Source organism: Engystomops pustulosus, chromosome 9 (genome assembly GCF_040894005.1).
Source record: "Engystomops pustulosus chromosome 9, aEngPut4.maternal, whole genome shotgun sequence".
Classification (NCBI taxonomy): Eukaryota; Metazoa; Chordata; class Amphibia; order Anura; family Leptodactylidae; genus Engystomops; species Engystomops pustulosus.
Window position 1 is genome coordinate 102,481,100 of NC_092419.1, and position 250,328 is coordinate 102,731,427.

A 250,328-nucleotide genomic window follows, 5' to 3' on the forward strand; every position below is an offset into this window, starting at 1 on the left:
ATCTAATGTTATTTCTGCGCAACCTGTTCTCAAGGTCATCCGTTTTTGCTTGCAGAGCTAGCACAGCTTGTGATTGTTCGCGTATTGCATTGCGCACGGGCGGAAGCGCTTCCTCTATTTCTTGTACTCTATTCTCCACCGCCGTTGTTCTCTCAGCCATTTTATGCATATCATTGCGCACAAGCAATATTTCTTCTTTCAAACTACCCACTTGACCAGTTAACTGCAGTAGTGCAGAGGTATTATGCTGCATAGCTCTCATAACATCAGTCAATGTGGGTTCAGCCTCCTCTTCTTCTAAATCTTGGCTATGCCCTTGCTGTCTGCTCTCCCTGGCTTCTTCCCCTGCCATCTCCTCCTCACCTTCGGATTGCAGGTCTGACAGTACAGCATACCTGGACCCCGGGGAGCTTCCAGACTGTGTCAGTTGGGACAGGGATGTGTCACTCGACCCTGGGGCCATGCGTGCATAGCCACTCAGCTTGGCTGCAGTGTCCGGTCGCAGAGACTTCTGCGCACGCGATCCTGCCTGCTGGCGGGCGCCATCTTGGCTCATCCTCTCCCCCTGCTTCTCGGCCGTTTTCTGCCGCTTTGACCCCGTCATTGCGGCTCTGGAGGACACCCGCCGGTGCTGCTGTCTCTCCCGCTCCGTGGTGGCTATTTTTCAGCCGAACCCGGTGGCAGCTACGTGCTATTCAGGATTCCGGTGGCGGAGCTCGGCTATCACACAGCCGCTTACATCCGCTGCTAGGCCACGCCCCGTAATTATTAATTTTTAATCAGATTTTGTCCAAATAATATTTTCAACACACAGAAAACCAGCAGCAAGCAGACCAGACAAATACAGAAGATCAACAGAACACGAATCACACAACAGAAAACATGATGGTAATTATTTGACAAAGAGGACAATGCAGACATTAATGCAAGGAATTACCAGGCTTGTAATGGTCACTTATCTTTCGATATTTGTAGATAAATGAAGAGGACCCAAGCCACATATTTACCTCACATTTAACTCCAATACTTGATGAAAACAATGGACCAATAGAGGAGACGACCAACAATAATATCAATCAAGTCGACAGTATTGAAAAAAACACTGAAGTGATGGAGCGCATTGAGGGCAAAATTGATTTATTATTTCATGAGGTGAAAGCAGTTCGTAAAGAAATCCAAGTTTAAAAAAAAAAAAAAAAAAAAACTAGGGTCGAAGTACCCAATTTTGACACAGGTACAAGTGTATCTGTGTGCAGGATGTTATAGACTATGTACTGTATTTGCCATTTTTCTAAAAGATTAATTTTGATTTTTTAAATTTCTTAAAAAAGTCAGATAAACTTTGCCAGCCTCCCGGCCAGTGATTGTCCGCTTCCATTATCTACTATTTTCGACGTTCTCCTGACACATCATCTCCTCATAGTGAGATGACACTTTGAGGACACAGGTCATTGTGCTGGAAGGAAATCTACTCTCCATTTTGCAGGGAGACAAGTAATGTTTGTAATACTTCATATCACCAAACAGATAACACAGACATTGTAATATGTTACGACTTGCATATACAGGACTTTGTCTATAGCGTCCTGCCCACAGATATAATAACCCTTTGTTGACATGTTGCGTAAAACTATTCAATTGGGATGTGATGTAGCATAAAAAATGTGTTTGTTCCCTTGAATGCCTTAAACTTTAAATGTTATTTTGAGATAAATGATGCCCTTTAATAGCCACACAGCAGCTTAAATTTGTTTTTCATGTCCTTTTTATGTAATTTTTTATTTGTAAAAATTATAAGAAGAAATTACGACTCATTTCAACATAATGATCATTTTCTACATGAAAACTTGTAAATTTTTTTTTTTTTTTTTTTTTCTGAGGCTTTTTGTATCATTTAAAGGACATCTTCCACCAGGAACCATGCTTGAAATCCCTGCAAAATGGCATTCTGTTGTGTGACCATTTTTTTGTTTTGTTTTTGTGTTTTCAGATGTAAAATTATGCAAATTAGCCTGAGGGGCTCAAGCCTCCATAGGTGTAAATGTATTCTGTAGCCCATGAGGGTATTTTGCAGATTCTTTAAAGCATAACTTAATGGAAAAACGACTATAACAAGCTATTATGTCAAAATGTATAAATGCATGGGGTGCACATCAGTATGTCATTTTTGAAGTTAAACTAGCCGTGGTCCAAAAAAAAGGAGCATCTAAACTGTACTTCAAAAAATGCTACTCTTTGGGTTATGTTTACAAATTGTAGAATAATAAACATTACATTTGTTTTATTTTACAAATTAAAATAAAAGTTTAGCTTGCCAAATATTACTCGTAGGCTTTATTTTTTTCGTAACGTACTGTTGTTTTGTCAGGTTAATTGACATCTTCTAAAGATGCGTCAATTACACAATTGGATCACCAAGGCGGAAAAATTAAAATAAAAAAAAGACACTAAAAGGGTCAAATGCATAAAATGCTCAGAATAGCGCAGCTTCACTTCAATGGACCGGCGTGTGCCCGTACAGCTGTTAACACCACATATAATTTTCGAATATTGAGAGATTGTGGATCAAACTTTGTGGGTCATTAAAGTATTTTAGCCACTGAGAATGTTGAGATTTCTAAAATCAAATAAAGCCCAAAAAATATGTACATTTAAAAATGTCATCTGATTATTTTGAATCCCCTCTAAAACAATGGGTTGACTAATGTGTGCAAAGTTATACATATTATATATAATGTAAAAATTTTTGTGCATTTGATTTGTTGTTCCAGTTAAAGTAACTGGAAATATGAGTTATTTCCGCCAAACCATCATTAAATTTTTTAGTGATTTTTGTATTAAATACGCACATAATGCTGAAATACAAATAACTTCTTCAAAAAAGAACAGAATGCATACAAAAACATGTAGACCGAATCAAGACATCCGGGAAATGTTGGTGATCATGTTTTTTTGATGTTATGACTATGTATGGGAAAAGTATAACATTTGCAAATTGAAAAATATAGACTTGTAACACATTTGATGAAGAAATTTTATACAGTTAAAAAAATTCAAAACATAACAACATAAATGTGCAAATAACATGAAGTAGTAAGTGTCAGGCAAAACAAAATGTAAAATCTATGTGATATGTACAAATGTTACGAAGTTATAAGTAATTCAAGTGACACAGGGCAGATTAGAAAAGGAAGGTGAAAAGTGGCTTCCATGTTAAGGGGTTGCAAAACACAGCTGGGCTGCTGCACAAAGAACTGATCCTATGTCATTACAAAGGTCACATTTACGATTTCGCGATTCAGAATCCAACAACACAAATTCATCATTATGGTTGTCTGTGTCCGGACAACCGTCTGTAACGAAAAACTCCAGACAGCAAGGTACTGGAGTAAGATTGCGCCATTTTTGCGGTTTTTTAAATAATGCACAATTTGTAATTTTATCGTTGCACGGTGTTGCACACTACGACAGTTACATGTATCGGCTAAACCATTGTTCTATGTTCACGTCGCGAGAAAAAATAAAATGCGACAAATTGTGACCAAAAAAACGCAAAAACTAACACAAAGACCCGGTGCGACTTCCAAAACAACAAATATGATCATCAAAAACTATGATAAATATCCCCCAATGGCTGATGTATTTCCTCAGTATTTGTTAATGCAGATCAGACGTCTCTTCCCTGGTATATACCCAATGGCTGATGTATTTCCTCAGTATTTGTTAATGCAGATCAGGCGTCTCTTCCATGGTATATACACAATGGCTGATGTATTTCCTCAGTATTTGTTAATGCAGATCAGACGTCTCTTCCGTGGTATATACACAATGGCTGATGTATTTCTTCAGTATTTACCCACAATAGGCGGATATGTACTTATACTCTTACACTAGGTCAGTGATGGCGAACCTTTTAGAGCCGGAGTGCCCAAACTTCAACCAAAAGCCACTTATTTATTCCAAAAAGCCAGCACAGCAATTTAAGCAGTAATTTATTTCTCCTTTTTCTTTGACAATTTTCAATCGTTCAGCCTCCTAAGGACACCAACACAGTTGAAAGGAGGAGGGCAAATTCGTCTAATATTGTAGGAATATTCTCCAGGAAGATTCTTTGAGTCCTGTCTGGTGATCTTCATTCTGGGGTGATGACCTGGGTGCCCACAGAGAGGGCTCCGAGTGCCGCCTCTGGCACTAGTGCCATAGGTTCGCCACCACTGCACTAGGTACTTATGTATTATGCCAATGTTGATTATATAAGTCAGTAATGGAGTGTGTCCAGGTTATGACAGGTTAGTGGTATCTGTAGTGTGTGGTTTTAGTCTACACTGATACCCTAGTACTTGTACATAGCAGACCCCAGAAGTCAGTACTGGTATTAGTAGTGCAGTCAGTGGTGTAACTAGAAGCTGATGGGACCCAGAGCAAAGTCTGTGCCAGGCCCCCGACTATAATGTATGGTATATAGTAATAGTCTTCTCATATGGGAAAGTGACACCTTATGGGCCCCCTAAACATCTTGGGCCCAATTACGACCGCACCCTCTGCACCCCCTCAAGTTACACCCCTGAGTGCAGTAGTTTTGGTTTGCACCAATTTGTTCTCAAACCGTTGCTGTGGCCTCTTTTGTCCCCCTTCTCCTTGCAGCTTTGCTTGTTACTCATTCAGAGAAGTCATGCAGACACCATCCCCCTGGTCCATCCGACGAGCTCGATCTTGTTTATGTGAAGCATGTTTTTCTGGCACAAGCACAGTCTATTCTTGCCCCTTGCATATAAAGGTGCTATCTAGAGATGAGCGAACACTAAAATGCTCGGGTACTCGTTATTCGAGACGAACTTTTCCCGATGCTCGAGTGCTCGTCTCGAATAACGAACCCCATTGAAGTCAATGGGAGACTCGAGCATTTTTCAAGGGGACCAAGGCTCTGCACAGGGAAGCTTGGCCAAACACCTGGGAACCTCAGAAAAGGATGGAAACACCACGGAAATGGACAGGAAACAGCAGGGGCAGCATGCATGGATGCCTCTGAGGCTGCCTAATCGCACCATTATGCCAAAATTATGGGCAACAGCATGGCCATGACAGAGTGACAGAATGAAGCTAGATAGCATCTAAAACATCCAATAATTGACCCTGACACTATAGGGGACGGCATGCAGAGGCAGCGGCAGCAGCGGCAGGCTAGAGAGTGGCATGGCGACATACCCTAAATGGACTCAGGCTTCAAACCAATGGGTGGCAGAGAGGAACCAAAGGAGGTGAGCAAGAAGCGCTCAAATAATATCGCTACATGATAAAAGTTTGCCAGTATATTTTGTGGATTACACAGCAGGGTGGCGACAAAGTTAACATGGAAGCCATGAAAACAACCCCAAATTCTGCCTGACACAGCTCGTTTGATAAGGGGACCATGTATGCTTACAGTTCATGCCAGTCGCTGCACTTGCTGCCAGTCTCCTTTCGAATAGTTTAAAATAATAATAACCCTCATCCATAAAGCTCTGTATAATGCTGCACCCCCCTACCTCTCCTCTCTTATCTCAGTCTATCGCCCAACCCGTGCTCTTAGATCCGCCAGTGATCTTAGATTAACCTCTACCCTAGTGCGGACCTCCCACTCGCGTCTCCAAGACTTCTCTAGAGCTGCACCAATTCTATGGAATGCTCTGCCCCGGACTATCAGACTAATACCTAACCTCCAAAGTTTCAAACGTGCTCTTAAAACCCATTTCTTTAGGCAAGCCTATAACACTCATTAACTGCATGAAGTTTTAACTCTTCTACTAACCCGTCCTGTGTCGTCCTCCCATCTGTTATCCAGCAACCAACAGGCACCAGACTTCTCTGCAGTCCCATTCACCCTGGACCTGGTATATAAGATGACGGCTGAGTGTTTCAAGCGACAGCAATTCCATTTATTATATTTTGTTCTATTCCCTAAGAAGAATGGCTTGACCATTAAATATTCTTTTACCTCGTGTTACCCCATCATCTTCATAAACCGTAAGCTCTGGCGAGCAGGGACCTCACTCCTGTTGTTCCATACAAATGTTGTGCTCTGTTACATTACATTTGTATTTGTTTCCTATGATTTGTAAAGCGCTGCAGAATATGATGACGCTATATAAATAAAGATTATTATTATTATGGAGGCAGTGAACTAGTAGTAGATTAAAGGTGCTGCAACTATGTTAGTTGGATCTTGTGATGGAGCTGGCGCTCTGCAGCCAGGCGAGCTTTCGCCAATCCAAGCCCCTGTTTCTAGGCTACTCCCCAAACAGCACTTCTAAGAACCTTTTGTATAAGATCAAGTGTAGTAGCGTTCTTATAAGTTTAGGATATGCCGGGTGAGGGGAATGTAAACAGATGCGCAAGAAGCGCTGAAATAATATCCCTAAATGGTAAAAGTTTGCCAGTATATTTTGTGGATTACACAGCAGGGTGGCGACAAAGTTAACAACTTTGATGTGGAATGCCCTGTAATAGCTCTTGGGCGGTGTGCCTTTTATCGCCTAGGCTCAGCAGTTTCAGCACCGCCTGCTGTCGCTTAGCGACGGCACTGCTGCTGTGCCTAGAGCTACCGACTGATGGCGCCATGCCCACGGATGGTAATTCGGAGGAGGAGGAGGTGGAGGAGGGGTGGGAGGAGGTATAGTAGGCCTTTGAGACCTGGACCGAGGTAGGCCCCGCAATTCTCTGCGTCGCCAGTATATGAGCAGCCCCAGGGTCAGACTCGGTCCCAGCCTGCACCAAGTTAAGTGTAGTAGCGTTCTTATAAGTTTGGGATATGGCGGGTGAGGGGAATGTAAACAGATGCGCAAGAAGCGCATGATGCGCATGGAGCTGGCGCTCCGCTGCCAGGCGAGCTTTCGCCAATCCAAGCCCCTGTCTCTAGGCTACTCCCCAAACAGCACTTCTAAGAACCTTTTGTATAAGATCAAGTGTAGTAGCGTTCTTATAAGTTTAGGATATGCCGGGTGAGGGGAATGTAAACAGATGCGCAAGAAGCGCTGAAATAATATCCCTAAATGGTAAAAGTTTGCAAGTATATTTTGTGGATAACACAGCAGGGTGGCGACAAAGTTAACAACTTTGATGTGGAATCCATGAAAACAACCCAAATTTCTGCCTGACACACCTCGTTTGATAAAGGGACGATGTATGGAGGCAGCTATATGGACGACTTTTGGAGGTAGCAATGGAGACAACGTGTGGAGGCTGCTATGGAGACAATTTAATTTGGATAGTGCCTGTATGTGGCAGTCCCAAACATTTTTCAAACCAGAGGAGCAGGTAGGTGGCCCTCCAGTAAAATGGAATAGATTGAGTGCCTGTATGTGGCAGTCCCAAAAATGTTTCAAACCAGAGGAGCAGGTAGGTGGCCCTCCAGTAAAATGGAATAGATTGAGTGCCTGTATGTGGCAGTCCCAAAAATTCTTCAAACCAGAGGAGCAGGTAGGTGGCCCTCCAGTAAAATGGAATAGATTGAGTGCCTGTATGTGGCAGTCCCAAAAATTCTTCAAACCAGAGGAGCAGGTAGGTGGCCCTGCAGTAAAATGGAATAGATTGAGTGCCTGTATGTGGCAGTCCCAAAAATGTTTCAAACCAGAGGAGCAGGTAGGTGGCCCTCCAGTAAAATGGAATAGATTGAGTGCCTGTATGTGGCAGTCCCAAAAATTGTTCAAACCAGAGGAGCAGGTAGGTGGCCCTGCAGTAAAATGGAATAGATTGAGTGCCTGTATGTGGCAGTCCCAAAAATGTTTCAAACCAGAGGAGCAGGTAGGTGGCCCTCCAGTAAAATGGAATAGATTGAGTGCCTGTATGTGGCAGTCCCAAAAATTTTTTAAAACAGAGGACCGGGTAGGTGGCCCTCCAGAAAAATGGAATAGATTGAGTGCCTGTATGTGGCACTCACAAAAATTGTTTCAAACAGAGGACCGGGTAGGTGGCCCTCCAGAAAAATTAAATGCATGAAGTACTATAGCAAGAGCCAGTGGGCCCTGTCAAAAAATAGCCATTTTCCTCTGCTTTACTGTACAAAGAGGAGGAGAAGGAGGAAAATGAGGAGGAGGAGGAGGAGTGGATCAATTATTCAGGTTGAGCTTCCTTCACCTGGTGGAGATTGGAAATTCTGAGAAATCCAGCCTTTATTCATTTTAATAAGCGTCAGCCTGTCAGCGCTGTCAGTCGACAGGCGTGTACGCTTATCGGTGATGATGCCACCAGCTGCACTGAAAACCCGCTCGGACAAGACGCTAGCGGCAGGGCAGGCAAGAACCTCCAAGGCGTACAGCGCCAGTTCGTGCCACATGTCCAGCTTTGAAACCCAGTAGTTGTAGGGAGCTGTGTGATCATTTAGGACGATGGTATGGTCAGCTACGTACTCCCTCACCATCTTTCTGTAAAGATCAGCCCTACTCTGCCGAGACTGGGGACAGGTGACAGTGTCTTGCTGGGGTGACATAAAGCTGGCAAAAGCCTTGTAAAGCGTACCCTTGCCAGTGCTGGACAAGCTGCCTGCTCGCCTACTCTCCCTCGCTACTTGTCCCGCAGAACTACGCACTCTGCCGCTAGCGCTGTCAGAAGGGAAATACTGTTTCAGCTTGTGCACCAGGGCCTGCTGGTATTCATGCATTCTCACACTCCTTTCCTCTGCAGGGATGAGAGTGGAAAGATTTTGCTTGTACCGTGGGTCCAGGAGAGTGAACACCCAGTAATCGGTGCTGGAATAAATTCTTTGAACGCGAGGGTCACGGGATAGGCAGCCTAGCATGAAATCTGCCATATGCGCCAGAGTACCAACGCGTAAGAATTCACTCCCCTCACTGGCCTGACTGTCCATTTCCTCCTCCTCCAACTCCTCCAACTCCTCTTCTTCTGCCCATACACGCTGAACAGTGAAGGACTCAACAATGGTCCCCTCTTGTGTCTCGCCAACATTCTCCTCCTCTTCCTCCTCATCCTCCTCCACCTCCACCTCCTCCGATATGCGCTGAGAAACAGACCTCAGGGTGCTTTGGCTATCAACAAGGGAATATTCTTCCCCCGTCTCTTGTGACGAGCGCAAAGCTTCCGACTTCATGCTCACCAGAGAGTTTTTCAACAGGCCAAGCAGCGGGATGGTGAGGCTGATGATGGCGGCATCGCCACTGACCATCTGTGTTGACTCCTCAAAGTTACTCAGCACCTGACAGATATCAGACATCCACGTCCACTCCTCATTGTAGACTTGAGGAAGCTGACTGACCTGACTACCAGTTCTGGTGGAAGTTGACATCTGGCAGTCTACAATCGCTCAGATTTAACACATGGGCCAGGCATGGCACATGTGTCAGTCTGCCGAGTTGCAGAGCCGCCACCAGGTTACGGCCGTTGTCACACACAACCATTCCCGGCTTGAGGTTCAGCGGTGCCAGCCACAGATCAGTCTGCGCCGTGATGCCCTGTAATAGCTCTTGGGCGGTGTGCCTTTTGTCGCCTAGGCTCAGCAGTTTGAGCACCGCCTGCTGTCGCTTAGCGACGGCACTGCTGCTGTGCCTAGAGCTACCGACTGATGGCGCCGTGCCCACGGATGGTAGTTCGGAGGAGGAGGTGGAGGAGGGGTGGGAGGAGGAGGAGGCATAGTAGGCCTGAAACACCTGGACCGAGGTAGGCCCCGCAATCCTCGGCGTCGGCAGTATATGAGCAGCCCCAGGGTCAGACTCGGTCAGACTCGGTCCCAGCCTCCACCAAGTTAACCCAATGTGCCGTCAGCGATATATAGTGGCCCTGCCCGGCAGCACTCGTCCACGTGTCCGTGGTCAGGTGGACCTTGTCAGAAACGGCGTTGGTCAGGGCACGGATGATGTTGTCTGACACGTGCTGGTGCAGGGCTGGGACGGCACATCGGGAAAAGTAGTGTTGGCTGGGGACCGAATACCGAGGGGCGGCCGCCGCCATGAGGTTGCGAAAGGCCTCGGTCTCTACTAGCCTATAGGGCAGCATCTCCAGGCTAAGCAATCTGGAGATGTGCACATTAAGGGCTTGGGCGTGCGGGTGGGTTGCACTATATTTGCGTTTCCGCTCCAGCGTCTGGGGTATGGAGAGCTGAACGCTGGTGGATGCTGTGGAGGATCGTGGAGGCGACGATGGGGTTTTTGTGGCAGGGTCCTGGGCAGGGGGCTGACTAGCAGCTGACACAGGGGAAGGAGCAGTGGTGTGCACGGCCGGAGGTGAACGGGCTTGTTGCCACTGAGTGGGGTGCTTAGCATTCATATGCCTGCGCATACTGGTGGTAGTTAAGCTAGTAGTGGTGGAACCCCTGCTGAGCCTGGTTTGGCAAATGTTGCACACCACAGTCCGTCGGTCATCCGGTGTTTCCTTAAAGAACCTCCACACTTCTGAAGATCTAGCCCTCGCCGCAAGAGCCCTCACCACGGGAGCTTCACTAGTTGACAGTGGCGCTGATGCACCAGCTCTGGCCCTGCCTCTCCGTCTGGCCCCACCACTGCCTCTTCCAACCTGTTCAGGTCGAGGACTCTCCTCCGTCTCAGAAGCACTGTGTTCACCCGGCCTCTCAACCCAGCTTGGGTCTGTCACCTCATCATCCTCCGATCCCTCAGTCTGCTCCCCCCTCGGACTTCCTGCCCTGACAACAACTTCCCCACTGTCTGACAACCGTGTCTCCTCATCGTCAGACACCTCTTTACACACTTCCACTACGTCAAGAAGGTCATCATCACCCACAGACTGTGACTGGTGGAAAACCTGGGCATCGGAAAATTGCTCAGCAGCAACCGGACAAGTGGTTTGTGACTGTGGGAAGGGTCCAGAAAACAGTTCCTCAGAGTATGCCGGTTCAAATGGCAAATTTTCCTGGGAGGGGGCAGACTGGGGGGGAGGAGGCTGAGGTGCAGGAGCTGGAGGAGTGGGGATTTCGGTGACATGGGTGGACTGCGTGGAAGACTGACTGGTGGTGGACAAATTGCTCGAAGCATTGTCAGCAATCCACGACATCACCTGTTCGCACTGTTCTGGCCTCAACAGTGCTCTACCACGAGTCCCAGTAACTTCAGACATGAACCTAGGGAGTGTAGCTCTGCGGCGTTCCCCTGCTCCCTCATCAGCAGGTGGTGTCTCACCCCGCCCAGGACCACGGCCTCTGACCCCTGCAGTAGTTGGACGCCCACGTCCCCGCCCTCGTCCTCTACCCCTAGCCCTCGGGTTAAACATTTTTAAAATGAGAGTTATAACTTTTTTTTTTTTTTTACTTCTTTTTGTTTTTTTTTGTGTTTTTTTGTGTTTTTTTTTTTTTTTGTGTTTTTTGTTTTTTTTTGAGTTTTTAAAACCAAACAATCCTATCCTATTGCTATGGCTATTTTCTAGCCAAGTATCAAAGGAAGCACACTACTATGCCAGATGAGATGACACTGAGTTAGTGCCTAATAGAAATCCAACCCCTACTGAATTTTGCCACTTCGGCCTTTGCTATGGATATGTGCGCCACTAAGCGCAGAACACAGCGGTCGCAAGTCTCACTACAAATTGCTCAGAATTGGCAAGTACATGCACTGCAGAAACTACAGCCACCAGCAGATCAACCAGAAATCAAATATATAGAACGCTACTGTAGGCTTCAAGAAGCTGTTTGTATTCTCCTATGGCTATTTTCTAGCCAAGTATCAAAGGAAGCACACTACTATGCCAGATGAGATGACACTGAGTTATTGCCTAATAGAAATCCAACCCCTACTGAATTTTCCCACTTCGGCCTTTGCTATGGATATGTGCGCCACTAAGCGCAGAACACAGCGGTCGCAAGTCTCACTACAAATTGCTCAGAATTGGCAAGTACATGCACTGCAGAAACTACAGCCACCAGCAGATCAACCAGAAATCAAATATATAGAACGCTACTGTAGGCTTCAAGAAGCTGTTTGTATTCTCCTATGGCTATTTTCTAGCCAAGTATCAAAGGAAGCACACTACTATGCCAGATGAGATGACACTGAGTTATTGCCTAATAGAAATCCAACCCCTACTGAATTATCCCACTTCGGCCTTTGCTATGGATATGTGCGCCACTAAGCGCAGAACACAGCGGTCGCAAGTCTCACTACAAATTGCTCAGAATTGGCAAGTACATGCACTGCAGAAACTACAGCCACCAGCAGATCAACCAGAAATCAAATATATAGAACGCTACTGTAGGCTTCAAGAAGCTGTTTGTATTCTCCTATGGCTATTTTCTAGCCAAGTATCAAAGGAAGCACACTACTATGCCAGATGAGATGACACTGAGTTATTGCCTAATAGAAATCCAACCCCTACTGAATTTTCCCACTTCGGCCTTTGCTATGGATATGTGCGCCACTAAGCGCAGAACACAGCGGTCGCAAGTCTCACTACAAATTGCTCAGAATTGGCAAGTACATGCACTGCAGAAACTACAGCCACCAGCAGATCAACCAGAAATCAAATATATAGAACGCTACTGTAGGCTTCAAGAAGCTGTTTGTATTCTCCTATGGCTATTTTCTAGCCAAGTATCAAAGGAAGCACACTACTATGCCAGATGAGATGACACTGAGTTATTGCCTAATAGAAATCCAACCCCTACTGAATTTTCCCACTTCGGCCTTTGCTATGGATATGTGCGCCACTAAGCGCAGAACACAGCGGTCGCAAGTCTCACTACAAATTGCTCAGAATTGGCAAGTACATGCACTGCAGAAACTACAGCCACCAGCAGATCAACCAGAAATCAAATATATAGAACGCTACTGTAGGCTTCAAGAAGCTGTTTGTATTCTCCTATGGCTATTTTCTAGCCAAGTATCAAAGGAAGCACACTACTATGCCAGATGAGATGACACTGAGTTATTGCCTAATAGAAATCCAACCCCTACTGAATTTTCCCACTTCGGCCTTTGCTATGGATATGTGCGCCACTAAGCGCAGAACACAGCGGTCGCAAGTCTCACTACAAATTGCTCAGAATTGGCAAGTACATGCACTGCAGAAACTACAGCCACCAGCAGATCAACCAGAAATCAAATATATAGAACGCTACTGTAGGCTTCAAGAAGCTGTTTGTATTCTCCTATGGCTATTTTCTAGCCAAGTATCAAAGGAAGCACACTACTATGCCAGATGAGATGACACTGAGTTATTGCCTAATAGAAATCCAACCCCTACTGAATTATCCCACTTCGGCCTTTGCTATGGATATGTGCGCCACTAAGCGCAGAACACAGCGGTCGCAAGTCTCACTACAAATTGCTCAGAATTGGCAAGTACATGCACTGCAGAAACTACAGCCACCAGCAGATCAACCAGAAATCAAATATATAGAACGCTACTGTAGGCTTCAAGAAGCTGTTTGTATTCTCCTATGGCTATTTTCTAGCCAAGTATCAAAGGAAGCACACTACTATGCCAGATGAGATGACACTGAGTTATTGCCTAATAGAAATCCAACCCCTACTGAATTTTCCCACTTCGGCCTTTGCTATGGATATGTGCGCCACTAAGCGCAGAACACAGCGGTCGCAAGTCTCACTACAAATTGCTCAGAATTGGCAAGTACATGCACTGCAGAAACTACAGCCACCAGCAGATCAACCAGAAATCAAATATATAGAACGCTACTGTAGGCTTCAAGAAGCTGTTTGTATTCTCCTATGGCTATTTTCTAGCCAAGTATCAAAGGAAGCACACTACTATGCCAGATGAGATGACACTGAGTTATTGCCTAATAGAAATCCAACCCCTACTGAATTTTGCCACTTCGGCCTTTGCTATGGATATGTGCGCCACTAAGCGCAGAACACAGCGGTCGCAAGTCTCACTACAAATTGCTCAGAATTGGCAAGTACATGCACTGCAGAAACTACAGCCACCAGCAGATCAACCAGAAATCAAATATATAGAACGCTACTGTAGGCTTCAAGAAGCTGTTTGTATTCTCCTATGGCTATTTTCTAGCCAAGTATCAAAGGAAGCACACTACTATGCCAGATGAGATGACACTGAGTTATTGCCTAATAGAAATCCAACCCCTACTGAATTTTCCAACTTCGGCCTTTGCTATGGATATGTGCGCCACTAAGCGCAGAACACAGCGGTCGCAAGTCTCACTACAAATTGCTCAGAATTGGCAAGTACATGCACTGCAGAAACTACAGCCACCAGCAGATCAACCAGAAATCAAATATATAGAACGCTACTGTAGGCTTCAAGAAGCTGTTTGTATTCTCCTATGGCTATTTTCTAGCCAAGTATCAAAGGAAGCACACTACTATGCCAGATGAGATGACACTGAGTTATTGCCTAATAGAAATCCAACCCCTACTGAATTTTGCCACTTCGGCCTTTGCTATGGATATGTGCGCCACTAAGCGCAGAACACAGCGGTCGCAAGTCTCACTACAAATTGCTCAGAATTGGCAAGTACATGCACTGCAGAAACTACAGCCACCAGCAGATCAACCAGAAATCAAATATATAGAACGCTACTGTAGGCTTCAAGAAGCTATTTGTATTCTCCTATGGCTATTTTCTAGCCAAGTATCAAAGGAAGCACACTACTATGCCAGATGAGATGACACTGAGTTAGTGCCTAATAGAAATCCAACCCCTACTGAATTTTCCCACTTCGGCCTTTGCTATGGATATGTGCGCCACTAAGCGCAGAACACAGCGGTCGCAAGTCTCACTACAAATTGCTCAGAATTGGCAAGTACATGCACTGCAGAAACTACAGCCACCAGCAGATCAACCAGAAATCAAATATATAGAACGCTACTGTAGGCTTCAAGAAGCTGTTTGTATTCTCCTATGGCTATTTTCTAGCCAAGTATCAAAGGAAGCACACTACTATGCCAGATGAGATGACACTGAGTTATTGCCTAATAGAAATCCAACCCCTACTGAATTTTCCCACTTCGGCCTTTGCTATGGATATGTGCGCCACTAAGCGCAGAACACAGCGGTCGCAAGTCTCACTACAAATTGCTCAGAATTGGCAAGTACATGCACTGCAGAAACTACAGCCACCAGCAGATCAACCAGAAATCAAATATATAGAACGCTACTGTAGGCTTCAAGAAGCTGTTTGTATTCTCCTATGGCTATTTTCTAGCCAAGTATCAAAGGAAGCACACTACTATGCCAGATGAGATGACACTGAGTTAGTGCCTAATAGAAATCCAACCCCTACTGAATTTTCCCACTTCGGTCTTTGCTATGGATATGTATGCCACTAAGAGCTAAACACAACGGTAGCAAGTCCCCCTGCTAATTCCTCACAAAATGGTAATAGATGCAAATTAAAATAAAAAAAGTAGAACGTTATTGTAGCCCTAAGAAGGGCTGTTGGGTTCTTTGAGAATCACTCCTGCCTAACAGTAAGCTAATAGAACAGCCTAACGCTTTCCCTGACCAGCAGCAGCTCTCTCCCTAGCGGCATCCAGACACAGAATGATCCGAGCAGCGCGGGCAGCGGCTAGTCTATCCCAGGGTCACCTGATCTGGCCAGCCAACCACTGCTATCGACGTGTAAGGGTACCACGTCATGCTGGGTGGAGTGCAGAGTCTCCTGGCTTGTGATTGGCTCTGTTTCTGGCCGCCAAAAAGCAAAACGGCGGGAGCTGCCATTTTCTCGAGCGGGCGAAGTATTCGTCCGAGTAACGAGCAGTTTCGAGTACCCTAATGCTCGACCGAGCATCAAGCTCGGACGAGCATGTTCGCTCATCTCTAGTGCTATCGTACCAGCGTTGGAATGGGCTTAGGCTTCAGTGGCTGATTACTCTCTCCTGCGCCTGGTCAGCTCAGCAAGCGGCACCACCAACAACTCTAGACTTCAGGAGGGCAAATTTTCAGCAACTAAGGGAAGACCTTAGAGGCATAAACTGGGACAATGGACTAATTTACTTACCCGGTTCTGTCGTGTTCCAGCGGCGCGTTCTCTGTCGAGGATTCGGGTCTTCCAGCGATTCACTAAGGTAGTGCGCCCGATGTCCACCAGGTGTCGCTGCTGCGCTGAAGTCCGCCGGAGTTCACCATCCTATCCTGAGTGCAGGTAAGCACGTGTCAAGCGACACATTTCTTTTTAAAATACCGCAGTTTTTCCAAATCCGTCGGGCCACGATTTACGTCGCATGCATGCCGGCGGCGATGTGCCACAGTCCGATCGCGTGCGCCAAAAACCCGGAGCAATTCGGTGCAAACTTGTAATTTTCGGGAAACCTGACGAATCGGTAGCGATGAGGCTTTACAGGATTATTGATAGAAAAATAAATCCTGTAAAAAGCAGATAAAGGCTGCAAAAATAGAGACTGAGAGAAATATTGCCAGGGAAAGCTAAAATAATCCCAAATTATTGGGATACCATACCGTATATACTCGAGTATAAGGCAACCCAAGTATAAGCCGAGACCCATAATTTTACCACCAAAAACTGGGAAAAACTATTGACTCGAGTATAGGCCGAGGGTGGGAAATGCATTGGTCACAGCCCCCCTCCAGTATATAGCCAGCAAGCCCCCTGTAGTAAATAGCCAGACAGCTCCCAGTAGTATACAGCCAGAGCCCCCAGTAGTATATAGCCAGACAGCCCCCAGTAGTATACAGCCAGCCCTCAGTAGTATACAGCCAGCCAGCACCCTCTAGTATAAAGCCAGCACCCTCTAGTATACAGCCAGCCTAGCCTGCCCCCGTAGTATATAGACAGGGGACATCCTCTACACCTAGAGGAGAGGAGGTTCTACCATCACCATAGACAGGGGGCATCCTCTACACCTAGAGGAGAAGAGGTTCTACCATCACCATAGACAGGGGACATCCTCTACACCTAGAGGTGAGAAGGTTCTACCATCACCATAGAAAGGGGGAATCCTCTACACCTGGAGGAGAGGTGGTTTTTACATCACCATAGACAGGGGGCATCCTCTTCACCTAGAGGAGAGGAGGTTCTACCATCACCATAGACAGTGTATGTAATATTTGTACTAGTGTCTGCAGTGTCTGTAATGTGTGTACTAGTGTCTGCAGTGTCTGCAATGTGTGTACTAGTGTCTGCAGTGTATGTAATATCTGTACTAGTGTCTGCAGTGTATGTAATATCTGTACTAGTGTCTGAAGTGTATGTAGTGTCTGTAATAGTGTCTGGAGTGTATGTAATGTCTGTACTAGTGTCTGCAGTGTATGTATAATGTCTGTACTAGTGTCTGCAGTGTATGTAACATCTGTACTAGTGTCTGCAGTGTATGTAATATCTGTACTAGTGTCTGAAGTGTATGTAGTGTCTGTAATAGTGTCTGGAGTGTATGTAATGTCTGTACTAGTGTCTACAGTGTATGTAATGTCTGTACTGGTGTCTACAGTGTATGTAATGTCTGTACTGGTGTCTGCAGTGTCTGTATTATCTGTACTAGTGTCTGCAGTGTATGTAATGTCTGTACTAGTGTCTGCAGTGTTTGTATTATCTGTACTAGTGTCTGCAGTGTATGTAATATCTGTACTTGTGTCTGCAGTGTCTGTAATGTCTGTACTAGTCTCTGCAGTGTATCTAATGTCTTTACTAGTGTCTGCAGTGTCTGTAATGTGTGTACTAGTGTCTGCAGTGTCTGTAATGTGTGTACTAGTGTCTGCAGTGTATGTAATATCTGCACTAGTGTCTTCAGTGTCTCTAATGTGTGTACTAGTGTCTGCAGTGTCTGTAAAGTGTGTACTAGTGTCTTCAGTGTCTCTAATGTGTGTACTAGTGTCTGCAGTGTCTGTAAAGTGTGTACTAGTGTCTGCAGTGTATGTAATATCTGTACTAGTGTCTGCAGTGTATGTATTATATGTATTAGTGTCTGGAGTGTATGTAATGTCTGTACTAGTGTCTGCAGTGTATGTATAATGTCTGTACTAGTTTCTGCAGTGTATGTATAATGTCTGTACTAGTTTCTGCAATGTCTGTAATGTCTGTACTAGTGTCTGCAGTGTATGTATAATGTCTGTACTAGTTTCTGCAGTGTCTGTAATGTCTTTACTAGTGTTTGCAGTGTCTGTAATGTGTGTACTAGTGTCTGCAGTGTCTGCAATGTGTGTACTAGTGTCTGCAGTGTCTGTAATGTGTGTACTAGTATCTGCAGTGTATGTATTATATGTACTAGTGTCTGGAGTGTATGTAATGTCTGTACTAGTGTCTACAGTGTATGTATAATGTCTGTACTAGTTTCTGCAGTGTCTGTAATGTCTGTACTAGTGTCTGCAGTGTATGTATAATGTCTGTACTAGTTTCTGCAGTGTCTGTAATGTCTGTACTAGTGTTTGCAGTGTATGTAATGTCTGTACTAGTGTCTGCAGTGTCTGCAATGTGTGTACTAGTGTCGGCAGTGTCTGTAATGTGTGTACTAGTATCTGCAGTGTATGTATTATATGTACTAGTGTCTGGAGTGTATGTAATGTCTGTACTAGTGTCTACAGTGTATGTATAATGTCTGTACTAGTTTCTGCAGTGTCTGTAATGTCTGTACTAGTGTCTGCAGTGTATGTATAATGTCTGTACTAGTTTCTGCAGTGTCTGTAATGTCTGTACTAGTGTTTGCAGTGTATGTAATGTCTGTACTAGTGTCTGCAGTTTCTGGCTGAGCTCTGCTGCTGGGGATGAGCTGTTCTGCATAGGGGCTCAGTGTTAACTCTCAGTTAACGCCATCTTCGGGCTGAAGCCTGTTTTTGCGCCTGAATGAAAAGTCGCAAGTGATGAATATTATTAGGCGCAGCAAAACATCTGGATTGGAAAGATAAATGGGGGAAACCTGGTTATTTTTGCTGAGAGGCTAGTTTGCCATTTGCAAAAACGGAGCAACGGTATAAATAGGTGCAAAAACAACAGAAAAAACAAGTGATACATGCGGCCCATAGTCCCATGGAACATACACCTCAATTAGATGCCGCTATATAAATAAAGATTATTATTAATAGAGTTTGATTTGAGCAGCATTGCACATCTATGACTGTTGTTCTGTTTATATCGGAATATGCGATTATTGGAATCGGAATTGATGATTATTTAAGAATGAATTGTAGACCCAATGATGGCTTTATGGTTGCTTGCAGGACGATGAGCATTCAGTTTGGCATGAAATCACCACAACTCCTGTTACAAAGATAAGTATTTGCTTTAATAGTAGAAGGAAATAGATATTCTTCTTGTATTTGTCAAAGAGCGGCTGAACAGTTTTTTCTAACCATTAGATCTTATCAAAAGATAAATAGGGAGTTAACCCTGACACATAAATACGGAGCTTATGCTGATATCGCAGATCGGTTTCAGATCCAAGTACAGATATCATCGGTGAGATGTTCTCCTTTACATTCATGGTCCTCTTCTTGGCCATTACTTTTGGTAATGCTGAAGACTAGAGATGAGCGAACATGCTCGTCCGAGCTTGATGCTCGTTCGAGCATTAGCGTACTCGAAACTGCTCGTTGCTCGGACGAATACTTCGCCCGCTCGAGAAAATGGCAGCTCCCGCCGTTTTGCTTTTTGGCGGCCAGAAACAGAGCCAATCACAAGCCAGGAGACTCTGCACTCCACCCAGCATGACGTGGTACCCTTACACGTCGATAGCAGTGGTTGGCTGGCCAGATCAGGTGACCCTGGGATAGACTAGCCGCTGCCCGCGCTGCTCGGATCATTCTGTGTCTGGATGTCGCTAGGGAGAGAGCTGCTGCTGGTCAGGGAAAGCGTTAGGCTGTTCTATTAGAATAGTGTTAGGCAGGAGTGATTCTCCAAGAACCCAACAGCCCTTCTTAGGGCTACAATAACGTTCTACTTTTTTTTTTTTTATTTGCATCTAGTACCATTTTGTGAGGAATTAGCAGGGGGACTTGCTACCGTTGTGTTTAGCTCTTAGTGGCACACATATCCACCTCAAACACCAAAGTGGGAAAATTTAGTAGGGGTTGGATTTCAATTAGGCACAGTCTGCCATTTGTCCTTTTTTATTTTACGTTTATTTTGTTTAATAACTCAGCGTCATCTCATCTGGCATAGTAGTGTGCTTTCATACTTGGCTAGAAAATAGCCATAGGAGAATCCAAACGGCTTACTTACGCCTACAGTAGCGTTATATATTTGATTTCTGGTTGATCTGCTGGTGGCTGTACTTGCTGCAGTGCATCTACTAGCCAATTGTGAGCAATTTGTAGTGAGACTTGCGACCGCTGTGTTTTGCGCTTAGTGACGCACATATCCATTGCAAAGACCGAAGTGGGAAAATTTAGTAGGGGTTGGATTTCAATTAGGCACAGTCTGCCATTTGTCCTTTTTTATTTTACGTTTATTTTGTTTAATAACTCAGCGTCATCTCATCTGGCATAGTAGTGTGCTTTCATACTTGGCTAGAAAATAGCCATAGGAGAATCCAAACGGCTTACTTACGCCTACAGTAGCGTTATATATTTGATTTCTGGTTGATCTGCTGGTGGCTGTACTTGCTGCAGTGCATCTACTAGCCAATTGTGAGCAATTTGTAGTGAGACTTGCGACCGCTGTGTTTTGCGCTTAGTGACGCACATATCCATTGCAAAGACCGAAGTGGGAAAATTTAGTAGGGGTTGGATTTCAATTAGGCACAGTCTGCCATTTGTCCTTTTTTATTTTACGTTTATTTTGTTTAATAACTCAGCGTCATCTCATCTGGCATAGTAGTGTGCTTTCATACTTGGCTAGAAAATAGCCATAGGAGAATCCAAACGGCTTACTTACGCCTACAGTAGCGTTATATATTTGATTTCTGGTTGATCTGCTGGTGGCTGTACTTGCTGCAGTGCATCTACTAGCAAATTGTGAGCAATTTGTAGTGAGACTTGCGACCGCTGTGTTTTGCGCTTAGTGACGCACATATCCATTGCAAAGACCGAAGTGGGAAAATTTAGTAGGGGTTGGATTTCAATTAGGCACAGTCTGCCATTTGTCCTTTTTTATTTTACGTTTATTTTGTTTAATAACTCAGTGTCATCTCATCTGGCATAGTAGTGTGCTTTCATACTTGGCTAGAAAATAGCCATAGCAATAGGATAGCATCGTTTGGTTTTAAAAACTCAAAAACACAAAAGAAAAAAAAAACACAAAAAAAGTTAAAAAAAAATTAAAGCTATAACTCTCATTTTAAAAATGTTTAACCCGAGGGCTAGGGTAGAGGACGAGGGCGGGGACGTGGGCGTCCAACTACTGCAGGGGTCAGAGGCCGTGGTCCTGGCCGGGGTGAGACACCACCTGCTTATGAGGGAGCAGGGGAACGCCGCAGAGCTACACTCCCTAGGTTCATGTCTGAAGTTACTGGGACTCGTGGTAGAGCACTGTTGAGGCCAGAACAGTGCGAACAGGTGATGTCGTGGATTGCTGACAATGCTTCGAGCAATTTGTCCACCAGTCAGTCTTCCACGCAGTCCACCCATGTCACCGAAATCGCCACTCCTCCAGCTCCTGCACCTCAGCCTCCTCCCCCCCAGTCTGCCCCCTCCCAGGAAAATTTGGCATTTGAACCGGCATACTCTGAGGAACTGTTTTCTGGACCCTTCCCACAGTCACAAACCACTTGTCCGGTTGCTGCTGAGCAATTTTCCGATGCCCAGGTTTTCCACCAGTCACAGTCTGTGGGTGATGATGACCTTCTTGACGTAGTGGAAGTGTGTAAAGAGGTGTCCGACGATGAGGAGACACGGTTGTCAGACAGTGGGGAAGTTGTTGTCAGGGCAGGAAGTCCGAGGGGGGAGCAGACTGAGGGATCGGAGGATGATGAGGTGACAGACCCAAGCTGGGTTGAGAGGCCGGGTGAACACAGTGCTTCTGAGACGGAGGAGAGTCCTCGACCAGAACAGGTTGGAAGAGGCAGTGGTGGGGCCAGACGTAGAGGCAGGGCCAGAGCTGGTGCATCAGCGCCAAATGTGTCAACTAGTGAAGCTCCCGTGGCGAGGGCTCTTGCGGCGAGGGCTAGATCTTCAGAAGTCTGGAGGTTCTTTAAGGAAACACCGGATGACCGACGGACTGTGGTGTGCAACATTTGCCAAACCAGGCTCAGCAGGGGTTCCACCACTACTAGCTTAACTACCACCAGTATGCGCAGGCATATGAATGCTAAACACCCCACTCAGTGGCAACAAGCCCGTTCACCTCCGGCCGTGCACACCACTGCTCCTTCCCCTGTGTCAGCTGATAGTCAGCCCCCTGCCCAGGACCCTGCCACAAAAACCCCATTGTCGCCTCCACGATCCTCCACAGCATCCACCAGCGTTCAGCTCTCCATACCCCAGACGCTGGAGCGGAAACGCAAATATAGTGCAACCCACCCGCACGCCCAAGCCCTTAATGTGCACATCTCCAGATTGCTTAGCCTGGAGATGCTGCCCTATAGGCTAGTAGAGACCGAGGCATTTCGCAACCTCATGGCGGCGGCCGCCCCTCGGTATTCGGTCCCCAGCCGCCACTGCTTTTCCCGATGTGCCGTCCCAGCCCTGCACCAGCACGTGTCAGACAACATCATCCGTGCCCTGACCAACGCCGTTTCTGACAAGGTCCACCTGACCACGGACACGTGGACGAGTGCTGCCGGGCAGGGCCACTATATATCGCTGACGGCACATTGGGTTAACTTGGTGGAGGCTGGGAGCGAGTCTGACCCTGCGGCTGGTCATATACTGCCGACGCCGAGGATTGCGGGGCCTACCTCGGTCCAGGTGTTTCAGGCCTACTATGCCTCCTCCTCCTCCCACCCCTCCTCCACCTCCTCCTCCGAACTACCATCCGTGGGCACGGCGCCATCAGTCGGTAGCTCTAGGCACAGCAGCAGTGCCGTCGCTAAGCGACAGCAGGCGGTGCTCAAACTGCTGAGCCTAGGCGATAAAAGGCACACCGCCCAAGAGCTATTACAGGGCATCACGGCGCAGACTGATCTGTGGCTGGCACCGCTGAACCTGAAGCCAGGCATGGTTGTGTGTGACAACGGCCGTAACCTGGTGGCGGCTCTGCAACTCGGCAGACTGACACATGTGCCATGCCTGGCCCATGTGTTAAATCTGATAGTTCAGCGTTTCCTCAAGACATACCCCAATCTGTCTGATTTGCTCACGAAGGTGCGCCGCATCTGTGCGCATTTCAGGAAGTCCAGCACAGATGCTGCCACTCTCAGGGCAGCGCAGCGCCGCCTCCAACTGCCCGCTCACCGACTGTTGTGCGACGTGCCCACGAGGTGGAATTCAACACTGACCATGTTATCCAGAGTTTACCAGCAGCGCCGAGCGATTGTAGACTGCCAGATGTCAACTTCCACCAGAACTGGTAGTCAGGTCAGTCAGCTTCCTCAAGTCTACAATGAGGAGTGGACGTGGATGTCTGATATCTGTCAGGTGCTGAGTAACTTTGAGGAGTCAACACAGATGGTCAGTGGCGATGCCGCCATCATCAGCCTCACCATCCCGCTGCTTGGCCTGTTGAAAAACTCTCTGATCAGCATGAAGTCGGAAGCTTTGCGCTCGTCACAAGAGACGGGGGAAGAAGATTCCCTTGTTGATAGCCAAAGCACCCTCAGGTCTGTTTCTCAGTGCATATCGGAGGAGGTGGAGGTGGAGGAGGATGAGGAGGAAGAGGAGGAGAATGTTGGCGAGACACAAGAGGGGACCATTGTTGAGTCCTTCACTGTTCAGCGTGTATGGGCAGAAGAAAAGGAGTTGGAGGAGTTGGAGGAGGAGGAAATGGACAGTCAGGCCAGTGAGGGGAGTGAATTCTTACGCGTTGGTACTCTGGCGCATATGGCAGATTTCATGCTAGGCTGCCTATCCCGTGACCCTCGCGTTCAAAGAATTTATTCCAGCACCGATTACTGGGTGTTCACTCTCCTGGACCCACGGTACAAGCAAAATCTTTCCACTCTCATCCCTGCAGAGGAAAGGAGTGTGAGAATGCATGAATACCAGCAGGCCCTGGTGCACAAGCTGAAACAGTATTTCCCTTCTGACAGCGCTAGCGGCAGAGTGCGTAGTTCTGCGGGACAAGTAGCGAGGGAGAGTAGGCGAGCAGGCAGCTTGTCCAGCACTGGCAAGGGTACGCTTTACAAGGCTTTTGCCAGCTTTATGTCACCCCAGCAAGACACTGTCACCTGTCCCCAGTCTCGGCAGAGTAGGGCTGATCTTTACAGAAAGATGGTGAGGGAGTACGTAGCTGACCATACCATCGTCCTAAATGATCACACAGCTCCCTACAACTACTGGGTTTCAAAGCTGGACATGTGGCACGAACTGGCGCTGTACGCCTTGGAGGTTCTTGCCTGCCCTGCCGCTAGCGTCTTGTCCGAGCGGGTTTTCAGTGCAGCTGGTGGCATCATCACCGATAAGCGTACACGCCTGTCGACTGACAGCGCTGACAGGCTGACGCTTATTAAGATGAATAAAGCCTGGATTTCTCATAATTTCCAATCTCCACCAGGTGAAGGAAGCTCAACCTGAATAATTGATCCACTCCTCCTCCTCCTCATTTTCCTCCTTCTCCTCCTCTTTGTACAGTAAAGCAGAGGAAACTGGCTATTTTTTGACAGGGCCCACTGGCTCTAGCTATAGTACTTTATGCATTTAATTTTTCTGGAGGGCCACCTACCCGGTCCTCTGTTTTAAACAATTTTTGGGAGTGCCACATACAGGCACTCAATCTATTCAATTTTTCTGGAGGGCCGCCTACCCGGTCCTCTGTTTTAAACAATTTTTGGGAGTGCCACATACAGGCACTCAATCTATTCAATTTTTCTGGAGGGCCACCTACCTGCTCCTCTGGTTTGAAAATTTTTTTGGACTGCCACATACAGGCACTCAATCTATTCCATTTTACTGGAGGGCCACCTACCTGCTCCTCTGGTTTGAAAAATTTTTGGGACTGCCACATACAGGCACTATCCAAATTAAATTGTCTCCATAGCAGCCTCCACACGTTGTCTCCATTGCTACCTCCAAAAGTCGTCCATATAGCTGCCTCCATACATCGTCCCTTTATCAAACGAGGTGTGTCAGGCAGAAATTTGGGTTGTTTTCATGGATTCCACATCAAAGTTGTTAACTTTGTCGCCACCCTGCTGTGTTATCCACAAAATATACTGGCAAACTTTTATCATTTACCAATATTATTTCAGCGCTTCTTGCGCATCTGTTTACATTCCCCTCACCTGGCATATCCCAAACTTATAAGAACGCTACTACACTTAACTTGGTGCAGGCTGGGACCGAGTCTGACCCTGGGGCTGGTCATATACTGCCGACGCAGAGAATTGCGGGGCCTACCTCGGTCCAGGTCTCAAAGGCCTACTATACCTCCTCCCAACCCTCCTCCACCTCCTCCACCTCCGAATTACCATCCGTGGGCATGGCGCCATCAGTCGGTAGCTCTAGGCACAGCAGCAGTGCCGTCGCTAAGCGACAGCAGGCGGTGCTCAAACTGCTGAGCCTAGGCGATAAAAGGCACACCGCCCAAGAGCTATTACAGGGCATTCCACATCAAACTTGTTAACTTTGTCGCCACCCTGCTGTGTAATCCACAAAATATACTTGCAAACTTTTATCATTTACCGATATTATTTCAGCGCTTCTTGCGCATCTGTTTACATTCCCCTCACCCGGCATATCCTAAACTTATAAGAACGCTACTACACTTGATCTTATACAAAAGGTTCTTAGAAGTGCTGTTTGGGGAGTAGCCTAGAGACAGGGGCTTGGATTGGCGAAAGCTCACCTGGCAGCGGAGCGCCAGCTCCATGCCAAGATCCAACTAACATAGTTTTAACTGCAGCACCTTTAATCTACTACTAGTTCACTGCCTCCATACATGGTCCCCTTATCAAACGAGCTGTGTCAGGCAGAATTTTGGGTTGTTTTCATAGCTTCCATGTTAACTTTGTCGCCACCCTGCTGTGTAATCCACAAAATATACTGGCAAACTTTTATCATGTACCGATATTATTTGAGCGCTTCTTGCTCACCTCCTTTGGTTCCTCTCTGCCACCCATTGGTTTGAAGCCTGAGTCCATTTAGGGTATGTCGCCATGCCACTCTCTAGCCTGCTGCCGCTGCCTCTGCATGCCGTCCCCTATAGTGTCAGGGTCAATTATTGCATGTTTTAGATGCTATCTAGCTTCATTCTGTCACTCTGTCATGGCCATGCTGTTGCCCATAATTTTGGCATAATGGTGCGATTATGCAGCCTCAGAGGCATCCATGCATGCTGCCCCTGCTGTTTCCTGTCCATTTCCGTGGTGTTTCCATCCTTTTCTGAGGTTCCCAGGTGTTTGGCCAAGCTTCCCTGTGCAGAGCCTTGGTCCCCTTGAAAAATGCTCGAGTCTCCCATTGACTTCAATGGGGTTCGTTATTCGAGACGAGCACTCGAGCATCGGGAAAAGTTCGTCTCGAATAACGAGTACCCGAGCATTTTAGTGCTCGCTCATCTCTACTGAAGACACATGTCCAGGTAAGTGAGTGATTCCAAGTCAAGAGACCAGAAAAAATGTAATCCATGTTTGGCATTGTCCAATTTTTATGGGTTTTTGCAGGGGTTTTCAAAACAATTATGCTTTTCATGAATGCATATATGTCACATATACAAGTAGAAAATGGTATCTTATATGTACCTGGTATTTGTCAAATCTATTAAATTAAGAAGTTTTGCTCATTTACAGGCGGCTCGGAGTGTCTGACCGTTCTTCGAGGATGTCCTGGGGCTCCAGGTGCCAAAGGAGAGAAAGGAGAACGTGGCCCACCAGGGGAGAGAGGTCAGTGTATTTTATACTATGAACATTAAACGTCTTGTCCATTATTTATTACTACTCCTTCGAGATTTAGCTTCTTAGTAGCTGTTTGTGTGTATTTGCACTTTACAAAGTGAATAAGAAATGTATGGCCACGAATATTTAGTCTTACAGTCTATGCAATGTTTCTTATATTTTTTTTCAGGTCCTGAAGGAAGTACGGGAAGCTCTGGGCTGCCAGGAATGAAAGGTTAGATTCAGATAAGGGATTATAGATAAGAGATTCAAATATACTGTATATACTCAAGTATAAGCCAAGTTTTTCAGCACAAAAAATGTGATGAAAAAAACCTAACACAGCTTATACTCGAGTCTATAGTACTCAGCTTGGCTGGATATATATTGGGATCAGGGGGCTGGTTAGCTATATACTAAGGAACATGGGCTGAATGGCTATATACTGGGGGCTTGGACAGGCTGGCTATATACTGGGGGGCATGGGTATGGGCAGGCTGGCTATATACTAGAAGCAGGGCCTGGCTGGCTTTATACTAGAAGGCATGAGCTGGCTATATACTGCGGGCAGGGGGCTGGTTATATACTAGTGGGCTGCTGGCTTTATACTGGAGCTAGAGGCATGGCTGGCTATATACTGGGAATCAGTGGGATGGCTTTATACTGGGGGTTAGTAGGCTGCCTATATACTGGGGTGCAGGGGGCTGGCTAGCTATATACTAGAGGGCATGGGCTGGATGGCTATATACTCAGGGCATGGACAGGCTGGCAATATACTGGGAGCAGAGCCTGGCTGGCTATATGCTAACAGGCATGAGCTGGCTATATACTTGGGGCAGGGGGCTGGCTATATACTAGGGGGCTGCTGGCTATATACTGGGGTTAGGGGTCTGGCTGGCTATATTCTGGAGTGCATGGAGCTGACTGACTATATACCGGGATCAGTTGGCTAGCTATATACTAGGGGGCATTGGCTTGATGGCTATATACTGGGGACATGGGCAGGCTTTCTAGCTATATACTGGGGTGCATGTGCTTACTGGCAATATACTTGGGAGGCTGTGACCGATGCATTTCCCACCTTAGGCTTATACTCAAGTCAATAGGTTTTCCAATTTTTTGTGTTAAAATTAGGTACCTCGGTTTATACTTGAGTGTTTATAGTATGTCTACTTCCTAGAGCTAGAAGGCCCTCTCCATACCAGCGCCTATAATAACCAACATGGCTGGTTACATCACATCACTGTAATACTCTACCTCTCTCCACATTCATGATCACCGTGGTCTGTCTAATGTATAAATCTGAACATCACTAAGCTCCTCCAGGTTATGTACATCGCTCTATGCAGATATCAATGTAATTTCTGTCTTATTGCAGGAGATGCAGGAGCTCCAGGGCCTCATGGACCAAAAGGTAAAGAGTCTTCAATCTTTTCTAAATTCTGTGTTATCAGATCCTGTGGATGATGTAACCAATATCAAACTATGAAAAACGTCTAAAATATTATCCTTCTTCTGTACACAGGAGATAAGGGAGATCCCGGCTCCCCAGAAGTCTTGTACAGTGAGTGTGGATCCTTCTGGCATCTTGTCTTTTACCTATCAGTAAATTATATAAAAGACGTATCAATAGAAATAAAGGGAACAGGTCAGAGACAGGAGACAGGGATAGGGAAAGACAACAGAGCAATGAGGACTTCAAATGCCTGAAGGAAATCCTCCTGGACACCAGGAATGTTTGGGCTTGATCATTGTAGAATGGAAAAGTCACCAGGATCCTGGGGGGGGGGGGTCCTTCCTTTTCTTACCTTGTACTGACCAGTGACTTCCACTATAGAAGGTTCTGTCCTCATCAGGGAATTGATATAAGATGCAGTCAAGCTGAGTGTAAAGATTCTGTATGGACTGTGATCAGCAAAGTAGAGAAGAGCCGGGAATAATGTAAGGATGGAGAGTGATGGTGGAATAGCGAGAGCCCCGTCTATCACTCAACCACATTTCCCATTCCTCTATAGCCAAAAAACTATCCAAAATTCTATTCAAGTCAGAATCTTATCGCTTCCACGTCTCCTTCCTTTTCCCTCTTCTTGTGTCTTACAGCTGCCCGGGACTGTAAATCTCTGCTGGAGAAAGGATTTACCCTGAGTGACTGGTACATTATATATCCTGATGGGAAGCAGCCGCTACGAGTCCTGTGTGATATGCACACTGATGGCGGCGGATGGATTGTAAGTCTTTTATGTTTTCTTCATGGATTGTTATTTGTATTTTTTTCAGAGCGGCATGCCTTATACTCAGAGAGGGGTGCCTTATATTCAGAGAGGGGTGCCTTATATTCAGAGCAGCGTGCCTTATATTCAGAGAGGCGTGCCTTATATTCAGGGAGGCGTGCCTTATATTCAGGGAGGCGTGCCTTATATTCAGAGAGGCATGCCTTATATTCAGAGCGGGGTGCCTTATACTCAGAGAGGCGTGCCTTATATTCAGAGCGGCATGCCTTATATTCAGAGGCGTGCCTTATGCACAGAGCGGCGTGCCTTATATTCAGGGCGGTGTGCCTTATATTCAGAGTGTCATGCCTTATACTCAGAGGCGTGCCTTATACTCAGAGCGGCGTGCCTTATCTTCAGAGAGGCGTGCCTTATATTCAGAGAGGCATCCCTTATATTCATAGAGGCGTGCCTTATATTCAGGGAGGCGTGCCTTATATTCAGAGCGGCGTGCCTTATACTCAGAGCGACGTGCCTTATCTTCAGAGAGCCGTGCCTTATATTCAGAGAGGCGTGCCTTATATTCGGAGAGGCGTGCCTTATATTCGGAGAGGCGTGCCTTATATTCAGAGCGGCGTGCCTTATATTCAGAGCGGCGTGCCTTATATTCAGAGCGGCGTGCCTTATATTCAGAGAGGCGTGCCTTATATTCAGAGAGGCGTGCCTTATATTCAGAGAGGCGTGCCTTATATTCAGAGCGGCGTGCCTTATATTCAGAGAGGCGTGCCTTATATTCAGAGAGGTGTGCCTTATATTCAGAGAGGCGTGCCTTATATTTAGAGAGGCGTGCCTTATATTCAGAGAGGCGTGCCTTATATTCAGAGCGGCGTGCCTTATATTCAGAGCGGCGTGCCTTATATTCAGAGAGGCGTGCCTTTTATTCAGAGAGGTGTGCCTTATATTCAGAGATATAGTATTGTGGGGACACGTGGTGCCTTGGGGGGGGGGAAGTAATAGTTTTGGGGGTATATAGAGATATGATCGTGAAGATAAGATATGGAGGGAAGGGTAGAGAAGGGGGCTGCTGCGGACCCTGTGGCACGCAGGAGTACCTGCGGTTTAATTGGTAGGTAGCGATAAGACAGAAAAGTCCAAAGAAATACACAGGTAGGTATGTACGTGCTGCCCCTACAGCTAAAAATGTAATATAGAGGTATAGAGGTTTTGGAGTTTACCTCTATATTACATTTTTAGCTGTAGGGGCAGCGCATACATACCTATCTGTGTATTTCTTTGGACTTTTCTGTCTTATCGCTACCTACCTTATATTCAGAAAGGCGTGCCTTATAGTCAAAAAGGCGTGGCTTATATTCAGAGAGGCGTGCCTTATAGTCAGAGAGGCGTGCCGCAGCCTCCAAATCACAGAAAATTTTCTCTCAAAATCTTCCTGAAGCAAAAACCATGGCAATATCTGCTGTATGAACTGTCCCTAAGAACGGATAATACCCTAAAGTGTGATCCTTCATTGTTCAAACATTAAAGTCAATCACTCATCTAGACTTTCACTGGCTGCCAACTTATTCATTACTTAGGGGAGCATGGGGGGCCCAATCCAAATGACATCTGACCCCTGTGTTGTAATAGATGTCTATGAAGTATGAGGGTTTTCATAGCCCCAGTGATGTAAAGACAATACAAATCTAGGCTGTGGTATCTGTTTCTTTCAGGTCTTCCAGAGACGTTATGATGGTTCAGTGGATTTCCTCCAGAATTGGGAATCTTACAAGACAGGATTTGGCAGTCGTCTATCTGAGTTCTGGTTGGGGAACGAAAATATTTCTAATATTACTTCATCAGGTAAGAGAAGCTTCCTCAAAGGCAGAGCAGAAAGATTTGTTGTTTGGATGGTATAAGAGAAATCTACATTATAGATACATAAAGGAAGCTTTATGTATCACTACTGACAATAGATGATGTCACAGCTTATCTCCTCCCCTCCCTGTACAATGACCTCTATATAGTGTAGGGGTTCAGCTCAAACGTGGGGGTCGGCAATGACAAAGCTCTCTTGGACAGCAGGATTAAAGTTGAAACTGTGCATTTATTCCAGCAAAAAAAACAGCAGTAACAAACAAAACATCAAATAAAAATCCTTGCCTGTCCGGCTCTAACTAAACACTTGGCGGCCCTAACTAGCCACTGGAGGGCTTCTCCCTGCCAGCATGAAACATACGTTCAGTAACCCTGTGTCACTCACGTGTGGCTCTCACACAGTCCAGCCTCTGTGTCTCCAGGTAGAGAGCGTCTTCTGACTGCTCCACACCCTTCTTTAAGGGATTGCACACCTGGTGCATTATTAGACTCATTAGAAACTGGATCCTTTGGTCTGGAGCAATGATCACACTTCTGTCTCCACTCCAGCAATTAGAGTCCTGTACCAGGTCTTCCAAGAGACCAACACATGGAAAACAGCTTCCTTTTTGTCCTAATTCACACTGCGGTCGCTGTAATACAAATGAACACTCATTTTCTCTCCAATTCAATAGTGACTTTGTCACAATAGATAACAATGACCCATCATTACATCACTACTGACAATAGATGATGTCACAGCTTATCTCGTCCCCCTCTCTGTACAATGATATCTATATAGATAACACGGACCCATCATTACATCATTACTGAAAATAGATGATGTCACAGCTTATCCCCTCCCCCTACCTGTACAATGACCTCTATCTAGATAACACTGACCCATCATTACATCACTACTGACAATAGATGATGTCACAGCTTATCTCCTCCCCCTCCCTTTACAATGACCTCTATATAGATAACACTGACCCATCACTACATCACTACTGTCCATAGATGATGTCACAGATTATCTACTCCCCCTCCCTATACAATTACCTCTATATAGATAACACTGACCCATCATTACATCACTACTGACAATACATGATATCATAGCTTATCTCCTCCTCCTCCCTGTACAATGATCTCTATATAGAGAACACTGACCCATCATTATATCACACAGCTTATCTCCTCCCCCTCCCTGTACAATGACCTATATATAGATAACACTGACCCATCACTACATCACAACTGACAATAGATGATGTCACAGATTATCTCCTTCTCCTCCCTGTACAATGACCTCTATATAGAGAACACTGACCCATCATTACATCACTACTGACAATAGATGAGGTCACAGCTTATCCCCTCCCCCTCCCTGTACAATGACCTCTATATAGATAACACTGACCCATCATTACATCACTGCTAACAATAGATGATGTCATAGATTAACTCCTCCCCCTCCTTTTACAATGACCTCTATATAGATAACACTGACCCATCATTACATCACTACTGACAATAGTTGATGTCACAGATTATCTCCTTCTCCTCCCTGTACAATGACCTCTACATAGATAACACTGACCCATCATTACATCACTACTGACAATAGATGAGGTCACAGCTTATCTCCTCCCCCTTTCTGTACAATGACCTCTATATAGATAACTTTGACCCATCACTACATCACTACTGACAATGGATGATGTCACAGCTTATCTCCTCCTCCTCCCTTTACAATGGCCTCTATATAGATAACACTGACCCATCATTACATCACTACTGACAATAGTTGATGTCACAGCTTATCTCCTTCCCCTTCTCTGTATAATGTCCTCTATATAGATAACACTGACCCATCATTACATCACTACTGACAATAGTTGATGTCACAGCTTATTCCTTTTCCCTCCCTGTACAATGACCTCTATATAGATAACACTGACCTATCATTAAATCACTACTGACAATAGATGATGTCACAGCTTATCTCCTCCCCCTCCCTGTACAATGACCTCTATATAGATAACACTGACCCATCATTACATCACTACTGACAGTAGATGATGTCACAGCTTATTTCCTCCCCCTCCCTGTACAATGACCTCTATATAGAAAACACTGACCCATCATTACATCACTACTGACAATAGATGATGTCACAGCTTATCTCCTCCCCTTACCTGTACAATGACCTCTATATAAAAAACACTGACCCATCATTGCATCACTACTGACAATAGATGATGTCACAGCTTATCTCCTCCCCCTCTCTGTACAATGATAACTATATAGATAACACTGACCCATCATTACATCACTACTGACAATAGATGATGTCACAGCTTATCCCCTCCCCCTCCCTGTACAATGACCTCTATCTAGATAACACTGACCCATCATTACACCACTACTGACAATAGATGATGTCACAGCTTATCTCCTCCTCCTCCCTGTACAATGATATCTATATAGATAACACTGACCCATCATTACATCACTACTGACAATAGATGATGTCACAGCTTATCTCCTCCCCCTCCCTGTACAATGACCTCTATATAGATAACACTGACCCATCACTACATCACTACTGTCCATAGATGATGTCACAGCTTATCTACCCCCCTCCCTATACAATTACCTCTATATAGAGAACACTGACCCATCATTACATCACTACTGACAATACATAATATCATAGCTTATCTCCTCCTCCCTTTACAATGGTCTCTATATAGAGAACACTGACCCATCATTATATCACTACTCACAATAGATGAGGTCACAGCTTATCTCCTCCCCCTCCCTGTACAATGACCTATATATAGATAACACTGACCCATCACTACATTACTACTGACAATAGATGATGTCACAGATTATCTCCTTCTCCTCCCTGTACAATGACCTCTATATAGAGAACACTGACCCATCATTACATCACTACTGACAATAGATGATGTCACAACTTATCTCCTCCTCCTCCCTGTACAATGACCTCTATATAGATAACACTGACCCATCATTGTATCACTACTGACAATAGATGAGGTCACAGCTTATCCCCTCCCCCTCCCTGTACAATGACCTCTATATAGATAACACTGACCCATCATTACATCACTGCTAACAATAGATGATGTCACAGATTATCTCCTCCCCCTCCTTTTACAATGACCTCTATATAGATAACACTGACCCATCATTACATCACTACTGACAATAGTTGATGTCACAGCTTATTCCTTTTCCCTCCCTGTACAATGACCTCTGTATAGATAACACTGACCCATCACTACATCACTACTGACAATAGATGATGTCTCAGCTTATCTCCTCCCCCTCCCTGTACAATGACCTCTATATAGATAACACTGACCCATCATTACATCACTACTGACAATATGCTGCATTGAAGCACTGGCAGCTTCTGTTTCCTCACTATCCCATGTATTGGGCGGTCTACTAAAGGTTTTCATGTCCTCCTTGTTATATAGTGTCTCCTAGATGGGCTCATAGGTATTGACATTCAGTTAAAATTGGACTACTATATGCCCGAAAATAGGATACAAACACAACGGTGGCTCTCCATCTTTTGAATAATTCCCACATATTTTATCCATTTTTTTCATTATTCCGATTTGCTCTCCTGTTACATCTGCAACTAACGCAGCTATGGCTTATGAACACAGGCTACAAAAACTAGCCTCTATTTTTGGACAGAATCCAGACAATACAACCTCCCTTCTAACAAACTATAAAGAACATTTGCATCAATGGGAGAAACTATCAAAACAAGAACTTCGTGTATGGTGGGACCATAACACCCTTAGATCCTACCTTGAATTGGACCTTGTCCCCAGAGGCTTAAGGATCTACAAAACTCCCACCACTGTTTTTTGTGATGAATTTCAGCAAAAATGGAACGATATCCTATCCAAATGTTCGAGTGAACTAATGCAACTTATTGTCTCTTATGAAGAGAAAAAACTAATAGATCTAAAGGAACAAATCTCAGTTGTGGAGGAACAATTAATAACGTTTAAAGATGATCTGGACTATATACAACTACGTTCCAAGATACAGAAAGATCTGGACATGACAGAAGAAGATATAACAACAACAAAGAAAAGGAAATATGCAAGGGACGTGGAAGATTATGCCAAAAATCAAATTTATGATTGGAAAATAAACCGTCCTAAAAATTATAAAAACATCAAATCCATCTTGAAAAAAAGATACGACTCACAAGCTTCAGATGCTTCGGACACCCAAAGAAAAGTAAATTTTACGTCTTCTGAAGGCGAAACTTCTGACACACAAGCGAATAATGTCAAAAATCCACCGGGTAACAAAAGAAGATATACTAAGAGTAAAACTCTCCCCAATAACCCATCAAAAAACGGGGCAAGCGAAACAGACGAAGAGGCAATAGAAAGGAGATATACAACACGCAAAACCAAGAAATAGATAACAAACTTGAATCGTTTGACAATGTTATTATACTGTCTCCTACTATTCTATCAGAAGATCAACTATCTGTTTTGGCAAAAGGTCTGAATTATGTGCCATCTCAGAATTTCGATATTTTTCAAACCTTACTTGATGTGAATCGATTTGTGAGGATGCTCACTGTCAAAAGACATTTTTTTGTCGATGATCCTGTTTCTGAAACGTATGCTTGCTCCATGACTAATGCTCTTTCTACTTCCCAGGTGGACAATGAATTCACTGACCTCCTGTTTCACGAACAGAATGCCATTCTGGACCTACATGAGCTCAGTGAATTTACAGATATTCCAACGGTTGACATTTCTAATGTTAAGTATGCCATGACTAATAATGAGTTTTACCCCATAAAATCTAGGGTACCTGCGCTTGATGTGTTTCAAATACTTGTAGAAAGGGAATTACATACTTTAAATAAAACTACACAGTCTGCCAGAAACACGAATAAATATAATCTCAATGGTGCACAATTTAGAGCTATGCATACACTAAAAGATAATACCCATCTCATAGTTCGCAAGTCGGATAAGGGGGGCTCGGTTGTGGTATTTGATTCTGGATTATACACACAATTGGCAAGAGATATTTTATATGACCCAAATACATATGTCAGATTACGGTCAGACCCTACGTCCTCCACCCTATGTATCTTAAACCAACTTGTTAATGATGGTCTAGCTTTGGGAGTTTTGGATGCTAAAACAGCCAAGTATCTGGTCATTGAGAATTCCAGCATGCCTGTATTTCATGGCCTCCCCAAAACTCATAAAAATGTTTTTCCGCCTCCCCTCCGTCCAATCATCTCAGGCATTGGGTCTCTCAATGAGCGGCTCAGTGCCTGGGTTGATTCGCACCTACAACCTCTTGTAGTGAGAACTCCAGGGTTTCTTAAGGACAGTTCAGATGTATTACGCACGTTTGATGATTTCAAATGGGAAAAGTCATTCTTATTTGGTACCTGCGACGTTGTTAATTTATATTCATGTATCCCCCATACCCTGGCCATCAAGGCCATCCATTACCACCTCAACAGATATAGTCTATTTGATTCCGATTTAAAAATGTTTCTACTTTCCTGCATTGAATATCTACTTAACAACAATTTTTTTATGTTTAATGGAGAGTATTTTTTACAAATTTGTGGCGCCCCAATGGGCTCAAAATTCTCCCCATCACTAGCCATACTTTTTGTGGCGTGGTGGGAAGAGAGAACTATTTTTTCCACTTACAACCCCTTTTTACGAAATATTATTTTTTATGGAAGGTATGTGGATGACATACTGATGGTATGGCAGGGTGATGCAATATCATTTTCGGATTTTGTCGTGTACATCAATGAGAATGACTTTAATTTAAAATTTACATCTGAAACACCCTCTTCAGCTATACACTTTTTGGATATAAATTTAAGAGGCATACCAAACAAAGGAACTGTTGTTACCACTATGTTTTCGAAACCACTAGCAGGCAACTCCATTTTGTCGGCATCCAGCAGTCATCCACCCCACACTGTGCACGCAATTCCGTACGGTGAATTTTTACGAGCACGACGCATTTGCTCCACCGATGCGGAATTTCGTACACAATCATTTAATATCGAAAACAAACTTAAAAAGAGAGGGTACTCTCCAACCTTGTTGAAAAATGCTAGGGAAAAAGCCGGAAAAATAAATAGGAAAAAGTTACTGGAGAGAATGATAAACCCTATTTCTGATTCAGTTGATACATATATACCTACCTTCAGTACTCCGTATAGCGCACAATTTAATAGTATTAAAAACATTATTCGGAAATATGTCCCGGTATTAAATCAAGACAATGGGGGTCATTTACTAAGGGCCCGATTCGCGTTTTCCCGACGTGTTACCCGAATATTTCCGATTTGCGCCGATTGTACCTGAATTCCCCCGGGTTTTTGGCGCCCGCGAATTTGGCGCATCGGCGCCGGCATGCGCGCGACGGAAATCGGGGGGCGTGGCCGAACGAAAACCCGACGTATTCGGAAAAACCGCCGCATTTAAAAAAAAATTTGTGTCGCGAAAATTTCACTCACCTTCATCCTGGGTAGGCCGGTGTATTTCGAGGCATTCCAGCGGACTTCAGCGCAGCAGCGCCACCTGGTGGACGTCGGAGGAACTGCATTGATGAATCCCGGCCGGACCCGAATCCAGCGCAGAGAACGCGCCGCTGGATCGCGAACGAACCGGGTAAGTAAATGTGCCCCAATGTCTTGTGCGAGATCATGAGAAATGGCCACAGAAGTGTTGCCAAGCGTGGCAAAACGCTTGGCAACATTTTGTCGCCTAGTGTCCCCAATACGAATGCCAAACCCCGTAGTTGGCTGTCGATGACAGGTTTTTTTAAATGTGGAGGCAACAGATGTAATGTTTGTGTTTTTGCAGCTAATAAAACAGTAGAATTCACAACTGACACGGGTGTCAGTAGAAAGATAAAAACTCTCATTAACTGCAACACACAGTACGTGGTGTACATCATTCGCTGCACATGTTGTTCTGTCATCTATGTTGGATGCACAATACAGGAGTTAAAAACAAGGATAGCTCAACATTTAACCAGCATAAAGAATGCCTCAGGAGCTGCCAAACATTTCATAGAGGCACACAATAAGAACCTTAGTGGTTTTTCCTTCTGTGGCATTGAACATGTTAATCGACCCTTAAGGGGAGGTAATTGGAGAAAACTCCTCCTCAGGAGGGAGGCTTTTTGGATCCTCGCACTAAATTCCAGGTATCCTCACGGTATGAATTTTAAGAATGACCTGTCATATATTTACTAACAACTTTTATGTGAACAAGTTTATGTATCTTTGATATATCTTCTATATATTTATGTCTACATTTTTTGTAAACTATATACAAGTTAACTGTTATGTTGACGCCCATGTTGCTGGATGTGATGTTGGCAGCCACTAATTGTTCAGGTGTACCTCAGGGTTTAAAGGTTTGTTTTTAATGTTGCAGTGCATACCATGATTAAGGCTCCGCAGTGAGCTGAAACGCGTAGGTTTTTTTTTTGCCTTTGTAACCTGCACCGTCTATGCACTTATTTTGTGCGTTTTAAATGGATATTTAATAAAGCGAATTTTTGAATTTACAACACGTGCTCCGGCTACCACAGTTCTTTCCTTGGATACTCTACTTGCCAGACGCCGTTGCAGCACCTGCTCTGGAGAACCCCGACATCCAGACCTGCCAAGGGAAATGTGAGTGTACTCTTTTTTGGACTGTTCACTACTGACAATAGTTGATGTCACAGCTTATTCCTTTTCCCTCCCTGTACAATGACCTCTGTATAGATAACACTGACCCATCATTACATCACTACTGACAATAGATGATGTCACAACTTATCTCCTCCTCCTCCCTTTACAATGGCCTCTATATAGATAACACTGACCCATCATTACATCACTACTGACAATAGATGTTGCCACAGCTTATCTCCTCCTCCTCCCTGTACAATGACCTCTATATAGATAACACTGACCCATCATTACATCACTACTGACAATTGATGATGTCACAGCTTATCTCCTCCCCCTCCCTGTACAATGACCTCTATATAGATAACACTGACCCATCACTACATCACTACTGTCCATAGATGATGTCACAGCTTATCTACCCCCCCTCCCTATACAATTACCTCTATATAGAGAACACTGACCCATCATTACATCACTACTGACAATACATAATATCATAGCTTATCTCCTCCTCCCTTTACAATGGTCTCTATATAGAGAACACTGACCCATCATTATATCACTACTCACAATAGATGAGGTCACAGCTTATCTCCTCCCCCTCCCTGTACAATGACCTATATATAGATAACACTGACCCATCACTACATCACTACTGACAATAGATGATGTCACAGCTTATCTCCTCCCCCTCCCTGTACAATGACCTCTATATAGATAACACTGACCCATCACTACATCACTACTGTCCATAGATGATGTCACAGCTTATCTACCCCCCCCCCTCCCTATACAATTACCTCTATATAGAGAACACTGACCCATCATTACATCACTACTGACAATACATAATATCATAGCTTATCTCCTCCTCCCTTTACAATGGTCTCTATATAGAGAACACTGACCCATCATTATATCACTACTCACAATAGATGAGGTCACAGCTTATCTCCTCCCCCTCCCTGTACAATGACCTATATATAGATAACACTGACCCATCACTACATCACTACTGACAATAGATGATGTCACAGATTATCTCCTTCTCCTCCCTGTACAATGACCTCTATATAGAGAACACTGACCCATCATTACATCACTACTGACAATAGATGTTGCCACAGCTTATCTCCTCCCCTTTCCTGTACAATGACCTCTATATAGATAACACTGACCCATCATTACATCACTACTGACAATTGATGATGTCACAGCTTATCCCCTCCCCCTCCCTGTACAATGATCTCTGTTTATATAATAAATTGTGGTTCTTCAAGGGTAGTAAAAGAAAATATGTAAAATTCACTACAAGGCTATAATAGGCTCCATCTCTGTGGATTAAGGTGTAACAGTTTGTAGTAATTTAGATTTGCTTTCCTCACAGATAACTGGGAGCTGCGCATTGATCTCCAGGACTTTGATTTCATAAACTCTTTTGCTAAATACAGTTCATTTAAAGTGATGGGAGAGAGTGAGAAATACAAGCTGGTGCTTGGGGGCTTTACTGGTGGGAATGCAGGTAAGAAGCAATGGTGTAATGGTGGATGTGTGGTAGACAGGTTATGGCTGTCTCTATAATATACTTGTGTCCTGCTGCAGGAGATTCTCTGTTGTACCATAATGGGTTGATGTTCTCCACCCCGGACCAAGACAATGATCCTGATCCTACAAATTGTGCAAATGTGTACAAGGGAGCCTGGTGGTATAGGCGATGTCATTTTTCCAACCTGAACGGGCTCTACCTTCCCGGGAAACATGACACTTTTGCTGATGGGATTAATTGGCATTCAGGGAAGGGTTATAACTAGAGATGAGCGAACATGCTCGTCCGAGCTTGATGCTCGGTCGAGCATTAGGGTACTCGAAACTGCTCGTTGCTCGGACGAATACTTCGCCCGCTCGAGAAAATGGCATCTCCCGCCGTTTTGCTTTTTGGCGGCCAGAAACAGAGCCAATCACAAGCCAGGAGACTCTGCACTCCACCCAGCATGACGTGGTACCCTTACACGTCGATAGCAGTGGTTGGCTGGCCAGATCAGGTGACCCTGGGATAGACTAGCCGCTGTCCGCGCTGCTCGGATCATTCTGTGTCTGGATGCCGCTAGGGAGAGAGCTGCTGCTGGTCAGGGAAAGCGTTAGGGTGTTCTATTAGCTTACTGTTAGGCAGGAGTGATTCTCAAAGAACCCAACAGCCCTTCTTAGGGCTACAATAACGTTCTACTTTTTTTATTTTAATTTGCATCTAGTACCATTTTGTGAGGAATTAGCAGGGGGACTTGCTACCGTTGTGTTTAGCTCTTAGTGGCACACATATCCATAGCAAAGACCGAAGTGGGAAAATTTAGTAGGGGTTGGATTTCAATTAGGCACTAACTCAGTGTCATCTCATCTGGCATAGTAGTGTGCTTTGATACTTGGCTAGAAAATAGCCATAGGAGAATACAAAGAGCTTACTTACGCCTACAGTAGCGTTCTATATATTTGATTTCTGGTTGATCTGCTGGTGGCTGTACTTTCTGCAGTGCATGTAGTAGCCAATTCTGAGCAATTTGTAGTGAGACTTGCGACCGCTGTGTTCTGCGCTTAGTGACGCACATATCCATAGCAAAGACCGAAGTGGGAAAATTTAGTAGGGGTTGGATTTCAATTAGGCACTAACTCAGTGTCATCTCATCTGGCATAGTAGTGTGCTTTGATACTTGGCTAGAAAATAGCCATAGGAGAATACAAAGAGCTTACTTACGCCTACAGTAGCGTTCTATATATTTGATTTCTGGTTGATCTGCTGGTGGCTGTACTTTCTGCAGTGCATGTACTAGCCAATTCTGAGCAATTTGTAGTGAGACTTGCGACCGCTGTGTTCTGCGCTTAGTGACGCACATATCCATAGCAAAGACCGAAGTGGGAAAATTTAGTAGGGGTTGGATTTCAATTAGGCACTAACTCAGTGTCATCTCATCTGGCATAGTAGTGTGCTTTGATACTTGGCTAGAAAATAGCCATAGCAATAGGATAGCATTGTTTGGTTTTAAAAACTCAAAAAAAAACAAAAAACACAAAAAAAAACAAAAAACACAAAAAAAAACAAAAAACACAAAAAAAAAACAAAAAAACAAACAAAAAAAAAAAGTTATAACTCTCATTTTAAAAATGTTTAACCCGAGGGCTAGGGGTAGAGGACGAGGGCGGGGACGTGGGCGTCCAACTACTGCAGGGGTCAGAGGCCGTGGTCCTGGGCGGGGTGAGACACCACCTGCTGATGAGGGAGCAGGGGAACGCCGCAGAGCTACACTCCCTAGGTTCATGTCTGAAGTTACTGGGACTCGTGGTAGAGCACTGTTGAGGCCAGAACAGTGCGAACAGGTGATGTCGTGGATTGCTGATAATGCTTCGAGCAATTTGTCCACCACCAGTCAGTCTTCCACGCAGTCCACCCATGTCACCGAAATCGCCACTCCTCCAGCTCCTGCACCTCAGCCTCCTCCCCCCCAGTCTGCCCCCTCCCAGGAAAATTTGGCATTTGAACCGGCATACTCTGAGGAACTGTTTTCTGGACCCTTCCCACAGTCACAAACCACTTGTCCGGTTGCTCCTGAGCAATTTTCCGATGCCCAGGTTTTCCACCAGTCACAGTCTGTGGGTGATGATGACCTTCTTGACGTAGTGGAAGTGTGTAAAGAGGTGTCCGACGATGAGGAGACACGGTTGTCAGACAGTGGGGAAGTTGTTGTCAGGGCAGGAAGTCCGAGGGGGGAGCAGACTGAGGGCTCGGAGGATGATGAGGTGACAGACCCAAGCTGGGTTGAGAGGCCGGGTGAACACAGTGCTTCTGAGACGGAGGAGAGTCCTCGACCAGAACAGGTTGGAAGAGGCAGTGGTGGGGCCAGACGGAGAGGCAGGGCCAGAGCTGGTGCATCAGCGCCAAATGTGTCAACTAGTGAAGCTCCCGTGGCGAGGGCTCTTGCGGCGAGGGCTAGATCTTCAGAAGTCTGGAGGTTCTTTAAGGAAACACCGGATGACCGACGGACTGTGGTGTGCAACATTTGCCAAACCAGGCTCAGCAGGGGTTCCACCACTACTAGCTTAACTACCACCAGTATGCGCAGGCATATGAATGCTAAACACCCCACTCAGTGGCAACAAGCCCGTTCACCTCCGGCCGTGCACACCACTGCTCCTTCCCCTGTGTCAGCTGCTAGTCAGCCCCCTGCCCAGGACCCTGCCACAAAAACCCCATCGTCGCCTCCACGATCCTCCACAGCATCCACCAGCGTTCAGCTCTCCATACCCCAGACGCTGGAGCGGAAACGCAAATATAGTGCAACCCACCCGCACGCCCAAGCCCTTAATGTGCACATCTCCAGATTGCTTAGCCTGGAGATGCTGCCCTATAGGCTAGTAGAGACCGAGGCCTTTCGCAACCTCATGGCGGCGGCCGCCCCTCGGTATTCGGTCCCCAGCCGCCACTACTTTTCCCGATGTGCCGTCCCAGCCCTGCACCAGCACGTGTCAGACAACATCATCCGTGCCCTGACCAACGCCGTTTCTGACAAGGTCCACCTGACCACGGACACGTGGACGAGTGCTGCCGGGCAGGGCCACTATATATCGCTGACGGCACATTGGGTTAACTTGGTGGAGGCTCGGACCGAGTCTGACCCTGGGGCTGCTCATATACTGCCGACGCCGAGGATTGCGGGGCCTACCTCGGTCCAGGTGTTTCAGGCCTACTATGCCTCCTCCTCCTCCCACCCCTCCTCCACCTCCTCCTCCGAACTACCATCCGTGGGCACGGCGCCATCAGTCGGTAGCTCTAGGCACAGCAGCAGTGCCGTCGCTAAGCGACAGCAGGCGGTGCTCAAACTGCTGAGCCTAGGCGACAAAAGGCACACCGCCCAAGAGCTATTACAGGGCATCACGGCGCAGACTGATCTGTGGCTGGCACCGCTGAACCTCAAGCCGGGAATGGTTGTGTGTGACAACGGCCGTAACCTGGTGGCGGCTCTGCAACTCGTCAGACTGGCACATGTGCCATGCCTGGCCCATGTGTTAAATCTGATAGTTCAGCGTTTCCTCAAGACATACCCCAATCTGTCTGATTTGCTCACGAAGGTGCGCCGCATCTGTGCGCATTTCAGGAAGTCCAGCCCAGATGCTGCCACTCTCAGGGCAGCGCAGCGCCGCCTCCAACTGCCCGCTCACCGACTGTTGTGCGACGTGCCCACGAGGTGGAATTCAACACTGACCATGTTATCCAGAGTTTACCAGCAGCGCAGAGCGATTGTAGACTGCCAGATGTCAACTTCCACCAGAACTGGTAGTCAGGTCAGTCAGCTTCCTCAAGTCTACAATGAGGAGTGGACGTGGATGTCTGATATCTGTCAGGTGCTGAGTAACTTTGAGGAGTCAACACAGATGGTCAGTGGCGATGCCGCCATCATCAGCCTCACCATCCCGCTGCTTGGCCTGTTGAAAAACTCTCTGGTCAGCATGAAGTCGGAAGCTTTGCGCTCGTCACAAGAGACAGGGGAAGAATATTCCCTTGTTGATAGCCAAAGCACCCTCAGGTCTGTTTCTCAGCGCATATCGGAGGAGGTGGAGGTGGAGGAGGATGAGGAGGAAGAGGAGGAGAATGTTGGCGAGACACAAGAGGGGACCATTGTTGAGTCCTTCACTGTTCAGCGTGTATGGGCAGAAGAAGAGGAGTTGGAGGAGTTGGAGGAGGAGGAAATGGACAGTCAGGCCAGTGAGGGGAGTGAATTCTTACGCGTTGGTACTCTGGCGCATATGGCAGATTTCATGCTAGGCTGCCTATCCCGTGACCCTCGCGTTCAAAGAATTTATTCCAGCACCGATTACTGGGTGTTCACTCTCCTGGACCCACGGTACAAGCAAAATCTTCCCACTCTCATCCCTGCAGAGGAAAGGAGTGTGAGAATGCATGAATACCAGCAGGCCCTGGTGCACAAGCTGAAACAGTATTTCCCTTCTGACAGCGCTAGCGGCAGAGTGCGTAGTTCTGCGGGACAAGTAGCGAGGGAGAGTAGGCGAGCAGGCAGCTTTTCCAGCACTGGCAAGGGTACGCTTTACAAGGCTTTTGCCAGCTTTATGTCACCCCAGCAAGACACTGTCACCTGTCCCCAGTCTCGGCAGAGTAGGGCTGATCTTTACAGAAAGATGGTGAGGGAGTACGTAGCTGACCATACCATCGTCCTAAATGATCACACAGCTCCCTACAACTACTGGGTTTCAAAGCTGGACATGTGGCACGAACTGGCGCTGTACGCCTTGGAGGTTCTTGCCTGCCCTGCCGCTAGCGTCTTGTCCGAGCGGGTTTTCAGTGCAGCTGGTGGCATCATCACCGATAAGCGTACACGCCTGTCGACTGACAGCGCTGACAGGCTGACGCTTATTAAAATGAATAAAGGCTGGATTTCTCAGAATTTCCAATCTCCACCAGGTGAAGGAAGCTCAACCTGAATAATTGATCCACTCCTCCTCCTCCTCATTTTCCTCCTTCTCCTCCTCTTTGTACAGTAAAGCAGAGGAAAATGGCTATTTTTTGACAGGGCCCACTGGCTCTTGCTATAGTACTTCATGCATTTAATTTTTCTGGAGGGCCACCTACCCGGTCCTCTGTTTGAAACAATTTTTGTGAGTGCCACATACAGGCACTCAATCTATTCCATTTTACTGGAGGGCCACCTACCTGCTCCTCTGGTTTGAAAAATTTTTGGGACTGCCACATACAGGCACTCAATCTATTCCATTTTACTGCAGGGCCACCTACCTGCTCCTCTGGTTTGAAACATTTTTGGGACTGCCACATACAGGCACTCAATCTATTCCATTTTACTGGAGGGCCACCTACCTGCTCCTCTGGTTTGAAAAATTTTTGGGACTGCCACATACAGGCACTCAATCTATTCCATTTTACTGCAGGGCCACCTACCTGCTCCTCTGGTTTGAAACATTTTTGGGACTGCCACATACAGGCACTCAATCTATTCCATTTTTCTGGAGGGCCACCTACCCGGTCCTCTGTTTTAAAAAATTTTTGGGACTGCCACATACAGGCACTCAATCTATTCCATTTTACTGGAGGGCCACCTACCTGCTCCTCTGGTTTGAAACATTTTTGGGACTGCCACATACAGGCACTCAATCTATTCCATTTTACTGGAGGGCCACCTACCTGCTCCTCTGGTTTGAAAAATGTTTGGGACTGCCACATACAGGCACTATCCAAATTAAATTGTCTCCATAGCAGCCTCCACACGTTGTCTCCATTGCTACCTCCAAAAGTCGTCCATATAGCTGCCTCCATACATCGTCCCTTTATCAAACGAGGTGTGTCAGGCAGAAATTTGGGTTGTTTTCATGGATTCCACATCAAAGTTGTTAACTTTGTCGCCACCCTGCTGTGTTATCCACAAAATTTACTGGCAAACTTTTACCATTTAGGGATATTATTTCAGCGCTTCTTGCGCATCTGTTTACATTCCCCTCACCCGGCATATCCTAAACTTATAAGAACGCTACTACACTTGATCTTATACAAAAGGTTCTTAGAAGTGCTGTTTGGGGAGTAGCCTAGAGACAGGGGCTTGGATTGGCGAAAGCTCGCCTGGCAGCGGAGCGCCAGCTCCATGCGCATCATGCGCTTCTTGCGCATCTGTTTACATTCCCATCACCCGCCATATCCCAAACTTATAAGAACGCTACTACACTTAACTTGGTGCAGGCTGGGACCGAGTCTGACCCTGGGGCTGGTCATATACTGCCGACGCAGAGAATTGCGGGGCCTACCTCGGTCCAGGTCTCAAAGGCCTACTATACCTCCTCCCACCCCTCCTCCACCTCCTCCTCCTCCGAATTACCATCCGTGGGCATGGCGCCATCAGTCGGTAGCTCTAGGCACAGCAGCAGTGCCGTCGCTAAGCGACAGCAGGCGGTGCTGAAACTGCTGAGCCTAGGCGATAAAAGGCACACCGCCCAAGAGCTATTACAGGGCATTCCACATCAAAGTTGTTAACTTTGTCGCCACCCTGCTGTGTAATCCACAAAATATACATGCAAACTTTTACCATTTAGGGATATTATTTCAGCGCTTCTTGCGCATCTGTTTACATTCCCCTCACCCGCCATATCCTAAACTTATAAGAACGCTACTACACTTGATCTTATACAAAAGGTTCTTAGAAGTGCTGTTTGGGGAGTAGCCTAGAGACAGGGGCTTGGATTGGCGAAAGCTCGCCTGGCTGCAGAGCGCCAGCTCCATCCCAAGATTCAACTAACATAGTTGCAGCACCTTTAATCTACTACTAGTTCACTGCCTCCATAATAATAATAATAATAATAATCTTTATTTATATAGCGTCATCATATTCTGTAGCGCTTTACAAATCATAGGAAACAAATACAAATGTAATATAAAAAGAGCACAACATTTGTATGGAACAACAGGAGTGAGGTCCCTGCTCGCCAGAGCTTACGGTTTATGAAGATGATGGGGTAACACGAGGTAAAAGAATATTTAATGGTCAAGCCATTCTTCTTAGGGAATAGAAAAAAATATAATAAATGGAATTGCTGTCGCTTGAACCACTCAGCCGTCATCTTATATACCAGGTCCAGGGTGAATGGGACTGCAGAGAAGTCTGGTGCCTGTTGGTTGCTGGATAACAGATGGGAGGACGACACAGGACGGGTTAGTAGAAGAGTTAAAACTTCATGCAGTTAATGAGTGTTATAGGCTTGCCTAAAGAAATGGGTTTTAAGAGCACGTTTGAAACTTTGGAGGTTAGGTATTAGTCTGATAGTCCGGGGCAGAGCATTCCATAGAATTGGTGCAGCTCTAGAGAAGTCTTGGAGACGCGAGTGGGAGGTCCGCACTAGGGTAGAGGTTAATCTAAGATCACTGGCGGATCTAAGAGCACGGGTTGGGCGATAGACTGAGATAAGAGAGGAGAGGTAGGGGGGTGCAGCATTATACAGAGCTTTATGGATGAGGGTTATTATTATTTTAAACTGTATTCGAAAGGAGACTGGCAGCCAGTGCAGCGACTGGCATGAACTGTAAGCATACATGGTCCCCTTATCAAACGAGCTGTGTCAGGCAGAATTTTGGGTTGTTTTCATGGCTTCCACAACAAACTTGTTAACTTTGTCGCCACCCTGCTGTGTAATCCACAAAAAATACTGGCAAACTTTTATCATTTACCGATATTATTTCAGCGCTTCTTGCGCAGCTGTTTACATTCCCCTCAGCCGCCATATCCTAAACTTATAAGAACGCTACTACACTTGATCTTATACAAAAGGTTCTTAGAAGTGCTGTTTGGGGAGTAGCCTATAGACAGGGGCTTGGATTGGCGAAAGCTCGCCTGGCAGCGGAGCGCCAGCTCCATGCCAAGATCCAACTAACATAGTTTTAACTGCAGCACCTTTAATCTACTACTAGTTCACTGCCTCCATACATGGTCCCCTTATCAAACGAGCTGTGTCAGGCAGAATTTTGGGTTGTTTTCATGGCTTCCATGTTAACTTTGTCGCCACCCTGCTGTGTAATCCACAAAATATACTGGCAAACTTTTATCATGTACCGATATTATTTGAGCGCTTCTTGCTTACCTCCTTTGGTTCCTCTCTACCACCCATTGGTTTGAAGCCTGAGTCCATTTAGGGTATGTCGCCATGACACTCTCTAGCCTGCTGCCGCTGCCTCTGCATGCCGTCCCCTATAGTGTCAGGGTCAATTATTGGATGTTTTAGATGCTATCTAGCTTCATTCTGTCACTCTGTCATGGCCATGCTGTTGCCCATAATTTTGGCATAATGTTGCGATTATGCAGCCTCAGAGGCATCCATGCAGGGGCAGCCTGCTGTTTCCTGTCCATTTCCGTGGTGTTTCCATCCTTTTCTGAGGTTCCCAGGTGTTTGGCCAAGCTTCCCTGTGCAGAGCCTTGGTCCCCTTGAAAAATGCTCGAGTCTCCCATTGACTTCAATGGGGTTCGTTATTCGAGACGAGCACTCGAGCATCGGGAAAAGTTCGTCTCGAATAACGAGTACCCGAGCATTTTAGTGTTCGCTCATCTCTAGTTATAACTATTCCTACAGGAGATCAGAGATGAAAGTCAGACGTGTGAAGTAAGGAAAAGGCTCAGTACTAGAGTCATCCTCTTCTGGGAAGTTCTGATACTATGGGGGTCATTTACTAAGGGCCAGAATCGCGGTTTTTACGGCGGGTTACCAGAATTTTTCCGTTTTGCGCCGTTTTCCCCCGAATTGCCCCGGGATTTAGGCGCACGCCATCGAATTGTGGCGCATTGTCGCCGGCATGCACGCAGAGGAAATCGGGGGGCGTGGCCGTACAAAAACCCGACAGATTCAGGAAAACCGCCGCATTTTTTAAAAAAAGGTGTCGCTGGACACGCGCTTACCTTCACCCGGCAATGAATCGTAAACTCCGGCGGGCCTCGGCAGACTTCAGCACACCAGTGCCACCTGGTGGACGTCGGAGGAACTGCCTTAGTGAATCGCCGGAAGACCCGAATCCTCCACAGAGAATGAGCCACTGGATCGCGAATGGACCGGGTAAATAAATCTGCCTTATCGTCGATTCACTAAGGCAGTTCCTCCGACGTCCACCAGGTGTCACTGCTGCGCTGAAGTCCGCCGAGGCCCACCGGAGTTCACGATCCATTGCCGGATGAAGGTAAGTGCGTGTCCAGCGACACTTTTTTTTTTTTAAATGTGGCGGTTTTTCCGAATCCGTTGGGTTTTCGTACGCCCACATCCCCCGATTTCCGTCGCGTGCATGCTGGCGCCGACGCACCACAATCCGATCGCGTGCGCCAAAATCCCAGGGAAAATCGGCGCAAAACGGAAAAATTCGGGCAACCCGCCGTAAAACCGGGATTCGGGCCCTTAGTAAATGACCCCCTATATGTCTCCTTGTTTCTTAGGTATTTGTAAGTAGAAAATGTGGTTGATAACCAATGTGGCACCACCATAGGTCCTGCAGGGGTTGTCACCCATCTTTATAGGAGTTGGCATGTTCTGAATTAGTTTGGGAGATAAAATTACATTAATTTGCAATTTCTAAGTCTGGGGCAGTTTGTATTAGGCCTTATATTTAGTTATTTAATGATTGTAGAGGAAATGTCTGGGAAGCCGATATATTGTAGACCCTCCTCCGTATCCATCTCATTGTATTTACCTCTGGACACTTCTTTACATGGACCTTCTTCTGTTTTGACAAAGATAAAATATAAATAAAGTATATTTTATCAAAGCATTTCTTCTTCTTATGTCTTTTTTTGCTTTAATATCTACAATTACCATAAAAGAGTAAACAAAAAATGTTGTGTAGGGAATGTGCTCACTTGGACAGGTGAGATGATTGCTGCATCCTTCTGGGCTTTGTGGGCTTGGGGGAAGCTGGATTCCCTTTGGTACCTGAGTGGTTGGCTGACCGTGGCCTAGGGTCAGGGTCGCTGGGTACCGGTATAACAGGCCTCATCCACACTGGGAAGGTATCTGGCAGTTAGATTTGCAAATGAAGAGGGAGATGCTGTGGATGGATGATGAGTTCTCCCTTCGACACTCCCAATGTGTAGGCAGGCTGGCAGTTGCAAATTTCGTCCTCCTCAGGCCAGGAGCTATTAGAGAGATTAATCCCCTCTCCAGAAAGGTTCTGGAATGATGTAATTGCAGCTGTAGATACTGCCTGGAAAGGAAACAGTAAAATTGGTGTAAGTAATTATCCAATGATGTGGCTGTATTGTTAGCTGGAGTGTGATTGGAGAGGTGCTACCACCTGACCAGGGGGAGTATAAAAAACCTCTGCTGGGTGGAAGCACATGGTCTAAGTGAGGAGCCAGTGTGTGCAGCACAACTTCAGTGCAGCCGCAGATACTAATCCCAGGAACTGTTGGCCTCAGGCCTTGGGGCCTGAAGCTGCAACTTTTACAATCTAGACACAGCTCCACCTCAACTATCCTATCCTGCATCTACTATCAGGCTCGTGCACCATTCCTGTGGATCACTCTCCATGACCACTCCAGAAACCGAAACCTGCTGTTGCCTGTTCTGGCCCTTTGCCTGGTGCTCAATAAAGAACTGTAAGTTTATTTGTGCAATGTTGCCTCCGTCTGATCCCTGGATACGGCTCTCCCCACCACGGGCTTCCTCATCCATCACCCAGGGATTCCCCCTAAAGACACTTCAGGGGTTACCCCAGGGAGAACCAGTACATCAGCCTCTCCCTCCATATTTTTTGCACACACCACCTGCTGGAGACCTGCCAGGCTGTAGGACAGCCCTCCGGTCCCCATAGAAAGTACCGTGACAACAGCGTGCCCTAAGCCGCAATAACTAGCCACTCTGATATTCTGGGCCCCGGCTGCCTCCAGGCCCCAAGAAAAGGCTAGGCCCCGGTGGGGGATGTTGCATAGGTGTAGGGATCCCTGTGTGGATGGTAAATGGGGTGTCTATGCAGGGATCACATGGAGATAAGGGATGTGAAGCATAAGCATATAGTTCCTTTATTCCAGTAATAAACAACAACAGCAGATAACGATTCAACTGGTTTAAGGTGGCTGGTTGGATGGTGTTCGACAAAGGTTGCTCATAGCCTGGTATAAGTAGCTTCACGCTGGAAATGAGTGGATGCTTCAGCAGCAAGGTTTTAGGTAGGTTCTTGCAGAGCACTGATGGCTGCAGACCAAATGGTTAGAAGTGCTGGGCAGCAGGCCTCAGACACATCTTATCATCAGGAATCAATCTCTGAGGAGACTGGCCTGGAACTTTCCATCCCAATGGGTTTTTATAAAGGCACCTTGTGAGGTGGCAAGCTTGTCATACACCCAGGTGAGGTGGCAAGCTTTGTTTGTTCATTTGTTTCTAGACGCTAGATGGCTCACTCAGGTAATGAGACACATTACATCTAATAGGAGTTTTATTTCGCAACCACATTGCGTTGGCACGGGTGTTGCACTTCCTTGCTTCGGCGGTCATAAAGTAACATACAACCGGTAGTAGGTAAACGGTTAGGAGCGCTACCAGTAGTTGTTGAAAAATGAAGTCACATGGAGAGGTGATAAAACTGCAAGGCTTAATTGACTGTGACAACACGTTCGACGGAGAAACCTGTGGCTTAATCATGCCAAAGATGAATAGCTGCTAAAAATATGCATAAAATATATAGAAATACAAGAATACATGTAAATGGGAATAACAAAATGTATAAGAAATGCAATAAGTGACCAGATATTACACGAAAGTACGTAAAAACTGGGTCCAAACAAAACCTGCAGAAAAAGATTTCAAATACCTTTTAAAGGATTAATGACAGAAGGGAGGAGAGAAATGTAAGTGTTATTATAAATTCATTACCAGTAGATCAGAAGAATAGAAGCTCCAACAATCAGGACACCATTGGATTTAGGTCATAATTGTAGAATTTGGGGTGAGCGCTCATTTTTGTCTTCCATCTTTCTATTTATAGTGTGTCAGAGGCCAATTGAATCTAATACCGTATTTTCCGGACTATAAGGCGCACTTAAAAGCATTGGATTTCCGTGGAAATCCAAAGTGCGCCTTATAGTCCGGTGCGCCCTATGTATGGCGCTGGGCACAGGGCAGCGGACCATACTTACATAGGTCCCCGCTACCGGAGACCGGAGACAGCAGATCTCCAGCGGGAACTGCAGACCACGCGGCACGAACAACTTCTGCCGCGTGGTCTGCAGTTCCCGCTGGAGATCTGCTGTCTCCGGTAGCGGGGACCTATGTAAGTATGGTCCGCTGCCCTCCTCCACCTCCCCCTCACCTTCCCCGCTCACCTTCCCCGCGTTCCCCGTCGCGTCTCGGCGTCGCGTCCCGTCGCGTCTCCGCCACGCCCCCGGACCTCCGCCACGCCCCCGGAACCCGCGCCTTATAGTCCGATGCACCTTATATATGTAATTATTACATATATAAGGCGCATCGGACTAATGCGCCTTATAGTTCGGTGCGCCCTATAGGGCAAAAAATACGGTACATCTTGCCCATAGTAATGATGATCCAATGCTACACATAGTACTTCTCCAACCCCAGATATGTTTCTATGAAGCCATGAGGCAGGATTCATCTCTTTTATCCCTCGGATTTGCAGTTTATGGACACATTTATGCGAGTTACAGTATTTGAGGATTTATAGGGAAAATCTCTTGGGCATTTAGAAATTGTTTACACTAAATGTGACCAAAAGATAAAAAGAGAGAGAAATTGGCTGAAAATAACGTGTCTCTATACCCTGATTCAGTGACCATATTTTAAGAAGACTATTTTGCCAACACACAGCTTTTGACGCGCAGAACTTGCATTGCACTCTGTCCCATTGTTTCCAGTGGGCTTGTCCTTACTTGCAGTTTTTTTTCACGTGCGTCAAAATCACAGCATGCTCTACTTTTGTGTTTCACGCGCATTTTTCACGCCCCATTCAGTATATGGAGACGCATCAAAAACGCATTGCATTCGCGAGCATTGCAAGTGCAATGCGAGTGCAATGCGTTTTAAACGGATGGGTTGCTAGGTGATGTGAAACAAAGTCATGAAGTACCAATTTAAGAAGGATGTGATTTAAAAAAACACGCGTGAAAAACGCACCAAAAACTCAACAACACCCACGTGAAAAAAGGACCAAAAACGCAACAAAAAACTTCATTTTTTCACGCATTGCACCCTGACGTGATCTGCAACGCTAGTGGGGAAGGGGCCTAAGACATTCCCAAAAATCTGTGACTGTCCGAATTAAGCCGAGGTGGTTGGGCAGTATGGGTTCAGGGACCTAAAGCCCAGCAGAAAGACATAATAATTGTTTAGAGGAACCTAAATGAGAAAACTCATTTGAAGAAACAATGCTCGGCGTATAATAAAGGCCACGCCCAGCGGATACATCAAGAGGCTCCGTGCCACCCGGCAAAACTACAAGTCCAACTTCATGTGGTTTTGTGGAAAAAACGCCACATGCCCAACCACTCCACCAGCCGCCGCTTCCCTCCACACCCACTTGGCGTTTGCATAGTCCCAAATGTGTGCAAGAAATTTTGATTATATCAGAACTTCTATGCCAAAAACTGTCATAGAACACTGATAAATCTCCAATGTGTCTCTCTCTCTGTCAGAGAAGTTGTGATTGAAGTTTGCAGATAATTGTCAAAGATTTGAGGTAAATTTCGGTCGGTGTTTTACTGTTTATTGTGTTCCTACAGGAGAAAATAGACTGAATCCTGCTCCATCTGTATGAAACATGGACGAGCACAGGAAACGCGCACCAGATAATGCTAATTGTTCAATCAAGTGAAGCCATGTCATGTCCTGTCAGCAACTTGTGGGAAATGTGAAGAGAAGTGGACGTCTCCATAACTTGTGATGTGAGCAGGAGTCAGAATAGGAACATACAGGTCCCATGAGATGACCCTGGAGGGAACATCTGCTTCAGGGGGATGTTTCTAGGGGGACACTTATAGTGGTGCACACCTGGTTGCAATGATACAGGAGCTCCCAATCGCCATGTCTGATTCATGTTCATTATTTTTGCAGATGAAAGTGTGAAATTAGAATCTCATACCCAACATCACCCGTGTTACCCCACAAAACTGTCAATGGGGGCAAAATATAGAGAATAATACCCTTAGTATAAGATATAAAAGAAGCTGAAAGGGAAGCCATATTAGTGGGTGACTAGGACATGAGCTGGTGATCGGGGGGTCAGGTTCTGGACCCCACAAATGGGAATTTGATGACCCCTGACATCTGCCTTATACCATAGGTTTCACTTTGCCCGTATATTTCAATGCAGCAGTAACCCAGTATATAATATTAACCCTTTCACTTTTTGTTTTCGTCTGTTCAGCCAACAATAAAGTGTTACCTTTAACCCAACGGATTCGGACAACGCGCAAGATTTAACATTTAGAATTGTGTCACAAAACATGCACTTACAGGCAACGGGAAGAAGAAGGTGAACTCCGGCGGACCTCGGCGCGGAAGCGACGGATGCAGGGACTCGGGCGCATGATCTTCATGAATCGCGCCGGACTTCATCCTTGTCGAACCATCTGAATCGGGGATCGCGACAGGACCGGGTAAGTAAATTTGCCCCAATGTGTTCTGTCACATAGAATTAATTTTGTCACAGAAAATTTATTTTTCACACAAAATGCATTTGTTTTATCTAACAAAAGTTATAAAATGCATTGTGTCACACAGAATTAATTTTGTCTGATAAAATTTACAGAAAGCGTAAAGTCACACAGAATTAATTTTGTTTCACAAAATCTAAAAAAATGGGGCACATTTACTTACCCGTCCCGTTGCGTCCGCCGATCCGGAATGTCTGCAGAGGATTCGGATCTGCCGCGATTCACTTACAGCGTGCGCCCGATTTCTTAAATGTGTCGCTTCCCCCCCTCATGTCTGCCAGAGTTCACCATCTTCTTCCCGGTGCATGCGAGTGCTGATCTTGCGACACAGTTTGAATTTTAAACTCCGCGATTTGTCAGAATCAGTCTGGTTGTCCGATGCCCACGTCCCCCAATTTGTGTCGCACGCAAGTCGGCGCCGATGTGCCACAATCCAATCGCAAATTATTTACAAAAAAGGTCCTGTTTCAGTGAGGTCCTTGAGGACCTTTTTTGTAAATAATTTGCTCAAATGCGTCCGACGGACCCTCAGTAATTGTGCACCAATGCATTCTGTCACAGAATTAATTTTGTGCCATAAAATTTTGTCACACAAAATACATTTATTTTATCGGACAAAATTTACAAAATGTGTTGTGTCACGTAGAATTCATTTTCTCACCCAAATATCACAAAATGCATTCTGCCATGCAAAATTCACAAAATGCTTTTTGTCACACATAATTCATTGTCTGACAAAATGCAATGGGGGTCATTTACTAAGGGCCCGAATCGCGTTTTTCCGTCGTGTTTCCCGAATATTACCGTTTTTCCCTGAATTGCCCCGGGTTTTTGGAGCACGTGATCAGATTGGAGCCAGCATGCACGCAACGGAAATCGGGGAGCTTGGCCGTCGGAAAACCCAATGGATACAGAAAAACCGCCGTATTTAAAAAAAAAAAAATGTGTCGCTCGACACGCACTTACCTGCACCCAGCCTAGCTTGGTGAACTAAAGTGAACTCCGACGGACTTCAGCGCAGCAGCGACACCAGGTGGACATCGGGCGCACTACCTTAGTGAATCGCTGGAAGACCCGAATAAGCGTCGGAGAACCTGCTGCTGGATCGCGAATGGACCGGGTAAGTAAATCTGCCCCATTGTGTCATACAAAATTAATTTTGGCTCACAAAATTTACAAAATACATTCTGTCACACAGAATTTGGTCTGACAAAATGGAGTGAGAGCATCCACGCTGACAGCTAGGAGTGAGAGCATCCACGCTGACAACTAGGAGTGAGAGGATCCACGCTGACAACTAGGAGTGAGAGGATCCACGCTGACAACTAGGAGTGAGAGGATCCACGCTGACAACTAGGAGTGAGAGGATCCACGCTGACAACTAGGAGTGAGAGGATCCACGCTGACAACTAGGAGTGAGAGGATCCACGCTGACAACTAGGAGTGAGAGGATCCACGCTGACAACTAGGAGTGAGAGGATCCACGCTGACAACTAGGAGTGAGAGGATCCGCGCTGACAACTAGGAGTGAGAGGATCCACGCTGACAACTAGGAGTGAGAGCATCCGCGCTGACAACTAGGAGTGAGAGGATCCACGCTGACAACTAGGAGTGAGAGGATCCACGCTGACAACTAGGAGTGAGAGGATCCACGCTGACAACTAGGAGTGAGAGGATCCACGCTGACAACTAGGAGTGAGAGGATCCACGCTGACAACTAGGAGTGAGAGGATTCACGCTGACAACTAGGAGTGAGAGGATCCGCGCTGACAACTAGGAGTGAGAGGATCCGCGCTTACAACTAGGAGTGAGAGGATCCACGCTGACAACTAGGAGTGAGAGGATCCGCGCTGACAACTAGGAGTGAGAGGATCCGCGCTGAAAACTAGGAGTGAGAGGATCCACGCTGAAAACTAGGAGTGAGAGGATCCACGCTGACAACTAGGAGTGAGAGGATCCACGCTGACAACTAGGAGCGAGAGCATCCACGCTGACAACTAGGAGGGAGAGGATCCACACTGACAACTAGGAGCAAGAGGATCCACACTGACAACTAGGAGCGAGAGTATCCACGCTGACAACTAGGAGTGAGAGCATCCACGCTGACAACTAGGAGTGAGAGCATCCACGCTGACAACTAGGAGTGAGAGGATCCACGCTGACAACTAGGAGTGAGAGGATCCACGCTGACAACTAGGAGTGAGAGGATCCACGCTGACAACTAGGAGTGAGAGGATTCACGCTGACAACTAGGAGTGAGAGGATCCACGCTGACAACTAGGAGTGAGAGGATCCGCGCTGACAACTAGGAGTGAGAGGATCCACGCTGACAACTAGGAGTGAGAGGATCCACGCTGACAACTAGGAGTGAGAGCATCCGCGCTGACAACTAGGAGTGAGAGAATCCGCGCTGACAACTAGGAGTGAGAGCATCCACGCTGACAACTAGGAGTGAGAGGATCCACGCTGACAACTAGGAGTGAGAGGATCCACGCTGACAACTAGGAGTGAGAGGATCCGCGCTGACAACTAGAAGTGAGAGGATCCGCGCTGAAAACTAGGAGTGAGAGGATCCGCGCTGACAACTAGGAGTGAGAGGATCCACGCTGACAACTAGGAGTGAGAGGATCCGCGCTGACAACTAGGAGTGAGAGGATCCGCGCTGACAACTAGGAGTGAGAGGATCCGCGCTGACAACTAGGAGTGAGAGGATCCGCACTGACAACTAGGAGTGAGAGGATCCACGCTGACAACTAGGAGTGAGAAGATCCACGCTGACAACTAGGAGTGAGAGCATCCACGCTGACAACTAGGAGTGAGAGCATCCATGCTGACAACTAGGAGTGAGAGCATCCACGCTGACAACTAGGAGTGAGAGGATCCACGCTGACAACTAGGAGTGAGAGGATCCACACTGACAACTAGGAGTGAGAGGATCCACGCTGACAACTAGGAGTGAGAGGATCCACGCTGACAACTAGGAGTGAGAGGATCCACGCTGACAACTAGGAGTGAGAGGATCCACGCTGACAACTAGGAGTGAGAGGATCCACGCTGACAACTAGGAGCGAGAGCATCCACACTGACAACTAGGAGGGAGAGGATCCACACTGACAACTAGGAGCAAGAGGATCCACGCTGACAACTAGGAGCGAGAGTATCCACGCTGACAACTAGGAGTGAGAGGATCCACACTGACAACTAGGAGTGAGAGGATCTATACTGACAACTAGGAGTGAGAAGATCCACGCTGACAACTAGGAGTGAGAGCATCCACGCTAACAACTAGGAGTGAGAGCATCCATGCTGACAACTAGGAAATGTGTCTCAAACCAAATTTGTCTCAAACTTTTGCTATTGCCCCACCCGGTTTCACCTCTTTATGTGATGCTGCTTTTCCTGGCACAAGCTCGGTTAAGCACGGCCACCACTCTCTGTGACATCATGGAATAAGTTGTGACCCGAAATTTTCATCCCGCCCTTTCCAAAATTCATTTATTAACCACCATATACAAAAGCCACTGTCTGTTGCTGCTGTGGCAGTTGGAAGCTGAGCCGTGATTGGTTGCTGTTCTGCCACAGGTCATTTATATGAGCTCTGAGCTGTGATTGGCTACTATAGGCAATGAGTATAAGACACTTATGTGTGAGGTTAGCTGGATAGGGATACAGAGATAGGGGAGATTTATCAGAAGTTGCTGAGTTAAACTGTTCCAGTTACCTATGGAAACCAATCAGAGCTCAGCTGTAATAAACTTTTATAAAGCTTTTATAAACAGCTGTGCAAAAATGAAACTTGAGCTCTGATTGGTTTCCATGGGCAAATAAAACAGTTTTACTCTCAGACACTTCTGATAAATCTCTCCATAGACGAAGTGACAGTCGGAGACAGAGACAGTCACTGAAATGAGAGTGCCCAAGACAAACAGTCACTTGAATAAGAGTGTCTAAGACAGACAGTCACTGAAAGAGGCTACCAGAGACAGACAGTGTCAGTGAAAGAGACGGTCAGTGATAGAGACAGTCAGAGACAGTCTGAGACAGTCTATAGATACATATAACATATTTTTTGTTAACCCTTCTATTTTGTTACAGCTAAGAGCAGTTATTTACTATCCTGGGCAACACCGCTACAGCTAGTGGGTAAACAAATATGATAATTTAGGTTGGAGGTCATAATAATTAATATAATTTATGATGGGGCGCTAGATATATATTCTAACAATACATATTATAATTAATTATGGAGGGCTCTTTGTTGGGCATTTGTATATAAACAGTGAAAAGTCATAGAAACGAGGGATTGTCATGAAGTTGTGTACTGAAAGGACAACAATTATCACCTGTTGCCAGATGCCGTTTATACTCGTCTGACCTTCTAGTCAGGGAGACAATGAAATGAATGAATGGTATATAATAGTGAGCTGAAATGTCCTTGCTGGGAACTGCAAAAATATTCTAAATTCTAGCAACGTTTCCAGAAAATGTATGTTACATCCTTATACACTGATACTTGCAGAAAATATTCAAATCTATAAAACGTCATTTATGCAAAACAGCTATTTTCAGAGCATGATGGGAATGACTGCACAGCCACAGCCTGTGATCCTATTCTTTAGTGCAAGTCCCAGACATTTCATTGGGTGAAGCACATTTCAAAATTTTCATACACAACTACATATTTATATAGAGTTTGTGCAATAGTGGCCTTTAATCTTACAGTCGCTGGGACAGTGGTTGTCAGAAAATTATTAAATAGGTAACAGGTAATAGAGAAAGGCTCCTGATGTTATAGTGTTGTACATGGTTCAGACAAACAGGAGCACTTCCCCACCATACATAGAGCATATCTACTAAGCTCTGAGACACTATTGTGTACCACTAACCAACAACAATATAATACTAAGCACAAGGGTATGCTCCAGGTTTCAGTAGGCCCTTGGGCGACAGAGCCTCAGTGGGACCCTTTGCAGTGAACTCATGTGGCAGCATTAAAAATTCAGAAACAAAAACAGTCTCCTTTTCCCTAAAATATTCCCTAGTGTATCATCCCAAACAGCCCCTCATGGTTATTTTATATAAGTCCCCCTCACGCCCAATGGATTTCTTATGTACAGCCTTATGCGGGCCCCCAGCAGCTCTGGGCCCGGGCACTTACCCAGGTGTGCCCAGTGCTGGCGACGGCCCTGCTAAGCGCTATAGCTCTGAGTAAGAAAGTAAATTGTGCCAGAATGACTTGTTTTAACAACAACAACAAACAAAGATTCACTTGATGAATTCAGATAAAACAAAAACGGAATTGAACACAGACAACCAAGTCAAAGACACATTGATAAATTCACACCAATGGCTGATGTATTTCCTCAGTATTTACCCACAATAGGCGGATATGTACTTATACTCTTACACTAGGTACTTATGTATTATGCCAAAGTTGATTATATAAGTCAGTAATGGAGTGTGTCCAGGTTATGACAGGTTAGTGGTATCTGTAGTGTGTGGTTTTAGTCTACACTGATACCCTAGTACTTGTACATAGCAGACCCCAGAAGTCAGTACTGGTATTAGTAGTGCAGTCAGTGGTGTAACTAGAAGCTGATGGGCCCCAGAGCAAAGTCTGTGCCAGGCTCCCGACTATAATGTATGGTTTATAGTAATAGTCTTCTCATATGGGAAAGTGACACCTTATGGGCCCCCTAAACCTCTTGGGCCCGGGTTGTGACCGCACCCTCTGTACCCCCTCAAGTTACACCCCTGAGTGCAGTAGTTTTGGTTTGCACCAATTTGTTCTCAAACCGTTGCTGTGGCCTCTTTTGTCCCCCTTCTCCTTGCAGCTCCGCTTGTTACTCATTCAGAGAAGTCATGCAGACACCATCCCCCTGGTCCATCCGGCGAGCTCAATCTTGTTTATGTGAAGAATGTTTTTCTGGCACAAGCACAGTCTCTTCTTCCCCCTTGCATATAAAGGTGCTATCGTACCAGCGTTGGAATGGGCTAAGGCTTCAGTGCCTGATTACTCTCTCCTGCGCCTGGTCAGCTCAGCAAGCGGCACCACCAACAACTCTAGACTTCAGGAGGGCAAATTTTCAGCAACTAAGGAAAGACCTTAGAGGCATAAACTGGGACAATGTTCTCAAAGACAAAAGCCCCCCCAAAAATGGGACTTTTTCACAAAAATTCTAAAAACGGCCTGTGAGAAACACATACCATATGGGAAAAAGCTTAAGAGGAGCAAGAAAAAGCTAATGTGGTTAACTAGCGTTAAAGATCTTTATTAGAGATGAGCGAACATACTCGTCCGAGCTTGATGCTCGTTCGAGCATTAGCGTATTCGAAACTGCTCGTTGCTCGGACGAATACTTCGCCCGCTCGAGAAAATGGCATCTCCCGCCGTTTTGCTTTTTGGCGGCCAGAAACAGAGCCAATCACAAGCCAGGAGACTCTGCACTCCACCCAGCATGACGTGGTACCCTTACACGTCGATAGCAGTGGTTGGCTGGCCAGATCAGGTGACCCTGGGATAGACTAGCCGCTGCCTGCGCTGCTCGGATCATTCTGTGTCTGGATGCCGCTAGGGAGAGAGCTGCTGCTGGTCAGGGAAAGCGTTAGGGTGTTCTATTAGAATAGTGTTAGGCAGGAGTGATTTTACAAGAACCCAACAGCCCTTCTTAGGGCTACAATAACGTTATACATTTTTTTTTTTTTGCTTGTGGCTGGGCTTGCTGGCACTAGTAGTGCAGCTAGTACCATATTGTGAGGAATTTGCAGGGGGACTTGCTACCATTGTGTTTAGCTCTTAGTGACACACATATCCACCTCAAACACCGAAGTGGGACAATTTATTAGGGGTTTGATTAGAATTAGGCAGAGTCTGCTGATTTATTTATTTTTTACCTTTATTTCATTTTATAGCTCAAACTCATCTTGCAAAGCAGTGTGCTTTCATTGTAGGCTACAAAATAGCCATAGGAGAACCCCAACGGCTTACTTAGGCTTACAATAGCGTTATATTTTCCTTTTTTTTGTTTGCTTGTGGCTGGGCTTGCTGGCATTAGTAGTGCAGCTAGTACCATATTGTGAGGAATTTGCTGGGAGACCTGCTACCGTTGTGTTTAGCTCTTAGTGACACGCATATCCACCTCAAACACCGAAGTGGGACAATTTATTAGGGGTTTGATTAGAATTAGGCAGAGTCTGCTGATTTATTTTTTTTTTACCTTTATTTCATTTTATAGCTCAAAGTCATCAGGCACAGCACAAAATCTAGTTGTGTGCTGTCAGTGTAGGTTAGAAACTAGCCATAGCAATAGGATAGCATTGTTTGTTAAGAAAAAAAAAAAAAAAAAAAAACACAAAAAAAAAAATTAAAAGTTTACACTTTGGAAAATGTTTAACCCGAGGACTAGGGGTAGAGGACGAGGGCGTGGACGTGGGCGTCCAACTACTGCAGGGGTCAGAGGCCGTGGTCCTGGGCGGGTGAGACACCACCTGCTGATGAGGGAGCAGGGGAACGCCGCAGAGCTACACTCCCTAGGTTCATCATGTCTCAAGTTACTGGGACTCGTGGTAGAGCACTGTTGAGGCCAGAACAGTGCGAAGAGGTGATGTCGTGGATTGCGGACAATGCTTCTAGCCATTTGTCCACCAGTCAGTCTTCCACGCAGTCCACCCATGTCACCGAAATCAGCATTCATCCAGCTCCTCCACCTCAGCCTCCTTCCCCCCAGTCTGCCCCCTCCCAGCAAAATTTGGCATTTGAACCGGCATACTCTGAGGAACTGTTTTCTGGACCCTTCCCACAGTCACAAACCACTTGTCCGGTTGCTGCTGAGCAATTTTCCGATGCCCAGGTTTTCCACCAGTCGCAGTCTGTGGGTGATGATGACATTATTGACGTAGTGGAAGAAGTGTGTAAAGAGGTGTCGGACGATGAGGAGACACGGTTGTCAGACAGTGGTGAAGTTGTTGTCAGGGCAGGAAGTCCGAGGGGGGAGCAGACTGAGGGATCGGAGGATGATGAGGTGACAGACCCAAGCTGGGTTGATAGGCCGGGTGAACACAGTGCTTCTGAGACGGAGGCGAGTCCTATAGCAGAACAGGTTGGAAGAGGCAGTGGTGGGGCCAGACGGAGAGGCAGGGCCAGAGCTGGTGCATCAGCGCCAAATGTTGCCCGTAGTCAAGCTCCCGTGGCGAGGGCTAGATTTTCAGAAGTCTGGAGGTTCTTTAAGGAAACACCGGATGACCGACGGACTGTGGTGTGCAACCTTTGCCAAACCAGGATCAGCAGGGGTTCCACCACTACTAGCTTAACTACCACCAGTATGCGCAGGCATATGAATGCTAAACACCCCACTCAATGGCACCAAGCCCGTTCACCTCCGGCCGGGCACACCACTGCTCCTTCCCCTGTGTCATCTGCTAGTCAGCCCCCTGCCCAGGACTACGGCCCAAACACCTCCTGTGCGAAAACCCCATCTTCGCCTCCACGATCCTCCACAGCATTCACCAGCGTTCAGCTCTCCATACCCCAGATGCTGGAGCGCAAAAGAAAGTATAGCGCAACCCACCCACACGCCCAAGCCCTCAATGTCCACATCTCCAAGCTGCTTAGCCTGGAGATGCTGCCCTATAGGCTGGTAGAGACCGAGGCCTTTCGAAACCTCATGGCGGCGGCCGCCCCTCGGTATTCGGTCCCCAGCCGCCACTACTTTTCCCGATGTGCCGTCCCAGCCCTGCACAAGCACGTGTCAGAGAACATCATTCGTGCCCACTATATATATCGCTGACGGCACATGGGGTTAACTTGGTGGAGGCTGGGACCGAGTCTGACCCTGGGGCTGCTCATATACTGCCGACACCGAGGATTGCGGGGCCTACCTCGGTCCAGGTCTCACTAGCCTTCTATTCATTGTGAGATTTTGCCACTCCTTACATTTTTCATTCATTATGATCCACTCCATGCATGTGGAAAACTATTTCCACATGTCTTGACTTTTTGCTGCTACACTTCTGCACTTTATTTTCTTTACCATTTTTTCATTGGATATTGCTGCTATGACTAACATTTATGCATTATGTTAAGATTATTATAGGAACTATTGTGGGATTTGTATATACTTTTTTTTACCTTTTTGAGTTGGCTTGTTCTCATGTCTGTATATTATACCCCAGTTTTTACAGGCGGTCTGGAGGGGAGTGTCACTGTAGCCCTGCTTAGCACTCTCAGGAGCACAGTGTTTCATGCAACACATTTGGTTGCATTTTTAGATGTTTTTATTTTATGTATGTTGTTTCCATTTAATAAAGATTTTTTGATTTGTTTATCTGGGTCACTATTGCATCCGTTTGTCTTTGGTTTTTGATACAGTACAGGGATAAGAGCAGAACCCAAGACACATACTCCTGTGTCTTAGAAAATGCAAACTCACAATGTTCATTAGCGAGCAGCCACATATATAAAACACAGAAAATGATCGGCATAGGGGCGTGAAATGGTGATAAAATACTGCAATGCTATAGGCCAGCTTGAATATCTCCCCATAAATTCACTTTCCCAAAAGATGCAGATGAACTTTACATATTATTTCTCACACAAGGCACTGGTCTCCAGGAGACAGAATGTTTTTACTAAAAGTCTGGAGAAGAAGACTCCGATGGCTCCTCAGTGAGGCCAAAACGTAAGATAAGCATGTGCTGAATCAAAAATATAGGACAAGAATCAAGGACAGAACTGTCTCTCAGCAGATTAAACAAAATGATGTTTGAATCATGAGATGAATAGACACTTAATAATATAGCTTCTGTGTCGACAACATGACCCCCCAGTTAAGACAAGATGGCATCCAGTTGGACAAAATGGCATCTGTAGAGAAATGTAGAGAAACTGTAGAGAGTTGAAATGAGACATTGGTGGACGCTGTGGAGGATCGTGGAGGCAAAATGGACAGGAAACAGCAGGGGCAGCATGCATGGATGCCTCTGAGGCTGCCTAATCTTGGGATGGAGCTGGCGGTCCACTGCCAGGCGAGATTTCGCCTGTCCAAGCCCCTGTCTCTCGGCTCCTCCCCGCCCAAAATGGGCCTGGGGGCCAGAAGCGTTTATAATTTTCAAAGCAGGCCGGGTCGTTTGAATATTTCACCTAGGAATAATGGAATAGCATAGTGGTTCTATTTTTAATTGTTTTTACGGAAATGGTTCCATGATTAAGAGCGACAGTATGGGGCATCCATATTGCGCTGCCATGGTTGCAACTTCAGGTCTCCAGCATGGCGGCGACAGATGGGGCGAGTTCCACTATGTATCTGGTGAAACACCTGAAAATTCTGCCTGACACAGCTCGTTTGATAAGGGGACGATGTATGGAGGCAGTGAACTAGTAGTAGATTAAAGGTGCTGCAGTTAAAACTATGTTAGTTGGATCTTGGGATGGAGCTGGCGCTCCGCAGCCAGGCGAGCTTTCGCCTATCCAAGCCCCTGTCTCTCGGCTACTCCCCAAACAGCACTTCTAAGAACCTTTTGTATAAGATCAAGTGTAGTAGCGTTCTTATAAGTTTGGGATATGGCGGGTGAGGGGAATGTAAACAGATGCGCAAGAAGCGCTGAAATAATATTGGTAAATGATAAAAGTTTGCCAGTATATTTTGTGGATTAAACAGCAGGGTGGCAAAAAAGTTAACAAGTTTGATGTGGAAGCCATGAAAACAACCCAAAATTCTGCCTGACACAGCTCGTTTGATAAGGGGACCATGCATGGAGGCAGTGAACTAGTAGTAGATTAAAGGTGCTGCAGTTAAAACTATGTTAGTTGGATCTTGAGATGGAGCTAGCGCTCCGCTGCCAGGCGAGCTTTCGTCAATCCAAGCCCCTGTCTCTAGGCTACTCCCCAAACAGCACTTCTAAGAACTTTTTGTATAAGATCAAGTGTAGTAGCGTTCTTATAAGTTTGGGATATGGCGGGTGAGGGGAATGTAAACACATGCGCAAGAAGCTCTGAAATAATATCGGCAAATGATAAAAGTTTGCCAGTATATTTTGTGGATTACACAGCAGGGTGGCGACAAAGTTAACAAGTTTGATGTGGAATCCATGAAAACAACCCAAAATTCTGCCTGACACAGTTCGTTTGATAAGGAGACCATGTATGGAGGCAGCTATATTGACGACTTTTGGAGGCAGCTATGGCGATGACGTGTGGAGGTAGCAATGGAGACAACGTGTGGAGCAAGCTAAAAAGACAACATGTGGAGGCTGCTATGGAGACAATTTAATTTGGATAGTGCCTGTATGTGGCAGTCCAAAAAAGTTTTCAAACCAGAGGAGCAGGTAGGTGGTCCTCCAGAAAAATTAAATAAATTGAGTGCCTGTATGTGGCAGTCCAAAAAAGTTTTCAAACCAGAGGACCGGGTAGGTGGCCCTCCAGAAAAATGAAATACATAGAGTACTATAGCTAGAGCCAGTTGGCCCTGGCAAAAAATAGCCAGTTTCCTCTGCTTTAGTGTACAAAGAGGAGGAGAAGGAGGACAATGAGGAGGAGGAGTGCATACATTATTCAGGTTGAGCTTCTTTCACCTGGTGGGAATGAAAATCTGGAGAAATCCAGGCTTTATTCATCTTGATAAGCGTCAGCCTGTCAGCGCTGTCAGTCGACAGGCGTGTACGCTTATCGGTGATGATGCCACCAGCTGCACTGAAAACCTGCTCGGACAACACGCTAGCGGCAGGGCAGGCAAGAACCTCCAAGGCGTACAGCGCCAGTTCGTGCCACATGTCCAGCTTTGAAACCCAGTAGTTGGAGGGAGCTGTGTGATCATTTAGGACGATGGTATGGTCAGCTACGTACTCCCTCACCATCTTTCTGTAAAGATCAGCCCTACTCTGCCGAGACTGGGGACAGGTGACAGTGTCTTGCTGGGGTGACATAAAACTGGCAAAGGCCTTGTAAAGCGTACCCCTGCCAGTGCTGGAAAAGCTGCCTGCTCGCCTACTCTCCCTCGCTACTTGTCCCGAAGTACGCCCTCGGCCGCTAGCGCTGTCAGAAGGGAAATACTGTTTCAGCTTGTGCACCAGGGCCTGCTGGTATTCATGCATTCTCACACTCCTTTCCTCTCCAGGGATGAGAGTGGAAAGATTTTGCTTGTACCGTGGGTCCAGGAGAGTGAATACCCAGTAATCGGTGCTGGAATAAATTCTTTGAACGCGAGGGTCACGGGATAGGCAGCCTAGCATGAAATCTGCCAACGCGCAAGAATTCACTCCCCTCACTGGCCTGACTGCCCATTTCCTCCTCCTCCAACTCCTCCAACTCCTCTTCTTCTGCCCATACACGTTGAACAGTGAAGGACTGAACAATAGTCCCCTCTTCTGTCTCGCCAACATTCTCCTCCTCTTCCTCCTCATCCTCCTCCACCTCCTCCGATATGCGCTGAGAAACAGACCTAAGGGTGCTTTGGCTATCAACAAGGGAATCTTCTTCCCCTGTCTCTTGTGACGAGCGCAAAGCTTCCGACTTCATGCTGACCAGAGAGTTTTTCAACAGGCCAAGCAGCGGGATGGTGAGGCTGATGATGGCGGCATCGCCACTGACCATCTGTGTTGACTCCTCAAAGTTACTCAGCACCTGACAGATATCAGACATCCATGTCCACACCTCATTGTAGACTTGAGGAAGCTGACTGACCTGACTACCAGTTCTGGTGGAAGTTGACATCTGGCAGTCTACAATCGCTCTGCGCTCTGGATAACATGGTTAATGTTGAATTCCACCTCGTGGGCACGTCGCACAACAGTCGGTGAGCGGGCAGTTGGAGGCGGCGCTGCGCTGCCCTGAGAGTGGCAGCATCTGTGCTGCACTTCCTGAAATGCACACAGATGCGGCGCACCTTCGTGAGCAAATCAGACAGATTGGGGTATGTCTTGAGGAAACACTGAACTATGAGATTTAACACATGGGCCAGGAATGGCACATGTGTCAGTCTGACGAGTTGCAGAGCCGCCACCAGGTTACGGCCGTTGTCACACACAACCATGCCTGGCTTCAGGTTTAGCGGTGCCAGCCACAGATCAGTCTGCGCCGTGATGCCCTGCAATAGCTCTTGGGCGGTGTGCCTTTTGTCGCCTAGGCTCAGCAGTTTGAGCACCGCCTGCTGTCGCTTAGCGACGGCACTGCTGCTGTGCCTAGAGCTACCGACTGATGACGCCATGCCCACGGATGGTAATTCGGAGGAGAAGGTGGTGGAGGGGTGGGAGGAGGAGGAAGCATAGTAGGCCTTTGAGACCTGGACCGAGGTAGGCCCCACAATCCTCGTTGTCGGCAGTATATGACCAGCCCCAGGGTCAGACTCGGTCCCAGCCTCCACCAAGTTAACCCAATGTGCCGTCAGCGATATATAGTGGCCCTACCCGGCAGCACTCGTCCACGTGTCCGTAGTCAGGTGGACCTTGTCAGAAACGGCGTTGGTCAGGGCACGGATGATGTTCTCTGACACGTGCTTGTGCAGGGCTGGGACGGCACATCGGGAAAAGTAGTGGCGGCTGGGGACCGAATACCGAGGGGCGGCCGCCGCCATGAGGTTTCGAAAGGCCTCGGTCTCTACCAGCCTATAGGGCAGCATCTCCAGGCTAAGCAATTTGGAGATGTGGATGTTGAGGGCTTGGGCGTGTGGGTGGGTTGCGCTATACTTCCTTTTGCGCTCCAGCGTCTGGGGTATGGAGAGCTGAACGCTGGTGGATGCTGTGGAGGATCGTGGAGGCGAAGATGGGGTTTTCGCACGGGAGGTGTTTGGGCCGTGGTCCTGGGCAGGGGGCTGACTAGCAGATGACACAGGGGAAGGAGCAGTGGTCTGCCCGGCCGGAGGTGAGCGGGCTTGGTGCCATTGAGTGGGGTGTTTAGCATTCATATGCCTGCGCATACTGGTGGTAGTTAAGCTAGTAGTGGTGGAACCCCTGCTGATCCTGGTTTGGCAAAAGTTGCACACCACAGTCCGTCGGTCATCCGGTGTTTCTTTAAAGAACCTCCAGACTTCTGAAAATCTAGCCCTCGCCACGGGAGCTTGACTACGGGCAACATTTGGCGCTGATGCACCAGCTCTGGCCCTGCCTCTCTGTCTGGCCCCACCACTGCCTCTTCCAACCTGTTCTGCTATAGGACTCGCCTCCGTCTCAGAAGCACTGTGTTCACCCGGCCTATCAACCCAGCTTGGGTCTGTCACCTCATCATCCTCCGATCCCTCAGTCTGCTCCCCCCTCAGACTTCCTGCCCTGACAACAACTTCACCACTGTCTGACAACCGTGTCTCCTCATCGTCCGACACCTCTTTACACACTTCTTCCACTACGTCAATAATGTCATCATCACCCACAGACTGCGACCGGTGGAAAACCTGGGCATCGGAAAATTGCTCAGCAGCAACCGGATAAGTGGTTTCTGACTGTGGGAAGGGTCCAGAAAACAGTTCCTCAGAGTATGCCGGTTCAAATGCCAAATTTTGCTGGGAGGGGGCAGACTGGGGGGAAGGAGGCTGAGGTGGAGGAGCTGGAGGAGCGCTGATTTCAGTGACATGGGTGGACTGCGTGGAAGACTGACTGGTGGACAAATGGCTAGAAGCATTGTCCGCAATCCACGACATCACCTCTTCGCACTGTTCTGGCCTCAACAGTGCTCTACCACGAGTCCCAGTAACTTGAGACATGATAAACCTAGGGAGTGTAGCTCTGCGGCGTTCCCCTGCTCCCTCATCAGCAGGTGGTGTCTCACCCGCCCAGGACCACGGCCTCTGACCCCTGCAGTAGTTGGACGCCCACGTCCACGCCCTCGTCCTCTACCCCTAGCCCTCGGGTTAAACATTTTCAAAATTAAAGTGTAAACTTCAAATTTTTTTTTTTTGTGTTTTTTTTTAAACAAAACGATGCTATCCTATTGCTATGGCTAGTTTCTAACCTACACTGACAGCACACAACTGGATTTTGTGCTGTGCCAGATGACTTTGAGTTATCAGATAAATAAACTAAAAAAAAAAAAAAATCAGAAGTCTGCGCCTAATTCAAATCAACCCCCTAATAAATTGTCCCACTTCGGTGTTTGAGGTGGATATGTGTGTCACTAAGAGCTAAACACAACGGTCGCAAGTACCCCTGCAAATTCCTCACAATATGGTGCTAGCTGCACTACTAATGCCAGCAAGCCCAGCCACAAGCAAACAAAAAAAAGGAAAATATAACGCTATTGTAGGCCTAAATAAGCCGTTGGGGTTCTCCTATGGCTATTTTCTAGCCTACACTGAAAGCACACTGCTTTGGCAGATTACTGTGCGTTCTAAAAAGAAATAAACGTAAAAAAAAATAAATCAGCAGACTCGGCGTAATTCAAATCAAACCCCTAATAAATTGTCCCACTTCGGTGTTTGAGGTGGATATGTGTGTCACTAAGAGGTAAACACAAGTCTCCCTGCAAATTCCTCACAATATGGTACTAGCTGCACTACTAATGCCAGCAAGCCCAGCCACAAGCAAACCAAAAAAAAAAGGAAAATATAACGCTATTGTAGGCCTAAATAAGCCGTTGGGGTTCTCCTATGGCTATTTTCTAGCCTACACTGAAAGCACACTGCTTTGGCAGATTACTGTGAGTTCTAAAAAGAAATAAACGTAAAAAAAAATAAATCAGCAGACTCGGCGTAATTCAAATCAAACCCCTAATAAATTGTCCCACTTCGGTGTTTGAGGTGGATATGTGTGTCACTAAGAGCTAAACACAACGGTAGCAAGTCTCCCTGCAAATTCCTCACAATATGGTACTAGCTGCACTACTAATAGCAGCAAGCCCAGCCACAAGCAAACCAAAAAAGAGGAAAATAAAACGTTATTGTAGCCCTAAGAAGGACTGTTGGGTTCTTGTAGAATCACTCCTGCCTAACACTATTCTAATAGAACACCCTAACGCTTTCCCTGACCAGCAGCAGCTCTCTCCCTAGCGGCATCCAGACAGAGAATGACGCGAGCAGCGCGGGCAGGGGCTAGTCTATTCCAGGGTCACCTGATCTGGCCAGCCAACCACTGCTATCGACGTGTAAGGGTACCACGTCATGCTGGGTGGAGTGCAGAGTCTCCTGGCTTGTGATTGGCTCTGTTTCTGGCCGCCAAAAAGCAAAACGGCGGGAGATGCCATTTTCTCGAGCTGGTGAAATACTCGTCTGAGCAATGAGCAGTTTCGAGTACGCTAATGCTCCAACGAGCATCAAGCTCGGACGAGTATGTTTGCTCTTCTCTAGTAGGTACATAAAATGAGATTGCTGGGAAAAGGGGAAAATCTGTGTATTTGGTTAAGTAATTGGCTTAGTGATAGAAAAAAGATGGTCGTCATTAATGGCACATTCTCAGATTGGGTTGACGTTACCAGTGTAGTGCATCAGGGGTCAGTATTGGGGCCACTTCTTTTTAATATTTTTATTAATGACCTTGTAGTGGGTTTACACAGTTTCAATATTTGCAGATGATACTAAGCTGTGTAAAGTAATAAATACTGAGGTCGATAGTTTAGCATACAAAGGGATTTGTGGAAGTTTGAGGAGTGGGCAGAGAAATGGTTGATGAGGTTTAATGTGGATAAATGTAAAGTTATGCACTTGGGCAATGGAAATAAAAAGTATAATTATGTCCAAAACAGTCAATTACTTGGTAAAACTGGAGCTGAAAAGGACTTGGGGGTATTGATGGATGGTGAACTTTATTTTAGTGACCAGAGCCAGGTGGCTGCTGCTAAAGCCAATAAAATTATGGGATGTATCAAGAGGTAGATAGATTCTCATGATAAAAACATAGGGGCATATTTATCATACCCTGGTGCTCGTGCGCCAGCGTATGATAGCCCTGCCGCTACATATTCACAGAGGCATACATCAAGAGGCAGAAGCTGGTAAAATGTCACCGGTGGCAATGAGTGCTCTGGAGCGGGGACAGTAACGCCCCACGCCGGTCCACTCCCGGCTGGCCGAGCCACCTCTCACACCCCTCACGCCCCACTAGCGTGAAGGTGGCGGAGAGGGCTAAATAGTCCTCTACACCTAGAGGAGAGGAGGTTCCTCCATCACCATAGACAGGGGACATCCTCTACACCTAGAGGAGAGGTTGTTCTACCATCACCATAGACAGGGGGCATCCTCTACACCTAGAGGAGAGGAGGATCTACCATCACCAGGGGCGGACTGGCCATAAGACCCACCAGGAGAAATCTGGGACTGGGATCAAGCAGGGGAGCAGCGTCAGGGCATCGGAGAGGTGAGTTTCATGTGTTTTTATTTTTATGTACTGTGGTTGGGGGGGGGGGCTGTACTACTGGGGCTATTGGCTCAGGGGCTGTACTACTGGGGCTATGGGCTCAGGGGCTGTACTACTGGGGCTATGGGCTCAGGGGCTGTACTACTGGGGCTATGGGCTCAGGGGCTGTATACTGGGACAGCCTGGCTGTATACATGTTACATTCTTGTTTATTGGAGAAGGTATTGTAGTATGTTTTTAGTGTACATATATGGCAGTATTAAGTTGTGTGCTCTTTAAATAGAAGTGTTATTCCTTTACAAGTAGGCAGTATGAGTCTCTTTCTCTGTGCTGTACATATTGATTTAGACCATCTATTAACAGTTTGCATGGAGTTTAGTAACTCCACCCACATCCCAAGGCCACGCCTACTTGTTTTGACCCCCGCCCACAGAATGGGGCCACTTTTACAGTTTTTTCCAGGACCACTTTAAATTCCCAGTCTGCCCCTGACCATCACCAAAGACAGGGGCATCCTCTACACCTAGAGGAGAGGTGGTTCTACCATCACCATAGACGGGTGGCATCTTCTACACCTAGAGGAAATGAGGTTCTACCATCACCATAGACAGGGGCATCCTCTACACCTAGAAGAGAGGCGGTTCTACCATCACCATAGGCAGGGGGCATCCTCTACACCTAGAGGAGAGGAGGTTCTACCATCACCATAGACAAGGGATATCCTCTACACCTAGATGAGAGGAGGTTCTACCATCACCATAGACAGGGGACATCCTCTACACCTAGAGGAGAGGTGGTACTACCATCCCCATAGAGAGGGGGTATACTCTGCATCTAGGGGAGAGGAGGTTCTACCATCACCATAGACGGGGGGCATCCTCTACACCTAGAGGAGAGAAGGTTCTACCATCACCATAGACAGGGGGCATCCTCTACACCTAGAGGAGAGGAGGTTTTACCATAACCATAGACAGGGGGCATCCTCTACACCTAGAGGAGAGGAGGTTCTACCATCACCACAGAGAGGGGGCATCCTCTACACCTAGAGGAGAGGAGGTTCTTCCATCACCATAGACAGGGGGCATCCTCTACACCTAGAGGAGAGGAGGTTCTACCATCACCATAGACGGGGGGCAAACTCTACACCTAGAGAAGAGGCGGCTCTACCATCACCATAGACAGGGGACATCCTCTACACCTAGAGGAGAGGAGGTTCTACCATCACCACAGACAGGAGGCATCCTCTACACCTAGAGGAGAGGAGGTTCTACCATCACCATAGACAGGGGGCATCCTCTACACCTAGAGGAGAGGAGGTTCTACCATAACCATAGACAGAGGGCATCCTCTACACCTAGAGGAGAGGAGGTTCTACCATCACCACAGACAGGGGGCATACTCTACACCTAGAGGAGAGGAGGTTCTTCCATCACCATAGACAGGGGGCATCCTCTACACCTAGAGGAGAGGAGGTTCTACCATCACCATAGACGCGGGGCAAACTCTACACCTAGAGGAGAGGCGGCTCTACCATCACCATAGACAGGGGACATCCTCTACACCTAGAGGAGAGGAGGTTCTACCATCACCACAGACAGGAGGCATCCTCTACACCTAGAGGAGAGGAGGTTCTTCCATCACCATAGACAGGGGGCATCCTCTACACCTAGAGGAGAGGAGGTTCTACCATAACCATAGACAGGGGGCATCCTCTACACCTAGAGGAGAGGAGGTTTCTACCATCACCACAGACAGGGGGCATACTCTACACCTAGAGGAGAGGCGACTCTACCATCTCCATTGACAGGGGGCATCCTCTACACCTAGATGAGAGGAGGTTCTACCATCACCATAGACAGGGGGCATCCTCCACACCTAGATGAGAGGAGGTTCAACCATCACCATAGACAGGGGGAATCCTCCACACCTAGATGAGAGGAGGTTCTACCATTACCATAGACAGGGGGCATCCTCTACACCTAGAGGAGAGGTGGTTCTACCATCACCATAGACAGGGGACATCCTCTACACCTAGAGGAGAGGAGGTTCTACCATCACCATAGACAGGGGAATCCTCTACACCTAGAGGAGAGGAGGTTCTACCATCACCACAGACAGGAGGCATCCTCTACACCTAGAGGAGAGGAGGTTCTTCCATCACCATAGACAGGGGGCATCCTCTACACCTAGAGGAGAGGAGGTTCTACCATAACCATAGACAGGGGGCATCCTCTACACCTAGAGGAGAGGAGGTTCTACCATCACCACAGACAGGGGGCATACTCTACACCTAGAGGAGAGGCGGCTCTACCATCTCCATTGACAGGGGGCATCCTCTACACCTAGATGAGAGAAGGTTCTACCATCACCATAGACAGGGGGCATCCTCCACACCTAGATGAGAGGAGGTTCAACCATCACCATAGACAGGGGGAATCCTCCACACCAAGATGAGAGGAGGTTCTACCATCACCATAGACAGGGGGCATCCTCTACACCTAGAGGAGAGGAGGTTCTACCATCACCATAGACAGGGGACATCCACTACACCTAGAGGAGAGGAGGTTCTACCATCACCATAGACAGGGGACATCCTCTACACCTAGAGGAGAGGAGATTCTACTATCACCACAGACAGGGGGCATCCTCTACACCTAGAGGAGAGGAGGTTCTACCATCACCATAGACAGGGGGCATCCTCTACACCTAGAGGAGAGGAGGTTCCAAATTTGCCATAGACAGGGGACATCCTCTACGCCTAGAGGAGAGGAGGTTCTACTATCACCACAGACAGGGGGCATCCTCTACACCTAGAGGAGAGGAGGTTCTACCATCACCATAGACAGGGGACATCCTCTACACCTAGAGGAGAGGAGGTTCTACCATCACCACAGACAGGAGGCATCCTCTACACCTAGAGAGGAGGTTCTACCACAACCATAGACAGGGGGCATCCTCTACACCTAGAGGAGAGGAGGTTCTTCCATCACCATAGACAGGGGGCATCCTCTACACCTAGAGAGGAGGTTCTACCATAACCATAGACAGGGGCATCCTCTACACCTAGAGAAGAGGTGGTTCTACCATCACCATAGACAGGGGGCATCCTCTACACCTAGAGGAGAGTAGGTTCTACCATAACCATAGACAGGGGGCATCCTCTACACCTAGAGGAGAGTAGGTTCTACCATCACCATAGACAGGGGGGATCCTCTACACCTAGAGGAGAGGAGGTTCTACCATCACCATAGACAGGGGGGATCCTCTACACCTAGAGGAGAGGAGGTTCTTCCATCACCATAGACAGGGGGCATCCTGTACACCTAGAGGAGAGGAGGTTCTACCATCACCATAGACAGGGGGCATCCTCTACTCCTAGAGGAGAGGTGGTCCTACCATCACCATAGACTGGGGGTATCCTCTGCACCTAGAGGAGAGGAGGTTCTACCATCACCATAGACAAAGGTTCTTTACTGTAAGAGCAGTGAGACTATGGACCTCTCTGCCGCAGGAGGTTGTTGTGGCGGAATCTTTGTACAGGTTCAAGAGAGGCCTGGATGACTTTATGGAGAGAAAAAATATCACAGGTTATGGGGAAAAAACATCTGTTTAATTCTTAAAGGATGGACTTTTTCAGCGTCTTTTTCCAGCCTCATACACTATGATACTATGATACCTCCAGACTGGATTACCACTGAATGGTATGTTCTAAGTTCCAATTTATTGACCACTTCTACATTTGCAAAAAAAAAAAAATCTTATTGTTGAGGTATCTTAAGTTATTTGACTTTCCCAGATAGTATCAAGTATGACATTGATAAATGATCACTGCAGGAACAAAGCCACCTAATAGGATCTGCAAATATAGAGCTCAATGTTGGTGAGAGATGGAATTACATGTATTACATCATACATTGATATGAGTGTGCGATTTATCATATAGGATCTAATACTATAGGTCTGCATATTATCAGATTATTAACTTGGCCAGAATATGGTAATAAATGCCGGCAATACAAATACTCCCAATAAGCCTTCTTCTTCTTAATCTATTCTTACTCCCTGATATGACGGCTCCACACAATAACAAGATAATCAGTCCCATGTAACATACACCTCAACCAGCACCAGCCCCCAGTATTACATCTATATACAGCTGCCTCAACCCCAATAATACATCTGCATACAACCGCCAATCCGCCAGCAATACATCTATACACAGCAGCCAACCCCCAGTAATACATCTATATACAGCCACCAACCCCCTAGTAATATCTATATACAGCCGCCAACCCCCTAGTAATATCTATATACAGCCGCAAACCTCCCAGGAATACATCTATATACAGCAGCCAACCTCCCAGTAATACATCTATATACAGCCACCAACCCCCTAGTAATATCTATATACAAACGCATAGTCCCATGTAACATATACCTCAGCCCTCACCAGCCAGACAGTCCCATGTAACATATACCTCAGCCAGCATCAGACACACAGTCCCACGTAACATACACCTCAGCCCGCATCAGACTTACAGTCCCATGTAAAATATACCTCAACCCGCACCAGCCACACAGTCCTTTGTAACATATACCTGAGCCCGCATCAGACACACAGTCCCATGTAACATACACCTCAGCCCGCATCAGATTCACAGTCCCATGTAAAATATACCTCAGCCCGCATCAGACTCACAGTCCCATGTAACATATACTTGAGCCCGCATCAGACACACAGTCCCATGTAACATACACCTCAGCCCGCATCAGACACACAGTCCCATGTAACATATACCTCAGCCTGCACCAGCCACACAGTCCCATGTAACATACACCTCAGCCCGCATCAGACACACAGTCCCACGTAACATACACCTCAGCCCGCATCAGACTCACAGTCCCATGTAAAATATACCTCAGCCGGCACCAGCCACACAGTCCTTTGTAACATATACCTGAGCCCGCATCAGACACACAGTCCCATGTAACATACACCTCAGCCTGATTCAGACTCACAGTCCCATGTAAAATATACCTCAGCCCACATCAGACTCACAGTCCCATGTAACATATACCTGAGTCCGCATCAGACACACAGTCCCATGTAACATACACCTCAGCCCGCATCAGACACACAGTCCCATGTAACATATACCTCAGCCTGCACCAGCCACACAGTCCCATGTAACATACACCTCAGCCCACATCAGACACACAGTCCCATGTAACATACACCTCAGCCCGCATCAGACACACAGTCCCATGTAACATATACCTCAGCCTGCACCAGCCACACAGTCCCATGTAACATACACCTCAGCCCACATCAGACACACAGTCCCATGTAACATACACCTCAGCCCGCACCAGCCACACAGTGCCATGTAACATACACCTCAGCCCACATCAGACTCACAGTCCCATGTAACATATACCTCAGCCCGCACCAGCCATACAGTCCCATGTAACATACACCTCAGCCCGCATCAGACTCACAGTCCCATGTAAAATATACCTCAGCCCGCACCAGCCACACAGTCCCATGTAACATACACCTCAGGCCGCATCAGACTCACAGTCCCATGTAACATATACCTCAGCCCGCACCAGCCACACAGTCCCACGTAACATACACCTCAGCCCGCACCATCCATAGAGTCCTATGTAACATATACCTCAGCCCACACCAGACACACAGTCCCATGTAACATATACCTCAGCCTGCACCAGGCACACAGTCCAATGTAACATATACCTCAGCCTGCACCAGATACGCAGTCCCATGTAACATACACCTCAGCCCGCATCAGACACACAGCCCCATGTAACATACAACTCAATTAGATGCTGTTATATAAATAAAGATTATTATTATTAATAGACTTTGATTTGAGCAGCATTCTGTTTATATTGGAATATGCGATTATTGGAATTGGAATTGATGATTATTTAAGAATGAATTGTAGACCCAATGATGGCTTTATGGTTGCTTGCAGGACGATGACCATTCTGGTTGGCATGAAATCACCACAACTCCTGTTACAAAGATAAGTATTTGCTTTAATAGTAGAAGGAAATAGATATTCTTCTTGTATTTGTCAAAGAGCGACTGAACAGTTTTTCTGGAGGGGCAAATATATAGAATTACAACTTTAACCATTAGATCTTATCAAAAGATAAATAGGGAGTTAACCCTGACACATAAATACGGAGCTTATGCTGATATTGCAGATCAGTTTGAGATCCAAGTAGAGATATCAAGTTTGATGGTGAGATGTTCTCCTTAGCATTCATGGTCCTCTTCTTGGTCATTACTTTTGGTAATGCTGAAGACACATGTCCAGGTAAGTCAGTGTCCTGGGGTCAAGAGACCAGAAAAAATGTAATCCATGTTCGGTATTGTCCAATGTTTTGGGGATTTTGCAGGGGTTTTCAAAACAATTAAGCTTTTCATGAATGGTATCTGATATGTATCTGGTGTCTGTCAATGTACCTTAAATCTATTAAATTGAGAACTTCTGCTCATTTACAGGCGGCTCAGAGTGTCTGACCGTTCTTCGAGGATGTCCTGGGGCTCCAGGTGAGAAAGGAGAGCGTGGCCCACCAGGGGAGAGAGGTCAGTGTCTCCTATTCTGAACATTAAACTTCTTGTCCATTATATATATCGTAAAGTAAAGTTATTGTTTAAGTTACAGTATATACTCATTAAATATTCCAGTGTGACAACTATTAAAGTTTCTGCTCTTTGCTGTAGATTCTAACTGTAGTATTTCCTGAGATTTCTCCATTTTTAGTGAGAAAAAAAGGTTTTATTTATTACTACTCCTTCGAGATTTAGCTTCTTAGTAGCTGTTTGTGTGTAAAAGTGAATAAGAAATGTATGGCCACTAATATTTACTGTTATGCAATGTTTCTTATATTTTTTTCAGGTCCTGAAGGAAGTAAAGGAAGCCCTGGGCCACCAGGAATGAAAGGTTAGATTCAGATAAGGGATTATAGATAAGAGATGCAAATATACTGTATATACTCAAGTATAAGCCAAAAAATGTGATGAAAAAACCAACACTGCTTATACTCGAGTCTACTATATAGTATTCAGCTGTCCGACGCCCCCGGCCCCCCCGGCCCCGTATCCCTGCATGCTGCCATTGCACACACCATGATGTCAGCCACTTGTGTGGGCCGATGGGCAGGCACTGCTGGCTGTATACTAGGAGGCAGGGGCTGGCTATATACTGGGGGCAGGGGTTGGCTGGCTATATACTAGGGGCCATGGGCTGGCTATATACGGAGGAGCAGGGGCCATGGACTGTCTGGCTAAATACTGTGGGCCTGGGGTCTGGCTGTATAATAAGAGGAATGGGCAGGCTGGCTATATACTAGGAGGCATGAGTTGGCTGGATATATATTGGGGCGGGGGGCTGGTTATATATAGGGGGTAAGTGGGCTGGCTATATACTGGGGGCAGGGGGCTGGCTATATACTAGGGAGCTGCTGGCTATATACTGGGGAAAGGGGGCTGGCTATACGTGTACTGGAGTGCAGTGAGCTGGAGATATACTAGGGGCAGGGGGCTGGTTAGCTATATGCTAGAGGACATGGGCTGGATGGCTATATCCTTGGAACATGGGTGGGCTCGCTATATACCGGGGGGAATGGGTATGGGCAGGCTGGCTGGCTATATACTAGGATCATGGTCTGGCTGGCTATATACTAGAAGGCGTGAGCTGGCTATATACTGGAGGCAGGGGTCTGGTTATATACTAGGGAGCTGCTGGCTACATACTGGGGTGAAGGGAGCAGGCTGGCTTTATACTTGGGGTCAGTGGGCTGGCTATATACTGGTGACAGGGGGATGGCTAGCTATATACTAGAGGGCATGGGCTGGATGGCTATATACTGGGGACATGGGCAGGCTATCAAGCTATATACTGGGGGGCATGTGCTTGCTGGCAATATACTGGGGAGGCTGTGACTCACCCTTTCCCGCCCTAGGCTTATACTCAAGTCAATAGGTTTTCCCATTTCTTTGTGTTAAAATTAGGTTCCTCATTTTATACTTGAGTATATACGGTATGTCAACTCCCAAGAAGTAGAAGGCCCTCTCCATACCAGCGCCTATAATAACCACCATGGCTGGTTGCATCACATCACAGTAATACTCTACCTCTCTCCATATTGATGATCACCGTGGTCTGTCTTACATATAAATCTGAACCTCACTTAACTCCCCCAGGTTATGTGATGTACATCGCTCTATGCAGATATATAATGTAGTTTCTGTCTTATTGCAGGAGATGCAGGAGCTCCAGGGCCTCCAGGACCAAAAGGTAAAGAGTCTTCAATTTTTTATTACATCCATGTTATCAGATCCTGTGGATGATGTAACCAATATCAAACTATGAAAACTATATATATATAAGGTTATATACTAGGGGGCAGGGGCTGGCTATATACTGGGGAGCAGAGGGCTGTCTGTATACTAGAGGGCATGGGTTGGCTATATATTGGGGGCAGTGGCTTCTGGCTATATACCAGTGGGCAGGGGCTAGCTATATACTGGGTGGCATGGGCTGGTTATATACTGGGGGGAGGGGCTGCTGGCTATATACTGGGGGAGGGGTTGCAAGTTATATACTAGTGGGAAGGGGCTGGCTATATACTGGGGACAGGGGCTGCTGGCCATTTACTGGGGGCAGGGGCTGCTGGCTATATACTAGGAGGCAGTGGCTGGCTATATACTGGGGAGCAGGGGGCTGGCTATATACTAGAGGGCATGGGCTGGCTTGCTATATACTGGGGACAGGGGCTTTGGCTATATACTGGGGGCAGAAGTAGACTGACTATATACTGGGAGCAAGGGCTGGCTATATACTAGGAGGCATGGGTTGGCTATATGCTGAGGAGCAGGGGGCATGGACTGTCTGGCTAAATACTGGGGGGCATGAGCAGGCTGGCAATATACTGGGAGCAAGGCCTTGCTGGCTATATACTAGGAGGAATGAGCTAACTGTATATATTCTGGGCGCAGAGGGCTGGCTAGCTATATACAGTGGGCAGGGGGCTGGCTATATGCTAGGGGGCTGCTGGCTATATACTGGGGCTATGGTGCTGGCTATATACTGGGGTGCAGAGGGCTGGCTATATACTGGGGGACAGGAGGCTGGTTATCTATATACTAAAGGACATGGGCTGGATGGCTATATACTGGGGGATTGGGCAGCCTGGCTATATACTGGGGGTGCATGAGCAAGGGCAGGCTGGCTATATACTGGGGGGGCCTGGGCAGGCTCGCTATATACTGGGAGCAGAGCCTGGTTGGCTATATACTAGAAGTCATGAGCTGGCTATATACTGGAGGCAGGGGGCTCACTATATACTAGGGGGATGCTGGCTAGAGATTGGGGCTAGAGGTCTGGATGGATACATACTGGGGTGCAGGGAGCTGGCTGGCTATATACTGGGGGTCAGTGGGCTGGCTATATAATGGGGTGCAGTGGCCCGGCTATATACGGGGTGCAGGGGGCTGGCTAGCTATATACTAGAGGGTATGGGATGGATGGCTATATACTAGAGGCATGGGCAGGCTGGCGATATACTGGCGAGGCTGTGACCAATGCATTTCCCACCTTGGCCTTATACTCAAGTAAATAGGTTTTCCCATTTTTTGTGTTAAAATTAGGTACCTCAGTTTATACTTGAGTATATATAGTATGTCTACTTCCTAGAGCTAGAAGGCCCTCTCCATACCAGCGCCTATAATAACCAAAATGGCTGGTTGCATCACATCACTGTAATACTCTACCTCTCACCAGATTGATGATCATCGTGGTCTGTCTTACATATAAATCTGAACCTCACTAAACTCCTCCAGGTTATGTGATGTACATCGCTCTATGCAGATATCAATGTACTTTCTGTCTTATTGCAGGAGATGCAGGAACTCCAGGGCCCCAAGGACCAAAAGGTAAAGAGTCTTCAATTTTTTATTACTTCCATGTTATCAGATCCTGTGGATGATGTAACCAATATCAAAATCTTATATATATATATGGTTATCTACTAGTGGGCAGGGGGCTGGTTATATACTGGGGGCAGGGGCTGCTGGCTATTTACTGGGGGGAGGCACTGCTGGCTATATACTAGGGGGCAAGAGGCTGGCTACATACTGGGGGCAGGGGTTGCTGGTTATATACTGGGGGCAGGGGCTGCTGGCTATTTACTGGGGGGAGGCACTGCTGGCTATATACTAGGGGGCAAGAGGCTGGCTACATACTGGGGGCAGGGGTTGCTGGTCATTTACTGGGGGCAGGGGCTGCTGGCTATACAGTAGGAGGCAGGGGCTGGTTATATACTGGGGAGCAGGGGGCTGGCTGTATACTAGAGGGCATGGGCTGGCTGGCCATATACTGGGGGCAGGGGCTTTGGCTATATACTGGGGGGCAGACGCAGACTGACTATATACTGGGAGCAGGGGCTGGCTGGCTATATACTAGGGGACATGGGCTGGCTATATACTGAGGAGCAAGGGCCATGGACTGTCTGGCTAAATACTGGGGCCAGGTGGCTGGCTATATACTGGGGGGGCATGTGCAAGCTGGCTATATACAAGGAGCAGGGCCTTGCTGGCTATATAGTAGGGATGAGCTGGCTAGATATATTCTGGGGGCAGGGGGCTGGCTGGTTATATACTGAATGTAAGTGGGCTGGCTATATACTGGGGACAGGTGGCTGGCTATATGCCAGGGGGCTGCTGGCTATATATTGGGGTGCAGTGGGCTGGCTATATACTGAAGGGGGGGGGGCTAGGCAGGCTCGCTATATACTCAGAGCAGGGCCTGGCTGGCTATATACTAGAATGCATGAGCTGGCTATATACTGGGGTGCAGTGGGCTGGCTATATACTGAAGGGGAGGGGGGCTAGGCAGGCTCACTATATACTCAGAGCAGGGCCTGGCTGGCTATATACTAGAATGCATGAGCTGCCTATATACTGGGGGTCAGTGGGCTGGCTTTATACAGGAGGTCAGTGGGCTGGCTATATACTGGGGGCAAGGGGCTGTCAAGCTATATACTAGAGGGCATGGGCTTGCTGGCTATATACTGGCGAGGCTGTGACCAATAGATTTTCCACCCTCGGCTTGTACTCAAGTCAATAGGTTTTCCAATTTTTTTGTGTTAAAATGAGGTACCTCGGTTTATACTTGAGTGTATATGTATGTAAACTTCCTAGAACTAGAAGGCCCTCTCCATACCAGCGCCTATAATAACCAACATGGCTGGTTACATCACATCACTGTAATACTCTACCTCTCTCCACATTGGTGATTACCATGGTCTGTCTGAACCTCACTAAACTCCTCCAGGTTATGTGATGTACATCGCTCTATGCAGATATCTAATGTAGTTTTTGTCTTGTTGCAGGAGATGTAGGAGCTCCAGGGCCTCCAGGATCAAATGGTAAAGAGTCTTCAATCTTTTATTACTTCCAAGTTATCAGATCCTGTGGATCCTGTAACCAATATCAAACCTAAGGGTCACAAAGCGCACTTTCGTCAGACTGTGCACCTTTTTCGGGGCTTTGACAGGTATTTAAAAGATGTCTGCGCTGGGATTGTGTTAGGGGGGTGCCATCGGACGATCCGACTGATTCGGACTGAGCGCGGTTTTAACTTTCAAATTGTGTCGCAAGACAATGCACTTACATGCACCAGGAAGAAGAAGGTGAACTCCGGTGAACTGAGCGGGGAAGCGGCACATGCAGGTTATTGGGCGCACTATCTTTGTGAATCGCGGCACAGTGTATTATACACGGACAATGCCCTCGTCGGACCGGGTAAGTAAATGTGCCCCATTATCTTATTTCTGTATACAGGGGATAAGGGAGATCCCGGCTCTCCATAAGTCGTGTTCCCAAACCTTTTTGTATTTGCCGACTGGCTGCACCAAAAGTTTTTGCCCAGCAAATACCCCATATCTAACCCCAACCCATATAATGTGTAATTTCCTGCAACCCCAATCTAAAATGCCCCTTTTTCTGTAGCCACACTTTATAGTGGCCCCTCCCTTTTCTGTATCCCCCTTTATAGTTCCCCCTTTTATGCCCCCATAGTAAAGTCCCATGCCTTACCCCGCAATGCCCCCTTAAAAATAAAAAACTCTATACTCACTTATGACACTCCTCTTCTCCCGTGGCTCCAGGTTCTTCTTCCCCCGGGGCTTCCCGGCAGACGGCAAGAGGCAGGTCTATGTGCACACACTATGATGCGGCCGATTACACTATAGTGGGGCACATTTACAAAGGGTCTGTAGCCGCGAATCCTTCAGGTTTTTCCCGAATATTTCCGATCTGTGCCGATTTGACCGGGATTTTGGCGCACGTGATCGGATTTTAACGCAATCGCGTCGACTTTCATGCGACAGAAATCGGGGGCGTGGCCGTCAGACAACCTGACGGATTCGGAAAAACGGCGGAATTTTTTAAAAACTTGTGTTGCGAGATCAGCACTTACATGCACCTGGAAAGAGCAGGTGGAATCCGGCGGACCTCAGCGCAGCAGCGACACCTGCTGCATATCGGGCGCACAGACCTTAGTGAGGACTTCAAAGGAGAGTTGTCTGAAGGAAATCCTCCTGGACACCAGGAATGTTTGGGTTTGATCATTATAGAATGGAAAAGTCACAATAATCCTGGGGGTTCCTTCCTTTTCTTACCTTGTACTGACCAGATACTTCCACTATAGAAGATTCTCTTCTCATTGTAAAATTGATATAAAATACAGCTTAGAGTACGTAAAGGTTCTGGATGGAGATTATCAGATTAGTGAAGAACCAGGAATAATGTAGGGATGGACAGAGATGGTGGAATAGTGAGAGGTCCATGTATGACCACAGTGCCCATAGCTCTATAGCCAAAATAATCAGACACACAATATAATAATCGCTTCCACGTCTCCTTCCTTTTCCCTCTTCTTGTGTCTTACAGCTGCCCGGGACTGTAAATCTCTGCTGGAGAAAGGATTTACCCTGAGTGACTGGTACATTATATATCCTGATGGGAAGCAGCCGCTACGAGTCCTATGTGATATGCACACTGATGGCGGCGGATGGATTGTACGTCTTTTGTGGTGTTTTCATTGATTAGATAGGTTGGCATATTTTTTTAGTTAGGGTCAGTTAGTATTTAACTTTTCACCAGACTTTCCAGTGCAGAGTACAACATGCCTTATATTCAGAGCGGCGTGACTTATATTCAGAGCGGCGTGCCTTATATTCAGAGCGGCGTGCCTTATATTCAGAGAGGCATGCCTTATATTCAGACAGGCATGCCTTATATTCAGAGAGGTGTGCCTTATATTCAGAGGGGCGTGCCTTATATTCAGAGAAGCGTGCCTTATATTCAGAGAGGCATGCCTTATATTCAGAGCGACATGCCTTATATTCAGAGCGGCGTGCCTTATATTCAGAGCGACATGCCTTATATTCAGAGCGGCGCGCCTTATATTCAGAGCGGCGTGCCGCAGCCTCCAAATCACAGAAGATCCATGGCAAAATCTGTGAACTGACCCTGAAAGGTCCTGAAACCACAGATTGAAAGAAGGCAGAAGGGACGCATCCTCCATTCCCCGAGAATTCTAGTACCAGATGTAGGAAGTGATTCCAGAATTGTAGAAGCTATACATACAGCCCCGGGCTCATGCCATCTTATTCCACCCCTGGTGGGAACCTTCATTGTTCAACCATTTCAGTCAATCACTCATCCAGACTTATTAATTAATTCATCATCATCTTCTAGTGATAGAGACAATGCTTTGTAAGCTGACCATAAGAAGGGGCATAGGGGGCCCAATCCAAATGACATCTTACCCCTGTGTTGTAATAGGTGTCTATGGACAAGTATAGATGGACAGCAGATCCCGAGAGCCTCCGGAATGTAAAACAATACAAATACAAATCTAGGCTGTGGTATCTGTTTCTTTCAGGTCTTCCAGAGACGTTATAATGGTTCAGTTAATTTCCTCCGGAATTGGGAATCTTACAAGACAGGATTTGGCAGTCGTCTATCTGAGTTCTGGTTGGGGAACGAAAATATTTCTAATATTACTTCATCAGGTAAGAGAAACTTCCTCAAAGGCAGAGCAGAAAGATTTGTGTGATGTGAGAGAAGTCTAATTTATAATTACTTATAGATGTTAGATAGATGTTAATAATATCACATCTTATCTATCTCTCCCTGTACAATGACCTCTATATAGATAACACTGACCCATCATTACATCACGATTGACAATAGATGATGTCACAGCTTATCCCCTCCCCTCCCTGTACAATGACCTCTATATAGATAACACTGACCAATCATTACATCTGCAACATCCCCCACCGGGGCCTAGCCTTTTCTCGGGGCCTGGAGTCAGCCGGGGCCCACAGTACCTGAGTGGCTGGCGGTTGCGGCCTAGGCACGCTAGTGTCACGGTGCTTAGTATGGGGAACCGGAGGGCTGTCCTACAGCCTGGCAGGTCTCCAGCAGGGTGGTGTTGGCAAGAAATCATGAGGGAGAGGCTGCTATAGCGGATCTCCCTGGGGCAACCCTTTGGTGTCTAGAGTATAAGTCTCTGTGTAGTGGACAGGGTGCCTGTGATGATGGCAGCCGTAGTTGCAGGGACCAACACCTTACAGTTCTTTATTGGAACCGACAGGAACTGCAGCAACGTGCCTTAACAAAATGGTGGATTGCTGAGATGCAGTTGGAGGGAGCCACAGGATGTAGAGCGCCAGCCTGGATGCAGAGGGCAGGCTGGGAGGTAGCTGTGTCCTGGAAGGATGCTTCAGCTTGTCCTGGGTTGCTTCAGGTATCACCCTTAAAGGTAAGATGATACCCCTTTCCTCACTAACTCTTAGCTATTAGCTCCACTCTTCAGGCAGGGGCTAGGCTCTTCCTGCTCTGGTCTGGTATGCTAGCTGTATAGAGTTTAGACTGGAGTTACTCCAGTCTGCTTCTGCAGACTCCTAGGTCTGGCTAGAACTGGTCTCTTCTGAGAGAGAACTTCTCTTCTTCTGCTTCTACAAGTTTCCTGACAGGGTCTTGTAACTCCCCTGGTCAGGTGGTGGCTACTCCTCCAATTACATCTCAGCTTACATCTCAGCTCACAGAGACAAAGTATAACACATGTGATTGGCGTACACATATGACATCAGACAAAACAGTTAACTCCTGCCTTGCCAGGCAGGATCTACTACTGCAGTGTTCCCCTGTGTCCTATAAGGACTATTTAGTGTGATGTAGTGACATGCTGTGGGGCTGACTAGACCCTACACAGGCTGCAAGCTACATGGTGGGACGTATTCGCAACCACTCCTCTGCCTTGCATCGGCGAGGGTGTTGCATACCCCCGGGGCAATTGAAAGAGCCGCCCTCGGCTCGACTACGGATGGTTTGGGGCGCAGAGGTAGATAAGGGCACTTCTGTGAAGTGCAGGCTACATGATATGTAGGGACAAACCGCCCATGGTCCTGGAGACAGGCACCTGGGTTGGTGTCGGACTAAGACAAGGACATGTAAATGCGAAGTATGACAGTTGGTCGCTAACGCCATTAAACCGAACTGTACAGTAGGAAAGGTGTGGTGTCATGTACTGTAATCTTAAATGGAAAAAAGTCTCTGGCGGGCACAGCCCCAACGATACCGCCGACAGCCCAACGCGTGCCCGACTCTCCAGGGGCAGGGGTGATCACGGCAGGACTTTCCAGCGGTGCTCAATCGATATATAAAAGAGGATATCCATACATAAACATAGAGAAAGATGACGGCACTCACCGGTTCCAAAAGCAGGAAAAGCGTCCTTTATTGGTGGGGAAGCATGCAGGGGGGTAAACAGACAGGTTCCGGAACCTGTCTGTTTACCCCCCTGCATGCTTCCCCACCAATAAAGGACGCTTTTCCTGCTTTTGGAACCGGTGAGTGCCGTCATCTTTCTCTATGTTTATGTATGTACTGTAATCTATATACAAGGAATAGAGTTTTGTGAATTGTGACCGATTTGCGGCTGGGTTCTTTAGGTACGTTTTGGTATAGAGCAGAAAAATCGTCCAATTCGGACGTGTATACCCAATTTCCACTAAAATATAACTTTTAATGATATTTATTTAAAAGGTAAGAGCTAACACAATGCAGTAGATGAAGAAAAAGGGGTACAATTCCAATAAGCTAAAGTTAAAATTACAGTCAATTAGGTTGTAAGAGCCTTTTTCTTTTTTCTCTTTATAGTGGATCGGGGGGCAGGTCATATGAGTGTTATTACAGTGTAATGATGATATGCTCTGGATTAGTTTTAACATTTCACTGTGGTCTATTTAGTGAAAAGTACTTCAGAAGGTATTCACTTCTACTTTTCTGTTTGGAAGCCTTCACGGGGTATACGTGGGGGTGCATAAGTCCTCCCTACCTAGGGGCAGGTATCGCCCTTCTGGTGACCTTACACTCCAAGGATTAGTGCGATCCTGCCTATCTAAGCCCTTTTATTGAATTCCGGTATATACTTTGTAAATTCTACACTTCGGTAGGTAATTTATACACTGCACTCAATACATTCACGCTTCGCTGACATCCCTCTTTTGCTCTACAACTCTAATGCTGATCTAAAAACCTAACAATATAGCCCCCCCGACATGTTTCACTGCACAAAGCAGCGTCCTCAGGGGTGCCGGGGCTACAATGCGGCACACCACGTGAATCCCTGTTCTTTATAACTTTTCGTAGTGACGTGATGAAAAAGGGCCCGTTCCTCGTATCCAATCCATGAGCTAAATTCCAAAAGCCAAAGGTAGCAGGGGGCTGTCATAGCCAATAGCCAATGGCAGCCGGGGGCTGTATCCCTTATTGTCCAATCCGCATGAAGCCACAAAGTGACATCACTAAGAACGGCCATTTACTGCGCATGTCAGTTTTTCTTAGTGCTGATTATTTTTATCTTTATTCACGTGGTGTGCCGCATTGTAGCCCCGGCACCCCTGAGGACGCTGCTTTGTGCAGTGAAACATGTCGGGGGGGCTATATTGTTAGGTTTTTAGATCAGCATTAGAGTTGTAGAGCAAAAGAGGGATGTCAGCGAAGCGTGAATGTATTGAGTGCAGTGTATAAATTACCTACCGAAGTGTAGAATTTACAAAGTATATGCCAGAATTCAATAAAAGGGTTTAGAGAGGCAGGATCGCACTAATCCTTGGAGTGTAAGGTCACCAGAAGGGCGATACCTGCCCCTAGGTAGGGAGGACTTATGCACCCCCACGTATACCCCGTGAAGGCTTCCAAACAGAAAAGTAGAAGTGAATACCTTCTGAAGTACTTTTCACTAAATAGACCACAGTGAAATGTTAAAACTAATCCGGAGCATATCATCATTACACTGTAATAACACTCATATGACCTGCCCCCCGATCCACTATAAAGAGAAAAAAGAAAAAGGCTCTTACAACCTAATTGACTGTAATTTTAACTTTAGCTTATTGGAATTGTACCCCTTTTTCTTCATCTACTGCATTGTGTTAGCTCTTACCTTTTAAATAAATATCATTAAAAGTTATATTTTAGTGGCAATTGGGTATACACGTCCGAATTGGACGATTTTTCTGCTCTATCCCAAAATGTACTGTAATCCACTCCTTGCACCAAGGCCTGTATATTTGTTATGTAAACACTTCTTCCCTGGCGACAAATATATAGTGTGTGTATATGCATTACATTGGCATATGTGACACAATAAAACATTGTACAATGTACAAGTACCTGCCGACTGACATTCTTACCCTTGTATGAGTGGCATCCAGGTGCTATCTCTGTAACAGCCCCGGTCCCCTAAGGACCCGCAGTTTACGGACTACCCCCACGTGCAAACCTCGGTTTGAGGGATAAGGTAGCGGTCAGGGTTTTATATAGAGACGGTCCGACACAGCCACACTACAATCTGAAAAGCCTATAAAAGGTTACTGCAAACTACTGGCTTCAATTGACAGTGTGCAAACATTTTGTAAACTCACATTGGCTTAGGAGCCCAATGGGTACACATCTTAAACGTTACAAACGTTACAGAGGTAGGCTACTCAGGGTAGCAGAATAAAATGTCTCTTTACCGGAAAAGGAAAAGGCATAAAAGTGCAAGCATAATGTCCATACCTAAAAGGAAGGCATTAAGTGCAAGACAATAGCAATGAAATAGCAACTTTTCCCTGGTAGCATCTGGCAAAAGTCTCACAGAAGGTCTCTAATGGCAAAGTCCATCTTCTGGGTACAGCCCTTGATGTGGGGAAAAGTGCCATAAAAGAAGCAAACGGTCTCCTCTTTGTGTAGAGGCACAGAGTCCTTTGGTAGGAATCTCTGCTGTGGCAGAGGAAGGGGTGCTATCATAACACATGACAGTGGGCAGTTCAAGGAGAGTCTCTTGACTGAAATAAATAAGGGTGAGAGTCCCAGGAAAGTCTCTGGCTCTTGTGGAATAGCGGGCGCTCAGCCCAAATGGGATAGCAGAAATAAAGAAATAAGCATATTTACAATATTCACAGTACCTGAAGAAGGCTTTCAGCCCATCAGGGGTTAATCTTGCTGCTCAAGAGCCATGCCTGCAGGCATGGGAGGAGGAACTGCAGCATGGACATCATCAGCCTGGGTGAAGAAAGCAGTGTTGAGATCTGTCACCTGAAGACATCTGGTGGTAGAAACTGGAACTGCTGACATGGGACACCAAGAAGCTGGAGCTGGGACAGCAGGAAGGTCATCTGCAGCGGCAGGCATCTCAGCAAAGGAAGGAGACAGGCACTTCTCTGGCTGACCTTCTGTAGCTGGGGGCGCTGTGGAGCGCATGATGATGACCGCAGGAGCTGTAACTTCTTCACTGCTGACAGCTGAAGGATTGTTGTTCCTGGACTGACCTGTAGCTCTTGGGGGCGCTGTTGCGCTGGCGGTGGAAACCTCTGTAGCTGGCAGGGCGTTCTCACCGGACAGCCTGGGCCTCTTAGCAGGTGGTCCTGGATACTCCGCAGGACGGTCAGCAGCATTAGATAAGGGGTCAGGCCCCTTTAAGAGAGTCCCTTTTGTAGCCAGGCCTCCTATGGGGAGATGTTGGCCCTCTACAGGGAGGCCGGACTGTACCCCAGCCGGGGCTAAGGGAGATATAGTGACAGTCACTGTGATATAGGCCCTGGGGGCCACGGTACTCACATCCGCGGTGGTCCTCTGGAGGTCCGGAATCAGGGGAGGCAGCCGCTGTGGAGAATCCGCCATTGGAGACTGCGTAGGGGGGAGACAGCAGTAAGCGGTGCAGCAGAGGAAGGTGCCCAAGGCTCGTGAGCAGGCCATGCGACACTTGGTTCCTCATCTCGGAGGCTGTGCGGCATGTCGGCAGGACAGGAGACAGCACGTGGAGAAATCCAAGATGGCCGATTAACCTCTTTGATGCTGGATGGCGGCTGCGCTGACTCTGAGGTACCTCGTGGGCTCTCACTGGCGTTGCAGCGCAGGAGAGTTTCACGCCAGAGGGCGGAGCTCGAGTCTTTCCCGCCAGGAGCTGTGGCGGGCTGAATTTTCTTCTGCGCCACAGCGCGCTGAGGCAGGATTCGCGCCATACGTGCAGGGGGTGGAGCTTAGCGATGCCTCCGGGTTTTCCCGCCAGTGAAGGTTTGGGCGGGCTGGAATTACTTGCTGCGCCACAGTTTCGTGAGGTAAAATGCTTCAGGAGCGGCAGCGCCGGATGTAGCAGAGCTGACAAAGTTCTTTGCAGGGTTTAACCTCTTGAGTGCTGGAGCGGAGCTCGACAGCACGTGGCAGCAGTATAACACAGTTCAAAGTAGTAATGCACACAATCACTTGGGCCTAAACCCGAATGGCAGCAGGGTTAGGCAGCACAGTCTTTGTAATAAAGTACAGTCTATAGTGCCAGAATAAGGCACAGAAGTATACATCCTGTTCGTGATGCCACTTGCAACATCTTCCACAGGGGCCTAGCCTTTTCTCGGCTGGCTGGCGGTTGCGGCCTAGGCATGCTAGTGTCACGGTGCTTGGTATGGGGAACCGGAGGGCTGTCCTACAGCCTGGCAGGTTTCCAGCAGGGTGGTGTTGGCAAGAAATGATGAGGGAGAGGCTGCTATAGCGGATCTCCCTGGGGCAACCCTTTGGTGTCTAGAGTATAAGTCTCTGTGTAGTGGACAGGGTGCCTGTGATGATGGCAGCCGTAGTTGCAGGGACCAGACGGAGGCAGAGGTTAAACAAAAACAACTTGCAGTTCTTTATTGGAATCGACAGGAACCGCAGCAACGTGCCTTAACAAAATGGTGGATTGCTGAGATGCAGTTGGAGGGAGCCACAGGATGTAGAGCGCCAGCCTGGATGCAGAGGGCAGGGTGGGAGGTAGCTGTGTCCTGGAAGGATGCTTCAGCTTGTCCTGGGTTGCTTCAGGTATCACCCTTAAAGGTAGGATGATACCCCTTTCCTCACTAACTCTTAGCTATTAGCTCCACTCTTCAGGCAGGGGCTAGGCTCTTCCTGCTCTGGTCTGGTATGCTAGCTGTATAGAGTTTAGACTGGAGTTACTCCAGTCTGCTTCTGCAGACTCCTAGGTCTGGCTAGAACTGGTCTCTTCTGAGAGAGAACTTCTCTTCTTCTGCTTCTAGAAGTTTCCTGACAGGGTCTTGTAACTCCCCTGGTCAGGTGGTGGCTACTCCTCCAATTACATCTCAGCTTACATCTCAGCTCACAGAGACAAAGTATAACACATGTGATTGGCTGACACATATGACATCAGGCAAAACAGTTAACTCCTGCCTTGCCAGGCAGGATCTACTACTGCAGTGTTCCACTGTGTCCTATAAGGACTATGTAGTGTGATGTAGTGACATGCTGTGGGGCTGACTAGACCCTACACAGGCTGCAAGCTACATGGTGGGACGTATTCACAACCACTCCTCTGCCTTGCATCGGCGAGGGTGTTGCACATCACTACTGACAATAGATGATGTCACAGCTTATCTCCTCCCCATCCTGTACAATGACCTCTACATAGATAACACTGACCCATCATTACATCACTACTGACAATAGATGATGTCACAGCTTATCTCCTCCCCTCCCTGTACAATGACCTCTATATAGATAACACTGACCCATCATTACATGACTACTGACAATAGATGATGTCACACCTTATCTCCTCCCCCTCCCTGTACAATGACCTCTATATAGATAACACTGACCCCTGACTACATCACTACTGACAATAGATGATGTCACAGCTTATCTCCTCCCCCTCCCTGTACAATGACCTCTATATAGATAACACTGACCCCTCATTACATCACTACTGACAATAGATGATGTCATAGCTTATCTCCTTCCCATCCTGTACAATGACCTCTATATAGATAACACTGACCCATCATTACATCACTACTGACAATAGATGATGTCACAGCTTATCTCCTCCCCTCCCTGTACAATGACCTCTATATAGATAACGCTGACCCCTCATTACATCATTACTGACAATAGATGATGTCACAGCTTATCCCCTCCCCTCCATGTACAATGACCTCTATATAGATAACACTGACCCATCATTACATCACTACTGACAATAGATGATGTCACAGCTTATCTCCTCCCCTCCCTGTACAATGACCTCTATATAGATAACGCTGACCCCTCATTACATCATTACTGACAATAGATGATGTCACAGCTTATCCCCTCCCCTCCATGTACAATGACCTCTATATAGATAACACTGACCCATCATTACATCACTACTGACAATAGATGATGTCACAGCTTATCTCCTCCCCTCCCTGTACAATGACCTCTATATAGATAACGCTGACCCCTCATTACATCATTACTGACAATAGATGATGTCACAGCTTATCCCCTCCCCTCCATGTACAATGACCTCTATATAGATAACACTGACCCATCATTACATCACTACTGACAATAGATGATGTCACAGCTTATCCCCTCCCCTCCATGTACAATGACCTCTATATAGATAACACTGACCCATCATTACATTACTACTGACAATAGATGATGTCACAGCTTATCTCCTCCCCTCCCTGTACAATGACCTCTATAAAGATAACACTGACCCCTCATTACATCACTACTGACAATAGATGATGTCACAGCTTATCCCCTCCCCTCCATGTACAATGACCTCTATATAGATAACACTGACCCATCATTACATCACTACTGACAATAGATGATGTCACAGCTTATCCCCTCCCCTCCATGTACAATGACCTCTACATAGATAACACTGACCCATCATTACATCACTACTGACAATAGATGATGTCACAGCTTATCTCCTCCCCTCCCTGTACAATGACCTCTATAAAGATAACACTGACCCCTCATTACATCACTACTGACAATAGATGATGTCACAGCTTATTTCCTCCTTCCTGTACAATAATCTATATATATAGATAACACTGACCCATCATTACATCACTACTGACAATAGATGATGTCACAGCTTATCTCCTTCCCCTCCCTGTATAATGACCTCTATATAGATAACAGTGACCCCTCATTACATCACTACTGACAATAGATGATGTCACAGTTTATCTCCACCCCATCCTTGTACAATGACCTCTACATAGATAACACTGACCCATCATTACATCACTACTGACAATAGATGATTTGACAGCTTATCTCCCCCACCCTGTATAATGACCTCTATATAGATAACACTGACCCATCATTATATCACGATTGACAATAGATGATGTCACAGCTTATCCCCTCCCCTCCATGTACAATGACCTCTATATAGATAACACTGACCAATCATTACATCACTACTGACAATAGATGATGTCACAGTCTATCTCCTCCCCCTCCCTGTACAATGACCTCTATAAAGATAACAATGACCCCTCATTACATCACTACTGACAATACATGATGACACAGTTTATCTTCACCCCATCCTTGTACAATGACCTCTACATAGATAACACTGACCCATCATTACATCACTACTGACAATAGATGATATGACAGCTTATCTCCCCCACCCTGTACAATGACCTCTATATAGATAACACTGACCCATCATTATATCACGATTGACAATAGATGATGTCACAGCTTATCCCCTCCATGTACAATGACCTCTATATAGATAACACTGACCAATCATTACATCACTACTGACAATAGATGATGTCACAGCTTATCTTCTCCCCCTCCCTGTACAATGACCTTTATATAGATAATACTGACCCCTCATTACATCACTACTGACAATAGATGATGTCACAGCTTATCTCCTCCTTCCTGTACAATAATCTCTATATAGATAACACTGACCCATCATTACATCACTACTGACAATAGATGATGTCACAGCATATCTCCTCCCCCTCCTGTACAATTACCTCTATATAGATAACACTGACCCATCATTACATCACTACTGACAATAGATGATGTCACAGCTTATCTCCTCCCCCTCCATGTACAATGACCTCTTTATAGATAACACTGACCCCTTATTACATCACTACTGACAATAGATGATGTCACAGCTTATCTACACCCCATCCCTGTACAATGACCTCTATATAAATAACACTGATCCCTCATTACATCACTACTGATAATAGATGATGTCACAGCTTATCTCCACCCCATTCCTGTACAATGACCTCTATATAAATAACACTGACCCATCATTACATCACGATTGACAATAAATGATGTCACAGCTTATCCCCTCCCCTCCCTATACAATGACCTCTATATAGATAACACTGACCCATCATTACATCACTACTGACAATAGATGTCACAGCTTATCTCCTCCCCCTCCCTGTACAATGACCTCTATATAGATAACACTGACCCATCATTACATCTCGATTGACAATAGATGATGTCATAGCTTATCTCCTCTCCTTCCTGTACAATGACCTTTATATAGATAACACTGACCCATCATTACATCACTACTGACAATAGATGATGTCACAGCTTATCTCCTCCCCCTCCCTGTACAATGACCTCTCTATATATAACACTGACCCATCATTACATCACGATTGACAATACATGATGTCACAGCTTAACCCCTCCCCTCCCTGTACAATGAGCTCTATATAGATAACACTGACCAATCATTACAGCACTACTGACAATAGATGATGTCACAGCTCATCTTCTCCCCTCCCTGTACAATGACCTCTACATAGATAACACTGACCCATCATTACATCACGATTGACAATAGATGATGTCACAGCTTATCCCCTCCCCTTCCTGTACAATGACCTCTATATAGATAACACTGACCCATCATTACATCACTACTGACAATACATGTCACAGCTTATCTCTGCCTCCACCCTGTACAATGATCTCTATATAGATAACTTTGACCCATCATTACATCACTACTGACAATAGATGATGTCACAGCTTATCTCCTCCCCCACCTGTACAATGACCTCTCTATATATAACACTGACCCAAAATTACATCACTACTGACAATAGATGATGTCACAGCATATCTCCTCCCCCTCCCTGTACAATGACCTCTATATAAATAACACTGACCCATCATTACATCACTACTGACAATAGATGATGTCACAGCTTATCTCCCACTCCTGTACAATGACCTCTATATAGATAACACTGACCCATCATTACATCACGATTGACAATAGATTATGTCACAGCTTATCCCCTCCCCTTCCTATACAATGACCTCTATATAGATAACACTGACCCATCATTACATCACTACTGACAATAGATGATGTCACAGCTTATCTCCTCCCCCTTCCTGTACAATGACCTCTATATAGATAACACTGACCCTTCATTACATCACGATTGACAATAGATGATGTCACATCTTATCTCCTCCCCCTCCCTGTACAATGACCACTATATAGATAACACTGATCCCTCATTACATCAGTACTGACAATAGATGATGTCACATCTTATCTCCACCCAATCCCTGTACAATGACCTCTATAGAGATAACACTGACCAATCATTACATCATTTCTGACAATAGATGATGTCACAGCTTATCTCTGCCTCCTCCCTGTACATTGACCACTTTATAGATAACACTGACCATCATTACATCACAATTGACAATAGATGATGTCACAGCTTATCTTCCCCCTCCCTGTACAATGACCCCTATATAAATAACACTGACCCATCATTACATCACTACTGACAATAGATGATGTTGCAGATTATCCCTTCCTCCCTGTACAATGTCCTCTATATAGATAACATTGACCCACCATTACATCACTACTGACAAAAAATGAAGTCACAGCTTATCTCCTCCCCCTCCCTGTACAATGACCTTTTTATAGATACTACTGACCCATCATTCTATCACTACTGACAATGGATGATGTCACAGCTTATCTCCTCCCCCTCCCTTACAATGACCTCTATATAGATAACACTGACCCGTCATTATATCACTACTGACAATAGATGATGTCCCAGCGTATCTCTGCCTCATCCCTGTACAATGACCACTATATAGATAACACTGACCCATCATTACTTCACTACTGACAAAAGATGATGTCACAGCTTATCTCCCCCCCTCCCAGTACAATGACCTCTATATAGATAACACTGACCCATCATTACATCACTACTGACATTAGATGATGTCACAGATTATCCCCCCTTCCCTGTACAATGACCTCTATATAGATAACACTGACCCATCATTACATCACGATTGACAAAAGATGATGTCACAGCTTATCTCCCCCCTCCCTGTACAATGACCTCTATATAAATAACACTGACCCATCATTACATCACTACTGACAATAGATCATGTCACAGATTATCCCCCCTCCCCTGTACAATGACCTCTATATAGATAACACTGACCCATCATTACATCACGATTGACAAAAGATGATGTCACAGCTTATCTCCCCCCTCCCTGTACAATGACCTCTATATAGATAACACTGACCAATCATTACATCACTACTGACAAAAGATGATGTCACAGCTTATCTCCACTCCCTCCCTGTACAATTACCTCTATATGGATAGCACTTACCCATCTTTACATCACTGTTGATAATAGATAATGTCACAGATTATCTCCAACCCCTTCCTGTACAATGACCTCTATATAGATAACACTGACTAATCATTACATCACTACTAACAATAGATGATGTCACAGCTTATCTCCTCCCCCTCCCTGTACAATGACCTCTATATAGATAACACTGACCCATCATTACATCACTCCTGACAATAGATCATGTCACAGCTTATTTCATCCATCCTCCCTGTACAATGTCCTCTATATACATACCACTGACCCATCATTACATCATTACTGACAATAGATGATGTTGCAGATTATCCCCTCCTCCCTGTGCAATGACCTCTATATAGATAATATTGACCCATCATTACATCACTACTGACAATAGATGATGTAACAGCTTATCTCCTCCCCCTCCCTGTACAATGACCTCTATATAGATATTACTGACCCATCAGTCCATCACTACTGACAATGGATGATGGCACAGCTTATCTCCTCCCCCTCCTGTACAATGTCTTCTATATAGATAACACTGACCCATCATTACATCACTTCTGACAATAGATGATGTCAAAGCTTATCTCCTCCCCTCCCTGCACAATGTCCTCTATATAGATAACACTGACCTATCATTACATCACTACTGACAAAAGATGATGTCACAGCTTATCTCCTCCCCTTCCTGTACAATGACCTCTACATAGATCATACTGACCCATCATTACATCAATACTGACAATAGATGATGTCACAGCTTATCTCCCCCCCTCCCAGTACAATGACCTCTATATAGATAACACTGATCCATCATTACATCACGATTGACAAAAGATGATGTCACTGCTTATCTCCTTCCCATCCCTGTACAATGACCTCTATATAGATAACACTGACCCATCATTACATCACTACTGACAATAGATCATGTCACAGATTATCCCCCCTTCCCTGTACAATGACCTCTATATAGATAACACTGACCCATCATTACATCACTACTGACAATAGATCATGTCACAGCTTATCTCCCCCCTCCCTGTACAATGACCTCTATATAGATAACACTGACCAATCATTACATCACTACTGACAATAGATGATGTCACAGCTTATCTCCACTCCCTCCCTGTACAATTACCTCTATATGGATAGCACTAACCCATCTTTATATCACTGTTGATAATAGATAATGTCACAGATTATCTCCAACCCCTTCCTGTACAATGACCTCTATATAGTTAGCACTGACCAATCATTACATCACTACTGACAATAGATGATGTCACAGCTTATCTCCTCCCCCTGCCTGTACAATGACCTCTATATAGATAACACTGACCCATCATTACATCACTCCTGACAATAGATCATGTCACAGCTTATTTCATCCCTCCTCCCAGTACCATGTCCTCTATATACATAACACTGACCCATCATTACATCATTACTGACAATAGATGATGTTGCAGATTATCCCCTCCTCCCTGTACAATGACCTCTATATAGATAACATTGACCCATCATTACATCACTACTGACAATAGGTGATGTCACAGCTTATCTCCTACCCCTCCCTGTACAATGACCTCTATATAGATATTAATGACCCATCATTCCATCACTACTGACAATGGATGATGTCACTGCTTATATCCTCCCCCTCCTGTACAATGACTTCTATATAGATAACACTGACCCATCATTACATCACTTCTGACAATAGATGATGTCACAGCTTATCTCCTCCCCTCCCTGTACAATGTCCTCTATATATATAGATAACACTGACCTATCATTACAACACTACTGACAATAGATGATGGCACAGCTTATCTCCTCCCCTTCCTGTACAATGACCTCTACATAGATACCACTGACCCATCATTACATCACTACTGACAATAGATGATGTCACAGCTTATCCCCTCTCCTCCCTGTACAATGACCTCTATAAAGATAAAACTGACCCATCATTACATCACTACTGACAATAGATGATGTCACAGCTCATCTTCTCCCCCTCCTGTACAATGACCTCTATATAGATAACACTGACCCATCGTTACATCACTACTGACAATAGATGATGTCACAGCGTATCTCCCCCTCCCTGTAAAATGACCTCTATATAGATAACACTGGCCCATCATTACATCACGATTGACAATAGATGATGTCACAGCTTATCCCCTCCCTTCCCTGTACAATGACCTCTATATAGATAACACTGAAACATCATTACATCATAATTGACAATAGATGATGTCACAGCTTATCCCCTCCCCTCCTTGTACAATGATCTCTATATAGATAACACTGACCCATCATTACATCACTACTGACAATGGATGATGTCACAGCTTATCTCTGCTTCCTTCCTGTACAATGACCACTATATAGATAACACTGACCCATCAATACATCACTACTGACAATAGATGATGTCACAACTTATCTCCTCCCCCTCCCTGTACAATGACCTCTATTTAGATAACACTGACCCATCATTACATCACTACTGACAATAGATGATGTCACAGCTTATTTCATCCCTTCCTCCCTGTACAATGACCTCTATATAGATAACACTGACCCATCATTACATCACTACTGACAATAGATGATGTTGCAGATTATCCCCTCCTCCCTGTACAATGACCTTTATATAGATAATATTGACCCATCATTACATCACTACTGACAATGGATGATGTCACAGCTTATCTCCTCCCCCTCCTGTACAAGGACTTCTATATAGATAACGCTGACCCATCATTACATCACTTCTGACAATAGATGATGTCACAGCTTATCTCCTCCCCTTCCTGTACAATGTCCTCTTTATAGATAATACTGACCCATCATTACATCACTACTGACAATAGATGATGTCACAGCTCATCTTCTCCCCCTCCTGTACAATGACCTCTATATAGATATCACTGACCCATCATTACATCACTACTGACAATAGATGATGTCACAGCTTATCTCCTCCCCCTCCTGTACAATGACCTCTATATAGATAACACTGACACATCATTACATCACTACTGACAATAGATGATGTCACAGGTTATCTCCTCCCCCTCCCTATACAATGACTTCTATATAGATAACACTGACCCATCCTTACATCACTACTGACAATAGATGTCACAGCTTATCTCCTCATTATCCTGTACAATGACCTCTATATAGATAATACTGACTCAACATTACATCACTACTGACAACTGATGATGTCACAGCTTATCTCCTCCTTCCTGTACAATGATCTCTATATAGATAACACTGACCCATCATTACATCACTACTGACAATAGATGATGTCACAGTTTATCTCCTCCCCCTCCCTGTACAATGACCTCTATATAGATAACACTGACCCATCATTACATCACTACTAACAATATATGATGTCACAGCATATCTCCTCCTTCCTGTACAATGATCTCTATACAGATAACACTGACCCATCATTACATCATTACTGACAATAGATGATGTCACAGCTTATCTCCTCCCCTCCCTGTACAATGACCTCTATATAGATAACACTGACCCATCATTACATTACTACTGACAATAGATGATGTCACAGCTTATCTCCTCCCCTCCCTGTACAATGACCTCTATATAGATAACACTGACCCATCATTACATCACTACTGACAATAGATGATGTCACAGCTTATCTCCTCCCCTCCCTGTACAATGACCTCTGTATAGATAACACTGAACCATCATTACATTACTACTGACAATAGATGATGTCAGATTGTTGTAATTTAGGATTTGCCCTCCTCACAGGTACCTGGGAGCTGCACATTGATCTCCAGGACTTTGATTCAATAAACTATTTTGCTAAATACAGTTCATTTAAAGTGATGGGAGAGAGTGAGAAATACAAGTTGGTGCTCGGGGGCTTTACTGGTGGGAATGCAGGTAAGAAGCAATGGTGTAATGGTGGATGTGTGGTAGACAGGTTATGGCTGTCTCTATAATATACTTGTGTCCTGCTGCAGGAGATTCTCTGTCCTACCATAACGGGATGATGTTCTCCACCATTGACCAAGACAATGATCCTGATTCTAGAAGTTGTGCGAATCTGTACAAGGGAGCCTGGTGGTATAACCAATGTCATAGTTCCAACCTGAACGGGCTCTACCTTCCCGGGAAACTTGATGATACTGGAGTCACTTGGGCATCAGTAAAAAATAATTACTATTCCTACAAGATATCAGAGATGAAAGTCAGACGTGTGGAGTAAGAAAATAATGATTATATATGTCCTGCTGTTTCTTAGGTAATTGTTAGTAGAAAACATGGGTGACAACCAATGTGGCACCACCATAGGTCCTGCAGGGGTTGTCACCCACCTTCTATAGGAGCTGCCATGTCCTGTATTAGTGTGGGAGATAAGATTACAATAAGTCTGGGGCAGTTTGTATTAGACCTTATATTTAGTGATGATTGTAGAGGAAATGTTCTGTGATGTATATGTCTGGGGGCCGATATATTGTAGACCCTCCTCCGTATCCATCTGATTATATTTACCTCTGGACATTTCTTTATATGGACCTTCTTCTGTTTTTATAAAGATAAGATAGAAATAAAATTTTATCAAAGCATCTCTTCTATTTTTTTCTTCTTTTTTATGGCTACAATTACCGTAAAAGAGTAAACAAAAAACTAGGACTCCTTATAGCCATGTAGGACCCTGTAGAGATGGATATGTCGTCTCACCTGGGCAGCTGACACGATCCAATTCTCTGGCGGTCATGAAATAGCCAGATGGAAGAATACAACCGGTAGTGGGTGAAATGAATAGGAGCGCTACCGGTAGTGATAAAACTATAAGGTCTTATTGCGTGTGGCAACGTATTTGACATTTATATAAATGTCTTCATCAGGCCAAAGATGGATATCTGCGAAAAATATGCATAAAAATATATACACATATAAATCTAAATATAAGAATGCAGGTAAATGTGAATAACAATTGTATCTAAATCGAGGATGCATGCATTTTCTGCACCAGATTCTCTGTAAACCCAAAACTTGATTGTAAAATACATTTTTTATTAAACAATGCATAAAATATGCAATAAGTGACCAGAAAGCAGATAAAAATGGGTCCAAGCAAAACCTGCAGAAGTAGATTTCATATTAATATCTTTGATAGAATTAGAGACAAATGGGAGAGAAATGGTCCAGCACCTCCATTAAATTGTAATTTTTATTGTAAATTAATTATAAAAAAAAAATCACCAGTAGATCAGAAGAACAAAAGTTCCAAAAATGAGGACAACATTGGAATTAGGTAATTTCTGTGAAGCATTTAGAAGAACTTTTCTTGGGATTTTTGATCTACTGCTTTTAACAATGGATTTACAATAAAAATGGAATTTAAATGGACATGCTGGATCCTTCATCTCCCTATGTCTGCAATCCTAGCTGTCAGATCCTTATATCCCATGCTTAAAACAGGAATTAGGAATCTGCACATAACAGGTTCATTGTTGGTGAGGTGGAATTGCAGGTATTTTGGCACATATAGAAGTCTATGTGCCTTTTATCATATAATAAGCAGATAAAGGTTTGTATAGTCTATAAATTATTAGCGTAGCCAAAGAAATGTGATAAATGCTGCCAATACAAATAGTCACAGGACAGATCCAAACTTCAAATAACTAAATCCTCCCTCTGATGGTTCTTATTATTCCCTGATATGAGCTCCACACAGCAATGGTTCAACTGTTGGACAGGACTCATAATTTACCATCACTCTAGAAAACATGAACTGCGGGCAAACACAGCTACTACTACTAGTGGTGGTAAAGCCACTCACAGTCCTACTGGCTGCAGACATGATGCAGTGTTTCCTGACACGTGACCAGGGCGGCTCCAGGTTTTAGTGGGCCCCTGGGCGACAGAGCCTTAGTGGGCCCCTCCGTGGACCGCCCTCCAGTGGCCACACTGCGCCCCCTCCCCCAGCGGACACACTGACCCTGGGGACACACTGATCCCCCCCCCCCACCTCCCCAGGGACACACTGAACCCCCACCACCACCACTTGCGGACACACTGAACCCGGTCACACTGAACCCCCCCGCCCACCACCACCACTTGCGGACACACTGAACCCGGACACACTGAACCCCCCCCCCCCCACGACCACTTGCGGACACACTGAACCCCCCCACCACCACCACTTGCGGACACACTGAACCCCCCTGCTGACACACTGACTCCCCTCCGGAAAAGAAAAAAGAAAGAATTCACCTTTCCTGGTTCCCCTGGAGCAGCGCCTGCAGCTGTCTTCAGCCTGGGCCTCCCTTACGCGCCGGCTCTGAAGCCGGCACACGTGATCCGATGACGTCATCATGTGCGCCGGCTTCAAAGCCGTCGCATACCCTGCGGAGCGCTGCATCGTGGGAACCGGGACAGGTGAGTTTTAGATTCTGCCTCTATGCTGCGCTCCCGACCAGCGCAGCATAGAGGCAGAAAAATGATCGATCCCGATGGTGATCAATTGTACCAGTGTCTTATAGCGACACTGGTACAATTGACCCGGGGGCCCGAGTGGGCCCCTCCAGTACCCCGGGGCCCCGGCACTTGCCCGGGTTGGCCGGGTGCTGGCGCCGGGCCTGCACGTGACCCATCCTTTACCAAACCATTTTGCGCCATTGAATGGGTTCTAAGGAAAACAAATGGATAAAGATGACATAATTATGCGCTTCTTCGCCTCAGAAAATAAGTTACATTGACCGCGTGTCCAGCAAACGTAATGTACAACAATTTGGTAAGCTTTGGCTGTTTCCTGCAGAGCTGCCAAGAATATCTCTGTATGCAGAGCACTGGCAATATTTCACACTGATGTGTACAATGGCAGTGGATATGTGACGCTACTTCGCTACACATGCTAAACGTCTGCAATTTTTCCTTCATATGTCTGTAACATTGTAGTTAGCTACTTCACCACAGAAAATATGCCATAGATTAACAGTGTCTGTGATATCACTAGGGTGTAGAGGGTGCTGTATGCCATTTCACAGGACTCTCCAGAGAAGTTTAATTTTTTATTATTTTGTATTCCTATATATTGGTGTGACCTGCACTACTTGTCTTCCTAATACTATTTAAAGAAGACTTGTCACCAGAAGATGATCATATAGATAAAGCCTTTAAACGAAAAAAAAGGATAGTCTAAGAATCAGCACTGAATATCATACAATCATTGGCATGCCCACCACGAGGTATATCACCCCCCTTCCACATGTGGTGGGGTATTGCTTAGTTTTATAGACCCGCACTAAGCTCAGCACCGAGACGTGACATTCTTATAACATAGAAACCAAAAACATTTGACAGATACACTTAGGAGAGAACAAAGGGGTGGGGGTGGGGTCCTGTATTATGTCTCTACAGAGGTCGGGAGAGTAGTTGAGGGTTCAGAGGTCTCCAACTAACAAGTTGGTCAAACTACTAAACTACTACTAAAGAATAGGCAGGTAAGCCTGCCTATTATGTCTCTACAGAGGTCGGGAGAGTAGTTGAGGGTTCAGAGGTCTCCAACTAACAAGTTGGTCAAACTACTAAACTACTACTAAAGAATAGGCAGGTAAGCCTAGCAAGTGGTCTAGTTGCCAAAGAGATCTTTAAAGTACTGGGAGTCCCTAAATCTCATCCATGGGGTCCACACACACAAAAACTGCTCATGAGCCTCCTGTGATATTTTTTTCAATTCCTCCATATGGAAGAGGTGTGATATTTCTTGATCCCATTCAGCCATGGAGGGGCAAGTAGTGGAGCGCCAGTGGCACGGTATCACCTGTTTACCTGAAATCCGTTGATACGTGTCAAACACCTTGCTCCAAAACGGCTTCGGAGACAGAAGGGAAGGCTAAATGCAACACTGTCGGCACCCGGTACCACCTCAACACTATTTTGCAACCCTTCTCCTGAGCTGTGAAAAGAAAAGTTTTTTTTCCAGTCTTCCTGAATCAAGGGGGCACCTAACTCACGTTCCCAGCTCCTAATGAATGGGAGGTCTGAGGTTTTAGAGTTAATTGTCAAGTGTAGATTTGGGAGATGGCATGAGATGGGGCCGATTCCATACGAATCAACTCCTCAAAAGCTGTGAGGGAGTCTGCAAAGGCCGTTGTGACGCCCGCCCCCACTATGAAGGACTGTAATTGAGAGTACTCAAACCATGAACTGTAGGTGCGACCCTGGCGTGGATGGAAGTCCCCATGGGGAGGTAAAGGGGATCCCTATAGTATGTCGTATATCTGTGGATTTTCAGGAATCCCCCAACCCAAGAAGGACAGCCTAGCCATTCCCGGCGGGAATCCTGGGTTGCGGAACTGAGTGGACTGAGCTCATGGGACAGAGACCCATTAGATATCAATGATCTCCATAAGCGTATTGTGTCCCTAAGGAGATCTGCCTGGGGTGCGGGAGTTGGGCACAGCCCCAATGGGATCCACGGCAGCAGTTTGAGAAGCGGTTGTCACCAGAATTCGGTGTGATCTGTAGCAGATTCATGTTTAAAGTATAAATTTAATATAGAATGAAATTGTGAGACGCCTCAAAGTTTAAAATGTATACAGCAAAGAATAATAAAATGTATAAAACTAGTACAGACAATGGCATTAATCTGATTTGGAATCGTCTGTATTCACTATACACGTTGCAGGCCTTTGCACTCCTTATGTTCAGGTAGGAAATCACACGGGAATAAGGCGGCAAATATACGTCTCATACAAGTGTCAGAGCGAGGTTTGTAAGCTCCAAATTATCCATCGCAAGTTCTAGTCATTCAGTATTTCTCTTTTGTTGTTTATTTCCAGTATATTAGTGTTTAGCGCATACACAATCATATTCACAGTGTGAGGCGTCGGCTCTGCAAATCTTATTTCAGCACGTAGATTTCCAGACCTAGTGTCAGACCTAGTTCCAGACAGTGTCAGTGACAGAGACAGTCAGTGATAGAGACAGTCAGAGACAGTCTATGGATACATATAACAGATTTTTTGTTAACCCATTCTATTTTGTTACAGCTAAGAGCAGTTATTTACTATCCTGGGCAACACCGCTACAGCTAGTGGGTAAACAAATATGATAATTTAGGTTGGAGGTCATAATATATAATATAATTTATGATGGGACACTAGATATATATTCTAACACCTCAAAGGAGGTTACAATACATATTATAATTAATTATGGAGGGCTCGATGTTGGGTATTTGTTTGTAAACAGTGAAAAGTCATAGAAACGAGGGATTGTCATGAAGTTGTGTACTGAACGGACAACAATTGTCACCTGTTGACCTGTTGCCAGATGCCGTTTATACTCGTCTGACCTTCTAGTCAGGGAGACAATGAAATGAATGAATGGTATATAATAGTGAGCTGAAATGTCCTTGCTGGGAACTGCAAAAATATTCAAAATTCTAGCAACGTTTCCAGAAAATGTATGTTACATCCTTATACACTGATACTTGCAGAAAATATTTGATCCGATAGAACGTCATTTATGCAAAACAGCTATTTTCAGAGCATGATGGGAATGACTGCACGGCCACAGCCTGTGATCCTATTCTTTAGTGCAAGTCCCAGACATTTCATTGGGTGAAGCACCTTTCAAAATTTTCATACACACAACTACATATTTATATAGAGTTTGTGCAATAGTGGCCTTTAATCTTACAGTCGCTGGGACAGTGGTTGTTAGAAAATTATTAAATAGGTAACAGGTAATAGAGGAAGGCTCCTGATGTTATAGTGTTGTACATGGTTCAGACAAACAGGAGCACTTCCCCACCATACATGGAGCATATCTACTAAGCTCTGAGACACTATTGTGTACCACTAACCAACAACAATATAATACTAAGCACAAGGGTATGCTCCAGGTTTCAGTAGGCCCCTTGGCGACACAGTCTCCTGTTCCCTAAAATATTCCTTAGTTTATCATCCCAAACAGCCCCCATATGGTTATTTTATATAAGGCCCCCACAAACCCAATGGATTTCTTATGTGCAGCCTTATGCGGGCCCCCAGCAGCTCTGGGCCCGGGCACTTGCCCAGGTGTGCCCAGTGCTGGCGACGGCCCTGCTAAGCGCTATAGCTCTGAGTAAGAAAGTAAACTGTGCCAGAATGACTTGTTTTATGGTAAGGACATCTCACACAACCAGGATATTAATGGTGTAGTACTGGAGCTTTGCAAACTGAACAATACCGGCTAATCTGGACTGAGGCCTTCTTTAAACTAACACCCCCACAAGACATAAAAGTCGGTATGTAGTGGAGTGAGAAGCGTTTTTACAGTACAATTTGCTGAAAGCTGGGATTACCACTAAATGGTATGATGGAAGTTCTGATTATCTGACTGATTCTACCTGTAAATCAAAAAATCTTTTGTTGTTGAGGTATTTTATGTTATTTGACTTTCCCAAAAAGTATCAAGTATGACGGTGATAAATGATCACTGCAGGAATAAAGCTACACCTACTAACATAAAGGATCTGCAAATAAAGGGCTCAATGTTGGTGAGATTTATCGTATAGGATCTAATACTATAGGTCTGTGGAATATCAGACTATTAATTTAGCAAGAACATTGTAATAAATGGCGGAAATACAAATACTTACAGGACAGGTTTAATCTCCAAATAAGCCTCCTTCTTCTTATTCTTCTTACTCCCTGATATGACGGCTCCACACAAGGACTCCACTTTTGAATCAGATCCAATATTAAACAATTCTCGATAAGACATGGACTGTGGCCAATATGGCTACCACTTGTGTTAAAACCATGGTCCTTCTGTCTGTTGACATGATCTTTTGTTTCCTCTGACACCAGAGCCAACAAGGGGAAACAGATTCAGCAAGTAATAGTCAACCACAGAGAGATAAATTTACAGCCTACATAGGTGATAGGTTACCTGATGGGGCTGGGAGACAGTCTCGAAGGTAAGGCCCGGGAGGTCAATAGGGAGAATATGTGATATGGACCTGTTGATCCTAAGTCCCGAGTAGAGACCGAACTCTGTCTCCACCACTTCGCCCACCATCAGGACACCAAAGTCTTGCTGCCAATGGTCCCACAGCAGTGGCATAAAGAAGAGGGGAGAGAGGGCAGCACCGACGGGTGCCCCTAGCTGGCGAGAACTGTCTGATGCCGAGGCGATGGGAGAACTATACAGGAAGTGGACCCAGCCCACAAACTTCCTTCGAGAAGGTTATACAATTTAAAGCTCAGTAAAATATCTCTTTTCCCTAAAAGGAAAATATAACATTACCCAGAAAGCCACAAAACTTTTCTGGCACATACAATTTTGTACATACCCTTTTTCCCACTTACCTTCTTCCGAGGTTACATCTTGTCATACCAGTCATAAAGTATCTATAAACTTACCTGAAGAAATTTAAAGGGGTATTCCTCCCACAAAGACTAGATTTATACTCAGAATAACAAAATAACACATTCTCTAATTAACTGCTATTAACAAAAATACAACATTACACAGATATAATTCCAACCTTTCTCTACCAGTCCTGCTGTACACAATTTTGGTTGCCCCCAGGATCTGACTGTAAATCTTCTATGGTTGGGCAGGACAGATTCTTCTCATGAATAGCTTCTTATGTCTGCAGGATGCAGTGTGATCTCTGCCCATCCCCCCTCCATTACAAGAGAAGCTCAGACACAGGCACTTCCTGCCTGCAAGCAACAGCGTGCACAGACTTACTGTACAAGCTACAGGCAAGATAAGCGGGGGTCATTTATTGTAAGACCAGCTCCTTGGATCAGTTCTATCTCTATTTTTGGAGCTCCGCTGTCTATCAGATTTATTAAAGTGGCTTGAGCCCTTTAATAAATGTTGTTATGGTCTATTTTCTGTCTGGGATTTTTTGGAAGTCCCAAAAAATTCTCAAAATGCATAAAAGGTCTCAGCACATAGACCAGCAGGGGACTGAAGTGACTATAAGACTTTTTATGAAACTTTTTGCAAAAGTCCTAAGTCATGAATCTGGCTTTGCACAGTGTTGCACTGGCAGTAGTTCTATGTTTAGGCCGGATTAATGAAGAGGTATATATAGTCCCGTGAGACTTCTTAGCAGTGAAAAGTCTCAAAAAGCCTCAAAGCCACTACATTTTTACACCAAAAAAGCCCAGGAAAACCAATGATAAATAACCCCCAAGATCTTTATAGCAGGGGACGGAGGCATATCAGAGCTGACAGTGTGTGTTATAGGCGAATTAGCAGAATGTCATTGTGTGTTATATCCATTTCATGGATCTCATCATCTCTCATCTCTGATCTGTCTCTTCTCTCTATGTGTCAGATACTAGTGAATGTTCAGAAGCTTAATGAAAGTGTAAATAAACCCTGTACTCTGATAATCTAAGCACATTGTCAGCACACAGCATCTAATAGCACAGAGGGATCATAAAGTGTCTGCTCAGAGAGTCCCCGTACACACTCTGGAATATTACAATGACCATCACTGAGTGATAGGAGCTAAAATGGCAATAAAACTGAGTAAAATGAAAATTAAAGGGGTTAAAAACTATCTTTATTGTGTAAAGATCACTAGGGGATTACAATTTGAGAACTTTATTTCATGGGCAAACGCCTTCAGGTCTATAGCTGCAAACATCAGAAATCAATTGCAAAGCAAGATTCTACAAGACTACAGGACTACAAGATATCACAAGTCATTCATTCCTAAAACAATTGATTTATATACCAAGATGGCGAGAACAATCAATAATCATTTTTGTGTTTTACTTTCTGAGTTTTCCACTTTTCACAGAGTTAGGGAAATGTCGGTACTGCCATATATCTCCTCTATTTAGTAGCCAATCCATACAAAGTCACCAGGAATCTTGAATCAAATGCAGTTACGGTGGTGCTCAACCTTCCCAGCAGCAAACCAGTAGAAATCAACGAAATTAAGACAATAGAGGTGGCACTGACCAATGATTCTTTATTATAAGACAGGGAGGAAAGCTGTTTTGCGTACTCCTGCGCTTTAATCTAGCACGGCTGATCACTAGGAAACCAAAAATGTGAAAATGGGTCCCATGTTTTCCATTCACATGGAGCGATGGTAATATTTGTGTACTGTCGCTCCAATGACTCTTTTGGGGTGGCTATGTATGTCACTTTAATAATCGAGCCGCATTGTACATCCATGACTGTTGTTCTGTTTATATCGAAATATGCGCCCCCCCCCCCATGTGTGATTGTTGTTTAATGATTGTTTAAGAATGAATTGTAACACACATTTAAACTTTCACCCCGGCCAAAACACTTTTTCACTGAATGAGTCCCTAGCCCCCTCCAGCCTTTGATAACCCTCAGGAACGACTATCCCCTAAACCAGTGATGGACAACCTTGTGGAGATAGAGTGCCCAAACTTCAACCAAAATCCACTTATTTACTGTGAAGTGCCAACATGGCAGTTTAAGCAGTAACTTATAGCTATCTGTTCTTCCACATCTTTCAATTGTATCAGCCCCCTGAGGCCACCAATACAGTTGAAAGAAGGAGGGCACATCAGATTCTCATTGTAGCTTCTCTCCAGGGTCTCTCTGTAGAGAAAGAATGGTGGGTCCAGCAGGATGACCTACACAGATAATGCAGTTCTGTCAACACCTTTTTACTTTTCCCGCAGTTACAAACAGCCAATGAAGTGTCACTTAAGTTGCCTGGGACTGCTGCAAGATTTGGTCCTATTTGGTGAACTCTGTCCTGGGGTGATGGCCTGGGTGCCCACAGAAATGGCTCTGAGTGCCACCTCTGGCACCCGTGCCATAGGTTCGCCATCACTGCCTTAAACACTGGCCACACCAGAGCTCCAGTCCATATCACTTAAGTAATGGTTGGCACATTAGCTACATACTTAGCCTACCATGCCCCAGTCTGAAAAATGGTCTGCACACATTACTGGTTGGCCTCCATTAGTGACATTGAACATCAAGGGCAGAATCACAATAACTCATGTAACAAAGTCCATTATTTGCTTTAATAGTAGATATGACAAAGTAGACATTCTTGTTGTTCTTGTCAAAGAGCGACTGAACGGTTTTTCTGGAAGGACAACCATATAGAATTACAACCGTAAAAACAATTAGATCTCATCAAGGAGTTAACCCTGACACATAAATAGGGAGCTCCCGATTGTACAGACCAGATTCAGATCCAAGTACAGATATCATCGGTGAGATGTTCTCCTCAACATTCATGGTCCTCTTCTTGGCCATTACTTTTGGTAATGCTGAAGACACATGTCCAGGTAAGTGAGTGACTCGGGGTCAAGAAAAAATATAATCCATGTTTGGCATTGTCCAATGTTTATGGGATTTTCAAACATAATCTATGCTTTTCATGAATGAATATATGTCACATATACGGATAGGAAAATGTATCTAATATGTCTCTGGTATCTTTCAATTTTCCTTAAATCTATCAAATTTAGAAATTTTGATCATTTACAGGCGGCTCAGAGTGTCTGACCGTTCTCCGAGGATGTCCTGGAGCTCCAGGTGCCAAAGGAGAGAAAGGAGAGAAAGGAGAGTGTGGCCCACCAGGGGAGAGAGGTCAGAGTTTCTTATATTATGATCATTGCACTTCTTGTCCATTATATATATCTTAAAGTACAAGAAAATCAAAAGTGATTACTTATATTATTGTATAAGTTATACACTCAGTTATATGTATCTTTATTTCTACTTGTTTAATTGTCTCATTTTTGCAACTTTTGTCGTTTTTGCAACTTTTCACTGCGACTTTTGCTGTCATTTTTCAAGTACACCTTGGTCTGAACCTTGTACCTTATGTATACTTTTCAGATGTCCCATGCGGCTTCTCACTTATGTATTTATATTGCTTATTTTTCCGACTTTTTGAGTCAAATCTGCACCTGTTATCACGGACCCTGTTTTAACATGTAAATTGGATTTATTTCACATGCTTTAAATGTTTACAATTTTGCACATAAACCTGTAGGACAGTGATGGGCAACCTTTTGAGCTTGGTGTGTCAAAATTCGCCAAAAAAAACAGCATAACTCGGGTGGTGTGTCACCTTTAGAAAAAAAACCCTAATTTTGTGATATTTAGAGTTTAAATAACAAATATGTATAATTATTTAACTTACCTGCTTAGTGACTTCTTTGTTAATCTGTCAGTTGATTTCTTTTGTTGGTCTTGCTGTTATTTAACTTGTGTGCGGTGCCATGAACTAAGATAAGTGAGGGGGAGGGGGAATTCCCCTCCCCAATATTGTCATAGGGCCCCCCAGTATAGTTACAGGCCCCCCAGTATAGTCACAGGCCCCCCCCTCCCCAATATTGTCATAGGGCCCCCCAGTATAGTCACAGGGCCTCCCCCTCCCCAATATTGTCATAGGGCCCCCAGTATAGTCACAGGGCCTCCCCCCTCCCCAATATTGTCATAGGGCCCCCAGTATAGTCACAGGGCCTCCCCCCCCTACCCAATAATGTCACAGGGCCCCCCAGTATAGTCACAGGGCCACCCCCTCCCCAATATTGTCATAGGGCCCCCAGTATAGTCACAGGGTCTCCCCCCCTACCCAATAATGTCACAGGGCCCCCCAGTATAGTCACAGGGCCCCCCCCTCCCCAATATTGTCATAGGGCCCCCCCAGTATAGTCACAGGGACTTCCCCCTCCCCAATATTGTCATAGGGCCCCCCAGTATAGTTACAGGCCCGGCCCCCCAAGTATAGTTACAGGCCCGGCCCTCCCAGTATAGTTACAGGCCCGGCCCCCCAAGTATAGTTACAGGCCCGGCCCCCCCAGTATAGTTACAGGCCCGGCCCCCCCAGTATAGTTACAGGCCCGGCCCCCCAAGTATAGTTACAGGCCCGGCCCCCCCCCAGTATAGTTACAGGCCGCTGCCCCCCCCCCAAAACCCCTCCACCCCCCCGAGGAGAGGTATTTTGTGCTTAGGTGCGGACTGACTATTTCTCATGCCGGAGCACAGGGCGTCGGGGCCTGGAGAAGAGGCTGGAGCTGAGTGGGCTGCAGCAGGCACAGCACAAGTTGCCGGGGCTGCTCTGTCTCCACGCTCTGACGTGCGGAGTGCGCGGCCTCCGCAGAGCAGGATGGGAGGACAGAAGCAGCGCCGTATGATCGAGCGTCCGCCCACATGCCCGCTCGCCCACCTGCACGGCCGCCCGCCCGCCCACCTGCGCGGCCGACCGCCCGCCCGCCCACCTGCACGGCCGATCGCCCGCCCACCTGCACTGCCGACCGCCCACGGACAACGGAGACCGGCCACACAGCCACGACCAGCGTGTCAGCGAACATGACTACGCGTGTCAGTGCTGACACGCGTGTCATAGGTTCGCCATCACTGCTGTAGGACATTGAAAGTTTGGGCATTTTTTTAAATTGATTTTTGCATTCATTAAAATGTATTGGTTACTTCCAAGGGTGAGGTCATGCACGCATCACAACAGCTGAGAAGAGCAGATTTGCCTACTTACATTGCTGTCAACATGTCATTTACAAAACATATGTGTTAATGCAATATTAACAATGCATTAACACACACAGGTATTAACGCTATGTTAACATGTATGTTAACATCTTGTTAATAAATGCATTTTGTAAACTCCATGTTGACAGCAATGCACTTAGGCAAATTCCCTATGTCGTGACATGTGTTAACACCGCGTGTGACTGCAGCTTCATATGCCGCAGACTAATGTACTTAAGAACTGTACTTACAGAAAATTTGACAGGTTGACTATACTGAAACGTCGCTATCAAGTATTTATTCTAGTCTCCATTTTTTAACCCCTTAAGGACGCAGCCTGTTTGCAGGTTAAGGCTCGCAACTTTTTTTGGAAATTTGACCAGTGTCTCTTCCTGTGGTAATAACTTTTCAACGCTTTAAGATATCTCTGTGATTTTGAGATTGTTTTCTCGTGAGACATTGTAGTTTATGTTAGTAGTGTCATTTCGGTGATCCGTTCCTTTTTTGGGGGGTAAAAATTCAAAAATTTAGGAAAAATTTGAAAAAAATGACTATTTTCAAAGTTTCAAATGTTATAATTTTTAGACAAAAAGTGATACCACAAATTTTTTTTGATAGAAACCTTTTGCCATTGGTCTTCTTTTTATATCCATAATTTGTTTTACGTTTCCATTATTTTTATGGATGTGAGAAGGTTTGAAGTTTTAGTAGCAACTTCTCAGATTTTCTTGAAATTTGAAAAATGCGAACTTTTTGGTGATCAATTCAGTTTGGAAGTGCCCTATAAAGACTTATGTACTATATACCCCCACAAGTAACACCATTTTATGAACCTAACATCTCAACCTATTCAAATCAGCATTTAAGAAGTCTGTTAACCCTTTAATTATTTTTCCGGAAGCATATGAAAATGGAGTGGAAATTTTGAAATTTCAATTTTTGATTTCAATCTTTCCAATTTAGCCCTAAAACGGATACATTCAGAAGGAATTTGAGGTAAATATATATTCCTAATTTCTTGCCCTGCTTCTTCCGAGTACGGCAATACCAGACATGTGGATGTCAGCTGCTGTTTCCCCGCACAGCGATGTCCAGAACAGAGTTAGCGATACTGGGAATTTGGAAGGCCAATTTGGCAGCAAATATTTTGTGGTGCCACAGTGTAATTGAAGAGCCCCTGAAGTAAAAGTACAATAGAAAACCCCCCAAAAACCCCCCCGGAAACTAGACCCCTCAAAGAATTTATCGGTGGTTGTGGTGAGCATTTTAACCCCCGACACGCTGGTCAAAATTGAATGCAAAGTAAATGGTGCAGAGTAAAAATTGCGTTTTTATCTCAAAAATGTCATTTTAGTGCCTCATATACTGTGCCCAACCCATGCCACTTTAGACAAACACCCCAAAAATCATTCTGCGGGTTGTCCTGAGTACAGCAATACCACACATGTGCCAATAATTTACAGACTGGGCACACAGAAGGGATGAGAACGGAAGGAGTGAAATTTTGATTTTACAGCTCCGTTTTCACATGTTTGGATTTGGAGTGCCATGTCATGTTGGCAGGGCCCGTGAGGTGCCAGTGCAATAGAAACCCCCAATAAATTATGCCATTACGGAAACTAGACCCCTCAAAGAATTTATCTGTGGCTGTGGTGAGCATTTTAACCCCCGACACGCTGGTCAAAATTAAATGCAAAGTAAATGGTGCAGAGTAAAAATTGCGTTTTTATCTCAAAAATGTCATTTTAGTGCCTCATATACTGTGCCCAACCCATGCCACTTTAGACAAACACCCCAAAAATCATTCTGCGGGTTGTCCTGAGTACAGCAATACCACACATGTGCCAATAATTTACAGACTGGGCACACAGAAGGGATGAGAACGGAAGGAGTGAAATTTTGATTTTACAGCTCCGTTTTCACATGTTTGGATTTGGAGTGCCATGTCATGTTGGCAGGGCCCGTGAGGTGCCAGTGCAATAGAAACCCCCAATAAATGATACCATTACGGAAACTAGACCCCTCAAAGAATTTATCGGTGGTTGTGGTGAGCATTTTAACCCCCGACACGCTGGTCAAAATTAAATGCAAAGTAAATGGTGCAGAGTAAAAATTGCGTTTTTATCTCAAAAATGTCATTTTAGTGCCTCATATACTGTGCCCAACCCATGCCACTTTAGACAAACACCCCAAAAATCATTCTGCGGGTTGTCCCGAGTACGGCAATACCACACATGTGCCAGTAATTTACAGACTGGGCACAAAGAAGGGATGAGAACGGAAGGAGTGAAATTTTGATTTTACAGCTCCGTTTTCACATGTTTGGATTTGGAGTGCCATGTCATGTTGGCAGGGCCCGTGAGGTGCCAGTGCAATAGAAACCCCCAATAAATGATACCATTATGGAAACTAGACCCCTCAAAGAATTTATCGGTGGTTGTGGAGAGCATTTTAACCCCCGACACGCTGGTCAAAATTAAATGCAAAGTAAATGGTGCAGAGTAAAAATTGCGTTTTTATCTCAAAAATGTCATTTTAGTGCCTCATATACTGTGCCCAACCCATGCCACTTTAGACAAACACCCCAAAAATCATTCTGCGGGTTGTCCCGAGTACGGCAATACCACACATGTGCCAGTAATTTACAGACTGGGCACAAAGAAGGGATGAGAACGGAAGGAGTGAAATTTTGATTTTACAGCTCCGTTTTCACATGTTTGGAGTGCCATGTCATGTTGGCAGGGCCCGTGAGGTGCCAGTGCAATAGAAACCCCCAATAAATGATACAATTATGGAAACTAGACCCCTCAAAGAATTTATCGGTGGTTGTGGTGAGCATTTTAACCCCCGACACGCTGGTCAAAATTAAATGCAAAGTAAATGGTGCAGAGTAAAAATTGCGTTTTTATCTCAAAAATGTCATTTTAGTGCCTCATATACTGTGCCCAACCCATGCCACTTTAGACAAACACCCCAAAAATCATTCTGCGGGTTGTCCTGAGTATAGCAATACCACACATGTGCCAATAATTTACAGACTGGGCACACAGAAGGGATGAGAACGGAAGGAGTGAAATTTTGATTTTACAGCTCCGTTTTCACATGTTTGGATTTGGAGTGCCATGTCATGTTGGCAGGGCCCGTGAGGTGCCAGTGCAATAGAAACCCCCAATAAATGATACCATTACGGAAACTAGACCCCTCAAAGAATTTATCGGTGGTTGTGGTGAGCATTTTAACCCCCGACACGCTGGTCAAAATTAAATGCAAAGTAAATGGTGCAGAGTAAAAATTGCGTTTTTATCTCAAAAATGTCATTTTAGTGCGTCATATATTGTGCCCAACCCATGCCACTTTAGACAAACACCCCAAAAATCATTCTGTGGGTTGTCCCGAGTACAGCAATATCACACATGTGCCAATAATTTACAGACTGGGCACACGGCAGGGGTCAGGAATAAAGAAGCACAATTTAGGTTTTCAAGCTTCGTTTTCACTAGATTGGTAATGGGGGGTACCCCCGAGGTACCAGTACAATAGAAACCCCCAAGTAGTGAACCTATTTTGGAAATGGCACCCCTCAAAGAATGTATGTAGGCTTGTATGAGCATTTTAACCCCCAACACGCTGGCCAAAATTGAGTGCAAAGTAAATGGTGCAGAGTAAAAAATGTGTTTTTATCTCAAAAATGTCATTTTAGTGCCTCATGTACTGTGCCCAACCCATGCCACTTTAGACAAACACCCCAAAAATCATTCTGCGGGTTGTCCCGAGTATGGCAGTACCACACATGTGCCAATAATTTACAGGCTGGGCACACGGCAGGGGTCAGGAAGAAAGAAGCACAATTTAGGTTTTCAAGCTTCGTTTTCACTAGATTGGTAATGGGGGGTACGCCCGAGGTACCAGTACAATAGAAACCCCCAAATAGTGAACCTATTTTGGAAAGGGCACCCCTCAAAGAATGTATGTAGGCTTGTATGAGCATTTTAACCCCCAACACGCTGGCCAAAATTGAGTGCAAAGTAAATGGTGCAGAGTAAAAATTGTGTTTTTATCTCAAAAATGTCATTTTAGTGCCTCATGTACTGTGCCCAATCCATGCCACTTTAGACAAACACCCCAAAAATCATTCTGCGGGTTGTCCCGAGTACGGCAATACCACACATGTGCCAATAATTTACAGGCTGGGCACACGGCAGGGGTCAGGAAGAAAGAAGCACAATTTAGGTTTTCAAGCTTCGTTTTCACTAGATTGGTAATGGGGGGTACCCCCGAGGTACCAGTACAATAGAAACCCCCAAGTAGTGAACCCATTTTGGAAAGGGCACCCCTCAAAGAATGTATGTAGGCTTGTATGAGCATTTTAACCCCTAAGGTGCTGGCTCAAATGTAATACAAAGTGAGTAGTGCAGAGAAACAATTGTATTGCAATTTATCAAATATGCCATTGAAGTGACAAAAGTATTTTGCCCAACTCATGCCACTGGGGAAAAACACATCAAAGATCATTCTGCGGGTTACCCCGGTTAGGGCAATACCCCATAGGAGGCAATAATCTGTAGGATGGAGACAAGGCAGGGCTCAAAAGGGAATAACATGTTGGAGCACAGACATTGTACATTTTTTTTTTTCTTTTTGGCATCATGAAAGATTTGTAGATGCCAATAGGGGCCAGTACAGTAGAAACCCCTAAGAACTGACCCTATTTTGGAAACTACACCCCTCCATGAATTAATCTAGGGGTATAGTTAGCATTTTAACCCCACAGGTGGACCCCTGAAAAAGTGCATAATGGATAGTGCATAGTAAAAAATATCCATTATGTCATTTCTTGCCCAGCTGCTGCCATGGGAGACAAACACCCTAAAAATCATGATGCATGTTTTCCTGGGTAAAGCATACGGGGCAGTAATCTACAGGCTGGGCACATGGCAGGGCTTAGAAGGGAAGGTGCGGCATGCGGCATGATGTATAAGCTGTGCGTCAAGGTAACAATAAATTCGGAAGCAATCTTTCATACATAACCCTGGTTTTTCTGGGCATGTCTCACAGTGATGAATGGTGTCCTTCCTAATGCCATTTTTGGAGCACACCCTGCACCTTTTTTGTGACCTTCCCTTGCTGGCTGTTTGGGGAACTACTCCTGGAAAGTGCTGCCCTGGTACAATACGTGATGTGGCCTCACTTCCAGATGTGCTAGCACTCCCCCCTTCCTGGTCTCCAAAAAGAAAGTACTTTATTACCACCTCTTGAAATTCCAGGAAAGTTCCCCTCTGGCCGGCATATCGATGCAGCACATAGGCATTATACAATGCCATCTGCATCATGTGCACGGCCAGCTTCTTGTACCACACCCTCGACTTCCGCATGGCATTGTACGGCTGAAGCACCTGGTCAGACAAGTCCACCCCTCCCATGTATTTGTTATAATCTAAAATACAGTCTGGCTTGGGGGTTTCTGTACTGGCACCTCGTACTGGTACAGGGGTGGTGGTGTGCTCATGTATTGTGGTTAATACAAGGACTTCTCTCTTGTCCTTGTACTTAACACACAATACTGAGTCGCTGCATAGTGCCCTGCTTTCGTGCCTTTTAAGTTTTTGCCCAAGCAGCGACTTAGGGAGACCTTTCTGATTTCTGCGTACAGTGCCGCATGCCGCAGTATTTCTGGAAGTGAGGCACTTGAACAGGGTGGTGCTGGTGTAGAAATTGTCCAGGTAGAGGTGGTAGCCCTGGTCCAGCAGTGGGTGCACTAAATCCCACACTATCTTCCCTGTAACACCTAGGAAGGGGGGGCATTCTGGGGGCACTATAGTGGAGTCCTTCCCTTCATATACCCTGAACTTGTATGTGTACCCTGATGAACTTTCGCACAGCTTATACATCTTCACACCATATCTTGCCCTCTTATTGGGCAGGTACTGGCGGAAGTGAAGTCTCCCTTTGAATTGTACTAGGGACTCGTCTATGCTCACATGTTTGGCGGGGGTATATGCCTGGGCAAACTTGGCACTAAAATGATCTAATATGGGCCTGACCTTAAATAACCGATCATAACTGGGGTCACCTCTGGGTGGGCACTGTGTGTTGTCAGTGTAGTGCAAAAACTTATGGATGGCTTCAAAGCGCATCCTGCTCATTGCCATGCGGAACATGGGGGTGTGGTACAGTATATCTGTGCTCCAGTAGTCCCTGATTGAAGGCTTCTTTACTATCCCCATAAGGAGTATTATGCCCCAATACTTGTGCATCTCTGCTGCAGTGACAGGGGTCCACCTGTAGGGTTGTGCATAAAAGGATGTGGGGTTTTGGGCAATATGTTGTGCAGCGTAGAGATTTGTCTGAAATATAATAATATTCAGCAGCTCCTCATCAAAAAAAAACTTAAAAAAGTCCACAGCTCTGATCCCTGTCGTGTCAAAGTTAATTCCAGGATGGCCCAAAAAGTCAGGGACCTGAGGGGTATAATTATCTGGGGCTACCCATGTGGGGTCAGTGGAAGCCCCAGACGCTTCTCCTGCAGAAGTCCCAGAAACTTCTCCTGCAGAAGTCCCAGGCACTTCTCCTGCAGAAGTCCCAGGCACTTCTCCTGCAGAAGTCCCAGGCACTTCTCCTGCAGAAGTCCCAGGCACTTCTCCTGCAGAAGTCCCAGGCACTTCTCCTGCAGAAGTCCCAGGCACTTCTCCTGCAGAAGTCCCTGGAACCCTACGGCGCCTTCTTGGGGGTCCTTCCAGGTCACTGGAAGATGAGCAGGAGGATGATGATAAGTAAAAGGGACCATCATCCCCACTAGCTGACTCGGTGTCAGAGGCAAGCATGTTATATGCCTCCAACACGGTGTATGTCTTCTGAGACATTGCACACAAAAAAAATATAGAACTAGAAAAATTAGATAATGTGCACCAAACTACACGGATAAACCGTCTAGCAGGCACACAAAAAAAAAAATATAATGCACACCAAACTACACGGACAAGCCGCACAGATGGCACACACAAAAAATAATGTGCACTAAACTACACGGACAAGCCGCACAGATAGCACACACAAAAAAAAAGATAATGCGCACCAAACTACACGGACAAGCCGCACAGATGGCACACACAAAAAATAATGCGCACTAAGCTACACGGACAAGCCGCACAGATAGCACACAAAAAAAATAATGCGCACTAAACTACACGGACAAGCCGCACAGATAGCACACAAAAAAAATAATGTGCACTAAACTACACGGACAAGCCGCACAGATGGCACACAAAAAAAAAAGATAATGCACACCAAACCACACGGACAAGCCGCACAGATGGCACACAAAAAATAATGTGCACTAAGCTACACGGACAAGCCGCACAGATAGCACAGAAAAAATAATGCGCACTAAACTACACGGACAAGCCGCACAGATAGCACAAAAAAAATAATGTGCACTAAACTACACGGACAAGCCGCACAGATAGCACACAAAAAAAATAATGTGCACTAAACTACACGGACAAGCCGCACAGATAGCACACAAAAAAAATAATGTGCACTAAACTACACGGACAAGCCGCACAGATGGCACACACAAAAAAAAAGGTAATGCACACCAAACTACACGGACAAGCCGCACAGATGGCACACACAAAAAATAATGCGCACTAAACTACACGGACAAGCCGCACAGATAGCACACAAAAAAAATAATGCGCACTAAACTACACGGACAAGCCGCACAGATAGCACACAAAAAAAAAGATAATGCACACCAAACCACACGGACCAGCCGCACAGATGGCACACACAAAAAGTAGCTACGGGTACACCTACGGCGCTAAAAAAACCTATGTGCACCGCGCAAAAGGGCGCTACAAATGCACCTAGCTTGCCCTAAGACAAACTAACTACCGCTAAGACTGCTAAAAGATTCTGTGCAGCGCTATTCACACGGCGCACTGAAAAGTGCGTCCAGTGCAGAACAGCGCTAACACAGCGCACTGAAAAGTGCGTTTGGGTTCAGAAGGGACAGACAGGGAAAAACGGAAGACACGTGGGATCACACAAGGCGATCACACAGGGAACACACAGGACACAGGAAAAAACAGATAGGGATGGGAATTTGTAGGGAACAATAGGGATCAGATAAGGATCAGAACACTATTTATAGTGTAAAAGTGTATTTTGGTGTACACAGTAACGCTCTCTCCTCTCTCCAGCGATACCAAACCAAAATGGTTCCGCTGGAGGAAGAGGAAAGGGCTAAAACCACGTTTTTTAGCCTAAAATCGCCGTAATTGGCCAGTCAGGTTTGACTGGCCAATCACGGCGATCGGCGGGCGGGACCGATTTGATTGGTCGGGTGACAGAGACAGGAACTCCTCCTGCCTCTGTCACCCAAATCTCATCCCGATGTCACCACGTCGCAAGACGTGGTGACAATTCTAAAATAGTATGCGCTCGCGCCGTAGCTGTACTGCGCTGAGCGCTAATCGTCGGAAGCTGCGCAGTACAGCTACGGCGCGGAGCGCTAAGGGGTTAATTAATGTTAGGATCTACTATGATTTTATTCAGGTGTCAGTGAGACCGTCTTAGGCTGCATCTCCATAATCTCAGCACAACATTTACTTCTCAATATAGTATCTACCAGGACATCTCTGAGTAGAATGTAGTGTCTTCTGGTAGAATCTATAGAGACTTTTCCATGAAGTAACAACTGATACTTTAATACTCCTCATTTGGACAGAAATATCTTCGGGTAGTTTGCATGAAGACTTCTTCACGTAGTTTTTGCTCAGGTATTCAGGTAACATCTACTGATTCTTCGCTAAGGCTTCTTCAGATAATTTGTATTTCATGAGACTTTTTGTGTGGCAAATGTTTTATCTATTCCTACACCTCCAACTTGTATCTGCTCAATTGCTCCTGATGTGTATTTGCACTTTACAAAGGGTATAAGAAATGTATGGTCTCTAATATTTGGTGTTACAGTCTATGCAATGTTTCTTATATTTTTTAGGTCCTGAAGGAACTATAGGAAGCTCTGGGCCACCTGGATTGAAAGGTTAGATTTAGATAAAGATTATAGATAAGAGATGCAAATGCAGGCAGTCCCCGGGTTACATACAAGATAGGGTCTGTAGGTTTGGTCTTAAGTTGAATTTGTATGTAAGTCGGAACTGTATATTTTATCATTGTAATCCCAGACAGAATTTTTTTGGTCTCTGTGACAATTGGATTTAAAAAATGTTGGGTTGTCATAAGAACCAGGAGTAACAATAAATCTTCATTACAGACACCTGTGATAACTGTTATAGCTGATTATTGTATCCTAGGACTAAAGTACAATAAATTACCAATATCCAGAGGTCCGTTTGTAACTAGGGGTCATATGTAAGTCGAGTGTTCTTAAGTAGGGGACCGCCTGTATATGGTATGTCAACTTCCTAGAACTAGAAGGCCCTCTCCATACCAGCGCCTATAATAACCACCATGGCTGGTTGCATCACATCACTGTAATACTCTACCTCTCTCCACACTGATGATCACCGTGGTCTGTCTTATGCATAAATCTGAACATCACTAAGCTCCTCCAGGTTATGTGATGTACATCGCTCTATGCAGATATCTAATGTAATTTCTGTCTTATTGCAGGAGATGCAGGAGCTCCAGGACCAAAAGGTAAAGAGTCTTCACTTTTATTACTTCCATCTCATCACATTATGTGAATGATATAAAACTGTGAGAAACGTCTAAAATATTCTCTTTCTTCTGTACACAGGAGATAAGGGAGATCCCGGCGCTCCAGAAGTCTTGTACAGTGAGTGTGGATCCTTCTAGAATCTTGTCTTTTCAGTAAATTATATAAATTATGTAAATATAAATTATATAAAAGACGTATCAATAGAAATAAAGGGAACAAGTCAGAGACAGGAGACAGGGATAGGGAAAGACAAGGACCACAGAGAGACAACGGGGCAGTGAGGACTTCAAATAGGATTTGTCTGAAGGAAATCCTCCTGGACACCAGGAATGTTTGGGCTTGATCATTGTAGAATGGAAAAGTCACAATTACCTTGTACTGACCAGTGACTTCCACTATAGAATTTTATTGTAAAGAGATGGACCAATTGTCACGGCCGGGAGTTTTACACAAGGGGACACAAAACTGCCAAAAAAATATACCCATATCCGGACAAAAATGTTATAAAACTTAGGCTACATTCACATGGACGTATGAAAACGGCCGTATCCGTACCGTACCGTACCGTTTTTTTACGGATTACATACGGCCACATTCATTTCAATGGACAATACGTCTGACCATTTATATTGTCGTTGTTAACTCCGTTCCGTACCGTATACTGGCCGTATAAAAATATAGAGCATGTCCTATTTTCTCCCGTATTTCAGTTCCGTATGCCCTAGAAGTCTATGGGGACGTATAAAATACGGGTTACATACGTGCTGCATACGGATGAAAAACATCACATATATACGGCCCGTAAATACGGGACTGGAGAAGTCATACGGTCGTGTGAATGTAGCCTTAGCGTTTATTATTCACAAAACTAAAAATTGTGTAGTAGCGTTGCTACAGAATGCTCTAAGGGAAAAGTGTGTTAAAAACACAGTTGGGTAGGCTCAATGAGCCAGAGGTAAGTCGCCTAAAGGTAATGGGTCACATTGTCATAAACGGCGATCTTGCGACAAATAACCTCTGGGACATGACTGTCTCCACTATGGTAACAATACAATTAGTAGCACTGAGGGAGCTAGGCCAGAGGCAGTGTAGCGAACAATGATCCATTGGGGACAGCACAGGGTGAATGTCTAGATGTGACCCATCCGCTGTCTCATTATAGCGCAGGGCTCAGGTCATAATGTATGATCAATTAGCACACATTCCTAGAGGGTCAGCAATCTCCATGGCTGTCTGCACACTCCTAGGACATCTTGATCTACCACAGTGACTGTTAGCAGACACACACTCGCCACAGCCTCTGGCCTAGCTCCCTCAGTGCTACTAATTGTATTGTTACCATAGTGGAGACATTCATGTCCCAGAGGTTATTTGTCGCAAGATCGCCGTTTATGACAATGTGACCCATTACCTTTAGGCGACTTACCTCTGACTCATGGAGCCTACCCAACTGTGTTTTTAACACACTTTTCCCTTAGAGCATTCTGTAGCAACGCTACTACACAATTTTTAGTTTTGTGAATAATAAACGCTAAGTTTTATAACCTGTTACCACACACATTTTTGTTCGGATATGGGTATTTTTTTCTGCAAATGGCAGTGTCCCCTTCCACTATAGAAGGTTCTGTTCTCATCAGGGAATGGATATAGGATACAGTAAAGCTGAGTGTAAAGATTCTGTATGGACTGTGATCAGCAAAGTAGAGAAGAGCCGGGAATAATGTAAGGATGGAGAGTGATGGTGGAATAGCGAGAGGCTCCGTCTATCACTCAACCACCCATTCCTCTATTGCCAAAAAACTATCCAAAATTCTATTCAAGATATTATAATGTTCTTATCCCTTCCACGTCTCCTTCCTTTTCCCTCTTCTTGTGTCTTACAGCTGCCCGGGACTGTAAATCTCTGCTGGAGAAAGGATTTACCCTGAGTGACTGGTACATTATATATCCTGATGGGAAGCAGCCGCTACGAGTCCTGTGTGATATGCACACTGATGGCGGCGGCTGGATTGTACGTCTTTTATGGTGTTTCCATGCATTGTTATTTGTCTTTTTTAGTTTAGTTTTAGTTTGGATCAGATCACACAGTGGTATCTAACTGAAATTTCCCACTGGGCTTTCCAACACAGATTACAATATGCCTTATACTCAGAGCAGTGTGCCTTATAAACAGAGAGTCGTGGCTTATATTAAGAGAGGTGTGGCTTATATTCAGAGAGGCGTGGCTTATATTCAGAGAGGCGTGCCGGCATTCTTTAAAAATCTTCCTGAAGCAAAAACCATGGCAATATCTGCTGTGTGAACTGTCCCTTAGAACGGATAATACCCTAAAGTGTGATCCTTCATTGTTAAAATATTAAAGTCAATCACTCATCGAAACTTTCACTAGCTGCCAACTTATTAATTACTTACATGATCATCTTCTAGTGAGAGAGACAATGCTTTGTAAGCAGACCACAAGAAGGGGCATAGGGGGCCCAATCCAAATGACATCTGACCCCTGTGTTGTAATAGGTGTCTATGAATTATGAGGGTTTTCATAGCACCAGTAATTTAAAGACAATACAAATCTAGGCTGTGGTATCTGTTTCTTTCAGGTCTTCCAGAGACGTTATGATGGATCAGTGGATTTCCTCCAGAATTGGGAATCTTACAAGAAAGGATTTGGCAGTCGTCTATCTGAGTTCTGGTTGGGGAATGAAAATATTTATAAAATTACTTCATCAGGTAAGAGAAGCTTCCTCTAAGGCAGAGCAGAAAGAATTGGGTGATGTGAGAGAAGTCTAATTTATAATTGCTTATAGATGTTAAATGATGTTACAGCTTATCTCCTCCCCCTCCTGTACAATGACCTCTACATAGATACCACTGACCCATCATTACATCACTACTGACAATAGATGTCACAGCTTATCTCCTCCCCCTCTCTGTACAATGTCCTATATATAGATAACACTGACCCATCATTACATCACTACTGACAATAGATGATGTCACAGCTTATCTCCTCCCCCTCCTGTACAATGACCTCTATATAGATAACACTGACCCATCATTACATCACAATTGACAATAGATGATGTCACAGCTTATCGCCTCCCCTCCCTGTACAATGACCTCTATATAGATAACACTGACCCATCATTACATCACTACAGACAATAGATGATGTCACAGCTTATCTCCTCCCCCTCCCTGTACAATGACCTCTATATAGATAACACTGTCCCATCATTACATCACTACTAACAATAGATGATGTCACAGCTAATCTCCTCCCCTCCCTGTACAATGACCTCTATATAGATAACACTGACCAATCATGACATCACTACTGACAATAGATGATGTCGCAGCTTATCTCCTCCCCCTCCCTGTACAATGTCCTCTATATAGATTACACTGACCCATTATTACATCGCTACTGACAATAGATGATGTCATAGCTAATCTCCTCCTCCCTCCCTGTACAATGACCACAATATAGATAACACTGACACATCATTGCATCGCTACTGACAATAGATGATGTCACAGCTTATATCCTCCCCCTCTCTGTACAATGACCTCTATATAGATAACACTGACCCATCATTACATCACTACTGACAATAGATGATGTCACAGCTTATCTCCTCCCCCTCCCTGTACAATGACCTCTATATAGATAACACTGACCCATCATTACATCACTACTGACAATAGATGATGTCACAGTTTATCTCCTCCCCCTCCCTGTACAATGACCTCTATATAGATAACACTGACCCATCATTACATCACTACTGACAATAGATGATGTCACAGCATATCTCCTCCCCCTTCTGTACAACGACCGCTATATAGATAACACTGACCCATCATTACATCACTACTGACAATAGATGATGTCACAGCTTATCTCCTCCTCCTCCCTGTACAATGACCTCTATATAGATAACACTGACCCATCATTACATCACTACTGACAATAGATGATGTTAAAGATTATCCCCTCCCCCTCCCTGTACATTGACCTCTATATAGATAACACTGACCCATCATTACATCACTAATGACAATAGATGATGTCACAGCTTATCCCCTCCCTGTACAATTACCTCTATATAGATAACACCGACCCATCATTACATCACTACTGACAAGAGATGATGTCACAGCTTATCTCCTCCCCCTCCTGTACAATGACCTCTATATAGATAACACTGACCCATCATTACATCACTACTGACAATAGATGATGTCACAGCTTATCTCCTCCTACTCCCTGTACAATGACCTTTATATAGATAACACTGACCCATCATTACATCACTACTGACAATAGATGATGTCACAGCTTATCTCCTCCTACTCCCTGTACAATGACCTTTATATAGATAACACTGACCCATCATTACATCACTACTGACAATAGATGATGTCACAGCTTATCTCCTCCCCCTCTCTGTACAATGACCTCTATATAGATAACATTGACCCATCATTACATCACTACTGACAATAGATGATGTTTCAGATTATCCCCTCCCCCTCCCTGTACAATGACCTCTATATAGATAACAATGACCCATCATTACATCACTACCGACAATAGATGATGTCACAGCTTATCTCCTCCCCCTGTACAATGACCTCTATATAGATAACACTGACCCATCATTACATCACTACTGACAATAGATGATGTCACAGCTTATCTCCTCCCCTCCCTGTACAGTGCCTTTTATTGATATAATAAATTATGGTTCTTCAAGGGCAGCTTAAGAAAAAAAAATAAAATTCCCTATGAGGCTATAATAGGCTCCATCTCTGTGGATTGGGGTGTAACAGATTGTAATAATTTAGGATTTGCTGTCCTCACAGGTACCTGGGAGCTGCGCATTGATCTCCAGGACTTTGATTTCATAAACTCTTTTGCTAAATACAGTTCATTTAAAGTGATGGGAGAGAGTGAGAAATACAAGCTGGTGCTCGGGGGCTTTACTGGTGGGAATGCAGGTAAGAAGCAATGGTGTAATGGTGGATGTGTGGTAGACAGGTTATGGCTGTCTCTATAATATACTTGTGTCCTGCTGCAGGAGATTCTCTCTCCATTCATAACGGGATGATGTTCTCCACCCCGGACCAAGACAATGATGCTTATCCTACAAATTGTGCGAATGAGTTCAAGGGAGCCTGGTGGTATAATAAATGTCATTATTCCAACCTGAATGGGCTCTACCTTCCCGGGAATCATGGCAGTTTTGCTGATGGGATTAATTGGAAAACAGGGATGGGTCATAACTATTCCTACAGGAGATCAGAGATGAAAGTCAGACGTGTGATGTAAGGAAAAGGCTCAGTACTAGAGTCATCCTCTTCTGGGAAGTTCTGATATATATGTCTCCTTGTTTCTTAAGTAATTGTTAGTAGAAAATGTAGGTGACAACCAATGTGGCACCACCATAGGTCCTGCAGGGGTTGTCACCCACCTTCTATAGGAGCTGCCATGTTCTGTATTAGTGTGGGAGATAAGATTACAATAAGTCTGGGGCAGTTTGTATTAGACCTTATATTTAGTGATGATTGTAGAGGAAATGTTCTGTGATGTATATGTCTGGGAAGCCGATATATTGTAGACCCTCCTCCGGATCCATCTCATTGTATTTACCTCTGGACACTTCTTTACATGGACCTTCTTCTGTTTTGACTAAGATAAAATATAAATAAAGTATATTTTATCAAATCATCGCTTCTTCTTATGTCTTTTTTTGCTTTAATATCTACAATTACTATAAAAGAGTAAACAAAAAATGTTGTGTAGGGAATGTGCTCACTTGGACAGGTGAGATGATTGGATTCTATGGTTGCTGCATCCTTCTGCAGCCTCCCCCACTGAGGCCTGACCTTTTTGGGCTCGGGGGAAGCTGGATTTACCTTTTGGGACCTGAGTGGTTGGCTGACTGCGGCCTAGGATCATGGTCACTGGGTACCAAAAGAACAGGCCTCATCCACACTGGGAAGGTATCTGGCAGTTAGATTTGCAAGAAAAGAGGGCGATGCTGTGGATGGAAGATAGTTCTCCCTTGGACACTCCCGATGTAGGTGTAACACCCCTGCCAATGCGAATAGCGCCCTCCTCAGGCCAGGAGCTGTTAGGGTGATTGATCACCTATCTAGGAAGGTTCTGTAATCTGAGTATGATGTAATTGCAGCTGTAGATACTGCCTGGAAAGGCAACAGTTAAATTGGTGTAAGTAATTATCCAATGATGTGGTTGTATTGTTAGCTGGAGTGTGATTGGAGAGGTGCTATCACCTGACCAGGGGGAGTATAAAAACCTCTGCTGGGTGGAAGCACATGGTCTCAGTGAGGATCCAGTGTGTGCAGTACACCTTCAGTGCAGCCACAGATACTAATCCCAGGAACTGATAGTGCCTCAGGCCTACTGCCTGACACTTGGGGCGAGTCAGGAGACTCTAATCCAGAGCTGCAGCTTCCACAATGTGGACGCAGCTCCACCTCAAGTATCCCAGCCTGCATCTACCATCAGGCCGGTGCACCATTCCTGCAGACCATTCTCCATGACCACTCCAGCAACTGAAACCTGTTGTTACCCGTTCTGCCATTTGGCTGCTGCTTAATAAAGAACTGTAAGTTGATTTGCACAATGTTGCCTCTGTCTGATTCCTGCATATGGCTGTCAGCACCACGGGCTTCCTATCCATTACCCAGGGACTCATCCTACAGACACTCAGGGGTTGCCCCAGGGAAAAACCAGTACATCAGCCTCTCCCTCCATATTTCTTGCACACACCACCTGCTGGAGACCTGCCAGGCCCTCCGGTCCCCATACCAAGAACCGTGACAACAGCATTGCCTAGGCAGCAATCGCCAGCCACTCCGGTATTCTGGGCCCCGGTATTCAACCGGTTTAAGGTGGCTGGTTGGATGATAGTTTCCACCAAATGCGACCAAAAGATAGTTTTGGTTGATTCCGTGACCAGATTTTAAGAAGACTATTTTGCCAACACACAGCTCTTATAGTAAAGATGCAACTTCTGAGCTAAGGTAATTCAGGGAAATCCACATTTTCACAGTTTTTATGGTAAAGAACCAGGCAGCTCCCTGATTCACCATTGTATTCAACTCAATGGGGCATATTTATCAGGGCCTCTGCGCCACGTCAGCTTGTTGCTAGCACTTGCGATTATTTTGCCCTGACCACCACCTTCACGCCAGTGGGGCATGAAGGGGTGTGAGGGGGGACACTCACTGCTTCTGGCAACTTATCATATGTTCATAAACGCTGCGCATATGGGGCTTGCCGGCGTATAATAAATATGGCCCAATCTGTGTGAGGAGGAGAGTAAGACAATCCCAAAAATCTGTGACCGTCCGAATTAAGCCGAGGTGGTTGGGCAGTATAGGTTCGGGGACCTAAAGCCCAGCAGAAAGACATAATAATTGTTTGGAGGAACCTAAATGAGAAGACTTGAGTAAAAAAAAATGTGGGAATTTATCATACACGCAGGCTCGGCATATGATAAAGGCCACGCCCAGCCCCTTTCCGCCACATACATCAAGAGGCTTCGCTCCCGCCCTCTCCACTAGCCACCGCTTCCCTCCACACCCACATGGTGCGGAGATGGCATACTCCCAAATGTGTGCAAGAAATTTTGATTATATCAGAACTTCTATGCCAAAAACTTCTATGCCAATGTGTCTCTCTCTCTGTCAGAGAAGTTGTGAAGTTTGCAGTTAATTGTTAAAGATTTGAGGTAAATTTCGGTCGGTGTTTTACTGTTTATTGTGTTCCTACAGAAGAAAATAGACTGAATCCTGCTCCATCTGTATGAAACATGGACGAGCACAGGAAACGCGCACCAGATAGTGCTAATTGTTCAATCAAGTGAAGCCATGTCATGTCCTGTCAGCAACTTGTGGGAAATGTGAAGAGAAATGGACGTCTCCATGATAGGGATTTTTTATGCAGGGCCCCAACAGCCCTCTTGACTTTTGTAAGGTGAGTCCTAATTAACCCTTTCATGATTGAACATAAAGACCAAGACACACGTCAATCTCTTAGTCAAGATCTTCTCTCGTTTAATATCCCAAAATGCATAATATCACAGACAGAAAAGTAGGCGTGAATAGTATACTGCAAAGTTATTGGACATCAGCACATTCTGGGAAAAAAGTTAATTAATTGTGCTCAGTTCTCAGAGACCTTGTACACAGATATTGTTTATACTAATTTGCTGAGAAGGAGATGATAAGTGGCTCCAGAATCATAATATAATCAAGGACAGACTGGCTTCTCATTAAATGTCAAAGGGTATTAGCTGACAGGCCAGCAAACAGGTTACATAAAATGAAGTTTGAATCATGACATTAACTTGACAATGGTCAGGGAACATGGCCGCTGTATCTAAGATGGCGGACAGTAGTCAAGATGGCGTGCGAAACCAGTGTGACCTCCTTAACAATTCCCCCCTTTGAGCTTTGCTGGCCTGTAACTCCATCCTGAGCGACCTCCTCAAGCTCCAGGTACCCACAGGTAGGCTATGCCCGTACCTGCTGGACTTGTTAACTCTTCACCAGATCCCCTGGAGGCCAGTCACTCAGGGGTTACAGGCCCGCACACTCAAATCACATCACTGAGTCCCCTAGTTCATAGGTTTATTATCAGGCTGGTTCTCCAACAGGCAGCATCATCCTCCGCTCCGGGCACTTCTCCTGTCCTGGTTCTTACCGCCTGGACGGACATCTGGGACATGGTGGACTTGATGAGGGGGACCACACAACGTGCAATAAGTGACAAGAGCAAAATCACAATCCCCAATATCACCCCCCACTTAAAGGAAACCCTTCCAATCCCCCACCCACAAAGTGAAGGACAAAGTGTCCACCCCACAGTTTCTCTTGAGTTCCCTGGACAGTCCTTCAATCTTTTCACGAGCATGGGTAATGGATCCATAGGGGGCGATGTCATCTGGGATGTATATGCGACAAGCCACTCCCACCATCTTACAGACTCCTCCCTTCTCAGCAAGGGTCATGTCCAAAGCCATGCGGTTCTGGGAAGCATCTCCAATATAATTCACAAATCTCTGTTGATTACAATAAAAACAGTTAACACAACCAACATCTTTGCTCATAGCTATCTGGGGAATAATTATCTGTGGAAGACCTGTTCATATCTGATTGTGGGCCTTGAACTCATCTGGGACCCCCCTTGGTGCTCCCACTGTATCTATATAAACGTTGTCATCTAGGTGCTTCTCTCAGACCTCCAGAATCCTTTGGGATTCTCTACCTTTTCTTTATGTGTCTAATCAACCTTATCCCTGGGGATCACGAGGAAGGAATGCACAAATCTTATCACAGCACTCACCTTCCCAGCCTCTAGGCCTGACCTGACTCTCCTATCCCCACAAATCCAGTACACATCAGACACTGCTAATACAGGGATACCTTTGCTGTCAATGTTAAAGAAGGTCATTGTCGTGTTGCACCAACCGTAGGTAAAGTCTCCTACCCTGGGGGCATCCTGGTCAGCCCTATAGATACAGTTATAGTCATGGTTGGGGTGTCCCTGAGCATACAGTCAGTCAGTAGAGACCAGCTAGCAAGAAGAATAAGTTTGTTATAGAAAGCTTGGAAGCATGCTGACTTCCCTCTAGCTTCACAGACGTGGCACTGGTCAGCAGGACTTGGAAAGGACCATCGTTGCGAGGCTCCAGACTCTCTCTCTGGTCTCTTTACCACCACGTAGTCTCCAGGCTTCAGGTTATGCGTCCTGAGGTCTCTGTCTGGATCTGAAAAAGGAATCAGAAACACTTTTGCTGACCTTTTCCAAGGCCTGGCTCAACTGTGCGGCATGTTCCACCTGGTTTACTGCCATCAGTTATTCGAGTAGTCTGTGGGGAAGTAGAGGCCTAGCCTGGGTGCACAGCCAAAAAGTACTTCAAAGGGGGACAATCCCATCTTTCTGTTGGGGGTGGTCCTAACTGAATGGTGGGCAGCAGGAAAGCACTCGCGCCATGGTTTCCCTGGCCTCCTGGATCTCTAAGTTAAGAGTGCCGTTTAAACTATCTCAAACGCACCACCAACTTGGGAAGGGCAAGGGGTGTGCAGGGTCTGTTCTACACCCAGGAGGGACAAGGTTTCAGTCTTTATCTGTCCAGTGAAGTGGGTTCTGCGACCGGACTCAGCTTTGGCAGTAGCCTTGGTCATGGGAAAAGCTTCTGGCCACCCTGGAAAGAGATCAATTCTGTGGGGTCATTACCACCTTACCCCGGTTGTGGCGGGCACAGACTATAAAGGCTTTCACTAGTCTAGTGACAGGGGTAGTAACGCCCGGGGCAAACCACTGGCGGTCTATGAGCACTAGCGTGGCCATTTTGGATATGTGTGTGTCCGTGGGCTACTTGACTTACTGTCGGGTGCAGGGCTCTGGGCAGGCACACCCTCTCTCCCAGCATCCAGGTCCCATCGGCATCTGGGCTCCAGCTTTCCTCCACACTTCCTTCACTTCTGATGACTCTCGGGCCACCAGAGACTGGAACACCTGTGGATTAAACTTTTATTGAGCTATCAAAAAGGAACAAAAGTCAGTCATAGGCTCTGTAATACAGTTGGGGGGCTCGTTCTTGCTTAGTCTGTTCGGGGGTTACACATCATACTGTATTCTTGTTCCACAACCAAATAAATTCCTTCGAGCCTCCTTTTTTTTTTTTTTAGATTGTCAGGGAGAACTCTAAACGCAGCGATCTGCCCCTCCCAATTGAAAATATTAGCACTAGCCTGTGAAACACAAGATAACAGAACACAGATTCCAAGCAACTCAATATGGAGAAATTCAGTTTTCTGTGAACATCATCTCTCGTAGATAAGACAGACACAGCATTCAGGCAAAGCCCTAGACTTACATGTCAGTCCTTTACAAAACAAAACGCAGCTCCAACAGCCCCCACCCTTTTGTTAACCCCTTAAACGCCAGAAAGCATGTACCGGACACATTGCAACACTTTTTATACTAATTTTTCTCTAATTGTCGGTATCAAATAAGTTTTAATAATACTCAAACAAACAACATCCCACACTCCAAGACCCCTAGCAGACGCCCAAAACAGTGAAATATCACCAGCCGGCATTTTTTCAAACGTCTACCCAGAATCCCGGGGGGGGTTCAGCAATCAACTTTCAGGGACTTGAAGGGAATATAACTTAAGATGGCTGCCACTGAAACATGGTAGGGCGTGTCATCTTCTCTAACCACCAGATACAGCGGTGGAGTCTGCATTACAGCGGCCATTTTTCACTCCAAGGAAAATATAATTAAATCTCTTTTTCTCAAATTCTTTCCACATCAAAAACTTTGAAATGTCCCTTATCGCCTGTCTCTTTCTTCAATGGGCACTCTGAAGGATTTCTGTCACTCTGTCCTAGTCCGTCCGTCAGTCAGAGGCTCTAAGTGTCTGTTTGCAAAGTTTTCTCACTTGTACAATCATCAGATCATCTGACACATCCCAAAACCTTCAAACCTTCAATACTACTTTTCATTTCAACACAAAACTACCAGCCCTTATGTCCGATCATGTCAACTTGCACTTTTCCATCAGTCCTACTTAACTCAACAACCTTCTATCTCTGTGCATATTACCCCTTCATGTGGGACACAATCTGAGTAGCTTTTCTAGGTCCGCACCCTTGGCTTACTTTACTTTGCTTACTTCCCATCACAAATGTATACAACTGCAACACTGCCAAACCTGTCCCCCACAGACACAACGAATCCGACACCTTGTGTGACCGACCCCAAGAAACTAGATACCAGACTTCCACAGAGGACTCTTTACCAAGTCTCCCTTATTGACTCTTAACCAAGTCAACTCTCTTTACTGAACTACTCTCTCCTTGACTCTTTACCAAGTCAACTCTCTTACTGACTCTTTACCAAGTCACTACTAGTTCTTACAGTCATCCACAAAGTCGTTCAGACTTCCAAAATGAAGATAAACGCACACTTGAACAGAGTGGGTCTCCGCTGCACGTGCACAAATTGAGCTCTATACCTCTATGGGCAACCCTATTGACACTAGCCAAACAGTACTATCGACACTATGATAATCTGACAATCACAACAAAGTATCTCCTACTTTAGTAGTGTGGACCTCTAAGGGTTACTCCCTCCCGTCCCACAGCTTCAGCTAACATCACAGACTGTCTAACCATCCGTCACTGTCCACTCTCTGTCCAGTCTCTGTCCAATCACCTTACAAAGTGGTTCTTTGCCAAAAACTATGAGCTTAGGTTACAGTGAACAACAGTGGCAAATACATAACACAGAGACAGTCTTACCCGGTCCGTCCAATTAGTGAACCAGAAGTGACATATCAAGGTAGACAAGAAAACAGCTTACCCTGAGAGCGCTCTGGTCAGTTCTGTTCACCAAGCCGGCGGGGATCCTTCACAGAGGCTGTCTCGGTGTTGTTGTTCACTCCTAAGCCCACCCAGAAATGGGACGCCAATACCGATAGGGAGTTTTTATGCAGGGCCCCAACAGCCCTCTTGACTAATTAACCCTTTCATGATTGAACATAAAGACCAAGACACACGTCAATCTCTTAGTCAAGATCTTCTCTCGTTTAATATCATAAATGCATAATATATAACAGACAGAAGAATCATCAAAGGGGCGTGAATAGTATACTCCAAAACTATTGGTCATCAGCACATTCTGGGAAAAAAGTTAATTAATTGTGCTCAGTTCTCAGAGACCTTGTACACAGATATTGTTTATACTAATGTCCTGAGAAGGAGATGATAAGTGGGCTCCAGAATCATAATACAGACTGGCTTCTCATTAAATGTCAAAGGGTATTAGCTGACAGGCCAGCAAACAGGTTACATAAAATGAAGTTTGAATCATGACATTAACTTGACAATGGTCAGGGAACATGGCCGCTGTATCTAAGATGGCGGACAGTAGTCAAGATGGCGTCCGAAACCAGTGTGATCTCCTTAACACTCCATAACTTGTGATGTGAGCAGGAGTCAGAATAGGAACATACAGGTCCCATGAGATGACCCTAGGGGGAACATCTGTTTCAGGAGGATGTTTCTAGGGGGACACTTATTGTGGTGCACACCTGGTTGCTAGGATACATTCATGTTCATTACTTATTGCAGATGAATGTGTGAAATTAGAATCTCAAGCCCAACGTCACCCATGATACCCCCAAAACTGTCAACGGGGGGCAAAATATAGAGAATAATACCCTTAGTATAAGATATTGAAGAAGCTGAAAGGGAAGCCATATTAGTGGGTGACTAGGACATGACCTGGTGATCGGGGGGTCAGGTTCTGGACCCCACAAATGGGAAATTGATGACCCCTGACATGAGTCTTATACAATAGTTTTCACTTTGCCCGTACATTTTAATGCAGCAGTAACCCAGTGGATAATATTAACCCTTTCACTCTTTGTTTTTGTCTGTTCAGCCTACAATAAAGTGTTACCTTTATTCTACGGGTCACTACAATTACAATGATACCTCAATTTTAAAAATATTTTCTTATTTTTGCCAATTTTGGAGTAAATCTCATTTCATTTAGCATTGTCATATTTTTAGAGGTATTGTTTCTGTATTATTCGGTTGACAGAGCTGGCTGGGGCTTATTTTTTATGAGAAGAGTTTTTCTTTTCAGTGGCATCAATTTGGGGCCCATGGCTTTTTACTTTTTAGAACACTTGTAGGGATTTTTAGGCATGTTTTTCAGGTGGTTTCAGCATTCACTGTGAAAGTCCAATATTGCTTAAGAGTTATTGTACAGATTGTTAGGCACGCAGCAATACTAAATATATGGGGGTTTTCTGTGTTTTTTATACTTTATTCCAGTTAGTTAGTCAGGTCCTCATTGGAGAAATAACAAAACTAAGTCACAGCACAAAGGAGATACTGTAAAATTGTGACCTCATGGGTTATACAAGTACTTACAGTACTATAAAGGAACAGAGCCCCCACTATAGTCGATATAAAGTAGTAACAGTCACACACTGTAGCCAATATAACCGTAATATGTAAAAACAATTGACCACATACACTGGCGCTCCACATATGAGCATAATATCCTAGCAAGTTATTATATGTTCCCACTGTTGAAAATGATTTCATGCATTGATGGTATTATATTGCCACTGACATAGAGACTGTCTGCATAACTCTCTCCAGAACCCGGATTGGCCCACCCAACTGCCCCTTTAACTCCAGCCAGAATGACCACAGACACCATTTAACCTTTAAACTTTGCGGTATGATGACTAGGAAGTCGGCCACAGCTTTATTAAACTTTATAACAAATAACTTCTACTCACAGAGTAGCACTGTTAAATCAAAAAGATAAACCCGGGCACCAGTATACCAGCCTTTTAGAGGGCAAGTAGGTCACAAACCCTTATAAAAGACTGCCAGCTGTGACATTAGGTATAATTGCAAAAAGAGTTAAGGGAGGGTGGGAAAATTCACATGAAAGCTCCCCCCAGCAACTTGTTTTTAACACTTTTAGCCTGCCCCTTGATGCCACCCACACCGCTATGGGAAGGCAAAGTGGGCATTGTGTTTCTAGGTGCCAGGGATCCAGAGATATTCAGGTTTAAACTGAGGATTTCACTTGAAATTTTTATATATAAAAATCACTCCCGACGGCATTTTAACAGTTAATATCTCTGACAGTTAATATGTCTGACATTTAGAAACACACATTTAGATTTATGTAAAAGAGGAGACTCTCTTCTATCATAGGAAAAAAGAAGTGAGGTTCTATTGTCACATCGCCAGAGATACATCTCTCTGAAGTGCACCCCTCTCCACATTCTTGGCTGGCAGCTACAGGGAGAATTTGCTGCCCACACAGGAGCTGATGCACCTCGCAGATAATGGAAATGCAACATCCCCCACCGGGGCCTAGCCTTTTCTTGGTGCCTGGAGGCAGCCGGGGCCCAGTATAACGGAGTGGCTGGCGGTTGCGGCCTAGGCACGCTAGTGTCACGGTGCTTGGTATGGGGACAGGAGGGCTGTCCTACAGCCTGGCAGGTCTCCAGCAGGTGGCGTGTGCAAGAAATTAGGTGAGGGAGAGGCTGTGGTACTGGTTCTCCCTGGGGCAGCCCTTAGAGTCTGTGGTATGTGTCCCTGAATGATAGATGGGGGCGCCCTTGATGGTGACAGCCGCAGCAGGGACCAGACGAAGGCAACGTTGTACAAAAATAACTTACAGTTCTTTATTCGAACCAACAGCAGGCAACGTGCCAAACGATTCCTTACAGATGGTCGGATTACTGGGAGTGATCTTGGAGAGTGAACCTCAGGAGTTAGGTTACCAGCCTGGTTACAGATACAGGCTGGGAAGTAGCTGTGTCCAATGCTGGAAGCTGCAGGTTTAGTCCAGGTTGTTCTGTGTGAGCTCAGTAGAGGTGTGAGCAGGGTCGGACTGGCCCACCGGAGGACCGGAGAATCCTCCGGTGGGCCCCCGATACCTCCACTACGGCAGGGGCCTCCATCCCAATCTGAGGCCCCTGACAGCGAGTGAAAGCTCTGGTACCCGATGCGGCCGTACGTGACTACTCGAGTACCATCTTTGATATAATGCGTGGCCGTTGCTGGGAATGTGTGACGTGGCCATTTTTTTCCCAGCACGCGTCACACTGTAATCCCTGTTGTGCACCTTGTTCATGACAGTTCCTCTGTCGGCGGGAGAAGTGAAGTGGAGGACGCGGGAGCGCTGCGACAGGTAAGTGGATTTTATTATTTTCCTCTACTAGACTAAATATATCATAGGGGGCCACAGTAGTTAGGGAAAACATATAATTAGGTACTCCAAGGGGCCACTAGAAGACTAAATACAACAATGGGACTGGTTGCAGGAATATAAAATGGCCACTAGGGGAAATATACAGTATAGTAAGGGGGTATAATATGTAATGGAGGGGGGGGGGGTATTGCACATATACATATACAATATAGGAGTAGTAGTGATGTGTCAATATATACAGGATAGGAGTAGTAGTACTGTGATGTGTACATATATACAGGATAGGAGGAGTAGTGCTGTGCTGTGCCCATATATACAAGATAGCAAGATAGGAATAGTAGTGATGTGTCAATATATAAAGGATAGGAGTAGTAGTACTGTGATGTGTACATATATAAAGGATAGGAGTAGTAGTACTGTGCTGTTCCCATATATACAGGATAGGAGTAGTAGTGCTGTGCTCATATATACAGGATAGGAGTAGTAGTGCTGTGCTGTGCTCAAATATACAGGATAGGAGTAGTAGTGCTGTGCTCATATATACAGGATAGGAGTAGTAGTGCTGTGCTGTGCTCAAATATACAGGATAGGAGTAATAGTGCTGTGCTGTGCTCATATATACAGGATAGGAGAAGTAGTACTGTGCTGTGCCCATATGTACAGGATAGGGGTAGTAGTACTGTGCTGTACACATAGATACAGGATAGGTGAAATAGTAGTACTGTGCTGTACACATAGATACAGGATAGGAGTAGTAGTACTGTGCTGTACACATAGATACAGGATAGGAGTGGTAGTAATGTGCCGTGCCCATATATACAGAAAAGGAGTAGTAGTACTGTGCTGTACACATAGATACAGGATAGGAGTAGTAGTACTGTGCTGTGCCCATATATACAGGATAGGAGTATTAGTACTGTGCTGTACACATAGATACAGGATAGGAGTAGTAGTACTGTGCTGTACACATATATACAGGATCGGAGTAGTAGTACTGTGCTGTGCCCATATATACAGGATAGGAGTAGTAGTACTGTGCTGTGCCCATATATACAGGATAGGAGTAGTAATACTGTGCTATGCTCATATATACAGGATAAGAGTAGTAGTACTGTGCTGTGCCCATATATACAGGATAGGAGTATTAGTACTGTGCTGTGTACATATATACAGGATAGGAGTAGTAGTACTGTGCTGTGTCCATATATACAGGATCGGAGTAGTAGTACAGTGCTGTGCCCATATATACAGGATCGGAGTAGTAGTACTGTGCTGTGCCCATTTATACAGGATAGGAGTAGTAGTACTGTGCTGTGCCCATATATACAGGATAGGAGTAGTAGTACTGTGCTATGCTCATATATACAGGATAAGAGTAGTAGTACTGTGCTGTGCCCATATATACAGGATAGGAGTAGTAGTACTGTGCTGTGCCCATATATACAGGATAGGAGTAGTAGTACTGTGCTATGCTCATATATACAGGATAAGAGTAGTAGTACTGTGCTGTGCCCATATATACAGGATAGGAGTATTAGTACTGTGCTGTGTACATATATACAGGATAGGAGTAGTAGTACTGTGCTGTGTCCATATATACAGGATAGGAGTAGTAGTACAGTGCTGTGCCCATATATACAGGATCGGAGTAGTAGTACTGTGCTGTGCCCATATATACAGGATAGGAGTAGTAGTACTGTGCTGTGCCCATATATACAGGATAGGAGTAGTAGTACTGTGCTATGCTCATATATACAGGATAAGAGTAGTAGTACTGTGCTGTGCCCATATATACAGGATAGGAGTAGTAGTACTGTGCTATGCTCATATATACAGGATAAGAGTAGTAGTACTGTGCTGTGCCCATATATACAGGATAGGAGTAGTAGTACTGTGCTGTGCCCATATATACAGGATAGGAGTAGTAGTACTGTGCTATGCTCATATATACAGGATAAGAGTAGTAGTACTGTGCTGTGCCCATATATACAGGATAGGAGTATTAGTACTGTGCTGTGTACATATATACAGGATAGGAGTATTAGTACTGTGCTGTGTACATATATACAGGATAGGAGTAGTAGTACTGTGCTGTGTCCATATATACAGGATAGGAGTAGTAGTACAGTGCTGTGCCCATATATACAGGATCGGAGTAGTAGTACTGTGCTGTGCCCATATATACAGGATAGGAGTAGTAGTACTGTGCTGTGCCCATATATACAGGATAGGAGTAGTAGTACTGTGCTATGCTCATATATACAGGATAAGAGTAGTAGTACTGTGCTGTGCCCATATATACAGGATAGGAGTATTAGTACTGTGCTGTGTACATATATACAGGATAGGAGTAGTAGTACTGTGCTGTGTCCATATATACAGGATAGGAGTAGTAGTACAGTGCTGTGCCCATATATACAGGATCGGAGTAGTAGTACTGTGCTGTGCCCATATATACAGGATAGGAGTAGTAGTACTGTGCTGTGCCCATATATACAGGATAGGAGTAGTAGTACTGTGCTATGCTCATATATACAGGATAGGAGTAGTAGTACTGTGCTGTGCCCATATATACAGGATAGGAGTATTAGTACTGTGCTGTGTACATATATACAGGATAGGAGTAGTAGTACTGTGCTGTGTCCATATATACAGGATAGGAGTAGTAGTACAGTGCTGTGCCCATATATACAGGATCGGAGTAGTAGTACTGTGCTGTGCCCATTTATACAGGATAGGAGTAGTAGTACTGTGCTGTGCCCATATATACAGGATAGGAGTAGTAGTACTGTGCTATGCTCATATATACAGGATAAGAGTAGTAGTACTGTGCTGTGCCCATATATACAGGATAGGAGTAGTAGTACTGTGCTGTGCCCATATATACAGGATAGGAGTAGTAGTACTGTGCTATGCTCATATATACAGGATAAGAGTAGTAGTACTGTGCTGTGCCCATATATACAGGATAGGAGTATTAGTACTGTGCTGTGTACATATATACAGGATAGGAGTAGTAGTACTGTGCTGTGTCCATATATACAGGATAGGAGTAGTAGTACAGTGCTGTGCCCATATATACAGGATCGTAGTAGTAGTACTGTGCTGTGCCCATATATACAGGATAGGAGTAGTAGTACTGTGCTGTGCCCATATATACAGGATAGGAGTAGTAGTACTGTGCTATGCTCATATATACAGGATAAGAGTAGTAGTACTGTGCTGTGCCCATATATACAGGATAGGAGTAGTAGTACTGTGCTATGCTCATATATACAGGATAAGAGTAGTAGTACTGTGCTGTGCCCATATATACAGGATAGGAGTAGTAGTACTGTGCTGTGCCCATATATACAGGATAGGAGTAGTAGTACTGTGCTATGCTCATATATACAGGATAAGAGTAGTAGTACTGTGCTGTGCCCATATATACAGGATAGGAGTATTAGTACTGTGCTGTGTACATATATACAGGATAGGAGTATTAGTACTGTGCTGTGTACATATATACAGGATAGGAGTAGTAGTACTGTGCTGTGTCCATATATACAGGATAGGAGTAGTAGTACAGTGCTGTGCCCATATATACAGGATCGGAGTAGTAGTACTGTGCTGTGCCCATATATACAGGATAGGAGTAGTAGTACTGTGCTGTGCCCATATATACAGGATAGGAGTAGTAGTACTGTGCTATGCTCATATATACAGGATAAGAGTAGTAGTACTGTGCTGTGCCCATATATACAGGATAGGAGTATTAGTACTGTGCTGTGTACATATATACAGGATAGGAGTAGTAGTACTGTGCTGTGTCCATATATACAGGATAGGAGTAGTAGTACAGTGCTGTGCCCATATATACAGGATCGGAGTAGTAGTACTGTGCTGTGCCCATATATACAGGATAGGAGTAGTAGTACTGTGCTGTGCCCATATATACAGGATAGGAGTAGTAGTACTGTGCTATGCTCATATATACAGGATAGGAGTAGTAGTACTGTGCTGTGCCCATATATACAGGATAGGAGTAGTAGTACTGTGCTGTGTCCATATATACAGGATAGGAGTAGTAGTACTGTGCTATGCTCATATATACAGGATAGGAGTAGTAGTACTGTGCTGTGCTTATGTATACCAAATAGGAGTATTTATTAGGACTTTTACATAAAATATTTGATAAGAGGAGCACTAAACAGAAGAAGAATAACTAAGTAGAGCATTAAATAAAACATAGTAAATAAGTAGGAGCACTGTAAGACTGTATAGATGAAATGATATATTATGTAATTAAAGGTAATTCTGTCCAATTTAATTTCTTGGGTATATCATATTATTTACTCAGGGGTGTGTATTGTAATATACTGAGTAGTCGCAATGTAATATGAGGGCACAGTATGGTTTTTGTTATGGGGGTATATTTGATATTTGTGGGGGGCACAGTGTGGTCAGTTGTGTTGTGAGTAGTAAATATTATTTAGGAGCACAGAGTTACTCAGGTGACAATATGCTGTAGTGACGGTGATATTTTTAGTTGCACAGTGTGGAGATGTGCCACACACAGATGAAGATATCTGGTGGAACATTCTCCATTGATATGAAAAAAAGGGAGAAGTCATCCTGCAGTTCAGTACCCAAAGGAGAAGACGTGTGACATGTGAGGTACTGAATCCCACTTCTTAGTCTAGTAACTGTAATTACTGACTAACTATCTAGACCAGTGATGGCAAACTTTTTAGAGGCCGAGTGCCCAAACTACAACATAGACCCGCTTATTTATCGCCAAGTGCCAGCACAGAAATTTAATTTGCAATTTATACTCCCTTCTCTGTCACAGCTTTCATTGATACCAGCACCTGAGAACACCAATAATGCAGAAAATAGTCCCAGGCACAGCTGTCACTTTAAAATACATCTGTGCACAGCAAGTCCTGGGCTGTCTGGGACTGCAGGAAGGTACCTGGACTCCTCTCTGGTGATGGCCTGAGTGCCCACAGAAAGGGCTCTGAGTGCCACCTCTGGCACCCATGCCATAGGTTAGCCATCACTGATCTAGACTATTTCTATAATGTCAGTACCTAGTTCTTATGTGGTGCAGAGAATATACGGAGAAGGTGAAGGGTTATAGTTTGTTATTCTTATTGGTAAATTAGTGCTCAGCACAATGCAGCCGCTGTGAAATCCTGTGAAATAGGGAATATTTCTAGGTAGTAGTATGGTGGGCCCCCAAAATCAATTTCTCTGGTGGGCCCCAGTCCGACCCTGGGTGTGAGGCACACATTGGGGGTCATTTACTAAGGGCCCGATTCGCGTTTTCCCGACGTGTTACCCGAATATTTCCAATTTGCGCCGATTGTACCTGAATTGCCCCGGGATTTTGGCGCACGCGATCGTATTGTGGCGCATCGGTGCCGGCATGCGCGTGACGGAAATCGGGGGGCCGAAATGGCCGAACGAAAACCCGACATATTCTGAAAAACCGCCGCATTTAAAAACCGAAAAAGTGCCGCTTGGGAAGCGCTTACCTTCACTTGGTCCAAGCTGGTGTATTCCGGCGCGTTCAGATGTTTTTCAGCGCAGCAGCGCCACCTGGTGGACGGCGGAGGAACTACCTTCATAAATCCCGGCCGGACCTGAATCCTGTGCAGAGAACACGCCGCTGGATCGCGAATGGGCCAGGTAAGTAAATCTGCCCCATTGTCTCTGGTCACTCAATGTGGAGTTGCTATGCTCCTCTGCCAGGAGCTGGGTTCCAAGAGAACTTGTAATTTCCTGTCCAGGGGTTTATGTTATACTTTGGTCAGGTGGTTTCACTCTCCAATCACACTCCAGTTACAAAGGCAGAACATCATTGGATGATAACAATATCAAATACAGATTTAACCCTTGCCTATCAAGGCAGTATCTACCTCTGTTAAATACCTCTTAGTGTACTGAATGGTCCAAGGGGCTTATTCGAAACCACTCCTCTGCCATATGCATTGGCAGGGGTGTTGCAGAAATATTCACTTTATATGTTACTACATTCTGATAAGGAAAAATATCAACTAATATTCATGTTTTAACCCTCTCCTATCCAGAACTATCTAAGAACACACTTTCTCTCTTATTGCCTTTTATTTCGTGATAGTATTTTGTTGCGAAAATTGACTGATACGATGAACGTTCGAGCCTCTTCGCCTTATGTCGCTACATATTAACACCGCCACCCAGAACATGTCCATAAAGCTATATGTAACACCAAAAACACACACATGCTCTGGAATACAGTTTTTATTTCCCATCATCCTCCATTACTTACACCCATGTTATGACGTTCTCACTCTCATTCTTATGAAGCGCGGAGGGTTCTGTTATTGTGCGGCTAATACAATGGCGCACATCTAAATGTTACTTTTGTTATCAAATTAGCTTGGTTTATGGATATATAGTTATTATTTGGGTTACCATTCTGTAAGGGATCATACAATGATAGATCTGTGTGAAGCTCAGTGCAATTTTCTGCAAAAATAGTTTGGTGTCCCCTGTGGATGTAACGTTTCCTTAGCTGCATATTTTGATGACTATATACATGTGGGGGGTGTATGATCTCCTCACATCTTGCTGTTTTAGGAAAGTATGTTTTCTTATATAAGTATTCTGAATTTGTACATATTTTAGAGGAAATTTAGAATTTTCATGCAATTTTTGCATTTTATTGCCATTTCCTGCAAAGTTGCATGAGGGTGGTAGTGTGTATGAATTGAAAAGTTATTCTTGCTTACCAAAGCCTCCTATAAACATAAAGAATCTGCACATAAAGGATTCATTGTTGGTCAGATGCATATTAAGAATTACAGATATTTCATCATATGAAGATGTGGACAGGCCATATATCATCCAGGATCTAATGTTGAAAGTTTGCATAGTATCAGGTTATTTACTTCACATTGTAATAGATTCCGGCAATACAAATACTCACATGACAGGTCCAATGATCCACAGCCTATATCTTATTATTTTCAGTGCTCTTTTATATGGCAGCTCCATAAACCATTGTGTAATAAGGTTCGGATATCACTTTCATGCCAGATATATATGAACGTCAGGGATTGTCTTCAGCTTGGAAATCAGAAAGACAGTGGTGACCGGAGATGTCTGGAGGACAATAGTAAAATCCTTCTTGAGACCCCCCCACACACACACACACACACTCCCGGGGAGCATCGCTGTTCACCTGAGGGTCAGTCCAAACCTGCAGAAAGGTTTCCTAAGGATAAACAGATCAAAAAATGTCCGTGACTCCATTGATCAGCTGTAATCTGTAGTGAAGTCCATAAAAAAAATTTTTATTTCCCACCAGCGAAAATGAAACATTACCCAACAAGTGGGAGCTTAACCCAATATTACAGAACGGATTTATGGGCAGGTAGAAATCGCATTTTGCTTCTGCCTTGGTGTTGTATTTAGAAAAATGATGTATGCCGTAAAGAGGTTTTCCCACGGGACGAGTTATGTCCTATCCACACGATAGGGCCTATCTTCCTGATGGGTGGGGGTCTGCGGCACGTGGCAATCTTTGTCAGCTCCATAGAGATGATTGGGGCAGTTCTGTGAATTGGATCACACTTGTTTTGTAGGAAAACTCCTTTAACAGCCTTGTTAGTAATTTACAGACGGCTGACCACCCCCACCCCCCCAGGCAGGTCCAATGGCTTCAAGTGCTAGAAGACTCAATGGAGAGCATGGGAATTTTACTGAACATACATGAATGTACATGATGGTTTACAGGGATAATTAATATTAGGATCACTCATCATGGTCCTTTTCTAGTCACTGCACATGTCCAGCGGGTACCTAGCGCCCACCAATGACATAAACAACAGATGGATTTTGAGTTGTGTTGTGCAGACACAATGGGGCAGATTTACTTACCCGGTCAAGTGCCGATCCAGTGGTGGGTTCTCCGACCGGCCGGGATTCACTAAGGTCCGTGCGCCGATATCCACTAGGTGTCGCTGCTGTGCTGAGGTCCGCCGGTGTTCACCATCCTCTTCCTGGTGCATGTAAGTGCGTGTCAAGCCCTTTTTTTAAAAAAAATACCACGATTTTCCGAATCCATCGGGTTTTCCGAAGGCCACGCCTCCCGATTTCCATTGCATGCATGCCAACGCGAAAGCGCCAAAATCCAATCGCGTGCGTCAAAAACCCGGGCAATTCGGCGGAAATCGGAAAAATTTGGGAAACCCAACGAAAAAAAGCGATTCAGGCCCTTAGTAAATGACCCCCATTATGTGAGTGATTCATAAATTCATGTTAAATTTCATTTTGAAACACATTTCAAGCACATCTGGCATATGCGGAAGCTACCTATGTACTGGAGGGCATCATGTGCTGTGACTACCTATATGCCAGTGGCATGAGGGGAAGCTATCTATCTACTGGGGGGCATCATGTGCAGTGACTACTTATCTACTGGGGGGCATGTGCTGTGGCTACCTCTCTACTGGGGGCATGTTCATATTGTATGACTCTAGTACATGGAATTACATTTTAAAATATGTGGCATCCATGCCTCTCTCAGCCAAAAATGTTTGTTCCCGACCCCTGTGTTAGAGTAAGCAGTGGGTGGAGTCAGTGACAATTGGGAGCAGAGTCAGGAGGTGTTGGAGCTCATCAGAGGTTTCATGGGCACACCAGTGGGGCAGTCCAAACCTGTGCATGTGTGTGTATATACACTCACCGGCCACTTTATTAGGTACACCATGCTAGTAACGGGTTGGACCCCCTTTTGCCTTCAGAACTGCCTCAATTCTTCATGGCATAGATTTAACAAGGTGCTGGAAGCATTCCTCAGAGATTTTGGTCCATATTGACATGATGGCATCACACAGTTGCCGCAGATTTGTCGGCTGCACATCCATGATGCGAATCTCCCGTTCCACCACATCCCAAAGATGCTCTATTGGTTTGAGATCTGGTGACTGTGGAGGCCATTTGAGTACAGTGACCTCATTGTCATGTTCAAGAAACCAGTCTGAGATGATTCCAGCTTTATGACATGGCGCATTATCCTGCTGAAAGTAGCCATCAGATGTTGGGTACATTGTGGTCATAAAGGGATGGACATGGTCAGCAACAATACTCAGGTTGGCTGTGGCTGGCAACGATGCTCAATTGGTACCAAGGGGCCCAAAGAGTGCCAAGAAAATATTCCCCACACCATGACACCACCACCACCAGCCTGAACCGTTGATACAAGGCAGGATGGATCCATGCTTTCATGTTGTTGACGCCAAATTCTGACCCTACCATCCGAATGTCGCAGCAGAAATCGAGACTCATCAGACCAGGCAACGTTTTTCCAATCTTCTACTGTCCAATTTCGATGAGCTTGTGCAAATTGTAGCCTCAGTTTCCTGTTCTTAGCTGAAAGGAGTGGCACCCGGTGTGGTCTTCTGCTGCTGTAGCCAATCTGCCTCAAAGTTCGACGTACTGTGCGTTCAGAGATGCTCTTCTGCCTACCTTGGTTGTAACGGGTGGCGATTTGAGTCACTGTTGCCTTTCTATCAGCTCGAACCAGTCTGCCCATTCTCCTCTCACCTCTGGCATCAACAAGGCATTTCTGCCCACAGAACTGCCGCTCACTGGATGTTTTTTCATTTTTGGACCATTCGCTGTAAACCATAGAGATGGTTGTGTGTGAAAATCCCAGTAGCAGTTTCTGAAATACTCAGACCAGCCCTTCTGGCACCAACAACCATGCCACGTTCAAAGGCACTCACCTTTCTTCCCCATACTGATGCTCGGTTTGAACTGCAGGAGATTGTCTTGACCATGTCTACATGCCTAAATGCACTGAGTTGCCGCCATGTGATTGGCTGATTAGAAATTAAGTGTTAACGTGCAGTTGGACAGGTGTACCTAATAAAGTGGCCGGTGAGTGTATATTGTTAGAGATTTTTATCTATGGCTCCAGCAACCCTTCTTCAGTTGTAAGGTGATCTCCAAATTAGTTGTTGTAAGGGGAAACGAAATGGCTACCATGGATGATGGAGTATAACAGAAAGACACATACAGGTCATAAGCTGCACTTATGTGTATAGAAAACAGGTATGCTTTGCATAGGGCATGAAAAGTTGATAAAATACTGAAATACTATAGGTTAGCTTAAATATACTTTGAGCAACTCCACTTAAGTGCTTTTCCCAAGTGAACTCTAGGATCTGTTTCTTTGAAAAAGCCTGAGACTCAAGAGAACAGGATTTTATCACTGAATGTACTGTGAAGGCTTCCCACTAGTCAAAACATGACCTTCAGGCTCTGCAAAGAAGAAGGAAAACAGCAGCAAGGACAAAAACTATCTCTAGACAGAATACACAAAATGGTGTCAGAATCATGAGATGGATGACAGTGAACAAGATGTCGACTGGGTGAACAAGATGGCGTCTGGAGAGAAATATGATATATATATATTAATTTCACAAGTACAGGTAGAAAATACTTTTCTGTTAAACATTGTATCACATCACAGAAATGTACAGCATTGAGGAATAACACTTCTTAGAAAGTCTAAGTCTATGCTCACAATTACATATATATGTTGGAGCTCCCGTCACTGAGTCCATCAGACACTTATGCTTAATTGAAGACTCAATAATAACTTTATGGTTGCCTTCTGGTCACTAACCACTCAGGTCGGCAAGGACACCTTGATGTTCTGAAACCAACACACAATCAAACTTTCAAAAAACTTTCACTCCCTGATTGAGGCCATGACCCCCCCCCCCCCCAGCCTTTAATAACCCTCATAAGAGAATCTTCCATCAGTACTGCCCCATCAGTACTGCCCCCACCAATGGTTGGCACATTAGCTACACAAATCTCTTCCCTCCACATTTATCCTACTAAGTCCGCAGTCTACAAAGTGTCTGCACCCATCACTGATTGTCCTCCCTTATTGTGGAATCTACTTACATTTGCCAACTGTGGACATGAATATTTGCTTTGATAATAGATAGGAGGAAGTAGACATTCTTCTTGTATTTGTCTAAGAGTAACTTAACAGTTTTTCTTGAGGGGCAACTATATAGAATTACAACCTAAAAAAATAAATCGGCAGTTCACCCTGACACATAAATAGGAGCTACCACTGATTTTACAGACCAGATTCAGATCCAGGGGGAGATATCAGGTCTGAAGCTACAATGTTCTCCTTAGCATTCATGGTCCTCTTCCTGGCCATTACTGTTGCTAATACTGAAGACACATGTCCAGGTAAGTCAGTGTCCTGGGGAACAGAATTGTCATCAATGTTTGGCTATAACCAGTGTCTATAATAAGACTGTTCAAGAAAAACGGAAAATATTTCACAGTAAATATAGAATCGAAGCTCGCAAAATACATTTTGATGGAACAACTATCTATCAATTGTTGATCAAAATTTTTTGCTCATTTACAGGCGGCTCGGAGTGTCTGAACGTTCTTCGAGGATGTCCTGGGGCTCCAGGTGCCAAAGGAGAGAAAGGAGAACGTGGACCACCAGGGGAGAGAGGTCAGTGGAACGCTGACAGTGATGATTTATATTAGGTCATATTATATACTTATTACTTATTCCCAACTACCTGAGTTTCTGTACTTTGTGGTATATACTTACTTCATAACATATACGAAGTATCTGCTATGGCGCTTACTGAAGATGGTATCTAGATGGTGGACGCTGTCCCTGGGTGATATATAATGAAAGTAGTTTCTACTGAGACTTCTAGTATTCAGACTTCTCCAATTCACTTTTGTTATAACATTTGTTGAGGCTTCTCCAGGTAATATCTGCTAGGATTTTAAGTAGTACAATATTTACGGAAATTGTGTTTTTACTGAAACTTTTACTGAATCTTCACAATGTGATATTTTTTGGAATCAATGGGTTTTAATGACTGAGACTTTTTATGATAGAATTTACTGTGAGTTTTTTTCAAATACAACTACAAGTATTATCTAGTGGGACTTCTCCAGATGTTATCTCCAGAGGTATATCCACAAAGTACTACGGCTGCGATACTCCTACAGGACTGACTGAAATATATGTAGGTAGTTTGTAGAAAGATTTCTTCATGTAGTTTTGGATTGGACTTCTCTTGGTCACATCTACTGATTCTTTGCTAAGACTTCTTCAGGACTACATTTTTTTCTAGTCGTATTTCCTGAGACTCAACCTATTTCTATTTCTCAAGCAAAGTGTTATCTAGCCAATGTCTCTTGGTCTGTATTCAGACCCTATAATATGTATATATAATGTATATATAATGTATGGCTCTGATATGTTGTGTCACAGTCTATGCAATGTTTCTTATATTCAGGTCCTGGAGGAAGTACTGGAAGACCTGGGCCGCCCGGGATACAAGGTTAGATTGTAGGTTCATACATAAGAGTTACAAAGACATGTCAACTTTCTAGAACTAGAATGACCTCTCCGTACGCCGATAACCATCAGGCTGGTAACATTGGCGTCATATTATATTGCTCTAACGCTCTCTTATCTATGATATTTAGTTTCTGTGGTTTGTATTTCTCATCCATCTTGCCCTCACTAAGCTCCTCCAGGTTATGTGATGTACATCGCTCTATGCAGGTATCTAATGTAGCTTCTATTTTTTTTGCAGGAGATGCAGGAGCTCCAGGGCCTCAAGGACTGAAAGGTAAAGAGTCTTCAATCTTTTATTATCTCCATGTCATCACATAAAACCTTATAAAATATTCTCTTTCTTCTGTACACAGGAGATAAGGGAGATCCCGGCTCTCCAGAAGTCTTGTACAGTGAGTGTGGATCCTTCTGGCATCTTGTCTTTTACCTATCAGTAAATTATATAAAAGACGTATCAATAGAAATAATGGGAACAGGTCAGAGACAGGAAAAGACAAGGATCACAGAGAGACAATGGGGCAGTGAGGACTGCAAAGGAGATTTTCATTAAAGAAAATCCTCCTGGACACCAGGAATGTTTGCTATTTACTGTATCATTGTAGAATGGAAAAGTCACATTGATTCTGGGGGAGTCCTTCCTCTTCTTACCTTGTACTGACCAGTGACTTCCACTATAGAAGGTTCTGTCCTCATCAGGGAATGGATATAAGATACAGCTTAGAGTAAAGGTTCTGGATGGAGATTATCAGATTAGTAAAGAACCAGGAATAATGTAGGGATGGACAGAGATGGTGGAATAGTGAAAGGTCCATGTATGACCACAGTGCCCATAGCTCTATAGCCAAAATAATCAGACAGACAATATAATAATCGCTTCCACGTCTCCTTCCTTTTCCCCCTTCTTGTGTCTTACAGCTGCCGGGGACTGTAAATCTCTGCTGGAGAAAGGATTTACCCTGAGTGACTGGTACATTATATATCCTGATGGGAAGCAGCCGCTACGAGTCCTGTGTGATATGCACACTGATGGCGGCGGATGGACTGTACGTCTTTTATTGTTGGGTATCATATTTTATATTACTATTAGACTCTGTCCTCATGGCGGTATCTGATTCACATTCTATGTTGGGTTATCTAACATATATTTTGGCCAAGCCTTATATTCAGAGCGGAAAAAAGGAGAGGTCTCCCATTGAATTCCATGGAAAAGGGGTTTGCCACAGATTTTCCTGACGGATAACACCCTACAAGCAGGATCCTTCATTGTTCCATCAATAATATCAATCACTTATCTAGATTTTTCTGGCTGCCAAATTATTAATTCATTCATCATTTTACTCTGCGGGAGAGACAATGCTTTGTGTTCAGACAACAAGATGAGGCATTAGGGTCCCAATCCAAGAGACATCTTACCCTTGTGTTGTATTAGGCAGCGTGGATTGGTGGCAGATCACAAGCAAGGAAATTACATTTCACATTAGTAGAATTTTATACTTTTAGTCACATTGAATACAATAGTCCAGGTTTTAGCTTCTGTTTCTTTTAGGTTTTCCAGAGACGTTCTGATGGTTCAGTTGATTTCCTTCGTAATTGGGAATCCTACAAGATGGGATTTGGCAGTCATCTATCTGAGTTCTGGTTGGGGAATGAAAATATTTCTAATATTACTTCATCAGGTAAGAGAAGACGTGTGTATAATCAGAATAATGTGCAAACATGTATAATATATAAATAGTTTGTAGTAAATTCTCTGTGACTTAGGATTGGCTTTCCTCACAGGTACCTGGGAGCTGCGCATTGATCTCCAGGACTTTGATTTCATAAACTCTTTTGCTAAATACAGTTCATTTAAAGTGATGGGAGAGAGTGAAAAATACAAGCTGGTGCTCGGGGGCTTTACTGGTGGGAATGCAGGTAAGAAGCAATGGTGTAATGGTGGATCTGTGGTAGACAGGTTATGGCTGTCTCTATAATATACTTGTGTCCTGCTGCAGGAGATTCTCTGTCCTACCATAACGGGATGATGTTCTCCACCCCGGACCAAGACAATGATCCTGATCCTAGAAGTTGTGTGGATCTGTACAAGGGAGCCTGGTGGTATAACCAATGTCATCAATCCAACCTGAACGGACTCTACCTTCCCGGGAAACATGACAGTTTTGCTAATGGAATTAATTGGCAATCAGGAAAAGGTTATAACTATTCCTACAGGAAATCAGAGATGAAAATCAGACGTGTGAAGTAAGGACAGGGGCTCAGTACTAGAGTCATCCTCTTCTGGGAAGTTCTCATAATGTCTGTCTAGCTGTCTTAGGTCCTGCAGGGGTTGTCACCCACCTTCTATAGGAGGTGCCATGTCCTGTATTAGTGTAAGAGATAAGATTACAATAAGTCTGCATAAGTTTGTGTTATCTTATATTTAGTGATGATTCTAGAGGAAATGTTCTTTAAAGTACATCTACCACCAGGATGAAGGATTGTAAACCCAGCACACTGACCTACTGATGTGCACCCCCTCTGGCAGGATCTGCTCTTCTTTAAGCTTCCTATGCCATTGTTTTTAAGAAAAAAAGGCTTTAAAATTATGCAAATTATCCTGAGGGGCTCCATCCTCAACACAAATGAAGCCAAGAGTCCCTCAGCTTCATTTGCATAATTTTAAAAGCCTTTTTTGTATAAACAAGGGCATAAGAAGCTTAAAGAAGAGCAGCTCCTGTCAGAGGGGTGCACACCAGTATGTCAGTGCTTGTATGGTAGATTTCCTTTAATATATAAGTTGACAACTGGACATTTTTTATGTGGAGCTTCTTCTGTCTTTGCAAAACAAATGTAAAATCAATTTTATGACTGTATCCCTTGTTCTTATTATAACATATTTGGCTACAATTATCATAAGACATAAGCAGTTTCATCAACGGGTTATGTGGTGGCACCAAAAAGTTTTGTTCAAACTATAGCTGTGGAGAGTTATAAGAAACTGGAAGTAACAGTTCTCCTTATGGAGACTCCCAATAAAAGTCATTGATGCTCCACTCGGGTGATTCTGAGAAAAATGTTAAGTTTTCCAGGATGGGATAAGGAAAACCACTCCTCTTTTATCTACTTTGTAAGGCAGCTCCCTTAACATCAAGCATGACCTTTAGGAAGCCTCATGACATGATTAAAACCAAACCAGTATATCTATTCCAGAAGGAACAGAATCCCAAGTGTAGACAACAATGTTTCGACCTGGTTGGGTCTCTTCAGTACAGCGTAGGGAACTGGTTTGGCTCCGTGAGATGCTCACTTAAACGGGTTGCCCACTCTTTTACATAAATTGCCCATGTGCCTTTACTGCCTTAATAATAATCTCTGAATGTTCAACAATTGATTAATCATCCCTGATGCTTCCTTTAGTGCTGTCTGTAAACTCTCTCTGGATCTTTGTATATATGTCAGAGAGACTCATCCTGCTCCACCCTCCTCTCTCCCTGTGTATGCCAGTGAGATGGACTGAGTGAAAAACACACACTGGAGGCTGCCATTAGGACGGACTGAGAGAAAAACACACACTGGAGGCTGCCATTAGGACGGACTGAGAGAACAACACACACTGGAGGCTGCCATTAGGACGGACTGAGAGAACAACACACACTGGAGGCTGCCATTAGGACGGACAGAGAGAACAACACACACTGGAGGCTGCCATTAGGACGGACTAAGAGAAAAACACACACTGGAGGCTGCCATTAGGACGGACTAAGAGAACAACACACACTGGAGGCTGCCATTAGGACGGACTGAGAGAAAAACACACACTGGAGGCTGCCATTAGGACGGACTGAAAGAAAAACACACACTGGATGCTGCCATTAGGATGGACTAAGAGAACAATTATTAATTTCCAATAGTCGCCCAGCTGGTGACCAAAAAAACCCTTATCCAGCAGGGCTATAGTGAGTGGTTGGTTAAAACATAACCTTTATTAGATACATTATTTAAGAGCAAGACGTGAGTGTTTAAAATTACAAATAGATGGCGTCTAGAGATGAGCGAACATGCTCGTCCGAGCTTGATGCTCGGTCGAGCATTAGGGTACTCGAAACTGCTCGTTGCTCGGACGAATACTTCGCCCGCTCGAGAAAATGGCAGCTCCCGCCGTTTTGCTTTTTGGCGGCCAGAAACAGAGCCAATCACAAGCCAGGAGACTCTGCACTCCACCCAGCATGACGTGGTACCCTTACACGTCGATAGCAGTGGTTGGCTGGCCAGATCAGGTGACCCTGGGATAGACTAGCCGCTGCCCGCGCTGCTCGGATCATTCTGTCTCTGGATGCCGCTAGGGAGAGAGCTGCTGCTGGTCAGGGAAAGCGTTAGGGTGTTCTATTAGCTTACTGTTAGGCAGGAGTGATTCTCAAAGAACCCAACAGCCCTTCTTAGGGCTACAATAACGTTCTACTTTTTTTATTTTAATTTGCATCTAGTACCATTTTGTGAGGAATTAGCAGGGGGACTTGCTACCGTTGTGTTTAGCTCTTAGTGGCACACATATCCATAGCAAAGACCGAAGTGGGAAAATTCAGTAGGGGTTGGATTTCAATTAGGCACTAACTCAGTGTCATCTCATCTGGCATAGTAGTGTGCTTTGATACTTGGCTAGAAAATAGCCATAGGAGAATACAAAGAGCTTACTTACGCGTACAGTAGCGTTCTATATATTTGATTTCTGGTTGATCTGCTGGTGGCTGTACTTTCTGCAGTGCATGTACTAGCCAATTCTGAGCAATTTGTAGTGAGACTTGCGACCGCTGTGTTCTGCGCTTAGTGACGCACATATCCATAGCAAAGACCGAAGTGGGAAAATTTAGTAGGGGTTGGATTTCAATTAGGCACTAACTCAGTGTCATCTCATCTGGCATAGTAGTGTGCTTTGATACTTGGCTAGAAAATAGCCATAGGAGAATACAAAGAGCTTACTTACGCGTACAGTAGCATTCTATATATTTGATTTCTGGTTGATCTGCTGGTGGCTGTACTTTCTGCAGTGCATGTACTAGCCAATTCTGAGCAATTTGTAGTGAGACTTGCGACCGCTGTGTTCTGCGCTTAGTGACGCACATATCCATAGCAAAGACCGAAGTGGGAAAATTTAGTAGGGGTTGGATTTCAATTAGGCACTAACTCAGTGTCATCTCATCTGGCATAGTAGTGTGCTTTGATACTTGGCTAGAAAATAGCCATAGGAGAATACAAAGAGCTTACTTACGCGTACAGTAGCGTTCTATATATTTGATTTCTGGTTGATCTGCTGGTGGCTGTACTTTCTGCAGTGCATGTACTAGCCAATTCTGAGCAATTTGTAGTGAGACTTGCGACCGCTGTGTTCTGCGCTTAGTGACGCACATATCCATAGCAAAGACCGAAGTGGGAAAATTCAGTAGGGGTTGGATTTCAATTAGGCACTAACTCAGTGTCATCTCATCTGGCATAGTAGTGTGCTTTGATACTTGGCTAGAAAATAGCCATAGGAGAATACAAAGAGCTTACTTACGCGTACAGTAGCGTTCTATATATTTGATTTCTGGTTGATCTGCTGGTGGCTGTACTTTCTGCAGTGCATGTACTAGCCAATTCTGAGCAATTTGTAGTGAGACTTGCGACCGCTGTGTTCTGCGCTTAGTGACGCACATATCCATAGCAAAGACCGAAGTGGGAAAATTTAGTAGGGGTTGGATTTCAATTAGGCACTAACTCAGTGTCATCTCATCTGGCATAGTAGTGTGCTTTGATACTTGGCTAGAAAATAGCCATAGGAGAATACAAAGAGCTTACTTACGCGTACAGTAGCGTTCTATATATTTGATTTCTGGTTGATCTGCTGGTGGCTGTACTTTCTGCAGTGCATGTACTAGCCAATTCTGAGCAATTTGTAGTGAGACTTGCGACCGCTGTGTTCTGCGCTTAGTGACGCACATATCCATAGCAAAGACCGAAGTGGGAAAATTTAGTAGGGGTTGGATTTCAATTAGGCACTAACTCAGTGTCATCTCATCTGGCATAGTAGTGTGCTTTGATACTTGGCTAGAAAATAGCCATAGGAGAATACAAAGAGCTTACTTACGCGTACAGTAGCGTTCTATATATTTGATTTCTGGTTGATCTGCTGGTGGCTGTACTTTCTGCAGTGCATGTACTAGCCAATTCTGAGCAATTTGTAGTGAGACTTGCGACCGCTGTGTTCTGCGCTTAGTGACGCACATATCCATAGCAAAGACCGAAGTGGGAAAATTTAGTAGGGGTTGGATTTCAATTAGGCACTAACTCAGTGTCATCTCATCTGGCATAGTAGTGTGCTTTGATACTTGGCTAGAAAATAGCCATAGGAGAATACAAAGAGCTTACTTACGCGTACAGTAGCGTTCTATATATTTGATTTCTGGTTGATCTGCTGGTGGCTGTACTTTCTGCAGTGCATGTACTAGCCAATTCTGAGCAATTTGTAGTGAGACTTGCGACCGCTGTGTTCTGCGCTTAGTGACGCACATATCCATAGCAAAGACCGAAGTGGGAAAATTTAGTAGGGGTTGGATTTCAATTAGGCACTAACTCAGTGTCATCTCATCTGGCATAGTAGTGTGCTTTGATACTTGGCTAGAAAATAGCCATAGCAATAGGATAGCATTGTTTGGTTTTAAAAACTCAAAAAAAAAAAAAAAACACAAAAAAAAAAAAAAAACACAAAAAAAAACAAAAAAAAGTTAAAAAAAAAATAAAGTTATAACTCTCATTTTAAAAATGTTTAACCCGAGGGCTAGGGGTAGAGGACGAGGGCGGGGACGTGGGCGTCCAACTACTGCAGGGGTCAGAGGCCGTGGTCCTGGGCGGGGTGAGACACCACCTGCTGATGAGGGAGCAGGGGAACGCCGCAGAGCTACCTAGGTTCATGTCTGAAGTTACTGGGACTCGTGGTAGAGCACTGTTGAGGCCAGAACAGTGCGAACAGGTGATGTCGTGGATTGCTGACAATGCTTCGAGCAATTTGTCCACCACCAGTCAGTCTTCCACGCAGTCCACCCATGTCACCGAAATCGCCACTCCTCCAGCTCCTGCACCTCAGCCTCCTCCCCCCCAGTCTGCCCCCTCCCAGGAAAATTTGCCATTTGAACCGGCATACTCTGAGGAACTGTTTTCTGGACCCTTCCCACAGTCACAAACCACTTGTCCGGTTGCTGCTGAGCAATTTTCCGATGCCCAGGTTTTCCACCAGTCACAGTCTGTGGGTGATGATGACCTTCTTGACGTAGTGGAAGCGTGTAAAGAGGTGTCCGACGATGAGGAGACACGGTTGTCAGACAGTGGGGAAGTTGTTGTCAGGGCAGGAAGTCCGAGGGGGGAGCAGACTGAGGGATCGGAGGATGATGAGGTGACAGACCCAAGCTGGGTTGAGAGGCCGGGTGAACACAGTGCTTCTGAGACGGAGGAGAGTCCTCGACCAGAACAGGTTGGAAGAGGCAGTGGTGGGGCCAGACGGAGAGGCAGGGCCAGAGCTGGTGCATCAGCGCCAAATGTGTCAACTAGTGAAGCTCCCGTGGCGAGGGCTCTTGCGGCGAGGGCTAGATCTTCAGAAGTCTGGAGGTTCTTTAAGGAAACACCGGATGAACGACGGACTGTGGTGTGCAACATTTGCCAAACCAGGCTCAGCAGGGGTTCCACCACTACTAGCTTAACTACCACCAGTATGCGCAGGCATATGAATGCTAAGCACCCCACTCAGTGGCAACAAGCCCGTTCACCTCCGGCCGTGCACACCACTGCTCCTTCCCCTGTGTCAGCTGCTAGTCAGCCCCCTGCCCAGGACCCTGCCACAAAAACCCCATCGTCGCCTCCACGATCCTCCACAGCATCCACCAGTGTTCAGCTCTCCATACCCCAGACGCTGGAGCGGAAACGCAAATATAGTGCAACCCACCCGCACGCCCAAGCCCTTAATGTGCACATCTCCAGATTGCTTAGCCTGGAGATGCTGCCCTATAGGCTAGTAGAGACCGAGGCCTTTCGCAACCTCATGGCGGCGGCCGCCCCTCGGTATTCGGTCCCCAGCCGCCACTACTTTTCCCGATGTGCCGTCCCAGCCCTGCACCAGCACGTGTCAGACAACATCATCCGTGCCCTGACCAACGCCGTTTCTGACAAGGTCCACCTGACCACGAACACGTGGACGAGTGCTGCCGGGCAGGGCCACTATATATCGCTGACGGCACATTGGGTTAACTTGGTGGAGGCTGGGACCGAGTCTGACCCTGGGGCTGCTCATATACTGCCGACGCCGAGGATTGCGGGGCCTACCTCGGTCCAGGTGTTTCAGGCCTACTATGCCTCCTCCTCCTCCCACCCCTCCTCCACCTCCTCCTCCGAACTACCATCCGTGGGCACGGCGCCATCAGTCGGTAGCTCTAGGCACAGCAGCAGTGCCGTCGCTAAGCGACAGCAGGCGGTGCTCAAACTGCTGAGCCTAGGCGACAAAAGGCACACCGCCCAAGAGCTATTACAGGGCATCACGGCGCAGACTGATCTGTGGCTGGCACCGCTGAACCTCAAGCCGGGAATGGTTGTGTGTGACAACGGCCGTAACCTGGTGGCGGCTCTGCAACTCGGCAGACTGACACATGTGCCATGCCTGGCCCATGTGTTAAATCTGATAGTGCAGCGTTTCCTCAAGACATACCCCAATCTGTCTGATTTGCTCACAAAGGTGCGCCGCATCTGTGCGCATTTCAGGAAGTCCAGCCCAGATGCTGCCACTCTCAGGGCAGCGCAGCGCCGCCTCCAACTGCCCGCTCACCGACTGTTGTGCGACGTGCCCACGAGGTGGAATTCAACACTGACCATGTTATCCAGAGTTTACCAGCAGCGCAGAGCGATTGTAGACTGCCAGATGTCAACTTCCACCAGAACTGGTAGTCAGGTCAGTCAGCTTCCTCAAGTCTACAATGAGGAGTGGACGTGGATGTCTGATATCTGTCAGGTGCTGAGTAACTTTGAGGAGTCAACACAGATGGTCAGTGGCGATGCCGCCATCATCAGCCTCACCATCCCGCTGCTTGGCCTGTTGAAAAACTCTCTGGTCAGCATGAAGTCGGAAGCTTTGCGCTCGTCACAAGAGACGGGGGAAGAATATTCCCTTGTTGATAGCCAAAGCACCCTGAGGTCTGTTTCTCAGCGCATATCGGAGGAGGTGGAGGTGGAGGAGGATGAGGAGGAAGAGGAGGAGAATGTTGGCGAGACACAAGAGGGGACCATTGTTGAGTCCTTCACTGTTCAGCGTGTATGGGCAGAAGAAGAGGAGTTGGAGGAGTTGGAGGAGGAGGAAATGGACAGTCAGGCCAGTGAGGGGAGTGAATTCTTACGCGTTGGTACTCTGGCGCATATGGCAGATTTCATGCTAGGCTGCCTATCCCGTGACCCTCGCGTTCAAAGAATTTATTCCAGCACCGATTACTGGGTGTTCACTCTCCTGGACCCACGGTACAAGCAAAATCTTTCCACTCTCATCCCTGCAGAGGAAAGGAGTGTGAGAATGCATGAATACCAGCAGGCCCTGGTGCACAAGCTGAAACAGTATTTCCCTTCTGACAGCGCTAGCGGCGGAGTGCGTAGTTCTGCGGGACAAGTAGCGAGGGAGAGTAGGCGAGCAGGCAGCTTGTCCAGCACTGGCAAGGGTACGCTTTACAAGGCTTTTGCCAGCTTTATGTCACCCCAGCAAGACACTGTCACCTGTCCCCAGTCTCGGCAGAGTAGGGCTGATCTTTACAGAAAGATGGTGAGGGAGTACGTAGCTGACCATACCATCGTCCTAAATGATCACACAGCTCCCTACAACTACTGGGTTTCAAAGCTGGACACGTGGCACGAACTGGCGCTGTACGCCTTGGAGGTTCTTGCCTGCCCTGCCGCTAGCGTCTTGTCCGAGCGGGTTTTCAGTGCAGCTGGTGGCATCATCACCGATAAGCGTACACGCCTGTCGACTGACAGCGCTGACAGGCTGACGCTTATTAAAATGAATAAAGGCTGGATTTCTCAGAATTTCCAATCTCCACCAGGTGAAGGAAGCTCAACCTGAATAATTGATCCACTCCTCCTCCTCCTCCTCATTTTCCTCCTTCTCCTCCTCTTTGTACAGTAAAGCAGAGGAAAATGGCTATTTTTTGACAGGGCCCACTGGCTCTTGCTATAGTACTTCATGCATTTAATTTTTCTGGAGGGCCACCTACCCGGTCCTCTGTTTGAAACAATTTTTGTGAGTGCCACATACAGGCACTCAATCTATTCCATTTTTCTGGAGGGCCACCTACCCGGTCCTCTGTTTTAAAAAATTTTTGGGACTGCCACATACAGGCACTCAATCTATTCCATTTTACTGGAGGGCCACCTACCTGCTCCTCTGGTTTGAACAATTTTTGGGACTGCCACATACAGGCACTCAATCTATTCCATTTTACTGCAGGGCCACCTACCTGCTCCTCTGGTTTGAACAATTTTTGGGACTGCCACATACAGGCACTCAATCTATTCCATTTTACTGGAGGGCCACCTACCTGCTCCTCTGGTTTGAAAAATGTTTGGGACTGCCACATACAGGCACTCAATCTATTCCATTTTACTGGAGGGACACCTACCTGCTCCTCTGGTTTGAAACATTTTTGGGACTGCCACATACAGGCACTCAATCTATTCCATTTTACTGGAGGGCCACCTACCTGCTCCTCTGGTTTGAACAATTTTTGGGACTGCCACATACAGGCACTCAATCTATTCCATTTTACTGGAGGGCCACCTACCTGCTCCTCTGGTTTGAACAATTTGTGGGACTGCCACATACAGGCACTCAATCTATTCCATTTTACTGGAGGGCCACCTACCTGCTCCTCTGGTTTGAAAAATGTTTGGGACTGCCACATACAGGCACTCAATCTATTCCATTTTACTGCAGGGCCACCTACCTGCTCCTCTGGTTTGAAACATTTTTGGGACTGCCACATACAGGCACTCAATCTATTCCATTTTACTGGAGGGCCACCTACCTGCTCCTCTGGTTTGAAAAATGTTTGGGACTGCCACATACAGGCACTATCCAAATTAAATTGTCTCCATAGCAGCCTCCACACGTTGTCTCCATTGCTACCTCCAAAAGTCGTCCATATAGCTGCCTCCATACATCGTCCCTTTATCAAACGAGGTGTGTCAGGCAGAAATTTGGGTTGTTTTCATGGATTCCACATCAAAGTTGTTAACTTTGTCGCCACCCTGCTGTGTTATCCACAAAATATACTGGCAAACTTTTACCATTTAGGGATATTATTTCAGCGCTTCTTGCGCAGCTGTTTACATTCCCCTCACCCGGCATATCCTAAACTTATAAGAACGCTACTACACTTGATCTTATACAAAAGGTTCTTAGAAGTGCTGTTTGGGGAGTAGCCTATAGACAGGGGCTTGGATTGGCGAAAGCTCGCCTGGCAGCGGAGCGCCAGCTCCATGCCAAGATCCAACTAACATAGTTTTAACTGCAGCACCTTTAATCTACTACTAGTTCACTGCCTCCATACATGGTCCCCTTATCAAACGAGCTGTGTCAGGCAGAATTTTGGGTTGTTTTCATGGCTTCCATGTTAACTTTGTCGCCACCCTGCTGTGTAATCCACAAAATATACTGGCAAACTTTTATCATGTACCGATATTATTTGAGCGCTTCTTGCTCACCTCCTTTGGTTCCTCTCTGCCACCCATTGGTTTGAAGCCCGAGTCCAATTAGGGTATGTCGCCATGCCACTCTCTAGCCTGCTGCCGCTGCCTCTGCATGCCGTCCCCTATAGTGTCAGGGTCAATTATTGGATGTTTTAGATGCTATCTAGCTTCATTCTGTCACTCTGTCATGGCCATGCTGTTGCCCATAATTTTGGCATAATGGTGCGATTAAGCAGCCTCAGAGGCATCCATGCATGCTGCCCCTGCTGTTTCCTGTCCATTTCCGTGGTGTTTCCATCCTTTTCTGAGGTTTCCAGGTGTTTGGCCAAGCTTCCCTGTGCAGAGCCTTGGTCCCCTTGAAAAATGCTCGAGTCTCCCATTGACTTCAATGGGGTTCGTTATTCGAGACGAGCACTCGAGCATCGGGAAAAGTTCGTCTCGAATAACGAGCACCCGAGCATTTTAGTGTTCGCTCATCTCTAATGGCGTCCACACTAATTAATCAAAGGGGAGATAGGGCTTCCAACCTTGCCGCTAAGCAGTGATATACTCTGGGTGGGTTGATCAATTCCCACCTAATTGCAGAGGGTGAATGGAAGGTAGCAGCTAGGAAAAAGGGGTCACTATATCTCCCTTTTCTATACTTGGGTACAGCAACATTTGCTATATATTCCCTAGGGTATTAAAAATCTAAACCCTACTTCATGCTTTCAATTGTGGATAGCTATCTATTGCTAGTTAAAAGTGAACCAACAGGTCAGCTTCGCCCACCCGACATGTTTCGCCCTACAGGCGTCATCAGGGGTTAGGGGCTGACTGCAGCCTGACCATGTGAGTACCAGGTATATATAACCTATCCCTCTATTGTCATCACCCTGCGCCACCGGAGGGGTTAAACATCCACCAATAGAGCTCCGTTTTATATTACCTAAGGACTTAAGATCTTTTAAGGTTAGAAGGTATAGGTGGATGTAAGCCACCAAGTCATACCTTGCGCCGGATGTTGTTGATAGTCGGGAGGTCGCGTGCTATGACGTCATGTAATCTCGTCACATACAACGCGACCTGCCCGGCGGGGTAAGCCGCGCATGCGCGGTGCGATCAGGTAGTCGTCAAGGAATCAAAGGGGGAGAGCATGCGCATATTGTCCGGTATGCTCAATTAGAGACTAAGTGGTGGCGCATGCGCTTTGACGTCCATAGGTCCTTTCCATTATATGCTTAAATTGGAGGCGAGACTTAGAATGAAGTGAAATTGTGCAAAGTAGAATCGAGAGCAAAAGGTAAGTAATGCTCAGTATTGTATGTTTGAGTGCATTGAGTGGATTATTTAGGATCGATATCACTATAGGTGTCGCATAATTGGACATCCGTGAGGCTATTGTGGTGTGGCAAAGGGGATTCTAAGATGATATATACTTATATTTGTATGTGAGAGTTTATAACTCATAGGTGGGGTTTTTAGTAGGTAATATTATGTATACCGGAATAGTAGTCTGTTCTTAAATTGGAGTTGGTAAAGAATTCTCTTGTATCATGCACCGTTTTACGTTTATTATTGACAACAAATTTGCAGAGACTTTACAAAAAGGGTGAGAACGAAAAGCCCTCGTTTAGACCCTTTGGACTGAGGCTTTCAAGTCTATAGATCCATTTGGCCTCTTCTTTCAGTAGTTTTTTATCCAAATCTCCTTTACATGGGCCTAATTTTACTTGTTGCAGACCCCAGAATTTTATGCATTCTGGGTTTCCGTCATGTACTTGTCTGACGTGGCGAGAGATGGAGGTATCTTCTCTGTTCCGTATGGTACTCAGATGCTTGGAGATCCTCCTCCAGAATTCTTGAATAGTCTTTCCGATGTAGAGTTTAGGGCATGGGCAGCTGGCTACATAAACAATACCAGAGCTACGACAGTTAAAGAACTGTCGGATGGTATACACCCTATTGTCCACCGGATTTGTAAACTCCTTTACCCTAGGTAGAAAAGGGCAGAAGGAGCAGTTTCCACACGGGTGTGATCCTATGGTGGCTTCAGTAAGCCAGTTCGTTGGTGGTTCTAGTCCCTGGTCAAGATGCCTATGGACCAGGTGGTCCCGTAAGTTAGGAGCCCTACGGTATGTGAGTCTCGGGTGGGGGCTTAGGACCTTCTTAAGATCCGGATCAGCTTTCAACAGGGGCCAATATTTTTTCATGATTGCCATTATCTCATTTGAATATGCGTCAAACTGCCCTATGCATCTTATTTGAGGAGGGTCCTGTGCCCCTACTTTTGTCCTTAGTAGCTCCTCTTGTTGTAAAGTTCTAGCACGATTGTATGCTTTCTTCAGGACTTGTTTCGGATAATGCTTCTTCCTAAATCTGTGATACAGGTCTCAACATTCATTCTGAAAAGTTGATTCTTCCGAGCAATTTCGGCTTGCCCGTAGATATTGGCCCACCGGTATACCCTTTTTCAGGGCCGGTGGGTGCCAGCTGCGAAAGTCCAAAAAGTTTTTAGTGGAAGTGGGTTTCCTGTAAATCTTTGTGTCCAACTTTCCACTGGGTGATACGGAGATAGTCAGGTCAAGAAAGTTGATCTGGCTAGTCTGTGTTTCGAAGGTAAAGTGCATTCCTATATCATTCTGGTTGAGAATCTTAACAAAAGATTCAAAACTGTGCTTGTCCCCTTCCCAAAGTATGAGCACGTCGTCTATGAAACGACCCCAAAACTGAATCCGGTTATTGTATTGTTCCATAGTGTCTGAAAAAACTAAAAAGGCTTCCCACCAGCCTAAAAATAAATTTGCATAATTGGGGGCACATGCTGTGCCCATGACAGTTCCCTTTATCTGCCAAAAATAGGACCCTTCAAACAGAAAAAATTGTGTTTTAGAACAAATTCAAGAAGTGACAGTGTAAAGTGATTATGTGCCTGGTATTGCAGACCTCGTGTTGACAGAAAAGAACCAACTGCTTGGATGCCTAGATCGTGGTGAATGCTACTATATAAGGTTTCCACATCAAGTGATGCCAGTATGACGTTTGAGGAGATCTCTATGTCTTGTAAACGGGATATAGTATCTTTCGTGTCTCTAAGGTACGAGGGGAGGCTTACAACAAAAGAGAACAACACACACTGGAGGCTGCCATTAGGACGGACTGAGAGAAAAACACACACTGGAGGCTGCCATTAGGACAGACTGAGAGAAAAACACACACTGGAGGCTGCCATTAGGACGGACTGAGAGAAAAACACACACTGGAGGCTGCCATTAGGACGGACTGAGAGAACAACACACACTGGAGGCTGCCATTAGGATGGACTGAGAGAAAAACACACACTGGAGGCTGCCATTAGGACGGACTGAGAGAAAAACACACACTGGAGGCTGCCATTAGGACGGACTGAGAGAACAACACACACTGGAGGCTGCCATTAGGATGGACTGAGAGAAAAACACACACTGGAGGCTGCCATTAGGACAGACTGAGAGAAAACACACACTGGAGGCTGCCATTAGGACGGACTGTGAGAAAAACACACACTGGAGGCTGCCATTAGGACGGACTGTGAGAACAACACACACTGGAGGCTGCCATTAGGACGGACTGAGAGAACAACACACACTGGAGGCTGCCATTAGGATGGACTGAGAGAACAACACACACTGGAGGCAGCCATTAGGACGGACTGAGAGAACAACATACACTGGAGGCTGCCATTAGGATGGACTGAAGGAGTGAGAAACAGGAGGTTGTGTAGAGATGCAGAGTACAGCATGGTGAGAACAGGGAAAGGCTGAGGCCATCACAGGAGGCAAAACTACAGGTACATAGACATGCAGAGAGATGTCTAATGGAACAGATTTAATAAAAAGTGGCCAACCCCTTTAAACAGCCGATCTCCTGCAGGTGTCTTTGGCACTAGTCTGCTTATAAAACTGTTTGCAGATGGCTCAATCTGTGATCCCTCTCCATAAAGGTTAAATGAAACATGACCCTCTTGTTAAAAGGTTAGATCTCATCAACAAATAAATACGGTGTTAACCATGACATTAATAAATAGCTAAAAAAGAGACTCATACTGATCACACCCTCAAGCTCCAGGTAGAGGATCTGAAGGTTAAAGCTGGTCGTAGAGATGTTCTCCTTAGTATTCATGGTCCTCTTTTTGGCCATTACTTTTGGTAATGCTGAAGACACATGTCCAGGTAAGTCAGTCCAGAACATAACATCCATGTTTTGGTATTAACCAGTGTCTATAATAGGAGTTTTTGGTTATATTTAAAATAATACTTTGTCCACACATATTTCTCATATACAGGTAAAGAATCATCTTTGATTATCTTCCATTATCTTATATCTATCAGTCTAACTTAAATCTATTAAATCAAGAAGTTTTGCTCATTTACAGGCGGCTCGGAGTGTCTGACCGTTCTTCGAGGATGTCCTGGGGCTCCAGGTGCCAAAGGAGAGAAAGGAGAACGTGGCCCACCAGGGGAGAGAGGTCAGAGTCTTCAATAAGAGTTGGACTGTAAGCTTAAAAAAATCATAACTCCCAGAATATAGTTAAATACAAGCATATTGACAGTGATGATATATTTAAGTCTATATACTAATCCATTTCCTCCACATGACATACACCAAACATTCTGCTCTTGGTGGTAGATGCTGATACTTTATTAGGTAGTATGTTTCAACTATAGCTATTGACACTATTAGCTTGAAAATATTTTGGCTTTAAAGGACATCTACCCCCAGGATGAAGGATTGTAAACTAAGCACACTGACACACTGGTGTGTGCCCCCTCTGGTAGGATCCACTCTTATTTTACCTTTTTTGCCCTTGTTTTTACATTAAATAGTTTTTAAATTATGCAAATTAGTCTAAGAGGCTCCTGGCTCCATTAACAGCTATGGAGCCTGAAGCCCCTCGGGCTCATTTGCATAATTTTTAAAGCCTTTTAATGTAAAAACAAGAGCAAAAGAAGTTAAAATAAGAGCCGATCATATTGTATATGTTTCTCACATTACAACCTCATGTCCCTTGCTGCATATATTATACAATATTAAATATATAAATACTAGAGATGAGCGAACATGCTCGTCCGAGCTTGATGCTCGGTCGAGCATTAGGGTACTCGAAACTGCTCGTTACTCGGACGAATACTTCGCCCGCTCGAGAAAATGGCAGCTCCCGCCGTTTTGCTTTTTGGCGGCCAGAAACAGAGCCAATCACAAGCCAGGAGACTCTGCACTCCACCCAGCATGACGTGGTACCCTTACACGTCGATAGCAGTGGTTGGCTGGCCAGATCAGGTGACCCTGGGATAGACTAGCCGCTGGCCGCGCTGCTCGGATCATTCTGTCTCTGGATGCCGCTAGGGAGAGAGCTGCTGCTGGTCAGGGAAAGCGTTAGGGTGTTCTATTAGCTTACTGTTAGGCAGGAGTGATTCTCAAAGAACCCAACAGCCCTTCTTAGGGCTACAATAACGTTCTACTTTTTTTATTTTAATTTGCATCTATTACCATTTTGTGAGGAATTAGCAGGGGGACTTGCTACCGTTGTGTTTAGCTCTTAGTGGCACACATATCCATAGCAAAGACCGAAGTGGGAAAATTCAGTAGGGGTTGGATTTCTATTAGGCAATAACTCAGTGTCATCTCATCTGGCATAGTAGTGTGCTTCCTTTGATACTTGGCTAGAAAATAGCCATAGGAGAATACAAACAGCTTCTTGAAGCCTACAGTAGCGTTCTATATATTTGATTTCTGGTTGATCTGCTGGTGGCTGTAGTTTCTGCAGTGCATGTACTTGCCAATTCTGAGCAATTTGTAGTGAGACTTGCGACCGCTGTGTTCTGCGCTTAGTGGCGCACATATCCATAGCAAAGGCCGAAGTGGGAAAATTCAGTAGGGGTTGGATTTCTATTAGGCAATAACTCAGTGTCATCTCATCTGGCATAGTAGTGTGCTTCCTTTGATACTTGGCTAGAAAATAGCCATAGGAGAATACAAACAGCTTCTTGAAGCCTACAGTAGCGTTCTATATATTTGATTTCTGGTTGATCTGCTGGTGGCTGTAGTTTCTGCAGTGCATGTACTTGCCAATTCTGAGCAATTTGTAGTGAGACTTGCGACCGCTGTGTTCTGCGCTTAGTGGCGCACATATCCATAGCAAAGGCCGAAGTGGGAAAATTCAGTAGGGGTTGGATTTCTATTAGGCAATAACTCAGTGTCATCTCATCTGGCATAGTAGTGTGCTTCCTTTGATACTTGGCTAGAAAATAGCCATAGGAGAATACAAACAGCTTCTTGAAGCCTACAGTAGCGTTCTATATATTTGATTTCTGGTTGATCTGCTGGTGGCTGTAGTTTCTGCAGTGCATGTACTTGCCAATTCTGAGCAATTTGTAGTGAGACTTGCGACCGCTGTGTTCTGCGCTTAGTGGCGCACATATCCATAGCAAAGGCCGAAGTGGGAAAATTCAGTAGGGGTTGGATTTCTATTAGGCAATAACTCAGTGTCATCTCATCTGGCATAGTAGTGTGCTTCCTTTGATACTTGGCTAGAAAATAGCCATAGGAGAATACAAACAGCTTCTTGAAGCCTACAGTAGCGTTCTATATATTTGATTTCTGGTTGATCTGCTGGTGGCTGTAGTTTCTGCAGTGCATGTACTTGCCAATTCTGAGCAATTTGTAGTGAGACTTGCGACCGCTGTGTTCTGCGCTTAGTGGCGCACATATCCATAGCAAAGGCCGAAGTGGGAAAATTCAGTAGGGGTTGGATTTCTATTAGGCAATAACTCAGTGTCATCTCATCTGGCATAGTAGTGTGCTTCCTTTGATACTTGGCTAGAAAATAGCCATAGGAGAATACAAACAGCTTCTTGAAGCCTACAGTAGCGTTCTATATATTTGATTTCTGGTTGATCTGCTGGTGGCTGTAGTTTCTGCAGTGCATGTACTTGCCAATTCTGAGCAATTTGTAGTGAGACTTGCGACCGCTGTGTTCTGCGCTTAGTGGCGCACATATCCATAGCAAAGGCCGAAGTGGCAAAATTCAGTAGGGGTTGGATTTCTATTAGGCAATAACTCAGTGTCATCTCATCTGGCATAGTAGTGTGCTTCCTTTGATACTTGGCTAGAAAATAGCCATAGGAGAATACAAACAGCTTCTTGAAGCCTACAGTAGCGTTCTATATATTTGATTTCTGGTTGATCTGCTGGTGGCTGTAGTTTCTGCAGTGCATGTACTTGCCAATTCTGAGCAATTTGTAGTGAGACTTGCGACCGCTGTGTTCTGCGCTTAGTGGCGCACATATCCATAGCAAAGGCCGAAGTGGGAAAATTCAGTAGGGGTTGGATTTCTATTAGGCAATAACTCAGTGTCATCTCATCTGGCATAGTAGTGTGCTTCCTTTGATACTTGGCTAGAAAATAGCCATAGGAGAATACAAACAGCTTCTTGAAGCCTACAGTAGCGTTCTATATATTTGATTTCTGGTTGATCTGCTGGTGGCTGTAGTTTCTGCAGTGCATGTACTTGCCAATTCTGAGCAATTTGTAGTGAGACTTGCGACCGCTGTGTTCTGCGCTTAGTGGCGCACATATCCATAGCAAAGGCCGAAGTGGGAAAATTCAGTAGGGGTTGGATTTCTATTAGGCAATAACTCAGTGTCATCTCATCTGGCATAGTAGTGTGCTTCCTTTGATACTTGGCTAGAAAATAGCCATAGGAGAATACAAACAGCTTCTTGAAGCCTACAGTAGCGTTCTATATATTTGATTTCTGGTTGATCTGCTGGTGGCTGTAGTTTCTGCAGTGCATGTACTTGCCAATTCTGAGCAATTTGTAGTGAGACTTGCGACCGCTGTGTTCTGCGCTTAGTGGCGCACATATCCATAGCAAAGGCCGAAGTGGGAAAATTCAGTAGGGGTTGGATTTCTATTAGGCAATAACTCAGTGTCATCTCATCTGGCATAGTAGTGTGCTTCCTTTGATACTTGGCTAGAAAATAGCCATAGGAGAATACAAACAGCTTCTTGAAGCCTACAGTAGCGTTCTATATATTTGATTTCTGGTTGATCTGCTGGTGGCTGTAGTTTCTGCAGTGCATGTACTTGCCAATTCTGAGCAATTTGTAGTGAGACTTGCGACCGCTGTGTTCTGCGCTTAGTGGCGCACATATCCATAGCAAAGGCCGAAGTGGGAAAATTCAGTAGGGGTTGGATTTCTATTAGGCAATAACTCAGTGTCATCTCATCTGGCATAGTAGTGTGCTTCCTTTGATACTTGGCTAGAAAATAGCCATAGGAGAATACAAACAGCTTCTTGAAGCCTACAGTAGCGTTCTATATATTTGATTTCTGGTTGATCTGCTGGTGGCTGTAGTTTCTGCAGTGCATGTACTTGCCAATTCTGAGCAATTTGTAGTGAGACTTGCGACCGCTGTGTTCTGCGCTTAGTGGCGCACATATCCATAGCAAAGGCCGAAGTGGCAAAATTCAGTAGGGGTTGGATTTCTATTAGGCACTAACTCAGTGTCATCTCATCTGGCATAGTAGTGTGCTTCCTTTGATACTTGGCTAGAAAATAGCCATAGCAATAGGATAGGATTGTTTGGTTTTAAAAACTCAAAAAAAAAAAAAAAACACAAAAAAAAAAAAAAAACACAAAAAAACACAAAAAAAACCAAAAAGAAGTAAAAAAAAAAAAAAAGTTATAACTCTCATTTTAAAAATGTTTAACCCGAGGGCTAGGGGTAGAGGACGAGGGCAGGGACGTGGGCGTCCAACTACTGCAGGGGTCAGAGGCCGTGGTCCTGGGCGGGGTGAGACACCACCTGCTGATGAGGGAGCAGGGGAACGCCGCAGAGCTACACTCCCTAGGTTCATGTCTGAAGTTACTGGGACTCGTGGTAGAGCACTGTTGAGGCCAGAACAGTGCGAACAGGTGATGTCGTGGATTGCTGACAATGCTTCGAGCAATTTGTCCACCACCAGTCAGTCTTCCACGCAGTCCACCCATGTCACCGAAATCCCCACTCCTCCAGCTCCTGCACCTCAGCCTCCTCCCCCCCAGTCTGCCCCCTCCCAGGAAAATTTGCCATTTGAACCGGCATACTCTGAGGAACTGTTTTCTGGACCCTTCCCACAGTCACAAACCACTTGTCCGGTTGCTGCTGAGCAATTTTCCGATGCCCAGGTTTTCCACCAGTCACAGTCTGTGGGTGATGATGACCTTCTTGACGTAGTGGAAGTGTGTAAAGAGGTGTCCGACGATGAGGAGACACGGTTGTCAGACAGTGGGGAAGTTGTTGTCAGGGCAGGAAGTCCGAGGGGGGAGCAGACTGAGGGATCGGAGGATGATGAGGTGACAGACCCAAGCTGGGTTGAGAGGCCGGGTGAACACAGTGCTTCTGAGACGGAGGAGAGTCCTCGACCTGAACAGGTTGGAAGAGGCAGTGGTGGGGCCAGACGGAAAGGCAGGGCCAGAGCTGGTGCATCAGCGCCACTGTCAACTAGTGAAGCTCCCGTGGTGAGGGCTCTTGCGGCGAGGGCTAGATCTTCAGAAGTGTGGAGGTTCTTTAAGGAAACACCGGATGACCGACGGACTGTGGTGTGCAACATTTGCCAAACCAGGCTCAGCAGGGGTTCCACCACTACTAACTACCACCAGTATGCGCAGGCATATGAATGCTAAGCACCCCACTCAGTGGCAACAAGCCCGTTCACCTCCGGCCGTGCACACCACTGCTCCTTCCCCTGTGTCAGCTGCTAGTCAGCCCCCTGCCCAGGACCCTGGCACAAAAACCCCATCGTCGCCTCCACGATCCTCCACAGCATCCACCAGCGTTCAGCTCTCCATACCCCAGACGCTGGAGCGGAAACGCAAATATAGTGCAACCCACCCGCACGCCCAAGCCCTTAATGTGCACATCTCCAGATTGCTTAGCCTGGAGATGCTGCCCTATAGGCTAGTAGAGACCGAGGCCTTTCGCAACCTCATGGCGGCGGCCGCCCCTCGGTATTCGGTCCCCAGCCGCCACTACTTTTCCCGATGTGCCGTCCCAGCCCTGCACCAGCACGTGTCAGACAACATCATCCGTGCCCTGACCAACGCCGTTTCTGACAAGGTCCACCTGACCACGGACACGTGGACGAGTGCTGCCGGGCAGGGCCACTATATATCGCTGACGGCACATTGGGTTAACTTGGTGGAGGCTGGGACCGAGTCTGACCCTGGGGCTGCTCATATACTGCCGACGCCGAGGATTGCGGGGCCTACCTCGGTCCAGGTGTTTCAGGCCTACTATGCCTCCTCCTCCTCCCACCCCTCCTCCACCTCCTCCTCCGAACTACCATCCGTGGGCACGGCGCCATCAGTCGGTAGCTCTAGGCACAGCAGCAGTGCCGTCGCTAAGCGACAGCAGGCGGTGCTCAAACTGCTGAGCCTAGGCGACAAAAGGCACACCGCCCAAGAGCTATTACAGGGCATCACGGCGCAGACTGATCTGTGGCTGGCACCGCTGAACCTCAAGCCGGGAATGGTTGTGTGTGACAACGGCCGTAACCTGGTGGCGGCTCTGCAACTCGGCAGACTGACACATGTGCCATGCCTGGCCCATGTGTTAAATCTGATAGTGCAGCGTTTCCTCAAGACATACCCCAATCTGTCTGATTTGCTCACGAAGGTGCGCCGCATCTGTGCGCATTTCAGGAAGTCCAGCCCAGATGCTGCCACTCTCAGGGCAGCGCAGCGCCGCCTCCAACTGCCCGCTCACCGACTGTTGTGCGACGTGCCCACGAGGTGGAATTCAACACTGACCATGTTATCCAGAGTTTACCAGCAGCGCAGAGCGATTGTAGACTGCCAGATGTCAACTTCCACCAGAACTGGTAGTCAGGTCAGTCAGCTTCCTCAAGTCTACAATGAGGAGTGGACGTGGATGTCTGATATCTGTCAGGTGCTGAGTAACTTTGAGGAGTCAACACAGATGGTCAGTGGCGATGCCGCCATCATCAGCCTCACCATCCCGCTGCTTGGCCTGTTGAAAAACTCTCTGGTCAGCATGAAGTCGGAAGCTTTGCGCTCGTCACAAGAGACGGGGGAAGAATATTCCCTTGTTGATAGCCAAAGCACCCTGAGGTCTGTTTCTCAGCGCATATCGGAGGAGGTGGAGGTGGAGGAGGATGAGGAGGAAGAGGAGGAGAATGTTGGCGAGACACAAGAGGGGACCATTGTTGAGTCCTTCACTGTTCAGCGTGTATGGGCAGAAGAAGAGGAGTTGGAGGAGTTGGAGGAGGAGGAAATGGACAGTCAGGCCAGTGAGGGGAGTGAATTCTTACGCGTTGGTACTCTGGCGCATATGGCAGATTTCATGCTAGGCTGCCTATCCCGTGACCCTCGCGTTCAAAGAATTTATTCCAGCACCGATTACTGGGTGTTCACTCTCCTGGACCCACGGTACAAGCAAAATCTTTCCACTCTCATCCCTGCAGAGGAAAGGAGTGTGAGAATGCATGAATACCAGCAGGCCCTGGTGCACAAGCTGAAACAGTATTTCCCTTCTGACAGCGCTAGCGGCAGAGTGCGTAGTTCTGCGGGACAAGTAGCGAGGGAGAGTAGGCGAGCAGGCAGCTTGTCCAGCACTGGCAAGGGTACGCTTTACAAGGCTTTTGCCAGCTTTATGTCACCCCAGCAAGACACTGTCACCTGTCCCCAGTCTCGGCAGAGTAGGGCTGATCTTTACAGAAAGATGGTGAGGGAGTACGTAGCTGACCATACCATCGTCCTAAATGATCACACAGCTCCCTACAACTACTGGGTTTCAAAGCTGGACATGTGGCACGAACTGGCGCTGTACGCCTTGGAGGTTCTTGCCTGCCCTGCCGCTAGCGTCTTGTCCGAGCGGGTTTTCAGTGCAGCTGGTGGCATCATCACCGATAAGCGTACACGCCTGTCGACTGACAGCGCTGACAGGCTGACGCTTATTAAAATGAATAAAGGCTGGATTTCTCAGAATTTCCAATCTCCACCAGGTGAAGGAAGCTCAACCTGAATAATTGATCCACTCCTCCTCCTCCTCCTCATTTTCCTCCTTCTCCTCCTCTTTGTACAGTAAAGCAGAGGAAAATGGCTATTTTTTGACAGGGCCCACTGGCTCTTGCTATAGTACTTCATGCATTTAATTTTTCTGGAGGGCCACCTACCCGGTCCTCTGTTTGAAACAATTTTTGTGAGTGCCACATACAGGCACTCAATCTATTCCATTTTTCTGGAGGGCCACCTACCCGGTCCTCTGTTTTAAAAAAATTTTGGGACTGCCACATACAGGCACTCAATCTATTCCATTTTACTGGAGGGCCACCTACCTGCTCCTCTGGTTTGAAACATTTTTGGGACTGCCACATACAGGCACTCAATCTATTCCATTTTACTGCAGGGCCACCTACCTGCTCCTCTGGTTTGAACAATTTTTGGGACTGCCACATACAGGCACTCAATCTATTCCATTTTACTGGAGGGCCACCTACCTGCTCCTCTGGTTTGAAACATTTTTGGGACTGCCACATACAGGCACTCAATCTATTCCATTTTACTGCAGGGCCACCTACCTGCTCCTCTGGTTTGAACAATTTTTGGGACTGCCACATACAGGCACTCAATCTATTCCATTTTACTGGAGGGCCACCTACCTGCTCCTCTGGTTTGAAACATTTTTGGGACTGCCACATACAGGCACTCAATCTATTCCATTTTACTGCAGGGCCACCTACCTGCTCCTCTGGTTTGAAGAATTTTTGGGACTGCCACATACAGGCACTCAATCTATTCCATTTTACTGGAGGGCCACCTACCTGCTCCTCTGGTTTGAAGAATTTTTGGGACTGCCACATACAGGCACTCAATCTATTCCATTTTACTGGAGGGCCACCTACCTGCTCCTCTGGTTTGAAACATTTTTGGGACTGCCACATACAGGCACTCAATCTATTCCATTTTACTGGAGGGCCACCTACCTGCTCCTCTGGTTTGAAAAATGTTTGGGACTGCCACATACAGGCACTATCCAAATTAAATTGTCTCCATAGCAGCCTCCACACGTTGTCTCCATTGCTACCTCCAAAAGTCGTCCATATAGCTGCCTCCATACATCGTCCCTTTATCAAACGAGGTGTGTCAGGCAGAAATTTGGGTTGTTTTCATGGATTCCACATCAAAGTTGTTAACTTTGTCGCCACCCTGCTGTGTTATCCACAAAATATACTGGCAAACTTTTACCATTTAGGGATATTATTTCAGCGCTTCTTGCGCATCTGTTTACATTCCCCTCACCCGGCATATCCTAAACTTATAAGAACGCTACTACACTTGATCTTATACAAAAGGTTCTTAGAAGTGCTGTTTGGGGAGTAGCCTAGAAACAGGGGCTTGGATTGGCGAAAGCTCGCCTGGCTGCAGAGCGCCAGCTCCATCACAAGATCCAACTAACATAGTTGCAGCACCTTTAATCTACTACTAGTTCACTGCCTCCATAATAATAATAATCTTTATTTATATAGCGTCATCATATTCTGCAGCGCTTTACAAATCATAGGAAACAAATACAAATGTAATGTAACAGAGCACAACATTTGTATGGAACAACAGGAGTGAGGTCCCTGCTCGCCAGAGCTTACGGTTTATGAAGATGATGGGGTAACACGAGGTAAAAGAATATTTAATGGTCAAGCCATTCTTCTTAGGGAATAGAAAAAAATATAATAAATGGAATTGCTGTCGCTTGAAACACTCAGCCGTCATCTTATATACCAGGTCCAGGGTGAATGGGACTGCAGAGAAGTCTGGTGCCTGTTGGTTGCTGGATAACAGATGGGAGGACGACACAGGACGGGTTAGTAGAAGAGTTAAAACTTCATGCAGTTAATGAGTGTTATAGGCTTGCCTAAAGAAATGGGTTTTAAGAGCACGTTTGAAACTTTGGAGGTTAGGTATTAGTCTGATAGTCCGGGGCAGAGCATTCCATAGAATTGGTGCAGCTCTAGAGAAGTCTTGGAGACGCGAGTGGGAGGTCCGCACTAGGGTAGAGGTTAATCTAAGATCACTGGCGGATCTAAGAGCACGGGTTGGGCGATAGACTGAGATAAGAGAGGAGAGGTAGGGGGGTGCAGCATTATACAGAGCTTTATGGATGAGGGTTATTATTATTTTAAACTATTCGAAAGGAGACTGGCAGCAAGTGCAGCGACTGGCATGAACTGTAAGCATACATGGTCCCCTTATCAAACGAGCTGTGTCAGGCAGAATTTGGGGTTGTTTTCATGGCTTCCATGTTAACTTTGTCGCCACCCTGCTGTGTAATCCACAAAATATACTGGCAAACTTTTATCATGTAGCGATATTATTTGAGCGCTTCTTGCTCACCTCCTTTGGTTCCTCTCTGCCACCCATTGGTTTGAAGCCTGAGTCCATTTATGGTATGTCGCCATGCCACTCTCTAGCCTGCCGCTGCTGCCGCTGCCTCTGCATGCCGTCCCCTATAGTGTCAGGGTCAATTATTGGATGTTTTAGATGCTATCTAGCTTCATTCTGTCACTCTGTCATGGCCATGCTGTTGCCCATAATTTTGGCATAATGGTGCGATTAGGCAGCCTCAGAGGCATCCATGCATGCTGCCCCTGCTGTTTCCTGTCCATTTCCGTGGTGTTTCCATCCTTTTCTGAGGTTCCCAGGTGTTTGGCCAAGCTTCCCTGTGCAGAGCCTTGGTCCCCTTGAAAAATGCTCGAGTCTCCCATTGACTTCAATGGGGTTCGTTATTCGAGACGAGCACTCGAGCATCGGGAAAAGTTCGTCTCGAATAACGAGTACCCGAGCATTTTAGTGTTCGCTCATCTCTAATAAATACCTCTCACACCACAATCTGAACCTAACCATTCTCACAGCTCTATGCAGATATTAATGTAATTTCTATCTTGTTGCAGGAGATGCAGGAGCTCCAGGGCGTCAAGGACTGAAAGGTAAAGAGTCTTCAATCATTTATTATCTCCATGTCATCACATTCTGTGGACGATGTAACCAATATCAAACGGTGAAAACCTTATAAAATATTATCCTTCTTCTGTACACAGGAGATAAGGGAGATCCCGGCTCTCCAGAAGTCTTGTACAGTGAGTGTGGATCCTTCTGGCATCTTGTCTTTTACCTATCAGTAAATTATATAAGAGATGTATCAATAGAAATAATGGGAAAAGGTCAGAGACAGGAGACAGGGATAGGGAAAGACAAGGACCACAGAGAGACAACGGGGCAGTGAGGACTTCAAATGGGATTTGTCTGAAAAAAATCCTCCTGGACACCAGGAATGTTTGGGTTTGATCATTGTAGAATAGAAAAGTCACAATAATCCTGGGGGAGTCCTTCCTCTTCTTACCTTGTACTGACCAGTCACTTCCACTATAGAAGATTCTCTCCCCATCAGGGAATGGATATAAGATGCAGCTTAGAGTAAAGGTTCTGGATGAACCAGGAATAATGTAGGGATGGACAGAGATGGTGGAATAGTGAGAGGTCCATGTATGACCACAGTGCCCATAGCTCTATAGCCAAAACAATCAGACACACAATATAATAATCGCTTCCACGTCTCCTTCCTTTTCCCTCTTCTTGTGTCTTACAGCTGCCCGGGACTGTAAATCTCTGCTGGAGAAAGGATTTACCCTGAGTGACTGGTACATTATATATCCTGATGGGAAGCAGCCGCTACGAGTCCTGTGTGATATGCACACTGATGGCGGCGGATGGATTGTACGTCTTTTATGGTGTTTTCATAGATTGTTGGACAGTAGTATTTGACCCAAATTTCCCAGTGGGCTTTCCAACACTGATTCCAAAACCTCCGACCTGCCTTATAGTCAGAGGTGTCTGGGGTTGCAACTTGTCGAAAAAGACACAGCAGCCTCCAAATCACAGAAGGATTTTGCCACAGATATTCCTGGAAAAATACACTATGTGAACTGTCCCAAAGAACAGATAATATTCCAATGGACCTCTGAAGGGAATCACTCATCTAGACTTTCACTGGCTGCCAAATAATTAATAAATTCATTCTCATCTTCTGAGTGAGAGAAACAATGCAAACCACAAGATGGGGCATTAGGGGCCCAATTCAAGTATAGATGGGTGGCAGATCCTGAGAGCCTCCGGAATGTAAATCAATACAGATTCAAGTCCAGGTTGTGGTATCTGTTTCTTTCAGGTCTTCCAGAGACGTTATGATGGTTCAGTGGATTTCCTCCAGAATTGGGAGTCTTACAAGACAGGATTTGGCAGTCGTCTATCTGAGTTCTGGTTGGGGAACGAAAATATTTATAAAATTACTTCATCAGGTAAGAGAAGCTTCCACAAAGGCAGAACAGAAATATGTGGGTGTCATATTGGCGAGATAAGTCTAAATTAAAATTGTTTAAATTATGATAAATGATGTCACAGTTTATCTCCTCCTCCTCCCTGTACAATGACCTCTGTATAGATAACACTGACCCATCATTACATCACTACTGACAATAGATGATGTCACAGCTTATCTCCTCCCCCTCCCTGTACAATGACCTTTATATAGATAACACTGACCATCATTACATCACTACCGACAATAGATAATGTCACAGCTTATCTCCTCCTTATCCTGTACAATGTCCTCTATACAGATAACACTGACCATCATTACATCACTACCGACAATAGATGATGTCACAGCTTATCTCCCCCCCCTTTACAATGACCTCTATATAGATAATACTGGCCCATCATTACATCACTACTGACAATAGATGATGTCACAGCTTATCTCCTCCCCCTCCCTGTACAATGACCTCTATATAGATAACACTGACCCATCATTACATCACTACTGACAATAGATGATGTCACAGCTTATCTCCTCCCCCTCCCTGTACAATGACCTCTGAATAGATAACACTGACCCATCATTACATCACTACTGACAATAGATGATGTCACAGCTTATCTCCTCCCCCTCCCTGTACAATGACCTCTATATAGATAACACTGACCCATCATTACATCACTACTGACAATAGATGATGTCACAGATTATCTCCTGCCCCTCCTGTACAATGACCTCTATAGAGATAACACTGACCCATCATTACATCACTACTGACAATAGATGATGTCACAGTTTATCTCCTCCCCCTCCCTGTACAGTGACATCTGTATAGATAACACTGACCCATCATTACATCACTACTGACAACAGATGATGTCACAGCTTATCTCCTCCCCTTTCCTGTACAATGACCTCTATGTAGATAACACTGACCAATCATTACATCACTACTGACAATAGATGATGTCACAGCTTATCTCCTCCCCCTCCCTGTACAATGACCTCTATATAGATAACACTGACCCATCATGACATCACTACTGACAATAGATGATGTCACAGCTTATCTCCTCCCCCTCCTGTACAATGACCTCTATATAGATAACACTGACCCATCATTACATCACTACTGACAATAGATGATGTCACAGTTTATCTCCTCCCCTCCCTGTACAATGACCTTTACATTAATAATAAAGGATAATGAAAGAAAAATGTAAAATTCCCTACGAGTCTAAAATAGGCTCCATCTCTGTGGATTGGGGTGTAACAGATTGTAGTAATTTAGGATTTGCTTTCCTCACAGGTACCTGGGAGCTGCGCATTGATCTCCAGGACTTTGATTTTATAAACTATTTTGCTAAATACAGTTCATTTAAAGTGATGGGAGAGAGTGAGAAATACAAGCTGGTGCTCGGGGGCTTTACTGGTGGGAATGCAGGTAAGAAGCAATGGTGTAATGGTGGATGTGTGGTAGACAGGTTATGGCTGTCTCTATAATATACTTGTGTCCTGCTGCAGGAGATTCTCTGTCCTACCATAACGGGATGATGTTCTCCACCATTGATCGGGACGAGGCTAAATGTGTGGATCTGTACAAGGGAGCCTGGTGGCATAATAAATGTCATTTTTCCAACCTGAACGGGCTCTACCTTCCCGGGAAACATGACACTTTGGCTAATGGGATTAATTGGCAAGCAGGAAAGGGTTTTAACTATTCCTACAGGAGATCAGAGATGAAAGTCAGACGTGTGAAGTAAGGACAGGGGCTCAGTACTAGAGCCATCCTCTTCTGGGAAGTTCTGATAATGTCTATCCAGCTGCTTCTTAGGTATTTGTTAGTAGAAAATGTGGGTGACAACCAATGTGACGCCACCATAGGTCCTGCAGGGGTTGTCACCCACCTTCTATAGGAGCTGCCATGTCCTGTATTAGTGTGGGAGATAAGATTACAATAAGTCTGGGGCAGTCTGTATTAGACCTTATATTTAGTGATGATTGTAGAGGAAATGTTCTGTGATGTATATGTCTGGGAAGCCGATATATTGTAGACCCTTCTCCATATCCATCTCATTATATTTACCTCGGAAAACTTCTTTATATGGAGCTTCTTGTTTGTTCCTGTGCAAAATAAATGTAAAATATATCACATAACTGTGTCCTTTGTTCTTATTACAACAACATTTTCAGGTCCTTAATGGCTGCAATTACCATAGGACCATGGGTAAAATTTATTGTGTTGTAGTCCTATTCCTCCTCCCTCCCTTTTATTGTGTCACTGCTCTCGTGAACCGAAAATTGCACAGAAACTTGTGCCAACTACTGCCGATTGTTTAATAAAGCAAATGTATGTAATATTTGTAAGACATTTGTGGCTTCCATAACTTGTGATGTGAATAGGAGAAAGAAGAGCAATGTACAAGTCTGTAATGTGACATTACATTATAGGGGGAGATTTATCACAAGTGTCTGAGAGCAGAACTGTTCTAGTTACAACCAATCAGAGCTCAGCTTTTATCTTCCCACAGCTGTTTATACATTTAAAGCTGAGCTCTGATTGGTTTCCTTGGGAAACTAGATCTGTTTTACCTCAGACACTTGTGAGTGTTTCTAGGGGGACACTTATTGTGGTGCACACTTGGTTGTGAGGAGATGAGAGCTCCGGATTTCCATGTTTGATTCATGGTCATTATGAATGTGTGAAACAAGAATCTAAACTCCAATGTCACCCGTATTACCTCAGAAAAGTCATTGGGAGTAAACACGTAGAGAATAATTCACTATTAGATAGGAAAGAGGCTGAAGGGAAGACATATTAGTGGGACATGAGCCGGTGATGCACCTCTGCAATGTGATTGTGGGCTGCTGATGTGTTGTAGTTCTTACTAAAGACCCCCATGTCATAATCATCAGTTAACCTATGAGATTATGCCTCTCACATTCATCCACAAAAACCTGCGCATGCAAAAACACATATTTTAAGTCCATTTTGTGTCAGTATTGCAGCCCTGTAGCATCTGTCACATGTGCAAAAAAAATGAAGTTTTGGAAAAAGGAGGCGGCAAAACACTGCATTATATGAGAAATAAAACACATAATTGCCCTCAGTCGTTTTTGTAGAACCAATGACTTCTATGAGTCATTGGTCCATGGTCCCCAAACGTTTTCGTTTCTGTTTCTGAGGGCTTGTTATCTGCAGGACAAATTGTACTTTTTTGTGGTGTCATTTATATATTTCATGTAATGTCCCGGGAAGCTGGGAAAATTTGGTGAAATTGACATAAAAAACAAATGTGTAGCGTTTTCTTGTGGGTTCAGTTTTTATGTCTTTCATTCTGTGCTCCTAATGACACTTCCTCTTTATTCTTTGGGTTGGTACAATCACAGGGACACCCAAATTTATATAGGTTTTATTGGTTTTTACTAGATTTTTTCTTTTTAAATCTTTTGTACAAAAAAATATCTGCCATTTGGCAAATTTTGAGGACAAATACTTTTTCATACTTTGGTGCATATGTAAGGTGTCATTTTTGCGGGATTTGCTGGTGTATTACTCTATGTCTATTTGGGACCAATTTGATCAGTTTTTTAAAATATTCATGGATGCAAAAATGGCGACAATGTGGCACATTCGGATATTCGGGCGCTATTTTACAAAATGGTGTATAGACGGTCGGGAATAATCTTTTTAACATGTTTGTGATTCTTACTTTTTATTTATTTTTTATGAATATGTGTTCTAGGGGGGAAAAGGTGGGTGATATAATCATTTACTAAAAAATGTTTTATAATTTTTTTTACTATTATTTCAGACCCTCAAGGGTACTTTAACCCTACATGGCCTGATTGCTCATACTATATACTGCAATTCCACTTTATCCTGTTTATGTTATGACAGGCTCAAAATTTAAGAAATCCCTTACCTCCTACAAGTGGCAAAAACAGTCATCCCTAGGAAGTGTAAATCTGACATCTCACCTACAATAGGAGAGTGTGTAGTGGAGGTGACCATGACACAGAGGATGAAGAAGCTTATAACCCAATATCCCACAGAATGGACAAGGTACATGACAGACTTTTCTGTAGTCACCCATATGTTGTGCCTTGCAGAACTGACCTGCCTATTGGAATAGTGGACTTCCTATCATAAGATTCCCGCCGAATCAATCACCCCAAATGCACTACCAATCCCCTCTGCCCCCTCTTCCCCAACTCTTTCCGATTACTTGTTCTTCATTTTCCTCCTTTTCTTCTTCTGCCTTTTTTTACAAAGGGATTGTCCGACTTAAAGACACTTGTTTCCTATCCACTAGATCCAGAACCAGTATCAATTGGGGGATATCTCCATCATACACGCACACCCACCAATGCTATCAGGGAAGACTGAGAAGGTCGGCCCGAGCAATCCAATGCTTATCTCCTCATGTTTCCCCCTATCCCTTTTGATGAGAGAGATTTGTGGCTGGCACATGAGGGTACACAGTGGGGCCCATTTACTAAGGGTCCGAATCGGGCACTTTCGTTGGGTTTCCCGTCGATTTCCTATTTGCGCCAAGTTGCCACGGGATTTTGGCGCGCGCGATCAGATTTTGGCGCATCAACATCATCTTTCACCCAACAGAAATCGGGGGTCTGGCCTTCGGCCAACCTGCCAGATTTGGAAGAACTGCGGACATTAAAAAAGAATTTGTGTTGCAAGATCAGCACTTACATCTATCGAAGAAGTTGAACTCTGGCGGACCTCAGCGCAGCAGCGACACCTAGTGGATATCGGGCACACGGACCTTAGTGAATCCTGGCAGACCCAAATCCTCGTCGGAGAACGCGTCGCTAGATCGCTACTGGACCGGGTAAGTAAATGTGCCCCAGTAATTCAGGACATTGTTATGGTGTTGCCACCATGCTGATACCACGTAACACAAAAATAACAGTGGGTTTCTCTGCTGCCTTATTAATAAGTCAGTAAAGGTCATTAAAAGTAGTGTGACACCTGTTAGGTGTAAATTCAGCTCACCCAAACAACTGAAGTTGAAGATCCTATGGTAACAGCCTCGGTGCACGTAGTTGAAAAGACAGCCGTAGAATCCAAAAATGGAACAAGTGAAAATTACTCAGCACTCATGGGAAGCCACCAGAGTAAATGTAAAAGCAGTCTTCTTTATTAGCATCTCAGGAACACTACAAACTCAATGGGGCACATATACTTGGCGCGTTCCCCGATGTGCGCTGTCCAACTAGAATGAACTCTGCCGCGATTCTCTAAGATCATGAGCCCGATATCCTGCATGTGTCGCTTCCCCGCTCAGGTCCGCTGGAGTTCACCTTCATCTTCCTGGTGCATGTAAGTGCATTGTCTTGTGACACAATTTGAATGTTAAATCCCGTGCTGAGTCCGAATCAGTCAGATCACCCCAGACTGCACGCCCCCCAATTTATGTCGCATGAAAGCCAGCACAGCCGCGCCACAATTCGGTATCGTGTTAATACCCAGTTAACTACCTTTCACAGTGGCGCAAATCCTGAAATTTTCGAAAATCTGCCGAAAGTGCGATCTGCGTACCTTTAGTAAGTAAACCCCAATATGCAAACGATTTACGCGTTACAATGCTTTGCACATTGAGTTTGTAGTGTTCCTGAGATGCCAATAAAGAAGACTGCCTTTACATTTACCCTAGTGGCTTCCCGTGAGGGCTGAGTACTTTTCACTTGTTCCAGTAAAGGTCATTGACCATTACCTTGGCTTCTCATTAACTAAGTACCCAGTATTTCCAGTAAATGCTGGACAGAGGACACTTTATAAAGGCTGCTTTTCCAGAAGGTAAGACCAGCAATAAAAGAAGAAGCCATGATCCTCTCTATACTGGGCCTCCTACTAGGTACAGCCGTAATCTGTGGCCAGGCAGAAGACACCTGTTCAGGTTAGTGTCATTTATATTTTTATCCTGGTAACAGACGCCTTAAATAACTAAAACTAGAGACTTGTACTGCTATTAGGGGCTACGACCACTGACCACTACATGGTGACTATAAAAACCTGCTGAAAAAAATGATTAGATAATAAAGACTTCCCCTATTTGGCCTCTTACATTCTCCAAGGTAACTACGGCTAGGGCCTTGCTCACACAGGATTTTATAGTATTGAGTTGCTCCTGGTGGGTGTGACGTTATGATGTCATAGGAAGGGGCTGGAAGTCCGACTATGCACTAACCAACCAGAGGGATGAAGTAAATTTAGCCCCTGGTCTGTGTTCTGAATTGATATTGGCATCTTCAGGACAGAAGGTGGAGACTTCATCAAGTTGTGTTGTATATGTAGAAGCATGTAGGAGATATATGCAGGTACTCACCACTATACTCTGCTAGCGCCTATACCGCTATAAAACATCTGCCTATAACATTTCTCTTAATACAATTTGTATCCGATGAAGCTTCATCTAGACCAAAATGGCAAAAAGATATACTGTTGGGTTGTTTTCTGAATAACTATATGAGCATGAGAAAAATAAATCGTTCTTTTTCAGTGCCAGGAAGTAGGAATTCTCCATATGGAGACTTTGCCAATTAAGACCGCCTTGCAGGTGTGTGGAGACTTATAGTTTTTGATGCTCCACTTGGGGATTGTGGGAAATATGCAAATACATGTTCCAGGATGGGACAAGGAAAACATTGCCTCGTGAATAGCTAGAAAAGCAGCTCCCTTAACATCAAGCATGACTTTCTTGAAGCCTAATTACATAATGTAGGATTAAAGTCAGTGGGGCATATTTATCATACGCTGGTGCTTGTCGCTGCAAGTTCGCAGCCCGATACATCAAGAGGCTTCCGCCTCTTGATGTATCGGGGCTGCCTGCTGCGCATGACGTATGGAAAGTCGCCGGCAGCTGCAAGTGCGCAGGCACAGTAACGCCCCTTCACGCCCCACTGGCGTGAAGGTGGCGGATCAGGGCAAATAATCGCAAAAGCTAGCATTTGCGATTATTTCAGGGCTTCTGCACCACTGGTGTTGCACAGAGGTCCCCCAGTCTATCTATTTCAGAAGGAACAGATTCTTAACTGTTTTGACGTGGTTGCGTCTCTTCAGTACAACATAGGCATCACATCACCATCTTCCCACAATATACGAAATACATACAATGTATAACCTGTAATCGTGAACTGTGTCACATAAACTGCAAATTGGATGTTATCTGTTTTACTCTAATTCAATAACGCAAGAATGATAAAGAAAAGAACATGCAAACTGCTTATACATGTATTTATGAAGTGTCTGCGCAGTTTTGTGTCGCGCCTGCACTGTATCCGTTGCGCCACAAAATTTTGCATCTTAAGGAGCGTTCTGGTCAGACATTTATTATTACAACTCAACAGAATTTTGGTGCATCTATGTTAAAGGTGCACCAAAAAAAAGCTTGTGCACACCTCCCGAGCAGTACAAGGGGGCGCAAGATTCATGAAGAACATGCGCCAGTATTCAATAATCTGGGGCAAACTGCACATTGTACAGACTAGTTGTGATAAATGTGGGCCTATGTCATCATGGCCGACCTGTGCCAGGTCAGACACAGCCTAAACATCCTGCACTTGCTCACCTCCGAATGAGTAGTAAAATTCCACCGAATCCCATAAGGTATCTTCAGAGAAGACCAACCCTCTAGAAGAATATCTGTCACTGTCATTTGGTTGTTGCCTCAATGTAGAAAATGTTACCCTAGAAATCATTGCCCTGGTGTCATATCTGGTGATATATCACATGGTCAACATGAATCCTTTCTAAAAGTAGATGAGTCAATTTCTAGAGGGTAACTATATGGAGTTTTCAACCAGACCTTCTACAGACCAGGGATCGGAGCCACAGAGACCTCAAGTTTAAAGCTTAGATACATTGAGACACATCTACAGTATATATATGTATATATAGATTGGTATAAGATGTTAAGATATGAGACCTTGATGTTTTGGAATTTACAGGTGGTACAGAACGTCTGACCATTCTTCCAGGATGTCCAGGAGCTCCAGGTGCCAAAGGAGATAAAGGAGAACATGGAGAAGCAGGGAATAAAGGTGCAGCTAAACTCATAGTTTTACAAAGATAAAAAAAATAAAACAAAAAGTAAATTATGTAAAAATATTGGATATATTATACACTCTTTAGAAAAAGAAATCCTTTGAATTCTTTGATTTTACATACAGGAACATTATTTACAAAAAAATCTGCTCCTTTTAAAGAGAGTTTTAAAATGTTGAGTATTTATCTAATTTTATGACCTTCTAAGAACAAAATGTATTGTTTATTTTGTCGCAGCCTCATACATAAATCCATAGAAATCAAATAGGATGGACTTTCTGTTTTCTCATGACTAGCAATGAGTGGACATGACTTTTGCACTAGGGCTCGGCCACACAACCCAGACACTTTGCCAGATTCACGGCAAACACCCCTAACCCCTTTGCCCTAACAAATCCCGAATTGTGCCTGATACACAAAAGGGTGAATATTGGTGGTGATTTGTTTGCCATCTGAAAACCCCTGTATTTTTGTGCGGCTTTATATAAATGCAGGCCATTGTTACGCATCTCCGTGCGGACAAGTGCTTTTTTTACATTGTTGAAGATTGTGCTAGGGTTTGGAGACCCGAAGAGACAGTTTAGATGGGGACCAGCCACACTGCTGGGTGATATTTTATTATACCCCTAATAATTAGCCATGGCTATAACTGGCCAGGGGGATAATAGGACTGAGCAACAAAAGCGCATGTAATCCATGAATGACACATCATAAACCTACAAAGGTTGTCCACAACCAAATCCTTTCCATAGAGATGTATGATGATGATATTTTGGGCCACAGTTGATGAAATGATTGCTCTTTTAGGTCCTCCGGGAATTCCAGGAAAGGTTGGACCACCAGGGATGAAAGGTCAGTGTAAGGCAATTACAAATGTGCAAGGTCCATACAATTACAGGCTTGGTATCATTGCTACATTCCTATTTTCCTATCTCTTTCTCCATTTCGATGGCTTCCCCGTCTGTTGTCCTCATTCTGTGTTGATACTGTAAAGGATAAGGTCCTGGATCGTCATCTTCTAGGGTAGACTTATCCTACCTCACCTGGTGCCGGCCTACTGCCTGGCACCATAAATCACAGTTCACATCAGCCGCTGCTCCACAGGTCTTTGGCATGACCTGTCTCTTCCCCAGGGTGAATCCAATGGTGAAAACTCAGCACCAAGTACTTGTGCAGGACTTCCGGCTGGCAATTTATTAAACTTAAGCAGACCCAACTTTCCCAGGTCTGTCTTCTACTCAGCTTTTCCTTAGACAAAATACACTTTCATAATACCTAACCCCACCATACTCCTCTACATGCTCTATGCAGGGATTATCTGTAATTTCTATTGCAGGAGCTACAGGAGATCTAGGTGCTAGAGGTCCTCAAGGACTGAAAGGTAACGTGTATCATTGAACTCTGTTGTTGATGCAACTGATATCATACTTTCTATAATCTTTTACTATTATATTAATATTATTATTCTTCATGTACACAGGAGATAAGGGAGATCCCGGCTCTCCAGAAGACCTGTACAGTGAGTGTGGATCCTTCATACATCAAAACTGTAAAGGGCTTGTCTTCAAATAGGTCATCAAAATCTGATCATTTGGGGTTTGGAAGGGAGGTTTGAGGTCAACACTCAGCCTTTATACCAGTCAGTGACATTATTAGGACACACGGTAAATATCTGGCTCTTATCCCCAAAAAAACTGAAACAAAATAGGAGAAGAAGGAAAAGGTCATAAAGGCAAGGAAGTGCTTAGAGTAGAGAAATTTTCAGAAAGTGTTCTGAAGTAGATGAGATGTTGCAGTAGTGTAGGACCGGGGTATGATTCAATGGAGCACATTTACTTACCCGTCCCGTTGACGCTGCCAATCCAGAATGTCAGACAAGGATTCGGGTCTGCCGAGATGCACTAAGATTGTGCGTCCAATTTCCTGCTTGTGTCGCTTCCCCGCTGAGGTCCACCGGAGTTAACCATCTTCTTCCCGGTGCATGTAAGTGCGTGTCCTGCGACACAATTTTGAAAGTTATAGTCCGCAGTTTGTCTGAATCAGTCGGGTTGTCCAACGTCCACGCCCCCCGATCTGTGTCGCATGCAAGCCGATGCGCCACAATCCGATCGCGTGCGACAAAAACCCGGGGCAATTCAGTGCAAATCGTAAAAATCAAAAAAACCTGATGGAAATGCAGCCGCGGGACCCTTAGTAAATGTGCTCCAATGTCTTCACGTTATCCAAACTGCCCTTACTGCCAAAATAAATCCCAAACTCCATTCAAATCAGAAAAAGAGTTACTTTCCGGGCTCATATCTTCTACTTTTAACTTTTTTTTGTGTATTGCAGAGGCACGAGACTGTAAATCTCTGCTGGAGAAAGGATTTACCCTGAGTGACTGGTACATTATATATCCTGATGGGAAGCAGCCGCTACGAGTCCTGTGTGATATGCACACTGATGGCGGCGGATGGATTGTACGTCTTTTATGCTCTTTATGAATTGTTGAGTGTCATAAATGCTAAAATGATGACTATTACAGATGTTAGAGAAGGCTTGAACCCCCATATGACATTGAGTCCCCTAAAAGTGTTCCCCTTCATTGTTGAACCTCTTTATTTAATCACTTAACAAATCACAACATGAGAGAATAAGGGATGAAATCCCAAATTCCCTGCCCTGTCTGCTATGGGTTGGGTTGGTGGTAGGCGTAGTAATAGGCCAGTTAGTAGACGATACTCCAGGTTTCAGCATCTGTTTGTTGTAGGTCTTCCAGAGACGTTATGATGGTTCAGTGGATTTCCTCCAGAATTGGGAATCTTACAAGAAAGGATTCGGCAACCGTCTATCTGAGTTTTGGCTGGGGAACGACATTATTCATAAGATAAGTTCATCAGGTAAGTTGCCATTAGGCATTTATGTGCTCACAGCAGGTGAGAAACAATGGGAGATGCCAAGCAAGATGCAAGATGTGGCTCCTTATCATTGTACTTGCTGCTACCGCACTCCTATCATTGTTATGATGACCTTTGTATCAGGTCTTCTTCAACCAATACATATCCAATAAAGGTTTCAACATCTTCCTAATAGCTTAGGTGGTATATCTAAAGATCAAAGTTGAAAACTGTCTACATAAGGAAAACCACGCCTCTTTTAGCTACCTTGTAGGGCAGCTCCCTTGACATCAAGCATGACCTACAAGAGGCCTTATGACATGATGCGGGATTAAAACCAAACCAATATATCTATTCCAGAAGGAACAGATTCCCAACTGTAGACAGCGCTGTACATTGTTTCAACCTGATTGGATCTCCTCAGTACAGCGTAGGGAACTGGTTTGGCTGGGTGAGAGGCTTGTGACTAGGGTCAGGAAGTAAGAGTTCTCCTTACGGAGACTGCCAATTAAGGCCACCATGTAGGTATGTGCAGTCTTATAGCCACGGATGCTCCCCTAGTGGAGCATCCGTGGCTATAAGACTGCACACACCTACATGGTGGCCTTAATTGGCAGTCTCAGTAAGGAGAACTCTTACTACATTTTGCTATCTATCCTGACAAATTTGAGCAGTTCCTATTCCGATAAGGGAAGGAGATTCTGACACCCCATCCTAACTGAGTGGCCCCGTCCAGTTTGAGAGAAGAACTTGGGTTGAATCTTTATATGTCCTGGCCTGTAGGCAAAATTCCACCCAGTCTTCAACCATTTTTAATGATTATTATTTCTAAATATTATTGTAAATAAGGATTGTAAATGTATTGCTGTCCTCACAGATACCTGGGAGCTGCGCATTGATCTCCAGGACTTTGATTTCATAAACTATTTTGCTAAATACAGTTCATTTAAAGTGATGGGAGAGAGTGAGAAATACAAGCTGGTGCTCGGGGGCTTTACTGGTGGGAATGCAGGTAAGAAGCAATGGTGTAATGGTGGATGTGTGGTAGACAGGTTATGGCTGTCTCTATAATATACTTGTGTCCTGCTGCAGGAGATTCTCTGTCCATTCATAACAGGAAGATGTTCTCCACCCCGGACCAAGACAATGATGCTGATCTTAGAAATTGTGCGGATGTGTTCAAGGGATCCTGGTGGTATAACCACTGTCATTATTCCAACCTGAACGGTCTCTACCTTCCCGGGAAACATGACAGTTTTGCTAATGGAATTAATTGGTATTCAGGAAAGGGTCATAACTATTCCTACAGGAGATCGGAGATGAAAATCAGACGTGTGAAGTAAGGACAGGGGCTCAGTACTAGAGTCATCCTCTTCTGGGAATGTCTGTCTAGCTGTGGGGGATGACCAATATGACACCATTATGGCTACTACAGGGGTTGTCATTAAGCTTCTGTCGTAGCTGCAATGTTCTGCATTACTTTATAATAACTTTAACATAATCATCAGAGGGCGCCGATTGGTGCAATGACAGCTGGGAGTCTGTTACGATTTCTACATGTCTGATAATATTACCACTGTACAGTTTGCTTTATTTTTCTTTGTGTTGTTCCAATCATGTCCTGAGGCTCCATTTGGCCAGAGCACATTGCTTTGTACAACCAGCCAGGAAGAGGAGCCTGGCAGTGTATCTCTAGTACCCCAGGGAGTCTCTGTTTGATCAGAGATACATGGTTTTCCTAAGTGGTGGAATTGACACCTTAGGCCAGTGTGTGGTTCAGAAAGGGGGATAAAAGAAGTAGCAGACTGTGGTTTTTTCCTCCCAAAACTTAGACAATGGGGAATATCATAGCTGTCCATAACTGGGGCATAATTCATAATTATGGGTCCCCAGTTACACAGGACAGTTATGGGGTCTAGACACACCCCTGGAGCGAGAATCGGAATGTTAGCTCCAGGGAAAGGCAGCCAATAGCAGAACACCCCTGATATTATGCTAAGACACCCCGAGTTTGGTATGTGGTTAATGGGAATAAGGTACCCGGTTGATTGGAAGCAATGGCACAATTGTGCCATCTTCCAATCAAAAGTTCTGGGGTTTTAATAAAACCCCAGACCCAAAAAGTACCTCACTGATGGGAGGGGGATAGAAAAATCCCCCTCACAGTGACATCACAGCCAGTTTTTTGTTTCCTTTTTCCTGTTTGTAAGTATCGTATGTGTATTGTTTTTAACGTTTTCATTTTATCTGACAATTTTATTCTTTGAGTGTACTGTATTTTTTTGTGTATATTAAATTGTTCCTTTAATAAGTCTCTGCTTGTAGCCTTAAAGTCTCCGAAAGGGAATTACGTTACCAGAGGTCATTGTTAGCATAGTCCATGTAGTAAGCGATTGCATGTTCTGTGTGAATTTATCATTGTAATATCGTGTAAGTAGTGAGTGCATGTGCTGAGTTATCATCAGTGTGCATTGTCTGTGTGGTTGAGGTGCCTGCGGCCTTCTTTGCATAACTAACTTGTGGGTGGTGGCACTGGATTAACTGGGTGGAGAGATTGCGTAGAGTAAATTTAGCGTTAGGACGCCATTTTGTGGAAGTGGGAGGAGCTTAAGGGCTAAATTCTGGGACTCCATAGAGTAGGTATCCCCATATGTGAACTCCGGTGAGTGGGGTTCGTGACAGACTGCAATATACACGCAGTCCCCGGGTTACATACAAGATAGGGACTGTAGGTTTGTTCTTAAGTTGAATTTGTATGTAAGTCGAAACTGTATATTTTATCATTGTAGTTCCCGACAATTTTTTTTTTTGCCCCAGTGACAATTGGAGTTTCAAATTTTTTTGCTGTAATAGGACCAAGAATTATCAATAAAGCTTCATTGCAGACAATTTTAAGCTGATCATTGCAGTCTGGGACTATTTTAAAGCATCCAGAGAGCTTCACCAGAGGTCACAGTGGGCAGAGGGGTCTGTCTGTAACTATGGGTTGTCTGTAAGTCGGGTGTCCTTAAGTAGGGGACCGCCTGTACAAGGAATATATAGCACAGTGGTTCTCAACCTTTCTAATGCTGTGACCCCGCAATACAGTTCCTCATGTTGCGGTGACCCCAAACCATGTACAAGAAAATTGTATTCATGCCAAAAAATGCAATAAAATCGTGGCTCCCATGGCTTTAGGCGACCCCTGTGTTTTGGTCGTTCGACCCCCGCCGGGGTCCCGACCCACAGGTTGAGAACCACTGATATAGCAGTATTGACAATTGTATTTCAGTATATTGTATAAGTTATCAGACCCCCTAGGGTTTAAGTACCCTAGGGGGGGACAATCTAATATAATAATCTCTGCAATCGTACTGATTCCCACAATTGTACTGATCCAAAGAATAAAGGAGAGGCGTCATCTCAACTGCACATTGAAAGCCATAAAAATGAATGCAGGATACCTAATACAGAAACAAAATCAGATAAGAAGCCCCCATATGGCTTTGTCAACTAAAAAAAAAAATCAGAAAGGTACTTCATGTAGAAGAAGCGGAGTTAAAAAAAAACTGAAATGCAAAAGAATTTTTCAAAAGATTTGCTCCAGGTCTAAATCTATTATTTTTCCAATATTTTTCCAATTGTCCTAGAAATTAGTATTTACCCCCCTCTAGTCCCCTTTTTTTTATTTTCAGTTTTCACTAACACCATAATAAAGGAAGCCCATGGGAAGTGGTGCAAACAGACAATATCTGAATTCAATGAACATTTTAACGTATCTGTTAGATTTCCGTTATTTCTGTATTTTACAAGATTTATCCCAAGCTAATGAAGAATATTTCAAATTTGATTCGATGCCGGAACATTTCCAGATTAATACAGAATCTATGAATCAGTAAATAGACCCGCTCAGCTCCTATGTGGGGAGTAGTCTCCTCATAGATGTGCTCTCTTGTAGAGGCTTTAGACTGGACAAATTATTTAACATGGTAAGAGAATGAGGGAGTAAATCAATGGGGCACATTTACTAAGGGTCCAAACAGCGCATTTTCGACGGGTTTCCCAACTTTTCACCGCACGCGATCGGATTGTGGCGCATGCGACACAAATCGGAGGGCGTGGACGTTGGACAACCCGACTGATTCGGACAAACTGCGGAATTTAAAAACGAAATTGTGTTGCAAGATCAGCACTTACATGCACCAGGAAGAAGAAGTTAAACTCCGGCGGAACTCAGCGGGGGAAGCGATGGATGCAGGAAATCGGGCACACGATTGTGAATCACGGATGATCCAAATCCTCGTCGGACAACGCACAGCGGGGATCGCAATGGGACCGGTAAGTAAATGTGCCCCAATATGTTGTGGATATTGGGGATGTATATAGAGGTATTGCATTTCCTTATTGAACATGAATTGGGGAGTTCTGTAAGATATTTTATGAAAACACACAATTATATTTGGCATGATAAACAATTCTGCTGGTTGTGCTGTTGCTGAACAGGTTTGTTACAGATACAAGACTAGTTGTATGATTATATTAGGAGTATAACAGTTACTTTAGGAAGTTATTAGTCCCTAATCAACGATAATTGTCACTTAACAAGCCAAGAATAATGAGTAAATGGCTGCTACTCCATTCAGGCTTCCTCCAGCGTCCCTGGGGATCTGCTCCCAGGATGTTGTTGTTTGGACGTCTTCTCCTTCGAGGAATCCTTTGTTTTGTAACCAAATGTTTGTTTTTCCTTTCTAATAAACCACCGGGGAGAAAACAATATGTTATTCCCTAATGACTGGATCAATCTCTGGATGATGCTGGAAATGTTTCACAATAAAAGTCACTTTGTCCATATGGCCCAATATTCATACAAAAGCCAACTCAATGTCATGGGAAAGTTTTTAAAAGTTTTGATTAAGTTGATAAGAGTGAAAATCAATAAAGACATCAAAAGATGACAGAAATATAACAAAACACTCATCCAGTGTAACCGATTATCCTTCAGATGTGACCTAGAAGAAGACAATGGGGCACAATTACTTACAGGGTCACCGGAGTTCACAGAAAGTGTATTGTCCATCTATAACGCTGCGTGCGGCTGAAATCATGAATGTGTCTCTTCCCCGCTCAGGTCCGACAGAGTTCACCATCTTTTTTGTGGTGCATTTTAAACATAGAGCTAGCGACACAATTTAAAAGCTAAATACGGCGTTCAGCTTGAATCAGTCAGATCGACCAATGGCACGTCCCCTAACGCACGTGGGGGTCGTGTGCAACACAATCTCAGTGCACACACTACTTATACCCGCGCAAGCCGTGTTAGCCCCAAAAAAGTGCACAGTCCGACGAAAGTGCAGCGCGACCCTTAGTGAATGATCCCCAATATCCCTATTTAGTTCCCGATTACTGAAGATGAACAATCTATTTCAGGATCCAAATATAACATCAACTTAATAACTAGGTTGATGTTCTAGACGTTCCTAATCCAGGAATCTGGGATGTCTTACAGGAAAGTCCCAGTCCCTCTGCTCCTATAGTAAGAAATCCCTTAGAATTCCTGAGTTTATACTTACTATATGTATCTATATCTTTCCTGGTGCATTCTAACTTATTGGGGCTCATTTACTAAGGGCTCCGTGGCCGCACTTTCGTTGGGTTTCCAGAATTTTTCCGTTTTGTGGTGAATTCCGCTGGGATTTTGGCGCAGGCGATCGGATTTTGTCGCAATTGCGCCCGCTTTCACGCCACAGTAAACCAGGGGCGTGGCTGTCGGACAACCCGACGGATTCGGAAAAAACGCAGAGTTTAAAAAACGAAATGTTTCGCAAGATCAAGCACTTACATGCACCGGGAAGAAGAAGATGAACTCCGGCGGACCTCAGCACAGCAGCGACACCTACTGGATATCGGGCACACAACCTTAGTGAATCCCGGCAGAAACCGAATCCACGTCGGAATCGCGACAGGACCGGGTAAGTAAATGAGCCCCATTATCTGCCTGTCATTGAGTTCCAAAGCAGATTTCATCAAATACCCTTAATTTTACCTTCTTCTCCTGTTTCGGAGACGTTATCAGTCGTAGTATAAGGAGTATCGGTCGGCTGATATAAGAGACACTGCCCCACAATCACAGTCCGTTATTTCTCGCCACTTCCGTTCGTTGTCACCGGTCCCCAGGGTAACACTTGTCATCATCAGGTCTAATCCAATACATTTTATTCCATTTATTTTTCTCAACTTTGTGGATTCCTAATTATACACGAGAGACAGTACGTCAGCCTCTCCCTGGGGTCCCGTGGGGAACATATAAAAGATGAGTGAACTGCAGGGTAAATTTGGGCAGGGGGGCGTCACTGGAGCTGATCTCCCTATATAGGAGGAGGGACGGTGCAACTTATCTGTGCACATTGTACCAGAACCAGATATTTGTTGAAAGTGATCAGTAATTTAGTGAATTTTTCTAAAATTAAAAAACGGTAAGTAGATACAATAATAGTATTACAAGAATCAAAATCGTTATGGCTTTTATCAGTATTGTAATTATTATCACCACTGTTACATTTATTTTCTACAATTTCAATCATTTTTACTATTATTATCAACTCTTCCAACCACAGCTGCACAGATTAGAACTAGAATTAGAAAAAAATGTATGTAACTTTTTAATGATGAGAATAAGAAGAAAATATTATATGTCTTATATAAATGGGGAAAAAAATCTGTTTTAAATCAGAAAAAAAGAAGAAAAATGAGAAAAAAGTTAGTATTAGGATTATTATGAATCTAACTATTATTATTTTAATTATAACTATTTCTCGTGTTGTTGGTAATGGTAATATACTACTTTTATTTTACAAATTATTATTGTTATTATTGCCAAGGCTCGGTTCACATTACCGTTCAAACCTATGTTAAAAATGTAAGCAACATGGGGGGACATTAATCATAGTCTGTTAGACTGTTATGAGCGTCTTTTAGCGCAAAAATCTGGCGCATCTCGTTAATTAGGCGCATTTACGCACCATTTTCTGGCGCACGGCAAAGTTCGGCACTTAGTGGTTTTGAGTCCCTGCGCCTTATCTGACATAGTGAGAGGCTGAAATACAGATGTTTGCACGGGATCTATCAAAAATCACTTTACATTACTTAAAACATACATTTTAGGTTCCAAAATGAAAAATTCCCTCTATGCAACATGGAAAATACTTCCGCTCAGTTTTAAAATGTAAAATTTCCCCAGTAACGACTTCATCATTGTCTATGGGATCATCTCTGGGAGTGATTATTGTCTTATTGTACAGATCTGAGAATATTATCAGTCTCCATTTCATGTAAATTATAATAAAAAAGGAAAAGACTCATTTCAGCAAGAATTATTATTTTTTTTTTACATATCTGTAACTTTTAGGGGGACATTAATCATAGTGGGTCTCAGGTTCGCCTATTTTTGCGCCTGGTTTGATCTTCTTTTTGTCTAAATGCGCCAAATTAACGAGATGCGCCAGATTTTTGCGCTAAAAAACACTCAAAACAGTCTAACAGACTATGATTAATGTCCCCCTTAGTCCCTGCATTTGCATCACAATGATAGGTTTTTGGTGCAGAGATGAAGCTTTGAACGTTCTGTCACATTTCATTATTGCTCACAAATGAGATCTAACAATTTGAGACAAATTTGGCGCAAATTTAGGCGCGAATGATTTGGACATGAGACAAATCCAAAGTGCATTTACTAAGGCAGAACTAGATCCATCATAGATCAGGAGCCAAAAAGAAGAACAAACCAGGCGCAAAAGTAGGCGAACCTGAGACCCCCTATGATTAATGTCCCCCATGGATTTTACATATCAATTAACAATCTCATTGACAGCGATGTAAATTTTTATTGATGGTGGCTGCAGTACTTTATACGGTTTGTAAAATACACATGTATGATGATGTAATTATTACACTCAAGTCAATAGGAGACGGATAGTTAGAATAAGTCTCAGTTTTTTCCATCAGTTATTACATCAGGTTTTTTTGATAGATAATATATAGTTAATCTATACATATATCTATAGATAAACAAATAGATGATAGATAGACTATAGATACATGTGAGATAGATAGAAATTTAGATGTGAGTGTAGGTTATGGGGGACATTAATCATAGTGGGTCTCAGGTTCGCCTATTTTTGTGCCTGGTTTGCTCTTCTTTTTGGCTCCTGATCTATGATGGATCTGGTTCTGCCTTAGTAAATGCACTTTGGATTTGTCTCATGTCCCATTCATTTGCGCCTAAATTTGTCGCAAATTGTTAGATCTCATTTGTGAGCAATAATGAAAGGAGACTGAGAAAATGTGACAGAACGTTCAGGGCGTCATCTCTGCACAAAAAAACTATTATTGTGATGTAACTGCAGGGACTAAAAGTTACAGATATGTAAAAAAAAAAAAAAATTCTTGCTGAAATGAGTCTTTGCCTTTTTTATTATAATTTACAGTAAATGGAGACTGATAATATTCTCAGATCTGTACAATAAGACAATAATCACTCACAGAGAGGATCCCATAGACAATGACGAAGTCCTTACTGGAGAAATTTTACATTTTAAAACTGAGCGGAAGTATTTTCCATTTTGCATAGAGGGAATTCTTAATTTTGGAACCTAAAATGTATGTTTTTAGTAAAAGTGATTTTTTTTTTTGGAAGTGCACCTGCTCAGAGTAGGTGCATTTTTGCGCCTATTTTGCACCTTTTTAGGCGCAAATTTGTGATAGATCCCGTGCAAACATCTGTATAGGAGGCTCTCACTATGTCAGATAAGACGCAGGGACTCAGAACCCCTAAGTGCCGAACTTTGCCGTGCGCCAGAAAACGCTCAAAACAGTCTAACAGACTATGATTAATGTCCCCCCATGTGTGGCAGTAGCGGGGTCAGCATAAACTCATGTCAGATAGAAGATACATAGATAGAAAGATCACTAGATATGAGATAGATAGATAGATATTTAGATAGATATGAGATAGATAGATGATAGATAGATATGAGATAGATAGATAGATAGATAGATGATAGATAGATAGATAGATAGATAGATAGATATTAGATAGATAGATAGATATGAGATAGATAGATAGATAGATAGATAGATAGATAGATAGATAGATAGATATGAGATAGATAGATAGATAGATATGAGATAGATAGATAGATATGAGATAGATAGATAGATATGAGATGGATAGATATGAGATAGATAGATATGAGATAGATAGGTAGGTAGATATATAGGAGATAGGTGAGGGAGCAGATCAGGGCAGTTATTGTGTGTGTCGTAGATCCTGAACTGCTGGGTTTTCAGGTTACGTTTGAGGGTTTGGAAGGTGGGTTATAGTCTGACACATTGGGGGTCATTTACTAAGGGCCCGATTCACGTTTTCCCAACGTGTTGCCCGAATATTTGCGATTTGCGCCGATTTTCCCTGAATTGCCCCGGGATTTTGGGGCACGCGATCGGATTGTGGCGCATCGGCGCTGGCATACACGCAACGGAAATTGGGGGGCGTGGGCGAACAAAAACCCGACGGATTCGAAAAAAACGCTGAATTTTTTTTAAAAAATGTGTCTCGGAGCTTGCACTTACCTTCACTAGGAATAGGCCGATGAACTTGAGTGCACTCCGATGGTCTTCAGCGCAGCAGCGCCACCTGGTGGACGTCAGAGGAACTGCCTTAATGAATCCCGACCGGACCCGAATCCACCACAGAGAACGCGCCGCTGGATCGCGAATGGACCGGGTAAGTAAATCTGCCCCATTGTGGTAGAGAGTTCCAGAGTATGGGAGATGCACGGGAGAAGTCCTGGATAAGGTTCTGAGAAGAGCAGAGATAATGGGGCTCATTTACTAAGGGTCGCGCTGGGGATTGTGTCGCACACGATCGGATTTTGGCGCATCGGTACTGGCTTGTACGCGACACAAATGGGGCCGTCAGACAACCCGATGGATTCAGACTACGTGCGGGATTTAACAGTTTAAATTGTGTCGCAAGACGCACTCACATGCACCGGTACGAAGAAGGTGAAGTCAGGCAGACCTCGGCAGGGAAGCGCGAATGCAGGAACTCTGGCGCACGAGCTACGTGAATCGCGCCGGACTTCATCTTCATCGGACCGTCCGGATCGGGGATTGCGACAAGACCGGGTAAGAAAATGTGCCCCAATGTGTGGGATGATATTGGCTGATTAGGTTAGAGATATATGGAGGGGACAGGTTGTGGACGGCTTTGTAGGTCATGGTTAGTATTTTAAATTGAATTTGCTGTGCAATGGGGATCCAGTGGAGAGACTGACAGAGAGGAGAGGCAGAGGAGAAGCGAGGAGACAGATGGATGAGTGGGGCAGCAGAGTTTAGGATGGATTGGAGGTGTATTAGAGAGTTAGCTGGGAGACCACAGAGAAGAATGTTGCAGTAGTCCAAGTGAGGGATGATGAGAGCATGGATTAGTCATTTTGTAGACTCTGGATTGAAGAAGGGTCAGATGTGAGAGATGTAAGCCTGTACGTGAGGCTTAAAGGATAAGGCAGCGTCATGGATTATTCCAAGGCAGCGGCCTTTAGAGACCAGGAGGAGTGTAGACGCATACATTTAATGGTTAGATCTGGGGGGAGGGATGTATCAGGTGGATGAAAGATTGTGACCGTGACCCACATTTATCAAAAAAGTGAAAATTGGATATTCTGGGTGGGTTGCATGGATTGAAGGTTGAAACTTTCCCTGGTGCTGTCTATTTTGTTTTTAAGTTAAAATCCTCAGCTGAAACTAGAGAGGTTGCTGGGAGTGCGAGAGGACGTAGAAGGAAATTTAAGGTAGAAAATCTCAGTCTGAGATTGTCTGAGATAAAGACGGTATAAGATTTATAAAGTTTTCCTGTTTAGACCTTCGACTTGATAGAAGGTCTTCCTCGGAGAGGGATTTCTTCCGGTGCCGTTCAGCACTCCTGTGTTTTGTGAGGTTGGGGCGCTGGGGTTGCTGGTTGGGTTGTCTAGGTGTAGTGAGAGTGAGGAGGGAAACAGAGTCCAGGGCTGAAGAAACTATGGTGTAGTAACAGGGAGCAGCAGCTTCTAACTCCTTTCCTGAAGAGAGAGTTAGGGGAGTCTCAGAGAGCTTGCAGATGTCCAGATCTTTGAGATTCCTTCTTGGGTGTATAGGCTTGTGCACTGCAGGAGTGGTTGAAGCCAGAATGTCAGAGAAAGTAAGTAGTGATCAGATAGGAGGAGAGTAGTTTGGACAGATTGGATAGAGAACCGAGTGAAAATGCCGTGTGCCCCTCTTTGTCCACTCTTGTTTCACCTTCTAGGCCGACTTGGCTGCTCTGTCAATGACCATTGACCTGCATATAGTACAGTACATATATATTCATATCCTATATGGGTTGTGTTGCAGGTTGACTGATTCTCCTATAAGTATGTGTGAAGGTAACGGGTCAACAGTCACAGAATTCTTCATTGTCGGGTTTAAGAACTCAGAGAACTTCAAGGTCTCACTTTTTGTTTTGTTTCTCTTGACTTATTTTGCAATAATTCTTGGTAATTTCTTCATCATTATCTTGGTCTCGGCATGCCACCACCTCAGAGCGCCCATGTACTTGTTCCTTCGCAACCTCTCAGTGGCGGACATCGTATTTACCACTAATATAATGCCTAACATGTTATATGTCATATTGAAGAGTGGAGGAGACATATCCGTCACAGGGTGTATTATCCAGTATTATGTGCTCTGCGGCTCCACTTACACTCAGTCCTTGATCCTTACGGTGATGGCCTTTGACCGGTATGTGGCCATCTGCCATCCTTTACGCTATGCGGCTGTGATGAACCACAAGCTTTGTCTGCACTTCATCTTCTGGCCGTGGGTCATTTGCTTCATCCTGTTGCCCATTGAAGTTGCCTCACTATTTCATGTAACATTCTGCGGCTCCAACATCATAGAACATTTCTTCTGTGACTTTGCCCCCCTCTTGGCCATAGCCTCATCAGACACTTCTATGGTGGAGACTGAAGACTTTATATTTGCTATCCCCCTCATGTTCATGCCCTTTGTGGCGGTCACCTTCTCCTATTTCTATATTGTTATCTCAATCCTAAAGATCACATCCATTGGAGGACGGTGGAAGGCGTTCTCCACCTGCAGCGCACATCTCACCACCATCTTCATCTTCTATGGGACTCAGATTACAATATATATATTTCCAGTCGGGGAAGATACTTTCTATGGGAAAACAGTCAAGTCTTTGCTGTACACAGTGCTGACGCCATTCATCAACCCGATCATATATACCATGAGGAACCATGAGATCAGGAGAGCGGCTCAGCACATAATGTATAAAAGGAGCAAAACAACCATCAACCCCACATTCCACTAGATAGAGAGGGTAACATCATACGACATATGCTATTGACACAGGTGTAAACATCGGTGCCCTCATCATGGTGGTCCTAGATCATGGTGGTCCTAGATCATATGCAATGGGTTTCTTCCTTCTGTATTTCAATTACAAGCAGTCCCTGTCATAAGAACCAGGATTAACAATAAATCTGAATTACAGACTCCTGTGGTAACTGTTATAGCTGATTATTGTATCCTGGGACTAAAGTACAGAAAATTACCAATTACCAGAGGTCTGTTTGTAACTAGGGGTCGTCGGGTGTTCTTAGGATGGGGACCGCCTGTATTATGTTGTTTTGAATATTCCCATTACAGTCAATCAGACATGGGTTGTATAAAGGCTGAGAAAATGTCAGAGTTCCTTTTAAGAGAGCCAGACCTTGTATACAGTCATCTTTTTAGTCAATTCTTTGTAAGGACCTGTTTTCTCCCAAATGTAGGGGTTCTCCTTCTCCCCCACAGTAGGGGATGATTCTCTATGTGTAACCTGTGTGTCACATCCTCTTCATGTTGTGCTGCAAAGTGAATGCTGAAGTGTTTTTGTAGGAACTGGTCCTAATGTCACTGACCACTGGTGCCTCTTGGGTTGCAGACTATGATCTATCCCACTATGTGAATATATTCTCTTCTCCTTATAAGGTACATGTTTAGTGTGAGAATGACGGGAACAGACACTGAGCTGTTTTGTAGATGCTGTATCATTTATTCATGGTTGTACAAGAAAGTAATCATGGATGGTTCCACAGTGGAGGTAGGTTCCTCTGTAAGGCCCATGCGTTCCCCGTCCTATCCATGAGAATCCTTCCTGCGACTGCTGAAAACAAAATAGATATGATTATTATCATTTACATGGTAAAACAGCAGAACATTGATGCACTATAAAGCCTGGAATAATCCGCCATTCCTATAATGATCACAGGTAGAGATGTTCTCATTTCTTGTTCCCTAATGTCACTACACAAACCCATCCAGCTCTGCACTTCCATAACGACAGACTACAAGGAAGCCCAAGTGTAGTCAGATCCTGCAGTCATTTGTCTTCTTATGTTTCTGTGTTATATATATCTGGTAGGGGACAAATGGAGGAGACTGTGGCTGCAGGACCATTAGTACTTTATAAAGATTACACTGCAGAAGTGCTGCTGTCTTTATAGTCTGTGCCCGGACCACCGCTATACCAGCCTAAAAGATAGGACCCATGTATGGTAAGGGACCCGGTAACAATATTGGGGGCTTCTCTTGACATCCCAGCAGACAGGTCTCCTGTTATCCACTGTACTCACTGGTGACATGGAATTCTGACAATTCCAGCATATATGTAGCCTGACACATGCCACCAGTATATAGGGAGTCCCAGCACATACCCCCAGTATATATGTAGCCTGACACATGCCACCAGTATATAGGGAGTCCCAGCACATGCCCCAGTATATATGTAGCCCAACACATGCCACCAGTATATAGGGAGTCCCAGCACATGCCCCAGTATATATGTAGCCCAACACATGCCCAGTATATATGTAGCCCAGCACATGCCATCAGTATATAGGTAGTCACAGCACATGTCCCCAGAATATAAGTAGACAAGGCAAGCATTTGCCCCAAGTATATATGTAGCCCATCACATGGCCCCAGTATATAGGTAGTCACAGCACATGCCCCAGTATATAGGTAGTCATAGTCGCAGCACATGTCCCTAGTATATATGTACACCAGCTGTTAAGGTAAACCTAGCTGATAGATCAAATCCTGTCATTTCTACTTGTCCTATTTTCCTAAAAGCATTGTAACAGAGAATACATTTTAAGATGGCGCCGACATTGTGGACCATAACCAAAACATCAAGACTAAAGGAATCTGGGCGCGACGTGAACATGACATCAATGTGCAACAGCAGGCAAGTTCTCCAATCAAGAGACTACATAAGCTGGGAATTCTCCGCCCCTTCTGCTTCTTTCCTAATTTCTATATAGATTTGTGGATCCAAATAAAGCTTGCGCAGTGCCAACTTGCCCGGGGCATGAGTGAGACTTGAATCAGCAATTTGTCATTACTTGCTTATGTTTACAATTGATTTGAAACACGCAGCACACTAAAAGAGGATAATCTTAAATCCTACCCCAACACAGCAAATGCCCATAGTATATTTATAGCCCAGCACATGCAACCAATATATAGGTAGTCACAGCACATGCCCCCAGTATATATGTAACCCAGCACATGCCATCAGTATATAGGTAGTCACAGCACATGTCCCCAGAATATAAGTAAACAAGGCAAGCATTTGCCCCAAGTATATATGTAGCCCATCACATGGCCCCAGTATATAGGTAGTCACAGCACATGCCCCAGTATATATGTAGCCCAACACATGCCCCCAGTATATAAGTAGACAAGGCCAGAAAATGCCCCCAATATCATTGTAGTCCAGCACATGGGCCCAATATATAGGTAATCCCAGCACATTTCCTCAGTATATGTGCAGCCCAGCACATGCCACCGGTATATAGGTAGTCCCAGCACATTCCTCCAGTATATATGTAGCCCAGCACATGCCACCAGTATATAGGAAGTCACAGCACATGTCCCTAGTATATATGTACACCAGCAAATGCCCCCAGTATATTTGTAGACCAGCACATGCAACCAATATATAGGTAGTCACAGCACATTCCCCCAGTATATAGGCAGTCCCAGCACATGTCCCCAGTACATATGTAGCCCAGCACATGCCATCAGTATATAAGTAGCCCAGGCTAGCATATGCCCCCAGTATATATGTAGCCCAGCACATGTCCCCAGTATACATGTATATATTTGTAGCCCAGCACATTCTACTTATATATAGGTAGTTGCAGCAAATTCCACCAGTATACATATACATATACATATATATATATATATATATATATAGCTCAGCACATGTCCCCAGTATATAGGGGCACATTCCCCCAGTATAGCAAACAGTCCGATTGTGGAGCAGCACAGCAAGTATAATGGATTAAGTCCAATGGTGGGTGCACGCCTCCAACAAACCTGATCCACTGGTTTGTAAGGTCAAATATAAAAATAAATGCAATGAGGCAGCACTCCGGTAAGTATAAAAATGAACTTTATTTACCCATGGCAAAATAAGGTGCAGCATTTCAGCTCATCCATAGAGCCATTATAAAGCATACCTATATAAGTAGCCTAGGCCAGCATATGCCTCCAGTATATATGTAGCCCAGTACATGTCCCCAGTATATATATATATATATATATATATATATATATATATATTTTATATACTCCAGTATAAGCCGACCAGAGTATAAGCCGAGACCCCTAATTTTACCACCAAAAACTGGGAAAACCTATTGACTCAAGTATAAGCCGAGGATGGGAAGTGCATTGGTCACAGACCCCCCCAGTATATAGCCAGCAAGCCCCCAGTAGTATATAGCCAGCCCCCTATAGTATACAGCCTGCCCCCTGTAGTATACAGCCTGCCCCCTGTAGTATACAGCCAGCCCAGCCTGCCCCCTGTATATACAGCCAGCCCAGTCTGCCCCCAGGAGTATACAGGGAGCCCAGCATTAAAAAAAATAAACTTATATACTCACCCTCCGGCGGGCCGGATATTGTAAATATTATATTGACAATTTGTATTGACTCGTGTATGAGCCAAGGTGAGGATTTTCAGCAAAACCGACCAACCTCCCAGAAACAGTCCCTAGGGACACACTAGCAAGATTCACCTTCTTCCATGTGAAGGAATCCCTACTCAACAAAACAAGGAAACTACAATGCCTACCAGTGCCTTATACAGATATTAAACTCTTCACAGATCTCTCAGCTGCCACTTTACAAGCTAGAAGAGAGTTCAATCCCTTCACAGCTGTTCTAAGGAACCACAACATCCCATACAGATGGGGATTCCCTGCCAAAATCCTGATCAAGCGACAAAACACAATAATTCCAGTAACCTCAGCATACTACGGATTCAAACTACTAGAAAAATGGAACATCATATCACCGCAAACATCCCCAAGTCCAAACTCAAGCCCACCTGGGAGAATGGGTACTGAATGGAAAAAAGTGCCATGAAAACCTGGAGCCGAAAGCAATAATACTGTCAACTAAGTAGACAGAACTTTATTTGTATATGTATGTTCTTTTTGGTTTCAAGAGGTTAAGTGATTTACTCCTGCTGAAACCCCACCCCCAAATTCGCGGAGGTTATATACCCACTGCGAAGCTTAAGTGCACTATGTTAGATATATATATTGTAAAACAACAGATTTGCTTTAATATGTTTTCCCCACGTTTTGCCTGCTCACCCTCCCCTGGTAACAGATGGGATCTCACCCAAATAACCAAGCAAGAAAAATGTATTAAAGATGGGTGTTAAGATAATGGGGCAGATTTACTTACCCGGCCAATTTGCGATCCAGCGGCGCGTTCTCTGCTCTGGATTCGGGTCCGGCCGGGATTTATGAAGGTAGTTCCTCCGCCGTCCACCAGGTGGCGCTGCTGCGCTGAAAATCTTCTCAACGCGCCGCAATGCACCAGGTGAAGGTAAGCGCTTCGCAATCGACACTTTTTCGGTTTTTAAATGCGGAGGTTTTTCCGAATCCGTCGGGTTTTCGTTCGGCCACGCCCCCCCCCCCATTTCCGTCGCGCGCATGCCGGCGCCGATGCGCCACAATCCGATCGCGTGCGCCACAATCCCGGGGCAATTCAGGTACAATCGGCGCAAATCGGAAATATTCGGGTAACACGTCGGGAAAACGCGAATCGGGCCCTTAGTAAATGACCCCCAATGTCTCTAAATGTCCAAGGTCTGAACAGATCCCTACTATGGCAAGAAACAAAACGCAACAAAATAGACATCTGCTGCTTACAGGAAACACACATTAGTACAACCAACCCTCCAAAGATCTCAAACCCAAACTTCCCCAATATCATTCACTCTACATACAAGAAGAAAAAGAGAGGAGTGCTCATAGCTTTCAGCGCAAATTTACAGGTCAAACTTATCGACACAATCATTGATCCCAACAGCAGATTCATTATTACCATATGTGAAGTAAACAATAGGCTAATGACAATAGCTAACATATACGCTCCAAACAAAAGACAACATAGATTTATAAATAGAATCCTTAAAAAAATCCAGTCAGTACAAAAAGGCGCTCTTATTTTATGTGGCGACTTTAATGCCACAGTACAACCAGAAATAGATTCCACATCCCAACCCAAAAGAAAACCCTTCTCATTATACACAACCCTATGGGACAATGCTCTCTTTGACATATGGAGAGTACAGCACACCTCAGAGAGAGATTACACCTTTTTCTCTCACAGACATAACATATACACTAGAATATACATGTTCTGGTTAGATCGCTCTCTACTAGATAACATAGAAGGTACCTCTATTGGTGACATAACGTGGTCTGACCACGCACCAATATTTCTCACAATCTCTGATGCCCAACCAAGATACAATGATTTTATTTGGAAAGCAGATATCAAATTGCTCTCAAATGACCGTAATGCAATATTGCTTGAAGCAGCAATAGCTGAATTCTTCAAACTAAACGACAGTGAAGAAGTTAACTTCTCCTCAGTGTGGATTACACATAAGGGATTAGTACGGGAAGAAATAAGTAAACTAGCAGCAAAAGCAAAAAAAAATAGAAATAAAGAAATAACAGAAACAACCCAAAAAATTCACCAACTAGAAAACCTAAACAAAACAAAATACTCATACGCCACAACGGTAGAATTAACTAAAACAAAAGATCATCTACGAAACATACTACTAGACAAATACGAAAAGGCGCTACGCTTTACAAAAGCGAAATTTTACTCCCAAGACCAAAAAGCCGGTGCAGTACTAGCCAATAAACTGAAAAAAAGAGCATTAAAATCTAGAATCCCCTATATAAAACACCCCACTAATGGTCCAAACATTCTATCCTCAAGGGGCATTGCTAATGCCTTCAAAGAATACTACCAAAAACTATACAACTTATCATCATACCACCAAACACCACCCCCAGACAAGGTAACAACTGAAAATTTCCTCAAAAAATTAAACCTCCCACATTTAACTCCAGACCAACAACAGCAGATAAACCTCCCTTTCACACTAACAGAAATCCAAAACACAATCAAAACCCTCCCCAGCCACAAAGCACCAGGCCCGGACGGGCTACCAGGAGAATACTACAAGAAATTTGCCTACATCCTTCTTCCACACCTCCACAAACTATTCTCCATAGCAGCTAAAAAAGGAGAATTCCCAAAAGATATGTTAAATGCTCTAATAATCACAATACCAAAACCAGGAAAATCCCCAGAAACTCCAACAAATTATAGACCTATATCACTCCTCAATAGCAACAGAAAAATCTATGCTAAACTTATAGCCAACCGACTACAAACCATCCTCCCCCAGCTAATAAAAAACGACCAAGTAGGGTTCATCCCCAACAGACAAGCACCAGATAACACCAGAAGACTAATCTCTACCATCCAACACTGCGAACTAAATAATATCTCAGCTACAATATTAGCAATAGATGCCGAAAAGGCATTCGATAGACTAAATTGGAACTTTGGCTTCAGGACACTAACTCATTTTGGATTAACAGGCCCCATATACTCAGCAATAAAAGCCCTATACTCCCACCCAGCAGCCAATGTATATGTAAACGGTACTTTATCCCAACAATTCAGCATAACAAACGGCACACGCCAAGGATGCCCTCTCTCCCCAATATTCTTTATACTTTCTATAGAACCACTAGCAGAAGCCATCAGACAAAACACCCAAATATCAGGAATTAGAATAGGACCAAAAGAATTTAAAATCGTTCTCTTTGCAGACGATATCATATTAACATTAAGCAATCCTGCTGACTCCCTATCCGCATTATATGAAACAATATCAGAGTGCAGCCATATATCCCACTATAAAATGAACACATCCAAATCCCAAATATTACCCATACACATAACCAAACCTGACCTAAACGCACTCAAAAGGAAATTCAAATTAGAATGGCAAAAACAAAAAATAACTTATCTTGGTATAAACCTAACACATCCCATCAGCCAACTATACAAAGCCAACTTCCCGCCACTACTACAGTCTATTAAAAATCAATTAATAGATTATTCCAAACACCAACTTTCGTGGTTTGGCCGAATAGCCACCTTCAAAATGATGATACTGCCAAAATTTCTTTATCTATTTAGAACATTACCCATACAAATTAACAAAACCTTCTTCCATAAAGCCAAGACCCACCTACAGAGTTTTATCTGGCAAAATAAAAAACCTAGAATTGGCTGCTCCGTAATGACCAAAAGAAGAGAAGCCTAGGCCTCCCAGACCTAAGAGACTATTACATAGTAGCCAACTTAGACCAGCTGAAGCACTGGTGGTCAGATAACAAGGATAAAGTCTGGGTACACATAGAAAAACTCCACAATAATAACACCCCACTACAAAACCGCATGCTAGCCACCTGCTGGAGAACAAATCCCCCAAAAACAAACCTCATTTCCATGCGTACAGCAGACTGGACCTGGAAACTCCTCTGGGCTTCCACCCAAAACACTGAGAAAATACCTATGGAAAAAATCCCCTTAACCTTTATAGAAAATCAAGACATCACCCTCAATCTACAGACGTGGAAAGAGAAAGGCATAACAGATATCAAACAACTATTAAACAACAACAACGAACTAGACTTTGTCCACCTACACAGAAACCATGAGTGGGGCTGTATATAAAATAACCATGAGTGGGGCTGTATATAAAATGACCATGGGGGGGTCTGTATATAAAATAACCATGAGTGGGGCTGTATATAAAATAACCATGGGGGCGGCTGTATATAAAATGACCATGGGGGGGTCTGTATATAAAATAACCATGAGTGGGGCTGTATATAAAATAACCATGGGGGCGGCTGTATATAAAATGACCATGGGGGGGTCTGTATATAAAATAACCATGAGTGAGGCTGTATATAAAATAACCATGAGTGAGGCTGTATATAAAATAACCATGACGGGGCTGTATATAAAATAACCATGAGGGAGGCTGTATATAAAATGACCGTGGGGGGGGGGGGGGGGGGGCTGTATATAAAATAACCATGAGTGAGGCTGTATATAGTAAGGGGCCACTAGAGGACTCCATATAATAAGGGGGCCCATTGCAGGACTATATAAAGTAAGGGGCCACTAGAGGACTCCATATAATAATGGGGCCCATTGCAGGACTATATATAGTAAGGGGCTACTAGAGGACTCCATATAATAATGGGGCCCATTGCAGGACTATATAAAGTAAGGGGCCACTAGAGGACTCCATATAATAATGGGGCCCATTGCAGGACTATATATAGTAAGGGGCCACTAGAGGACTATAAACAGTAGGTGGCCACTAGAGTATTATATATAATAAGGGGGGCATTGCAGGACTGTATATAATAAAGGGGGTCAGTAGAGGACTACATATAATATTCCATAAATAAAGGATAAGAGTAGTAGTACTGTACCCATTTATACAGGATAGGAGTAGAAGTACTGTGCTGGCCCATATATACAGGATAGGAGTAGTAGTACTATGCTGTGCGCATATATACAGGATAGGAGTAGTAGTACTGTGCTGGCTCATATATACAGGAAAGGAGTAGTAGTACTATGCTGTGCCCATAAATACAGGGTAGGAGTAGTAGTACTGTGCTATGCCCTTATATACAGAATAGGAGCATTATTACTGTGCTGTGCCCATATATACAGGATATGAGTAGTAGTACTGTGCTATGCCCATATATACAGGATAGGAGTAGTAGTACTGTGCTGTGCCCATATATACAGGATAGGAGTAGTAGTACTGTGCTATGCCCTTATATACAGAATAGGAGCATTATTACTGTGCTGTGCCCATATATACAGGATATGAGTAGTAGTACTGTGCTATGCCCATATATACAGGATAGGAGCAGTAGTACTGTGCTGTGCCCATATATACACGGTAGGAGTAGTAGTACTGTGCTGTGCCGATATATACAGGGTAGGAGTAGTAGTACTGTGCTGTGCCCATATATACAGGATAGGAGTAGTAGTACTGTGCTATGCCCTTATATACAGAATAGGAGCATTATTACTGTGCTGTGCCCATATATACAGGATATGAGTAGTAGTACTGTGCTATGCCCATATATACAGGATAGGAGCAGTAGTACTGTGCTGTGCCCATATATACAGGGTAGGAGTAGTAGTACTGTGCTGTGCCCATATATACAGGGTAGGAGTAGTAGTACTGTGCTGTGCCCATATATACAGGGTAGGAGTAGTAGTACTGTGCTGTGCCCATATATACTGGATAGGAGTAGTAGTACTGTGCTGTGCCCATATATACAGGATATGAGTAGTAGTACTGTGCTGTGTCCATATATACAGGATAGGAGTAGTAGTATGTACTGTACCCATATATACAGGATATGAGTAGTAGTACTGTGCTGTGCCCATATATACAGGATAGATGTAGTAGTACTGTGCTGTGCCCATATATACAGGATAGAAGTAGTAGTACTGTGCTGTGCCCATATATCCAGGGTAGGAGTAGTAGTACTGTGCTGTGCCCATATATACAGGGTAGGAGTAGTAGTACTGTGCTGTGCCCATATATACAGGATAGGAGTAGTAGTACTGTGCTGTGCCCATATATACAGGATAGGAGTAGTAGTACTATGCTGTGCCCATATTTACAGGGTAGGAGTAGTAGTACTGTGCTGTGCCCATATATACAGGATAGGAGTAGTAGTGCTGTGCTGTGCCCATATATAAAGGATAGGAGTAGTAGTACTGTGCTATGCCCTTATATAGAGAATAGGAGCATTATTACTGTGCTGTGCCCATATATGCAGGATAGGAGTAGTAGTACTGTGTTGTGCCCATATATACAGGATAGGAGTAGTAGTTCTTTGTTGTGCCCATATATACAGGATAGGAGTAGTAGTACTGTGCTGTTCCCGTATATACAGGATAGGAGTAGTAGTACTGCGCTGTGCCCAAATATACAGGATAGGAGAAGAAGTGCTGTGCTGTGCCCATATATACACGACAGGCGTAGTAGTACTGTGCTGTGCCCATATATACAGGATAGGAGTAGTAGTACTGTGCTGTGCCCATATATACAGGATAGGAGTAGTAGTACTGTGCTGTGTCCATATATACAGGGTAGGAGTAGTAGTACTGTGCTGTGCCCATATATACAGGATAGGAGTAGTAGTACTGTGCTTTACCCATATATACAGGATAGGAGTAGTAGTACTGTGCTGTACCCATATATACAGGGTAGGAGTAGTAGTACTGTGCTGTACCCATATATACAGGATAGGAGTAGTAGTACTGTGCTGTACCCATATATACAGGATTGGAGTAGTAGTGCTGTGCTGTGTCCTTATATACTGGATAGGAGGAGTAGTACTTTGCTGTGTCCTTCTATACAGGATAGGAGTAGTAGTACTGTGCTGTGTCCATATATACAGGATAGGAGTAGTAGTACTGTGCTGTGCCCATATATACAGGATAGGAGTAGTAGTACTGTGCTGTGCCCATATATACAGTATACGAGTAGTAGTACTGTACTCTAACCATATATACAGGGTAGGAGTAGTAGTACTGAGCTGTGCCCATATATACAGGATAGGAGTAGTAGTTCTGTGCTGTGTCCATATATACAGGACAGGAGTAGTAGTACTGTGCTGTGCCCATATATACAGGATAGGAGTAGTAGTACTGTGCTGTGCCCATATATATAGGATAGGAGTAGTAGTACTGTGCTGTGCCCATATATACAGGATAGGTATAGTAGTACTGTGCAGTGTCCATATATACAGGATAGGAGTAGTAGTACTGTGCTGTGCCCATATATACAGGATAGGAGTAGTAGTACTGTGCTGTGCCCATATATACAGGATAGGAGTAGTAGTACTGTGCTGTGTCCATATATACAGGATAGGAGTAGTAGTACTGTGCTGTGCCCATATATACAGGATAGGAGTAGTAGTACTGTGCTGTGCCCATATATACAGTATAGGAGTAGTAGTACTGTACTCTAACCATATATACAGGGTAGGAGTAGTAGTACTGAGCTGTGCCCATATATACAGGATAGGAGTAGTAGTTCTGTGCTGTGTCCATATATACAGGACAGGAGTAGTAGTACTGTGCTGTGCGCATATATACAGGATAGGAGTAGTAGTACTGTGCTGTGCCCATATATATAGGATAGGAGTAGTAGTACTGTGCTGTGCCCATATATACAGGATAGGTATAGTAGTACTGTGCTGTGCCCATATATACAGGATAGGAGTAGAAGTACTGTGCTGTGTCCATATATACAGGTTAGGAGTAGCAGAACTGTGCTGTGTCCATATATACAGGATAAGAGTAGTAGTACTATGCTGTGTCCATATATACTGGTTAGGAGTAGTAGTACTGTGCTGTGCTCATATATACAGGATAGGAGTAGTAGTACTGCGCTGTGCCCATATATACAGGATAGGAGTAGTAGTACTGTGCTGGCCCATATATACAGGGTAGGAGTAGTAGTACTGTGCTGTGCTCATATATACAGGATAGGAGTAGTAGTAGTACTGTGCTGTGCCCATATATACAGGATAGGAGTAGAAGTACTGTGCTGTGTCCATATATACAGGTTAGGAGTAGCAGTACTGTGCTGTGTCCATATATACAGGATAAGAGTAGTAGTACTATGCTGTGTCCATATATACAGGATAGGAGTAGTAGTATGTACTGTACCCATATATACAGGATATGAGTAGTAGTACTGTGCTGTGCCCATATATACAGGATAGGAGTAGTAGTATGTACTGTACCCATATATACAGGATATGAGTAGTAGTACTGTGCTGTGCCCATATATACAGGATAGATGTAGTAGTACTGTGCTGTGCCCATATATACAGGATAGAAGTAGTAGTACTGTGCTGTGCCCATATATCCAGGGTAGGAGTAGTAGTACTGTGCTGTGCCCATATATACAGGGTAGGAGTAGTAGTACTGTGCTGTGCCCATATATACAGGATAGGAGTAGTAGTACTGTGCTGTGCCCATATATACAGGATAGGAGTAGTAGTACTATGCTGTGCCCATATTTACAGGGTAGGAGTAGTAGTACTGTGCTGTGCCCATATATACAGGATAGGAGTAGTAGTGCTGTGCTGTGCCCATATATAAAGGATAGGAGTAGTAGTACTGTGCTATGCCCTTATATAGAGAATAGGAGCATTATTACTGTGCTGTGCCCATATATGCAGGATAGGAGTAGTAGTACTGTGTTGTGCCCATATATACAGGATAGGAGTAGTAGTTCTTTGTTGTGCCCATATATACAGGATAGGAGTAGTAGTACTGTGCTGTTCCCGTATATACAGGATAGGAGTAGTAGTACTGCGCTGTGCCCAAATATACAGGATAGGAGAAGAAGTGCTGTGCTGTGCCCATATATACACGACAGGAGTAGTAGTACTGTGCTGTGCCCATATATACAGGATAGGAGTAGTAGTACTGTGCTGTGCCCATATATACAGGATAGGAGTAGTAGTACTGTGCTGTGTCCATATATACAGGATAGGAGTAGTAGTACTGTGCTGTACTCATATATACAGGGTAGGAGTAGTAGTACTGTGCTGTGCCCATATATACAGGATAGGAGTAGTAGTACTGTGCTTTACCCATATATACAGGATAGGAGTAGTAGTACTGTGCTGTACCCATATATACAGGGTAGGAGTAGTAGTACTGTGCTGTACCCATATATACAGGATAGGAGTAGTAGTACTGTGCTGTACCCATATATACAGGATTGGAGTAGTAGTGCTGTGCTGTGTCCTTATATACTGGATAGGAGTATTAGTACTTTGCTGTGTCCTTCTATACAGGATAGGAGTAGTAGTACTGTGCTGTGTCCATATATACAGGATAGGAGTATTAGTACTTTGCTGTGTCCTTCTATACAGGATAGGAGTAGTAGTACTGTGCTGTGTCCATATATACAGGATAGGAGTAGTAGTACTGTGCTGTGCCCATATATACAGGATAGGAGTAGTAGTACTGTGCTGTGCCCATATATACAGTATACGAGTAGTAGTACTGTACTCTAACCATATATACAGGGTAGGAGTAGTAGTACTGAGCTGTGCCCATATATACAGGATAGGAGTAGTAGTTCTGTGCTGTGTCCATATATACAGGACAGGAGTAGTAGTACTGTGCTGTGCCCATATATACAGGATAGGAGTAGTAGTACTGTGCTGTGCCCATATATATAGGATAGGAGTAGTAGTACTGTGCTGTGCCCATATATACAGGATAGGTATAGTAGTACTGTGCAGTGTCCATATATACAGGATAGGAGTAGTAGTACTGTGCTGTGCCCATATATACAGGATAGGAGTAGTAGTACTGTGCTGTGCCCATATATACAGGATAGGAGTAGTAGTACTGTGCTGTGTCCATATATACAGGATAGGAGTAGTAGTACTGTGCTGTGCCCATATATACAGGATAGGAGTAGTAGTACTGTGCTGTGCCCATATATACAGTATAGGAGTAGTAGTACTGTACTCTAACCATATATACAGGGTAGGAGTAGTAGTACTGAGCTGTGCCCATATATACAGGATAGGAGTAGTAGTTCTGTGCTGTGTCCATATATACAGGACAGGAGTAGTAGTACTGTGCTGTGCGCATATATACAGGATAGGAGTAGTAGTACTGTGCTGTGCCCATATATATAGGATAGGAGTAGTAGTACTGTGCTGTGCCCATATATACAGGATAGGTATAGTAGTACTGTGCTGTGCCCATATATACAGGATAGGAGTAGAAGTACTGTGCTGTGTCCATATATACAGGTTAGGAGTAGCAGTACTGTGCTGTGTCCATATATACAGGATAAGAGTAGTAGTACTATGCTGTGTCCATATATACTGGTTAGGAGTAGTAGTACTGTGCTGTGCTCATATATACAGGATAGGAGTAGTAGTACTGCGCTGTGCCCATATATACAGGATAGGAGTAGTAGTACTGTGCTGGCCCATATATACAGGGTAGGAGTAGTAGTACTGTGCTGTGCTCATATATACAGGATAGGAGTAGTAGTAGTACTATGCTGTGCCCCTACATACAGGATAGGAGTAGTAGTACTGTGTTGTTCCCATATATACAGAATAGGAGTAGTAGTAGTGTGCTGTGTCCATATTTACAGGATAGGAGTAGTAGTACTGTGCTGTGCCCATATATACAGGATAGGAGTAGTAGTACTGTGATGTGTACATAGATAAAGGATAGGAGTAGTAGTACTGTGCTGTGCCCATATATACAGGATAGGAGTAGTAGTACTGTGCTGTGCCTATATATACAGGATAGGAGTAGTAGTACTGTGCTTTGCCCATATATACAGGATAGGAGTAGTAGTACTTTGCTGGCCCATATATACAGGGTAGGAGTAGTAGTACTGTGCTGTGCCCATACATACAGGAAAGGAGTAGTAGTACTGTGTTGTGCCCATATATACAGAATAGGAGTAGTAGTAGTGTGCTAAGTCCATATATACAGGATAGTAGTAGTAGTACTGTGCTGTGCCCATATATACAGGATAGGAGTAGTAGTACTGTGCTGTGCCCATATATACAGGATAGGAGTAGTAGTACTGTGCTGTGCCCATATATACAGGATAGGAGTAGTAGTACTGTGCTGTGTCCATATATACAGGATAGGAGTAGTAGTACTGAGCTGTGCCCATATATATAGAATAGGAGTAGTAATACTGTGCTGTGCCCATATATACAGTATAGGAGTAGTAGTACTGACCTGTGCCCATATATACAGGATAGGAGTAGTAGTTCTGTGCTGTGTCCATATATACAGGACAGGAGTAGTAGTACTGTTCTGTGCCCATATATAGAGGATAGGAGTAGTAGTACTGTGCTGTGCCCATATATATAGGATAGGAGTAGTAGTACTGTGCTGTGCCCATATATACAGGATAGGTATAGTAGTACTGTGCTGTGCTCATATATACAGGATAGGAGTAGTAGTTCTGTGCTGTGTCCATATATACAGGACAGGAGTAGTAGTACTGTTCTGTGCCCATATATAGAGGATAGGAGTAGTAGTACTGTGCTGTGCCCATATATATAGGATAGGAGTAGTAGTACTGCGCTGTGCCCATATATACAGGATAGGAGTAGTAGTACTGTGCTGGCCCATATATACAGGGTAGGAGTAGTAGTACTGTGCTGTGCTCATATATACAGGATAGGAGTAGTAGTAGTACTATGCTGTGCCCATACATAAAGGATAGGAGTAGTAGTACTGTGTTGTGCCCATATATACAGAATAGGAGTAGTAGTAGTGTGCTGTGTCCATATTTACAGGATAGGAGTAGTAGTACTGTGCTGTGCCCATATATACAGGATAGGAGTAGTAGTACTGTGATGTGTACATAGATACAGGATAGGAGTAGTAGTACTGTGCTGTGCCCATATATACAGGATAGGAGTAGTAGTACTGTGCTGTGCCTATATATACAGGATAGGAGTAGTAGTACTGTGCTGTGCCCATATATACAGGATTGGAGTAGTAGCACTGCGCTGTGCCCATATATACAGGATAGGAGTAGTAGTGCTGTGCTGTGCCTATATATACAGGATAGGAGTAGTAGTACTGTGCTGTGCCCATATATACAGGATAGGAGTAGTAGTACTGTGCTGGCCCATATATACAGGATAGGAGTAGTAGTACTGTGCTGGCCCATATATACAGGATAGGAGTAGTAGTACTGTGCTGTGCCCATATATACTGGATAGGAGTAGTAGTACTGTGCTGTGCCCATATATACTGGATAGGAGTAGTAGTACTGTGCTGTGCCCATATATACAGGATAGGAGTAGTAGTGCTGTGCTGTGTCCTTATATACTGGATAGGAGTAGTAGTACTGTGCTGTGCCCATATATACAGGGTAGGAGTAGTAGTACTGTGCTGTGCTCATATATACAGGATAGGAGTAGTAGTACTGTGCTGTGCCCATATATACAGGATAGGAGTAGTAGTACTGTGCTGTGCCCATATATACAGGATAGGAGTAGTAGTGCTGTGCTGTGTCCTTATATACTGGATAGGAGTAGTAGTACTGTGCTGTGCCCATATATACAGGGTAGGAGTAGTAGTACTGTGCTGTGCTCATATATACAGGATAGGAGTAGTAGTACTGTGCTGTGTCCATATATACAGGATAGGAGTAGTAGTACTGTGCTGTGCCCATATATACAGGATAGGAGTAGTAGTACTGTGCTGTGCCCATATATACAGGAAAGGAGTAGTAGTACTGTGCTGTGCCCATATATACAGGATAGGAGTAGTAGTACTGTGCTGTACCAATATACATACTGAATAGGAGTAGTAGTACTGTGCTGTACCAATATACATACTGAATAGGAGTATAACATTTATTAGGACTTTTATATAAAATATTTGATAAGAGGAGCAGTAACTAGAGGAAAAATAAATCAGCATTATATAGGGGATCAATTTCTCTGGTGGGCCCCGGGCATCACGGGCCGACCCTGCGGATACACATAGAGATATTTCTTACTTTAGAAGGAATATCAGCCGGCGACATCTTTTATGGCTTTTCCCACAGCTCCAACTGCTTTTCCAGCTCCTTCAATGACTTTTCCAGCTCCATCAAGGACTTTTCCACCCGCCTTTGCGAGATCACCGAATAAATCACGAGCCTGGGCATTGAGCGGATCCGCATCGTTATCCTACAGACAGTACAAGACATTGAGGTTAATCTCTGCAGTTTTCCTAACCTGATAAATTATATTCAGTGCATTATACTGCTGTATGAGCTCAAGTCCTAACCCCAGAATTATGTCCATTTGGGACATTTTGGGTTCTACTTTGGAAATGTCAGTTAACTCCTTAAGGACGCAGACAGTTTATAGCCCAGTTTTCTGGATTCTGACTCTCGCTTTATATGGTTATAACTTTTGAACACTATTACTTATTAAAGCGATTCTGAGATTGGTTTTTCCCCACATGTTGTGCTTCATTTTAGTGGTAAATTTTGGCCGATAAAATTTGCATTTATTTACAAAAAAAAAGAACATATGATGAATTTTTTGAAAAATTTGCCATTTTTGAAATTCGAAATCATCACGTTTTAAGGCAGGTAGATTTCTCACCTAAATAATTTGCCGAATAACATTTTCCATTTGTCTACTTTACATTTTCAGCATTTTTTAAATGTCTGGATAATTTATTTTTAAGTCGCGCGGCTTACAAATCGAATAGCGATTTTCTGTATTTTCAGAATTGACTATTTTGGGGATAACTTTTGTTTTTGATGACATTTTAAATATTTAGCATTAAAACACCCTATATAACCAACCCATTTTCAAATCTGCACCCCTCAAACTATCAGAAGCAGCTTTTAGGGAGATTATTAACCCCTTGTGATCTTCATAGTAATTGAATCAAAATGGCGGTGAAATTTAGAATGGTCAAATTGTGTTGGTTATACGTTCATTTAGCACTAAAATTTACACATTTCCAAAAGATAAAAAGAGAAAACTCATCTTACAATTCATTCTAGAATTTCTCCTGAGTGCAGAGACCCCCCACACATGGCCGTTACTTGTGTTATGGGGGCACAGCGAGGCGCAGAAGGGAAGGAGGGACCTGCAGCTGCCAGGATTTTAGTTTCCTCATTGGCCCCTTTTGAAAGCTATAAAATTTTCAGTTTTCCGTTATTTGGGCCATGTGATGCCATTTTTTTTGCAGGATGAGATGCTTTTTCCAGTGTTACCATTTTGGGGTTGGTATCACCTATTGTTGAAATTGTTATATTAATTCTATGGGTCAGTACGATTCCGGGGGTACTAAAACTTGAATATTTTTTCTTATGTTTTACTAAATTTGCCAAATAAAATCCTAATGTGAGGAAAAATCTATCATTTGTTCATTGCCGGCAAGCGGCATAACATTGTTACTTTTTTGGCTACGGAGCTGGTTGATGGCTTGTTTTTTGTGGGACATGTTGTATTTTGCACCAGTATCATTCTGGAGTACATATGTTTTTTTATCACTTTTTATTGCATCTTTTGTGGGGTTAAATAGGTAAAAATCATAATTTTTGGCTATTTTTTTACAGCTCTTTTTGCGGCGTTCATGGTGCAAGTACAATAATTATTTACTTTTACTCTACGGGTTGTTACGGACGCGGTGATACTATCTATGTGGGATTTGTGTTATGATTAAGACTTTTTTTGTGCATTATAAGTCTCTTTATATGTTATGGGGCTTATGGGCATTTTTATTGATTTTTTTAATTTATTTTTTTATTAAATAACATATTTTTTTTTTACTTTTTTACTAGTTCTACCATGGGACATGAACAATCAATCACCTGATTGCTTTGTTCATGTTAATACCTTGCAATACTGATGTATTGCAGAGTATTAGCATTGCTCTTTAGTAAAGAGATGGATTTTTTACTTTGTCCCTGTTACTTTGAAGGAAATCTACCATCAAAATCCATCATGACAAACCAGGGACATTACTCATAGATCCAGGCACTGTAACTCTGGTAACTTTCTTATATTTGTTATCCATCCTCCTTCCTTTTGAAATCAACTTTTATAATTATGCTAATGAGTCAGAGAGGCTGTGGGGGTGTTACCAGAGCCCTTCCATATTATAGCTTCAGAGGCTGTTAGACTGTCTCCCCTCTGCTCTATCATCAGACAGTGGGAGAGGGAGTGCTCCAGTACACTGTAACAGTCTGTGAAGCTGCAGCATGGAGGGGTTCTGGTAGCAAATATAAGATAACCAAAGTCATGGTGCCTGGATTTATTAGTGCCCCTGGTTTATCATGCTTGTACAACCTAGTACCCTAGGGGGTCTGAAAAATAGGGGAAAAAAAACCCAAAAAATTAAAATCATCCGCCTTTCCCTAGAACTGATATAAAATTAAATAAACAGTAAACATGTGAGGTATCGCTGCGTCCAAAAATGTCCAATCTATTAAAATATAATATTTCGGTAACGAAAATAGCGCCCGAAGTTGAAAATACCACTTCTTCGCCATTTTGCAACATGTAAAAATGTAATAAAAAGTGATCTGAGGGCCGTACAGTCTTCAAAATGGTAGCATTGAAAACTTCATCTCATGTCAAAAAATGGCAACACCCAAAGCTCTGTCCAAAAAGTATGGAAAAGTTATTAGCGCCAGAAGATGGCAAAATTACCTTTTTGTTTGTACAATAGGTTTCAATTTTTGTAAATGTATGAAAACATGATAAATCCCGTATAAATTTAGTATCCTCATGTTCATACCGACCTAAAGTATAATGGAGACAAGTCGTTTGGGGCGCAGTGAAAGTAGTGAAATCCAAGCCCACAAGAAAATGGCGCAAATGTGTTTTTTCACCAATTTCGCTGCATTTGGAATTTTTTTCCTACTTCCCTGTACATGGCATGGGATATTACATAGTGTCACTATGAAGTGCAATTTGTTATACAGAAACCCCTAACAGCTCTGTACATGGAGAAATAAAAAAGTTATAGATTTATAAAGGTAGGGAGTGAAAAATGGCCTGGGCGTAAGGGGTTAAATAATCGTTATATTCGCTATTGCACTGAAGGTGGTAGTTTTGTTAAAAAAAATTATTCTGGAGGACCTGTCCCAATTTCACAGACAACACACATTGATTTCCCCTGTAGGAGGCGCTGTAGGGAAATAGCAGAGATTACAGGATAACTGTAAGATAAATGATAGTAATGTAATAGGAGACTACACACAGTCTAGTATCTGTATACTTATAATGGATCCAGGAGAAATCTTACCCAAGTAGCTGATAGAGACCACGAGCAGGAAAGCAATGGCCGCCCTCATACCTGGAGGAGCTGTCTGTTCTCTGTACACACAGCAATGATCCTGCCCGTGTCAGAAGCCGACAATTTATACATGTACCTGTACGCAGGTCCCTCACGTGTCCCAGTTTATTATTTGGCAACAATTAATCAATTGTCTTGAAGACAATTACTGTCAATTCTGACTGTTTGCATTACTTCTCCTCATAATCTCAAATCTATTTCCTTTCTTTAGATGTTCAAGACCGTATTTACCTCTCACACCGCCCCAGGCGCTTAAAGGGGTCGTCCACTTTCAGCAGAAATTTGATATTGTTTGTGTAATGAAAAGTTATACAATTTTCCAATATACTTGCTGTATCCATTGCTCACGGTTTTCTAGATCTCTGCTTGCTGTCCTTCTATAGAACGCACTATCACATCCTAAAATACCATCCTCAAATACCTACTCATGACCTACAAACAGGGCCGACTCCAGGTTTAAGTAGGCCCCTGGGCGCCAGTGCCTCAGTGGGCCCCTTTGCTATGTCTCCCAAATTTGAGTCAGAGAAAGTGACCTACGGCCCGCTTTTGCCCCCTCCTGTTACCCCACCATATGTTTTTCATGTCACCATGTGTTTGGCTGCTTTTTCTTCATTGATGGAAGTGTAAGTTGCCGTGTCTACATTTTCAGAGCTGCTTACACTTCTAGCAATGGAAGAAAACACTTTCTAAGCAGCCAAACACATGCGTTGTTATGGATAAGTCCAAACACGTGCCCAAAACACTGTGGGCCACATTTATCATAAGTGCATTAAGTGCAGTTTGTCTGTGGATTGTGCAGGATACGGCATATTATAGAATACTGCCGCACGGTCTTCATTAATCTGGCGCCCCCTGTACTTTTCGGGAAGTGTCACCAACCTTTTTTTGGTGCACTGTTAACATTGTTAATTCTGTCGAGTAGCAGTAATAAATGTGGTGGTGGTGGAGGGTCCGACTATGCACTGGAACGCTCCAATTTTGTGGTATGGTGGACATAGAGCAGCTGCCACACAAAACTGGTGCAGACCAGTCCGCTCCAAGGACCCCCGGCGGATTGATATAAAAATAAACAACTAAAATTGTACACACGTTCCTTACCGCCACATCCCAAAAGTCCCCATGTATGAAAATATAATAACGATTATTCCTGGCGTCGAACCCTGTTACAGAAAATAGCGTCCAAATGTCCTATTTGCCATTTTACGACATATATAAAAATGGTATAAATGAACGTCAGTTCCCTTTTCGGAAAAAGCTCCATGCAAAGTGTGTAAAAGTTATTAGCATCAGAATATGGCCATATAATGCACATCACTAATAATGGGGCTCGTTTACTAAGGGTCCGGGTTTTACCTAATATTTCCGCGCCACCTAGCTTGATGAATCCCGGCCGGACCCGAATCCACCGCAGAGAACGCGCCGCTGGATCGCGAACGGACCAGGTAAGTAAATCTGCCCCTTTGTGTCGCAAGATCAAGCAATTACAAGCACCAGGAAGAAGTAGGTGAACTCCGGCGGACCTCGGCGCAGCAGCAACACAGGAAGGAACTCAGACGCACGATCTTAGTGAATCGCGCCGGACCTGAATTCACGTCGTACAACCCACCGCGGGAGTAAGTAAATCTGCCCCAATGTCTATGAATACAATAAAAAGCTTTTAATTTGTCTATCACTAGAGAGGGGCCCCTATAGTCGCTGCCCACCCCAACACCCACCAACAACAATCCCCCCCTCCCCCCCTGCACTGATTTATCCATATTTTACTGCATGAAAAAACAAAAAGTGACATTTGTTTCCAAATAACCGCATTTCTGGAAAATAGGAAATGTATGTGTGAAAGCTTATGACACGTCGCTCTTCTCCTGGAGCTGGTGGACTCAGACGACTCGCATCGGATGTTTCTGCTTTGTAGGGAAATTATTTATGAGACACATAATTAATACATCATTAATACAAGTAAATATTTCCCGGGCAGGATTCCTGCATCCTCTTTGGACGTAATACCAGGAATTTCTGAAAAAGACATTAGCAAAAAATGCAAAACCTGTCCTGGCTGTGCCACATGCCAGCTATAATGTGGCGGTACAGAGGATCCACCATGGATCTGCAGTGAACTTCGTGGATGCTGCCCTGGTCCCTCAGTATCATTTGCCTGTGGTTTGTCTAGAGAAGCTGCTGGTCATTTCTTCCATCAGTGGGCAGATCCTCTGCAATTCGGTCCAGTATCGTACCGAGCCCCTGTGCCTGCAAGCTGGGGCTTTGCACAAAGACAGACTGTCATTCTATGTCCTACCGCGATCCATGTCTTCTATTCTACTGGGTCTCCTGTGGTTGCTCCTGTGCTCAATTGGCGTACCGGTGAGCTTCTTCCCTGTGGACCAGAGTGCCAGTCTCCCTGTTGGGTTGTCCCTCATCTTGTATCCACCATGGTCTCTGGTGTCCACCAAACCTCTGGTGGGTCTCCCTGCTTTGTACATGGACTTTGCTGGTGTCTTTTCGGAGAAGCAGGCGGAGACTCTACCGCCACAGCGGCCCTATAACTGCCCAATAGACTTGATGCCAGGCACGTCTCCGCCACGGGGTCGAGTGTTTCCCCTATCTCTACCTGAAATCACGACCATTTCGGCCTATGTGAAGGAGAATCTGCAGAAGTGCTTTATACGCAAGTCCTCCTCCCCTGCCAGTGCTCGATTCTTCTTCGTGCCCAAGAAGGATGGCTCCCTCTGTCCATGCATTGATTACCGCGGCCTTAATAAAGTTACGGTGAAAAAACGCTACCCACTACCTCTAATCACTGAACTTTTTGATCGTCTATATTTTGCCAAGGTTTTCAACAAGCTGCATCTGTGTGGGGCATATAACCTTATCCGCATCCATGAAGGCGAAGAATGGAAGACCACCTTCAATACTCGAGATGTGCACTTTGAGTACCTTGTTATGCCCTTTGGACTCTGTAATACACCAGACTTACTTTATACTTGTGTCGTGGTCTATCTAGACGTTATACTGGTGTTCTCCATGGACATTGAGTCCCATCAGGCCCATGTATGGCAAGTTGTCAGGCGCCTAAGGGCCAATTGCCTATATGCCAAGCATGAGATGTGCCAATTTCATCAGAAAAGTCTTCTGTTCCTTGGAAACATCATCTCTGAAAAGGGACTACAGGTGGATCCTGCCAAGTTGTCTGCAGTACTTCAGTGGCCTCGCCCAGTAGGAATTTGTGCTATTCAAAGATTCCTGGGCTTCTCTAATCACTAACGGCAGTTCATACCACATTTCTCCTCCATTGTATCTCCAATTGTGGTGCTGACCAAGAAGAGCGCCAATTCTAAATTCTGGCCACCGGTGACTGAAGAAGCTTTCTCTAAGCTGAAGTTTGCCTTTGCCTCCTCTCCAATTCTCACCCGGCCTGATGCTTAGAAACCGTTCCTGTTGAAGTCACACGTGCGGCTTCTTCTCTAAAACCTTTTCAGCCATGGAGAGGAATTACTCCAGTTGTGATCAGGAGCTGCTGACCATAAAGCTTGCTTTGGAAGAGTGGCATTATCTTCTGGAAGGGGCACGTCATCCAGTCAGTGTCTATACATATCACAATTCACATTCACATTCTATATCTCCAGACTGCACAGCGTCTCAGCCCATGACAGGCTAGTTGGCTCCTTTCTTCTCCCACTTCAATTTCCTGATTCATTTCTGTCCTGCAGAGAATAATGTCAAGGCTGATGCCCTCTCTCGTACCTCAGATGTCCTTGGGGAAAAGCCTGCTCCTCGACACATTGTTCCGCCAAAATGCCTGGTTCTCGCTCCTCCTGTGGATCTTCGGCAGCTTCCTCCTGGCAAGACCAATGTCCAACCAGCTCTTCAAAAGAGGATACTAACTCAGGGACATTGCTCCCGTGTGGCTGGGCACCCTGGGATGCAGAGATCTGTTGCTCTCATATCTTGTTCCTACTGGTGGCTAGATCTTGTTAAGGATGTACAAGATTTTGTGAGCTCCTGCACTTCCCGTGCCCGTAACAAGTCTTCACAACTCAAACCTGCAGGTCTGCTTCTGCCATTGCCGATACCCAGTTGCCCGTAGACTCCCATAGTTAGGGGATTTGTGTTGGGATAATTCATACAGACTGTGGTTTTCTTCTTTTTCAAGTCTTCTGTATGACATTGTTTTTAATTGCACTATGCACTTTGATTTTGTGCAGAGAGACGTGAGGTTTTATCCTCCGTCTTTTGATTCACATAGAACAATATGCTCTTTTCATTTCAAGCATGTATTTTAGGTTTGGTGGCTAAATATCCTCCAAGCACTAATATGTGGATTAGATTATCTAATTCTTCCTTACGAGGGGAGTGTTTAAATGTGAAGAGAAATCAAAGTAGAGAAGCCGAGCGATTTAAAAAGACCCGGAAAAATTGCATAGATGATAACTTTTCAGATGAAGCACTTTGTTAATGAATACAAATTTTTGTGAGGAGTGGGAGAGGAGGAGATGGGAGAGAGAGATTTAGGTTTTTTTATAGGTTGGGATATGGAAGGTAGGAAGGGGGAGGGGGGAAGGGAAGAAATAGGGCAACGGAGAAAAAAAGGGGAATAATAGCCATATATATCATCCAGCAGCGATGGGGTGGCCATTTATATCAGTTATTATCCTCTGTGGAGAGTCTAGAGAGAGATAGGATGGAGGGACCATGACTATACGGATGCCCACAGGGCTCGGTCCTTATTACATCTTTCTGCTGCCGGACAAAGAGGTGCCCAGGAGTGTGACCGGGCGCTGCCCATGTGCCCACATTATAGCTGGCGTGTGGCACAGCCAGGACAGGTTTTGCATTTTCTGCTAATGTCTTTTACACAAATTCCTGGTATTAGGTCCAAAGAGGATGCAGGAGTCCTGCCCGGGAAATATTTACTTGTATTAATGATGTATTAATTATGTGTCACATAAATAATTTCCCTACAAAGTAGAGACATCCGATGCCCTGCGAGTCGTCTGAGTCCACCAGCTCCAGGAGAACAGCGACGTGTCATAAGTAGAGATGAGCGAACATGCTCGTCCGAGCTTGATGCTCGGTCGAGCATTAGGGTACTCGAAACTGCTCGTTGCTCGGACGAATACTTCGCCCGCTCGAGAAAATGGCAGCTCCCGCCGTTTTGCTTTTTGGCGGCCAGAAACAGAGCCAATCACAAGCCAGGAGACTCTGCACTCCACCCAGCATGACGTGGTACCCTTACACGTCGATAGCAGTGGTTGGCTGGCCAGATCAGGTGACCCTGGGATAGACTAGCCGCTGCCCGCGCTGCTCGGATCATTTTGTGTCTGGATGCCGCTAGGGAGAGAGCTGCTGCTGGTCAGGGAAAGCATTAGGGTGTTCTATTAGCTTACTGTTAGGCAGGAGTGATTCTCCAAGAACCCAACAGCCCTTCTTAGGGCTACAATAACGTTATACTTTTTTTTTTTTTATTTGCAGCTAGTACCATATTGTGAGGAATTTGCAGGGGGACTTGCTACCGTTGTGTTTAGCTCTTAGTGACACACATATCCACCTCAAACACCAAAGTGGGAAAATTTATTAGGGGTTTGATTTCAATTAGGCACAGTCTGCCATTTACTTTTTATTTTACGTTTATTTTTTTAATAACTCAGTGTCATCTCATCTTGCATAGTAGTGTGCTTTCATACTTGGCTAGAAAATAGCCATAGGAGAATCCAAACGGCTTACTTACGCCTACAGTAGCGTTATATATATTTGATTTCTGGTTGATCTGCTGGTGGCTGTACTTGCTGCAGTGCATCTACTAGCAAATTGTGAGCAATTTGTAGTGAGACTTGCGACCGCTGTGTTTTGCGCTTAGTGACGCACATATCCATTGCAAAGACCGAAGTGGGAAAATTTATTAGGGGTTGGATTTCAATTAGGCACAGTCTGCCATTTCCTTTTTTATTTTACGTTTATTTTGTTTAATAACTCAGCGTCATCTCATCTGGCATAGTAGTGTGCTTTCATACTTGGCTAGAAAATAGCCATAGGAGAATCCAAACGGCTTACTTACGCCTACAGTAGCGTTATATATATTTGATTTCTGGTTGATCTGCTGGTGGCTGTACTTGCTGCAGTGCATCTACTAGCAAATTGTGAGCAATTTGTAGTGAGACTTGCGACCGCTGTGTTTTGCGCTTAGTGACGCACATATCCATTGCAAAGACCGAAGTGGGAAAATTTATTAGGGGTTGGATTTCAATTAGGCACAGTCTGCCATTTCCTTTTTTATTTTACGTTTATTTTGTTTAATAACTCAGCGTCATCTCATCTGGCATAGTAGTGTGCTTTCATACTTGGCTAGAAAATAGCCATAGGAGAATCCAAACGGCTTACTTACGCCTACAGTAGCGTTATATATATTTGATTTCTGGTTGATCTGCTGGTGGCTGTACTTGCTGCAGTGCATCTACTAGCAAATTGTGAGCAATTTGTAGTGAGACTTGCGACCGCTGTGTTTTGCGCTTAGTGACGCACATATCCATTGCAAAGACCGAAGTGGGAAAATTTATTAGGGGTTGGATTTCAATTAGGCACAGTCTGCCATTTCCTTTTTTATTTTACGTTTATTTTGTTTAATAACTCAGCGTCATCTCATCTGGCATAGTAGTGTGCTTTCATACTTGGCTAGAAAATAGCCATAGGAGAATCCAAACGGCTTACTTACGCCTACAGTAGCGTTATATATATTTGATTTCTGGTTGATCTGCTGGTGGCTGTACTTGCTGCAGTGCATCTACTAGCAAATTGTGAGCAATTTGTAGTGAGACTTGCGACTGCTGTGTTTTGCGCTTAGTGACGCACATATCCATTGCAAAGACCGAAGTGGGAAAATTTATTAGGGGTTGGATTTCAATTAGGCACAGTCTGCCATTTACTTTTTATTTTACGTTTATTTTTTTAATAACTCAGTGTCATCTCATCTTGCATAGTAGTGTGCTTTCATACTTGGCTAGAAAATAGCCATAGGAGAATCCAAACGGCTTACTTACGCCTACAGTAGCGTTATATATATTTGATTTCTGGTTGATCTGCTGGTGGCTGTACTTGCTGCAGTGCATCTACTAGCAAATTGTGAGCAATTTGTAGAGAGACTTGCGACCGCTGTGTTTTGCGCTTAGTGACGCACATATCCATTGCAAAGACCGAAGTGGGAAAATTTATTAGGGGTTGGATTTCAATTAGGCACAGTCTGCCATTTCCTTTTTTATTTTACGTTTATTTTGTTTAATAACTCAGCGTCATCTCATCTGGCATAGTAGTGTGCTTTCATACTTGGCTAGAAAATAGCCATAGGAGAATCCAAACGGCTTACTTACGCCTACAGTAGCGTTATATATATTTGATTTCTGGTTGATCTGCTGGTGGCTGTACTTGCTGCAGTGCATCTACTAGCAAATTGTGAGCAATTTGTAGTGAGACTTGCGACTGCTGTGTTTTGCGCTTAGTGACGCACATATCCATTGCAAAGACCGAAGTGGGAAAATTTATTAGGGGTTGGATTTCAATTAGGCACAGTCTGCCATTTACTTTTTATTTTACGTTTATTTTTTTAATAACTCAGCGTCATCTCATCTTGCATAGTAGTGTGCTTTCATACTTGGCTAGAAAATAGCCATAGGAGAATCCAAACGGCTTACTTACGCCTACAGTAGCGTTATATATATTTGATTTCTGGTTGATCTGCTGGTGGCTGTACTTGCTGCAGTGCATCTACTAGCAAATTGTGAGCAATTTGTAGTGAGACTTGCGACCGCTGTGTTTTGCGCTTAGTGACGCACATATCCATTGCAAAAACCGAAGTGGGAAAATTTATTAGGGGTTGGATTTCAATTAGGCACAGTCTGCCATTTACTTTTTATTTTACGTTTATTTTTTTAATAACTCAGCGTCATCTCATCTTGCATAGTAGTGTGCTTTCATACTTGGCTAGAAAATAGCCATAGGAGAATCCAAACGGCTTACTTACGCCTACAGTAGCGTTATATATATTTGATTTCTGGTTGATCTGCTGGTGGCTGTACTTGCTGCAGTGCATCTACTAGCAAATTGTGAGCAATTTGTAGTGAGACTTGCGACCGCTGTGTTTTGCGCTTAGTGACGCACATATCCATTGCAAAGACCGAAGTGGGAAAATTTATTAGGGGTTGGATTTCAATTAGGCACAGTCTGCCATTTACTTTTTATTTTACGTTTATTTTTTTAATAACTCAGCGTCATCTCATCTTGCATAGTAGTGTGCTTTCATACTTGGCTAGAAAATAGCCATAGGAGAATCCAAACGGCTTACTTACGCCTACAGAAGCGTTATATATATTTGATTTCTGGTTGATCTGCTGGTGGCTGTACTTGCTGCAGTGCATCTACTAGCAAATTGTGAGCAATTTGTAGTGAGACTTGCGACCGCTGTGTTTTGCGCTTAGTGACGCACATATCCATTGCAAAGACCGAAGTGGGAAAATTTATTAGGGGTTGGATTTCAATTAGGCACAGTCTGCCATTTCCTTTTTTATTTTACGTTTATTTTGTTTAATAACTCAGCGTCATCTCATCTGGCATAGTAGTGTGCTTTCATACTTGGCTAGAAAATAGCCATAGCAATAGGATAGCATCGTTTGGTTTTAAAAACTAAAAAACACAAAAAAAAACAAAAAAACACAAAAAAAAGTTAAAAAAAAATTAAAGTTATAACTCTCATTTTCAAAATGTTTAACCCGAGGGCTAGGGGTAGAGGACGAGGGCGGGGACGTGGGCGTACAACTACTGCAGGGGTCAGAGGCCGTGGTCCTGGGCGGGGTGAGACACCACCTGCTTATGAGGGAGCAGGGGAACGCCGCAGAGCTACACTCCCTAGGTTCATGTCTGAAGTTACTGGGACTCGTGGTAGAGCACTGTTGAGGCCAGAACAGTGCGAACAGGTGATGTCGTGGATTGCCGACAATGCTTCGAGCAATTTGTCCACCAGTCAGTCTTCCACGCAGTCCACCCATGTCACCGAAATCGGCACTCCTCCAGCTCCTGCACCTCAGCCTCCTCCCCCCCAGTCTGCCCCCTCCCAGGAAAATTTGGCATTTGAACCGGCATACTCTGAGGAACTGTTTTCTGGACCCTTCCCACACTCACAAACCACTTGTCCGGTTGCTGCTGAGCAATTTTCCGATGCCCAGGTTTTCCACCAGTCGCAGTCTGTGGGTGATGATGACCTTCTTGACGTAGTGGAAGAAGTGTCTAAAGAGGTGTCCGACGGTGAGGAGACACGGTTGTCAGACAGTGGGGAAGTTGTTGTCAGGGCAGGAAGTCCGAGGGGGGAGCAGACTGAGGGATCGGAGGATGATGAGGTGACAGACCCAAGCTGGGTTGATAGGCCGGGTGAACACAGTGCTTCTGAGACAGAGGAGAGTCCTCGACCAGAACAGGTTGGAAGAGGCAGTGGTGGGGCCAGACGGAGAGGCAGGGCCAGAGCTGGTGCATCAGCGCCAAATGTGTCAACTAGTGAAGCTCCCGTGGCGAGGGCTCTTGCGGCGAGGGCTAGATTTTCAGAAGTCTGGAGGTTCTTTAAGGAAACACCGGATGACCGACGGACTGTGGTGTGCAACATTTGCCAAACCAGGCTCAGCAGGGGTTCCACCACTACTAGTTTAACTACCACCAGTATGCGCAGGCATATGAATGCTAAACACCCCACTCAGTGGCAACAAGCCCGTTCACCTCCGGCCATGCACACCACTGCTCCTTCCCCTGTGTCAGCTGATAGTCAGCCCCCTGCCCAGGACCCTGCCACAAAAACCCCATCGTCGCCTCCACGATCCTCCACAGCATCCACCAGCGTTCAGCTCTCCATACCCCAGACGCTGGAGCGGAAACGCAAATATAGTGCAACCCACCCGCACGCCCAAGCCCTTAATGTCCACATCTCCAGATTGCTTAGCCTGGAGATGCTGCCCTATAGGCTAGTAGAGACCGAGGCCTTTCGCAACCTCATGGCGGCGGCCGCCCCTCGGTATTCGGTCCCCAGCCGCCACTACTTTTCCCGATGTGCCGTCCCAGCCCTGCACCAGCACGTGTCAGACAACATCATCCGTGCCCTGACCAACGCCGTTTCTGACAAGGTCCACCTGACCACGGACACGTGGACGAGTGCTGCCGGGCAGGGCCACTATATATCGCTGACGGCACATTGGGTTAACTTGGTGGAGGCTGGGACCGAGTCTGACTCTGCGGCTGGTCATATACTGCCGACGCCGAGGATTGCGGGGCCTACCTCGGTCCAGGTGTTTCAGGCCTACTATGCCTCCTCCTCCTCCCACCCCTCCTCCACCTCCTCCGAATTACCATCCGTGGGCATGGCGCCATCAGTCGGTAGCTCTAGGCACAGCAGCAGTGCCGTCGCTAAGCGACAGCAGGCGGTGCTCAAACTGCTGAGCCTAGGCGATAAAAGGCACACCGCCCAAGAGCTATTACAGGGCATCACGGCGCAGACTGATCTGTGGCTGGCACCGCTGAACCTGAAGCCAGGCATGGTTGTGTGTGACAACGGCCGTAACCTGGTGGCGGCTCTGCAACTCGGCAGACTGACACATGTGCCATGCCTGGCCCATGTGTTAAATCTGATAGTTCAGCGTTTCCTCAAGACATACCCCAATCTGTCTGATTTGCTCACGAAGGTGCGCCGCATCTGTGCGCATTTCAGGAAGTCCAGCACAGATGCTGCCACTCTCAGGGCAGCGCCGCCTCCAACTGCCCGCTCACCGACTGTTGTGCGACGTGCCCACGAGGTGGAATTCAACACTGACCATGTTATCCAGAGTTTACCAGCAGCGCCGAGCCATTGTAGACTGCCAGATGTCAACTTCCACCAGAACTGGTAGTCAGGTCAGTCAGCTTCCTCAAGTCTACAATGAGGAGTGGACGTGGATGTCTGATATCTGTCAGGTGCTGAGTAACTTTGAGGAGTCAACACAGATGGTCAGTGGCGATGCCGCCATCATCAGCCTCACCATCCCGCTGCTTGGCCTGTTGAAAAACTCTCTGATCAGCATGAAGTCGGAAGCTTTGCGCTCGTCACAAGAGACGGGGGAAGAAGATTCCCTTGTTGATAGCCAAAGCACCCTTAGGTCTGTTTCTCAGCGCATATCGGAGGAGGTGGAGGTGGAGAATGTTGGCGAGACACAAGAGGGGACCATTGTTGAGTCCTTCACTGTTCAGCGTGTATGGGCAGAAGAAGAGGAGTTGGAGGAGTTGGAGGAGGAGGAAATGGACAGTCAGGCCAGTGAGGGGAGTGAATTCTTACGCGTTGGTACTCTGGCGCATATGGCAGATTTCATGCTAGGCTGCCTATCCCGTGACCCTCGCGTTCAAAGAATTTATTCCAGCACCGATTACTGGGTGTTCACTCTCCTGGACCCACGGTACAAGCAAAATCTTTCCACTCTCATCCCTGCAGAGGAAAGGAGTGTGGGAATGCATGAATACCAGCAGGCCCTGGTGCACAAGCTGAAACAGTATTTCCCTTCTGACAGCGCTAGCGGCAGAGTGCGTAGTTCTGCGGGACAAGTAGCGAGGGAGAGTAGGCGAGCAGGCAGCTTGTCCAGCACTGGCAAGGGTACGCTTTACAAGGCTTTTGCCAGCTTTATGTCACCCCAGCAAGACACTGTCACCTGTCCCCAGTCTCGGCAGAGTAGGGCTGATCTTTACAGAAAGATGGTGAGGGAGTACGTAGCTGACCATACCATCGTCCTAAATGATCACACAGCTCCCTACAACTACTGGGTTTCAAAGCTGGACATGTGGCACGAACTGGCGCTGTACGCCTTGGAGGTTCTTGCCTGCCCTGCCGCTAGCGTCTTGTCCGAGCGGGTTTTCAGTGCAGCTGGTGGCATCATCACCGATAAGCGTACACGCCTGTCGACTGACAGCGCTGACAGGCTGACGCTTATTAAGATGAATAAAGCCTGGATTTCTCATAATTTCCAATCTCCACCAGGTGAAGGAAGCTCAACCTGAATAATTGATCCACTCCTCCTCCTCCTCATTTTCCTCCTTCTCCTCCTCTTTGTACAGTAAAGCAGAGGAAACTGGCTATTTTTTGACAGGGCCCACTGGCTCTTGCTATAGTACTTTATGCATTTAATTTTTCTGGAGGGCCACCGACCCGGTCCTCTGTTTTAAACAATTTTTGGGAGTGCCACATACAGGCACTCAATCTATTCAATTTTTCTGGAGGGCCACCGACCCGTTCCTCTGTTTTAAACAATTTTTGGGAGTGCCACATACAGGCACTCAATCTATTCTATTTTTCTGGAGGGCCACCTACCTGCTCCTCTGGTTTGAAAACTTTTTGGGACTTCCACATACAGGCACTCAATCGATTCCATTTTTCTGGAGGGCCACCTACCTGCTCCTCTGGTTTGAAAACTTTTTGGGACTGCCACATACATGCACTCAATCTATTCAATTTTTCTGGAGGGCCACCTACCTGCTCCTCTGGTTTGAAAACTTTTTGGGACTGCCACATACAGGCACTCAATCTATTCAATTTTTCTGGAGGGCCACCTACCTGCTCCTCTGGTTTGAAAACTTTTTGGGACTGCCACATACAGGCACTCAATCTATTCTATTTTTCTGGAGGGCCACCTACCTGCTCCTCTGGTTTGAAAAATTTTTGGGACTGCCACATACAGGCACTATCCAAATTAAATTGTCTCCATAGCAGCCTCCACACGTTGTCTCCATTGCTACCTCCAAAAGTCGTCCATATAGCTGCCTCCATACATCGTCCCTTTATCAAACGAGGTGTGTCAGGCAGAAATTTGGGTTGTTTTCATGGATTCCACATCAAAGTTGTTAACTTTGTCGCCACCCAGCTGTGTTATCCACAAAATATACTAATAAACTTTTATCATTTACCAATATTATTTCAGCGCTTCTTGCGCATCTGTTTACATTCCCCTCACCCGCCATATCCTAAACTTATAAGAACGCTACTACACTTGATCTTATACAAAAGGTTCTTAGAAGTGCTGTTTGGGGAGTAGCCTAGAGACAGGGGCTTGGATTGGCGAAAGCTCGCCTGGCAGCGGAGCGCCAACTCCATGCCAAGATCCAACTAACATAGTTTTAACTGCAGCACCTTTAATCTACTACTAGTTCACTGCCTCCATACATGGTCCCCTTATCAAACGAGCTGTGTCAGGCAGAATTTTGGGTTGTTTTCATGGCTTCCATGTTAACTTTGTCGCCACCCTGCTGTGTAATCCACAAAATATACTGGCAAACTTTTATCATGTACCGATATTATTTGAGCGCTTCTTGCTCACCTCCTTTGGTTCCTCTCTGCCACCCATTGGTTTGAAGCCTGAGTCCATTTAGGGTATGTCGCCATGCCACTCTCTAGCCTGCTGCCGCTGCCTCTGCATGCCGTCCCCTATAGTGTCAGGGTCAATTATTGCATGTTTTAGATGCTATCTAGCTTCATTCTGTCACTCTGTCATGGCCATGCTGTTGCCCATAATTTTGGCATAATGGTGCGATTAGGCAGCCTCAGAGGCATCCATGCATGCTGCCCCTGCTGTTTCCTGTCCATTTCCGTGGTGTTTCCATCCTTTTCTGAGGTTCCCAGGTGTTTGGCCAAGCTTCCCTGTGCAGAGCCTTGGTCCCCTTGAAAAATGCTCGAGTCTCCCATTGACTTCAATGGGGTTCGTTATTCGAGACGAGCACTCGAGCATCGGGAAAAGTTCGTCTCGAATAACGAGTACCCGAGCATTTTAGTGCTCGCTCATCTCTATATATAATCCTTTAGTGGCCCCCTTATTATACTATAGTATATAGTCCTGTTGTGGCCCCTTACTATATATAGTCCTGCAATGGGCCCCTTTATTATATGGAGTCCTCTAGTGGCCCCTTACTATATATAGTCCTGCAATGGGCCCCCTTATTATATGGAGTCCTCTAGTGGCCCCTTACTATATATAATCCTGCAATGGGCCCCCTTATTATATGGAGCCCTCTAGTGGCCCCTTACTATATATAGTCCTGCAATGGGCCCCCTCTTTATATATTTAGTCCCCCACTTGTATTCTGCAGTCCTCACATATTGGCTTCTTTACATAAGCAGCTCAAACTAAAGAACTTATTTTTGTATCAGACTGTGAATAGTTAAAAATAATAAAACCCACTTACCTTTAGCAGCACTCCAGTGTCCTCCGCTTCTCTTTTCCCCGCTACCGAGGGACTCACAGGACAGGACATCACGCAGCCGCGCATCAGTCGTGACCGTGCCACGTGTGTCGGGGAAAATTCTTGGCCACGTTACGTGCACAGTGTCAGCGGCAGTGCCGTCTACCACTCTGTTACATCAGAGATAGTACTCAAGTGGCCGCTTATGGGCGCTTCAAGTACCAATGCTGTCACTGCCAGGGGCCTCAGATAGGGATCATGGCAAAGTGAAGGTAATGGGGGCCCAAGGGAGGATCCACCGGTCCTCCGGTGGGCCTGTCAGACCCTCTGTATCCGGTCATTAATATAATCTGGTGTTCCAGGCATAGGAAGAACCCCCAATACAACTAGCGTGACCACCCCCTACCTAATTAACGACACCGCACGCTAACAACCGCGATCGGAACCGGCTCCGATGGCGAGTGTTAACCCCTTACACGACATGGTCAAGCATGATCTCAGCGTTCAAGGGTCTTCCCCGTATGGATCGGATCCCCTGTGCTGCTTAACGGGGGATCCAATCCTCTTCTGGGCAGCCCCCGAGGTCTGACAAATGCCCCGGGGCTGCCCGATCCTCCCGGCAGTCAGACCCCTTCCGAGTCTGACTGTAAACTGTCTGACTGTCTGTCAGAGCATCGCTGGTTCAAGTTTGAAGAAGTAAAAAGAGTTAAAAACACTAAACATTATAATAAATAAAAAATACATAAGTAAAAATATAAGCCCCCAAAATGTCACTTTACCATAAAAACACTTAAAAAGTATAAAAAAACACAAAAAAAACACATATTTGGTATTAGTGAAAAAAAAAGCTCCAAAAAAGATAATTTTTAATTAATACACTATAAAAAATGCTTTAATGATTAAAAAAATGCTATGCACTCTAAAATAAGACCACTAAAAAGAACAGTCCTTCTCACAAAAAATAAGCCCTTAACCAGATTTGTGAGGCGAAAAATAAAAAAGTTATGCATATGTAAGTAAAGAAAAGTAGAGAATTTAGAACTTTGAAAAGAAAGAATTTTACCAAATTTAGTTTTTTTTTCATAACTAAACACAAAAGATTTCATCCAAATTTTTTAACTAATTTGAAGTACAATGGGGGTCATTTACTAAGGGCCCGATTCGCATTTTCCCGACGTGTTATCGAATATTTCCGATTTGCGCCGATTTTCCCTGTATTGCCCCGGGATTTTGGCGCACGCGATCGGATTGTGGCGCATCGGCGCCGGCATGCACGCGACGGAAATCAGGGGGCGTGGCCGAACGAAAACCCGACGTATTCGGAAAAACCGCCGCATTTAAAAAAATAAAAGTGTCGCGGGACTTGCACTTACCTTCACTAGGAATAGGCCGGTGAACTTCAGGGCATTCCAGCGGGCCTCGGGGAACTTCAGCGCAGCAGCGCCACCTGGTGGACGTCGGAGGAACAACCTTAGTGAATCCCGGCCGGACCCGAATCCACCGCAGAGAACGCGCCGCTGGATCGCGAATGGACCGGGTAAGTAAATCTGCCCCAATGTGTCACAAGAAAACAATCTCAAAATCCCCTGGATATCTCATATCGTTCCAAAGCTCTAACCACTTATAGCGAAACAGGGTGGATCTGAAAAATGGGACCGTGTCCTAAAGGCCAGAAGAGGCCCATAGGGGTTGAAAATATAAATACATAACATCTGATAGCCGAGATCTTGGCAACAACCCCAATTGGTATGATGTTAAACATGAAACATTCAATACATCCATTGTCTCACATAAACCATAAAAGCCACACCCCCAGCTCCACTAGCCACCAACCTACTAGCTACATGGCGAAAGAAGATGTGGCCCTAGACCAACCAAATGGAGACAATGGGGGTCATTTACTAAGGGCCCGATTCGCGTTTTCCCGACGTGTTACCCGAATATTTCCGATTTGTGCCGATTTCCCCTGTATTCCCCCGGGATTTTGGCGCACGCGATCGGATTGTGGCGCATCGGCTCCGACATGCACGCGACGGAAATCGGGGGGCGTGGCCGATCGAAAACCCGACGGATTCGGAAAAAACGCAGCATTTAAAAACCGAAAATGTGTCGCTTACCTTCACTTGGTCCAGCTCGGTGTATTCCGGTGCGTTCAGATGCTTTTCAGCGCAGCAGCGCCACCTGGTGGACGGCGGAGGAAATACCTTCATAAATCCCGGCCGGACCCGAATCCAGCGCAGAGAACGCGCCGCTGGATCGCAAACGGACCGGGTAAGTAAATCTGCCCCAATGGGGCAGATTTACTTACCCGGTCCGTTTGCGATCCAGCGGCGCGTTCTCTGCGCTGGGTTCGGGTCTTCTGGCAATTCACTAAGGCAGTTCCTCCGACGTCCACCAGGTGGCGCTGCTGCGCTGAAGTTCGCCGAGGCCGGCAGAGTTCACGATCCTATACTTGGTGACGGTAAGTGCGTGTCCCGCGACACTTTTTTTTAAAAATGCAATGGTTTCTCCGAATCTGTCGGGTTTTCGTTCGGCCACGCCCCCCCGATTTCCGTCACGTGCATGCCGGCGCCGATGCGCCACAATCTGATCGCGTGCGCCAAAAACCCAGGGCAATAAAGGGAAAATCGAAGCAAATCGGAAAAATTCGGTTAACACATCGGGAAAACGCGAATCGGGCCCTTAGTAAATGGCCCCCAATGAAACCAACCATTCCTCCTGGATAACATCCCACCTTCATGATATTTTGCGGCTATCTTTTCCAACCACCAATTTGTTAATCACCACTGGCTGTTGCCAAGAACCCGCCAAGCATGGCAGCTTGACCCCTTAAGTCGTCATGTTCCCCCACACCCGCATACAAATATCTGCCACCTCCGAAAGCCAAAAGTTAAAAATATCCAGACCCACTTCAGTCTGATGCACACCTTCCAGGCCCGTATATGTTTTGTCCTCATCCAACAGTTTGTGTCTCACCACCAAGCCACCATTCAACCTCACAAACTTCGCCACACTTTCGTTCACCTTCATTCGTCAACAATTCAAAGCAGCTACAGACACCGCCTTCGTCCACGCTTCCCTATGATGTCCGACCACACCATCACCATCCCACAAGCAGAGTATATACCTTTTGATTGTCTTAATGGAAAAGCTACCAATGTTGTTACCCCCCACATGAAGGATCAGCATATCAAGCGGGCCCCACCTCCGAAAACATTCCTGCAATTTGGGCCGCACCCTACACCATTTTAGGCCATGAACCCCCAACCAGTGAACACTCACCTGTTCAGGGTTCAACCCCAATGACCAACCACACAATCGCATCCCTTATACAACACTATCCCTTATACCCCAATACTTTATTTGCCAAGCGAAATTAACACCCTGGCTTGACTCCCATCGCTCTCGTGTACAAGCAACGACCTTCAGTCCTGGCTACGCACCTCCAGAAACGCCTCATACCCAGAAACTGGACAACATACACCACCCACTACTATTCATATCCTGTATATATGGGCACAGCACAGTACTACTACTCCTATCCTGTATATATGGGCACAGCACAGTACTACGACTCCTATACTGTATATATGGGTACAGCACAGTACTACTACTCCTATCCTGTATAAATGGGTTCAGTACTTCTTACCCTATGCTTTATTTATGGAATATTATATATAGTCCTCTACTGACCCCCTTTATTATATACAGTCTTGCAATGCCCCCCCCCTCCCTTATTATATATAATCCTTTAGTGGCCCCCTTATTATACTATAGTATATAGTCCTGTTGTGGCCCCTTACTATATATAGTCCTGCAATGGGCCCCTTTATTATATGGAGTCCTCTAGTGGCCCCTTACTATATATAGTCCTGCAATGGGCCCCCTTATTATATGGAGTCCTCTAGTGGCCCCTTACTATATATAATCCTGCAATGGGCCCCCTTATTATATGGAGCCCTCTAGTGGCCCCTTACTATATATAGTCCTGCAATGGGCCCCCTCTTTATATATTTAGTCCCCCACTTGTATTCTGCAGTCCTCACATATTGGCTTCTTTACATAAGCAGCTCAAACTAAAGAACTTATTTTTGTATCAGACTGTGAATAGTTAAAAATAATAAAACCCACTTACCTTTAGCAGCACTCCAGTGTCCTCCGCTTCTCTTTTCCCCGCTACCGAGGGACTCACAGGACAGGACATCACGCAGCCGCGCATCAGTCGTGACCGTGCCACGTGTGTCGGGGAAAATTCTTGGCCGCGTTACGTGCACAGTGTCAGCGGCAGTGCCGTCTACCACTCTGTTACATCAGAGATAGTACTCAAGTGGCCGCTTATGGGCGCTTCAAGTACCAATGCTGTCACTGCCAGGGGCCTCAGATAGGAATCATGGCAAAGTGAAGGTAATGGGGGCCCAAGGGAGGATCCACCGGTCCTCCGGTGGGACTGTCAGACCCTCTGTATCCGGTCATTAATATAATCTGGTGTTCCAGGCATAGGAAGAACCCCCAATACAACTAGCGTGACCACCCCCTACCTAATTAACGACACAGACACATCTGTAGGTGGAAAGGTGAATGGTCACAGTATTTTTATTTCAAATCTTGAAATACAATCTGTAAAATATAAAACATTAATTAACCCCTAGGCGCACCTGGACGTTATAGTACGTCCCTGTGGCTAGATGCTAAGCGCACATGGACGTGCTATAACGCGCTGCTTATGGCACCGGCTCACGAACGGAGCGGCACGAGAAGCAGCAGCTGTCAGCTGTCTATCACAGCTGACACCGCACGCTAACAACCGCGATCGGAACCGGCTCCGATTGCGAGTGTTAACCCCTTACACGACATGGTCAAGCATGATCTCGGCGTTCAAGGGTCTTCCCCGTATGGATCGGATCCCCTGTGCTGCTTAACGGGGGATCCAATCCTCTTCTGGGCAGCCCCCGAGGTCTGACAAATGCCCCGGGGCTGCCCAATCCTCCCGGCAGTCAGAGCCCTTCCGAGTCTGACTGTAAACTGTCTGACTGTCTGTCAGAGCATCGCTGGTTCAAGTTTGAAGAAGTAAAAAGAGTTAAAAACACTAAACATTATAATAAATAAAAAATAAATAAGTAAAAATATAAGCCCCCAAAATGTCACTTTACCATAAAAACACTTAAAAAGTATAAAAAAACACAAAAAAAACACATATTTGGTATTAGTGAAAAAAAAAAGCTCCAAAAAAGATAATTTTTAATTAATACACTATAAAAAATGCTTTAACGATTAAAAAAATGCTATGCACTCTAAAATAAGACCACTAAAAAGAACAGTCCTTCTCACAAAAAATAAGCCCTTAACCAGATTTGTGAGGCGAAAAATAAAAAAGTTATGCATATGTAAGTAAAGAAAAGTAGAGAATTTAGAACTTTGAAAAGAAAGAATTTTACCAAATTTAGTTTTTTTTCATAACTAAACACAAAAGATTTCATCCAAATTTTTTAACTAATTTGAAGTACAATGGGGGTCATTTACTAAGGGCCCGATTCGCATTTTCCCGACGTGTTATCGAATATTTCCGATTTGCGCCGATTTTCCCTGTATTGCCCCGGGATTTTGGGGCACGCGATCGGATTGTGGCGCATCGGCGCCGGCATGCACGCGACGGAAATCAGGGGGCGTGGCCGAACGAAAACCTGACGTATTCGGAAAAACCGCCGCATTTAAAAAAATAAAAGTGTCGCGGGACTTGCACTTACCTTCACTAGGAATAGGCCGGTGAACTTCAGGGCATTCCAGCGGGCCTCGGGGAACTTCAGCGCAGCAGCGCCACCTGGTGGACGTCGGAGGAACAACCTTAGTGAATCCCGGCCGGACCCGAATCCACCGCAGAGAACGCGCCGCTGGATCGCGAATGGACCGGGTAAGTAAATCTGCCCCAATGTGTCACAAGAAAACAATCTCAAAATCCCCTGGATATCTCATATTGTTCCAAAGCTCTAACCACTTATAGCGAAACAGGGTGGATCTGAAAAATGGGACCGTGTCCTAAAGGCCAGAAGAGGCCCATAGGGGTTGAAAATATAAATACATAACATCTGATAGCCGAGATCTTGGCAACAACCCCAATTGGTATGATGCTAAACATGAAACATTCAATACATCCATTGTCTCACATAAACCATAAAAGCCACACCCCCAGCTCCACTAGCCACCAACCTACTAGCTACATGGCGAAAGAAGATGTGGCCCTAGACCAACCAAATGGAGACAATGGGGGTCATTTACTAAGGGCCCGATTCGCGTTTTCCCGACGTGTTACCCGAATATTTCCGATTTGTGCCGATTTCCCCTGTATTCCCCCAGGATTTTGGCGCGCGCGATCGCATTGTGGCGCATCGGCGCCGGCATGCACGCGACGGAAATCGGGGGGCGTGGCCGATCGAAAACCCGACGGATTCGGAAAAAACGCAGCATTTAAAAACCGAAAATGTGTCGCTTACCTTCACTTGGTCCAGCTCGGTGTATTCCGGTGCGTTCAGATGCTTTTCAGCGCAGCGCCACCTGGTGGACGGCGGAGGAAATACCTTCATAAATCCCGGCCGGACCCGAATCCAGCGCAGAGAACGCGCCGCTGGATCGCAAACGGACCGGGTAAGTAAATCTGCCCCAATGGGGCAGATTTACTTACCCGATCCGTTTGCGATCCAGCGGCGCGTTCTCTGCGCTGGATTCGGGTCTTCTGGCAATTCACTAAGGCAGTTCCTCCGACGTCCACCAGGTGGCGCTGCTGCGCTGAAGTTCGCCGAGGCCGGCAGAGTTCACGATCCTATACTTGGTGACGGTAAGTGCGTGTCCCGCGACACTTTTTTTTAAAAATGCGGTGGTTTCTCCGAATCTGTCGGGTTTTCGTTCGGCCACGCCCCCCCGATTTCCGTCACGTGCATGCCGGCGCCAATGCGCCACAATCTGATCGCGTGCGCCAAAAACCCAGGGCAATAAAGGGAAAATCGAAGCAAATCGGAAAAATTCGGTTAACACGTCGGGAAAACGCTAATCGGGCCCTTAGTAAATGGCCCCCAATGAAACCAACCATTCCCCTTGGATAACATCCCACCTTCATGATATTTTGCGGCTATCTTTTCCAACCACCAATTTGTTAATCACCACTGGCTGTTGCCAAGAACCCGCCAAGCATGGCAGCTTGACCCCTTAAGTCGTCATGTTCCCCCACACCCGCATACAAATATCTGCCACCTCCGAAAGCCAAAAGTTAAAAATATCCAGACCCACTTCAGTCTGATGCACACCTTCCAGGCCCGTATATGTTTTGTCCTCATCCAACAGTTTGTGTCTCACCACCAAGCCACCATTCAACCTCACAAACTTCGCCACACTTTCGTTCACCTTCATTCGTCAACAATTCAAAGCAGCTACAGACACCGCCTTCGTCCACGCTTCCCTATGATGTCCGACCACACCATCACCATCCCACAAGCAGAGTATATACCTTTTGATTGTCTTAATGGAAAAGCTACCAATGTTGTTACCCCCCACATGAAGGATCAGCATATCAAGCGGGCCCCACCTCCGAAAACATTCCTGCAATTTGGGCCGCACCCTACACCATTTTAGGCCATGAACCCCCAACCAGTGAACACTCACCTGTTCAGGGTTCAACCCCAATGACCAACCACACAATCGCAACTTTGCCCTCCTCTCGGCTCAGTAAATAAAAGAATGGCCAAACACCCAAATTACAGATTTTTCGGCCCCGGAGGGAAAATATACAACACTATCCCTTATACCCCAATACTTTATTTGCCAAGCGAAATTAACACCCTGGCTTGACTCCCATCGCTCTCGTGTACAAGCAACGACCTTCAGTCCTGGCTACGCACCTCCAGAAACGCCTCATACCCAGAAACTGGACAACATACACCCCCCCCCCCCCCCAGTCTGTACAACTGTATCAAAAATCCTTTACCCTTAACATCTTTTTTTTTGACCCAAACAACCAAATCCGCACAGAATTCAAACCCAATGTAACATGCTGCCACTGTACTCCCCCTTTGACTCCCTTGCTGCTACTAACTAATTCCCCAATCCAAAACACCCAAAGAAAGCCCATCAAAAGACACCAGCCGCCGACCATCAGCCCTCACCCCTCCTTTCACAAAACCCTTTGTGGCTTGGCGTATCAAGAATAACTGGTTTGCATCATCCCCGCCAATAAGTTTAAAAAGAAACGATAGCGCGCTAACATCCTATGCACTACCGCCGCAGAAACCCCTATGTCAAACATTGCAGCCATGAAACAAAAAGGTCCTTCCAAGCAGTCCATTAACAACCCATCCGCGCCCCACTCATCAATAAACGACAACCAACTCCTCCAAACTCTCTGATAAGATACCCACGTGGCAGGAGCTAACGACCTTCGTATCCACTGTAAAAACCTTACCACACAAGCTCCCACAGGTGTCCTGGGTATGGTAATGAATCCCACAAAGCCTTTTTGCGGCGAATTGCCGCAGATCTTTGGCGCACGTGACCGGATTGAGGCGCATCGGCGCCGGCTTGCATGGGACACAAATCGGGGGGCGATGGATTCAGACAAACCGCAGAATTTAAAAATAAAATTGTGTCGCAAGATCAAACACTTACATGCACCGGGAAGAAGAAGGTGAACTCCGGCGGACCTCGGGGCAGCAGCGAAGCCTGCTGGATACCGGGCCAAGACCTTAGTGAAACGCTGCTCCGAATCCTCGTTGGACAATGCACCGCGGGATCGTGACAGGACCGGGTAAGTAAATCTGCCCCATAGTGTCCTATCTGAAGTCAACATGTTATATGGAAAGATGAGATGAGCAGTTCATACATAGGGGGGCATGTATATTTATTTTGCCTTTGTTCTTTTCTTTTTGCACATTTCCTTTGCGTATACACCTGGGTTTCAAGAGGTTCGCCAGATATGTATGTTGAGTGTATGTCTGTTGCAGTGTAATGTAGCTTTGGAAAGCAGCTGTTTTCTTTGATTTGCACCTTTATCCCCAATTTTTTAGCAAATTTGCTTCTTTTTAGATGCCATCCTATACCTTAGGCATGTACTGGGCTACATTTATACTGGGGGCATGTGCTGGGACTACCTTTATACTGGGGGCAGGTGTTCGGCTACCTATATACTAGGGGTAGTTTGCTGGGCTACCTATATACTAGGGATAGTGTGCTCGACTACCTATATACTGGGGGCATGTGCTCTACCACCTCTATAATGGGGGCATGTGCTCGGCTACTTATATACTCGGGGCATGTACTCTGCTACCTATATACTGGGGATAGTGTGCTGCGCTACCTAGATACTGGGGGCATGTGCTCGGCTACTTATATATTGGGGGCATGTGCTCTGCTACGTATATACTGTAGATGATGTGTTGGGCTACATATATACTGGGTATGTGCTGGGACTCCGTATATACTGGTGGCATGTGTCAGGCTACATATATACAGGGGGTATGTGCTGGGACTCCGTATATACTGGAGGCATGTGTCAGGCTACACATATACTGGGGCATGTGCTGGGACCCCCTATATACTGTTGGCATGTGTCGGGCTACCTATATACTGGAGGTATATGCTGGGACTCCCTATATACTGTTGGCATGTGTCGGGCTACCTATATACTGGAGCTATATGCTGGGACTCCCTATATACTGGAGGCATGTGTCAGGCTACACATATACTGGGGGTATGTGGGGAGGTGCTGACGATTGCCCACTCTTATCTATCCCTTGTCGCAGCCCTGGGCCTATCTGCAGGCATCAGCTCACAGAGCACCATATTCTTTTAGAGCCTTTTGCCTTATTTTTTTATGTTGAAGTGGAATAACTATAATATTGTAAGTATCTAGAATTCCATGTCACCAGTGAGTACAGTGGATAACAGGAGACCTGTCTGCTGGGATGTCAAGAGAAGCCCCCAATCTTATTACCGGGTCCCTTACCATACATGGGTCCTATCTTTTAGGCTGGTATGGCGGTGGTCCGGGCACAGACTATAAAGACAGCAGCACTTCTGCATTGTAATCTTCATAAAGTACTAATGGTCCTGCAGCCACAGTCTCCTCCATTTGTCCCCTATCAGACATACACTCACCGGCCACTTTATTAGGTACACCTGTCCAACTGCTCGTTAACACTTAATTTCTAATCAGCCAATCACATGGTGGCAACTCAGTGCATTTAGGCATGTAGACATGGTCAAGACAATCTCCTGCAGTTCAAACCGAGCATCAGTATGGGGAAGAAAGGTGATTTGAGGCCTTTGAACATGGCATGGTTGTTGGTGCCAGAAGGGCTGGTCTGAATATTTCAGAAACTGCTGATCTACTGGGATTTTCACGCACAACCATCTCTAGGGTTTACAGAGAATGGTCCGAAAAAGAAAAAACATGCAGTGAGCGGCAGTTCTGTGGGCAGAAATGCCTTGTTGATGCCAGAGGTCAGAGGAGAATGGGCAGACTGGTTCGAGCTGATAGAAAGGCAACAGTGACTCAAATCGCCACCCGTTACAACCAAGGTAGGCAGAAGAGCATCTCTGAACGCACAGTACGTCCAACTTTGAGGCAGATGGGCTACAGCAGCAGAAGACCACACTGGGTGCCACTCCTTTCAGCTAAGAACAGGAAACTGAGGCTACAATTTGCACAAGCTCATCGAAATTGGACAGTAGAATATTGGAAAAACGTTGCCTGGTCTGATGAGTCTCGATTTCTACTGCGACATTCGGATGGTAGGGTCAGAATTTGCCGTCAACAACATGAAAGCATGGATCCATCCTGCCTTGTATCAACGGTTCAGGCTGGTGGTGGTGGTGTCATGGTGTGGAGAATATTTTCTTGGCACTCTTTGGGCCCCTTGGTACCAATCGAGCATCGTTGCAACGCCACAGCCTACCTGAGTATTGTTGCTGACCATGTCCATCCCTTTATGAGCACAATGTACCCTGTAACATCTGATGGCTACTTTCAGCAGGATAATGTGCCATGTCATAAAGCTGGAATCATCTCAGACTGGTTTCTTGAACATGACAATGAGGTCACTGGACTCAAATGGCCTCCACAGTCACCAGATCTCAATCCAATAGAGCATCTTTGGGATGTGGTGGAACGGGAGATTCGCATCATGGATGTGCAGCCGACAAATCTGCGGCAACTGTGTGATGCCATCATGTCAATATGGACCAAAATCTCTGAGGAGCTTCCAGCACCTTGTTGAATCTATGCCACGAAGAATTGAGGCAGTTCTGAAGGCAAAAGGGGGTCCAACCCGTTACTAGCATGGTGTACCTAATAAAGTGGCCGGTGAGCGTATATAACAAAAGAAACATAAGAAGACAAATGACTGCAGGATCTGACTACACTTGGGCTTCCTTGTAGTCTGTCGTTATGGAAGTGCAGAGCTGGATGGGTTTGTGTAGTGACATTAGGGAACAAGAAATGAGAACATCTCTACCTGTGATCGTTATAGGAATGGCGGATTATTCCAGGCTTTATAGTGCATCAATGTTCTGCTGTTTTACCATGTAAATGATAATAATCATATCTATTTTGTTTTCAGCAGTCGCAGGAAGGATTCTCATGGATAGGACGGGGAACGCATGGGCCTTACAGAGGAATCTCCCCTCATGTGGAGCCATCCATGATTACTTTCTTGTACAACCATGAATAAATGATACAGCATCTACAAAACAGCTCAGTGTCTGTTCCCGTCATTCTCACACTAAACATGTACCTTATAAGGAGAAGAGAATATATTCACATAGTGGGATAGATCATAGTCTGCAACCCAAGAGGCACCAGTGGTCAGTGACATTAGGACCAGTTCCTACAAAAACACTTCAGCATTCATTTTGCAGCACAACAAGAAGATGATGTGACACACAGGTTACACATAGAGAATCATCCCCTACTGTGGGGGAGAAGGAGAACCCCTACATTTGGGAGAAAACAGGTCCTTGCAAAGAATTGACTAAAACGATGGCTGTATACAAGGTCTGTCTCTCTTAAAGGGAA

The 250,328-nt window shown here is 45.0% G+C and overlaps 7 protein-coding genes and 2 long non-coding RNA genes across 10 annotated transcripts; 7 read left to right on the top strand and 2 right to left on the bottom strand.

The window, feature by feature from the left end:
- Positions 1 to 882: 882 nt before the first annotated feature.
- LOC140076471 (ficolin-2-like) lies at positions 883 to 48,741 on the top strand. Its single transcript, XM_072122998.1, has 12 exons — positions 883 to 888; positions 976 to 1,165; positions 26,465 to 26,476; positions 26,685 to 26,777; positions 26,959 to 27,003; positions 28,147 to 28,182; positions 28,294 to 28,332; positions 28,869 to 28,996; positions 30,706 to 30,835; positions 39,973 to 40,107; positions 40,188 to 40,385; positions 48,689 to 48,741. Exons 1-12 carry the CDS (start codon positions 883 to 885, stop codon positions 48,739 to 48,741), a joined length of 1,065 nt encoding a protein of 354 aa, XP_071979099.1.
- A 29,499-nt stretch (positions 48,742 to 78,240) lies between these two features.
- LOC140077646 (ficolin-1-A-like) lies at positions 78,241 to 102,811 on the top strand. The gene is made up of 10 exons (XM_072124972.1): positions 78,241 to 78,396; positions 78,585 to 78,668; positions 78,982 to 79,026; positions 80,347 to 80,382; positions 81,984 to 82,019; positions 83,477 to 83,512; positions 85,038 to 85,165; positions 86,035 to 86,164; positions 101,991 to 102,125; positions 102,206 to 102,811. Exons 1-10 carry the CDS (start codon positions 78,327 to 78,329, stop codon positions 102,448 to 102,450), a joined length of 945 nt encoding a protein of 314 aa, XP_071981073.1. The 5' UTR covers positions 78,241 to 78,326; the 3' UTR covers positions 102,451 to 102,811.
- A 9,614-nt stretch (positions 102,812 to 112,425) lies between these two features.
- On the top strand, positions 112,426 to 130,060 carry LOC140076472 (ficolin-2-like). Its single transcript, XM_072122999.1, has 9 exons — positions 112,426 to 112,495; positions 112,698 to 112,799; positions 123,706 to 123,750; positions 124,341 to 124,367; positions 124,468 to 124,506; positions 126,273 to 126,400; positions 126,987 to 127,116; positions 129,256 to 129,390; positions 129,471 to 130,060. Exons 1-9 carry the CDS (start codon positions 112,426 to 112,428, stop codon positions 129,719 to 129,721), a joined length of 927 nt encoding a protein of 308 aa, XP_071979100.1. The 3' UTR covers positions 129,722 to 130,060.
- A 21,289-nt stretch (positions 130,061 to 151,349) lies between these two features.
- On the top strand, positions 151,350 to 155,182 carry LOC140077648 (ficolin-1-like). Its single transcript, XM_072124974.1, has 9 exons — positions 151,350 to 151,441; positions 151,626 to 151,718; positions 152,524 to 152,568; positions 152,827 to 152,862; positions 152,942 to 152,980; positions 153,504 to 153,631; positions 154,135 to 154,264; positions 154,368 to 154,502; positions 154,583 to 155,182. Exons 1-9 carry the CDS (start codon positions 151,372 to 151,374, stop codon positions 154,831 to 154,833), a joined length of 927 nt encoding a protein of 308 aa, XP_071981075.1. The 5' UTR covers positions 151,350 to 151,371; the 3' UTR covers positions 154,834 to 155,182.
- On the bottom strand, positions 152,864 to 183,589 carry LOC140077649 (uncharacterized). Of its 2 annotated transcripts, none has more exons than XR_011849804.1 (4): positions 183,448 to 183,589; positions 182,793 to 182,830; positions 154,002 to 154,223; positions 152,864 to 153,015 (listed from the first exon to the last, which is right to left on the bottom strand). It is a non-coding gene; the product is annotated as an uncharacterized lncRNA (long non-coding RNA). The 2 variants fall into 2 exon arrangements; XR_011849805.1 differs by lacking the exon at positions 183,448 to 183,589 and adding an exon at positions 182,921 to 183,090.
- LOC140077453 (ficolin-2-like) lies at positions 168,433 to 182,742 on the top strand. The gene is made up of 8 exons (XM_072124677.1): positions 168,433 to 168,502; positions 168,706 to 168,798; positions 179,283 to 179,318; positions 179,430 to 179,468; positions 179,978 to 180,105; positions 180,557 to 180,686; positions 182,016 to 182,150; positions 182,231 to 182,742. The coding sequence occupies exons 1-8, from the start codon at positions 168,433 to 168,435 to the stop codon at positions 182,467 to 182,469; spliced, it is 870 nt and encodes a 289-aa protein (XP_071980778.1). The 3' UTR covers positions 182,470 to 182,742.
- A 2,824-nt stretch (positions 183,590 to 186,413) lies between the features above and the next one.
- On the top strand, positions 186,414 to 193,962 carry LOC140077647 (ficolin-2-like). Its single transcript, XM_072124973.1, has 9 exons — positions 186,414 to 186,627; positions 188,678 to 188,770; positions 189,582 to 189,626; positions 190,111 to 190,155; positions 190,255 to 190,293; positions 191,106 to 191,233; positions 191,524 to 191,653; positions 192,528 to 192,662; positions 192,743 to 193,962. The coding sequence occupies exons 1-9, from the start codon at positions 186,555 to 186,557 to the stop codon at positions 192,991 to 192,993; spliced, it is 939 nt and encodes a 312-aa protein (XP_071981074.1). The 5' UTR covers positions 186,414 to 186,554; the 3' UTR covers positions 192,994 to 193,962.
- Positions 193,963 to 203,078: 9,116 nt separating this feature from the next.
- LOC140076473 (olfactory receptor-like protein COR4) lies at positions 203,079 to 204,035 on the top strand. The gene has a single exon (XM_072123000.1). The coding sequence runs from the start codon at positions 203,079 to 203,081 to the stop codon at positions 204,033 to 204,035; it is 957 nt and encodes a 318-aa protein (XP_071979101.1).
- A 703-nt stretch (positions 204,036 to 204,738) lies between these two features.
- On the bottom strand, positions 204,739 to 224,140 carry LOC140077530 (uncharacterized). The gene is made up of 3 exons (XR_011849795.1): positions 224,012 to 224,140; positions 220,755 to 220,926; positions 204,739 to 204,872 (listed from the first exon to the last, which is right to left on the bottom strand). It is a non-coding gene; the product is annotated as an uncharacterized lncRNA (long non-coding RNA).
- Positions 224,141 to 250,328: the final 26,188 nt, after the last annotated feature.

Bases quoted from the DNA above. Each gene is read 5' to 3' on its own strand.
- LOC140077648 (XM_072124974.1), top strand. From the start codon at position 151,372: ATGTTCTCCTTAGCATTCATGGTCCTCTTCCTGGCCATTACTGTTGCT. The intron at 151,442-151,625 runs GTAAGTCAGTGT...GCTCATTTACAG, and splicing joins TACTGAAGACACATGTCCAG to GCGGCTCGGAGTGTCTGAAC. The intron at 154,265-154,367 runs GTAAGAGAAGAC...CTTTCCTCACAG, and splicing joins TTCTAATATTACTTCATCAG to GTACCTGGGAGCTGCGCATT.
- LOC140077646 (XM_072124972.1), top strand. From the start codon at position 78,327: ATGTTCTCCTTAGCATTCATGGTCCTCTTCTTGGTCATTACTTTTGGT. The intron at 78,397-78,584 runs GTAAGTCAGTGT...GCTCATTTACAG, and splicing joins TGCTGAAGACACATGTCCAG to GCGGCTCAGAGTGTCTGACC. The intron at 79,027-80,346 runs GTTAGATTCAGA...GTCTTATTGCAG, and splicing joins TGGGCCACCAGGAATGAAAG to GAGATGCAGGAGCTCCAGGG.
- LOC140077647 (XM_072124973.1), top strand. From the start codon at position 186,555: ATGATCCTCTCTATACTGGGCCTCCTACTAGGTACAGCCGTAATCTGT. The intron at 186,628-188,677 runs GTTAGTGTCATT...TGGAATTTACAG, and splicing joins GGCAGAAGACACCTGTTCAG to GTGGTACAGAACGTCTGACC. The intron at 191,234-191,523 runs GTACGTCTTTTA...TGTTTGTTGTAG, and splicing joins CTGATGGCGGCGGATGGATT to GTCTTCCAGAGACGTTATGA.
- LOC140077453 (XM_072124677.1), top strand. From the start codon at position 168,433: ATGTTCTCCTTAGTATTCATGGTCCTCTTTTTGGCCATTACTTTTGGT. The intron at 179,469-179,977 runs GTGAGTGTGGAT...TGTGTCTTACAG, and splicing joins CTCTCCAGAAGTCTTGTACA to CTGCCCGGGACTGTAAATCT. The intron at 180,106-180,556 runs GTACGTCTTTTA...TGTTTCTTTCAG, and splicing joins CTGATGGCGGCGGATGGATT to GTCTTCCAGAGACGTTATGA.
- LOC140076473 (XM_072123000.1), top strand. From the start codon at position 203,079: ATGTGTGAAGGTAACGGGTCAACAGTCACAGAATTCTTCATTGTCGGG.
- LOC140076471 (XM_072122998.1), top strand. The intron at 27,004-28,146 runs GTTAGATTCAGA...GTCTTATTGCAG, and splicing joins TGGGCTGCCAGGAATGAAAG to GAGATGCAGGAGCTCCAGGG. The intron at 28,183-28,293 runs GTAAAGAGTCTT...TTCTGTACACAG, and splicing joins AGGGCCTCATGGACCAAAAG to GAGATAAGGGAGATCCCGGC.
- LOC140076472 (XM_072122999.1), top strand. From the start codon at position 112,426: ATGTTCTCCTCAACATTCATGGTCCTCTTCTTGGCCATTACTTTTGGT. The intron at 124,368-124,467 runs GTAAAGAGTCTT...TTCTGTACACAG, and splicing joins AGGAGCTCCAGGACCAAAAG to GAGATAAGGGAGATCCCGGC. The intron at 127,117-129,255 runs GTAAGAGAAGCT...CTGTCCTCACAG, and splicing joins TTATAAAATTACTTCATCAG to GTACCTGGGAGCTGCGCATT.